The 288,358-nt window shown below is 29.3% G+C and overlaps 3 protein-coding genes, 1 long non-coding RNA gene and 1 pseudogene across 4 annotated transcripts; 2 read left to right on the top strand and 3 right to left on the bottom strand.

Moving 5' to 3' along the window:
• The first annotated feature begins 56,863 nt into the window (after nucleotides 1-56,863).
• On the top strand, nucleotides 56,864-180,675 carry LOC136988636 (QRFP-like peptide receptor). Its single transcript, XM_067286548.1, has 6 exons — nucleotides 56,864-57,266; nucleotides 131,676-131,863; nucleotides 131,933-132,190; nucleotides 169,103-169,213; nucleotides 178,848-179,010; nucleotides 180,342-180,675. The coding sequence occupies exons 1-6, from the start codon at nucleotides 56,918-56,920 to the stop codon at nucleotides 180,530-180,532; spliced, it is 1,260 nt and encodes a 419-aa protein (XP_067142649.1). The 5' UTR covers nucleotides 56,864-56,917; the 3' UTR covers nucleotides 180,533-180,675.
• On the bottom strand, nucleotides 178,110-190,898 carry LOC136988638 (uncharacterized). The gene is made up of 3 exons (XR_010882790.1): nucleotides 190,851-190,898; nucleotides 179,242-179,414; nucleotides 178,110-178,224 (listed from the first exon to the last, which is right to left on the bottom strand). It is a non-coding gene; the product is annotated as an uncharacterized lncRNA (long non-coding RNA).
• A 5,235-nt stretch (nucleotides 190,899-196,133) lies between these two features.
• On the top strand, nucleotides 196,134-199,594 carry LOC136988676 (uncharacterized). The gene is made up of 7 exons (XM_067286595.1): nucleotides 196,134-196,240; nucleotides 196,334-196,448; nucleotides 196,521-196,688; nucleotides 196,768-197,062; nucleotides 198,681-198,886; nucleotides 198,961-199,121; nucleotides 199,196-199,594. Exons 1-7 carry the CDS (start codon nucleotides 196,211-196,213, stop codon nucleotides 199,451-199,453), a joined length of 1,233 nt encoding a protein of 410 aa, XP_067142696.1. The 5' UTR covers nucleotides 196,134-196,210; the 3' UTR covers nucleotides 199,454-199,594.
• Nucleotides 199,595-202,526: 2,932 nt separating this feature from the next.
• On the bottom strand, nucleotides 202,527-204,045 carry LOC136988630 (kelch-like protein 10 pseudogene; annotated as a pseudogene).
• Nucleotides 204,046-204,207: 162 nt separating this feature from the next.
• LOC136988668 (long-chain-fatty-acid--CoA ligase 5-like) lies at nucleotides 204,208-286,798 on the bottom strand. Its single transcript, XM_067286588.1, has 21 exons — nucleotides 286,631-286,798; nucleotides 276,274-276,391; nucleotides 269,111-269,178; nucleotides 268,793-268,894; nucleotides 265,825-265,924; nucleotides 265,576-265,748; nucleotides 263,230-263,262; nucleotides 257,737-257,788; nucleotides 252,702-252,775; nucleotides 249,550-249,621; nucleotides 238,509-238,643; nucleotides 229,408-229,490; nucleotides 223,422-223,572; nucleotides 216,689-216,758; nucleotides 213,989-214,077; nucleotides 209,675-209,791; nucleotides 208,414-208,467; nucleotides 204,942-205,031; nucleotides 204,695-204,799; nucleotides 204,543-204,614; nucleotides 204,208-204,470 (listed from the first exon to the last, which is right to left on the bottom strand). The coding sequence occupies exons 1-21, from the start codon at nucleotides 286,784-286,786 to the stop codon at nucleotides 204,270-204,272; spliced, it is 2,115 nt and encodes a 704-aa protein (XP_067142689.1). The 5' UTR covers nucleotides 286,787-286,798; the 3' UTR covers nucleotides 204,208-204,269.
• Nucleotides 286,799-288,358: the final 1,560 nt, after the last annotated feature.

The following is a 288,358-nucleotide window of genomic DNA, read 5'->3' as shown; positions in this document are numbered from 1 at the left end:
TTGTCATAAATGAATTGCTATATCCTGAACCGACATAAAATTATTATGGTCTTAACAGAAAAATAACATTGGAATTTTATTGGAGAATTGTCTTAATAAATTAATTGTTTTAAGTATAATTTAGTAAATGAATTTAATGCAACATTTCCAACAAACCAAATGGAATTAATTCTATCGTCAAAATGGAAAAAAAATGTATTTCTTTTAATTTTTACGATAGAATAAATCCAGACATTGACATTGGGACGAAATAATATAGCTAAAATAGTTGATAGTACGATGCACGAGGCAATTAAAGAACTAGAAAATCAGGACATTCTTCTTTCATGTTTAACTTTATACATTTACATAATAATAATAATAATAAAAAATATAGAATATTTACTTGTAAAATATAATTTAAGATTAAATTTATTTAAATACTTTCAATTAAAACTTAATTCAAAGTTTATTGTTTTCGATTAGTAGGCAATATTATTTGCAGTACTTAATTTAGTTTTTTAGATATAAATTTCAAGTTTATTGATAAATTAAATTAAACAGGAGCTTGAAATGTTGAAAAAAAATTGACAATGATCTACACGAAAAGTGAATTATTTGATAAAAAATCGAATTTTTTGTATGTAGTTATTCGTTTAAAACGTTATATAATTCTTAATATAATTGATATAATAAACTAATTAACAGTATTTTGTATGTCTTGTGGGGAAAATATGTCTGAAAATATTTTTAATAATTAATTGATATATATTTTTACTTACTTCCATTATATGCAATATTAGTAAAAGCTAATCAATGTCAGGCAGTAGCGTGTTATATCTTCATGTCTCATGTGAATTTGAATTAGGGGGTCCCATGTACAGTATTGACTTCAGACATTTTTCTTCGAAGGAAAATATTTTCTTGTAAAAGGATTGATCTTAGGGATCTCTTGATTTTAGATCTCTTGATTTTAGGGGTCCCCAGCCAATTGATTTTTACCCACAGGATAATGAACCACTGATGCCAAGATTATATCGAGTTTATAAATACGATTCTTTTTATTGTATTATTAGCCAAGTACTGTGTCTATATGATATTGCTTAGAATTTAAGATAACATTTAAAAGAAATAACAATATTTAATTAATAGACATAACAAACATCAGTATACTTGCTTTAAACACTATAATTTATAGCAGACACATTATTAGCCTCTGAAGTCAAGCAAAAACGCTGTAATTTCAGTTTTATTCATGTTAAACTATTATTATTACATTAAACTGATTCAAGACAAACTTTGATAAGCCGTAAAGCAATCGTTAACGATATTTAAAGCCTTTTTATCTTTTTAAATATGAAGATAGACAATGAGCTTCATATTCAATAGGATCAAACGTTATCGAAAAAGTAAAAATATTTTATAATATATATGAAAAGGAATCGAATAATTCAAAAAGATTGTATAAAATTACTAAGTCTGGATATTTTTCAAGAGCACTCTTCGAATGTTTATGCTTTTGATATATTTTTAGTACGTTGGTAAAGAAACTATTCTGTATTTTTTATTTCTTCTAAACATATAGAAAGAAACGAAGACTCTGTAATTGGTAGCTTTAGTATCTTCGATTTATCATGTGGACATGTTTACAAACATTAAGATATTTGTTATTTACATTTGTTATTTAGAAAGAAAATGGTTTCTCCCTTGTCTTTGCGCTCTGTAGGCACTAAAAGAGCCTTTCTCAGGGTTGTGTGGGTTTGGTCAAGTTTACAATGGGTGGAACGAGGCCAAATATATCCGAGACGGATCATCTACTGAAAAATTCCTGATGTTTTTCGACTGTCCGGATTTGTTCCCGAATCCCCCAGAGCTAGAGTGATTCCATCTAAGTAATCTTACTTACTCTACCAGTAAATGTAAACTCGTGTGTTTCTATTAAAATAAAATAAATTAAATTAATAATTAAATTTTAAAATAGTTTTAGATATATTTTATTTTTAAAAATAGCAATTTGGTAATTTTTGTAAATTGCTATCTTTTAGTATTTAATTATAATGTAACGAAATTAAAATTTATCAATACATTTAGGTGAAATAGATATTAAGTTTTAAATTATGATTAAGAAATACTTCGAATATTAAATAGGATATATTAGTTAAATAATCTCGTAGGCTAGGATTTTAGAATTTCAGTAATCTCATCACAATGCCAGGATGCAATTTTTAATCATATTTTTAATTTATTTAATTTAAAATATATGCTCTCCACCTCAAATTAGTAGTGTCTTGTCCTGTATATCATACTTTTAATAATACAGTCATGCCAGCCATCTATTAACTGTTTTCAGGGAGAAAATGTTTGAATTGAAATAACATGATTCTTGATTTGCATCGGAAGTTCATATATAGTTAACCAGGGCCTCACCTGTTGTTTCTATATATGGTCTCGTCTTTCATCTATCTAACTCTGTTGCTAGATTAAAGGAAAGAAAGACAGGCGGTTAAGGCGTCAGCTTATCTCTCTGGGCGATCCGAAATCGATCCAAGCGAGAACCCTAAGAATTTTTTATAGGCGATTAGTCCCTTTTCTTCATTGCCTATTCGTCTCCATTGTTGTCCTGGCCGAATCCATGATGTATATGAAAAGATTGTTCTGTTAGTATCTATACGGCTGAAAAAGCCAAAACTAAAATAAAATCTTTTTAAATAACAAACATGAATGACAAACATGGAAGACAAATTAGTAATATCTCGAAAAGAATGTTTGTTAATGTCTATAAACATGTTGACAGGAATGAATAGAAGACACTAGAGCTACTTCCTACAGCATATTCTATTAGTTTATCTCGATATGTTTAGAATAAAAAATAAAATTCAGTATTAAAAGAATTCATTATATCACCGAATAAGATCAAAAATTTTCTAAAACGAATTTATTTGTAAAATCACAGGAATAGTAATTTTTATATCAATTAATTAATGAAATATAACTTATAAATCTAAGCTTTACAACATTCAATTTATGATTATTGAATATTCTGTAGTCTAAATTTAAGAATTCAGTCATTACGTAATAATAAAATATTATCCCTACTAATGAAAATTTTTTTGACCTTATAATTAACTTTATAGATTCATTTAAAATTTAATAACAGAGAAAATTCAATTTTAATTTAACTTCTTTATGGGAGAAGTTATATGCCCTACATTATGTATGATAGTTTCCAAAAAGGCTGGCTTGTTGGGGCATTAACTTGATTTTCTTAAAGATTAAAGAAACCGTAAGCTTTATTGTAAATTGATATAATTTAAGCAAACATAAATACTTTACTTAAACAAATATGTAAGAAAAAGAATGAGAAAAAATTTAAAAATTAATTACTTTATAAGTTAATCTTTTTATAAAAGGAATGAAAGTTCAAACTAAATTTTATAATAAACATGTAAAATACTCGATCATTAAAAATTTTGCTCTTATAAACAAGTTATATATAATATAAAGTATATATTAAGAAACTTACAAGCATATTCTTATATATATACTGCTATAATTATATACTGATACATACAGGCCTACTGATTGTGAAGATATTAATATAGTAATGAAGATTAAACAATTGTCCTTATGCCTGAAATACAAAGTAACATTATTTAATAAATGTGTCTTATCAGTTCTCACTTATGGGTCAGGAACGAGAACTCACTAAATTAGAAATCCACACTGCAGACTACCCAAAGAAACATGGAAAAGTATATGTTTGACATAACAAATAAAGACCGAAAGCGTATCGCTTGAATTAGAAGAATGATAGGCATTATGTATATCATTTCTATAATAAAAATGCTCAAGTGACGGTTGGCTGGAATGCTGCAAGAACTGACTATCACTAGATTTCTAAAATACTCGATTTGATACAAGAGATCGAAAAAGACCAAGAGGACCTCATTGCAATAGATGACGGATGAGATCAAGAAGCATCTTGGCACGAAATAGAAATAAAAGGGAGAAGATTGCTGAAGGAACCTTCATCTAGCAGTGAATTCAGCTGTGAATGGATATATCGTCCAACAGTGGATTATATGTCATTATTGTCAATCTGGTAAAACTCATGATGTTATGAAAAAAGGTTCTTCTATCCACAGGTTAGAAAAACTTAATTGAAAAGTTAATACAGTTTTATTAATTATAAACTTTTTGAGTCTATTATATTTATTTTATTCTTGTAAAAGTAGGACCTACAGCATACTGTCTGATGCCATTTAGCGTCTTATCTCTTTAACATTCGGCATGTATGCTTAGGTTTAACCAGTTTAGAAATGGTGACTGTACTGAATGTATGGACGAACGAAGAACTATAATCTGTAATTTTTTTAGTTTTCTTACCGGACAAATAATATTCAACATGTGTTATTTATTAATTATATTTATTGTGTTTTAATGTATTTATTCTTATGTCAATTATTATTTGCGTAAGAACTAATTTCCTTCAGGTTGCTCAATCCCGTTTAGGTTTACCTGATTTTTTTAAGGGTATCGACTATTTCGGCCATACTTTTACTTAGAAATACTTTAATGGTTTACTTTCTTCCCATTCCTCTAACCTCCATATACTATCCGTTAATACACGTCAGCTTTCGTGTATCTCTATAATGTTACAATAAAATGCTTTGTTTTGGTTCCGTTATCATAAAGCAGCTAAAGCAATAGATGTATTTTAGTGGGTTTAGTTATACTTTTGTTAAAGGGGGCGGTCAAAAAATTAAAAAACACTACATAAATAATGATATCTTCATACTTTATTTATGTAATGATTTTTAATTTTTCTGAATGTTTTATAAATTGTCGTTCTTGTCATTTTTAAAATAAAAATTAAAATAACAACTTTTATTTTTAATTAATGTGTATACAAAATAAAATTTTAAGTATAAAAGATAGCAAAAACAATATTAATTATTAATTAAGCGTAATAAAAGTAAATAAAAATTAATTTATAGCAAATAGAAACATTCGCTTGGTTAAATCGTTAATTAAACGTTAGCAAAATACTTACGTTTAATTAACGTTTGATAAGATTATTATGAGAACGAACTGACACGGAGGGAGCAAATGTAATAAACGTCTATTATCTATGGTTTTTAAAGCTCTTTATGATCTGTGCTAGGAGGGTCTTTCTTTCATGTATAGTACATCAAGGCACCCAATAGATGTGATAGTTCTGTCTGTCTATCGGTCAGGACGGCCATATGGTGACAAACAGGACTCGACATATCTGAGACTAACCGCTCATGAAACACGTCAAACTTTGTCTACATCTACAACATGCATATTTTATTATCAAGATTTCTATTCCTTGATTTTGATCTACGATTTATTTAACAAATAATGCAAGTATGTCAAAAAACATACTGAATATGTAACTATTCCACGTTTTTATTGTAACTTGTTTACATTCAAAATAAAAACCGACCCTTTCTTACATTTATGTATGACAAAAAGAAATGTTCTGTCAAATTTTATAATTCAATAAAAAATGACTCCGTCGTTATACAGACTGGCCAACCTGCTTTCACTCTTCCGCTGCCTGTTAACTGTCTCTCTCTTATCTATTAAAGTCAAACGGGTTACTATATATATCCTGGCAGGATTACCAATTCTAAATCGAAACTAGAAAATGGCGGGACAGCAGGAGAGAGCAAAACAACTTACGTTATGTATATATGTTTATATATAATATAAGGAACGAATGATTTTAAATTCAAGCTATTCTCAGAATTTTTAAAAATTATACAGTGAAATAAAAATTCTTAGTTTTTCAATTTTAAATATTACTATTTGAAATTATGAATTCAAGATTATCGTACATCGTATTTATACACGGAAAGTAAAATCATCCTATGTGCCCTGGCATTATCGTCTGTGAAAATGTAATCTTCATCCACAGTCCTTCGAAGTTTCACTTGAGCGTTTTAAACCCTTTAAAAAAGATTCATTGCGGATTAGGCCAGCTCAACACTGAAAATTAAGATCGATCTAGTAGACCTTGTGTTTTATAATCAGTGTTTTGTTGAAAACTCTAATGAATTAGCTTGAAAGAAGCCCACATTATTAGCAATGTATAAGTTATAGAATTCGCGAATAATGCCCATTTCTTAAAGTAGGCAAAAATTTGAATAATTCGTAATTTCACGAATTTGACATAATTTCTGCGAAATAAAAAGCAATTGAGCCAAATGATAGTAGTGTTGTGGAAGATTTATGCACTTATGTGTTTTGTAAACTTTCACTTCGTTTCAGCTTCGTTTGTAATTGTTTCTAATTTCAAAATGTTTGATGTAAGTACTTGATTTTTCTATTACATTTGCTTCATCCTTATCTAACATTTAATGCAATGTATACGTAATGTCTAACTAATGTAAAGTCAACATTTAACTAACAAATGACAAACAGCACCAACTCAAAATCATAATTCATAATTTTTTCTATCCAAGTGATATTGTATTAAATAATGAAAAAATTAACAATAGAAATAAAATATTTAATTAATACAAGAAAAGTATACCATCATAATTGTTTGTTAGCTTATATAATCAATTAACTTGTTAATTACACAATAATCTTATAATATAATCGAGATGGATTGATAATAATAATAATTATTATTATTATAAGCGCAAAGCCCAAACGGTTAAGAGTTGAAAGTTTAAAATTGGTAGACGGTTGGGTACGTCAAGAGCATGCACACTAAGAAGAGATTTTTGAAAATCCCCCCTCCCCCTCTGAGGAGTGGAAGAAAGTTAAAGATTACCCTGAAGAACTCGGCTTCTACTGTACTATTTTAAATGCGATTTTTGCATTTTTGCGAGAAATCGCACATATTTTTAAACCCATCTAAAAATTCTCTAATCAGTCTCGGAAGAGGGGGACTTAATTCTTGTACTCGGTGAAAATGGATAAGATCGGCTATAATCCAATAATCTCAATCTTTTTCAATTTCTGAATTTCTTTCCCAGACTGCCTCTGAAGGAGCATACGATGAGTATGATTTAAAGGACCTATTAATGCCCACAGAGCGAAGAGAGAGAGAGAGAGGAAAAGTACATAAATAGCGAATTGATTCGACATTCATAATATTTAATAATGTTTTTACATTTTTAAATAACATATACAAATGAATACACTATTGTTAAAAAAATAATAATAAACGTATTGTTTAACGGATAAATTTTTCCATCGCATTATTAGAAAAACTGGTGTCCCTGTAAGCTCATTTTCTTGAGAAATGGCTGAGCAAAAACAAGAAGACCATGAAGAACAACATTTAAATTCATACGTTCGTATGTATGAATTTAAACTAATATTTGAATTCGTTCCAATTTCGAAAATTCGAAATGTAAGGTCCCAACAAGTTTTTTTTTTAAGTTTTAGAATTTGATTTGATAATTCCACGATTGTAATTCTACCTTTCACCTCCTCTTGTTGACGAAAACGAATCTATATAGGACGTCATTACAATTTTTTTTTATTCGATTAAATTTTTTAAACCCTAAAATTTAAGTCTGTTTTATGTAAAAAACATCACTAAGTAATCTTCTAAAATATGGCTTAGAATCATTACACAAAGATTTAATTTAATGAGAGAAACAAATCTCGTTATCTTATTATAAAATATAAAGTATTGATTTTACAAAATGGCCATTTCAAATTAGCTATTTCGTGAATTCGTCAGAAAATTTGCGTATCGAATTATTTACAGAGCATAAGACTATTTATTTTAACTATTTCGATTAAGTTTCGCCTTTCTTATGGTTCAACATAAGTTATCAACTTAAGTTGAGAACGAGCACATCTCATTGAGAAGTACGTATTAAATTTAAGTAATAATTAACTGACTTTGATATAACTTTATATATAATATATTAATATATCATTATATTATCATATAAAATTTTACCAAGTAGTTATTATACTCTGAAACAATTTTATTAATTTAATAAATAAACTAATAAATAAACTTTATTATATTTATTAAAATCCAGTTGTAAATTTGATAAGTAAGAATTTATTATTTTTAAGTGAGAAAATACTAATATAAAATTAAAAATTAGAAAGATAATAATAATAATAATTTATTTGTATATATTGATAAATACTGAAAAATACAACAAATTCATTAAATATATTTTATTTTTTATGAATATTTAAAAGATATTTAAATTAATTTAAAATATATGCTCTCGACCTTAAATTAGTCGTGGCTTGCCCCTGTACATCATACTTTTCCTTTAACTACAGAGTCATGCGGTTCATCTATCTAACATCTTTCAGGGGAAAATATTTGAATCGAAATAACGTGTCTTTCGGTTTCTATCGGAAGTTTGTATATAGTTAGTTGGGGCCTTCTGCCCGTAAGGTTTCTCGTCATTCATCTATCTAACTTCATTCCGAGATTAAAGAAAGACAGGCAGACGGACGACAGTGGGAATTTATAAATCTACAATTTTTTAAAATTGCAGCCCAAAAAACAAATCTTTATTTCTGTACATAATATCTTCATTAGTATATTTAACACTATTCAGTTCTGTCATTTAATTTAGATCTTTGTATTTGCTTTCTACTCTACATTTCTCTCTACGCCCGGTTAATAATTTTAATATTTATTTTAACTTTTGCATCATAGATTTATTTACAGATGATTAAAATAATATTTAAACAAATGTTTAAAATGTTTTATAAACTTTTAGTATAAAAACTTTTTTAATAATATTTAAAAACTTGTGCATTATTATGAATATTCATTACAAGAATATAAGTGTTATTTAAAAAGATTTAATTTAATGTAATGTTAATAATGAAAAGAAAAATTCATAAATTATTCACTAAGATTTATTTTTTGAATATTTATCAAGCTCATTCTACATGAAAAACAACGTTTTTTCTCGAAGAAAAATATTTTTAATTCATAAAAAATTCATAAATTTATTTCCCGTCGATTAAAATTCTTTTTAAGTATTATTTTATATCATTTATTTTCAGATTTTCTATTTAATTGAGTAGATGCATGTACTCCTTTCGGTAGAAAAATGTAAAATGGCACTATTATCTGCATCTTTTTATGAGACCGGATGAAATTTATAACCATAATCATTTTTCATCGGATACAAAAAATACAATATTGAATAGAATTCACTGCGACAAAGTTATTATAGTTTAAGTAACTTTTCAGTAATGTATCAAGTGTTAGTTTTAATGCAACAATGTGAAATTTGGTGTAAATTTTTTAATTACACTTAACCTTAGAATATACCTACGTTTGAATTGAATTGCTGATAGATCTTAACACAGTATTATTGATAATATTCTTCTAGAAATGTATGAATTAACTCCATAAATTAGTCTGGGCGAAATCGATACTAGACGATTTCGATTTTATATTTAGTTCATGCGAACAGAGTAATGATTATAGTAGAATTCAACAAATTGTTTTGTAGAAATTTAAATTATATAAGTTCTAATTTTATATTTGTACTCTTTTTATTATAATTATGAAAAAAATGTACGAAAAATGTAGCGTGAAAATACATTATCTAAGTTTTTTGCCTTTACAGAATTAAGGAATAAGAGGTGTGACATGCTTTTGAAAATCAATTATAGGATTTTTTTTATTCAGTTATAAAGTCTATTTTCTTGATTTAAAAGGAAAAAAACATTATTTATATTTTCCTGCAATTGCAAAATTCGTGCCTAATCTAGCAAGAAATTATTTATAGGCTGTTATCACTCAGAAATTTTTAGCTTGAAGTTTATTATAAATCATATAGGCCTGCAGGAAGAATGTAATCTAAAATGCATTAAAACTAAAAAAAATTTATATACGTTTTTTTAATATTATGACACATCAATATGTGAAGTATAGAATTATTTTTGGAAAATTTATATAATTATTTTAAATGTTCTTTATATTATACATGAAAATACAGGAATAGTCAGCTTAGTTGACTGTTGCAAACTTCTTTATGATATTATTAATTAATGTGAAAAGTTTCTTTTAAAATTAAAATTGTCTGATATAAGAATCCTCTACTCGACATATTTCCATAAAAAACATCATATTTTTATATAGTAAAAAGTCTATTGTCTGATATATACTTACTCTGTACTTAAAGAATTTTCATGATATATAATTTGAGTTTCGTAAAAGCTTAATTTTAGATTATTTAAAATGATAAATTCAGTATGTTTGTTTATTATTTATTCATAAGGAAGCTTAATATTATCGATTATAAATCGTTTATCAAATATCTATTTAAAGATCCTTTTAATTTATCTTTTATTTGTCCTAAATTTTCTTCTTGGCAAATCTATGATTAATTTATCTTATCACTTTTTATTTACATTATGTAATATCGATCTGATAATCGATAAATTTGCATTATATCGATGATCAGATCGATCTCTCTTCCTTTTTTTTTGTTTTGTAATTACAATAAAATAATTACAAAACAAACTTTAAAGTGATTTTTTTTTTGTAATTACTTTTAAAGTTTCTTACAAAATGAAAATTAAATAATTTTAATAAGATTTCTCCTATCGATAATCTTTTATAAAATAAATATTAAAACATTCATATCTATGTAGCAAACAGTACATTTTACAATATTAAATCGGTTTATCTAAGAGAAATTTTGAGGATTTTCATGATATATAATTCCTCTCTCGTAAAGTGATTCTTAATCTAATGTAATTAATAACGGTTATAAAGATTTCAAAAAATTAATTACTGTTTAATGTTCTACGCATTGAGTTTTGAATAACAACTTATTCTTGTTAATTTACATACTAATCCTTTTAAATTAGAAAAGAATGAAAACATTTTATTAATTATCAATTTAAAGTTGATAAACTCGTAGATTAGTCAAAAGAGTTAATTCCAAACGCTTACACACACATGAATGGCTAATTCGTCTAGCTAAAAGAAATCACATTGACCGTTGTTTGAAGCCTTAGCGTATAATACGCATTTACGGACATACGTATTGTTTAAAACATACATCTTCATACATACAGACAGACATACCGGGTGCTTCTAGTTACTTAGCTGCTAAGCACGGGCATAACACGAACGGAAATGACGTCGTCATCGCTGCTAACAGAAGTTAGCAATTTTTACTCTTGCTGTTTCTTAGTATTCAATATGGCGACTCCCAGTTTATAAGTGAAAATGGTATTAAAAGGTATGAAAATACCGAGAAAAAGTGAATTTATTTGTATATCCGATCCGATAAAGCTGCATTATCTGCGAATTAAGCAATGAATTTTATAATGAATTAATTTATTAATTAAATAAAAGTAGGGTAGGTTAAACTAAGATTATATCAGTCTCAGTTGTATATTTAAATTACTAAATTTATTCTCATTTCTACTAAATTAGTCACAGAAAAACGTTTAATAACATTTGCTCGTACTTCTCGACAATAGATGGACGTTTTATGAAGAAATTCATCCAGTTGTTAAGCAAAATTTAGCCGGCTAATGCTAACTTTATCCAAGTTCTAATAGTTAAAATAATAATGAACTAATCATTTTAAACTTTTTATCCGCGTAAAACACACTTTATCCATGTTACAAGAGGATAAATTTGACTTTATCCAAAAACGGTAGGGTTAAACCAGAACAAAACTTAAAATTTGGGCTTTAACCACCGTATTTTGGATAAAGTGTGGAGAAAATTTAGGGTTTCAGTTTACCAGGATAATCTGCGATTTACAGAAAATCGATATGTATTAAAACGTATATTTTAAATACCAAAGTTGATCATGGTAACGAATAGAATCATGTAATGCTTTTAATATTTTTGCACGTAGTCTCAAATAAAGATTTGTGACTCAGTATTTTTACACATGACTGGATGTGTTCGAAATGATTATTAAGATGTCTTTTTTGTGTTTGTTTTCAATTGTATTTATTAATATCTGCAGTCCTGGAATATACAAGTGTTTCTTTTTAAAAAATTTCTAGATTGACACCTAGATTGACTCGGGTGTCTAGATTGACACCTAGATTGACGTCAGATTGACGCCAATTTCTAGATTGACGCCAGATTTCAAGACAATTGACGATATCGTCAATTGTCTTGAAATCGGGCGATAAACTTTCTAGACCTAGCAACCTTATTACCTGTCGTCCTATCCACATAGTCATTAAAAAAACAATTCTCAAACCCATTAAATATATTTAGCTTTAGCCAAAGAAAGGTAAATAGACTCCACGTTATCCAGATGTTTTATTTTTGCTTCATCCATCCATTTCGAATGACATCAAACTACATCTTCTTGTGAATTTTATAAAACACTCTTTATACAAGTAAACTTCAAAATTAACAGATTTTTGCTTGCTTTAACCAAAGTCTTGAACAAAGTTAGCATTAGCCTGTTATCTGATTCATGGGTTTTAGCCATTGTCTTCTTTTTTAGATCTTATAATGCACTGTACATTCGTAGGAACTATACTAAGAAAGTGGTGTACTGTTTATTCTGATAAACATGTAACTTATAAAATAAAAATCTAAAGATTTTTTATTCTTTGCTTTTTTTATTGTATTATATTTCCATCCTAAAACATTTTTATGTAACTTCTCAATGACGCCTTTCAAGACATTCGTTCTCGTTACAAAACTTTATTATTTTATGAATTTTATATTCAATTCTTTAAGACACAAGATAAAACAGATATTAAATTATTATTTAGCATGTTTTCTACAAGATCTCTGTATTTACTTATTTTTTGGTCATCTTTAGAACTGTTACATAAATAAAAACAGATAGATATAACTATTTATTTTAACAATATTTAATATTAAAAATTATAATAAATACTTTTAAAATGCACACGTATAAAATGATATATAGTCGAAAAATATGTAGAAAAGATTAAAATGTCAATGTTGCCGGGAAAGTTGAGCAACTCGTTGCTGGTTTATTTTATATTATTTATAATATTATTTAAATATTTTTCCACTCGCCATTTTTCTTTACGTGAATTTAAAGCAAAATATAAAGATTAATAGTTTAATTATAGATTTTATTAACATCAAAATATGCAAGACTTGTATACATTTAATTATAATAATATTAACTTCTTTATTGTTTATAGTAATATTATGAATATTTAACACCAATACCCTGTAGAAATTCATAGAAATTTGAAATATTTTAAATATGTTTTATAATATATATTTAATGTATATATATATTATATATATGTAAAAATCATATAAGTTATAGGTACAAATAAATATCTAAATTCATAAAATAAATAATTTAAAATATAGAATATATATAATAATTTGAAAAAAACTGTTGATTTATTAGAGGATCAAAACGAATAGAATGTGAAGAAAATGAATCAACTTTTTCTTTATTAACTCTATCTGTCTTTGTATACGAGATAATTTATATCTTCATAATTTTTATTTCGCTCATTTTCATTTCTGTTTCTATTTCTTCCTCTTTGCCTATTTCTTTGTAATTGTCTGTTCCTTTCACTTTGTCTATTTCTTTGTCTATTAGCAAACCTATTTCTTCCTCTTCCTCTTATTCTTGTATTTCCTGTGCCATTAAAGTCACTTGTAACTCTGTCCTGATCTTCATTGTCATCATCGTAATCGGTTTCTTCATCATCATCCTGTTCATTAGTACCTTCTCCATTTCTGTTTCTATTTCTTCTTCGATTGATTCTTCTGTTTCTCGTTCTGACGGGCCTTCTAAGTCTTTCTCTATTCCTCTGCCTGTTTCGAGGTCTTCTTACATCAACGTCGTCATCATCTTCTTCTTCTTGATCGTCATAATCGTCAAATTCTGTTTGCCGAGTTCTATTTCTTGGAAAAATAACACGTCTCCAATAAAATCTCACGAGACCTTTATGATGTTGATGGCAATCCGGTCCGTGACACGGTCTTAATGGAATAGTACTTATGCGACCGATTACATCACTAGGCGTTAAAGCTGCTCTAGGAGGAACAGGAGGAAATCTTCCATTACTTAATGCTCCTCTTATTCTAACGCCGAGATTCGAATCACTCCTATCGATACCATCTTTTGGATTTGTGATCAAACGCAGCCTTTTTGGTCGAAATTTGTTTAATAAAAACGGAACCATTTTATTTATTTCTTCAGAAAATGCAGAAGATGAAGAAGAAGAATCGTCTTCTGTGCTATCGTAGTCATAATCATAATCGATGGCTCTAGATTCTTTTCTTTCTCTTTTCTTGTTACTTCTTGATATATTTCGTTGGTGTTTTATCTTTTTTGTGGGAGACGAACTTTTATCAGTTACATTAAAGCGAAGGGAAACTTCATTACTAGGTATTCCTTGCCAAAGTTGTTCAACTTCTTTTAGTTGATTCCATTTTTTTGCGTTCTCTTTCATTTTCCTTATAAAAGCAGTTGAGTTATAGGAAGGAGGTCTCTCTGAAGTTCTCCAAGAATCCTCATCAAAATCATTAAATCTTGCAGATGAACCAACAAATAATATGAACAAAAACTGTAAATGTAAATATTCACAAATTAGACCTACTAATCTTTATATTAGACAATATTATAAAACAATATTAAGCAGTTTATAAAGTCATACATTATAACATTTTAAATTAATGAATATTTATAAATAAACTTAATTTTGTTATTGGATTATTATCATTAATTTTGCAATTTTCAAGAAATCACTGAAATATTTAATGACACTGTTTTACAAGGATTAATTTTGCTTATTATCATCGATAAACTATTTAGTTGTGAATTTTTTTTATCAATATAATTTTCAAAAATCAATATATAGTAATTTATTACACATTTTAAAACCCGAAACATGTCAAGAAAGGTGAAATTTTACAGTATAGTTCACCCGAACAAAATATATTTCACATTTTTATGGGCTGGTTGAGAATGGAAAAATAAATCATAGAAGGAATGTGAGTCAAGTTAGAAAGTAAATGTTTGTTTCTTTATTCTGAGTAAAAATGTAATTACTTTATTAAAGATTACTAAAATATATTTATAATTAAGGTTATCATAATTTAGATTAGCCTAATTGAGTGGGTTTCTATCCAGAAAGAAAAAAAAAGAATTTTTTCATTAAAAATTAGTTATTAATAGTTCTTTAATCTCTTTATTAATTCAAAAAATTCAAGAAGATTATCTATTTATATATGTAATTTTTTAATAATAACACAGAAAATTAATGATATTAAATATAGTTATGATATCTACATATATAATCGAGACAAGTTGATAATAATAATAATAATCAGTGCAGAGCCGAAACGGTTAGTACTTGAAAGTTGAAATTTGGTACACAGTTAGGGTACGGCACAAGAACGCACACTAAGAAGGGATTTTTCGAAATACCTCCTCATGGGGGAGAGGGACAGGATTAAGGCTTAACACTTCCATCAACAATGGAAGTGTCAAGTAACAATGAAAGTGTTAAGTAACAATGGCAATGTCAACAATGGAAGTGTGAACAATGGAAGTGTTACGTAACAATGGAATTGTTAAGCGAAAGCAACGTGCAAGACGCAGATGCAGTTTTTTTCGTTTTTGCGAGAAATCGAACATATTTTTAGACCCATCTAAAAATTCCGTAATTAGTCTGGAAATAGGGAGGACCCAATTCTTGCATTCTGCGTTTTCGCAGAATGCAAGAATTGTAACGTAATAATCTTCATTTTCGCTAAAACGGTTAGGAGTTGGAAGTTAAAATTTGGTACACAGTTTGGGTACCAAATTTAAGTACCAAAGTGTTAAGTAACAATGGAAGTGTTAAGTAACAATTGAGAACAAGAGAAAGCGACGTGCAATATTTACGGGCTCTGAAAAAAAAGAAAAAAGAAAAGGAGTAATATGTTAGAACATATTCGATTTTCAAATTTAAACAGATTAATTAGGTTTTTCTCGACCTTTCTTCTTTAGAACATTCGATGAAAATCGAACGATATAATGAGAACACGTCGTGAAAGTCGAACAATATTAGAACATTCGATTTTCAAATTCGACCTTTCTTTAGAAATACTTAGTTCGTTGATGAAATTACTCTTTTTCTTTTGTGACTATAACTTAATAATCTTAATTATCGCTATCGTTACTTTTGCCCGAGCAACGCCGGGCCTACCTGCTAGTTATATAATACTTATATTCGCTGATGTATAAAAACGAAATGAAATACGTTATTAATCTATATATTAATTTGGTAAGCTTCTCTAGCTTCGTTTCAAAGAACGGCTGAAGATACAAACATGGTTCAGATATCAAATTAAAGCTCTTTCTATGTAGATGATGCCATTAAAAAAAATTGAGAAATGTACAATGGTTCAGACATGGCGGGATGGCAAACGTACAGTACAATGCTAAGTCTACGGGAACAAACATGGGCGCTAGCGCTTGAACTAGCGATTAATTTTTTTAACCATTAGAACAACCCCTTTACACTATCTCGTACTTTTAATTCCTGCTTTTTTGCTTAATTAAAAGACTTTTTGCATTATTTTTTAAATTAATAAATTTAAACAGTTACGCTTAGCTATTTAAATAATAAAATAAAATTAGGAATCAATAGATGTTTCAAAAGAATTTTACTTAGTCATATACTTATCCAGCATATTTAAAGAATATAAAAAAAATCAGCTTTCAATGTATAAATATAAAAATTTAATACTTATTTTAGATACAATACATTTAAAATTTAAGGCTAAATTATACAAATGGACAAAATTATCTTTCCTCTTCATTATTTTCAAATTAATGGACGATTTATAAATTCATATTTGGTTTTAATAATAACTAATATCCGAATTTTGAAAAAAAATTGCCAAAATTTATCATAAATTATAAACAGAATTTAATTTAAAAAATATTCCAGTTATATCGAGTCCTGTCCCTTAATACCTCGTTCCATCGTACACATGGCAAACCCATAGGAGTATTTGAAAAGGCCTTCTTAGTGTCTACAGGACGAAAAGAGCTAAAACACTACATCATTAATTTATTATAACTAAAAACATTAATTTTAATGTTAATATAAATTTAGTTTTATTGCTTATTAATGTATTTTTGTATGGTGTATGATTACACAAATATCATTCTTAATTGGTTATTCCTCAGATCGATTTCTGAAAATTTATAATTTTTGAGTTTTTTTTTATAAATTCTTTTAAACATTTTAATAAGTTTTTAAATTTATATCCCTTCCGTATATTCTTGATCTCATAATCTTTACTCTGAAATTGAATAAGTAAAGAAGTAAACATGTTTATATTAAAATAATCTTCGTAAACACGAATAAGTATGAAGTAAATTGTAGTATTAAAGAGACTTTAGATAAGTTAAATTAATGTTATCATAGTTATAAAATAGGATAATTTTATTATACAGGGTGTGGAAATATTTGTTGAAACGAATCTCAACTATTAATGAAATCATAGTCGTTGCTGTATGCTGATACAGTTGAATAGAGTTTGATTGAATTGTAATGTGTTAGCAATTTAGGCAGGAGTTGAATTCCTAAAATGCATGCATAAATGAATATTTGCTCAAATTAAGATAAACTATCTTATAGAAATACGTTAAATTATAGGGCAAATGCGTAAATACAAGGGGTATTCAAAAAGTATCGCATTATTTCATTACGAGGTCGCAATGAAATAATGGGACAAATGCCATACAATAGAAAAGAAACAAAACAATTAAATATTACATGTATTACATTCAAAATACGTTCTTGCTGTATCAATAAAGCGAGAGGCATGATCCAGTAAGCACTTGAAGGATTTCTGCTAGTCTTCTTTTAATATGGCATGAAGGCCCGATCTGGGGAATATGATGGATGATTGAGCACACATTTGTTTACGGACCAAGAATTCCGGGACAGTTACAGTACTGTAAGCCAGAGCATTATCGTGAAGAAAATACAGTGCCAACTCGCTGATGACGAGTAGTCGGGGCGGACACAGGCAATCCTCATCTAGAATTGTTCCGGAATATTTATGTCATAATTGCCAACGACAGTTTGTCTCTCAACAACAAATTCACGATAAATAATTAATTTTCCGTCATAAAAACACATTAGCATTGTCTTCAGCTTTGACTTCCCAAGGCAAATTTTGATATTGGTGACTGTGGTGACTTCCGTTCAACAGTTTAACATTTAGTTAAAGGGTCACAGCAATTAATGTTATTGTCTCGGATGAACTTTCCTGAAGTTTAAAATAGAATTTGATATTTGCTCTCTGATCCATGGTGCTTTCGGGACAATTCTCTTACATTATCTTAGCAAAATAGTAGCAAATTTCTCTCCATGTTTAGGGTGGGACCATTTGTATTGCCAAATTGTAGATTACGAAACACATTATGGAATGGTTTCTTGCTACAGGGCATTTGGTATTAGTTCATATTTTATCTATCTTATTATTTAACTGTCGTGCCTTTTAGCTTAGAGTGACAAATACGGAATTACCTAACATTCTACCTCTTCAAATTGTCTTGAAACGGATAGCACTTTCTATTCCAAGGTTTAAGAAAACATTTTTGGAAGTAAAATTATAAATATTGTTGAATATTGAATGTAGGAAAATGCAATTAAGCGCAGTACATAAGTCGAGTGCTTATCAGCCGAAAGATAATTAAGAAAACTCTGGTTCAAACTCAGCATCTCTTTCCAAAGGAGATGGTCAGATATGACTAGAACGGTGGTAGTCAAAATCTTGATTCCTAATGATATCGAATGACAACGTTGTAACCGAATTGGAAAATGCTGAATAACTTGAATTTAAAAATATATCTAATAACGAGGTTTATACTTAAAAATTGTGAAATTTTGTACGGAGGGTTTCCAAAACCATGTTAGAGCGAAACCAGAAATCATGTTGTACGGGGATATCCTCAATTTTCAAACCGTGTTAGAGCGAAACCGTGTTGTACGAAGGATGACTGTATGTAAATATACTTAGACCACGCGCATTGTTACAATAGTTTGCTTTTACGTCAATTTGACGTCATCGTTTTGTTGTGAAAAAGTTTTCGAAATGACATCAAATTGACATAAAGTCTCAGCTATTGTGAAAAAAACGGATCTTAAGCGTAAAAATGGCATTTTTATGACGTACTTCTGATATTTAAATGTTTTATAATTCGAAATAAATTTTTTGAGAAAAATTACAAAAGTAACAGGATTGGAAAAGTAATTTAAAGAAACATCAGTTATACCTATCACTTTAGATACTTTAGAATTATATCAGGACATTGTAATATTTATAAATAAATTCTGTGGTTTATTTTATTTAGAAATACAACAACAATAAAAAAATTTACGGTGTTTATGATTAAATATTGCAACTAAATTTTAAATTTTAGAATTTAAAAAACCGTCATTAGATCGTCGACAAAAATGTTAAAAAGCGTGGAAGAAAATGAATCTTTTTGAAATATTTGTCCCTCAAGACACAGTGAATGAATCAAAAATTCTTAATATTAGCGCTTTTTAAGCATTTTTATTTCAACGAGAATTGATAATATTAAAACCAATCTACAAGAATTATCTTTGAGAAATATTATTGAATATATATTAAACAACCAAACTATCAAATTAAATCTTAACAAAATAATTGTTTACATATTCCCAATATCCGAAGGAAAAAGAATTATAAACGAAGTTAGCTTAATTTTATGTATTACTATAAAATTTAAAGAAGCGATAAAAAAAAAATTAATGTTTAAGTTAATTGGCTTAAAATCTTGTTGGAGATAACCTCTAATAACAGTAAATTAAGTAAGAAAATTTAGGAATTTTTAAAATATATTTTAACATAAAAAAAGCAATTCAATATTTAAAAAATGTCCGTAAAACTAGATTTGATACCGCAATCCCGAAATTGCTTCAATCTATCACTCAGTTTGATCTAAAGGAGTTCAGATTTTGTTACGAGCGGACTATTTAATTTATGAAAATAAAAAGAAATATACATATCTATTCTTAGATTATTACGCCTGAAGCAAAAATATTGATTACTTTAAACAAATAAACTGAAAAACTTAGAAAATGACCTAGATTCATGTGTACTTTGTTAATTCGGCTGTAATTTGAAAAAAATTGTAGACCTATAAATCCCCACTGTCGTCGTGTCTTTCCTTAATATCAGATCAGTGCCGTAACTAGGGCGGTGCCAACGGTGCCCAGGCACAGTGCACAGACCCGGGAAGGGGCGTAGAAATGACTTGGAAAAAGTTTTGGGGCATAGTTACAGAAGCTCGCACCGGGCACATAAAAGGCTAGTTACGGAGCTGTCTCAGATGAAAGACGAGACCATATATGGAAAACCCTTGGTGTAAGAGGCCCCGATTAACTATACATGAACCTCCGATGCAAACCAGAAGTCACTTTATTTCAATTCAAATATTTTCCCCTGAAAGATGTTAGATAGATAACCGGCACTACTCTACAGTTAAAGGAAAAGTATGATGTACAGGGGCAAGTCACTACTAATTTAAGGTGGAGAGCATATATTTTAAATTAAATAAATTGAAAATATGATTAAAAATTGCAACTCGGCATTGTGGCGATGTCACAATAAGTAATTGCTCGTTATGGTTGATTTTTAATTCGAGAATAGCTGAAAGATGGTATCATTTATAAATGTTATATTCAATAGTTGTTCATAAGTAGTTCATGAAAATGGTATATATATATATTTTTTGGAATTTGTAAAAGAAATAATTTTATAATATTAAATGATAGTTAGCCAGGTGGTGATCTTTCGGAATTCATTTTACAGTATGGATGAATCAATCTGCCATCAACTTTATTATATGGTTAAAGGTTTATTGTCTTAATTCACTTTACTTTTTTTAATGTACAAAATTTTAATTTGGATTATTTTCGTTGCTTACAATAAGTTACAAAAAAGAAAGAAAAATGAAAGTCTCTTACGCACTGAGACGTCAAGGCATCAATTCGGCTTAAACAAAAACATTGATTTAACCAATAGCTTTTCCTAGAAGTTTCCTAAATGATCTATCACTTTTCCTGTTGGCATTGTAATGAATTTGAATAAGGTTACCAAGGAATACCAAGAGAGTTGAGGATACATTGCTTTGACTTGGTATCGAAATTCCCTGCAATCATTGAGATGGGCAAATATCAATTTCATTAATGTTTTTAATGTAGCTTTAGCCAGAAAATCCCAGATAGCCTTTAGAATGTAGATATAATTAAAAATACAATATAAAAGATTTAGTGTAATCAATCTAAATAAAGGCAAAACCTATTGCAATATTAGAAGATAATAGATGGACTTCAAGAGTTAAAAACTGGTACCTAAGAAATATCAAACGGGAACCAGGAAACCAGAGGATCATACCATTAATATGGTATGATCCTCTGGTAAAGGTTTTCGGTAAAACTTGGAAAAGAAAGACTCAGGACAAAGAACACTGAGCATTTTCCTACTTGTATCATTTGAGAATTTCCTGAAGATACAGGTATATTTTGGAGTTTTGGAAATATTATTGAAACATTTCGAAAAACAGCTGAGACAGTTAATAACTCTATTCTACCAAAAATATGTTTTAAATTAACGATCAAGAATAGACTTTTATTGAAAATGAAAAGTGTCATCAATAATTCAAATATTAATTTTCAAAAATTTAAATTTGAGAGTTTCTGTGGTATTTTGTGATTGTTAATTATTATAATAGTTAAAGGAAAAAGTATGCTAATTCATATTATTACATTATATTATGTTAGTATCAATATTATGAGCTATTTTCTTTGAATATTAACATCAACATACCGGTATTAATATTGTTGTTAAGTTGTTTCATTTTATGCTTTGTATATATATATATTTGTAATTTTTTACTGATCTATTTTATATATCTTGCTAAAGTTGATGGTTCGGTATAGCAGTTATTAATAATTAAGTATCTATGGTGGTCCTATTTTCTCTACATTATCTAACCACATAGATGGCTACAAATCAACTTTGTCTAACTCTTAAATAAACATCTGTTTAAATTTTTGGGTTAAACCAACATTTAAACAAGCAAATAGTAATAATAAAAATTCTATTTCTAATATCCTAATCCCGACACTATGATCCTAATACTGATACTAATATCATAACTGACTAATTGTTATATAATTATTGTTCAAATAGTACTTAAGACTTCTTTATATATAATTTTAATTAAAATCTCTCCTCTAAAAATTGATAGTATTATCACTGATTAGCATAATGTTGAAGATATTAAACTGTCTCGATATCTTCACATGCATTTTTTTCTTAAAATATTCGAACAATTAAAAATTTCTATTAATATGCATGATGTTATTATAAAATTGAAAAGAAACAGGGTATTATTTTCTCACTCTTTCTTCAGTGTAGTCCATTATTCAGCATTAATTAAGTTTTTGCTTAAAAAATAAATTTTGGTCGATACAAGTATAGAAAATATACATGACTTAACTTTTTTAAACTTAGTCTTTAATTAATAATTAAAACTGCTTTAAAAGCATTAATTAAAAATTCTTTTACTTATTTAAACTTTACAGTGTATTATTGATTTTTATTTATTTTATGTCAATGAAATCTCGTATTGTTTATGAACATGTTACATCCAATAAGTAACATAATGCATTAATCTTATCAACCAAAGAAATAAATCAAGATTAAAACAAATCGTATTTGGGTTCGGGTGGTTCCTGTTTACATTCATTAATGCTTTTACTTGATGAAATGAAAAAACGAATGCGAACGAAAGAGGAGAATTTGTATTCTGTTCAGGATTGTCATTACATGGACTATATGATTGTCCTCGATTTTGGAATTGATCATCGTCCGATGAAGAACAATGTGATTAGAGATGATCTCTTACGAGATGACCTGATAATATTGAATGTGAGATTTTTATTATCACTTTAAAGATGGCTTGACGTGTATTGAATCACTCGAATTCCTCATGCTATTCCTTAGTGAAGAATCACTCAGTATGAATAAGAAATAGAAAACGATATGTCGATTCTGACTACCTTTAAAGATTATAAAATTCGAACCTGTTTCTCATGGCAAAAACCGAGTAATTAAATTGATGTTCCTCTTATTTTAGAAGGATATTTATAATTCCGACTAGATAACTGCTTAATATTTCATTATCATTACATTATATATAGATTATGATATAATTTGTCCTACTTCAAACTTAATTTTTATCTTTCTATTGATATTTAGGGAATTATAAATTATATTATTGTATGTAGGATTTAAACGTTATTCATTCATAACAATATTTAACAAGTTCATCAAGTTATTTTTTTAATTTTTTATCAAAATATGTTGTAATTAAAATTTTAAAATTTCGTTTTTTTTAATAAAGTATACTTTTAGTTTGTTAAAGGGCATTTTTCTTCATACATTACTAATTTAAATAATTTAATTAGTATCCTGAAAAGAGGATTTTTCGTAAGTAATTAAACAATACTTAGAAAAAAGAAGGAAAATTAAATGTTTACGGAATATTTTTAAAACACAAGGGACATTATAAATAATAGAGGTTTAAAAGCATTGTATTAAAAATATATATAAATATTTGGAGCTTTAAATTGACTTCTATAAATATGGATTTATTTGAAAGAGAAACGTATTAATTTGATTTGCATCTCAATTTTATGATTTGAAATTGTTACAGTGATTAATAAATATCTATAAAATAAACGAAACATTAAGTTTATCTTTAATTTAAGTCTTTGTATATTTGAATTTAATCAGTGGTGCATGAATTTGAAGAGCGAAAAACTATTATATTAATAAAATTTATAATAAATTACATCACAACAATTTAATGTTTTGCAGACAAAAAAAAATTCTATACATAAAAATGAATCGATTTTGAATACGATTTGACAAAGAACAACTTGAATAAGTTATGATACAACCAATATATAAACAGTATTAATAATTTATACGAAATTGTCTGTAGTCTATTTAGAATAAAAGCATCAATTGCTTATGCCCTTTACCTTATGAATGAAAACAAAGAAAAAATTTAGCAGTGAGTTGCTTAACCTTTCCGGCAACATTTAAAACTGCGTGTGGTGCCATCTGTTATGATATTTTATAAAAATTTTTATTTTATTAATTATTATAAAACAGCAAAAAGTTGAATTTTGAGGGTATATATAACAAAAATGTAAATGCTAATAACGATTAAATTCTTCATTAATTCCGACTCTATTCGAGATATGACACACGACCCTCTTTTATTTTTCCACCACTTGACCTTTAACTACTAAAATTTAATAGCGTAAATGCCCCTAATACAAAAACAACCTTGCAAAATTTCAGAAATTTTCAACAAAAAGCACAGGAATTATTAAGCTTCAAATTGGGTGAAAAAATCGTGCCCCCTGAACACACATACACACACACACACTAACAACCATACATACAGGAAAAAAACCCTGAATTCTTTTGCATTCAGGGTTTCGAGGTCCCGAGTCCAGAAATGTAAATATCTTGGGAAGGGGTCATATTTTGACCACAGATTGCCATACTTTCCCTCTGTTATAACAGATCCGGAAAACTAATACTATGTCATAAATCCATACTTAAAAACCTGACCAAAATTGTCTGTTTTGAGCATGTGCAATGTGCATATATATATATAATTTCTTATATATACGATCACTTTAAAAGTGATTTTTTTAAAGCGTGTGTAATTATATTCCTTTTACTAACTTTTGGAAGATTAATTTTTAAAATATTTGTTTATTAAAAATACTTATGTGATGATATAACGCTACTTATCATTATTATTAAATTAAACATTTAACGGCACTTTATTATTTTCACAAATTAATTCATTGTCTCCTTTATTATTGTCTCTTCCATTATCAAAAGCGTATGAACTTGCTTCAAGTTTCTTAATTTATTCAGGACTGCAAAATAAAGTTTCCACGTAACTTCGTTTTGTAGTTCTACCAAATATTGACGCAAGTTTTGTTTTGATACAATTTGCAGTTTTCTATTGTATAAACGGAACTTAGTCTCTTGGATAATAAGAGTGGAGACAGTAGACTATGTTATAAAACCAAGATCAAATATATACTCACAAAATTCTAAAGAATTTTATATATTCTAAGATATATGGAAGTTAAAATTATTATTAGATAGATTTTATATAATAACACAATTATTTATATTTTATTAAAACATGGGGATAATGTACTTTGAAGCCAAGATTTTATCTGTAGTACAGGATTTTAAAAATCTTCCTAGGAGGCATATCGTCCATGTGTTGCACTGCCTCATTCTATCATTACATTTATTCCAATATACTCGTGTTATTCTACAGCTCTAAATTTCATGCAGAAATTTTGTAATAAAGAAAATCAAGAATATATAAATTTATCTGTCATTAGTGTAATAAAGATTAACTTAAAATAATATTTTTTAAATATAAAATGTTATTTTTAAAATGCATTTTAAAAAACTACAATAGAGAGTAATAGATAAAAACACAGACTAATGTCATAATAAGGGATAATTAGTGTAATGTAATGAATGTTTTAACAATATATATTTTTTCTTAAAAGGTAGATAAAAGTTTATTTTATATACTGGTGGGGTCAAATGGAAGTCCCAGGAGGCATACAGCCTATGGTGGTCTCAACTCCACTGAAGGTAACACATAAGGAATCACACAAGGAAATGCCTAGGCCAAAAGAAATGGGTTCCTCAATCGAAAATCAGATTATCGTAGAAGCAGCATCTCTGCTTGATAGAATTATGAAGTTATGTCCTCCGCTCAAGTCGGGTCCGAACACCCTTCAAAGGGCTGAAATTAGGGAGAGGGTTACGCAGCTACACGGGTGTGTCCACCAGTTAGTTGGAGTCCTTAAAGAAATAAGGGGGAAGACCCAAGTCACTGACACTGGCATGCAGAAAAGCTTCGCCGATGTTGTAAAGGCTAACATAAACCACAGTGTTACCACAAAAAACAATAAGTAAGGCTATTACCGGGAAGATTAATAGGGAGGGCCCAGGAGGGGGAGTGGCACTACTCTTGTACCCCAAACCGGGCGAAGAAGGCGACGGACAAAATTCGCAAGAGATTTCTAAAACTCTGAGGACCAAGATAGAGCCTCAGAAACTGGGAGTGAACATTAAATCAATCAGAAATGTCAGGGGAAATGGAGTTTGTGTAAGGGTTGGCTCGGATAGAGATGGGGCCAAGCTTCTGAAAGCAGTCCAGGAAGTCCCGGAACTTTCAAATAAACTGAACACCAAACTCTCTCAGAGACGGCAACCTAAATTAATTATGCTAAATGTACCTGAATACATTGGAGACAATGAAGTCCTTCCTACTCTCTACAGCCAAAATAAAATATGGGGGAACTTGGCACAGGAAAACTTTCTAGAGCAGTGCAAAATAACATCCTTCCTAAAGAGAGGAAACGTTAAGGAGAAGTGCAGGCATATTATTGTAACGACCACACCAGAAATTAGGAAAATAATGATCAACGAAAAATATGTCGCGTTATCATGGAGCAACATAAGGGTAGATGATTTCGTGTATATATTGAGGTGCTTCAGATGCTGCGGCTACGGCCACTATGCCAGAGAGTGTGACCAGCTGGTGACTTGCAGTCACTGTGGGGAGGAACATAGGTTCCACGAATGCCCTCACAGGGAGGAGGCGCCCAGGTGTATAAACTGCAACGAAGCTAACGACATGGTTAATAAGGGGAAAAAGATTAACACAGCACACAATGCATTTGACCAGAAATGCCCAACACTGCAGAAAATGAAATCAAGGGCCATCATGCAAACCAACTATGGACAATAATATCATTACAACAGCAAGTACAGCTAGCAATCCTATAACTGCAAACACCTGTATCACCCCTCCCCAGCACAATCTTCACATCCTCCAGGCCAATTTACAGAAAAGTAAGGCCGCAACTTCCCAGCTTGCCTTGGATGTCACTACCCTAAATATTGATGTCGCCCTTCTCCAGGAACCCTACACTTTTAAAAACAGGGTTGCCCTCTTGGGTAAATGCAGGGTTTTCGAGGCCATTTCTCAAGGACCTACCTTGGCTGCGGTGGCTGTTTACAACCCCCACTTAATTGTTCAGTTCCATCCGCAATTAAGCGGTACTTACCATGCCACGATTAGTATTCAGCAAAGCAACCTCAACTGCTACATCATCTCAGCATACTTTCCTCCCTCTGTCCCCATCCTCGGACCCCTTCAGGAAGTCCGAGACACTATACGAGCCTTAGGGACTGACCAGATCCTTTTGGCAGGCGATCTCAACTCTAAATCCCCTCTGTGGTTCGCTAAAAAGGAAGACCCACGGGGGACAATCGTCAGGGAATTTCTGGAGGAGAACCACTTCCACTCTCTCAACACCTCCCCCCTTCCTACTTTCTCTTCGGCCCAGGGTGAGAGTTGGATAGATGTCTGCATAGGGAACAATAGGATACTGGGGTCTGTTCACTCCTGCAAGACTCTGGACTACATGGTCCCTAGTGACCACAACTACATCCTCACAATACTTGCCTGCACCATTCCTCCTGCCATCTGCACCATCAGTAAGCACACAAACTGGGACCTCTACGAAGACTTGGTCAAAACTCTCTGGAAGCCTGACCCTCTTATCAACATCCAAACCACTGGGGAGCTGGACCACGCTATTGAAGAATTAACCCATACCTTACACATGGCATATCGGCTAGCCACTAAGGAGAGACTTCATACCACAAAAACAGCCTGGTGGAACTCGCACCTCCAGGATCTGAGGAAGAAAACAAGAAAAGCAAAAAGAGGCTACAGGAAGGCTAACGGAAACAGTAAGGAGGACCTACGTCAGGAATACTTAAAAATCAAAAAAGTGTACAAACAGGCCATAAATGAGGCGAGAACACAATCTTGGAAACAGTTTTGCAACAGGGTGGGTGAGAAAGGGCCATGGACTATACCGTACTATATAGCCTTTAACAAAACAAAAGCTGCACACACTCCCTGCTCGGTCAAAAAGGAAGACGGGAATTATACCAAAAGCATCGAGGAAACTTACAGTTATGTTCTTAATGCTCTCTTTCCTGACGATAACCCCAGCGAAGACACTCAGTACCACGATCACATCAGGACGTGCAGCATGACAGAGGATAAACAAATCACTGACAAAAATTTTTCAATGACAGAAATTGCCACCCTTTTCAGGAAAATAAACAACAGGAAGGCGCCGGGTCCAGACGAAATTACCGGACAAATGGCGAAAGGGGCTCTTAGGGCAATCCCAGCCCACCTCCTGGTAATTTATAACAAATGCCTACAAATGAAACACTTCCCGGACAGGTGGAAGGTGGCAAAAATTAGGCTGATACCGAAATGCGACAAGCCAAACACCCCGAATGACTACCGACCCATTTCGCTTTTATCGATAATGGGGAAAATTTTGGATTCCCTTATGGCTAGGAGGCTCCAACATCATTCAGAACTCAACAACACCCTTCACCCTCTGCAGTATGGGTTTAGAAAAAAGAAAGGTACAAATTTGGCCCTCCAGGAACTAATCAACAGCATAAAGGAGGCTAAGAAGAAAGACCAACATACTCTGGCTGTAGCCATAGACTTTAAGGGGGCATTTAACCATGCCTGGTGGCCGGCCATCATTCTGGCCTTGAAAAACATAAATTGCCCTTCTAACATCCTTGGGCTTTATAGAAGCTTTCTCACGCACCGGCAAGCACAGTTGGGCCCAACTGGCAAGATGGTCATCAAGCAGATTACTAGGGGATGCCCCCAAGGGTCGAGTTCGGGCCCCCTACTTTGGATAATACTATACAATGGTCTTCTTCACATCCAGGATAAGGCTCACTCCAACTTGAAAGCCAAAATCATAGGGTTTGCAGATGATACCCTTATCCTGATGAACCACAGGAATCAAGAAGTTATTCAAAGCGGAATGAATTCCCTGCTGGACAACATCCAGGACTGGACTGTCAAAAACAAATTAATCATCAACACCAATAAGTGTGCTTGTATCGTATTCCCAAGGAAGAAACCGCTCAATAAAAAGCCATCAATAAAAATTCGGAATGAGAGAATCAGGTGTACAGACATAATCAAATATCTTGGAATACAAGTCGACAGCCAATTGACCTGGTCGCCCCACATGGACTATGTAAAGCAAAAAGCGGTGACCATGTCGCACGCTCTTAGGTCCATTAGCAGGAACCTTTGGGGCCTCAGCCACAAAAGTTCTTCTCTTATTTACCATTGTGCGATCGAGCCGGCTGTCTTGTATGGCGCCGAGGTTTGGGGATATGCTACCCGTAGGCAACAAATCAGTAAAAAACTCCAAACAATTCAACGCTGCTGTCTCATTACTGTGTGTCGGGCCTATCGGACGGCCCCGACCAGTGGGCTGCAAGTGATAGCCAACACCATCCCTCTCGACCTCAAGGCGGCTGGTAGATACTGGTTATTCCAACTCAAGCACTTCCCTTCTCACCTGGTCACCTGCAATACTACTCCGCCTCAGATTAAAACCATAGCTGAAAACATTCTCAAAAATGGTATCGATAAATATAATGATTACAGTCTAGTGCACCCCGCCACCGTGCCCCCAGTGGTGGACATTAACTCTGGGATTCGTGAGAAGACTTGCACCACTATCTACACGGATGGGTCGAAAGGCCCAATGGGTGTAGGGGCTGCCTTTGTGCACCTCAACAACAACAGTAGGGTGATCCATCAGGCGTATTTCAAATTAAGTCCATTCTGTACGATCAATCAAGCCGAGAGCCTGGCAATCTCCAACGCATTGAAATACGTCCAGAGGACAGTTAAACAAGGAGCCAAGGAAAAGATAGCCTTGGTTAGCGACAGTAAGGTGGCGCTCCATCAGATCCAGGCACTAAACACAAATCTAAAACTTATTAAGGACATCACGCTTATGACCAACTTGCTGGAAAAGAAAAACATTAACATCTCTTTCCATTGGACCAAGGGACATTCCGGAGTACTAGGAAACGACAAAGCGGACTTCTTAGCAAAGAAGGCCATCTGTAATATAGCGGAACCTACCTTCTCCTTCGTCCCACTCAGCTGGGTCAAAGCTCAGCTCCACGAATTCACTATCAGTAGGTGGCAAGAAAGGTGGGCCACTGGTTCTACGGGAAGGAGCACTTTTGACTTTTTCCCAACCATCGAAGAGAGGAACAAAGCGAACCACTACACTCCTGACTTCCATACAACGCAGTTCATCACTGGGCATGGCGGCTTTAAACACTACCTTAAACGTTTCTTGAACAAAGGCAACGGAATGTGTGATTGCAAGAAGGGGAAAGAAACACCAGAACATATACTGTTCCACTGCCCAGTGTACTCTACCCACCGTGTCCAGCTGAAAAGTGTCATGTACTCCCAAGGGTTCCATTGGCCCTGTCAGAATAAGGACTTTCTCTTCAACAAGAAAACAACAACTGCCTTCAAGACCTTCATCTACAACACAGGGATCACATCTCCGAACTTTCATCCTAGTACTAACCAGCGCTCCAGTAGGCGTCCCTCCTCTGATCCTGCCACATAGATCTACACGCGGCTTTTTGTAATCCTGTGCCGGTTGTAAGTCCGATATGGCACCCAGGACCTTCCCAAGATGGGAACTTGTCAGCAAAGGTTGTCGCGAATGCTTGCTTTTCGTGTATTGTCGTGGTATTGTTCTGTTATGTCGAGCCCTGGGGCTCTCACCGGGTGTTCGTCTTTGCACCCACGTTCGGCTTCTTAAAGGCTATCTCATTGTGTTCGGTTTATCGGGACCGAGTGTTCTGTCGGGCGCCTCTTCACTATCGGGCTCTGTTCTCCCACTTTGGGGATGTTATGTTCTCATCTGGGGAATGTTCATCACGCGACCTTTCTTGTACCCCTGAACCTGTAGTAAGTCCTACATAGTACTCAGGGTCCCCCAAGACAGTGGTTCGTCAGTTTATGTTCATCTGCCACCTGTGCTTTACTCGGAATTCCATGTAACGGCGTTTGCTTCGTGGTGTTTTTCGTCCATTCCGAGTTGGTGTTTGTGTGCTACCTCTCCTTCGAAGGAGCATTTTGTTCTTGTTTTAGTTAAGTGTACTGTAATTGTCGGGTTTCATCTGTCACCTCCAATTTGGAGCACCCACACTGTTCTCTGTGGGCCTAGGCCCACATTTTGTAAAAGCTTATCTTGGCATTCTTATCTCTGCCCGGTACTTACCGCTCACGGCCCTCTCTTCACACTTTTCTATCGTCCTTGCCCCATCTTCCCCCCCCCTCTTCCTCTTCTCAACTAATCTCTTTTTAAATATAAAATGTTATTTTTAAAATGCATTTTAAAAAACTACAATAGAGAGTAATAGATAAAAACACAGACTAATGTCATAATAAGGGATAATTAGTGTAATGTAATGAATGTTTTAACAATATATATTTTTTCTTAAAAGGTAGATAAAAGTTTATTTTATATACTGCATGTTAAGTTATAAATTCTTCTCTATTTTTAAATATAATATTATCTTTTATTTCAAATTTTTGTAATATTTACATGTTTTTATATCAGAATGTATTCAAAATTATTTATTACTTTATCTATTTTTTGTATGCTTTATTTGTCAGCAAACAGTTAGTGTTTTCCTTTTACACAAAAAAAAATATATTTATTTAGATCTTTTTTAATGAATTTATAACATTTTTAATATGATTTTTATTCAATTTTTATATAGGAAAGTAAAAAGAAATTCATATCAGACACTAAATAAATTATTTTAACTCATCAATCGAAGAATAAAATAATTAAATGAAAATTAGTGTTTTAAGTAAATAATTCTGTTATTAAAATATATGTGATTTTTATTCTATTTAAAGAATTATAAGAAATGTTTAATTTTAACTTTTTAAAATATTATAATCAATATTTTAAAAACTGGTATAACAGATCAGATGAAAAACTAAACGTTTTAAGATTTAAAAAATTGTATAATATAATAAAAAATATGCAAACCTCGGCATTGGTCTACATTTGTCTCAGCTATACCATTTATAAGTATGTAAAAGATTACAGTTGTGGTTCGATTGAACGACAGGTAATATTGCCAAATTGCCTTAAAATCTCTACTCCAGTATTCTATGAAAAAGGCTCACAGAGGCTCACTGTTCTCAGAAGTTTTGGTGTACTTGTTATTTGGACATTTTCGAACGCCAGACACGTCTATACCATTCAGTCAAGGACACAACGCACAGCTGACAAAGGCCGCATTACATCATTGAACGAAGGGAAGCAGGATGGTCGTTTTGCAGAATTTTCTGCCATCTGGGTACAATGTTTTTATCTGTGGCAGATGTTGGAGTGAGTGTATATGTGTCAGGGCACACATACTTGCAGATTCTTGACGGCCCAGACAGACCAGGGCAGATGATCGGGAGACAAGCACGAATAGCTGTATCGGGGTTTTTGTCCACCAGGATGGTGGAATCCTCGCTACAGAATCCTGTTCCTTCTTGCTTAAATAATCATGCACAGCAAACGATACGACGTGTACTACCATTACTACCCCGAAATCTTTCATTTTATCCGCAGTGATGCCGTAACAGAGAAACGTGGACTGCTATTGACTGCTTAGCGACAAGTCCGTGTTGTATTGGGAACGGACGATCAACGGAATGTATATAAAAAACCATTTAGGGGCGCTTAAATCTTGCCTTTACTGTTAAGCGGCACTATGTCCCCACTGCTGGCGTAATAATCTAGAGAGCCATATCATAAGACAGTCGTTCACTCCTAGTAAGGACATTGAAGGCGCAGCGGTATATTCAGGAAATCCTGTGCCTTTGAGTTGTCTTTAGCTATTATTTATCTATCAGAGTCTGAACCGGTATAATTTATGTAACTGTGTCTGAACCAAAGACATATTGAAATTGTCTTTCGCTATTTGCAGCTCCGTCATCATTTTCCAACAAGATAATTCTAGACTGCACACAACTAGGGTTGTCCGGGAATATCTCCGTCATGGTCATATTTTGTGACCTGTCCATCAGTAGGTATGACTCCCATCGAGCATTTGTGAGACCTGAAACAACGCCAACCACGGTCATCTACGAGTGTGAGGGATTTATAGCAGCATTTGTAACATCTGTGGGAAAATTATCGCAGGAAAGCATCCGGTGTCTGCATGCCGGATCATATCGCCGCATGTATCCAGACAAGAAGTGGTACAAGATTAAAGGCTGATTTAAATTGGTTAAAGCAGCCCTTGACAGGCTTCCCAATCGACTGTCGCTTTGTTATGATATTGTAATCTTATATTGTCGTCGTCCTTATGTTCGCATGTAACTTATTTTTGTCAAAAAAATGTATTGAAATAATTACAAATGTTTAGCATAAAAGTTAAATTTTAAAAAAATTTGAAAGAATTTTTTAAACTATTTTTAAATACTGTAGCTACCCGTTTCCGTGGGGATCCATTTCAAGACCCTCGGTACATGCATGAAACCGTGGATATACCGAATCGTATTTAATAGTTATTTTTTTTCTATAGGCACAGTAAAAGATTAACAGTAACCAATAATTAAAAAATAAACATTTCGAAAAACTTTATTGACAATTTACTCAACAACGAGCACAATATAGGTGATCACCATTAATATCAATTATATCGCGCTGTAAACTTTCAATTCCGTGAGTTTAGAATGACGAAGTTTTCTTTGAAAAAAGTCTTGGGCGTCGGATATTATTATTGAAATGTATATTGGGAGTATAATTCCATAGAGACCAAAATATATGGTAGTAAGTTGGCGCTAAGTCTGGACTGTAAGATGGATGAAATAGAACCTCTCAGCCCAGATTGTCTAGCTTCTCTAAGGTCATCTTTACTCTATGTTCTGGTGCGTTGTCGTGTTGACATCGGACATTGTCAATTTTGGAGTTGTTATGTTAATTTTCTGGTGGTAACTGTGGATTATCGTCTATTAGTTATAGAAGAACGTCATAATCAATGGTACTTTCGCTTCTTGGGCGCTTAGTCTCGAGTTTTGTGAATAGAAACACAAATGTGCTGGGAATGTCAACTGACACCAACTCGTTCAGTGAATGGTCTCACTCAACGAGTTCATACTACGTGATACAGGAAATCCTTGTTATTTCGAAATTCAAGGGACGAAATAATCACGACTTGAAATTATCCGAGATTTACATATTTCTGTACAGTATGCGAAATGCCATGTAATTGATATAATTTATTAAGTAAACGAAATACAGCTACTTACACAGAACCCTATTTTCGTTAGTGTTCGGCTTTTATAAAATGTAAATTCCTCGAAATGTAGCCCAAATTACTTTTAAAGTGGCCCAAAACATAGAAGTTGCCTATATATAGTAGCCTAGTCCTACAAATATCTCAATCTGCCACTTGTAGCCCAATCTTGCAATCTGGAAAAGCAGTCGTATTTTATGAGATAACAGGGGGAAAAAGATATTCTATAGGATAGTCAATAAAACACCCGAAAATGTGTCACTGTAAAAACAAAGCCATACTATGAGACAACAACAAGAATAGACAAGAACAATTCTAATTGTTCTTGTGAATTGTTCTTGTCTATTGTTTTCTTATAGTATGGCTTAACAAGTTAACATACGATCTAAACGAACGAGTTAACATACGCAAACAGTATTACAGTTCGGACAGAATTTTCACTTCGAATTTCGAAGTAGACCTATTTCGAACTAACCGAGATTAACATTCTTTAACATGTAAATCTCTATATCCCTGATCGGGACAAAAGTACAGTTACGAACTAACGGGGTTTCAAACTCTCCGAGTTCGAATTAACGTCAATTTCATGTATTCTGGAAACGTTCATCTTACTGCTTACGTAATTGGCGACAGGCACCCTGAATGAAATTCATCTTGAAAGGAGAAATCTCCATCTTTGGACTTATTGAACCAATAAGGCTTGTTGGACTAATTGAGCCAACAGTCAGGCCAATAATTGAACCAATTCTAACAGTTCTGTCTGTTGACTGTCCACGCCAAACACCCTGTAGATGAGATCGTGAGCCTTTTTTCATTATGTCCACTTATAAAATGATTAAACAAGAATACTCGAATGTATTCTTTCGAAAGTTTCATATTGTCAAATATTGCTAATAAGTACAATGAAATATGTCACGAAATGCCCGTTGGTTACTCTAGTTATGTTTGCTACTCACATCGAGGATTGTAGAATATTTTTTCCAATCGTTTCTGGAAAAAATTCGACATGTCTAAATGTTACCTTTACAACCTGATATTGTATCAATAATAAAAGTTACACGAATAGGTCCTCAGCAATCGAGTTTTTTCTTTCCTTATTAAATCGAGAACATTTTTATCTTTTCACTTAAAGGAAACACTTTATAGCTTTATCTTTGGTACAGCATTACTACTTTTGCTCTTTGGAGTAAAATAATGGTTATTTGAACACAATAACAGCGATACTATGACATTTGATCTGACAAACGTGACTACTACTGAGTAACTAAGGTCGGATAGCGTATACAGCATCGTATATACGATGGACAAAGTGATGATTTATGTGTTGAAGATGGTAAGAGGCGGCGCTCAATTTAAATATTATGAATTGTTTATTTCAAGAATATTCCTTTTAATATATTCGGAACATCAAAACATTGTTCATTTAAATGAAAAATTCGAAACAAAAAGTAGAGATTATAAAGAATATGAAGTTAGTGAAATTAAGTATTGAGAAAGATTAGATTACATACTTCGAAACAAGTTAATAATACAAAAATTAATTAATTTAATATGTCATTTTGATTAAAAAACTAATAAAACATTTTATCAAACATAAATAAATATATTATTAGAGAAATCGAATCGTAGTATTTTAATTAATTATGGTAATAAAAACGCTTCCTTATAATAAATATTACATTATTATTAATATAAATAAGAATGAAGTAAACTTTTAAAATCAAGTTATAATACTGACAAAGCATAAAATTCGATACAAAAGTAGAAATAAACAAGTTACTGAATTTCTGTCTCCATACATTAAGGATCCTGTTGATAAAGAAAATATCTATTAATAAATTTAAAAGATGTAATATAAATAGGATGGTTTATTTGTAAGAAAAGACTTTAATATACGTATATTATTTATATATGATAACGTTTTATTGTATCATTAATGGACGTACATTACAGGAAACTAATTTATTTTTCTGTAAGAAATATTGTAAACATAATTATACAACCAGATAAGAAGTTTATAATTAATTTATTTAGATAAAACACATACACACACACACACATTACTAGATAATGTTTTTATATTAGTTTTTATGAAAAACTAATAAATTTTTTAATTAAAGATTCTGTTTGTCTACAGTAAAACAATACAAATGTAAATAACAAAAATTTTCATTTTACGTAATCTCATATTCTATAGGGAAATCTATATAAAAATTTAAATTTGCAATTGAATGATACCGTACGTGTGTTAAACTATCCAAACTTGTAATGTTAAATATGTAGAATGGATAGTTTTCAACATTAAAATTCTACATTCAGTAATATTATATTGCTGAATAAAATTTATATTGGTAGAAACGTGTAAGTAATACCAGTAGGGCATTTTTAGTTGGTATTTTATAAAATTATAATTTAAAAATTTTACTTAATAAATTCTTGTCAAATTAAATAACTATTCTGTATTAGTAAAACGTGATTCAATTTTGTAACGTAAGCTTTATTGAATATGCAAGGAGAAAATCTCTGCTTGAAGTCAATTATTGAGTCTTACGTGTGATGAATGTGTTGCTTTTCTTTATAAAAAAAACGAGAAGAATTTTTATCAACAGGAAGAAAACTCTCCTGGGCTTTTAATCATATCATTATTCGTATTTAGTTTATTATTTATCCTAATTATTTCTTAATTTTCTTACTTTTATTGTTCATATTTTGTTTTTTTTTCTTTTAAAATGTTGTTTTAATTTTTTAAATTTTTACTTTATATGTAAGAAAATAATACAAAATTTTAAAAACACATTTACTTAGGAGAATAGTTGACATTTTTATTCCGCTCGTAGTAATTGGGGCCTTTTATTTCTATTGTTTCCATATCTGATCTTAGAGTTTATTTATCTAACTCCGTTCTCGAGATTAAGGAGAGGCAGACAGACGGACGGACGACAGTGGGAATTTATAGGTCTATTGCAGTCCAATAAATAAACAATAATATACTTAGTAATTACATCGTGGCTATTATGAAAATATTCTTAGAATATTATATTTTGATTTAAAATAATTGATTTTTATTGTAAAACATATTGTATTTTATATTAACAGTATAATCTCGGTAATCCGTTAATCGGAATTTTTCATCATTTCAATGGCCGCTTTCTTTATTTTTGAGTAAAATATTTGGAAAAATGAATCTCTTGACTAATACTGTTCCCGTTATCAATAATTTTTTTAATTTTGTGGGTTTTGTAAGATCAATTCTTACATAGCAATTTCTCAGTTTGAACTCCTCCACTTATTACTTGTAGAGGTGAAATCTTTCTGTGTTATTGAAGATACAGTCTCAAGGGAAGTATCAAACTGCTGCAATAATATTAATTGGATGTACAATAATCGTTCAATATAAACGATTATTGCATATAGTATGCAAGTATTTTGGACTGTAGAAACGATGGATATATCGTAATTAGTTTTTTGTGTAGTGGTTCATAGTATCGGAATACTGAATCTGTCAAACTAGCGAACGTCGGATTACTGAGATTGTTCTCTATAAACATATTAATCATGCAATGTTTTTGAATTCTTCAGTTATACAATACGTTTCAATTGTATGTGAATAATCTCAGCTTAATATATTGCATATATACATGATTTTAAAAGACACTTAAGTCTTAGATCGAATCCAATACTGTTAAATAGGATCAAATTTTTTTTTGGTAGGGTACGTTACAAGTTTTTTTTCATTACAAAGTGGAAAAAAGTGTAAGGTCGTCGTAAAAAGCGTGATAATTTATTAAAACATCAAAGCAAGTAGAAGAAAAAATTAGATATTAGAAGCAATGGTACCAGAAAATATATATGTAATAGGAGTTGTGAAAAGAAAAGAAAAAGAAAACAGTATAGCATGTGAGATGTGATCTTTTATCCAAGTCAACACACTGAATCGTGGACAAAATAAAATCGGAATAGAAATCTGCCGAAATTCATCGCAAGGTAACAAGGTAACATTGGTTACGGCATTAGAAATCAATCACTGCACCTTTCTTAAGTAGCACTTGCAGCAACTGTCCGTCATGGATGCTGTGAGAGTTTTCAACGACCTTTTATCCAAGTTCTCCCATAAACTTTGTATAGCATTCGTTAGTTCCTCTGTGTCGAATTGACTACGTCCATTATCATATGTGTTGCGTGACAAGCCCACAAATTCTTCATATAATTTAGGTCCGGGCTACGTATTGGCGAGTTAGAGTAGTAACGTTATTGGTTAAAAACGAGTCCTCGGTACCTGTGGACTGAAGGCGAGGAGCGTTATCCTGTGGAAAAAATGCCATTTGTCAGACGTAAACAGCAGTGCTTATGGTAGCAAACGTTCCACAGATATTTCTTGATATAACGAAGTCATTCGTGTAGAAATTGTCATAATTGGTGGAACGTCACCAGCAGCGTATGCAATCCAGATCGTCACCGATCTACCTTTAAACAGACGCTTTTAGAAATACTGCTTGTTGTCACGGATACGATAGCAGTAATATCGGAAGGCATCGATCCAGCACTATCTTCTGAGAAAAGCAGTTGTCATAACATGTAACGTAACGTAGATTTTCTGGCTGTTTTTTAATATTGGTGGTCTTTTTGACCACTTTCCGGATAGATTTGTAGGATGGCATTCACAACGGTCTTCAACGTTCTGTAGCAGTAACAATTTGCCCCTCCCCATTTTTTGCATTGCTTCATTCCCATAACTTGTCCTCTTTCGAACTCAGACAATTGCTTATCTTTTGGTATGTTTGTTGCCATCTGTTTGCCCTTATACTGAGTTATAATCGAAGTTATGTTAATCTGCTTTATAAAGCTAGATACTATGTAAGTTGTTTCCTGATTTTCCTATTGTTTTGACGAATCGAGAAGACATGTCTTACTACTCTCTGACTAATTCCCTAGCATCATTTTAGTAATTCTATTAGATTAATATTCGTAATAGAAAAACATTTAAGAAAGCAACTTATCTCAATCTCGTTAGTCCATTACAGTAATGTCGTAAGTATTAGGATAAAGATACCAAAAAAGTTGTGTAGCACTCCTTGCACTGAAATGGTTTAAATGGCACTGAATATGATTGCATACAGAAAGACGGGAACATCGAATCCAATGTTAGGTTTAATTAGCGTAGTTTTAAGTTTAGAAAACTAAAACTAAAATTACACGCGTATAACGACTAAAACTAAAACTCAGGAACGGGACTAAACTAACATTAGTGTTGATTCAATACAGCATAACACGGAAAGATGAAGAGCTTTCCGACTTCTATACCATGGAAGACAGTGATATATAACTTGCAATAAATTGTGAACAAATTTATGTCAACAGAACAAATTCTGTAGACATAATTGGTCTCGAGTTGTCTATTTTTCCATAGGCGAATATATAAAAATTAAGGTGAGCTTATTCGAGTAAATACGGTAATAATAAATAAGTAAACTGTGGTAAGCCAGTGTTAATTTACAGCTCGTTTTCATAGAAAATATCTACTTAGTGTGCAAATGTACAAACATTCTGAATTGTCTTATAAGGGAAAGTGGGACAAGAGCGCACTGTTTTGCTATAACGATGTATTACACAATAACAATAATTCTATTCGAACACATTATTATTAAAACAGATTTTAAAAATGATTCTATATTATAAATAAAACAAAATTGTATGGAATGAAATAATATAAAAGCCAGTTTTTGAAAGTAATGAAAATTTACAATATGGAGTAAGAGTGCAAAATTAACAAAGATGAAAAAGAGAACTGTCCTATTACTTCAAAACAGGTGCATTACACATGCCATTATTAAAAAACAATTTAACATTGAATGTAGTCTTTAGTGGTTGGGTTCACATAACGTTTAGTACATTAGAGTAGAAAATACTTTGGTTGAACGAGGATGAGTAGTTTTACCTCGTAACTTAGTTTCGCAGTTTTATCTGTAGCATAAATTATATTTTTAGGTATTAAGATTGATGTCTGCATAAAAATTTTGCTGAAACATTAAAACTGACATTAAACAGATTTAACTTTACTGAAAAACTCGTTATTTAATTTTAATTTAAGTAACGCATAAATAACGATTTTAAGAACCAATGAGGAAAAACTATTGCGGATTAAGAGAACATGGGCGTAGTCTTGCTCCAAAACATTTCTTCATAAACATAACTTAATTACTTTAAACCTAACGCTCGAACACACAAGCTTTTTGCGTGGTACAGCTAACACAGCTGTATCATGCAATACTAGTTTATTTTTAATTCACACATAAGCTTAATTTCTGTTTTAATATTGTTCTCAATAAGTGGAAACATGTACCGTTGTAAAATAACACCGATATTCATTTCCCAGAGATTTTTAATATCTAAATAAATTGGTTGCGCTTACTCCATGCGTAATCTTACTAATAATTTTTAATGAATTTAACTATTTTCAATTGATTCCCTACTGAGTTTTGGCCCCTGAGAGTTGCTATCGTGGAGTCTCTGAAGTGGTCGCACTTCAGAGACTTCTGTGCTAGACTAAATCACGCTATCCCAAATCTTATAAATTGGGATATGTTTAGTTTTCGATATGAAATAGCTTTTTTTTATAAAAGTTGACACCGTTATTGCTGAACTTTTCCGGTATTCTTTATTTATTTTTAATTCCTAATAATTGCTACGATTACCTTTAAGTCTTCACATTGGTTCAAGAGATATTAAGAGGATGGGGCCATATCTTCCGAACCAATGGTCAAATTTTCCTGAAAATTCATAGAAACATTTGCATCTAATACAAAAATCTCCCTGAAAAATTTTAGAAATTTTCGACAAATGGAAAAAGATTTATTAAGCTTGAAAGTGAGTGAAAATCGCGCTATCCATCCAAACATACATAAAAACTCCCAACTTATATACATAAAACTAAAATATTAGTACTGTATATGCAGTATGTCTTTGAAACTTATTGGTAAATAATGTTTCTGTATTAGATTTTTAAATGTTTCTGAATAAAGAAACCTACACAGAAATATTTTGTACTAAGTTCGGTTATTGGAAAGAAAAAAAATTAGGTTAATGCGGAAATATCTAAGTTTTTACTGTGTTGCACATAACAATCTGCTTCTACATAAACTTTAACTAGTAGGTTACAAATATTAACTAAGGTGCACGAACAAAAGGTATAAGTGTATAGGTGTTAAGAAAGTTGCTTGATGCGATAGTGCAGCTTCCAAAAAGCTATTTTAGTCTTTATTTGGATCATTTTTATTCCTTTCAAACGACTTTTATTCGAAAAGAATCATTTTTATAGCCAATGCAAACGTCAGTTAAAAATTTTTTAGTACAATCCATTAAAAATTTTCTCAATACACTGAATGCGTGGACAACCGTTAAATAATTCTATAGCATTTAAAATTGATTGCAGAAAACCCTTACATTAATATTTCTGACTAAAAATTTGTTAGATATATTTACTGTTAAAATATTTATATATTTTTTATTATTATTTAAAAATATTTTTAAACACTGTAGAGTTCGACACTCTTCAGGGCGGCACAAGCGGAATTTTCGTGTTACAGTTACAATCGTATTAATACGATAAACTAACTAATGAACCAAGTGCATTAAAATACACAAACACATACAAAATCCAGTAATCCGACAACTGCTGTAACTCGACACTCGATGGTCCGACACGTGTCGGATTACAGAGAGTCTATTTAAAAAACATATTTTTAGTGAACTGAGAATTAAAAGCTAATCCAAATTGTATAATCGACACTTTTAAAATGAATAAAACTTAATGGCCTGTCATTCATATAAAATTCACACAATAAGAAACGTTTCGGCTAACTTAAATCGACATTATCGGGTTTTATAATGATGATTAACTTAATTAACCATCATCAAGTTTCATTATGATGGTTAATTAAGCTAGTGTAAAGGGTTTATTCTTGCATGAATTTTCTGCTCGACAGTCAAGCTTTTAGGGTTTTAAGTTATACACACTTGTAAGGAAATATTAGATACTTTTCACTTCTTTACATTAATTTCCTAGTATATAGTAACATTCACCAATTGTCTTTAAGCATTAGACTGAATTAATTTCACTAACTGCAAACATATTTGTACAAATAGTGACATATAATAAGTTTTTTTTAATAAATCCACTTGAAACATTTTGTAAATCATATGTATGTATATTTTTATGTTTAAAATCTAACAAATTTCGAGATCAGTAGTAGTAATTCCAGAATAAAGCTGGAGCCAGAATAAGGCTGGAGCCATTAGTCTACATAAGTGAATGATTTTCATCGTTCTCCTCTTCATTATAAAGTAAAACAATATCTATATAGAACCAATAGGAAAATTTAAGATATGTTTAAACTGTTATAATCTATTCGAAATTTTCGACATTTTTGCTAGAAATTCGAGATTATAAAAATAAAAGTCAAGCCACGTCATAGGCACCTGTGACTCTATGTTAGAATTTTCGAAGTGATACACATTAAGATTTAGTACATCGGTTCCATTTTTATTTTTAGAAATACTACAGAAAATTATGAACGTTGTTTTCTTAAATTAAATAATATAGAATGATGATTATAATTAGATAAAATAGTAACTTTATATACTATTTGATCGAAGAATAAATACAATTAATTTATAATTTAAAATCTACATAACACACCGATAAATAGAATTTCCAGTTTAAACTTTTTATTTGAACTGGAACTTCAATAATAAAGTTTAAAGTATTCTGTTCAAGAGGAAGGATTAAAGAATTATTGCAATCGTATCCAGTAACTTAAATACTTTTCTACCTTATAATTTTTGCGTAAATTACTTACACTAAAGATAACTTTTTTATAATCATTTGTAAGAACTTCTCTTATCATTTTATCACTTTTTCTAAGTCAAATTTTACTATCGATTACCTGAAGAATTAATCGTAATGTAGGCATAAGAAACGAAGGAAAAATAATATTATCACATGAAAATCTATAATTAATTTTTCAATTATTTCTTTTATTACCGTGATAAGATAATTTTTGTAAGACGTATCTTATGAGATTAAAAAAAAACCTTATCGTTTTAACATAAGATGAACATTAATTCCTTTTATAGTTTGTTACTATTTTCAGTTAAGTAGATTGATAAATGTGATCATATTTTTTATAATTTTCTATAATTTGAAAATATATGTTTTAGAATAATAAAAATTTTAATGAAAATAATTTTTTTTTTAAATTTTCAGCAGTTATAAAAAGTTTCTTATTACTTTTTTAAGACAGACTGCAGAGTTTTGAAATTTACACTAAAGTTCTTACACTATACAATTCAAACTTTTAAAAGACAAACGATTTTCAATTTTAGAAATATTTAAAGTGAGACGAATTCTCGTTACAGAACAGATAAAAAAAAATTGAAGCAATATATTTTAAGCGCTTTCTACGTCTTCTTTAAGAAAGTTCTATACTTTCTCAAAGAAGACGTAGAAAGCTTTCTTTTCGCCTTAAATAATAAATAGTTATTAAGTGAGAAAATATGATCCTCCTCACTCATAAATTCTAACATTTCTAGTTAAGTAACAGCTATAAAATCAACTGCTAGCTTAAGTCAAATTTATGCCATTTCAGACTAAACTAGAAACTGTAAATACAAATAGTTTACTACAAAGAAGAGTCAAGAGTAAAAAAAAAGACTAAATCATAAAGTACCAAGTTCTGAATAAAAAAATAAATAAAAATAGAAAAGCAGATCTTATATTGATCTGATGTTTATTTGCCTTGACTCTATGAGAGTTTTTTCGAAGCTAAAGTCTATTGAGGCAGTTTTCTCCCCCCCTTCCTTCTATACACAAACGTTCCAGTAAAGCACTTTATTCCAGATATATCAGATCATCAAGGGATCTTCACTTTCTAAGTAACATTAGATTTTTCCCCCTTTTTTAATAAACAATTCCGTTCGAGTAAAGAGGAAGAGATTGTTAACAATACAAAGCGGTAATATATCTATATATACAAGTTAATAGAAATTTAAAAATTGAAATTAGTAAGCGAGTTTTATCATCATTGACACAAAACAATTGCAATTAAATCTAAAAATCTACCGATGTTAAATTTAAGAGTCTTCTTACCAGTAAGGTCATTCTTGTTTGTGAAGCAGGCACCAAGATTTATGAATGGTTCAGGTCATAATAATGTAAAAAACCTGGTCATGTGTCCTTGGTCATCAGTGAACCGACAACCGTCAACTTCATCCTCCGAATATTATTGTATGAGCTCTTTTGTTCGTGATTCGAGTGAATGAATCCAGTACATCTGGGTGTAAACTTGAGGAAGATGAAAATTTAATATTAAAAAAAATTTATATAATTTAATAAATATATTTAACGAAAATTTATATAGTTTATTTTATTAAATTGTTATTTATTTATTATATTTATATTTACGTTTGTATATTTGCTAACTTGGGAAAGAATACGTCCTTAGAGACTTTTCTGCTTATTTGTAAAAGTAATTAATTAATTAAACGTACGTTAAAATTAAATATTTATCTTCCCTAATTATTAAATATTTAATTTAAATTGATTTTAATATTTATTAAAGTATTTATTTTAAAAAAAACTAAATTAAATTAAAAATTATTTATAGAAAATAGATTATTCGCTTCGTATCCGAAAAAGTCAATCAATATCATTATTAAGTTTCCGTTAACCCATATTTTATTAAAATATTAAATAAATAAAGTTACTATAATTAAATTTTTCTATATTTTTCCCTCCTTCCTCTTCAATTTAATATTCCTTTATTAAATGTTTTCTATAGGATCATTCTTAATGCATTTTTTTATTCACGAAATTTCTCACTTCTAGAATTTATTTTTAATAATTGCCACAATCGTTTCTTTATCATAAAATTTAAAAAAAGAAGACAAATAAATAAAAAAATTGTATTAAATTTAAAAATATGTTATAAAATAAATTAAATTTTATAACAACTTTTTAAGAAATTAGTAATAAATTATTCTTTTTAATAACTTAAAATTATAATAAACAAATATTTCATGTAAATTCTTCTTAAATTGCTTTATAATGCAAATAATTAATTTCATTTATTAAAGACTAGAAACTGTAAACAATTATTATTAATTCCATTTTATAAAGCATACGAAACTTAATTATGAAGTAAACAATTTTTAATCGTTAAAAATAAATTATTTTTAAAATTTGTTATCAAATTTATGAATAAATCATTAAATTATTATAATAATAATTTTGTATTAATAACAATTATATTAATTCTTCGAAACGACACTATCGAATATTAATTGTTCGTTATAAAAATTTAAGAAACGTAAATAAATTTCGATTTTCTTAAGTCTTAAAATATATATAGGCTATATTATAATGTAAAATACATTTAAAACTTTAATTGACATAATTTACATTAAAAGTAAATTAATTCCTTATCACGTTGAATTCAGAAGGTAAATTGTAATGAAATATTTACTGTGGATATCATAAAGAAATTTGAATTATAGATTATAATTCAATTCTAGAAAAGCTTGTATAATTTTAATAAAATAAAATTTAATTATTTTAAATTTAAATATATTATCTTGTACTTATCGACTTATATATTATATAAAATTCATGTTTTCTTCAATTTTAAATGTGTGTGTGTGTGTCCTTTAACGATCAACATAATGTATATAAACTACAGAAGAAGTCACGCAAGCCATGTATGAATTATAACAAATGAAATGAGTTTGTATCGATAAAACTTGAATATAAGCTACATTAAACTGTAATTTATCAATTGTATAATTTTACTTTTTAACAGATTTGAATAAAAGTACTTGAAAAAAGTAGTAAATGTATTTGTTTTGCCTATATTTAATTGAGGATTACCTGATGAGGAAGGGTATTTAGGAGGCATATAAGGTAGTAAACGTTTCAAGTGTATGATAACCCTTGATTAAAAGCATGTACTACATATTTGTATAAGTATTATATATTAAAATTGATATAAAAGTTGATGAATTATTACTTATTTTTTTCTTTACATCTTCGCCCCCTTCCGCTCTGTGGGCACTAAGAAAACTTTTTAATAGTGTCCCACGTGGGTACATAATGGCGAAAGATAGGATCCAATATATCCTGGTCAACCTATCCGACGGCGTGTGTAGTACACTAGGTTGAAATATATTTGCACGTAGAAGATTAAATAAATCAACATTTGCAGTTCATGTGTCGAGTGGTTCTTGTTACTTATAAAACGTCTAATTTTTCAGTTTATATTTTATTAAATACGATATATGCTTTAATGAATTCTTCAATAAAATATTTTAAGAAAAATAGATAATAATTGACATTAAATATTCATATAAATTACAGAAAAAGTAATAATATAAAGCAAAAATGAATTATTATGTAAGAAGTTTCTCTTATGTAAAATATACTATTAAAATAATAACTTTAGTTTTCCTAATTAAAATTTTCGAAACTGCATACTTTACATTAAAGCTTTCATGGCGTGGATTTTAAAGTTTAATTTGCCTGAAGAGACAATTTACAGAAATGCCGATAAGAAAAATGCTTTGCAATTTGTAAGAAAACATTCTGATATTAAAACTAGTAATTGGAACAACTTACAATTTGTCAAATGAGTTCTTAAACATAATGAGTAGAATTTACCTTCGAATATAATTAAGAAGTTTTGTTAGAACAGTGTCACTTACTCAGCAGAATATATTTTTTAAAAATTAATACATTCCTCTAATAATTACAGTAATGTAAAAATACTGAAATTCGAATAAATTTTAAAAAGTTTTAATCATAAAGATAATTGTCTGACATTTTTATTGATAATTCTGATAAATGATGTCCATCATTTAAAAGCGGATTTCAATTAAGAATTGTAAAAAGAATAAGTCAATAATCTTTAAATAAAACTGTGATTAAAATTAATTTACTCTGTGAATTTTTTATTTAAAACAAATTGTATTCGTAATATTCATAAATTTATTGTATAAATAACATAAAGAGTAAGTGTTAAAAAGTATGAAATTTTTAAAAATATATAAATTTAAGAACGGTATGAGAATCTGGTTATTGTTACCTATGGTTCCAAGATGGCGGCTCGTCTCTGATTCCAGCAAATAGAAGAAAGGAAACACCTAACCTATTCTAATAAATTACCATAATTACTACCAACAAAATTATTAGAATAGGTTAGGTTAGGTTAGAACGTGCGTCTTCACTGTTTCCTTGCTGGAATCAGACGATCCGCCATCTTGGAACCATAGGTAACATTAACCGAGAAGTTTACGTAAATTGACAACAAAATATTATATATATATATATATATATATATATATATATATATATTCATGAACATTTATATTATGATTTAATATTGATATCAGTGTAAAATTCTAGAAGAAAATAAAAACTGAATAGTTTCTTACAAAAATTTTTTTTAATATTTATTTTTATTATTCTATCGAGAAGAAATTTTATATCTAAAAGTATTGCTTACCAATTTCTTTTTACATAATCCAAACTTCTCTACGTTTAAAAGTATTTATATTTTATTACGCTTAATCAAATAATACAACGATCCGTTCAACTTATACGTGGGTTACTACACACGATGTGCCGTTTAGATTGTTCAAAAATACATAAAAAATTTTATAAGCTTTTTTACTTTTTGTATTTACAATATTTGAATTTTGTATTTTCCGCTTCACACTTTCGTAAATTGGATGAAAGAGATTTGAAACTATAAAACAGAAAAATTTAACACTGATATATTTTCTGTATGTAACCTACACGAATGAAACTATATTCGTATATTCGGTTGAAAAATTCTATGAAGATATTTACTGCCCGTTATAAAATTTAAACATATATTTGTGTAAATATTGAACTAACTTTGTCTATATTTTAGCTGAATAATATATATTATTTACTATTATAACTTACATATATATTTTAAAAACAAAATAAACGATAATAATAAAGTATTCAGCTTGTTTACGTATTTATTATCTACACGTAAAAATAGAAACAATTTACTAATTTTACCTTCAAATTTTAAAAAAGATGCTTTTTAAACGTATTTTTTAATGTAATTATTCTTTAAATTTAATATTAATTTCAACTTACATTTAAAATTCTTTCATTTTTCTGTAAACTTTACTTAATTTGAGTCCTCTTCATTTTATTATTTTAAAGTATAAAATAATAATCTAATTTTATAACATCAAATTTATTTTTATAATTAATATTTATTTGAAATGTGACGTATTACTTTCTTTTTTATTCTTAAGTTGAGTAAATTATTTAGTTTTTAATTTATTTTATGGTTTAAATATAAATGATTAATGATATTTCAAGTTACAGAAAACAATTATTATATTAATTATGACACCCTCACAATGCATTATTTAATCATATTTTAATTTAAACATTTACGTGATTTCCGGTAAAGATCGGAGTCTCCTGCCCCTTATCTTTCTACATCAGACTCGATTTTCATTTATCTAACTCCGTTCTCAATATTAACGAAGGACGGACAATGGACGGATGACAGTGGGAATGTATAGGTTTTCAATTTAAAAATTGCAGCCAAGAAAACAAATTGAAGAATTATATAGAATATATTTAAAAACAGTATTTCATATTTACAAGATAAACCAGTGGTAGAGTGGATAAAACCACTGAACACTACTGGTTAGTCGTGGGTTCGAGCTTCGCCTAATGGAATTTTCAGAGTTTCCTTCAGGTTATTAACACTTAAATAAGGGCCATTTTCTCATAAAAGACTTCTCAGGAGGAATTCCTCCCTCGCAGATCGTCCATGCGTTGTCGTATATGAATAAAACCCAAGAATAAGAGATTACTTTGTCAATTTGCTATCAGACACTGGTCACAATAACCACTATTTCTTTGAATCATGCGTTATAAATCCGTAAAAGTTCTTCTTGAATTAAACAAGTTGAAATGAAATCTCCAAAGTTGAATTTTATTACATACAAATTTGTTTTATAACTAAATAAGTACTGTTATTAAACTTTTTTTTTTATATATAATGCTGATGTAAATGCTTTTGATCCTTGTGATAAACAATAAGTGATTTAAAGATGAGAAAAATTAAATCTTAATTTATTAATTAAAGAAAAGCCACAATAATGAATTAAATAATTATCATTTTATCATATAATCTAGAGGGATTTCTTTAATATGATAATCAACTCTATAATTGCTTAAAAACACATAACTTAATCACATATCCAATTTCAGTTATTCAAAAATTCGCCTTATTATATGTTATGTAGTATATAATACATGATGCAAAAGTATAAAAACACTCATATAAAACAAAACAGGTTAGAAAACAGTGATTCAATGTCCACTTTAGAGGGATAAACCCGTTAAGTCGTGTCACCAACACGTCCATTTTGGATTCGAATCCAAAATGGCCGTCTTGGTGACACGACTTAAACAGTTTTAAACATTATCTAAGAAGAAAGTAAGCTATATTCTTGTCTTCATTGATTTTAATAAAACTTAATACATTATTCTGAAAGCTTGATCAGACAAATATTTCTAAATAACTTGAAAATAACTTTTTATTATAATCACATTCTTACTATATTATTTTATTACTATATAATTTACGAATTTCTATTAGATAAGATATTATAGAGAAAATCCTTTAAGAATTTTATGTATAAAAGATGAATATTTATACAATAAAATCTAAATCAATTTTTAAAAAAGTACTCCTTTAGTTTTGTTTTAATTTATTGTTTGTAACGAAAAATTAAACAAAAATAAAGAAAATCTTAATTTTAATTAGGGATCAATAGCTTAACAGAAGATTAGAAACCAGTACCAAATAGAAAGTTCTAATCTTCTTACTACCAGAGAACACGTAAAGTGTAGTTTTTCGGTAAATATAAAATAGAATTTGTAAAAAATATTTTTAAATATGACAAAAATTATTAAATTCTATGATATAAATTAATTAATTGTCTCGAGTAAGTGCGAAGTTTTTAAAATTTAATGGATCGTTCAGTTAATTTACGTTAAATATATTTAAGTTAAATAACTTTGACACATCTGCGAGGTGACATTATTTATAAATTTACAATTCTTTACACATTCAATATATTTATACAGAATTCATGTTACCATTTTTATAAAGTTGTTCTTCATTTTATTATGGAAATTAATCGAAATTTGTTTATTTAATTCCATCGAAAATTAACCTACTCCGAACACTTTTGTTGTTGTTTGATGCTTTTAACTTCGACTGAGCGAACTCGTAAATTGATTGACACAGAATGTCACAAATTCGCAACCTAGATTGAAGTGGCACTTATTCAATTAAAGATGTTTATGTTGGATCTAAACCAAATATAATATTTTTGAATACGGCCATTTTGCCACTTGTATAAACTCCACAGATTATTAACCCTTCTATAGAGTTCAAGTAGTGTCTAAAGTTTTATCTTCCGAGTACATCGCTTCTTTATAACTTTAATAAATAATATTTTAAAAATGTTCTTTTATGTATACATATAAAATAATTTTTTAAAACAATCTTCGCAATGGTTACTATTGAAATTCAGGCATGCATAACTTATACGGTCTGAAGCTTCGTGCTTGAGTAGGAAATAAAAGATGTAGGTCATTATTACCATATATATTCAAAAAAATTTTTAAATTATAGTTTAAAATCTCAATAAATTATAAATTAAAATGTATTGAAATTATGTTTCTTTTTTTATTATTTTCAGCTTGTTAATAACTGTGAAAAAATAAGATAAATAAAAGATAAAAACTGTTTGTATTTAATACAACAAGTGCTATTTTATTTTATTTGATTAATTATAAACGTGCGATTTTCTTCCTATATTTGATTTTGGACTGGATCAATGCTACTTAAAAAAACAACAATGGTTTCACCGCTGAGCAAGTTAATCTCTAAGGAGATGTCTATAATTACCAAGTTTAATTGTTGTTCTATTGATTATTTTCCTACTGAGTAAATGAATAAATGTTACGAATGTCGCTGCGTGAATTATAAATAATCCTTACAGTTAATCTAATTAAAATATTTAGTATATTCGAGATGTACACGCGCTTTGCTGTATGACTTACTAATTCCTAAAACGTGATAAATATACTTAAATAACAAAAGAAAAAAATATATATATATTGTATAGCGCCATCTGCTGGGTATTCTTTCAAATAAAAACAAATAAATCTGATCTAAATATTAGTTATTTTAAGTATTAATATATTAATATTTTTATATAAGACGAAGTTCCTATTTCTATATTATATTTATCAGTTTTTATTGAAGTGTATACTTTACCAATCCTGTCAGGTTAGCGACAGATGTTAGAAAGGATTTATACTGAAAGAACAACAGCTGTCATGATGATCTTCTGTAGGATTCCGTGGCATGGAACAAAATCTTGTACTTAGAAGATATTAACTTACTTCACTGAACTTGTGAAAGTTTTAACGTTTAGTGATTATCGATCCAATTCTATTCTATTATCCCATTATCTTACAAGTATCACTTGAGCATTTAGGGCTATTGTTTATATATTTTTCCTTCATCTTATTTCTCAGTCGCTAATTTTGAATGTAATTTTCGATAAACTATAATTGCTTTCCAACTGTTGAGATAGCGACAAGCAAAGATAGGATCGTAACACACGTATTGGTTCTGGTACATGCGATAGTTTACTAGTATGACATGTGACAGGAGACAAATTTGTTGTCGGTAATTGGAAATACCTGTTTGTCGTTCAGATTATGAATCGTTTAACGTTCATAATTATGCTAAAGTGTAACCTTATCGCATAACATAAACGTACTTTTCTAAAGTATTAAACTTTTCTCGAGTTCTAATAATTTATGAAATTTAAATAAACCTTTATAAAATTATTTTTCTTCTAGACAAGATTATCAATATTATTATAGATATATTGAATTTATTCGTTGTAAAAGTAACGCAATAGGGCTACGTGCAATAAAAACAACGACGATTATATAATACCATTAATTAAATTAGTCGTCGTTATATAATATTATAATAGCAACCACTTGAGATTATTTACTTTCCAGATATTGATAGGTAATATATTAATATTGTTTATGATACCACTTAATATAAAGGATTTCTATAAAGGCTCCATTAGTTAATACTTAACAGTATTTTTAATGGAAATTTTTTTAAAAATAAGCTACATCAACTGCTTAAGTTTATATTAAAAATATTAATTTGTATATATTTTAAAAACTTATTTAGTCATTTTAAATATATATAAATATTTCATTTCGTTTCTTAAATTTATTAATAATATTATGTTAAATAATAAGAATATTTATTTAATAATTTAATAAAATCAGAACGACTTCTCAGCTTTTAACAATTCTTCTTTAAATATTTTAATAAAGCAATTAATAACCCTGTTTTGTTACATTTATTTAAATAAATTATATTAAAGATTATCTTAAATCAATAATATTTTATTATTATTATTATTATTATTATTATTACTAGAATCATAATCATAATTTAAACAGTCATTACTTAATTAGAAATGAGTTTAGTTTATAATAAGGAAAATAACATTAAAAAAATCTTTTCATAACACCTTGTAGATTAGTTTTACTTTAAGAATTATATCTTCTCATTCTACCTTGTTCTTTTATTTTATTTTATTTTTATCTAGCTTCAAATTACAAGAATTAGTGAAACTTTGACGGCTTTACTATTCTTACAACGTTAGCGATATTGTCTGCTTGCTACAAAAGTACAAGTAACAAGAAGATCGTTAATAGATAGCAGCATTAAATCTTCTTTACGCCATTCTTCTGATAATAATTAGCTCTTTTTTTTTATTTGTTAGTTAATTATACAAAATGTCAACGATTTTAAAGTATTTTGTTTTCATATTCGTTATATATATGATTACTCAATGACTTACAAATTCCAAAATTAAGAAAATGTATTGGCATGAATTTATTACATATATTTTCCTATCATACATTTGATTATCATTCTTTAGAATGCCATAAATGTGCTGAATATATTAAATTCTGTTGTATAATTTGTAAAAATTGCTGTACGTTAACATTATTATATCACTTTTTCTTATTGTCTTTTCTAATTAAATAGTCAGTTTTAATAAATATCTGACATTCTGCATCACAAATTTCTGAATTAAATTCCTTTAGAATTATGTTATTTAATTTACAAAGCTAATATTTTTTAAAAATTCTCTTTATAAAGATACTACTGTATAAATGACATTATAAATATAATATTATTGTAATAAATCAATTTAAAATTGTTTAAATTCAACAACGAAAAAGTAAATTGTCATATTATTTTAAAAAATTATTTTTAATTTCATTAATGATAATTAAATTTTACTTTAAATGAAATATTATAATAAATAAATTAAATAAAAATAGCAATTTTAATATGTACTTTACTGTATTTTTATGTAAAAAGTAATAAAAATATAATTAAAAACTTATAAATTTTTATTGATAAAGTACAAATTTAATCTTTAAATATTAATTAATTAAAAATAATCTAAATTTATTCAAGTTTAATCCTAATTTAAAAATTAATTGAATAAATATTTCTGTTTTAAAATGTATATTTAATAAGAATAAATCGTATAATTAAATTAAACAGTAACTACTAAATTTCATTATAGACTTTAGTAATTAAAGATAAGATTCATTTAAACTACTCCACAATTAAAGAATAAATTAAATCAATAAACAATTGATAAAAATAAAATTGACCATTAATTTTATTTGAAAGAGTGAATTAATTACCTTATAAAAATAAACAGTAATAATGTTCAATTTACATTTACATTTTCTTAATCTAATTTTATCATTATATAAGTAAATTTATTTATTAATATTGATAACATAATTATATTAATATAATATATTTATTTTTCTACTAAAACATTTTTAATAAATTTAATACATGGCTTTATTGAGTTATATAGGTGCCTTAATAAGTTAAAATTTCGTCAGTTTAAAACTATATATCAATTTATATCGAAGCTTCTGACATTAATGATCTTCTAATACAGAATTTAGGATTATTTTCGAAGAGTTTTTTGTCAGGATCCATTTTATACTTTCCAAATGACAATAGTAAACTACTATCAAAATATGTGACAAATGCCTAATGCCACAACTGTCATGCCACGTAACAACTTTTTACCTTGCTGTTATGATAAAGAATTGCTTATATTGAGTTATAAAGGAGCTTATAAATGTATATGTATAGTATTTAGGCGCATATGTTATGCTTATTTTACTCCATCTTTAAAAATAATTAACTGATATACAATATTTAGTTATTCTATTTATTAATAAATTTATTTGACTTGTCTCTTAAACAAATGATTAAAGGGAAACTTAACGAGCAATTATTTTATTGTGACAACGTCACAATACCGAGCTGCAATTTTTAATTAATTTAATTTGCAATATATGCTTTCCACCTCAAATTAGTAGTGGCTTGCCCCTGTACATCATACTTTTCCTGATAACAACAGAGTCATGCAGGTAATCTATGTAAATACATTTAAGAAGAAGTTTGAAATTTATATATTATAATCTTTTTCAAATTGCAACCCAATCATTAACTTAAAAGAAATTAATTTATTATTATTAAAATATATTAAAATTATTTTAAAATTTTATATTACAGTATAATATAGATTTAGTACTATAGGATTATTTATTTTGTATTTAATATTAAGAAATGAGATACATTCCTTTTGCGAAATATAATAAACATTTTATTAAAAGATACGTTTTAAAAATTATTTAATTTAATTCAAATGTATTTAAAAACTTGAAATAAAACGATGATTCTACAATTTTTTAATTCAAAATTTAAGTAATTTTTTTTAATATTAAAAAAAAATTAATTAATTTTTTATTCAAAAGTATTTCAAACAAATTCTTTTCATTTAGTAGTAATTTTATAACACAAAATTGGCATTTTTTATCATAAGATTACAGTATTTTTAACTATAGTTAATAATAATAATAAGTGACAACCATTAAGAAATTGAAAAATTGATATTTCTTTTAAGTTGAAAGAATAAAAGATGCATTGAATTCAATGAAAACGAAAAAGTTTTATGACAGTGAAGACAATATTTATGTAAAAGTGTGACATATCATAGTCATAAATTTAAATAAAATCATGTAAATTACCTTCGTATTCATTTTTCATTTAAAAATAGACCTTTAAATTTGTCATTTCTTAAAAATTAAATCATTAAATAACTTTATAATAGGTTTAAAATGAAATTATCCATATGAATTTTTTAAACTTTAATATTTCCTTATAAATTTATATAAATTTTACCATTAAAAATACTTTGTTTTAATGTTATTGCTGTAAAGCATTCTATAAAATATAACTTGTATAATGAATAATATATGAATGTTTAAAACGTAATCTTGATTTAACAATTTCAAAGTACTTTGTGAGAGTATTTAAACATTAAAATCAGAAAATTGTTACAGAGAAATAGCGTAAGTATGTAATCAATAAGAATAATATTTATTGTTATATATCACGCGCCAAAAATGATATCTTAACCTTTAAAACTGTTTCCTATAGAAAGAATAATAGAAAAACAAATTAAAAAACCGTGAAATTATTAGTCAATATTGACGTTAACCCTTTAAAATACATTAATTTTATTTAGAGGAGGGACAACACAATATTTAACTAAAAAGCACTAACAGATGAAAAATGGATGAAATCATAATACCATAAAATAATGACTTTTCTAGTCAGGCAAAGAAAAATGATAAGGATAAAAAATTATACATGTATTTTTTTTTAAATAATGAAAAATAATAACGTAGAAACTATGACAATACAAACAAAAGATTAAATGGATAAATTACGAAGAAAAGTTTACCAAAATACAATGTTTATTTTTAATTTAAATACCCGTAGCTAGAAACACAATTTTTATTTTGTATTTAACATCAATTTACTTTTAAATATTATTGTAAATTGTCAATTTTGTATGTATAAAAATATGATAAATATTTATTCATTTTATTTAATTACTATAATAGAATTTTTAATTTACAAAATCATTTATAATATTTGAATAAGAGAATAAGGAAAGATAACAGGAACTTAGACTTGAGGTGGAGCGTAGAGTGATGCAATACAGACACGTGGGGTGTTTAAAGATATTTTTAAATAAATTAATAAAATAATTATTTTACAGAAAGATATCAACACCGGATAATAAAGTAATAATCATCTCGAAGAAAATTATTCATATGTACGGAAGTGTATCGTCGTTAACTAACGCTGAAGATCACATCTGTCCATGTCACTAGAAGCGGGATAAAGCGCGTGCGCACGAGACGCCCACTTCTCCCTAAAAGGACGGTTTAGAAGAGAAGCAAAGTTAGCAATCCACAACGGTCCTTGCCTACAGGTGACCAACTTCTACACGATTTTACAGTTCATATGATATAACATGGAGGATCGTGAATGCGTCACATACGACATAATCGATTATAATTTTACGGCTTTTACTTATAATATATCAACAGATATTTTTTCTTCGTTTACATGGAAAGAATGTTTCAAGTTGATAATTTGTATATCTGCCACTATAGTCGGCGTGATCGGGAATATAGGAGTTATACTTACAGTTATATTGAATCATTCGATGAGAACCACTATAAACATATACTTGGTGAATTTAGCTATCGCTGATCTTATGATATGTTTATTTTGTATATGGGTGCATTTTGTGAATAATTTGGCAGAATCGCATTATATTCTTGGTTCGTTCATGTGCAAATTCAACAGTTTTTCACAGAGTAAGTTCTTTCAAATATCTATATATTATTTGTTATTTCTTTTTATGTAAACATTTATATTATCTTGCGTATGTGTATAATACAGGAATTTAAAAATAAAATAAAATTTTAAATCTTTGTAAATATTTAGAAAGGAAAAAAAAACAAAAGTTTTTTGTAGTTTCTATCGAAAAAACAACTTATGAATTGATTAAGAAACTTCTTAATCTATTTTTCATCCCATTGAAAACATTTTCTGTTTTCAACTTCGTGTTTGTTATGATAGCAATTATGAAAATGATTATTTAATTAATTTAAATGTGAGTTAATAGCAAGAATGCTTAACAAACTTAATAAACATAATTATTAATTAATAAATATTATATTAAATTCTTTAAATAAAATTCTTTACTCTGTGTTTAAGAATTAAATCAAGGACAAATTTACTAATGCTAACATCCTTTATAAAATGATATATATCGATTATTTAATGTTTTTTGTTTCGAATTCTCAAAATTTAAACAATTTTATAATTATTATTAAATTTAACTTTTTTGTATTTAAAAAATTAATATATTTTTATGTTAATTAGTTAATATTTATGTTAATTATATCGAAGAAATTTTTTAAAAATTTGTATATTAGAAAATCTGCAGTAATAAAAGTTTTTTTATGACATTTGCAAGGAAATAAATTCCTGGTAAGATATATTTGTTATGATATTCGAATGTATTCGAAAATGTTGGAAATATTTTTATTTTCCCATTGGATTTATACTTTAAAAAAATATATTTGGGAAAAGAAAAATCTAGTTAAAATATATTCCTAGAATTACTTAAGTCTATGAAAGTGTTTTAAGAATTACTGCACTAAATATTTTAATAGTTTTTAGAATTTTTCTCAGTAATTTTATAATTATAAATTAAATAAATAAATGTAATTTTAACGTAAAGATTTTGATATTTCGTTTATTCTAATTATTATAATAAAAAATAAGCTTATTTTTTAAGAATAAGATCGAAATTTTAAAATTTGCACTAGGTAATTACTTCAAGATATTGAATAACTTAATAATCTATAATGGCATATGTTTAAATCTGATGGAGTTATATCCTAACACAGTATATTTTTCATTGTGGATTTTATTATCTTCTAAATATAAACATATGTATCTAATTATTTATATTAAAAATGATTTAAAACAAGAGCATTATACACTTGGCCTCTTTAAATACCGAGAGATTCTACTTACATTTTTAGACCCCAGTATATTAAAGGGGTTTATAATTGTATTATATATTTTTTTTAAATAATAAAATTTAGTAAAAAGGAATTAAATATTTTTACTATTTAGTCAGGACCTCATTGCATTTATTATGTAAATAAATGCTATGAGGTCCTGACTAAATGGTTCTGCTGGCCTCTTTAATGAGAGTTGGCTGTTAGCTGAGTTATTCATACTTTCTAAACATTTTTAAATATAAAATTCAATACATAAATCATATTTTATTCAAAGAATAAAGAAAAATTTAAACACAGAAGTATTGACAAAAATGTATTTCGCTGAAATGGAAACTGAACTTGGAACAAAATGATTTTATTCTATGTCTGAGTTTTAGTTTATTTTTTAAAAATAGAATTAGATTTATAATGTACTAAATGCTGTATATTTAGTATATGATATAAATATCTTAAAGCCTTTTAATTAAATCATTCACATAATAAAATATGTAATTTTCTCGCCTGTAGAAAGATATGAAATAATTTTTTTATTTATTGTCAAACACAATTAGTTTGATACTTAAATTGAAATCTTAATAAAAATAAAATTTACAATTTATAATTTGATTTATTCTCTAAACGCAGATTATAATTTTTAATTAACTTGCAAATATCTGTTACATAAACTATAAAACTTTTAACACTTTTATCTTTTATTTCACTTATTATTATATAAATCAAATGTGAATTTTATTAAAGTTTTATAAAATAAATAAACGATAAATCATAATTATGTAGATTAAATATAATAATAATTAATTTTAATTTTAAACGGGATAGTTAAAATAGCAATTTTAAATAATTAGTGCATCAGAAATTTAATAAGGCATAAAAGAATCTATAATATTTTCGCCTCAATTCAAACTAGAAGTAACTACATAATTTGCATTTCGAATGCGTAATAAATATTTTGATAGCTAATATATTATCGTTTAATAAAAATAAATAAAAGTTTTAAAATAATTTATAGCTGAATTAATACTAAATATTTTAAATTTTCTATTGACCTTTGATCAATTCCTTCATTAGTTTATATAAAGGAATCACATAATTACATGCTATCGTTAATTTACCAACTTCATGAATTATGTTTATCACGACATTGATTATATTAACCAATATGCATTGAATTCTTTCCAAAATGGTATAATATATATGCTAAAAATGCGCAAAAAATTAGTATTTATTCTCTTGTAATTTTAATTACTCCATAACCTGTACACACAACATATTAACATCAATAAGTTTTTATAAACACCCATGAATTTCAAAGAGAACATCCATATTTCTAGTCATATCATTATTCGGCTTTTAATATATTGATGATGAATGAAACTAATACTGCGGTTAACTTCTGTTGGAATTTTATAGTTGACTTTTTCAAAGTTTATTTATAAAAGTCGTTTTTTATCAATTGAATCTGCCTGTGTGTCACCTTCAAGTCTTTATAATTTAATCAGATTATCCTTTGTAATAGTCAGCTATTGTATAAGATTTTAACTAATTATCTCGCTTTTTATTCCATTCTTGCTTTTTTGTATTTTGCATTTTCTTTTACAATTAACTGTATTTGCATAAAAGTAAGGGCGGTGAAACGTTCTTCATTGATTCTATTTAACAGTTTATATATATATACTTATTTTCTCATTATATCAAACTTATTAGTGTTAATTTCCAAATTAATTTCTGTAATTCCTCAGATGAAAGATCTTTTTGTACATCCATTAGTGATATGAAGATAGAAGAGAAAGAAAGTCGATCTGCCTATATAATCAGGCAATTTAGTATGATAAAACCATGTGTTACTATTTAACATATATCCTCAAGGTATCTTTAAGATCAAGTCTTCAAAGATATTATGCTAATTGAACGATTATCATTATATTTAGAAAAATCCACATAAAGATTAATGTCTCATTAAGTTTCTTTGTTTTAAATATTGTTTCTTCTTTATTATGTCTATAGATACGTTTTAACTAACTTAGCTTGAAGTTTGATTAAATTGAATAATAATTAACCTTTAAGAATATTTTAATTATATTTTATTTCATTTTATTTTTTTTATGAAAGAAAGTGAATATTTTTCATTAAAATGTAAAAAAAATTATTGATTAATTTTTACTAATTAGAAGTTTTAATTAATTTATCAAAGTTTAAACATATTAATTTAAATGATTTCACTATATTAAAATTTTAAAGTAATTATAACAAGTAACTAAGACACATAAAAAAAGCGCATCTTATATCAAATTATTATTTAATAATAAATATTCTTGAATAATTACAATTTACACATATTAATAATAATTTAATCATAAAATTTTAAATTTAATTAGTAATAATCATGATTAAATATTGATTACGTATTTTATATGCAATTAATTACAATAAAACTTAAAATAACTAATGCTTTTTAACATAAACTGAAATTGGAATTAAACTGGAACGAGCAATTATTTATTGTGACAATGTTATAATGCCCGGCTGTAATTTTTAATCATATTTTTAATTTATTTAATTTAAAAAATATGCTCTCCACCTTAAATTAGTAGTGGCTTGCCCCTGTACATCATACTTTTCCTTTAACTACAGAGTCGTGCCGGTCATGTGTCTAACATCTTTCAGGGGAAAATATTTGACATGAAATAATATGAGTTTATATACAGTTAATTAGGGCCTCATGTCCATAAGGTGTCCATATCAGATTTCATATTGTATGTATCTCACCCCTTTCTCGAGATTAAGGAAAGACAGACAAACAAACGGATGGACTACAGTGGGATATAATAAATAAACTAATTAAAAAATTAAACTGTGATGATGTTAGTTTAGTATATAAATCTTACCTTACTCATAAATTAAGCAACAGAATCAATAGGTTAAATAAAACTTAATTATATTTTTAATTTAAAATTTTCATTAATTAAGTAATAATGAATTAATTTTCTTATAATAAATTGCTTTACATCATGAAACAATAGTTAATTAAGTGTATAAACGGAATACGATTTACCTGTATAAAGTGGTTGATACATAAGGTGATATATAATTTGTTTAATTTTAGTATATTTAATTATTAAATTAAACGAATTTTGTCAGTGAAATGATTTTAATAGAGTTGTGTGTTTTTTTTTACATTTAATTAAAGTTATTATACGTATAATATGTAACCCTCGAGCACAAATGCAGTGTTTATTATTTTATTGTATTAAATAAACTTTCTAACTATCCATTAGGCTCACTTTTGTGGATAATAGTCTCTAATTAATTTTATAAAATATAAACTTAGAAATTTATCATTTGTAAAATATGTTTCTAAATTCTAAAATAATTTGTTCAAGTACGTCGAGAAAACTTCATTTTATTTACATAGATATATAATTCTGGATATATATACAACACAGTATAGCCTTGGGGCCCAGATCTACATCGGCGATCGTAAGAGAATCTATATAATAAAATTTTAATTATCGACTCTAGTAAATTAATTTGCGTAATTTCAAGTGAAGTAAAAGTAATATGATAAACTGAGAACGTCTCGTCAGTAAATACAGAGGCCCTAGGGCCTGTGATCGCTTTCTATGAACCTATATGCATCAAATATTATCGTCTCTTTATTATATGTACTTTGCAAATGCAAGAGTTGAATGTCACCTGGCATCAATCTTTGTTTTATATAAAAAAAGAGTAAATTTTCAATCATTTCAATTTGTATTTTTCTGCTATTTTTAAAAATCTAGAGAATATATTTATTTGAAAATAAATAATCTTAATTTTAAACCTCCTTTTTAAACGATTTTTTTTTTCGCTTATAATTGATACATTACTTCTTTTTGAAATTCCACTTATGTATCACTTTAAAGCGTACAATTTTCACACTGAAAATATACAATTTTCTATGAGAACTTGCAAAAATTTTTTTATTTCTACGACGACGGTGAAGCAAAAGAAGTGGAAGTTTTAGAAGGGAGTAATATAGCAATTGTAAGTGAAAACAGCCCCCCTCCATCCTCTAAAATATAAACAACAAATTTAATGTTAAAATAAATCGTTTCAATATTAAATTTGTTGTTTTTATTAAGTTGTTTCCTACGTAGTTACTTTTAAAAAATATTGTTTAAAATAATCAATAGGAATTAACAGCATTATAAAAATATTTTTAAAAAATTTACTAAACAAAATCTATCTTTAACTTAGATTTAGTGTTTTTTTTTATTGTTTCGTTACCTTGTTTTTAAGGATTTGTTTCAATGGAGTGTGTTACAGTTATACTTTACGTAAATATAAAACATAACCAAAAACTGGTCAATTCTTCCAGTAATCCGATTCCGAATATCTAAAAATGTGTCTCAGTTCAGTTTACTATATCGATTTTTTTTCCATGGCAAAATAAAATTCGTATTATAACTGTAGTAAAAATAGAAAATTACCAAAATGATTGGATTGGAGATTGTTTGATAAATCATATTGACGTGTATTGATTAAATTCGTAAAGTTTCTACATTATTTTCTGGCAGAAAACCATCCGAGTTCATATGTAATACTTAGACTATATTTTATGGTATAAATCATCAGTGATGCAGCTATTATAGATATAATATACCGTTAATGAATATAACCTTGGTAATATGACCAGAATATGTTCACTATAATAAGCTTTGTATTCAGCTCTTGTCTACTCGCAGATTTTATTTGCGGCAGTGATGTGGAATACACGTCTGATGACAGTTGAACACAGAGTAAAACAGTTAACCGTATTATAAGACATTGTAGAAAGAAATTCATGTTAAATCAAGAAGAGATTGTAAGGCATTTTCCATCTTTGACATTTTGTTATATTTAATGTATGCAGTTTTAAATTGAAGCTGCTGTTTTGTTAGAACAATTATATCTGTATCTACTAGAAACTATTTTACATTTAAAATTTCTATGTACAAGTCTAATATTGTTTATAAACTGGTAGCATTTTACAATCGTTTTGAATGTCAATTGGATTTTTCTGGTGCTAAGCGAGTTTTGGCAGTTTTTATTTGAGCTGCATAACATTGAACATTATGATTGTCTTTTTACTATTTTTTAATCTTTGTCTTACATTTTTCTTTGTCGGATCTTCCCGGTACCATGTGAAGGAACGATAGTAAAAGTTAGAAAAACATTAAACGTTCTTATTATGTTATAGTCTTTCGTATTTTTATTATATATTTTCAGACCTGTAATTGGGATTTTCCTGTAATTTGATTTAGTAAATAAATAAATAAGATTGTAGAGGAAGTAAAGTTAATTACAGAATACATTTAAGAAAATATTTACTCGAATGACAAAGAAGATTAAACAGATTTTATGAAAGAAATATTGAAAGATTTAGTTAATTGGTACAACTTGTCTTCTCTGACTTTTGCTTCAGTTAATCGTTACTATGGCAATTAAATTTATTCTTCTTTTCATTAAAATTTTCCAAGCTTTTAGTCATATTTAACACAACAAATGCGTGTAGCCTATATAAAAAATTGAGTAATTTATTATTTGATATTTATCTTTAAACATTTTTAGTATGCAGGAACACTGTAACAGGTACGTGATAACCTTTTTATGTAACGTTACTGATAGATTAATAGATAATTTCAAAATGAACATATTCACAGAAAAATCTTGGAAATGGAAAGCATTGAAAAATTAACCATTTCTACAGGTGATCCATACGCTAATAAAGTTTTGAAACTTTATACTGTATATTATTTTCATTTTTAATTGGTTTATTAATAAAGTATTATAAATTATTTACGATTTAACTTTATCTATACTCATGCCAGTAAACTACTGAATTGTTTATACATCAGTAGTGGCTAACTGCAACCATTTTCTTCAATATATTTATCAAAATTTCAATATAATTAATATGCTAGAAAGCCAATTTCAATGTTGTTTATCATAGATATTTGTCGTCATTGTTACTTATTTCATTATTAATTGAAATAGGACAGAAAACTTTATATTCGATTACTCAACCTTGAAAAATATTGCGTGTGAATTTTTATTGTGCGATTTGAAACATTTATTCTCTACTTTGAATTGGAATATTTTGAAATATTACTAACAAATAGAATAACTGAAGAGAGTATAACTTTTCGAAATAAAATCTAAGTATTAGCGAGAATCTGGAACCGTGAAATTAATTGTAGTAGATTTATTTAACATCTAATCTGTTCAATAACGTGAAGTTGCATCGCAGTGATTAAATTTAAAGGTGATGTATTAATACGTTATTCTGTTTGAGTAATTTAGTAATGTTATATACTTATTAAATTTCGAAACTGCTATGAATCAATTAAGATAGATACCTATTTTATTAAAATGTTTGCTTAACTTTAAGTTAGAAAGTATGTTTATTGTAAGTTAAGAAACACTGTATTGCTTCAGTAAATAAAACGAAATTATCAAAATAACTATTGTTTTCAACGAAAGTGTTAATCATATACTGTACATGTGCTAATCCGGCCCGCGAACATATTTAAAATCTATTTTAATATGTATGGAATACATAAAATATAGTAGTGCCACGTACTTCAATTCAGAGTTCCAGGAGGTCATCGGAACTTTGTCAAATTAATATATATATAAACATGATTAAAATGTTTATATTTGAATAGAGGAAACAAATATAAAATATTAATTCCCTGTGAAAATTTTTAATATTTATTTATGTAGAAATAAGAAGGAAAAAATTGTTAAATCAGTAATAATAGTTTTAAAATATTCAGGATGTAAACAGTAGTAATAAAAGTAAAATTTTTAGTAGACTTACTTTTAATATTTATTTATTTTTATTTTTAAATTTTATTTTACAGACATACTTATTCACTTAACTGTGATAGCTTATACGAAGATTTTTACGAAATGGAAAATAAACGTTATAAATTTAATATATTTATGTACCTTTTCTGAATTAAATGATTTGATTTATAAAATTTTATAAATAATATTATATCTAAATATATTATTTGTTCATACATAACTGAAATGTAACTATCAAGTGTCCATACGGTTAAATTTAATATTTTTTAAAATATTTATTTAATAGTGAATGAATTTTGTTTTGGTTTAAATATTCCTCATTCTAATTACGAATATTATAACATTAAAAAAATTAAGAAATAATTTTAAAAAGTGTTTTATTTTATTAAAATCGCATAACTTAAATTTTATTAACTAAAAATTTGAAGGAATTTTTAATTAAAATTCCTTGATATATAAATATATTTTTAAAAATTCCTAATTGCATTTTAAAATAGTGAGATTAATTAGTGATTATTATTATTAATGAAGTTCGCTTTTTCTTTAATAATAATAATAATAATGTTAAATTATTCATTCAGGTGAACAATAATTACTTCATTCAAACTCCTTCTTTCTATTTTACTACGCTTAAAATACCATGTCAAACAAGCTTATTATGTAATAAAAATATTAATTTTTATAAAATTTATGTTTTATATTAGATAATAATAATTAGATAAATTTACAACAATTTTGTAGGGAGAAAACACTGATAAACGTAAATAATAATTTCTTTTATTCATTTAAAAATAAGAAATCTGTTTGTTTTTCCACTTACATTCACATACTTCTTCGTATTTTTATCAAATTTTATTTAAGTTAATTATAAAAGAATTCGTTACAATTTATCAAATCAAATATTTATTGCAGCACATTTCAATTTATATAATGATAATTTCCTTGTAAACCAATCTCTTAAGGATGAAACTAGCATTTAATGTACAGAAATATGAGTTTATTAATGTTACTTTTGTAATATAAGCAATTTTATTTACGACTAAAAATAATAGGAAAAATGCAGTGGGGGGAATTTTTTTATTATATTATAAAATAGAACCAGTTCATAAAGTAGGCTTAAATAAAGGAATAAAGAACTTTTATTTTTTATAGAAACTTAAACTGATAAGTTTTCTTATATGTGATATAAAATATTTCTATATTAAGAAGTGTATAAATTCTACAGAACTTATGCCAATTTTATAGCTTCTCAATAAGTAGATCTGTGTTAATTCACTGTTTTAGTTGTTATAGGTTGATCCTCACTAATTCAGGATTCACTTGTCTAATGGAGTCAATAGTTCGGGATGTAATTTGAATCTGGTGGTCGTTAGTTTGCTGACCGTTTCTTGATCAACTGTGCAGTCTTTCCTATAGATAAAATTATAATTATCCCATTCTGAAAGTCGAAATATCCGAAATTATCAATAGCTACGTAATGTAAGTGATGTAAGAGAAAAGTTCAATCTGGCTTCAAAATAAAATAAATAAATAAATAAAATCAGCAACGAGTTGCTCAACTTTCCCGGGCATCATTTAAAATTTTCTTGGCGCCATCTGTTATCATATTTTATTTTAAAAAATTTATATTTTTAACTATTATAAAATGGCAAAAGCTTAATTTTGAAGATAGAGATGAGTTTTATAAAATATTGTAAATGCTAATACCGAGTAAAATCGTCATTAAGTTTGACCCAATTATCTCTCCACCCCCTCGATCTTTAATCACCAAAATTTAACAGCATCAATTCCCCTAATAAACAAACCTCCCTACAAAATTTCAGAAATTTTCGAGAAAAAACACAGGAGTTATTAAGTTTCAAAGAGGGTGAATAAAATCCGATACTACAGCACATGTCTTATTCCAAGCTTGTCGGATTAGTGAAGTTAAATCTGTAACATCACGTACTTGTTTAAACAATTTTTGTACAATTTGTTTATAAAAAGTTCATCAAAAGTTGATTTTTATATAAAAAAGAAAACATTCTTACAACTCAAAATAAATTGTCTTTAATTTCATTTTTCTACTCTTCTTATTGTTTTATTGTGATGTAGAGCGTAACACGAGAAGAGTGCATCAAATTAAAGAAAACATTCTACTTCGTTAATAAATTAAATGACAAATGAAAATCAAAACATTAATATAAACGACCAAAGTTACAATATTTGTTTTAAAAGATTCATTGCGGTTGTTATTATTATTATTATTATTATAAATGCAAACCGTTATGAAATTATCGTTTGACATACCATATATTAGATTTGTGTAACATTAGAAATAATTTAATATTATAAATATAATATACAAATATTCATAAATCAGAATAATTCATAATTCAAAAGTATTGTATATCATTATTAGTCAAGCGTTTTCCTACGTTAAATCGACAGACTTGTATGTTAATTACAGGCAATTTTGAAAATGCGTACAGTACCTAATTTTCTCATATTCCTGCGTATCCTATGGGCAGAAAGGTGGACCTTACCAATAGGGGGTCATAGATCAATTTTTTAAAATAAAATATTTAAAAGAAAAAATATAAAAAATCTGTATTATACATGAAGTTATGTAGTATTAAGTAATTTTGGCAAGTCATTTACTATTATAAACTATTAAAATATATATAAAATAATAAAGAATAATTGGCATTGTATTTCTGTTTCCTTTCGTAGACTGTTCAAACTTATTTTTATAAATTAAAAAAAAAAAATTAAAATAAAACATAAATACAGCATAATAAATATTTATTTGAATAAATTATAAATTGATTATATATAATTTAATTTAGTATTATTATTTAAATCAGAAAAAATCAAATAAACTAATTAGTAAGATCATGTTTTGTTTTTTTACCATTTAATTATTCATTTTATATTATACAATTTTTTATATATGACATTTATTTTATTTAAAAAAATCAAATTATATAAATTATATTACTTTTTAATTTATAGAAATTATAAAAATGTATTTTTAATTATTTATAATTTAAAAAATGATATAATTTTAATTACAGTATCTTGATTATACCTCAGAAATATTGTAAAATAAATATATAATTAATAGTTTATTTGATTTAAATGAAATTAAATTGGAAATTAACTTAATTTATTCATTTAAATGAATAAATTTAATTATTTTAAACAATTTTTCGTTATTAAATGAAATAATTTAATAATAATTTAAATAACTTTAGTAACAATAAAATGACAAATTACAGTCACAAATAACGTCACCTGAAACTCTTATAATTGAAAATTCTTTTAAAAAAATTATTAAATCACAAATGTATTTATTCTTAATTTAAAATTTTAAGGGAAAAAAAAACTAAAATTTTTAATTTATAAATTGAATATTTCATTAAAATACACAAGAAAAAAGTATTTTATAATGTTATAAACATTTAAATATATTATTTTATGAACCTTAAAAACTAAAGTTTTAAAAAATACAAGAATTTATGTACTTTTTAATATTGATTTTTAAAAATAAAATTGTAAATAAAAATTGTTAAAATTCGATTACTTAATTATAATTCTTACAAATTCATTTTAAGGATATTATACGATTAACAGATTAATAAGGATGAGTTAAAAAATATTCTTAAATTCATATATAAATTCAGTGCTTGTTCCAGACCATTAGATGGGCTATCGAAATGCTTTGATGATTTGTAGTTGTATGGGACAAAATATATCGATTTTATCTCATTTTATAAAATTTAAAAAGAAAATGTTTTTTTTTAAGTAAATAATAAAATATATGATTAAAAAAATAAAGTTTTGAATACATCGGGAATTCCTTCACATAATACACGATAATCCGGCACACCACCGGTAATCCGTCACTCTCTGAAAAGTAGTCGGAAATACGAAATTAATTTATATGTTTAGTATTTTGCTAATTGGAATTTGTGTGACACCTAGTGCTCTAAATTCCCTGGCGGAAATATCGTACATGTGTGGAAAAATAAACATTATTATATGCACACAAATCATTGTTAATGTTGATTTTGTGCAGTAACGTGTGCAGATTTTTCAATCAAATTTAATAATAATAATAATAATAATAATAAATATTTTTTTATTTGCATTAAGGCTAAGACTTGTTACAGGGGGTTATTTTTTTAGTAATTTATTAGTATACATTTGTTACATGACAATCGTTCATACATATACATTTTCTTAAAGATCACAAGTAACATTATAATAATCATTTAGTAGTATATTCTGTCATTAGTTTACTTTTAAATATTTTACTTTAGTCCTTCACACTGTCTTAGTAAATGGTTCAAAGAATAGTCACTTGAGTTGTACCAATAACACCTGTCTTTGGTAAAATGCAAATAAGTATTATTAATAAAAAATGAATATTTATCGAGTCTTAATTGGATTAATAATCTTTTTATATTCATACTGATATTCGAAGCAGACTGGATATTTACAATGTTGATGTACCATGGATGGTATACTGGATGATTTAATAAGTTTTAATCCATTATTATTGATTGAGAAAATGCTAATTCGATCATTAATGAGCAGCCATATTGCCAATTCGTTTCTAAATTATCAAATAATCTGTTTGATACACCAAAAGATTGTAATAATTTATTAAATTTATAAGTCCATAGATTTTTATTGTTATCTGAGTTATTATTTTGAATTTGCATTATTTGATGTAAGAATCTTATGTTATACTTCGTTAGTATTTTTTAATCTATAATAAAGTTTAATCAGTCTCTTTAAATAAAACGGATATAGTTGGAATCTATTTGTTTCGGCTCGAATTGCATATCCTGGAACAGTTCTTTCTATTTTATACAGTTTTAGTAAGTAAATAACGTGGGATTTTTCTAAATCGTATAATTAATCTAGTGCCCATGTGGGACTTGCATAGTATATTGAAGGGTTAAATAGAATGATTTTTCTTGTTTTGGAAGTTTAACATTATTTCTAAATATAATGATTTCGGATTTAGAAATATTGATCGTTAAAAACAGAGAATTAAAATAATTGTTTACTATATTTATTTTGTGTTGCAATACGATTTTTGTTGGTGCTAGTAGTACTAGATCATCTGCATATAATATATAGTGGTAAATTCTTCTAGAAATCTGAATTCCTTCAGTATCGAGTAGAAATAGTTTATCCATATCATACATACATAAAAATTAAACAAATATAGAGATAGAGGTTCTCCTTGTAGTAATCCACGGTTTATGTTTAATTCTGGGAATATTTGGTTACCATGAATAATGTTAATTCTGTATATTGAAAATAATTTCGCGATTGAATCTGAGAATTTTTTTCCACACCCACAGATTTTCAATTTATTTATAAATGCGAATTGAAATTTTGAGTTCAAGTTAAGTTCCGCATTCCATCGTTGAAATCGTTGTGCCAGTATAGAAGTTAAGCATTTTCGTAATGTTGGTAATAACACTATAGGTCGATTGTTTCCGGGATCTTTTATGTCTCCTTTTTTTATAGATCATTGGCTAATATCAACGGCCAATAATCTGGGGAAAACCAAGAAAGTCATCTTCAACTGGGTACCGGGACACCAGGGAATCCCCGGTAATGAACTCGCAGACAAACTGGCAAAAAGGGCTAGCATATTAGACGGTGAACCTACTTATAAAAGACTTCCTAACACTTGGCTTAAAAATCAACTGCACACGCTTGAAATCAGCCAGTGGCAACGTGATTGGGACTCTGCCGATACCGGCAGGACTACTCACAACTACATCCCATCTATCCATCTCCGCTTAAAGACCAAACATTACACTCCTGACGCTGAAACCTCGCAGATCCTTACTGGCCACGGCAACTTCGCCTCTTACCTTTGCCGATTCGGCAAACGAGAGGCTAACACATGTAATTGCGACGACTTAAGCGAAGGTGATGGCAACCATCTTCTCTATGACTGTCCAATCTACGAGCAAGAAAGGCTCCCGTTTATGGGGACCTGCCTTAAAAACGGTCTCAACTAGCCCCCAAGACCGAATGACATTTTTAAGAACAAAGATGTCTGGAACAGCCTCAAGAAATACATCAAAAACACAAAGGCGCTGTGCAACAACTATCGTACTGTGACCGCGACATAGGACTCGTCATCTACCAACCACACCAATGCCAGGCGGTGTAGAGCCGCATTGTTAAAGGTCATTCGAACGGCTGTTGGACGGTACTTTCGGTGGATTGGTAACTCTGTATTAGCTTCTGGTATCCACAGGGGCTGTGTAGGCAGCCGTATCATCTTGTATAGTCATGTATCTTACGTATTGGATTATTTAACTCGCGTATGTGTAAGGTAATGCTCCTTGTAAATGTCAAATTGCGTTTTCGTTATCCCATGTGTTGTAAACGCGGCATAATGGCCGTGATGCTGTTTTCTGTTCCTCTAACCTATTAATGTAGAAATTTTACTTCATATATGCTAGTATTAAGTCTCCTGTTGTAACACGCGCGGCGAGCGCAGCGCCGCCACGTTTTTGTGGAGCTAGCCAATTGTACCTGTTTTCCTACTTTAATCTTGTTACCCTGTAATTATATTTATGTTGACCATCCATGCTCTGTGTACACATCATCGATGTAAAGTCTATATTGTAGTCACGTTACAACCAACTGTAATTATTTGTAATTGTCTGTAATCAGTTTATTAATAAATGCGATGCGAGCGCCCATGGCGTCTCCCAGGCCTTACTTCACACTTTCCTATCTTACTTTCTCTTCACACTTCGACCACATGCTCTTCCTTCTTTCCTCTTCCAACAGGGCCAAGTCCGTAAGCAAGTAACGGATAGCTCTCTCTGCCTTTGATCTAATATCTAATATCTAATATAGATCATTGGCAGTTTTACCGTATTTCAAGATTCCGGAAAGTTTGCTGAGTTGTAGAATGAATTGAATAGTTCAAGCAATACCAGTTTTTCTGATGGTGGTAGTAATTTTAAGAATTTAACTATAATTACATCAATACCTGGTGAAGATTTTGTTTTCATTTTGTTGATTGATGCCTCCAATTCATCATAGGTAATTACCGGATTTAAAATTTCATTTTTCAGATTTAGCGACTCTATATTAGTTATAGCAGTTATTCTTTTATAATAGAGTGACCAGGTTAAAAAGTCAATTTGCGATTGATTCTCAGTATCCTGTTTACGTAATTTTCGTACTGTTGACCAAAACGGAGTATTATCTTTATTTAACTTTAACTGATGTTCTAGATTTTTAAAATATTTTATTTTCTTGGATTTTAACAAATTACGATACATTGTTTTAAGTTTCTTGTAGTTTATAAGATTTGTTTCGTTTGACATATTCCTAAACTGCTTTAAGGCTTTATTTTTCTTTAATTTAGAGATATAGCAAGTAAATTCATACCAAGGTTTCTTAAACTCATTGGTTTTTATATTATTAATCTATTTTATATTACTGAATTTTTTTATTAGATTTTCTAATAGGGAATATATCTCTAGTTTATTTCCCGGTATAATTTTAGACAAATTTTTAATTTTTCCACTAATTTGCGTTTGAAAATTCAGATAGTCATAATTTATTTTTTGATAAGGTTGAACTTCTCTATTATTTACTTGGATATTTGCCATTTCAAAGACAGTCTTGACTGGAAAATGATCAGATAGGTCGCAATTTAGTACTTGAATTTCTACACATAGGTCAGACAGCAATTCAGAACATATCGTTAGGTCTATTACCGAACTTCCAATATTAGAAATACAAGTGAATTCGGATGGATAATCATTTTTTTTCTTCCGTTTTTAAAACTATTAATTGCGATTGTTGAGTATTTTTTTATTAATTGAAGTCCCAATTTGTTGTGCTTTTTTATCTTTTTCTCGGTTAAAGTGAATTAGATTATTTGGCCCTTTGTATTCTGTATCTATTATCTGTGCAATCCTGGAGTTAAAATCACCAAATAACAATACATATGGAGAGATATTTTACCATCTTTCGAGATTTTTAAATATTTCGTCTGATCTGGCGGAACGTAAACTAACGTAACTATAATTGTATAAGTATTTCATATCAGTATTATCGATTTGAAACAAGATTAAAATATAATTATTTGCTTTTTTGGATAAATTTTACAATACCGCTGTTTTTTTTCTATCATTAGACAAAGGCCTCCATAATGTCGCCCTGGTCCTACTGGTTTCTGTGCATCAGAAGATATAATTGTATATTCCATCCTATTTTTAATAATTTCATTAACTGGTGTGACTAGCCAGGTTTCAGTTATACCCAAGAGATCAGTATTATATAGTAATTGTGAAAACTCCTAACTTTTTATTTTTGTGGATTAAGCTTTGTCAATTCCAGTTCGTGATATTTAATTTAAGATTGTTTGAAACTTTACTATATTGATTATTTTCACTTTCTTCTTCGGGATTAATTATGTTATTGGGTTTTTCTGTAGAGAATACAACAAGAAATCATTAACGTATACTAACTGATTCTGAATATAACTATATGCAATTTTTTGACGATTTATTATCAAATAGTCGTCACGCAATCCTTGTTTAATTGTAATTGTTTAATTGTAATCCTTTTTAATTGTAATCTATGTAATATGGTAAAAGTTTTGGTTAGTGTTACCTTAGGTAGCCAAGACGGCGGCTCGTCTCTAATTCCAGCAAGGAAACAGTGGGATGCACGTTCTAACCTAACCTAACCTATTCTAATAAATTACCATAATTATTAGCAACCAAATTATTAGAATAGGTTTAGGTTAGGTTAGAACGTGCGTCCCACTGTTTCCTTGCTGGAATCGGAGACGAGCCGCCATCTTGGCACCAAGGGTAACATTAACCCCAGTTTATATTGAGTTAATTCAGTTTCTATTTTATCATTTCTCATATTAATTTGTTGTAATTGATCTTTAAAATCTTTAATTTCATTTTGAATTATATTAATTTCTTGTCTTATAAGTGAAAATTGACTCACCAGCTTATCATTACTATTGGTTATCAATTCAACTATCTTTTTCCATAATTCTGCTGTTGAAATGTCTGTTTGTTCCGTAGGTAATTGTTCTTGCGAGGATGTTAAATTAATTAGCTCACCTGTTTGGAATAATAATTCGGTTCTTCTAGGTTCTGTATGTTCGGTAATGAGATTTGATTCCGATTCCAATGATTTGGTATTATTAGTCAGCAATTTTTGACGAGCTAGTGGTGGTCTTCCTCTCTTTATGGGAGTTTTCTGTAAGGGAACAGGATTCGATTCTATTCCAGCAATTAGTAACAATAATATAATAAGCTTAACATCATTCATATTATTCCAAAATAATTTAATATTCTTCATCTTTTGAGAAACTAGACAAACTTTCGAAGTGGAGAAAAATTCACGCCAACAGCTGCGACGATCAGATGTTCCTCCTTTTTAAATCAATTTTGACACAGTACAGTTTATCATTCCGATTTAAATCAGAAAAATACAGCAATATGTGCTATTATCTATATAAAATGCCTCTAATTTCTGTAATGTTTCGATCTCATATAACCTGTTGAATTTTTCGAAAATATAAAGACATTCGGTAAATGGAATTTTCGATAATCTGGCACTACTCTGGTATTGTAGATGCCGGATTAACGAACTTCCGCCGTAATATTTGCAGTATAAATATTAAATTAATTATGTAAATAAATTGTACTAAAAATATCTGATTTAATATTTTAATAACATTTCAAAAAAGTCTTTTTAATTAAATTAATGATAGTAAAAAATCGATAGATCTCTAATAAATTATCGTCGTAATCTGATATATCTCTGTAATTTATTATGTAAAGTATTACAGTAAAAAAATAATAAATTATCTCTCGTAAAGTTTAAAAATATAAACATAATATTAAAGTTGGGAATATCAAACTTTTTACCTTGAATACTAAAATATTTCTATAAAATACGTACACTACCGATGAATATGTTATCATTGAAGTGCGATGTATTTCTGTAGCGTGAAATCTCTATCAGCTACTTCAGTATAAATGGAAATTTTTTAAAAAGTTTCGTGTTTGTAAATAAGATTTTTCTATCATTTTTTAAAAATAAAAATATTTATTTTTAACGCAATTCTTTCTATAACTTTAAAATTGTGATTTCTTGTGAGTTATTTTACTAATAATAAAACTGCTAAATAATGGCCATTTACAAAATCTTGAAATTTTTATAATATAAAAAGATATTTTTAGTATGTAAGAGTGTAAACATATATTTTTGTTAGAGTGACATAGAATATACATCTTATATCATAAAATATAGGATTAAGAATCCAGTATAGTTTATATGACAAATTATATACTGTATGTGATAACATATATTCTTTATAGCTTGTTTTGTGTATCTTTTTCACGCGATACAGTTATAAAGAAGAAACCCATATCAATAGATACGTTAGATAAACTTATATAAAATAGTTATAAGAAACTTCAATTTCTTATCTAATGTCTTGTATAGTATGTATGTTGCTGTACCTGTTTCCTACGAAAGAATACATTCTTTATATAGTATAAATGTTATATATCCATTTGTGCTTGTTATAAAAGAAAGTTATACTATTTCATATCCAGGTAGATGAGACATAGGCCTATGTATTAGGTTGATTCTTATTGATTCTTATTACATATTTATGAAATAGATAATGCTCGAGATTGATTAATTTTCTTCGTTATTACTTTAATTATTTGGACTAAGTGACTTATTTAAAATATTTTGAAGTTCAAAACTTAAATTCGAAGAACATTCTGATTTTAGGTATTATACACCAAGAAATTTATGTGTATTTTAAGTATTTTATTAATTATTTATAACCTATTATTTTATTTATAAATATTTATAATTATTTATAAAATTTTAATTAATAGATGCGAAATAGTATTTTTTTTCCTTTAAATTATAAATACAGGATCTATTCTATATGATCAGTTTATGTCGTCGTTGACACACGAAAATCTCGTAAGCGCCACTACGGGTCAAATAAGTTTTATGCCAAAATTTTGTAGGCTCGTGGAATATGCATAATCAATAGTAAATGTAGGTAACTGTTCGATTACAACTTATAAAGAACCTTCATCCAGGAAAATCTTACGCTGTTATATGCAATGTTAATTACTTTTTTTGCTTCACTAAAATAACTTTTTTGGCATTTGCCGGCGACGATAATATAATTTACAAATAAATTGAAAATAAATAATTTTTAGAAGAAAATATGAATTTTAGTTTTGTAATATGAGATAAATGTAGGAAAAAGAATCGGAAATGTCATAAAAATACATCTGTTTTGCTATCTTACATCATACGAGTAAATATAATTTATTTACTCTTACGAAAAGTATCTAAATTCTCAACGGAATAAAAAATTTATACGAATGCAGTTTAAATCAAAGTGAATCATCAAATATCATTTATCTGGGTTATTCTTCAAAACGGAGAAAACATTACATAATAAAGTGTCGGTATTTACAATATAAACCGTTCATCATTATCAAATCATTCGCATCTGTTAAATTCCTGCAAACTTGATGAAATTATATATATTTTTGAAATGCTGGATATGGAAGATCGCCTTTCAGTATTATGTTTACATCAATTTAAAATACGTAAACATTTGTTTAATATTTAAAAATTTTTAACTTTGAAAAGTGTTACAATAGTCACAGTATTATGTATGGCATGCTGTAGTAAATAAAACGTTTATTAACAGATTTGATGGATAAAATTCTTAAATGTAATGTTAGATGATTATTAATAATTCTTAACGATACTATACTATTGTCGGTAAAAATTGAAAAACTTTTAATGTAACTCAATAAATTATGTAACACAGTGAATAAATTATGCAATTTATACTAGTAAATGTTTATATAGGCCGATTGTCTATTATTATATAATTGTAATAATAAATATTATTGGGCTGCAATTTGAAAAAAAAACCCTTTAGAACTATCCGTCTTCCTCAATCTCGAGATACACAAAAGTCGAGACCAGATATGCAAATCGTAGGGGTAAGAGGCCTCCATTAACTATATAGGAATTTCTGGTGTTAAACCGGAATTCATATTACTTGAATTTAAATATTTTTCCCTGAAAGATGTTAGATGATCGGCACAACTTTATTCTTAAAGGAAAAGTATGATGTACAGGGGCAAGCCATTACTTAATTTGAGGTGGAGAGCATATATTGTAAATGAAATAAATTAAAAATATCATTAAAAACTGGCATTGTGACGATGTCACAATATATAATTTCTTGTTAAAATATTCATTATATCACCAAAATCATAACGAATATGAATAAAATTTTTGCAAAACTCTTCTATACTTACTTAATAATTAGAATTTTTTAATTATAATTAACGTCTGAATTATTTTACGACAATTATTTTTGAGTGAATGTGTTTTAATAAAAACTAATTTTATCTGACGTTTTATTACGCTACATTTATAAATAACTTAAAAATAATATATATCATTTTATTTTATTTTCCATTGAAAACAAAGTTGACAAATGTACGTTACATATTTTTATGAAATTACAAATAACAAGTGTTAATTAAGTAATTTCAAAATTAAAGAAAACTAATGATAATTTAATAACTTCGTTTCGTTCATATTACCTAAGACATTTTTTATATTATATAAATAGAAACGTGAATGTATAATTTTATATTTTTTAATAAACTAAAATATACTTTTAGTAATTTTGTTTTCTAATATCATGTGTGAAATGTGAATTAATTAATCGAGCTAAATCATTGTTTCTTCAGGTTTTATTGCTGTAAATATATTGTTAAAGGGAAAGACACTATTTGCTTTTTGATATTGTCTTGCAGTCATTGATAAGTAGCTAGTTTTAGGATTTTCTAATACTTATTTAAAGAAGAATTTTTTAATCTTCGTATCCATTTCTTAGTATACAACAATTTTTTATTCACTATAATGTTTGATTCATATTAGTGAATTGAAGTGTCAAGATTACAAATGATTTTTGTCTCATTATAAAAGTGTTCCAGTAGAATTTTTATTAACTAAACTTCGTTCATACAGTTAGAGATAATTTATTTCTTTATTAATTCACATAAAATCCCAATATCGGAAAAGGGTTAAGTTTGCATATTTCTTTTAAGTCGTTATTGAATAATGCAAGTAATATTGATTCAGAAGATCATTTATAGGAGTATTCTGTCACTTCTAATCCAAACTAATACATATATTATTCCGATTACAATTAAGAAAGATTTTAAAATTATCTTTGACCATAGAAAGAAATCATACTGCTTTAAAAAATTTTAATTTAAATAAGACTGGAGCATTTCGTAACGTCTTAAAAATGGTAAATTAGAACTCGCATATCAGATAATTATAATTGATAATTGAAGCTACTATTCTACAGATATAAATATCAGGATAATAAGATAATATATCCCCTGAAAGGAGTTAGATAGATAACCGGCACGACTCCATTGCTAACGGAAAAGTATGATGTACAGGGGCAAGACCTATTAATTTGAGGTTGAGAGCATATGTTTTAAATTAAATAAATTAAAAATATGATTAAAAATTGCAGCCCGATGTCACAATAAATAAATTCGGAATTTAATAAGTGTACTTGAAAATGGAAACGGATAATTTTATAGAGAAATTCAAAATGTCTATAAAATACGAAGAGAATTTAAAGGTAGGAAACTTAATAAACTCATTTGGGACTGAATGTTGGTGTTAAATATTCAATCGATTTTAGAATATTAACAATTTCTGACTAAAAAATAGCTTATCCATCATTTTAGAGTACACCTTCGTATTCACACATGTAGTTATTTAAATTGAAAATTGCAGAAAGTTCAAAAGTTTGCATTAGTTTAATTTTGCTTGAATCAGCATAACATGTTTATAAATTTTTAACTTTTTCAGGTCAGACAATTTCGTTAGTTAACTCGATAATTTTAATTTAAGTTAATATTTTATCGAGTTTATACTAATATAATTTATATATATTTGAATTTATTAGAATATATTTAGTTTTAAATCTTCGTCAACTACAGTTTCTGCATTTCTTATAATAACTCAGAATAAAATAGTTATTTTTAAGTATACGTATACAGATCTATATACATTTTGAATTTAAAATGAAGAAAAATTTCAACAATAAATTATTTTATTTGAATTATTGTCTTAAAGTAAAGTTTCTTGGCGTCAGATCTATTTTTATTATCAATTTTTATTGTTTTTGTACATAAAATTATATATTAATATAATACTGGAAATATGGATATTTTTTAAGTGATTGTATTTAAGATCAAAATTTCTTTTTTAGAATGAATTTAATGATAGAATTTTTAAATTTATTTGTAGCTTTCCACAATGCTTAACTTTTTAAAATTCTCCTAATGAAAATAAACAACCAATTAAGTTGCTTGTTAGAAAATTGGTGTAATTTAACATGTTGCAATGTATAAATATTTAAAAATTTTAGTTATTCTATTGGATTTACATACTTCTATAAAAACAGAATGGATTAAATTATTTTACTTTCCTGGCTTAAATTCTTAATGCAAGAAAAATGTGAATAAAATAAAAAAAATTTTTATTAATTTTTGTGTAATTTTTATTCTGTTTGTTCGAATTTCTTTCTAATTCGGGAATCGTAATGTATTTTATTACAAATAAAATAATATTTTCAGAAATGATTAATTCAGCTTCAGTTCACTTGTAAACATTTATGAATTCGCTAGAAAAAATTGCCAAAATGTAACCTATATATAAAAGTTTTTATTTTTAAAAATATATATATTTTTTAAACTTAAACTGTTAAAAGCCAAATATTCATGATTAAAATTTCTGACACTTTCTGAAACAGAACACGAAGTTAATGTTTAAGTTATATTTATAATAGAAACATAACTAAGTTTGCCATCAAAGATATGGACTTTTTTAATTGAGTTACGATTTTCAGTGTGTCACGTAATAGTAAATTAATTAGATAAGTACTAAGGGATTAATTAAATTTATAATAAAATTTGTTTAAGTAAATTTTAGCAATTTTCTATAAAAAAAACCCTGATGCTTCGACTTAATGTATTTAGTATAATAACTAAAATTATCATTACATTTTTCTAATACTTAATCATAAATTTATTTTATATAAATACCTTTAATTTCAATCATTTTGATAGTTTTAAGAATGGCAAATGTTAAATTTTAATTTACAAAAATAATTAACCATATTCTTATTTAAATAATTTTCTTGAAAATCAACAAATGTTTGTCATTTATGTGTATAAAAAGTAATGTGATTTATTTCATTTCAAAAAGAAACACAAAGTAAATGAAATACCAGCTAGAATTTTTAATTATTTAATTTAAATTATATGCTCTCCATCTCAAATTAGTAACGGCTTGCCCCTGTACTTCATACTTTTCCTTCAGCAATCGAGTCGTGCTGGTCATCTATCTAACACCTTTCAGAGACAGTTTTGAATCGAAATCACGTGAGTTTCGGTAGTTTTCATATAGTTCATCGGAGCCTTTTATCCTACGGTTTGCACGTATAGTATCTTCTTTAATCTATCTAACTATGTTCTCGAGATTAAGGACGGACAGCCAGCCGGACAGACGAGAGTGTAAATTTATAGGTCTACAATTTTTTCAAATTACAGCCCAATAGTAACAAAGAAAAGAGGTGTCGGTTTGTGTTTCTGTTCTGTTCTGTATACACTTCTAAACACTTTGACCAACTTTCCATAATTACTCTCTGGGATTCTGTGGAATATATAGACTACCAAGAAATTTGACATCCCACTCCTTTGCTTACATTTCGTGATAAACGTAAAAATGATAAGCTAAAATAACCAAATTGTTAATATAGTTTTCATTGTAATAATTGTTCTTATTACTTTTCTCGGGATAGCACCCAGTCATATCTGTTACAATAGTAATATATAAAATCTAAGAAGTATTTTAACTTTTTTAATTAATTTAAATACCTTTAAAAGGACAAACTAAATAATATTTTAAAGTTTTTTCTAATCTAATTAGAATATATTATTTGGCATCATTAGAAGTATTTAAATTCTTTAATTCAAACCTGAAAATACTTATAAATTTTAAATATTTAAAAGATTTTTTATATAAAAATTATTTATTATTTTAATTGATATTAATTCTTCTAATAGAAGTTTAAAATATTCATTTTTATTTACTCCTGAAAATATTAATAAATTTGTATTTTAATTTAAATGAAACAAATCACAAGCATTAAAACGATTTTAAAGAAAAGGAACAGTTTATTTTTCTGCGGTATTTTAAGTGGAAGTATGTCAAATAAAGTAAATAAGGCCAAAGAAAGAAAAAAATACTGTTATTAATAGAATGAAATTAACTGACAGCAGTTATTTTATCCAGAGCTGAAAGTTCAATTTTAAACTAGTTAACCTTATTCGTTTATTTTATGTATGTATTTTAATCGGATTCAACTGTTAACTGGAGGAATTGTATCTTAAGTCTTATATGGCATTTCATATGGTAACGGTGAAAGGTTAATTAATTAATTAATTTATCAGTTAAATAAACTTTTTGTAAATAAACAACTTCTATGAATCTTATATCAAAATAGCTGCTTGTTTTTAGGAGTGTTACTTCAATCTTAATTTATTTATTCACGAAATTTTACATGTTAAATTTAACGAATTTAATTACTTAAAATTTATTGTTACATTGTTAAAAATAAAAAAAAAGTGATATGAAATATTATATTGAAATTGTTTTTAAATAAAACATAGAAATAATATTTTATTAATTATTTGGTTACATTATTATATTAATTATTAATAAAAGTTTATTATAACAATAAATTTTTCGATTGCATTTTATTGATATAATAATATACAGTATAATATAATAGATTATTAGTTAATCCATATTTATTGAAAATGATAGAGGAACTAAAAAAGCAGTATAGAGTAACCATACTGATAATTTTAATGCTATTTTTCATTTTTAATAGATAATTATTGTGTTATTATGCTCTTGTATTAACATTCTAACATATACTAACCATGATCGATTGACCATTCAATCAATCATCTACCGGGAGTTGAATATATGGTCTAAGTTATCCACAAATTTTAAAAATTCTATTATATTGAACTGTTATGAACCATAAAATTGGGTATAAATTTTCAATGATAAAAGTTAGGAGTAAGTCTCCGTTAGAACGTTTTAAATATGTTAAAAATAATTGATTTTTTTTATCGTAGTCTTCTAAAATATTTTTTTAATTTAATGTTTTCATCTTTAAACTTATATAAACGCAGCTTTTTGATTAAATTTAACATAATAATTACTGTTTTTAGTAATTATTATGTTAAATTTAATGTAATTGTCCAGGGATGTTTTAAAGATTTTATTATAACTTAATATTTTGTTCCTACTGCAGACTACGTTTTACGACTGACATAAAATTTCTATTATGACTATATGAAACATCATATGTAACTGCTGTATAGTAATATAGTAGTTATCATCTCTTTGAGATTTTGTGTAGTTAAAAACCATATTTCTAGTAACATAATTTCAATTTATGACGGGAAATACGATGGTTTTCTTAATGACGATCTTCCTTGTATCAATTGAGTAAAATGTGAGGTAAAATCTAAAATACAGTACTGTATTTTAATGAAATTTTAAAGTGAATTAGATGTTATTTATTAGAGCAGTGATTCTCAAACTCTTTTTGCAATGGAACCCTTTTACATTATTTGTAATATAATAGAACCCTTATTAAATTAATACTTATTTATAATAAAAGAAATATTTTATTTGAAACACACTTACCGTATATTGGAATATCAAATTTTAGTGAGACGAATGCATTTTTTTGACATAAGTATCCTCTGGGAATTTGGTATTATACTTGATAACTGGATTCTCATATCTGGGGCGGCATCCAGTCTGTTTCGATACTTAGTTTTCGTGCTACATATCTTGAAAATCCTGATTCACACCAATATGTTGTAAAGGGGAAAAGTATTTTTACGGTCTGTTTGGATATTTCAGGATATTCTTCAAGTAGATTCCCCCAGAATACATCTCACGGTACTTCTTCAAATTTAGCCTGAATATCGGGTGAAATTTTTATTAATTTCTCATAATCCACTGACAGAAATCCTGTTGGTGTTTTTGTTACTGTGAATAGATTTTGTACCCAATAATATTCTTTGTACTCCAAGTTAGGAAAATACTCGGTAAGAAATGTGGATAAGCTGTTGAGATGATCTTTAATTTCGTCGAGTGTCTCTGCGTCCAATTCCATCTCAGACTCTTGTAGAAATTTAGTAGGAAGTGGAAAACAGTCAAAATTACCATGTTCTACTTCTGAAATAAAATATGAAAATAAAAAATTTTGTACAGACAAAACCATTTATATAGAAATGTAATAACTTTTTATATAAAATTTGTCAACGTTGACATTAAATTTATAATAAAATATTTCAACCGAATTATTACTACTTGCATAATAAAAGAATGAATAAGTCAGATCAATCTTGTTGTTTTCAATAAAATGTCGACATTACCAAAAGAAGTAATTACTAACATCAAATATTTTTTATATTTATGTAAAAAATAACTAATAAAGCAAATTAAAAGTTGTGTAGAAATTTTTTAAATTACATTTACAAACTTATAAAAGATGTATTAATCAACATGGAAACAAGAAAAATGTAAAACGAGTTTAATCTCCCAGTGTCCACTTTTCAAATTTATACACCGTGAAAGTATACTTTCATACAAGGTATTTTAGTATTATAAATAGACTTTTTAAAGAAATAAAGTTTTCGAATTTTCTTTATTGATTTTTCTCTTTTATTCTTCTATATTTTTGCATATAATATTTATTATTTGTTAAAATATTAATATTTCCTGTGTAACATTTTACTGAAATAGGTTTATTCTTATTTTTTATTTCAGAAACACAAACATCAATTATATACTCATATTAATTAATTACATTAATAAATACTCACGTAGTAATTTTTTACAGTTAATGAATCATATTTTCCAATAAAAATAAGAAAAATAAATGTTTCCTTTTGAGTTCAACAACAGATATTTAGTTAAGTAGGTTGAAGGTTATGGATAGAGCTTAACTTTGCCTTGCCAGTTTGAGGGTCTAAAAAAAAGTATGAACTGCGATTTTCCGGATTTTTTGCCAGTTCTTGGCGGTCTCCAGCACTTAAACAGAGTATGAGACATGTGTCTCTATGAGATTTTGTGTTGTGTGGTGGACACTAGACTCAACTGAAGAAGATGCCCCCGTGGATATTCGGGTGAGTGGGGTACCTGATAGATCGTCTCTGCCTCTCATCGGCACAATAGGCCTTTCAGGTCTCAGTGAGTGGTTGCAGTGATGGTTCCACAATCTACATTAGAAATTCCTATTCTTCAGTAAATTTAAATGATACTAATAGTCTGCAATATAAAGATTTAAATTATTTTTGGGATTATTATTTATTATTTTGATATTATTTATAAAAGATTTAAATTATTAAATTAATTATTTTTGAAATTTTAATTAATGATATTTGATATAATATCGTACTTTAATTCGACAATTTATATACATAAATTTTTAATTATGATAAAATTGAATGAATTAATAAATAATTCATAATCTATATATTATTTATTGTTGTAAATATAAGCAATTATAATAATTAATAATTATTAAATATCTACATGTTTGTCATTATATGAAAATTCAGTAATTATTTGTCTCACCACTCAAAAAATTTCAAAGCTAATCACATAAGTGTTGATGTTGAAACATCAAATGAACTTTATAGAATTTTTGAATCTGCAAAAAGTTATTTTTCAGAATTGAAATATGACTATTTACAAAAATATAAAATTTTCGAGTCTATCTTACATCCTTTTTTTACTCCACCACAGAAGTAACAGTGTATTGGCTTGAATAAACTTCATTAGAACAACTAATAAATTATAAAAATTCTTCACACAAAGTTAAGTCAAATGTTATCATATGTGCTTTTAAGTTATTTTTCATTTGGCTTCTCTTATTATCATCATTTATTAATTGCTAGTTTATATTGATATTGATTTATAGCTTTAAAACGAATGTGTAGATGTAGTTATTTTCCATTTATATGAAAACAAATAGCTACAAAAACTATAAAGCAAGTATGATCCTGAATAGTTCACTTGATTAAATCCTTTCATACAATTTTTTCCTGGTCTTTTGTTATCTTTTATCTCTAAAAATCAAAGGTGAATCTATATTTCTCCATCATAGTTTATTTTTTAATTTGTTTTGTTCGAAATAAGAATCGAATTTGAGTCATTCAGTGATTGACTTACTTTTTCTCTTTAATTACAGCCATTTCAAATCATTAGAAACTTTGGAAACTTTATGGAGACTAACTGAAATAATGATGTTTTCTTAACCAAAAAGCTTTCGTTTTTAATGAGGTAGAAAATAAATTAGTTTATAATAATTAAATATGTTATATTTTAGATAATAGTGTTTTGAATTTGCTGAAATTTTTAAAAGTCATCAACATATTGCTTCAAATTCAATGCACTGAAAACTTTCGTTATATTAATGATCCCTTGTAATATCAAGAAATCGTGTGTTTGTCTGATCGATGAAATTTATTTTTAAATTTTTGATTACATTGAGTAATTTAATGTAAATATAAATATATAGCATTTAAATTATTTATTAAATATTTCATATTAAAAATTTACTTGATTAACTATGTAATGTTAAAAGTAGAAGTTTAGTGTGTAATTTGATTAAATGCAATTGAATTTTTTATTATTAATTCGACCCTTCATTTCTTCATTTCTTTAGAGATTTTCATTCATTGAATTTTTTTTACGAATTTGGTTGAATGGCATCTCTTGCGGCAAGAGCCTAGAACTTATACAAGGACACCATAAAAGATTTGTTTCTTCTATGGTTCCTTCTTCTACTGAAATCCAATAGTACGAATAAAAAGTAAATATATATATCTATCCAATTAACCGTGAAAAGTCACGAGGATAAGGATCGGATGTGAATCCGGATTCATAATTTAAATTAGACGTTGCCTTTTTAACATTCTCACATCTTTTTGAAATTTGATATATTGATAAATACTAAACAAATGTGATTTTAAATTCTCGTAAACTTAATTTAAATCAGTTCATATTTATTTGGGGGATAATTTTTAATAATTATTTCTAAACTTCAATATGTAAGAATAAAGATGACGATCGTTTATGATGGCTTTTTGATTGATTTTGAATTGAATTTCGTTTTCTAAACTCCTACCTTTTTCATTATCACAAATTTTTCAATTTTGCGAACAAAGAATGAATAATTAAATTTTTCCTTTCACTCGCTTCCATTTTCTCTTGTATATTTACTAAAACTTTTTACTTTTTCTAGTTATTTTAATAACTTGATGTGTTATTTAAGTTCTGTGGAATGCTGTGTCTTGATTAAATGTTGTATTAAATGTGAAATTATACAGAAAACAAACAAAAGACAGACATGATGATAACGTTCGAAAAAAATTATTATTATGTAATTTCGAATGTGATGTTAAACGGAAACTTTTAAAGATTGGACTGAAGAAGGGCAAAAAAATGCCCCAAATGCTATATGAAAGAATACGTATTGTCGAGTGTGGCTTCCAAAAAAAAATCTATCGCACAAATTTTAGTAAACATATGAATAATTAAAGAATTCTTAAGGAAATATAAACAATAGAACAACATCAAATTCCTTTATATTCAGGATTACTAAGTCCAAGCCCATTAAGACATTTCAAATACCTATCAATTTAAATCCAAATAAACTAATATAACCGAAATTTTCTAAATTTCTTTTTTATTTCACAAAGAAAAATACGTTTAGTCGTATTTGAAATCAAATGTCTCAGTTTTCGTATTATTTAAATTAAAGCATAATTATTGTTTTTTTCCAATAAAATCTGAATCAAAAAAATATTGATGTTACATGTGACTCAACATATTGTTGTTATTAAAAGATACGAATAGAAATAATTTATGTAATCGATGTCTTTACCAAGATTTCGATGAGTTAGTCGTATCTTAAATGAGTAATTTCCATATTACGAATTTCTCTAATAAGCCTAACCTGTTCGCATGAGATTTAATTCAGAAATAAATATATTTATAACTCTTGGCGTTATCTACAAAGTTAATTTTCATACAGCATTAAATAAAGATTTCAACACGCATTGACAGTGAATCTAACTAGAATATACTTGTATACTTGTAACTTAGATACACAGGGAAGAGAATTCATAGAAGACATATTTTAGAAGTACTGTATTTTTCCATTAATTAAGAACATTTTTAAAATGTTTTTAATTAATTATATCTCAAAACTTTACTTTACTTATACTTATTTTATTATTATAATATAATTTTCTTAATATATTTTTTTGATTAATTTTCTAAAAAAAAGAACAAAGAATAACTCTTGTGATATTTAAATTGAGTTACTAAAATATGTCTTTTTATATTAATTTTTTTTACATTAAATTAATTAACGAGTAGATTTTAAATTTTCTGGAATTCATTTCGGTTTAAGAATAATATACGATTCAATCTGTTTGCAAATTTTACGAATAGTTTTCGCTACTTAAATGAAGTGTTCGTCTTGGAATCTTGAAATGAGATTACAGGATTAAGCAACGAGCATCGATTACACTTTCAACCTATTTTCAACTATTCAAATTGATGGTCTGTCGTGATCACTTTAACTTACAACGTGTCTTTCTACGCCTCTCAATTGATGATAGATAGGACTTTTAGATATTAATCGCCTTTCCTACACCATAAAAAATTATTTCCTATATTCAATAATGATTGAAATAATTTTATTTAAGTAAGAATTAGTATAAAATGATTAGAAAAAGTGTAGGTAAGATTGTATTAATATCCATTTCAAATTTATTATAAGAAATTACATTATCACAAATAAAAATAAACGTGTAGATATATATATATATATATACTAAATTTATTAAATTTATAATTCAGTCTGATTTATAGTGGGCGAAAACCAGAACATTTTAAAAATGCATTCTAGTTTTATATCTTAATATGGTGTAGTCATTATGAATTAAGAATATTTATGTAAATTTTGTGTCGAGAAATTATAACATGCATTAGAAAGTTTCTTCTTTTCTATGTACTTAAGCAAGTTCTTATAAATTTTCTTGGTGACTATTCATTAATATGATAAAAAAGACAGAGAGAGAGAGATAGGGAAAGAATTATATTTGAATATTTATCATAGTTTTTATTTCTTGCATTTATGCATTATGTAAACTTTTTTCATTTACAACAACGTGAAAAAATGTATTTTATTCTCTAATAATTCTAGTTTTTTAAAAATTAAGTTTTAGTAGCAACTTTTATTGATAAAACTTTCAAGATACGTAGTACAGTACGTCTCTAATGGTATTTTTTCCGCTTTACTTTTGCCAGAAGCTATTGTGCTGTTCCTCGTATAAAGTTTGGAAGATAGGGATATCAATATTGGATTTTAATATGTTTTATAATATTATACCAAAATATTCTACGCGGAGTCAAACCCCGATATAGTGTCGTCCTCGTAACTTGCGAACGGATCATTTCCACAAATATTAAATTGAATATGTTTTATCCTCTGTGAATTATTAAATGTAGGATTTTTAATTGTTAACAGCATTTTTATCACCAAATTACGAGGCTCGTAGACTTTAAAACTAAAATTTGTATGTAATTCTCATTAGTAGCACATTTCATAACACTGAACAATATGAAATGGTACTCATATATTATTTCTGTTGAATCGATTTTATTTTTGTAGAAATTGATTGACGATCTTTCAAATATTTTATTCAAATATTTTTATTTCCATTTCTTTCTACACTGTTTCCATTCTAATCAATTTGACTTTGTTGTTATTATAGTTTGGCTATTGTAGTAATTCTTTTGTTATGAAATATTTCTTCTTCACAAGATATTTTAAATTAAATCCAATATAAGTATTTTTTTATTTTACAGTTATGTATTGTCTTCTCATTTGAGTGTATACTACAAAATGGGAATCCGCATCTTTTCTTAGAAATCATATTTATCATTTTCTTAATGTATCGCATTCCACTTATTCTCTTATAATTCTCTTTATCTATATCATAATCATAATAATTCACGTAGTGTTTGTCAAATGATTTATATCCTTTTCGATCCTGTATTTCATATCCATATTTTAGCATTTATGGATCTAGTTGATGTCTGTTGTAAATCCAGCTTAAGGAGTTGTTGCCTATTTTTGATTTAGTAATTTTCATAGAAGTTTTCTTTTCAAAATAAACTTTCGATGTAATAAAGAAACTAAATTTATATACTGCGGGATTTCTATTTTCGGGGAAATTGTCTGGATAGTAACAAAAAAATTTTAGAATAATACATTCATTTTTTATGATAGAGAATAGGTTATTAAGTATAATGTAAATATGCAAAATATACAATTCACTTTATAAAAATATTGATAAAGTATGTTTAAATCTTGATATTATTTATAAAGATTATCAATAAAATATGTCTAGTTAATATTTTGTACTTATTTAATCTGAATCTTCCTATTAACATGGCTAAGATGTTAAATAACTTAAGTAATTGTCTAATGATTTTGTTTTCACATTCATATCAAAAGAAAATATGAAATACTTACTGATATATCGATTAATAAAAATGCAGTAGACTCTCGCTAATCCGGCCATTTCTTGCACAGAGGGGCGCCAGATTAGCGAGAATCCGAGATACTGATAGTGTATAGGTGACAATGAATGGCGTGAACTATCGCTCTTCGGTACTGATTCTTATTACAGGCAGGTGGGCGTATACGGCGCGCTGAATTGAAATACCGTATACAGAAATGAAATTCTAGTATATAAGAAAACGGATGTTTGACGTGAGTAACAGTTTCTTGGAAACGGAAGTGCATAGACGATCACACTGAGGAGTATGCTGGATGATTGAAAGGCCGGATGGAGATAATCTACTGTAATATGTTAATTAAACTGTAATATTTACACTTTTTAAAGTGTTTTCTATTTATCGAGTAATTATTTCACTAGTGAATGTAATAAACTTCAAGAAACCCAAATAGAAATGTTTTTAAACAATTCAAAATTTGCTAATTTGCTTCAGAATGGAAACGGAATTTACATTCATACTTTTCAGGGGCTACATTTCAAGGGAGGTTGCAGGAATCCCGCCTATTCCGAGAAATTCCCCTTGCGAAAATTATAAGGTGGGACGTCTCCTTGCCGGTTTGCACCATTATATAAGTAATTACAGTAACTCGCGAATCGATTATTCCTGACGGTCTGTAAACTAAACCAAGAAGGTTAGAATTTAAAACATATATCATTAAAGACACAGTCTCTGGTATAATATAGTGTAATATTATAACAAAATTTCAACAAACTCATCTCTTTATTTAAGAGGAGAGTTTATTAAATTTTTTCTACAAATCTCTGCCACAAGAGAAAATCTTTAGAAGTTTGAATGGGAAATATTTTCTATTTCTGCTTCTATATACATTTTCGACCGAATGAAATATATAGAATCATAATATCGAACATTGCTGTCCGAAGAATACTTAAAGATTTAATATTGAGTGGCAGAAAATTTATTCCCAGTTTGATGACATTCTTTCGATGAAACGGTTAAAAGTTTCACGTTACTTTATGTCTGTCATTATTCGGAGGAAACACAATACCAATGACCGAGTGGATAAAATTATTGAACACTGGTAGTTGTTGACCTAGGGTTTGCACCTTACTAGCTGCTGGCCCGTGAAGTTTTCGGGTTTTATTCGTGTATTTAACACCTAATTAGGGTTTATCATACAGAGTTATTCCGGGCGGCATCTTCCTTGGCAGATCCCTACGTGTTGCATTGCCTTATCAATCCTTCAATCATACAAAGTACTTTTCGAACGAGTCTTGGGCATACCTGTCTGAAACATAGCTGAATGCCGAGTTTTGCTGTATTGGACAATTCCGCTAGGTGCGTAATATTTTATCACTTAACGAATACTGAATATTTATTAAATTGGAGCTTTAGGACGGCCGGATGACCGAGCGGTCAAGGCGGCAGCCTACTGCTCTGGGGAATCCGGGATTAAATCCCCGCGTGTCGAAAAAACCTCAGGAATTTTTCGTGGTGATCTGTCCGGATATGTCGGGTCCTATCCCTCGCTACTTGTCCTCCCCATTGTGGACCTGACCAAATCCATAATGGGCTTGCTAAAAGAGGTCCTCTTAGTTCCCAGAGTGTGCAAAGACTTTTAAAAAAATGGAGCTTTGATTTGATTATTTAAAAATTTAACCCTAACCAGCAATCCTGTACATTAAACGTTTGAAAAGTTAAACTTCAATGTTTGGACGTTAAGGTTGAACTTTTTAATATCGAAATAAATATATTTTCGGATATTATAATTCCGATTATATTTTTTACGTTTGACATTCAACATGAATTCTACATTTTAATAAAAAAAATGGATTGTTTAGATTTCTGATAAAATGATTTTAAAATGTATTATATAACTAGCTTGTTACTGCTGATTTTTCAAACGTGGCAAGCAAAAATAGAATAAATAAGTAGTGATTAGAGAAAAATGTAAATATAAAACGAGAAATTATTTATTGTGACATCGTCACAATACCGGGCTGCAATTTTTAATCATATTTTTAAATAATTTTTTAAATTTAAAAATATGCTTTCCATTTCAAATTAGTAGTGTTTTGCCCCTGTAGATTATACTTTCCTTGTTAACTATAAAGTCGTGCCGGTCATCTCTCTAACTTCTTTCATGAGAAAATATCGGAATTAAAATAACGTAATAGTTAATTGGGGCCTCCCGCCCCCAAAATTTCTATGTCTGGTTTTCTCTTTCATCTATCTAACTTTATTCTCGAGATTAAGGAATGACAGACAAACAAACGGACGGACTACAGTGGGAATTTATAAGTCTACAATTTTTTCAAATTTCAGCCCAATAATTACAATCAAATCGTCTATGTCTAGAGCGAAAAAGCTTATTTATAAGCTAAAATTTCGATTCATTAAAAACTTTGGCTCGACAGTTAATAAATGAAATTATTCTCGATAAAATTAGAAGTTACTCATAAAAGAATTAGTAGTGTTAAGATAAGAATATCAATTTTTATTTCAGAAAGCATGCGAATTAAATTTTAATTTGTGCCATTATTTAAAGTAATCTGTTATTATTATCCACTTAAAATGGTAAATACAGTAAACGAAGTTATTTTATCAAAATGTTAAGTTTCATTCGTTTAATTCTTATTCAAATTAAAATGAAATAATTTATGATATTTCAAATTCTGTAATTTATTATCGTTGCAACCTATATTTTTCTTTTTCATTTTTGGATCTTACCTCTCTGTGAGCACTTTTTAATCATATCCTACGTGGATTAGAACTGGACCACACTCAGTACAGTCTTGGCCCCCGACATTTCAGGGCCAGACTACCACTCGAAAAATTCCTTGGGTTGCTCGTTGGGATTCGATTCTGGATCTCCTAAAGAGGCATTCGCCACCTCTGCGCTTAAATCACACTATTTAACCATGGAATTGTCATTTTATTATACAGTATTTAAGATTTTATTTATTGTTTTCGTGTTTTAATTTATTATTTTGGCATTTAATTGTGTTATTTTTACCTTAAATTATATGTACAGTATTTGCTGTTTTAAGTTTATGGAAATCGGTATTGTTTAGAGGCTGGGAATGAATTAATTCACTTTCCATTATTTCTAATGGAAAAAATTGATTCGGGCTTTGAACGACTTATAGCTCAAACGGTCTTCTGTTATGAATTAAATTCGAAGTACGTATATTAATGTCGTTAATGCAATTACGTAGGAAGTGCCATGGCTATAATTTGGCTATGGGAGGGCGGCGGATACATCGCGGATACATATCTGCTGAGAGGGTGTCTTGGTAGCTTTAAGGTGTGCTTACCTTCCATGTAGAGCTTGTGAGATCTTTATAGTTAACAATAACGTTGTTATGTTGTTTAAAGGCTTAGATTAATTGTGAATACAGATATCCTAGCATGCGAGATTAACGCAACAGGAAGCCATGCAAGGCGAATCGGATGAAACTTTTTTTTGTTGACCTCGAAAACTATTTTCGATGTCAAGTTTCATTCAATTATCCACGCAGGACTTCTTATGTAACTACATTAACAAAAAATAATAATACGCTTAATTTTGGAGCTATTGATGTAACTCTATAAAAACATGACTGATGTATTTCTTTTCTGTACTAAACTCATAATAAAGAAAAACTTTCTAAGAGAATAATAAAGAGGGTGTATATATAAAGAACTTGCTTAAAATAGATACAATTATTAATTTAGATTATTCTACAGGTTATAGATTCAGTGATGTTTTGCGTAAAAATTTATAAAAATAATGAAATTTTCATTATTTGAGATAATTAACTTTATTTTTTCACTGAAATGATGTAAGGAAATAATACAGGTCAATACGTCTCGCTTGAAATACAAGAATTCCTAACTAAAACAAATTTAGTTTCATTAATGTGTCATTTAATCAAATGGAAATTTATATAATTGAGTATTAAAACTAAGAGTTAATCTTTTTACATTATTTTTTTTAATTTCATTTTGTAAAATAGTAGAAAACATTTCATGCTTCAAATTGTTTAACATGATAAAATTACCTAATCATGTCTGATAATTTGTCAAAGAATTGCAACATTAAAATGAAATACACTAGAGAAAAGATTCCAATCCATACAATGGAAACATCCAGGAAGTCCCCGATCTAAGAAATTTTGTGCTGTTCCATTTGCAGGCAAGCAGATGAGCACCGTCTTTTGGGACACTTCAGGCATATTGTTAATGGACTGGCTTCAGCAAGGAACGACTATTCACTGTTGTGCCGCGCCCTCCATATTTATTAGACCTCACTTCGTCTGATTATGCTTTATTCGACAGTATAAAGGACTCACTGTAAGGTAAAAAATTCGCAAATAACGAGGAACTGAAGGAGTCCATGAGTGGTGTCGTAATACCCTCAATGATTTTGCACCACCATTATGAATTTACCGGAGAGATGGTAACGGTGCAATGACGTTGATGGGGAGTAAATTGAGAAATCCCATGTGTGTTGAACTACGTTACATAATAAATAACGTACAAAAAACTACTATTGTAAATAATTTCCGAACGCTCCTCGTAAATAACAGAAATTTGCCAAATTAAAACATTATTGTAATGATAATATTATTATATTATATTACAAATTATTGTAATTATAATATAAAAACTTAAACAAGTATAAAATTTTGATTCACAAAAGAACAATTTAATTAGTCAAACTAAAACTAAACGGAAAAATTTTAAATATTCTTCTGTATTAAATTAAATAAAAAAGTTACATTAATTACTTGTAATTTAAAAAAAAATTAACACATTATTTGCAGTTACTGTAAAAGAAGTAGTTATTGGGCTGAAATTTGAAAAAATTGTAGACCTATAAATTCCCGCTGTCATCTGTCTGCCTGTTTTTTCTTAATCTCGAGAAAGAAGTTAGATAAATGAATGGCAAGAACAAATATAGAAAGGTTAGAGAACGAGGTCCTGATTAACTATTTACAAACTTTTGTTCCAAACCGAAAGTTACGTTATTTCAATTCAAATAAAGGAGTTAGATGGATGCCCGGCACGACTCTATTGTTAAAGGAGAAGTATGATGTACAGGGGCAAGCCACTACTTAATTTGAGGTGGAGAGCATATATTTTAAATTAAATAAATTAAAAATATGATTAAAAATTGCAATCCGGCATTGTGACGATGTCACAACAAGTAATTACTCGTTGAAATATAAAAAATTAAATCAATTATTAATATTTTTCCGTAAATTTAAAGTAACTATCGTAATATTCCCATTATTCTAAATACCAAAATTGCAGAATTTCATAATAATAAACTGATTTAAATGGTATCAAAATTTCTGTAATATTGTAAAAAAGAGAATATCAATCTAAAAAGAACCAATTGAAGGTTTTAGCAAAGATTTAGTGGAATGAAATTAATGGGAGTTGATTCAGTGACTAATCTCTCTAAAGATACGAAACAAATAGTGATTGAGAGGAAAATCACGGGGATATCGATGTTTTGTATGAGTTATTCTAGTAATTTTTCGTGTAAATTGTCTTTTGTTACTCTAAAAATTTTCTCTCTACTAATAAAATTGAACTGAATTTGTTTATTTAAAAACAGACATACTCATTTAAATTAAATAATGTAATGGAAATGTCTGAACGATTTTAATTTAAATAACAAAAATAATTAAAAAGTAAATGTTGTAACTTCTAGTATTTTTTTATAATGGGCGATATGTAAAAGATAAGAAGGGGATAAAAAAAAGCTTTATAACTATTGGCAAAAAAAACAAGGAGTGGGAGGTTTTCATCTTCGTTTTTTTCCACGAAAAAATTATTTTCTGTTCTTAATTCTAAACCAACGTCAATTCACACATCATTATCTGCTTAGATAGGTCTAATTTTTACTTCCTTCTAAGGTTTTATCTGTCTATTTCTATCTATTAAAGAGATTGACTGCTTGTGTGATAAGGTAATTATAGTAATATGAAAGCATTATTTCTTTAGTTCTTTCTATGTTCTTAGTTTCGACACATGCACTGATATAATTCGATTTGGAACATTCGATCGACGTATTATTTTTTCCTATATAATTTTCTTTAAAGATTTTTCAGTTTTTGACGATAGAAGTTATTTAGTAAACGAAATGTTTTTTGATTATTTATTTCATTCTTCTTATACCTGTAATAAATGTATTATGTAGTGTATTCTACTACAGAAGACTTTGATAAATGCAGATTCATATCTTTTCATGAGATAATGTGCAAAATTCATCGACTGACGAAGGAAGTTTTTCTTGTAAGCTGTTGAAACATGCAGTTTTTATCCTCTCTGTAGTTAACCTTCCACCGAAAATGTTTTTTAAAGTTTATTAAATTCTTAGAATACAATCCTATAATTCATTACAACAAAGAATTATCCGGGCGATCCACCTCAGGGATTTTTATGGGCGGCCATCCCAGACCTGTAGGGTCATCCCCACATTACCTGGTTACCCTTGCTGACTTGTCGGACCATCATTAAAATCTATTTTAAAAATTTTAACTTTTGTTAATGTTTTTTTACATCCAGATTTTTGTATACAAAATTAGTAACGTTACGAGAGAAAGTTAAAAGAGAATTTAGATGAGACATGTGCATACTTCATTTAAATTTAAAAATTCTATTTCAAAAAATTACTTTGAACGAAATTTATGTAGGAAATTAAAAGTCTTCAAATGGAAACATTACAAAAGAATAGAATTATAGTACTTTCAAGTGACATTTATGATTGGATAAGTCGATTTTAAAGGAATGACAATGAAGTTGAGAGTTTAGAATAAATTCTAGAATATTTGTTATCGAAAAATTTATAATGACAATGATATATTTTTAAACGAGGAAAGAAGATATAAATATTTTTGATAGCTGACTCTCTTTACTTAATTTTTATCAATGAAATTCTGACATAACTTTCAAGTTTGTGACATACAAAAAAGTTATCACCACATTTTTAAAAAGTATTGATTTGTAAAGTAGTTTGTCGAAAATGAAAATAAAAGTAAAATCGTTTTCGTTGAATTTCCATGACACAAGCATTGAAAAAGAAAATATATTTTTATCCAAGAATCGTATTTCATATACCGAGTGATTGTATAGAAAACCTCTGTTCAACGCTGCCTAGAGAATTATTTAACAGACCAAATGCAACCAGACTTGATATCGTGACGTTTAACAAACATGCGAAACATGTTCATAAAAAATAGTACCAAAACTTGTCACTTTTGGCTCCAAGCAATAAACATTCTTGTACAAGACACACTCATGCTTCACAGAGACTGACGGCGATGAAGCGTATTAAACGGCTTATTGTAATTGATCCTTTGTGTTGCTCTTCATATACAGCGTGATAATGTCTTTCAAGAATCAAATTTCTAATATGTCATCGATAAATTACACTTCTTACGTGTCTACTCACAACCGAAAATGGATTAAAAGCGCAAATGTGCCGTAATTACGAGTCTTGGTACTAAATTTTTCACAGAAGTCTTACTATATAAAATTCGGAACTGATTTTATACATGTACAGTATATAATCACACATATATTAAATTTATAAAAGAATTTAACATTATATATTTAATAAAATCGGAATATATAATGAGAAAATCTATATTATTAGATGATATATGTAATATAAATTTATGATATACGAGTTTTTATAAATTTTCTAACTGATTTAAAAGCGTTGTGGTGTTCTATTTTAGATTTTATAAATAATTTATAAAAGAATTTTTTAAGAATATTGTTTCAATTTTGTGATGGTTAACAACATTAAACCAAATTTACAGTTAAAAAGAAGAAAAATGGAAATTTGTTTTAAAATCCTACATATGGACGAGATAAATTATGTGTATAATTTAATTTAGACTCTTAGGATAATATAGTAATTTGAGAATTAATGAATGGGCGTTAAGGGGTAAACTAAACAAATTTGATTGTTATAAGCTTTAATAATTTATGATTGAAAAATGTTGTTCAATTGAATCAATTGTTATGTAAATCAATACATTTTACCATTATAATAATAAATAAATAGAAAATCTATTTTAGAAAATATTAATAAAGAATTGAAAACAAAATTGTCAATTAAAATCTCAACGATGCTTGATTAATTTTAATTTATTTTCCAAGAATTGAAATATTCCTTTCTTCCTTCTGTGGAATTCTTTCTCTAAGAATGATATCTTTTCACTATCTCTGCTATATAATCTTTGAGAATAAAGACAATGTATCAGCAGTACCATAAGAGAATCTAGAAAATAATTTCACTTTATTAGAATCAAATCAACAAAGTTTAATTTAATGATGTGATGCGATTTAAAAAATATATATTGATGATGTAACTTTCTCCATATGCCAGCTGCTGAATGCAACACGATTTGACTTATTGTAGATGTGTTCTGATCAAATTTAATGCATTTTATCAGTATAATAAATTATTTCTATTATAACAAAATAATTTAAATTTTGATAAATTATTGATATTGTATTATTTACAATTCAAGACATATGACTGTTTAATGGCCAAGGCCGTACTGTACAGTACACCCTACCGCTTTGGGTGACTCGAAATCGAATCCAGGCAAACAAATCTCCAGGAATTTTTCATGAAATCAATGGCCCCAATATGCCAGGCCCGTTCTTCACACCGGCCGTTTCTTATTTTTGGGGTTTTCTTCACGTTAGTAACATCTAAATAGGGGCCAGTTTTCTATAAAAGACCTCCCGTATGTACAGTACAGTATATTACAGAAGAAATTCTGTAATTTAAGTGAGCGATACATTCAACGTTAAATAATAATTTCAAACGTTTTATACGGCAAAAATTATAAGGAAATATTAATATTAGTGTATTATATAAAATGTAGTATATCGATGTCGTCTGTGAAGATTTTAAATTGGTAGTTTAATGAAATCAGACAACGTAACAAGGGCGAGTACCAAGGTTAGTACATGCAGGAAGGCTTTATTCTGAAACTGTCCCCCATTTAGATGTTCGACACACGAAGAAAATCCTGAAAAAGCCACGCAACCAGCTCATTGTTGAGGCACGAACCGGGACCAACTACGAATATATTCAGTGGTTTTATCATCCGGGGCGTAGATTTCAAATATTTCATATAAATTTTCTAACAGATTTTTGTTTCTGGCACTTTGTAATACTTTAAAACAGACGTAATTAATTTCATTAATTATCTAAACAATGAAAGGACAAAGTAATAAGCCTGTTTATCAGAAATATGAATCGTGTTAGAATCTGTCTTCAGCTTTTACGATATGGTCAATTGTTTTCGACGGTCACATCCACTAATTGTTCTAATATTCTAACTAACCAATTATAAAAGTATGGCTCATTTTAATGTAATGTAATTATTTACAGGGAGGATATAACTAAGTTTTTCATGTAAAATATATATCATTTTTTATATTTATACATTCTTATATATCACGAAAACAGCAATTATATTCGTTTTGATTGGTGTATCTTGTATCTGCCATCAATTATTTTAACTAAAATCGAATAAAATCGTATCAAATGAAAACTTTAATACCAAAAATTCGTCATCCTCTATAACTGAAAGTCATTGATTTCCAAAATAACAATCGTGGAAGTGGAGTTGGCATCTTTCTAGAAATGTCGCATCCTCCGCATCATGTTATGTTTATCTACTCTAAAATAAATCTTGTCAAAAAAATATATATATTTTTTAAAATCATTCTCAAATATTTGATATAAATTATACATTTCTAATAAGTGGCTTTGTAATTATTCAGTTGATTACGTTAAATAGATTAAAATTATAACCGAAAATCTCAAGGAATTCATAGGAGATATTAATAAACTAACCTATGTATTTTCTCATACATTCTCTCTACGAAACTATAAATAATTTTCTACAGTATTAAAGATTATAATTATGATATCAACATCGCACTGACAGACTTTCTGTATTAAAAACAAGAATAATATTAATGAGATAACAGCATTTTGATAAGAATGAAATAAATGTTTTTACAACGTTGCTTGATTTTCTCGATTGTGTGATCTAAATGTTAAAGTGTAATTAATTAATTTATGAATTGAATTAATTTTTTTATAGTAATTCAAGTATTTGAACAATGGTAAAAAATAAATAAAAGAAATTGAATGATATGAGAACCATTAAAACAGTCATTAAGTTGAGCTTCAGACTTCATAGGAGGATTCCAAATAAAGTTGTTATGGTTTCTTATCTAAACAATTAGAGTTAAAAGATAATTGCTTTTCTTAATGATACAAAAGTAAGTGATTTTTTTTTTCATCGTAAAAAGTCCAATTTTTATGGCTATCTTTAAAACAAAAGATACGTATTTTGGTACTGCTTATAAAGATATCGTCTATCAAAGGATAGATTTGCTAAAATCCTTTTATTCTTGTTAAAAAAAATTAATTGTTCTTCCAATGATGCCAAGAAAAAGATAAGCAGGAGATTCAATGTAACTTTTTAGGATTTTAGAAAAATTTATGATTTTTTAGAATTGTTTTAATGTTTTTTTTTTCTTAAATCATTTATAGATTGAAAGGAATTTAATATCAACGAAAAAAAATTAATTTTTAAGAAATTTTCTTAATGACAATTTAAAGCAATTTATCAATTTCATAAAGTAATCGTTATTTCAAAAAGAAATATGAAATGAATGACACATGAGAATTATTTTCTAGAATTTTAGAAAAAAGATAACGTTAATTTCATGGATTATACTGCAAGTTAGCAGTTAAAATTTCGTCAGATAACATGAAATATAGATAATTCACTCGACACTGAACACTTTGAATATTTTGTTTAATGTTAAATTGCACAGTCATATTTGAATAACATGTAATACAAAACATATCTTAGTCGACTGTTTGGTCATGAAATCATTCCAATTTCACGCTCATTTTATGCGAAGGTATTCCACATAATAAGTGTCAAGTGAATTCCCTTGTGTTATGCTTCGAGATTTTTCATCATGCATTGGGTATTTCTCTTTCCTGTAGGAGATTTAACCACTATATTTACCTTAATATTCCCTGTTCTTTCTATCTTCCTCTCGCCTCCCTCGTTCTTTTTAACCTTTTCCTTGTAATTTCTAGTCAATCTTCATCTGAGGTATACGTTCTTCTTGCATTCTCCTGGTATGAAGTAGCATAATAATTATCAACGTATTTAATTTTTATGTTCGGAGTGTTAGAAATATTTATTTAAAAATAAATTAACTCATACAAATTTTGCACGATAAATATTCAAATATTAAATATAAATTGACTATTCTATTTAATATTTATTTATACTATATTAATGAACAGTTTACAAAATAAATTCGTGGATTAAAATATTAAATATCTAATTCGTTTTAATATATAAATAAAGTTTTATCACTAAAAAATTATTTATAATTTCTCAAATATTTAGTTTTAGATATTATATTTAGCATTTTCTATAATTAATTTTTAAAATATTTGGACGTTTTCTATGCTTTTATTGCTTTCAAAATAACTTTAAAAATTATCATATAGTTTTTGTTTTTCGTATCACAAGATGGGTTTTGACTTTTAGTGAGACCAGGAAGAGATACAATAAGGAGATAAACACAATAAAATATAGCAGAATTTTACACAATAGAATATATAAAATTTTAAAAGGGTATTAACAATTTCTTAACTCGAAAGCTCAAGATGTAGCAATTTTATCTTGAAAATCGATATTTTTTCAGAAACTGAATTGGGTCCATTCAGCTAGGTTTTTCTGTTCATCTTATTTCTTATGAGATTTTCTTTATCTCTAACTGTAAACTTCTACCACACAAATAAGTGTTGTAATTATTAGTTTAAATGATAATAGCTTTGGTTTCAAAGAAATCTTATATATGTATTTTCTGTTAAAGATATTGTTCTTTTAATTATAGTATTTAGACGAAAGTTATTGTGAAATTGATTCTTCAGTTTTGTAGAGAGTAAGCTCGGTTTCTGTGTGATAGAATTCTTCAGGAATTTCAGATTGAAAGGATCCAGATTCATATCGACTGAGATTTGGTTCTATGCGAGTTTTTATCAAGAGATTGTGTCTACCTTCTTATTCTATTTCTCTTCCGACATTTTCAGATCTCGTTGTAAGTCAAAAACTCACTTTGTAATCAGAAAAATAAATTATAAAAGGAATTTTAAATCAAACAAGCTATGTTTATATAATAGTTGATTGATTATTCTTTCTTCTTCTTATACATTATATTATATACAGGCGAAATATATCCAATTTGTTAAGATACTTGCGTATGAATTAAACGTACGTTTTATACGCTTATTTAGTATAAATTACCTCTATTACATTTAGTTTACTGTTTAATTCCATTGAAAATAATTAGAAACGAAAATACGTGTCCAATTTCGCTCTTGCCTTTGTGATGCTTGCCATTGTCATTCTTGCTATTGAACTTATAAAAACGCTTCTGAAAATAACTTCTCGAGGTGACATTCTTTCATTGATTTCCGATTAATTTTTAATTTTGTTACTAACGGATAGATTATTGTAAATTAAATTTTGGACAAGAGGCCATTTTTCTAATAAGTCGCCTAAGCGGAGAAGAACTCTTACAGGCAGACGAAAAATAAACTAAAACTATATTTGATTAAATACTCTCGATTTAGTTTGCATGAAGAAAAGAATGCGTAACTGCGAAGATATTTACAAAAAATATTTTATACCGAAATATTTTATATGTATTACACTATGAATTTTATATCAATAAACTTGCTTGCTTCTTTATTTTTCCCGTTTTGTAATATATCAACAGTCTTTTACAGAAAATATTTTTCTCGGTACAACTAGTGTAATATAATTTCTTAGCTTTGATGATTAAATAATAATAAAAACGGGTATAATATACATCAAGTATCAACATTCCTTAAAGTTTAATCGGAAAAGTTCATTTCTGTCTGTATACGAAAGAGTAATAGAGAGAAAATCGATAAAAACTAAAAAATCTCATAGAAAATATGAAATCGAACCTTTAATCAAACAATTATTAAACTTCTATGAAATTCTGCATGGCATTTGTTTCTTAATTCACGTCACAATTGTAGATAACTATCAGAACTTTCTAATTGCCATTTTTAAATAAAAAAAAATTCTGATGGCATCAAGACGTTTCTGAGCAAATTACACGTTGATTTTTATCAATTTCCCTTTGAAGTATTCTGATACTTACAATAAATAATGTTTTCATCGCAACACAAAGTATAAAATTTGCATTGATAACCTTTATAATCTCTATCCATTGATAAACAAATTCCAGAAATACTTTGTCTGCATTATAAGCAAGCATTTCTCCATTTTGATATCAAATTAAATATTCGTGTCATTTCTGGTTGAATACACGTCTAAACATTTAGAAAACAATCATTAAACTTTTATCAAAAATTTCATGAATTCCAAATAGCAAATTGAAGTAAATTGCAACGATTTTAAGGGCATGCTTACATATTTTATTAATTTCCAAATCTTTATTTCTTTTGTTGTAAATTTTCCTTCGTTTTGTCATTGTATAAATAATTGGACGTCACTTAAATATTTGGATATTTTCTTTTAAATATTTCGCATATTAATAAATTTATTACTTATTATTTTAAATAATTTAAACTTAGAATTCTTAGAATTAAAATTATATAAACAACAAAGAATTTTTAAAGTGTAAAAATTGATTAAGCTTTATATTAAATGTAATTAATTATACCAAGATAAATAAATCTTTTGTTAAGGTTGAAAAATTTCGGAATTTATCATTGATTTTTCCTTTATTTTTTTTAATTTTTGTAAAGTTTTCAATCAAAATTTCTCATTATTAAACAGCTTCTGAGAAATTAATTCTCACAGATTTTTTAAAAATAATCTGTATTATTTTAAAGTTATCAGCTTAGAAACTAGATAAAACAACGTTCTATATTTAAAAGAGATAGCTTTAAGAATTAGTTATTGATTCCAAATAACTATAGATATATTTACAGATTTACTTTTAATGATAATTATTATAAAACAAAGTAATTAATCATTATTAAAGTATTAGTAAGAATTTTCATTAATTTATTAATTAAATTTTTTTAAAAAAATGTACAGTAGACCCCCTATAACACGGAACTTATCTACCGTGTTATAGGGGGGTCTACTGTATTCTTACAGAGTTCAATTTTGAAGGTTTTTAAAGAGTTTTTATTTATTAATAATTTAATAAAATTACTTTTAATTATTTAAATATTACTTTGTTTTCTTATTTCTTTTTAATTAACACTGCTATTGATTTATTTATTTTAAAAAATGAATTAAAAATCGATATATATTAATTAATTATTTTAAAATGTGAGAAAATTATAATTTATAAAATTCAAAAATATTATAAAAATTAAATATTAACGAGTAATTATTTATCGTCACGTCGTCACAATGCCGGGCTGCAATTTTTCGTCACAATGCACTTAAGTTTTATAGTGTCTTGCGCCTGTACATTATACTTTCCCTGTTAACAATGAAGTCATGCTGGTCGTGTATCTAACTCCGTTCAGGAGAAACTTTTGAATTAAAATAACGCGACTTTCGACTCGAAGTAGAAGTTTTTATTCAGTTAATTGGGGCCTGCTGCTCCTACCTTCCCCACATGTTTTCATCTATCTAACAACGTTCCTGAGATTAAAGACGGTCAGACACCAGACGAAAGTGGGAATTTATAGCTCTATAATTTTTTTGAAATTGCAGCCCAATTATTAATTGATTTTTTAAATCACTTATAATTAAATTTTATAATATAAATTCTGTATATGATGGTTTTAAAATTGATGTATTTATGTGACACACTAAAAGAAGTAAATATAATAATGCTTTTACACTTTGTAGAAAATATTTCTTCATAAATCACTTCTAGAGTGTATTTTATGCTGTATTTGTTTCCTCCATAATTTATTATAAGCATCAACATCCAGATTTAGAAAGAAGTTCTCCTATTGAGGTACCCAGTACAGTTGAACGAGCTTCGACATATTTAATAACTTGAATCTACTCACAATAGCTAAAATATAAATAACTTTACATATTTTATATACTATCTACATCAAAATTAAATATTTAGAACTACCAATAAAGTCAGAAAGAAAATATTTACGATTCCAAAGGTTTTAAAAAATTCACATAAATAATAATAATAATTTTAAAAATAATGTTATTGGCGCTTTGATTACATTTATAAATTTAAAAAAATAAATTATTATAATTAAATTTATTCCTGTATTTACAAGGTATAAAAGAAATAGAAGAGCGAACAAATAACTTACAACGAAAGATAGAGAGATAACGTTTCGCATTTCTACAGAGGACAATTAAAAATAAAATATGGCGGTGTATAAATGTAAAACTATACAATATTAAAATTTATTTTAACTGTAATCAATATGAAATTTCTAGAAAGTAAAGTTTTATTTTTAAATTTCTTGGAGAAGTTAATAAAATAAGACACTTTCCGATGCTTTTTGGCTAAGATAGGAGTTATATCTATGCTAGGCAAAGCATATTGATTAACTTTGCAGAATTAAAATTGGTGTTCTTAATATACACACCATAAAAGGATAAAATTAAATTTGGGTAAACTAAGTACGTGCCTTTAATACTTTTTCTCAAATTGGATTTATACAACACGTAATCAAAGCTCATTTGTTTTGATATTTCTACATATTTTAATGAAAATACTTAAATAAGAATGATCAGGTAGCCAAGAATAATACAAAAGAAATTAATTCAAATACATCATAAATAGTAGAAAATTTGCGAAAAAAATTGTGTGTTTTTGGAACAATTTTCGAAATCTAACAGAAATTTTCAGTTATTTTTGTCAGAATAATGTAAATAATAATAAAAAAATTATAATTGGTGAGCTTTAATGGATCGGAAGTAAACGAACAAAGTTTCATTCTTTTTACCTCTGTCTCTTATAAATTTCTGTTTGCATCCTTATGTACTTAAACCTTGTTTATTAATAGGATATATTATACTGGTGTAATAAGTCCTATTAATAAAAGAGGATACAAAACATTTGCATATTGAAAATTGAAGAATTAATAGAAATTTAAAAGAGAAAAGTATCGAATTACAACACGAGAGTTACATAGATGATGACCACCTTAAAAAGAATACTTTATCGATCTTTATTGTAGCTACTACATAACGTAAGCTTTAACGTTATAAAAAAGCTTTTAAAGTTTCAAAATGTATGTATTTTATAAATTGTATGTGAATATGCATTTCAGACGGAGCAGCCAACCACTTCACACTTCTAGTAGCCTGCAGATAACCGTTGGCAGAGTATTTTCCATTCGTATAAAAGTAATCTTTATCTATGTAATTATTTCGTCACAGGTCATATTATTACTTTAACTGTACAAAACTGTATTTTTTAATTAAACAGACAACCGGCAAAAATATTAGAGGCACTCGTATTAACATGATTAAAATGATCTTGGATAATACTTTAAAATCACGTTCATAAGTTTAAAATCGAAAATCGAATGAAAGACCTTTAAAAATTTCGGTCTTTAACTCAATTATTTTGTTTTTCTTTTTGTGTTTCTGTTAATTTTATCAGCCCAATAACACGAATGACTCTACATAAGCGTTCAAGTAAGATAGTCCAGCTTTAAATTTGACATCACGTGTCAAACAGGTGCTTTCGACATATTTCACGGATGACAGGAGACTCAGTCGAGCCACGTCGTATTGCGTGGTTAGCGCGATCGATTGATTAAAATCTTTCTAAAGTTAAGCTTTTCAATGTTGTCTACCACTTGTTATCGATATATTTATAATAAAATGCTATTCTGCATTCTCAACAAGTCACAAATGACGAGAAAATATCATCGAATATTTTCCAAAGAATGTGCTTGCATTAATATTAAATTATAGATTATAATTATCAATTCGTATTATTAGAGAAATAATTGAAATTGATAATTATGAACTTCAACAGAATCAGTAAATATTAACTTATAAATTCATATAATTGTTTAACTTTTTTCCTGTTCTTTACTTGATTCGTTATTTTGAATTATCAAGTTTAAAATCATTCCGAAATTTTTCCGGATAAACTCTAGAATAGACGAAGTTTAAGGTACTTCACACATAACAAACAGATAAAAATAAACGTCTGTACTAAAATTATTTATATTTTTTCCACAAAATCGATGATTCTGGTTCGATTCCATAGAAGAAAAATCGGATGATATCTTCCTGTCAATATGAAACTTTTATTGGTAAGTAGACTATTTTCTGGCAAAAGATGGGACTTTTAACATATCAGATTGTTTTATATGCCCATTTGTTTTAGAATGCATCCCGACAAAATCTCGTTTTGCTTCTGGCAGAAATATCTATAAATATTGAAAATGGAATTCTCGTATTGGTGGTGGTCTATAAATATTGGTCTTGTTTGGATCAATTCGAATAACCCTTTATATAAACTATAATATAAATATACAAAAAGTCAACTTTCTTTTATTTAGAGTAGTGCGAAAAAATACATATCTTATTGTTTTTTTATGCATGTAAACAGTTGCCATCAGTAATCAAATCTGCTATTTAACGTAATGTTTTGTTTTAGTTTCATTAATTTTCATTAAATTTACTTCAAATGTTTTCCAATGTTTTCAAATAATATTTTCGTTTAATGATTATGTATATTTCTTGTGTACGTAAGAATTATTTCTTTGTTTTATTGTTATTATTATTCCTCCAAAAATATTAAGGGTCTTAAATATAAAACCTTGCACAAGGCAGCTAATTACGAGAATGAGTGTAACTCATCACAATTATCGGAGATTCTGAGTGAGAAAATTTTAGAGAACATCACTCTACCTTACTCTTTCAAAAAAATAAAATTGTATATATATATATATTGTGCTAGAAGGAATAAATCACATTATGTCAACGTCGATGCAGTCGACAAACTTAATCTGATTGACAACACCCAAGCATTGTGAGGGTACCATCAACATCACAATGTTGCATTACCACGTCATTGGCCGTTACTGATGTTGACTCTTCAAAGTAGCTATCGATGTGTGTCTGTTATACACTACTCCTGTTATAAAATCTTGTTTAAATTACAAAAACAATACAATAGATTTTCGATTATCCGGAATACAATATATATATATAGAATTATACTCAATGTTATCTATATTTAAAAACAGTATTAAGTAGGGTCAGTAAAAACTCTCCAATAATTAAAAGTTTTTATAAAGTTTTATTTTATTCCTAACATGTAATTAAAATACGTGAAAATCGAGATAAAGACCGGATATGACTTTTTTTTTTTACATTAAAATCTAATTAAAATTGTATCCCTGCAAATTGTAATTACTCCGAATTAAAGTTTAAAGCGGGGAAAAGAACATAATTTTATAACCTTTTAAATAAGTTTAAAACTGATTTTATTTAGTGAAAAAATATAAATATAACCTTTCTCTTATTTAGAGAATTGTTGTTTTGGTTCCTACAAAACATTTGTTAAAGTTGTATTTTTATAAAAGAAAAAAAAATGTTTTCAATAACTTTCCTTTCCATTTTCCTCTGCTTTTCTTTTATTTCTCATTATTTTGGATGCTTATATATTTGTAAATGATATTTTTAAAGATAATAAAAACATTAAAGTAATTTTTACAATATTTACAACATAAAAATAATATAATTAATGTATAAGAAAAATGATAAATGTAGTAAAATATATGAAGGAATTAAGAGTTTAATTTATGCCTAGTAACTTATATATAATCTAAAAAAAATCATTATGAATTTTATAGTCATTAAATATTGTGGAAAACATAAACAAAATTCATAAATTTCTGTTTTAAAATATATTTAACAAAAATATAAATGTAAAATATATTATTTTTAGCTTAGTTTGAATATGAAATCTCATTACAATAGCTTTTATTTCTTCACATAAATTTACATTATTTCTTAAATCAATTTTAGAGAAAAATTTTATGATATATTCTGTAATTAAGATTTAATCCTGGTCCATATTCGTTTTTATTGCTGAAATAAATCGAGTGTTGCCATTTTTTTTCATAAATTATCGGTATTTTATGCCGTTGATCGTATTGAATATACGCTGAAAAGTATTAAAATGTGAATTTGATACGTAAAATATTTAAAAATATTACACATTATGAAATAAAAAAAAATCGCTTTAAATATATATGTATAATTTTAATATAAAATTAATGTATATTAATTATGTGCTCAGAATTATTAACTAACAAAATTTAATACCATCAAACCCCCTAATACACAAATCTCCCTGCAAAATTTCATAAATTTCGACAAAAAACACAACAGTTATTAAGCTCGAAACAGGATGAAGAAAATCGTGCCACACTAAACTATACACTACACACTAAAATCAATACATACAGAAATTATCCCAGAATATTTTTTTCATTTCTCGACGTTTCAAGGTGTCCTAAGTCCAAAAATGTAAGAATCTGGGTGTCAATTTTTCCGGATTGCCATACCTTCCCTCTGTTATAACAGCCGAGAAAGTAAAGAAAAAAAAATTAGGTGTGAGACGATAATTCTTAAAGTACCATGAAAAGTGTCAATGTTAATTAAATTTAAACCTTGCTGTTCTTTACAGTTTATTTTTACTGAACTTAACATTCACATTGTTAACATGAACATCCTCCTAACGAGTGATGGATTCCAACAGCATCTATGATTGTTCTAGCTCGTGTTTCTCCTGTTTTGTGTTTCATTTTTTATATTTTACAAAAACTGTTCCGACTTTTTAAAATTTATATACAGACTTTTATATACAGATGCCACGTTCGGGTTACCTTCGTGAATAATTCATTCGCTTCTTCTACATACATTAAACATTGTTGATTGTGTCAAGATTTGGAGATTTTATTCTTCATTAATACAATAGAGTTATATAATATATATCAGAGAAAATACACTACGGATTTTCAAAATTAATCAGGTTTACATTGAAAATAAATGAAGTGTTTAACCGATAAGTCGAAAAAAATATCTCGCTGTTAAGAATTCAATTTTGAAGTAAACTGTAAATTACGACTTAAAAAGACTAGGAAACTACTCTGAAAAGTTATGTATATATATATATTTTTTTATTTTAAAATGCTTTTAAAACCATATTGCATTTTTGTATTACTTACATAATAAAATGTAAATTGTTAAATTTAATTTTACTTATTTCCGTTACAATACATCTCACATTTTCACAACTTTTTAAAAAAGATAAAACGTTAATTAAGTTTCTTTAGAAAAATATATTTTAACAATTTCTAGAAGAATTGATTCTTTTTTATAAACGTTGTTTAAGAAGTAACTAAGTTTGATATAGAATATTATAATCTGGATAAAATGGACCTTCGTTTCCGTTGGTGGTCCATTTTATCGAGCTTTCACTGTATAGAATTTTAAAATGTGAATAACAGATATTGTCATTCTATTAGTCATTTTGCAATATACGTCAATAAAAGTTCGTATTAAACGTAACCTACTGCTATTATTATATAACTTTTCTTTTATCTTTCTATTGTTAATATTGATTTCTTGAAGAATTCAAATACCTTTTTATTTTTGCTTATATATATGAAACTTTTCAGTAACTCTAAACATAAGTTTTTGTATCAAACTTTTTTTCATTCTTCATTTAAAATAAATCTTTAAAACATTTTAGAAATTTTTATTATTAGGAATATTTCTTTTCTATTGATTTATTTCTATTTGATCAATAGATAAAGTATTTACACTAAATTTTAAGAATATTTGAAAAATACTTAATCATATTAGATATTTAATTCGTGAATATTTTTTATATGAGGGAAGCTCGATGCCCCTTTCTAAATTTTCTTATTACACATCAAAAGTGTGATCATTAGAGGTTGAATGCATTCTACAATGAGATCAGACAGCTGTTTTTGTTTTACTTAATGATTCAAATGTATCTAATTATGTATTGTACTGTACTGTACTGTACATGTACATATATACTGATAATTTTCTTTGTTGTTTTTTACGTTCACGACTAAATTAATTCTTATCGTAATCTCTGAAGGATCTTGGTTTGCATTATCCAACCTAAGATAACATTAACCTAGGATAGTAAAAGTAATAAAATTTTTATTGTTAGTAAGGTAGTTAGTTAGTTATTATTTTTTCGCACAAGTGCCTTATTAGGTTAAATTGCACGGTTTTTATTGTCCCATGATAATAGTTTTGTCTCGAATTCGTTATTGCCCAAGAATTTCTTAGTGAAATTCTTGGGCAATTCTGTTTATTAAACTAAGTTTTACAACTCAAGTGTGTAGCATTGTACTGGCATGATTAAAGATGAGAAAGACAAGAAACAACATACCAATGTGGGTAATTTGGAGATTATAGTCGTGATATTTTACTGTTGGCGTTTTGTATTATAAAATACATAAAAACTAACACTTTTGCTTGAATCAAAAATATTGCTAATTTTAATGAATGATTAGAAATAGAAACTGTATTTTTTACAAGAAAGCTATTGGGGAATTTTAAATTGCAATCGAAAGAATTGCTGTTAGATCTTCAGAAAAACAAAGAATGGCGATGATACCGATGTTATGTCAGCTGTTAAGAAGAAATAATTCGTAAGAATTTCAGAAATCTTTGAAATTGAAATAAATAGTTAATTTTAAAAGAATGTAGACAAGTGAAGATGTAATTATAAATACGTGTATTAAGATTAGAATTTTGGAATCAACTAATTCATGGATCGTCAGTGCAAGAAACTGATACTGCTGCTGTATAATGAGTGTCAATTGTACAGCAGATGTGCAGATAATAGAAGTAATTACAGTTTTAAATGCGAAGTTGAAATAATAAAGATTACGTTTATAATTGGATGAATAAAATATACCTCTATTTGTGTAATAGAATTGTACAGTACGTTTATGATTGAAACTGCTAGAAAATTTTCAAATAATAAAAATAATATCATATTAGAGGAGAATCTTCCGTGTGGTCTGATGTTGGGATACAGATTAACACTAATGTGAAAAATACAGTTAAACTTTGTGCCATTAACTATATTTTGGTTATAAATACAGCTTGTTTTTTACGAACTTATTCCACTTATGCTCGTCATCAATCATGCACGTTAGAAGTAAGTGTAGTATAATATTAAGGCCGGAAATGGAAATAGACTTGATTAATGCTGAGAAGGAATATCTTGCTCATTTGATAGAATATGATATCTATTTGCTAAAATAAAAAAAAATCTGAATGCCAAGAAAAATCTGTTTATTATTGCTGACAATTGTATCGATTCCAAATCATGTCTTTCAATTTAGTTAGTGCAACAATTATGCTTTAGAGAAATGTGGCTATGATTTTAGTTTGTTAATTGTGTAGTATTTTGAATGAACTAGTAACTATTGGCAGTCACATTTAAACACTATTAGGATAAATTGCGTGCTCGGAAATATTGCAACAACATAAACTGAATTGAAACCACTCCACTTCAATGTAAATTTAATTCATAATAGCAGTATGGAATACATTATTTATACATCAACACTATAAATTACTAGAACACTGGAACTATAAATGGACTACTGTTAAAATCTAAGACTTGAAACTTTAGAATATTTGATCTAATCGAGAATGTAAGAAAGAGATTTAAACACATTAAATAACCAATTTTCCTCATTATATTAATAACTTACTTCCAACTAGGATTTCTTATTTTCCGGTCCTTTGCTTGTCGCGGAATTTCGAGAAAAACTGAACTTTTCCCCGAGATCCCATAATTAATTATTTTTAAGATATAAAATAAATCTTGGAATCGAATGATGTAAATAATTTTATACGTTCTGCAACCTCCAAAATAATAATATTAATGATCCTGTGTAAAATATGTATTAAAAATTACAATTGAATTACGTAGAAATTTTTACAAATAGAAAAAATTCATTAAAGTTTGTTGGAAACTGCTTACAAAAAGTCCTGCTACCGAGAATGCTCTTTCTAATTCAATTGATGTGGGTGTAATGGTCTTTAATGCGTTTAAGAGAAGACAGTTGTTTGAGTTTTCTCACCGGTAGCCTCGAAGGTTTCTAGTTCGTTTTCGAGATGTGTTGTAATACTTCTTTTGCTCTCTAGTATTCTTGATTTGTCTACCTCGTCTGCTTTAATAGCTGCATCAAGCTTATAGCCCAATAATTAGGTAATCAGGTTTATGAAGAAACCTTCAGCATACTTCATACTCGTTTGCATCCTTGCCCAATTTGCAGAATCTGGCATAATGCAGTTATTAAAGCTACTAGACTTGGTTAAAAATGAAGACAATATCAGCGCAATTATTCATGATATTACAGGTTTTGAAAAGTAAAGAATTTTCAGAGTCCTGCCAAAAAATATAGGCTACATATTGATTACTAACAATCTGTGACATGCCATAACGAGCAAAAATTTAAAAAAAACTCTATTTGAAACATCCTATGATTTTATTATATACAGATGCGAGTGAGAAGTTACGAGTGTAATTAGCAAAATACCAACAACGAGTTGCTCAACTTTCCCGGCAACATTTGGTGGCGCCATCTGTTATGCTTTTTTTCTTAAAACACTTTTATGTTTTTAACCATTATAAAATGGCAAAAAGCTTAATTTTGAGGGTAGGGATGGGATTTATAAAACATTGTAAATGCTAAAACGAGTAAAATAGTCCGATCCTACTGGAGATACACACGATCGTCTTTATCTTTCCACCACCTCGTCCTTTAACCACTAATCTTTAATAGCATAAATCCCCTAACAAACAAACCTCCCTGCAAGATTTCAGAAATAAATTTGCGACAAAAAGCATAAGAGTTATTAATATCAAAATTCATTTCTGTGATTGAGAATAAAAGCTTTTGCCTTAAATATATCAATTTAAAAATATTAAAGTTTATTTTTATACGATCTAATAGAACAATACTTCCAAATATAATGATTTATTTTCCTCTCAATTGTGACTATTATAAATATTTTCTTCTCAAGTTTAGCAAAACAAAACAGAAATGTTTTAAAATAATAATCTAATTGTACATTTCGTATCTATCAGTGAAACATCGCTCTTGTATTTAATTATTTATGAAAATTTTTTGATAATTTCGAGAAAAGTGAAAGTAAACAATACTCCCCCCTTCTTTTTTTAATTTTACATCAAATTGAATGGAGATACGAAAAAATTTTCCATAATCCGATTTGGAAATTTTATGTTGTTTTTAAATTTAGATAGAAGTAAATATGTAGGATCTAAATATTTAACTAAAATATTTAGGTCCTATCTCGTAATATTCTTTTTAATAGAATTCGTCTGTAAGATAATACCTACAGTTAAGTCAAAGGATCGCATTACTGCATCAGACAAATAATGTATCGGTAAATATACGGGTAATTTGACTTTTTTGACAATTATTCGGTAAAAAAATAGATATACTCGTAATAACTTTTTAAAACCCAAACATTTATATGTATGTATATTTATTAAACACAGAAAAATCAAACGTTTTTATTTAAATTGTAAAAGTAGTTTAATTTATCTTTTAAATGATTACTTTATAATTTTTAAAGTGTTATATTTCAGCACCACGCTGGACAGTTTAGCAGTTTTATTAATAATAATATTAAATATTTAGATATTTAATATATAAACTATAGTTTTATATAATTTTTATCTTATGGTATACATCTGTATATTGTTTTTAATTTAAGCTTAGAGCAAATATGCACGAAACTATGTACATTGAAATTATTTTAAAAATCATGAAAATCATATGAATCATGAAATCATATAATATTTATAATTCTCCCTCAATAATATTTAAAATATATCTTTTATTTAATGTAGAAATTTATATTTTTTAATGGTGTTATAAAGTCATGATAGAATATTTTATTAAATAAATAAAAAATATTTTAAATAATATATTTATAAACTGAATTAGTCTTTTAAATGATATTGAAAAAAACAAGTAAATATATTTTATATTATAATTTCATTCATATAAAAAGAAGTATCGAGAGAGATTTTTATTTTTCGTTAGGAAAAAAAATCTTAAATTTTGTATATTAAATATGTACAGTACATTTACTATGCAAAATAAACATCTGTTGAATTTCTTTCCTCCCTTAAAAAAATGTAATTATGGTAATTTTTTATTTTGATTTCATTATCATTTTTCTAATTTAATACAGTTGTTATTTAAAATATATTTTTTCGTAAACAAATCCTCTTTTTTTTAGCCTTTTAATACAAGTTTTACTACTAAAAATAAATATTATTTCTTTAATAAAAACTTGTTGCTGTTTTATCTCTACTGAAAAATTAATAAACACGATTTAACTTGGTTCCGTGACAAAAGTTTTAAATTTATAACGGTGTCATTTCATTTATAAAAGCTTAGTTTAAAGGCTTTTTACCTACTATAAAAAGTATATTTTAATACAACGAATTATTGTGCAGTATAAATAATGATAATAGAAAATTGTTTTCTCGTCTGAGTTTTGTTAAAGTAATAAAAATATAAATGAACATAAAATTAAATTTGTCTTTTTTTTTATTTTTTAATCGTAATTTCACATTTAATTTTACAGTTTTTTACATTAAAAATTAACACGAATTTTACTTTTTTTTTTACTTGTATAATATCACTACATGTTAAAGTAAATTATTAAATAATGTTTTAAGGTGTAGTCCTTAATTTTCTATGATAATATTTGAATAATTATTGGATATCCATGAGTAAATTTGTTTATTTAAGCTTCGTTAACAAGAAATTTGAATAATGAATTGATTTAAATTAGTATGCAGGAACTGTACATATTTTATACACGAATTATAACGTGACAAGACATAATCGATACGTCTAAAAGAAATTTATGGTCGTATTCACCAGCCTGAATGGAAATCAGTCCAGGTTGAGATTCGGTATAGGATTAGCAACTGTCTGTATTCACAAAATAAGGATCAAGTGATTCGAGTTTGTTTGTAATCTTTCCTTAAGCATCACCTTATCACATTTGTTCTACAATAATTTCTCAATTGTAACAGGAATTTAATCGGAATGCCCTATTTTCTGTCCAAACATTTAAATTCAATAGGTGGATAATATTGATAAAACGTAAAAGATTGATTAATATTCTGGATATTGTAGATATTTTTACAGGCCTTAGACAATGTGCAGTACAATATATCAATATATAAATATTTATACAGGTCTTTTTTTCCTATTTTGGTTATTATTTATAATAATTTCGAAGTTAATATATTATAAAACTTCTCGAATTTCACATATTTGTATAATTGATAATATTTCAAAGTCGAATTATTCAATTATTAAGAATTTAATTTACATTTTACGTATTATTAATTCGTACATTTTTTTGATAAATTGATTGCTATCGTGTTAAGAAAAGAAAAAGAAGCAGAAGCTAAAAACTTAATTAAGTATTATTATGGACTGACATTAGACTTTCTGACAATTAATTCCCGTATTATAATTTTTTTTTTCACTTCATTGTTTATTCGAGTTATTAAAATGTGTCTAAAGAATTCTTTACTTTAATCTATTGTATCTTTTTTTTAAATTTATAGGTTTAATAATGCTGTATTTCGATAGTTTATTATATTTTCTATAAATATATTAATTCTAATTATTTTTCGTACAGTTATTGTACTCAAACAGCTTTCATCGAATAAAAGAATAAATAAGAAATTTTAACTATAGGTTATAAAAGCTATTTTAAGGTTATTAAGGAAAGGCTATTGAAGTTATTAATATAAGAATATAGATCCTTAATAACTTTATACATGTGTTATAAATAAAACACCGTACAATTTCTAATATGACATTGACGTATTGTGTCCAGGTTATCGTTGTTATGACCTCAAGCATACACATATGATAAAAAATTCGAGTAAAAAATAACATTTTTTATCATTAAAATGATGTTTGAAAATGCAGGAATAAACTTCATTTTATTGTTTATTATTCTGTATTTTTTTTTGTTACTTTTTGTTTAATACGTAATTAGAAATGACCTAGAGTAACAATATACTTTAATAGAAATTCCTCTGTTTAAAATTACTTTCGAAATGTTTTGATGAGATTTTTTACTGTATAAAAATTATACAATTTTATACAAAAAAATGTTATAAAATGCACAAAATATTTAATTTTATACCAAAAAAAGTTATAAAATGCACAAAATATTTAATTTTATACCAAAAAAAGTTATAAAATGCACAAAATATTTAATTTTATACAAAAAAAAAGTTATAAAATGCACAAAATATTTAATTTATTTATTTTACTATTATTATTTTTAAAATACTTATAAAATTGATAAGAATATTTTATTTTATTTCGTACTCTTTTAAATTAATTTTTACGACTTATTCTGATTATTAATAAACCTTATAGACTGCTCTATATATAAAAATAAGATAAAATAATATATAAGTATTAATAATAACAAAATATCAGGTATAATAATATAGTTTATGCAGTACGTCGTCAATCATTAAATTTAATTCTTCGATCATTTAGCTTGGTTTGCCAGGAACGTAGCAGAAAAATGACGATAAATGACATATATACAATACCTAAAGTTGGCAGAAGTTGATATATCACAACTCGACTCTATATATCATGTTTATTTCTCTAATGATCTTTCTACAAACATATCAAATACTTCTCAACAAACAAAACTTGATTTATTTTACAATTTTCTATTAAAAGAAATTTGTACATTTTTCTTTCTTTACATAATTAACAACACAAATCAAATATCTGTAAAGGCGTATATTATATTTATATAAAGGTTATGTATTTATATAATACAAAATTTATAATTTATGTAATGTTAGAGATAGTTTATTTACCTCTTGTAATCTCATGCGTGTATAATTTTACTTTTCTGGCTGTTATATGTCAATTTAACAGAGGAAAAGTATGGCAATCGATGAAAAGATAGTGCCCAAGATTTTTACATTTTTGGACTCGAGATCTTGAAATATAGAGAAAAGCAAAAAATTGGGGGTTTTTACTGTAAATATGAATGTTAGTGTATGTGGGGGGCACCATTTTGTTTACCCTGTTTGTCGCTTAATAACTCCTGTGTTTTTGGTCGAAATTTTCTGAAATTTTGCAGAAGAGTTTGTATCTTAAGGGGATTGATGCTATTAAATTTTGGTGGTTAAAGGTCGATGGGGCTGGGAGATAGAGAGGGTTGTGTATCATATGTCGAGTAGGGTCGTTACAATTTTTTAAAAAATAAAATACATTTGTACCCTCAAAATTAAGTCTTTTTTGTCATTTTATAATAATTAATAATATAAAAAGTTTTTAAAATAAAATATTGTAACAGATAGTATCACTACAATTTTACGTAAGCTGTTTTTTCAAGCTCCGATGGTCCATAAAAAAAAGACAAGTGTAAATAACAAAATGAATTTATTACCAAAAGTTAGGTACAAACATGGTTACTTTTCGACATAATCACCGTGAAGATTGAGGCATTTGTCATATATGTGGACGAGGTTTGCAATTCCCTCTTCATAGAATGTTGCCGCCAATAACTCGAGATGGGCCCTAACTAGCCATTCCTGTGCCCTGCGCAAGAATTTGCATTTAGGCCCCTTAACTAATCAGGTTTGCGAAATTAATAAAACAAATACATGCATTTTGGGCCCCCTTTCAAGTGGGCCCTGTGCGGGTGAACCTGTCTAGTTACGGCACTGGCCGTAACGTTGTTTTAAAGATCGTCAAACAAACGAATATGTTTTGAATCGCTTACAGGAACCTCGCTTATTTATTTACTAACTTAAATTAACCAATCTGTACCAAAAAATAAATATACATTGTACTTGTTTGCAAAGAAAGTCGCATTAATTTGTTTAAGTGCTGTTTCTCTGTGTTAAGTGATGAGTTTCATTATCAGGAGACACAAGATATTCGCTTTTTTTCGGCTGTTCTTTACTTCGTAGAACTAAAACAAGACCTGTTTTCTATATTTTTGACTCTTTTTACACTTATAATAACTCTATAAATTTGATTTCAATGATTTATGTTCCTATTTACGATTTTTCCAATGTGATTCTTCAAGTGAATAGATACAACTTGATACAACTCGGCGCTTTGACTTAAACTTGAAGAAATAAAATAAAAAAATAAAAAATAAAAGAGAAAGAAGAAGGACATAAAATTGTAATATAATTTACGATCTTATTAACTAGAAAAACTGCATAAAGAGCGCACGCTATCCAAGTAACTGTTACTGTAATGAGATGCTTCGAATCTAATGCAAAGCATATTGAATTTTGTGATTCTAATAATTACCAAATATATAGAGATAAATCATTATATTCAGATAATGTGCTGATTATATTCATTACCACTATATCTTCTCAGATAATCATATCGTATAAGACAAAATACCCTATTAACAATCGTTTAACAGCGTGTAGTTTGTATTAAAATTACACATTGATCAAGTTTGTATATAAAGTATCTAGTTTTAACATGTAAAACTGTTTCAAGATTTAAAAAAATTCTTCTTTTTTACCTAATGAATAGAGAATTCACTGTCATTTTCACGCGTGAATATGTTCGTAGATATAATATCTGAATTATTACGAAAGAACTTGTCGGTTTTACAAACTGATACTCACTGGAAACCTTCACCTCATGTAAATAATGTGCGATTTTATTTGTATACATAATGCAAATTGTTTTACTATTAGTTATATAAGTACAGAAATGACTTTTATAGTTAAATAACTTGTATCAATAATGGCTTCCTGTGAAATGAACTCTGAAATGTAAGAATTTCAAGTTTCATTACTTGAAATTCTTGCATTTCAGAACTTATTACACCCTTTCTTTAGAATATAATACGATAATTAAGACTTATTATCGATTACTATTATGATTTATTTACGTAATGCTGTAAGCAGGAAATAAAAGATTAAGAGTGTAAAGTGAAAACAAAACGAAGTTAATTTACAAATGGCTTTTTTTTTATATGAGTGTAAAAAACGAAGTTCAGTTAATTCATTATCTTTTCGAAAATGAAACAAAACGATTACAGCTTATTGTGTGTAATTAAGTATGCAGTGTGTGTGGTAAATTTATGTATTTATAGGATAAATTAACGTGTAGATCTATAACGCTAAGGTTATAAATTTTATTTATAAAACTATACTAATAAATATCCAAATTTTCTTATTTTATTTTGTTTTGGTAGATATTTAAGTGCTATTTAAGTGCATAATTTAAATTAATTATGCACTTTAAATCACACTAGTTTATCAAGTTATACAATGAATCATCGCAAGTTCGAACTCCTACCTGACAGTGCAATTAAATGTGTAAAAAATTGTCTATTTTCCTAGGATTTCGATTCCAATTTTTAACTTTATCTGCCAAGAAATCATGATTTAGATTGTTAATATTACTCCTTCATATCTCGATGCAGCAGACTGCAATCAAAAGTTTCTGTTTAATTAAAATATAATTAATTTACTTTAATAAATTATTTCTTAATAAAGTAATTTCAGAGTGTTAGTAATTTATTATTTATTCATTTTTGAAGCGTAAAATTATTTTTTTTTTATTATGAAAAGAATGATTATTTTATCTGGAAAAACTTTATTCCTCTTTTCGAGAATTGCAATTTTTATTATTTACAATCACTAGACTTTACTCTATTGCTATAATTTTAGTTTATAATCGTCTTTAAAGAATAAATCCGTTTGTTTTTCAAAGAAAAATAACGTAAAATAATACAAATAATAGGCAGAAGTTATTTCATTTATATTAATGTTATAAACAATAGTAAAAGTATAATATCGTAGTAAATAAGTAATAACAAAAATATATAATTAAATAAATATGTGATTTTATAACCTAACTAAAACACTTATTATATGACTTTTTAAAAATATTCAAGGAGAAAATATTCCTGTAGCCATGATTGATCCTGAAATTATCATTGAAGTAATATATTTTTCAAGAAAATCACCGAAGACCATGCTCTAAGCATTATTGTGCTGTACATTCAGTATTCTACTAAGTTATTTTATGTTCCTTATATTATATTGGAAACCACAAAATTTGCACGCTTTATTTATTTAAATTAAAACATGTCACATAAGATGCAAATACTGAAGCATGCAGAGTAAGTTAAGAGTCCATTGCATCCTTTTTCATTTCAAAAGTATAGAAGATATATTAATTTTGTTAATGCAGTTACGTAGGAAGTCAGCGAATAGAACGTTATCTGTTTTAATCTTGAAAATGATCTTAAACGTAACTTTTTAACAGAGCAGAGGTAACGTAATAGCTCCAATAAAAAAGTTAAAAAGCGCCATTTAATTAGTCTAAAACCATTTTCTGGATTCTTAATCAATATTGTGTGAACAGATGTTCGAGGTATTAATCCTTTTAAAAACGAACTTTAAATTCGTGAGGAGTAAAAGTGATTGTTTTAAGGTTTTATCCATTCTCCATTTAGGATTTCCAATGTAATTACATTAACAAAATTAATATATCTTCTATACTTTTGGAATGAAAATGATGTAAGGGACTTCTGACTTACCCTGTGTAGACTTTATTTTCTTTTACTTCGTGAATATATTAAGAACCGCGTGAGAAGTTCATAAACTAATTTAAATTTTTAAAACAAATCAAAAAATGATTAAAGAATCACCGAGAGATGATGGATGATATTTTAACAATATGTTTGTTTTTCTTTGTATATTAATATCACTGTTCAAATATTCGTACGCGATAGATAATCTTTAAGTCTTTATAATCTTCTCTTTTAGATGGCATTAGAAATAAGAAATTAAAATACGATAATATAATTAAACTACAATTTGATTAATTACTTCGGTGAATTTTTTAAAATAATTTATATACTAAACTTGCTATAATTTAAATTTCGTTTACATATAAATTAGGCAAAAATGAAGGAAGCCTACAGGTGTTTCAATTAAGAATATCAAAGAATTTGTCTTATAACCAAGTCTGTTTAAACCAGAGGATAAAGTTCAGTGGGCTAAAGTAAAGTTTTATTCGCTATACATTTCGGGATTAAAATATCCTTTTTTTTTCTGTAGGAACACTCCAGTATTTACATATACACCTCTCACTAACACACTTTACCTTCCTAATACGCTCCTAAAAGAAGAACGGTTTGAGGAGCCTATTAGTGATATTAGTGAGAGGTGATGACAATTCATTATAAGAATTAACCTATTTTATGGGAATATTGTAAATATAGAATGTGGGCAACCGAAGATTACGAATGAGTGAAAAACACATGACAACACAGTTTTTCGTAAATTAATTTTTAGGTTAGCTTTTCTTAAAAGAGAAAATAAACGGAGTGGATCAGACTAAAGGATATGAGGGTCGTGGTTAATCAATTTAATATCGTCAGAATAGGATAATATAGGCAAAATAATGTGACCAAGCAATATATTGTTTGAATAAGCAGAAAAAAATAGGCTGCTTAAGGTGGATTCTTTCTGTACTCCGCATAAGAGAAGGAAATCAAAAAATTCAAAATTGTCAAATGTAATTTTACAGGTGCAGAGGAAGTAGTAATTATTAAGCCAGGATTGAAAAGTAGGATCAATTTCAAATTAATCTCTGAGTATTGAGAGAAGAGAAGTTTGGTAAATACAGAATCGAAGGCTTGGCTAATATCTATATAGATTATAAAAACAGATCGCTTACTTTCAAAATTATAAGGACTAATTAATATTTCCAAAAGATTGGTGGTGATGGAATGATGCTGTAGGCCACAGTATTAATTTAGACAAAATTGTTGAATAAATTCTACGGGTTAAACAAATTTCGGAAACATTCAACATGGCAGATGAAATGGAAATGGGACGAAAAGAATTTTTTGTCTTCTTTTAGGTATAGCTATAATGTTTGAAGAGAGCCATTATTTAGGGACAAAACTATTTTGAACAAATATGGTAAAAAATCTGGAAAGAACAACAGCAGATATTGGTTTTAAGAACTTATAAAAAAGATTGACGAAATTAGATCAGGGCTGTTATAAGAATTGTTTAAGGTATCTATGGCATTAAGAACTTCGTTAAAGAAAAAGGCAAGCTTATATGAATAGAAGTAAGGGGATAATGGAGAAAATATGGCATTAGGAAGTATTGCGGTAAATTTTTTAAAAAAATTATTGTATACATTATAAACAACATGGTCCTGAACAAGAAGTAATTTACTTGATAATCGTTTGGAAAAATTGGGTATAAAAGAGCAAAAAGTGCGAGGATCGGACGAAAAGGACTAACCTTATTAAAATAGTTTTGGAAAGAAGTATGGCCTTCACGGTAATACTTTTTCGGATGATATGGTGTAGATAAAGATCGCGAGGTTACCAGATTTTCTCCATTTGTTCCAGTGTTTTCGAAGTACATTACGTAGTTTTTATAGATAATAAGTAAACCACTTTTGTGCTGAAATATCGATTTTACGGAATTGCAAATAATTATGTATAGTAGAAAAAAAAATTATAAGTAATGTCAGACTTTGCATTAATACTGATATGGTTAAAATCAAAGTAAGACCAATTCATGGAACAGAGTTGGGTGGCAACTTTCTCCAGTTAATTTGGAACCATAAAGGAATATTAAGAAAACACTTCGTTTTACCAGAATTTAAATAGGGAGAAACTTCAAGGCAAATAGATATGTGGTCGGACAGAAATCCATTAGTCGGGTAGGCGGTAACACGGGAATTACTAATGAAAACCAAGAGATAGTTTCTTTTCCATCAAGAGGGAATTCCTATCTGGGTTAAATTAAAAAAATAAATTTCAGCAGAATCCAAAATGCTATAAAATGGACACGAGGAACTCCAGTAAACATTAGTTAAATTAAAATCGCCGCATTTTACGAATTTAAAACCAGAAGGAATAATAAAAGTAAATAAAAAAACGGTGAAAAATTTGATATGTAGAGATTATCTTAGGGTGAGGTGCATAGACAGTGGATAAAATAAATGGAATCAATATATTCAAAAACTTTATAGGCTTGTATTGACGGGGGGAAGATAACAAGTATTCCACCACCTCTTTGATTAATGTGTTCTAAACATATATGTGAATAACCCAATAAAGAAATAAAATTAACGATATAAGTCAAAGAGGTAAACCAACTTTCGGTAAAGACATAAAAATCAAAAGAATTGTATAATATATACGGGAGATAAGAGCATTTATTTTTTTATGGAACGAACGTCTTGCAAAGATATTTTAAGTGGAGTGGTTAAAGACAAAATTAAATTTTCATATGAATATTGTAAATAGACTATTATTTATAAACATTAAACAGCATCAAGTGTAGGATGATAAATCCGTATTCTGAAACCGATTCTAAAATTAGTGAGTAATTACTCAATCCACAATTATTTGGAATTTTACGAGTAAAAATAATCTATCATTTTTATATAATCTAGCTCGATTTATCTCACTTGGTTCAGGTATAATAAGTTTATTATTGGATATTTTACATAATGAGTTTGATATTAATGCATCTTTTCATGCGTGGCTTAACGACTACTTTCTCCTTTTATACTTTTAAGATTAAAATGAAAAATCGGTACAAATGAAATTATTTATTCGCATAGTTTTATACTTAGAAAATTATTTAGTTTTTCCTGCCCGTATAAATTTTCCCTCTTCAGACAGTGGCAGGTTATAGCTCTTTGTATCCGGACAAATTTGAATTGGGCCCCTTGTATAGTGCTGTCATTAGACATTTATCTTCGGGAATTTTTGGGGGAATCCCCCGGTTTCCTCGTTCGTTATTTTTAGCGTAACCTCTGGAGGGTTCAATATACTTTATATATCTTAGATTCCACCTGTAATATGGAAAAATTCGGGGACACACTTCATTTTCAGTTTTACAAATATATCAACTTTATAAATAATGTCTATATTTTAATTTGTAATTATTGTGTTTTTATTGTTTTTATTTTATTTTATTTTATTTTAAATTTAGGGAAATTCATGCTTGTGAAAGCATTACCAGTAATTTTGTAAAAATAAAATTTTTACAAAATTACTGGTAATGCTTTTTTTTGTACCGACAATCATTAAAACTTTTAAAATAAATTTAATAACATTTATTAAATCGAATAACAGTTGATTTCTGTGCTTTCATCCTTAGACAATTTTTAATTGCTGCTAAAAACTTTTCTACAAATTATTCTTTTATATAAATTACATTATACATTTTTTAAAAATTCAGTATATAAATATTCAAAGCTTTTTTTGGAAGTTAGAGAAGTTCATGTAAAATTAAATAATCCTTTTATTAATAATTTTACTTCTTTAACTTTTAGAAGCTTCTTTAATAATAACAATTTGATTTTTGTTTTGACAGTAATAAAAAACAATTGTAGTTTAAATGAAATAAAAATCTTTTAATCATTCTGAATAATATTTATATATTTTATCAAATTCTACTGTTATTATAACATTTGCCTTTAACAATAATGATATTTTTCTTTTGATAAAGGTTCACTTAACATTATTAAATTAGGCCAAAATTCACTTTTTGTTCTACCTTTTATCGTTACAAAAATATTTTTAAAAAATTATTCAAGTTGCTTAATTTATTTAAAGAGATATTTCATATCTGTTAACGTTCTTCTACTTATAATTCTAAAGTCAAAATAAGCATGTTTAGAATTTTTATTTCTTCATCTATAAAAGTTATGAAAAGATAGAAGATGTTAAAGGGTTTCCCCCCATCTTTAAATAGCATCCTGTGCTGTCGACAAAGTCTTAGATGTTATTTATTGTTACAAAGAACTTACAGAATACAAATTACTTCAAGGTAGTTTTGTTATTTTTAAATACTAAAGTTTTAATTTATTTTATATTAAATTAAAGTATAAAGTTCTGCAGAAAGTTGAGATTTTATAAAACGTCAATTGCAATTTATATAATGTTAAAAAGTTAAATAATTGAAGCCCATATTTAAAATTTCAATTTTTTGTTTAATAACTTAATAAGTTATAAATCTTTTCGTCGTCCTTATATAGTTTCAATGTTATTCGTCAATTAAATTTTTAACTTATTATTTTGAAGTATAATGACGAAATCGTGGCTTTAAACATAAAAGAAAATTGGGTAACATGATTTGTTCAAAAAAACTCCAAATTTTTCACTTGTTTTATGGACTGGAAAGCTCATTTAATGATAATATAATGCTATGGTGTGTTCATTTTTATTTTATTTTTTCAATAAAACAAAAACTAGAACGTGTGAAGTATGTAATATAAGTGTAATAAAACTTAAATTGAATAATTTTTATGACTGTAATGATTATCTTTTAAGTTGATACGCGAAATAAGAGGGGAAAAAAAATTAAAACTTATAATTTAATTATATATCGAGAATGTTATGAAGTTTTTAATGCATTCTTGTGTGGCTTATAAAATTGTAAGATAAATTAAAATAGTTGGTATACATAATAATCCATTCCAAAATATACAAAGAAGAATTAATTAAAATAACAAGAGATTGGAGATTTCGTATAGAGAAAATTTTCGCCATTTTAACTTAAATTCTAATCATTTTGTATCTTTATATATTTGGTCTAGAGGACAATTGAAATTGTCTTTTTAATAATCTATATATTACCATTAAAATATCCAATATAAACTAAAGAGAAAGTCACAAAGAACTTTACTGAAATGTTTTCTATTAAGTCATAAAAAGTAAATTAAAATATTAATGTACTTGACTAAATTTGACATGTTTATGTACGTGTTCGAAATATTAAAAATGATAATTATTTATTATAACAGAGAACTTCAAAATAACGATAGTTATAAATCATTTATTCAATAATCATTATATTTAGTTCACTAACGTTTATCTCGATCTTGTCGTTAATCCCGATTATGTTTTTCTCATGCGAAGTTAACATGGAGTAAGAGGAATCGATCGATAATCCAACAAGGGAAGTAACCTAATGCCAAATCAATAATGGAGTTAATCCCATATCGATTTCCTCAACGATATCGTGAAGCGGACATAAATCGGTTAATAATTTTTATTTTTATAATATATGAATGAATTAATCAGTAAATTCTTTATTTATAATTCGATTTAACGGAGATAATTTTCGTTGTATCAACTTTCAAGGAAGAATTAAGCCCCACTTGTAAGGCTTTATATTATTTCTTGGGAATAAATTAATTAATGAATGATAGTTTATCTTTCTCTTCTATCATAAAAAGTTATTATTAAAGACTACAGAATTTTTTAAAATATATTTAATATGTAATAATAACTTGTATGTTTTTAAAAATAAAGAAATAAAATAAACAGTTTATAGAAATATTTATTTAAATCCATCAGAAAAGGGTTGTATATGAATATGTAAAATTTTAATAAAAACTTTTATAAATATATAAAATAAATAAAAACTAATCGAGCGAGCAACTTATTAGGATTTTTTATGGGTGGATTCCATTCCTTATCATCTAGGCACCTCCATTTATGAGCCTAGCCGAACCCATGATGGGCATGGAGAAACGAACTTCTTACTTAGTGTCCACTGGGCGAAGAGTTTTAAAAAACAAACAATTATTTATTGTGACATCGTCACAATGCCGGGCTGCAATTTTTAATCACATTTTTAATTTATTTCATTTAAAATATATGCTCTCCACCTCAAATTAGCAGTGGCTTGCCCCTGTACATCATACTTTTCCTTTAACAATAGAGTCGTGCAGGTCACCTATTAACTGTTTTCAGGGAAAGTTTTGAATTGAAATAACGTGACTTTCCGTTGGCATCGGAAGTTTGAATACAGTTAATTGGGGCCCCTGAGGTTTCCTTATCTGGTCTCGGATTTTAACTATATAACTCCGTTCGAGATTAAGCAAAGACAGACAGACAGACGACTGTGGAATTTATAGACCTATATTTTTTTCAAATTTCAGCCCAAAAAAGAACTACACAAGCAACTATATGTTTAAAAATTATCCGAATAACAGAATAAATCTCAAGAGAAAAGATGAAATTATATTTGATTATTTAATAAAAATTCTGAAATATTTCCAAAAAACAAAAAATAATGTTTTCGAATATTAGAAAATTGTTTGTTTTATACGTTAAAAATAAAATAGAAACTTTGACATAAAGCCAAATGACTAAGTAATTCGAAAGCAAAAGAAAAAATAAAGTTATATAAAATAATCATTATCTATAACAAATAATAAAGGAAAAGAAGAATACAAATAGTAATTATACAGTAAATATTTCATTTTCTTTTATTTTTTCAATAAGACTAATCATTTCTAAAACAATTCATCTCTAATTAGTTTCAATTAATTTTTATTGCTAAATAACCCAAATATACAGTCAGAAGACGGTCTAAATTGAAGACAAGAGAGAATTATATATATATATTTTTCCAGTATACTTACATAAAAAATTTTTTACACGAAACGAAATTCTATCGAAAATTAGTTAGACTTGTCTCCTGAAATATAAATAGCATATTAATAATTTCATCTAACGAGTTTGTGTTTATTATTACATTTTCATTTATTTTACGGTTGCAGTTATTTATTTATAGCTTCAATCATTAATTTTAATATTTTCTATTATTCAGTTTTCTTTCGAATTTTTTCTTGATGTATAAGAATTTCTTGTCATTTTTCTTCATTCACTACAATAACTGTTGGATTTCTGTGACTAATGAATTGAAGCAATGAGAAAAATTTTGTATCTGTGTCAGAAAAGTTTTTAAACTTTCTAACCACATTAAACTTTAACAAACAAAAGAATCGTCAAGAGGTCCAAAGAAAATTATGAAAAATTAAGTTAAATGTTGTGTAAACATTGGCTCAGTAACGTTCTATAATGGATACATCCTTATATACAATGGTTTCTATTTCTTTTGGCTCTGTGTTACTTTACTATATATATGCTAATTTCTTATTGTATATAAAATTTCTCACTAGAGACGACAGAATATGAGTTGTATGTCGTAAAGACAATGCTTCTTCAAAGGGATATCCTTATGCAGTTTTAATTATATGAAAATCTTTTTGTTTGCCAATTGTTATAACGTCTTTGCGAACGTCCAATATTTTTTTGATCTTCGATTTCTCAAAAACTTTTTTCTTTCTCTTTATGTTGATTGGAGACGAAAAATGCCCACTTGTATTATAAATTGTTTAGAAGAAATACTATTAGATACAGCTATGGTTCAAGAAAAGTTAAAATGAACATTAAACAAATTTATTTATTAAATGAATGTGATGTTGATTATATTAAACTCAATAAAACACTGCTTAATTTTAAAGATTTCTGATTCACAAAACAAATGACTTGTATATATACTAATAATAAATTAAATTTAGTAGCCGAGTTAATTGCATCCCTCAAAAAATGAAATATATCGTCATAATAAACTGAATAATAGGCTTATCTTATTTTGTCAAAGATACAAATGTCTTAATGAACTATTGTTTTCTTCATTGAGAAGTTCTCGTGTCAAGAATTATAGAGGAAGCTGTAAAATAAACTCTCATTAATATATCTGCTAGTACGATCGATTTTATAAAGCAGAACTTTCTTAACTTTCGCAAATCTCTGAGAAAATATGCAAATATGCAAAAAAAACGGACATCGCGTTCCTTTAACAACAGAAATTAGACAGCTCTCATGATGAAAAATTTAATCAAAATATTTGAGCTCAGAATATACTTTTTCAATAAAGATAGTCGTGTAAAAACTTTTTTCCTCTTTAGAAGATAGTAAATGGTTGCCGAAATTAGTCGATTCAATTGATATTTATATAAATATATTGATATCAGCACGCAAGGCATAGTATTATAATGTAAAAATTATATATTAATGGTGGTTTTGTGTTTCTAAACAGCTATTAAATTCAAGCTTTATATATCGTGGCAGGAATAAAACATCAAAAACCAATTCTAATTTCCTTAATTTAATAAAAATTTCCTCTGAAAGGAATTAGATAGATGACCGGCATGATTCTATTGCTAACGGAAAAGTATGATTTACAGGGGCAAGATTACTGATTTGAGGTGGAGAGCATATATTTTAAATTTAAAAGTTATTTAAAATATTGTTAAAAATTGTAGCCCGACATTGTGACCTAAATTTTAATTTTTTCTTAAGTATACTTTGATATGTTAAATAAAATTTGATAGAGTGAGCTTAGAGGAAAAAGTAAAATAAACTTTCCTCATTCTGAAATTAGAAAACGACTTAATAATATTGATTTTATAAATAATTCTCTCGAGAAATTAGAAAGTCTATAAGAAAGTACTTTTTTTTCTACTATATTTTCACTTTTTCGTTTAATAGCAATGCGATAAATAATTTAATCTGCACAACTCCTAAAAAGTTTTTTAATCTATTTAAAATTAGACAAATTTTTCTATATTTTTAAACTTTTAAATTAGATAAGATGTGTCATTTTATCGAAGATAACCACCCCCTTTTTAAATTATCCAATTGTTTCCATTTGAAGTAATTAAATGTACTAATTACACGACTGATTCTTTTATAAAATTAAATGTTTTGTTTAACTTAATAATTTATTTTTGTTATTGCAAATTTATATTCAAAATAAGAAATTATTACATTAAATTAAACGTAAAGAATTAAACATAAACACAATCTTTACGTTTCATGCCAATTAAGGTGGTGAAAAATATAAAAATTTCTAAATGTTTCACCATTATGTAAAGTATTAAAGATAAAATATGAAAATATTATAGACCTTCGTAATTGTTGTTTTTCTTGTAATGTATTCTTTTATACATCTCGTAATTCTTTATATAAAATAGCATACAAAAATAAGTTATATTCGATAAAAACAACAAATGTTTTGTTTGCAGTAAAGACCTCAAACAGGATTCAATTTTATATCCAATAGAGCACTTGGCAGTGATCATCAAACAGGAAAATCCATTGTTATCTAACATCCTTTATTCAAGTCTATCTTCTTTAATACCATAACAATGGTTAAATGATTGCAGGAAAATTATGTAAACGTTTGTTTATTTCAATATAACATCATTTTTCATATCTTATATTACTATTAACTGTTTATCAAAATTGGACCGAATTGATGGAATAAAGCCAGACAACAAGAGCGGTTTGCCAAGAGGTTTCATCCCTAGAGGATTTTCTTTCAGAAACTGGTTCCTATTGAGGTGTTAGACAGGTGAAAAAACACGGAAAACCCCGCGTGGCCATCCCATTGAAAACCAACTACTGGTTTAATGGGTTTCATCTACTGGTGGGCTATCAAAATTTGAGAAAATAAAGTTATTCTTATAAATTGAAAGATATCTACTTATATTTTCAGTGACCAGCCTAGCATCGAGTGTATTGACATTATCAGCCATTGCTTGTGATAGATTTGTAGCTATTATTTTTCCTCTTCACACACGTATTACCAAACAACGCACCAGTTTTGTAATCACCACAATATGGATAGTGTCTATGGCTTCAGCAGTACCATTTTTAATATATAGAGAACAGAAAGAATTGCAGGTATAATAATAGTAATAATAATAATAATTTAAGTTATTCTTCAAATGAAATAACATATTTTATTTTTAGTGGGAAAATATTGTTCAGAAAATATGTTCTGAAAAATGGCCTCCCGTTACAACTTACGACGAGGATTTAAACAAATGTGTCACCCATTATCCATCGAAAAAATTTTATTATTTATTTATAACAGTCTGCTTATTTTTCATGCCAATAATGATTATGTTAACTGCTTATACCTTAATAGTATGGAAGCTTTGGATTAGCGAATTACCCGGCAATAAAACTACAGCGAATGTTACCATGCAGCATCGTGCTAAGAAAAAAGTAAGTATATATATAAATTTCTCTCTTTTTTTAAGTAAAATATGCCATTTTTATGCTAATTAAACTTTATTTTTTAACTGAAAGATGTAAGAAAATTCTGTTATTTGTAGTTGTATCACGTTCTAAAATATATATTGCACGAGTGAAGTATAATAACTTTCTTCATTTTAAAATGGAATGGTGAAGAGCAATTTCATTTAATTTTATATATATATGTATATAGTCATTTTTTTTCCTTTCTCTTTCTCTTATTTTTATTATTTGTGAATTTCAATTTTAAATATTGATTTTGGAATTAATTTCGTTGATTATCCAGAAATTAATTACTGAATAGAACTGAATTAATTAAAAATTTGCGTATAATTACGGAAATTTTAAAATAGTTAAAGATTCTACATTAGTATCTTCCGCAATTTTATAAACAATTAATAAAATAAAAAGTTATACCGAGTGATCGTATTCAAGTATCCATATTCAATGCCGTCTAAAGAGATATATAGCAGTTCAAATGCTACCAAATCTGGTATAGTAACATTTCGAAATATACAGAAGACATTTCCATTCGAAAAAAATAATATAATAAAAGTGTAAAGTAAAAATAATAAGCTCAACACTACTGTTTGGGCGCTAGAACAGGAAGAACTTCTTAACAATAAAAACCAAGGAGAAAAATTAATTTCAAATATACATAATTTGAAAACGAATACAAAAAGATAACTTGGAACTTTTATTACGTCTTTTCATGTTACAGGAAAAGAAAAACAAGCGAAGTCGACCGTTCCTTCTTGCCTAAGATTGTGCATATTTTGAATTATGTTTTCGTTATTATTATTAAGTTTTTTACAAGCCACAATGCTAGAGGGACTTTTAAAAATAATTTTATATAGTTTCAGGCAGGAAAAAATAAATAAAGATCGACTCTTCTAGTGCTTAATTGCCTTGTTCTTGTAGCCTGACTATTTTTTTTTATTTGTTTTCAAACAATGTATATTTTGTAAATATAATTTACATTCCACTCTATATTTAGTGATCGTTTTTCATATAATGCATTTATAAAGACTATTTATAAAAATTTCATGTTAACACGAAAGTTAATTGAAGAATTTTTGTTACATATCGAATATATTTACGAATTCGTTGCTTACAGAATTAAAATAAAACACAGAAGACTTTTTCCTATTTTTATATCGTTATCATCATGACAGATTTACATAAATATAAATATATTCTGTCAGAGTGTGACAAGTTCAAGTATTTTTCTCAATCTTTTGAGATAGAAAAATCTTCAGAATCGTAATCCTAGCAATTTCTCCATCCCATTTTGTAAGTTATCTTACGTTTCCTCTTTTTCCTAATGATTTTCTTCTTGTAAACAACATATTAAATTTCTGTTGATTTTGTTTTAAACGTCGTAGCGTCCAAATAAAATAAATTAATGATGTAAATTTAAAATACAAGTAAAATATTTTTAGAAATATGATTTTAATTAAAGACAAGTAAAAATTTTTCATTTTTAATATAAATTTTGGATACTGCCGGCATTGAATTTTAATAATTAAAATCTTTTGCAAATTTAATTACTAAATGCGATCATAAAATGCTCTTGTTTTCTATGAATTATTCATATTATTACAGAGAAACTTTTCAGATTTATTATTAAAGTTTAAGTCACTATTAAAACTCTACTAGTCGGGATCATTTATTAAAATTTAACTAGTAGTAAATTATTTTTCTTTAATTAAAATCTTTTTAGATTTTTAACTGTTATAAAATAGCAAAAAGCGTAATTTTTAGAGTATGTGTGGGTTTTATAAAAAAAAATTATAAATGTTAATATCGAGTAATATCGAGTAAAATCGTCATTAAGTCCGACTCTACTGGAAATACACACGAGCCTCTTTATTTCCCCACCCCTTGACTTTAACCACCAAAATTTAATAGCATCAATCCTCCTAATATATAAACCTCCCTGCAAAATTTCAGAAATTCTCGACTAAAAGCACGGAAGTTATTAAGATTCAAACAAGGTAAACAAAATCGTACACATACGCATATACACACACTAACATCCATACATACGAGTACGGAAATCTTCCTCCCCCGAATGTTTTTTGCATTTCTCGACGTTTAAAGGTTTCCTGAGTCCAAAAATGAAAAAATCTGGGAGTCATTTTTTTACTGATCGCCATACTTTCCCCTTGTTATATATAACAGTGCATAAAAAGTAAAAATAATCTTTAAAACTTTCTAAGGGAACCCCCATAAATTACGCCCGTCGCACATACCTACCCTAAAAATTATGTAATGCATATTTTTGATCAACCTCTTTAATTGTTTAAGGAATAACACACAGTATGGATTATCGAACATTACATTATTTAATTAACTATACGCATAATGTTCAAAGTAATAACATAAATAGGACAGTTATCTACACAACACTTCAAAACAAACGTGAATCATTCTGTTACCCAATGATCGAGACTCTAGCATTACGTAACGTTTCTGTAAACACCCCACTCCGTTGTAATGCGTAACAACGATTACCTGCACACCCATTAAACCGTACATGCGTTACGCAATTTATGGACAGCCCCTAATCATCAAATTCCGATAAATAAATGCAATAAGTTGAGCACATTTTACGTTTCTTTTTCTTTCTTTTGTTATTTCTAAATATCAAATTAAACTTTAAATATTAGGAAAAAAGTATAAAGAGAATGTCAAAATTTTGTTTTGCTTTTTTAATATTATGTGTACCTTTTGACAATATCAATAATGTATTTATATAGACGTATATATTGTACAGCACTTATGGTAATATTTCTTTATTTAAAGGTAACATTCCGAATAGATTAAATAATTAGTTACCAGATGGTTTAAACTAGATATTAGACAATTTTATAGTAGTTCTAAGACCGTCATCTCTCTTCTCCACTAATAGTTTTTACATTGAGCGTGGTCCTAGGTAAGTGTGAACTTTTAAGGTTACTTTTAAAAAAAATTTATATCATGTAAAAACAGTATCACACAATACTTGCTTTGTACAAGTTCTAGTATTCTATCGATCATGGTAAAGAGTCATAAACAAATAGCATAAATATCGATCATGGTAAACGATCATAAACAAATATCGACGACTGTACTAATATATTTGTGCTTGTCTAGGCAGAAATCTAAATTGTATATGCCTAAAGCAGCAATGTTCTTCGAATATTGTGATTGATTTTTAGATACCGATTTCTAGAGAAAAGCCATATAAGCATATTTGTACCTGAAGCAGAATCAAAATATTTAGCAAATAACTTTACAGTTATTCCTTACTTAACGATTACAAAGAAAGATACGAATACATTTATAATTATTTACACTTGAATTTTCTTCACGAACTGTATAATTGTAGGAAGTTGCAATAAAAATAATATTAACTGAATTCTTTTCTTGAAATCTGATAGATATAATTTGCATTTATCCAATTCCAATAACACGAACGTACAACCACATTAAGAACACGTAAGACATCATTTAATGTGAAAGTAAACAGGTTTCCTCCCTCAAAAAATTGGCATTTTATATTCTAATCTTTTTTTGCCAATGTTCTAAATCAGTCCTGCCAAAACTCCGACTGTCGGGCGAAATTCGGCCCGCGAACATATTTGACTTATTACTTATATACCGAAACTAGGCCTATTTCTATCATTTATAACTATAAAATGTATAAAATATTTATGACCCGCATACTTAACTTGTGAGAAATTTGGTCGGCCAATCGAAAAATTTGGGCAGTATTAATCTAAATAATCTACATTTTTAAAGAAAATTTGTCTTATTAAAAAGTTTTGAAATTAATAATTATCCTGGTTATGCCACTGATTATAGATTTTTATATAATATATAATGTAGCCTATATAAATCTTTGATAAACCGTTTCATTAAAGCTTTGAATAATAAAAAAATTAAATAGGTAAAGGTAATTTAAAAAGAAATAAAATTTGTAGGTTATATTTAAAGTATATTTGTGTAATACAACAGTTAAGAAAAAAAGTTAAAATTAGTGTTTTTAAAGAATAAAAATTTTATCATAAAAATGATTTTTAAAAAATTCACGTTTTGTTTATTACAGAAAAGATAAGATATTGTCACTTCCATAGCATTAAAATTGGAAGAAATAGCGGTTATTGCCTCCGGACTTGAATAACCAATTTCTATATATATATAGAAAGACAAATTTTTCGTTATATATTCATAGAAAAACATATCGAAAAGTCGAAAAGAAAGTAAATGTCATCTGTAAATAAATTATATATTTTTAAATAAAGCAGATATTCAGATAAAACTATTTTATTGGTTTATTTTAATAATTTTGTCTGTCAACTAACAAATAATTAATTGTTTATTTAATATCTAGTTCCATGTTTTTGATAAATACTGCTACAACAATAAATTAATATATGATTGATTAACAAAGAACTTAAATATTATCATTAAAATTTATAAATCGCATTTTGATTAGTGGTTTGACTACGTGTTTGATGTTCGTATGTAAGATATTTTAATGTAGTAAGATTTAAAACAGTAATTAAAACTGATAAAGATGTACAGAAATGATTTATTATTTTAGCAAATTCAACGAAGTAATCGATTTAGTATTGTCTAACAGATAGCCTGTGTTTATTTTCAAAAGCATTTGGAAAATTGAATGAAAATATTGATAGTAAGTTAAATTCTTCTATAGATAATTCGCATATATTCAAGTAAAATAAATAGTCATGTGAATAATCGATTAAATATATATATATATATAAGAAAATACTGAATAAATATAGATATGGCAAACTATTACTTAACTGATATTAATAAATGAATCAATGTTCTAGTTCTTAGTGAGACGGAATGGTCAACTGCTTATTAGGGAATTCTTCACGAGAAAGATAAATGATCTTTTCTGGTCAACACTGACATGATTTACAGTTATCCTATTCTGTACTTCCGTTCAAAGCTGTAAATATGAGATACATTTTTAAGTCATTTTTAATGTGTTGAATTAACTAATGCTTTAAAATTTATTGTGATGTTAGGGAGTAATTTTTCATTTTTTACAGCAACAGGGAATTAAATAATAATTTTCGAATTATTAACCAGCAGTAAAAATTCTTTTTCTACTTTCTTATAATATATTTTTATTATTTCTATTATATCATGGAGAAAATCAATCAGAAACAAAAATAAAAAATTCGGCATCGGATGTTGAAATGAAATAAAATGATAAATCTGTTAGTTCTCATCTCGTTATAGAATTCTTCATTTATACGAGTTGGGTTTTATTTAAATTATATAAATTTCTATCTTTTATACAAATTACCGAGTAATTAACAAGTGATCGAGTTTATTTTCATTTTATATTTATTTCTCAGAAGCAAAATTTAAAAAGCAATTGCATTCTTTTTAAATTTGCTTCTATGAATAAAGTCCATCTATCATTCACTTTCTCCAGGCTTTTCATGGCTTATTTGACTTAAAAAGTGTTTTCTGCCATCATAAAAATTTAACATAAGAAAAGAATATGCCTCCGTAAGTGTACGTTGTTGCTTTTAAAAGCTAACTCATAACTATTATGATATGTCATACTAAGAATTTATCTTTAAAAAATGGTTTGCATTATGTTTCCTTTCTTTTAATGAAATGAACATAACTTTCACGTCTTTCTAATGCCTAACATACCTAAAGTAACAAAAGAAACTATTGTTAAATATTAAATACATTTTGCATCAAAAAATTGATAAGTAAACTTTTTTCTTACATTTATTTTTATAGTTCAAGCAAGTTAATGTAAAATTCTCTTTGTATTAGATATTTAGAAATAATTTATTTTTAAGATAATGATAATTATGTACATTCTTATTCAAGTTTTCATAACAATTATTAAACGATTACAAACTAGAATAAGCATTCAGTTGATTAATATCTATGGGGAGAATTACAAATAGTGTATTTTAAATTCCTGTAATTCGTACAGTATAATTTTACGTTTAATAATTACAGCAAGTAATTGATAAAAACAATAACTGTCACCTGTGTACAGTACAGCAATTACAATTAATCAAGTTTAGAAGAGTAACAATTTCTTTGTTTTTTAAGCCATGTATTTTCGTTTCGTAAAATTCATAAAAATTTGCTATTTTTATTGATTTCTTTTTTACTTGGGAATTTGTTAAGTTGGAGACAATAAAAACCTTCAGTTTAAATAACCTTTACTTTAATAAAAAAATAAAATAAAGAATTCAATTTCCTTTGTTGTATAAAATTAATTTTTCTACTAAATTTTAATTAAAATCTTTCTTAATAATAAATATTTGTTCTTTATAATCGTTTTTATTGTCTTTCTATATAAAATACAAGTATTGGTAAAATTGCTAAAATGAAAAACTGACACAATGTTTTTCAGTCCATGTCTTTGTTCAAATATCACAGTAATTAATATTTATAATTAGTTTCTATATTATTTGTAAACTTTTATAATTGATGATTATATTTTAATCTTATTTACTGGATTAGTATCTTTCAAAAATTTTCTGTAATTACATGAATAAATCAGTAAAGTATTTAAATTTTAAGTATTTAAGTAAGTGAATAAATTTACTGTATTTGTGAAATTTATAGAAATTATTTTATTTTAGTTTATTGATAATTTTATTTGTAGAGTTAGATAGAGAATGGAGTTATATGGATGAAAGCCGAGACATCTTATGGGCAGGAGGCCCCGATTAATTACATATGAACTTCCGATTCAAACCGGAAATCACGTTATTTCAATTCAAAATTTTTCCCCTAAAAGGTGTTGGATAGATGACCGGCACGACTCCATCGTTAAAGGAAAAGTATGACGTACAGGGGCAAGCCACTACTAATGTGAAATGGAGAACATATATTTTAAATGAAATTAATTAAAAATTATGATTAAAAATTGCAACCTGGCATATTGCTCGTTTTAACTGTAGTAAAGCTTAAAAGACATATAAAATATTAATTTCTCTGCCAACAATGATAAATTATACACTTAAAATAATTAACAATTTTAAAACGTACTTTATTGAATTTAAATAAAATAGTTACTAACTTTTTTTAAATTAAATTTATTTTGGAATGAGAAATACCATAAGGAATATGAAATTCTTGAATGTTGAATACCAATTCTGCGATATTTTAATTTCTAACAACCAAAAATATTGAAAAAATTTAGAAAAAGTGTTTTAATTGTAAATTATTCTGCAATTTATGTGGATTTAGTGACTTTTGTTGTTTTTGATATTTGTAATTTTCTACAGAAAATGCTGTTTTATATTCTGTTAAAACTGATCATAAACTCATTGGTTATGCACGCAATCTCTAGCAGATGGCATTAAAAATGCAATGCTTTTTTTATGGGAAGATCATTTTTCAAAAATTCTCAAAAACGGAAGTAGATGGAACCAAACGGATTTTTGCTTTAGAATCCTGTGTAATTCTTCTATTAAGATGCGGTTCAGAATTTTGAAAATCAAATTCATTAATTTTTTACACGTTTTCGACTTTAAAAATTCGTATAAAATTAACGAATTCGATTTTCAAAATTCTGAACCGCACGTTAATAAAAGAATTAAATAGGATTCTAAAGCAAAAATTTGTTTGGTTCCATCTACTTCCGTTTTCGAAGGAATTTTTGCAAAGATTTTTTCCATGGAAAATTTTCTAAATGAAAAATAATAATAGTGATATGATATCGAAAAATTAATTAATTAAATTATTACAAGTGATAGCCAAAAGGACAAATAAAAAAAGGAAATATTATTTTACTTATAAATATAATATTTATAGTATTAAATAATTATTTAATAATATATAAATAAATTTATTATATTATTTATTTATTAACATTAATAAATCCTAATTCATTAATTTGTGTTTGTAATACTAATTTTTTTTCTTTAATATATAGGTTATTCTGCATACTATCTTTTAGAATTACAAAAGTTAATATTATTGATTACAATATTGATATTATTGAGTTTATTTTGAAATAATTATATATATATACTATCAGGTATGTCCAGAGTTGCTCCGACAAAAAATAACAACAGCACAGATTAAGATTATTAGATTATTTCGTACTTCTAACTCTTCTATTATATTATAGTATTTGACTTATTTTTGTAAGCAGAGTTTAAAATCTGCTACTCATTTGCACCTTTCCCCATTAACTCTACATCTGCGATTGTCGAGAATTCGGAAAACTGAGGGGTCACGAAGGGGAATGAAGAGCTTGGTCAGGGGTTAGAGGAGAGAAAGGTCACTACTTTTCAGACTGGACATATGCGGAACGGACGTTGAATTCACCTGTGCTTGTGATCGCCTTTCTTTCTAGTTCAATTGTTGTATTATTAAAATTTGTAATATTATCGCTGTGATAAACCCTTAAGAGGGTTTATCACAGCGATTAAAATTTCTTTAAATTGTGTACAGTACAGGAATAAAGAATTTTAAAATGCGTTAGATTGATTACTCTGTATGATAAACTCTTACGTAAGATAACCTTTCTAGTTATATAAATCAAATACTATAATATAACAAACATTAAGACGAAAACCATGTAAAGAGTTTGTTTATTTCAGCCTACCATTGTCATGTTTATCGCGATACTCAAATGGTACGAAATGGCACAATTTCAGTAGTAGTCGTTGACCTCCTCCCGGAAGAGAGTACGGTCAACGACCACTAAATTAATACCGGTCTACTATTAATATTTGAAAAATTATCCGTATTAGACAGGTTGTGATCGAAGTTGCTAATCTTAACCGTAACTTCATATAAGACTTGTTTAAATAAAAATTGCTGTATAAATGCGAGAATAATTACGTTCATGTGATCCCATTATTAAAAAAAAAACTGGTGAAATCAAGTTGAAAAAAGTAGCGCTCAGCAGAAGGGTCTAAGTAAAAGAAACTTTTGAGAGTTGTGGTAGAAGAATGGTGGAACCGGATTTGACAATAAGAATCAACATGTAAATAAAGTGAACATTACACAGACTACAACTATAGAAAGTTTTGGATGAAGCAATGTTGCCATGATAATAAATACAAAAAATAAACATCGGCACAGAAAAAGACTTTGAGTTATACTTTGTCCCTTGAAATTGTTGCATGTACTGTACCTGTACATTAATTTGGCTGAACGGTAGAATGTCTTTAAGCAGTATCAGTGAAGGAAATTTAGAGCAATGGATTTATGAGTTAATAAGGAGAGATGAAATCTGGGGAGGAGCGATTTCGTGGTTAAGCATGTCCTGGTAAATTTCGCGTTTATAGAAAAACTATTAGAATTAGTTTGGTTTATTTGATTATGTGAGCGATCTGCCGAAGAGATGCAATCTGGGAAGACTTTTATAGAAAGCTGGTCCCTATTTAGGTGCTACTAATGTAAGAAAAACTTAGAAAACTCCATGTAGCCAGCCCGCTGGCCATAAACGAACCCACGACCGACTACCAGTGTTCGGTAGTTTTATCCACTCGGTTACTGGAGGATACTTATTCTGCTGTATCTTGAAAAAATTGTAGACCTATAATTTCCTACTGTCTTCCGTCTGCTGTCTGTCCTGCCCTCGTTAATCTCGAGTACAGAATTAGGTAGATAAAATTTATGACAAAATATGTACAGCCTAAGAGCAGCAGACCCAGATTAACTATATACGAACTACTGATTTGTATCGCAAGTCACGTTATTTCAATTTAAAAATTTTCTCCCGAACGAAGTTAAATACATTAGATAGAGTTAGATGACCTAATAAATAGGATTTAACAATTTGGAAGATTTATCACACCAAGACCGACAGAGAGAAGAACCATATCTTTTACAAAAAGTTAGTCTTTTATAATCACATTTCAAACTTAGGTAAGGATGCATTTCGGGTACAAGGACCCCTCATCAGCTTACAAACACATGGCACCAACATAATAATTATAACTAATAGTTAACCAATACAAAGAAATATCTAATATATACAGTGTACTGTATTTACAATTTTTAATGTAACCCATATACTAAAGAACTAAAACTATCGAGCATAAAATTTTTCAATATACGTTAAAACTCGAAACAAAAATGAATATTCAGGAACTTTACAACGTTAAAATTCTATCACACTCTTCTAAGGAATTCAAGAAACTTAACCTATGTTCTCCACATTTTCTAACCTTTCTATATAAGTATAAAATATATTAATTACGAGTAGCTTAAGACAAGAATATAAAAATAAAATAAATTTATTTTAACATTATTTAAAAACTTATAAAAGCAATAAAAAGTAAGGAATCTAAATTAAAACGAGCAATTATTTATTGTGACATCGTCACAATGCCAAGCTGCAATTTTTAATCATATTTTTAATCTATTTAATTTGAAATATATGCTCTCCATCTCAAATTAGCAGTGGCTTGCCCCTGTACATCATACTTTTCCTTTAACTACAGAGTAGTGCCGCTCATCTATCAACTCCTTTCAGGGGAAAAGTTTTCAATTGAAATAACATGACTTCCGGATTGTATCGGACGTTTGTATATAGTTAATAGGGCTTCCTGCCCCAAGTTTTCCATATCTGCTCTTGAGTTTCATTTATATAACAATGTTTTCGAGATTAAAAAAGACGGATGGACAGTGGGCGTTTATAGGACTACAATTAAAAAAATTGTAGACCTATAATTGCTTCAAAATGAAATTGAATTACTTTAATTTATCAGTTTTATGTTATTATATTTTCTATTACTTAATATTTCGTATTTTCATAAATTATCTTCGAATTTTCACTATGTTAAAAATCGATAAAAAAGTGTAAAAATTAAAATTGAATACTAGAAACGTATTCAGGTAATAGAGTTTTGGATATCGACGTTCTTCGACGTCGATTTATGCAAGTTTGATAGCGCATGAAAATAGAATTTTAATGTAATACTGTGATATAAAAGCGTTGATATACAAGATTCTTATACTTGAACACGTCAGAATTTAAACTCTCGACATCTGTATATCGCGATAATATAAAAAATTTGACAAATATTTTATCATTTCTCAATAAATTTCTATTACACACATATATATTATATATATAAATATAATGCACTCCTTTTCATTATATATTTTTTGCCAGCTTTATGTATTTAATTAAAACATGATAAATTATTTTAAAAGGAATTTATGTAGATTAATTAATAAAAATATTTACTTGAGTATTAATTTCAAAATTTTATATTAAATCTTATAAACATAATTTGCCAACAAAAGGTTTTTATATTAAAGATTTATACAGATTTCCTATTACGTATATCAAAGTAATTAATATAAGAAATCCATAAAAGATCATCTATAAAAAAATTAATATATTGGTTTACAAAAGTTAAAATATTACTTCCAAAATATTAAACTATATTAGAATTTTATATAATACGATGAGTAAATAATAAACGTATCGTTTTATTCTATTATTTAGAATTTTTAATATAGGTCTTTAATAAATAAAGTCTTTATTGTTAGTATTCCAATTATAGATTTTTTAGTATTTTCCTTTTGATATATATTTTCCCAAATTCATAAAATGATTACTAACAAGAATTGATTTCAATTTCTATATCGCTAAAGCCAATTCAGAATTTATTTTTGAAAATAACCTTTATTTTATTCCTTCAATTTTTCTAATAACTTTCAAACTGTTTTGATTCGCTCATCTTATTATTTTAAAAATAATTGGAGTTTAGGGTGCTGTACATGCAAGCCTTGATAATCGTTTTTCATATTCGTTTTTTTTCAATTTGAAGAGGTTCCCACTAGATATGAGGACTACAATACATATGTACACTACAATATCTACATATCTACACTAGATACATATCTACACTACAATACATATCTACACTACATATCTACACTACAATACAGGGGAAACCAGTAATTAGGTTAACAAAAATGACAATGAAATTTCTGATTATTTAACAATTCAACTTTATCAGGAAAACCGTTTTATAAATGGTATTCTTTTAATAATTTTAATAAAATCGATATAAGCTTGTGTTATTAGGAGAGTATTAACTGTTTAAAAAATATTATAAGTTTAAATTCAGTCTATTAATATTGAATAGAAATAATTACATCAATTATTTCGTAATTTTTTTACATGAACATTAACTTAACCGAAATATTTTTAATTTAAAATTGAACAGATCGATTCAAAATGGAGAAAATTTTAAAGATAAAAATGATGAAAATTTTTATTGTTATTTGACATGTAAATCTCTACCAATTACAGCAGATACAATAGTTTATATAGAATTCTATTCCAAATTTAAATTTTGTACACACAGAATCTTACATGACTGCATTTTTTAGATATTCTAAGTCTTCTCTGCCCTAAGGTAGGTCAAATCTCTTAAGAATCGAAGATATTTGTTTTACAAAAATCTATATGTTATAAATTTGAATACGGAGGCTGTCGTAGATGCATGTTGGGACAATATATAGTCTATTATAAAAGAACTCCTGTCACCTAATGGTTGTATCCACTGATAAAGCCATAGCGAGCAGAAATGCATGTGGATTCTAATGGGAGAAAAAACGTTAAATAAATGTTTAATTTTTGATTGTTATTTGGTTTTTTTTGTCGTAAATCTCTCGAATTCGAAATAGAACGAGTATAACATTTACTTGATAAATATTTCTGAAAATGGTTTATTTTTAGAATTATATATATATATATATATATATGTTACAGTCGAAACCGGTTTTAGTTAGAACGCGTTTTAACTAGTTGAAACTAGTTTATACTGGATGTCTTTGTTAAAACCCGTTGTGTCTAGTTAAAACTAGTTTTAACTCAAATTCATTTTTGATAGCAGTAAATTCTAGTTATAACAAAGACATCCAGTATAAACTAGTTTCGACTAGTTAAAACGCGTTCTAACTAAAAACTGGTTTTGACTGCAACATATAGAGTGATTCGGGGTAAGATGGTAAGCGGGGAAGACGCCTACTTTTTGATATTTTCAAACGGTGACGTTAGATATTGTCATGTGTTTGTATGATGAATCGTTGGGCCAATATTGAGTGCGGAAAGCTGTAGTTGGCTACCGTTACCCCATTTTCTACATCCGAGAAGAATAAAAGCAAGATAAGAACGAAATTTTTGTTGTGAAATGTTTCTAGAATCATTTTAAAACTAAAAGTTAAAATATAATTTATTAAAAACTGCGAAAAACAATTAATGTGTGATGTAGTTAAGGTTCTAAAGTTTCCATTGTGAGCTACCGCCGATCCCGATCGGACACGCTAGAACACGTGACTCCGCCAGGCATCTTACCCCGACAAATGAGAAAGGTGCCACATTTTTCTTGGGGTAACATGCTTATGTTTGGTTAATTGAATTCCAATATGCCTATTTTTAATAAATTTTTATTTTCTCGTTTTATTGCAGGATATGTATAGAAATTATATAAGAACTTCTCAAAAAGGTTTTAGGACTGACAAGAGCTTTCAGCTAGCTATAGAGCATGTTAGAACGGGCGGAAACGTAACAATACTTATACTGCGCTGTTATACTTACTATGAAGTACTTTGTACTACATATGCGATAAATTAAATTTGGTTAAGATATTCGAAAACTAATTTTATGCAATTATATTTGTTATCTTACCCTAATGGCATTTGGCATCTCACCCGGATACTCAGGGTGAGATGCCTAAAATGCCAGACAGTAAAAATGTCGTCATTGCAAACACAATATACAATTATTTTTCATATACTCCAAAGTTTTATTTGAAAAACATGTTCAAGAATATGAAATTTTCGTTAGAGGCCTCCAAAACCCAAATTATCGCTATAATTTCCTTCATAAGCAAAATGTTAGGCATCTTCCCCCGAATCACTATACATAACTTTATTTCCCCCAAACATATTTATGTAGCTAAAATTAGTTTTAACTAATGTTAAAAGTTAAAACTAGTTTTATCTAAAATCAAAACATGTATACCAGTAAATTAACTAGACAAAACCCGTTTTATCTAGTTAAAACTAGAATTTACGCTAGTCAAAAATGAATTTGAGTTAAAACTAGTTTTAACTAGACAAAACGGGTTTTAACAAAGACATCCAGTATAAACTAGTTTCAACTAGTTAAAACGCGTTCTAACTAAAAACGGGTTTTGATTGTAACATATACAACCGATCCCATTGTTTTAAATTTATCTTTTATATATATTTTATAAAACAAAATCCTTTTTGTCTTGTTGTTTGCCAACATATTTTGAAGTTCTTCAAATGGATTCTATCTAAAATTTTTGGGGTATAAATTCGATAAACTTAAGTGCAATCTTAAACCAATGTTTGCTTAAACTCTCTCATTGGGCAATTCAATATTGCCAGTAAATAGAGTGTAAAAGAAGATAATACAGTAAACTTTAGCTAATATATCGGAGGTTATCCGAGTTTATGAAAGTCCGAGTTAGCTGGGTGTTTTCTCTAAAAATGCGAAAAACCAGAAGGTGAAAATATAGTACAGTAATTTACTATAATCAGATGTTTTACTGGGCTTAGTATCAATAGATTATATTGCTAAATTTATTATTACAGGAAAATTTTAATTTTGTATTAAATTAGATATGTTTCAATATTTTTAACTGTCTAATTTTAAAATAAAATATTATTTTCTACTTATTAAATAAAATTAAATAATTTCTAAATATAATTTTATATTGGTATGAAAAACTTAAAAAATTATAGAAACTATCTTAATGTAAATATAAATTAAATTAATTTAAATTTTTTAAAGATATATTTATAAATTATTTAATTTTTATTTAATAAGAATTAAAAAATTATTTTATTTCAAAATAAAATATAAAATAAGTTGTAAAACTTCTTATTTATAAACGAATTCTAACTTAAGTTTATTTATTTAAAATTTAAACAAATTATGTATGTAATATATAATTTTAATTGCCAGATTATTTATTATAATAGAGTAATTAAATGTTTAAATATTCAAGGTATTAAAATTTTGTGTTAATCTGCCGTGTAATTTATTTGTTATTCTACGGTCGAAATTGTAGATATGGTTGTCCTTTTATTGTACTGGGTCGGGATGTCACGGTCTCTACTGTGACCTTTGACACAACTGTGACCTTCCGATTATGTTCGAATGAAAGGTTAAAGTTGATGATTGTCTTTTGTGTCTCGTAAATCGCTCTACTCATTGTATCCAATTTATTTCTTTGTTTTTATATTCGTATCTATCTATCTAACTAACATAATTAAGTGCAATAAACCTACTTTAACGTACGGAAAACGTACGTTAAAGTTCTTATTCTGTTTCTGTTCTATATCTAATACACCAGAAACTAAGCAGAGAATTTCTCTTAGCCGATAATAGAAATAATCACAAATGCAAACGAAGAGCGAAATGTCATATCTAGTCAATACGAAATTTGTCGTTATCAAGGCAAAGTTAGAAATCAGTCGCAAACTCATCATTTTTATCCATTTTTTTGCAATTTAATTCGAATTAATCTGTCGAATCCAGCAATTAGCAAAATAACGTCACCAAAATTTCATTTTCTACTTGATGTAGTATAAAAGCGGAATTTATAACTAAGGAAATGTAGAAATATTTTCAGCTCTTTTTTTCGGTCTGTTTCATTACATTCCATACGAAATTTCCTTACAAAACATTACGCTTTTTCCCCCTAATTTCTATTTCTGAAATATTTACTAGTTATGTAAAAATCAAGCTTAGAGTTTCGAATATTGCTAACAATGAATATCTATACTATCCCATTGAATCAATGTTGAATTCCAGCTCTAATTACATGATTTACATGTAATTAGAGCTGGATGTATGAATAAATTAGGAAACTTCTCACTCAGTGACCTTTCACCTATCTTAGAGCTCTACATTCTTTTTAATGCCTACTTAGATTATATTATTCTAAACTTTTAATTCATGCTGTATTGCTTATGCGGATGACATCAAAACCATTAATTCTGATCCTTGTATTCGAACAGATGACCGTTCCATAATATATCCACTGATGGATTCGTACGACTTGAAAATGAACATGGATAAATCGGTTGCCAAGTGCTTCTCGTTAATCCGAAGCACGAATCCTCCTATCGATTATGTTCACTCTGTTAATGATCTTGACGTTATTTTTAACAAAAAATTTACCCTCTGGATGTCAGATTGGATTTCTTACGAAAAAACTGGCTCTTCGAAGAGGTGTGATTCGACGTCATCGTCATCTCATTTCCTTTCGAGCCTTCTTTTCCGAATTTTTAATTTATTGTCAATTATTGTTTACCACTTCGGGTTACAGCACGCCTTCCCTTTTACATAGCCGTAGGGTTTCTGTAGAGCTTAACAAAACTTTTTTCATTCAAGAAATTGTGTCACTTACCTTACATTTATAGCGACGTAATTGCCGGTTCTAGACTTGAACTCCCTAATCTATCTCTCAACATTTCTTACTTTGATCGTATTTTATAAATAAGTATTTTAACGAATGTTTTCCTTTCTCTATAATTTACCTTCACCTGTTTCAAGCCCAATCACTAGAAATAGCTCCTGTATAGTATACATAACCCAAATTTTTGACTAGTAATTCGTCATGAGCGCCTTCTTCCCCATAGATAAGCATCTTTATCTTGACTTTAGTAATTTTTGTCTTTTTACATATTTATCATACTTGTTTTTTACATTATGTATATTTTAATTGATCCACTTTATAATTTTGTTGTTTTCCTTAAGTTTTTATTTTGTATTTTTAGTGGGGTTCTTATTGTAAGTATTAAAGTCATCTCTGGCCTAGGGCATTACTCGAGCTCGTAAAAATAAATAAATATTATTAATTGAATAAATATTCGAATTTGTAATTAATTAAGCGTAGTTTAATTACTTCTGTTTTGTTTCATTGTATATATCTTTTACATATTTGTATTATTGATATTTTTTAAGCTACTGTAAGAAAATGATTTTACTAAAATGTTAATTCCCTAATGGCAAAAATGCTTAGTTACATTCGAAGATGAAGTCAAAAGGTATATTGATGTCTTTTAAAAATTTAATTTAATTCATTACTGTTGAGTCTTTTATCCAATTATTTTATATAAGTTAAGAAAATATATAAGAATACATTATTAGAAGCTATAAGTACTAGCTTGATTTATAAAATACAAGCGATCCTCATTTAATTTTATCTTAATTTATCTTCATAAAAAGTGAAAAAATGTGCTTTGTTACGAAATAAATAAGCTTGTTAAGAATTATAAATTAATTAATTTAAAATTTTCGAGAGACTCTTGACCTTGAGGTTTGCATAGCTTTTGCAAACTTTCCGCATTCAGATTAGAATTTATGATAATTTTTTTATATAAATAACATTAGTTATTGTAATATACATACACATTGATTAAATAACTTATAAATAATTTGTATAAATTTTAAGGAACGAGCAATTATTTATAGTTACGCCGGGCTGAAATTTTTCCTCACAATGCACTTTAGTAGTCTTGCTCCTGTGCTGTACATCATACTTTTCCTGTTAATAATGAAGCATGCTGGTCATGTATCTAGCTTCGTTCAGGAGAAAAAACGTTATTTACAGTCTGAATCAATGTTCTATAATAAATCGGGGCCTACTGCCTCTACGATTTCTGTATCTGGTATCAAGTTTTATCTAATTCTATTCTCGAGATTAAGGAAGGACAGACAGCTGACTGACGACAATGGGGAGTTTATAGGCCTTACAATCGATTATTGTGCAGCAATTTTTTTCAAATTGCTGCACAATAATCGATTGTAAGGCAAAAGAAAATGCTGCAATTTAAAATAATACGAATAAATTAATAATTCTTATTGTTCTTAGAAATTTAAATGAAATAAAATGTTCAGAATGACGAAAAAGTTCCATAACCGAAATACACACCTCACAACTAGCCTTTTCTTCCAGCTATTGCAAGAGTCGATGTTCTTTTCCTCCCTGTAGTGGACTTTCTTGAAGAATGTACTTCGTCAACTATGGAAGTTTTCATCATGAACATATTTTATTGTTCTTTGAATTTTTTCGAATTAAAATGCGACGAAGCCTTTTTACAATATCTTTCTAATAACACTTATGTTACCAAGATTCAGCGTATAATACTTTCTTACACATCATTTTAAATTCCACCCACTAATGACTGAGTGGATAAAGCCAACGAGAACTATTTTAAATTCCGCTAAAAGTCGCTAAAGTTAAATGCTGTTTTTCCTCTAAAATTTAAATTTTTGACAATTCTTACATTAAATAACCTTTCACTGTAAGTTATTTTGTAAAGTCGAGAAACTATTGAGAGAGAAAAAATACTTAATATTTTAAATAAAACACACTTAATTTATTCTAGTTAATAGTAACTGTATTATCTTCGTCGGATGATAAAAAAGAATCAGGTTTGGCTCTTAAAATATCGCTTAACGTTTCAGTTGATAATTGCTTTTAAAAAAAATTAGTCAACGGCAAGAACTTTCTAAACTTAAATTTAATTTCCTCCTTGATGCAAACCTTTTCATCGGTATCACGATTGCTCCGATAATATATGTATATATTTATGAAATTCTTCTAAAATATTTGTCTTAAAGCTATGGGAAAAATGAATAAATATACCGGTAGTTTGATTGATCAGTAAAAATTGATAAACGGTTATGTTTTGCCTCTTAATTCTTTTACAGAATTGTTTATTATGCTTCTGAATGATAGTGTTTTATTAAATCAGATATCAAACCTCAATGTTTTACTCGTACTTCGTCCGTTGATACAGGTTGCAACCAATTACGGAAAATATCTCCATTCAATTAGTTCTCTGAAAAAATTATTCATATATCCCTTCTGTTTTCCATCAATGGCTCATTATTGAATGAGTGGATAAAACCACTGAACACTGGTCTCAAGTTTGTGCTTCACAAATGAACTGACCACGTGTGGTTTTCTAGATTTTCTTCAAATGTCTAAATCTAAACATAGAAAGTCCTTCCGGGAGGCACCTTCCCTTAGCGAATTTTGATTTCTGATCCCGGTTATTATATTGTTTAAGATATATTAACCGGGATCAGAGATCAAAATTTAATACCTCGCAGAAGCTAAAAGATTTTACTTTTTAGAGATTTTGGACTTTTATGGTAACTTATTCGACATTCCCTTTGCAATGACCACTTTATTTTTCTGTAAGTCTGTTTCTGCTCAAACATTTCTTGTCAGTCATTGGGACCAGTTTAGTCGATAGCCTCATCATTAAGGTCGAATATATCCCAGCTCTCGTCAGACTATTGTTGGATTTGAAGGTGTGAAGGAGGACGAAAATATAAAGAATCCCATTTTTTTTTAATTTAGTGTTTCTTCTACATGTGTGATAATTAACTATTGTCCTAATTATTTATTTTATATTTGTAGCTTATATTATAGTACTAGTTTCATAATATTAGATGTAAATCAATAGTGAAGTTTAGTTTCAAACAATTGATATTTTTGTTTTTCCGTGTAAACTTCATCGAAACAAAAGTTTTAGATATTAATGTTTTTAAAGCAGTCTAGGTTTTTTACACAGAAGAAGAATAAAGTTATGTGTATACAACACATCATCTGTTGCAGATCTTTCATTTTTCTACTAATCATTTACATATCTATCAGTCACATCATCTCAAACTCTGTATTTTTGACAGCAAATATGCTATATTTATATTTAATCATTTCTTTTGTCAATTGTTTCATGTTTCCAAACTTATAAAGAACTGTCAAAGTTAACTATTTACAGTATTGCATTCCCCTCCATCACATAAACTTTAGGATTTCAATGTTAAGACATTATTTTTCTTTCATTATTCTATTAATTATTATTAAAATAAATACTAAAATACCAATTACATTTAACTCATACTTTCATTGTTTTAAATGTTTTATTAAATTACTGTTACAAAACCTGTGATAAATTAAACAGGCTTTTAATAATGTAAATAATCGTTAAATAAATCAATAACATTTTTACTTAAAAGAATAAAAGGAATTAGATTAATCGAAAGAAAAGGTTGGGTTTTACTATAAAAAGTAAAATTTATGGTTTCGTTTTATAATATTGATTATTTCTCTTAGCAGTATCAGCTTTTAAATCAATTGAAATAACGGAATTCATTTTTCACGCTTGTTTTTTTTAAATATTATTAAATTAAGATCAAAAAAGAAGTCAGTGATAAATGAATTCAGTTAAATAAATAAATAAATAAAGATTTAGTTGGCATTATGTTTAAAGGAAACGAGTTTTTATAAAATTCAACATCACGTTTCTTACTATTTCCTTTATACATATATAAAGGAATGATATATCAATACCTAAATTATAATTATTTATATGCAATACTAATTTTTAAAAAGAATATTTTCGAATTAATTCAAAGTACTGATCGAAAAAACTAATTCAGGCTTTATCATAGGAGGCCAGTTAGGCCATTTGGATCACTCTTCACATTACGAAAACCTCAAAATATTAATGAAAAATTATTTATTGTATAATAAATAATTACATAATAAATTAATAAATTAATTTTAATTCGATCTTTCACGCTGATTTTATACGGTTTTATACAAAACTTCGAAAAGGTAAGTGGATCCTGAGCACTATTGTTATTGTTTCTCTTTCAATTACATTTATCATTTATATAATTTTAATGCATGTTAATAAAAATTAATTAATGAAAATAGTATTTGCCAGTATGCTCATTCTCGATAGTATTAATATCAGAATTTACTTGAAATCTGAATGTTATCAATATCAAGAAACACCAGAATATTAGATGTGAGTGCAATCTATCAATGGCATCTAAATGGCGAATTTTCATCAGATTGAGCATCAGATATAATCAATCTAATGGCCTTGTCAACTAGATTCCATCGAATCTCCGTAACATGAAAGATTAATATATTATATTGCCATTGTAAGATATAGATGTTATACTCATGTAGGATTTAGATCAATCAGCAGAATCAGTGGGAATTCAAAATAGTGTAGAAAGCTGTAAGAATTTATTAGAGTTTTTACAGCTTTGTACACTAAAGTATTAAAAAAAATCTAATTTACTACAGCAAGTCAATTTTTTAAGAATTAATTAAAACTTTATTATTAATTATTCAAGAAAAATAAATGTTGTATTTTGAAACTTTCATTTAATTAATTTTAGTTATTTTTCAATAGTAAAATAATTAGCCCTTAACCATTTGTTATTAAATTAATGTGTAATATAATGTGTATTAATGTGTATTATAAATGCTTATAGAATATTTGCATTTACCACTGCAATCAATAAAAATAATTTATAGTAAATTAATATAAGATTTAAATGCAGATTTTTAAATGTGAATTGTATTATTCTGTCAATTGTTATTTTGAAAAGGGAGGCAACGTTGATTTAATTTGTTCGAAATTAAAAATAATGATTTTCAAAAATTACTTCAAATATAATTCGTTTGCACCGATAACCTTTAAAGCTTAGAGTACACTCGTGATTTTTTTTATACGATCTAAGCACCATTCTCCATAATCATTTATGGAATAGACTGTTCCATGATGCCAGGCTCGCTGGTAAATTGACATAATTGAGACCAGCCATAATATATTGTATAAATACGGCATATAATGCGATTGCAAATATTATAACAGTAAGTCAAATACTCGTTATTTTTCCTCAATATGAATGTTTGGTTAATGATATCCCTTCAAACTTAATTATCACAAAAGAATTTCATTAATCATAGTGTAGATAATTAATTTAATCACCTTGTTTTATCAATTAATCGATTTTTGCATTTACGTAGTTAAAGTTAATATTTAAGATTTAGTTCATCATAATATATTGCGTAGTGTAAACGAACTAACCAAGAATTACAGCAAAAATCTTGTCTTTTTGCTAGTTTTATGGAAGTTCAGTAAAATACAGAAGTACAGGGTGGGAAATAAAGTCAATTAATACCCCTGCTACAGAATATAGAATAGAATATACCCAAAATTAATTCGCTCGTGTTAGCAACACATTAGACCAAGATGGAAACAGATTGATTTGATGTTACACGCACGGCCGCCATCTTGATGGAGGCCATATTGAATGCAACTCCGAAACTGTAAATGGGAAGGGGATCGTGTGACACTCATTTAGAGTCAGAATTTCACAAGGAATTGATTGTTGAACGATTTTATTGACCTATTTCAAACGGTTAAAGTTATGCACGTTACACGATGTGCTCAATGTTCATTTTTTGCGTGCATTCTATATTCTGTAGCAGCAGTGTTAAGTGACTTTCTTTCCCACCCTGTCATGATAATGAACAAGACACGACTGATTAAAGTTCTCTGAATTTGTATTTTTATTTTATTACAAGCAACTATCTAATTTTATAAAATTTCAAAAATATTTATCTTCGAAATCATTAATAATCTATAGCTCTTCAAGACAGAATTCCATCATTACTTTCACTAGAGTACTAAAAATAGTGGTAAACGTACACCGGAAGCAATAAATGAATTTTAAAAGAAATGTTCATTTAAGCCGATGTTACTGAATAGAAAAGAATGATATAATGAGATAAAATAAGGACATTAAAATTATAATAAGAATGCTTAGTAAATGTTTTCGCTCGATCAATCAAGGTTTTTCAGGCAGAAGAACAATGATTCGAAATACCAAAATAGCACATTTTAAATTGCAAAGGAATGGAATGTATTTAGAATATCTAACGTTTTGAAAGAATGTAAAAGATTGAATTACAATAAAAATATATTTCAAATTATGAAATCTATGCGAAGGAGGAAAAAGTGATTTAGTTTTCCTATGTTGATTTACAAGGATTTTGCATTCGAATTTGTAAGGATTCTCTACAAAGAATTAGTATTTTGTGATAGTATCCTAGTCTGGGAATAGTTTTCCATTATTACTAGGTTAGGTAATTCTGATGTAATCCTGTTATTTAATGTTCCTCTTTATGTTCTTTAATTCTTTCTTATACTGTACAAGCTGTAACACCGATGTAAAAGTAGTATTTGTACCTGAACTTAAAAGAATTTTGTATATCTCAGTAATATTTTTGTGGTAGTAGTTATGTTTACTGCATTGCAAAAGACACATTTTTTGGCATGTCTTGGAATTTTACTCGAACATCAAGAAATATAAATAAAGCATTAAATAATAGAAATCAGAGACTATCAAATATATTTTAAAATTTTTAAGTAATTGAAGTAATTATATAAAAGAATAATAAAATATAAATATCAGAATAATATATTATTTTACACTATGAGATAAGTGACCAAGCATGTTAATAGTTGTTGATATACTGCTTTAAATTAGCTCAGATAGAATAAATTATTCATAATTTATTATATGTGAGAAAAGTCATTAATTATTTAAATATTAAAATAAAATGATTCTTCTAACTAAAATGAATTAGACAAACAAACACGGAATTAAAATATGAAAAATGAAGTTAAATATATCTTCGTGATGCTGAAATCGTTGATAAACAATTTTACATTTCCCCTGGTAAAATCCCAAAAGACAAAACAGTTAAACCAGAATATCGTGTCAAATATATGTTGACAAATATTCTTGAATTAAATACTTGGCTCGTTCTTCGACCACACAACAACATTCAAAACATCTAATTTATCTTATATATTTGGCATAAAATCTGGTTTAACCGTTTTTCTTAACATGATTTTAGTATAAATTATGTATGTGTACTTATTTATTATTCATGAACAATTTCAGAGTCAGGACAAATATACGTGGCTTAATTAGTTTAAATAAAATGTTCTTGTCTTTTTAAGCTATATTGAGTTACAGGCAATCATGTATTTTAGAATTACAATAAAATAATATCGACTTGTTTTCAAAGAAAATTATTCTGCATGAAATAACACATTTTATACAATTGCTGCTCGTTCTCTTCACTAAGCATCCGAGCAAACAAACCAAGGGCATAATTTATTTCATAGTAAACAGAGTATGTCATTGGTTTGCTTGCTTGCCATGCCTAAATATTTATAAGAATTGAATAAACGTTGAGTTTTCTAAGTACAGAAGACCCAATGCTTGATGTTCAATTCTGGAAAACAATTTATCAATTAATATTTTTGATATATATTTAACATCTTTTGAATTATACACAAAATTAATATCGTTGTTTTCGAGTAGAGACATTATGTTACGATATCCAATTGAAAAGTAATGAAATTAAATTTGTATTGTGCATTATGTCAACGGGAACATTCGTTTACAATCATTCAGTAAGTCAATTGTGTATAATCCTTCCTGAATATTCGAGTGCAAGTTTTAACCTCGTAGGCATTCTTGAAGTTTTAGTGCAAGTATGTTTCGAGGAGTGGTTACAGAGGAATGGATAAAAATAGTGAATTTCATTTGAAACTGAAGAAGACTGCAACATAGATGCATCATAAGTTCTATGATGTATGGTGGTGAAGTTCTATCATGTAGTGTTGGCATAAAATGCTTTCAGAAGGGCTGTAATTGCGGGAGAATGAATAAAACTCAAGGACGTCCTTCAACTTTGACTTTCGGTGAGGATAATTTTTAACGTGTACGGACTTCAATTGTCATTCTTGAAGATCGACGAATGACAATTGAAGTCAAAGGTAATCGGAAACATCCAGAAAACTGTAACCGATGTTGTGCAACAGCTTGGTGAAAATGAATTCTAGCAATGCTATGAGGAATGGAAAAAGTTGTTATATGTTAGAAGGAGATTTCTTTGAAGAGAATTGGCATTAAAATGTAACAATTTTGAATAACTGATTTGCAATACAATTAGTACCATTACTTTTCAATTAAATCCTTGTATTCGATAATATCGATTTATCGTTTTTACAATTATCTTGACAATGTTTTGAAATAATTACAATTGTATTTTTATCTACTTTACATTAAATTACTTGAAATCACAAATTGCATAACAAACTACGTTAATTTTTCATAACACTAATATTGTATACTGTACCAGAAAATAATTGCCTGTTATTTTTAATTAAAGCTAACTGCATTTCTCCATCGCCTATACTCACTCAGCCTGGTTATGATAATTCTAGTCAATTGTGATAATCTATCATGGGCATAGAGTTGGATAAACTTAACGGTATTCTTTATAACGAATTCAAATATGTTCTTATAGTATGCCACTTCAAAGACTTACGTAATATAAAAAACTATATATGCAAAAAAAATGTAACTGTCAAATGGTTCTATATTTTGCAGATCCAGTATAAAGTATAAATTAAAAGCTTTCTTATGTCTCACAGTGCTTAAAAGTCTTATGCACTGCATTGACTATATTTTCCCTGGAAAACTGGACATGGAAAGAATGTATCCTAGCAGGAAGACGGGGGGAGCCAGTCAGGGTCAGCACTCCATCCTGTCTTAGCTGAAGTGCTGACTCTGTTATTTAAATGAGTAGCTGTCCCAGTAGCGAGCCGAATCACTCTACAGGGAGCGAATCTTTCTTGAAAGGATGCTGAGAATCTATGAAAGATAGAAAATTGCCTAACTCCTTCCTTATTTCTCTTTATTCTTTATGGCGAAAAACATGAATACTGACGACTTATTGACCGATTTCGACGTTAGCTTTAGATGGTGACGACTTAAATTCCATCAAGAATTTGAATGAATGTGGCTAAAATATGTTCGAACGATAGGCAACAGCGAACTATTCCATTTAATATCTCGAGTTTCATCTTCTATTCTAACTTAATTTCAATTATATAATTATTTGCGAATAGTTAAGTTAAAATATTAAATATATTTTTCATTATTCTATAAATTTGATGAAAACAATATCTAATTAGGAAAGACAGGAAAAATAGAAGTGACTAATAAATATCTATAATAAAAGAATGGAGAGAATGGGACACACAAAACTAAACTCAGTTTAAAAACCGAATTTAAATAAAAATTATAATTCAGGTGTTCCCATGTACAGCGAATTTTGTATTCGAAGTCTATGGTACACAACACACCACACAGTGTAAGCTCTTGTGATCCTTGCAGAGAACAGACGAGAAATGCAAAAACTTCGGTTTTTTACCTGTATGTATGAATGCTAGTGTGTGGAGGGGACACAATTTAGTTCACTTTCTTTAAAGCTTAATACCTCCTATGCATTTTGTCACAAATTTCTGAAATTTTAGAGGGCGGTTTATATATTAGGGGGATGATGCTATTAAATTTTGATGATTAAAGTTCGGGGGTGGTGAGATAATGGGAGTCGTTTCTCATATCTCGAGTAGGGTCGGACTTAATGACGATTTACACGCGTTATTAGCATTTACAGTTTTTTATATAACTCATCCTTGCCCTTAAAATTAAGCTTTTTGTCATTTTATAATAATTAAAAATATAAAAAGTTTTTAATAATAAAATAGCAAAGCAGATGGAACCACACACGCAGTTTTAAATATTCCCGAGAAAGTTAAGCAACTCTTTGCTGGACTTTTTATTAAGATAATGATTAAGAAGAGATTAAAAATCTCATTTTGAGTACATTCAGTAAGTTTGGGAATACTATGCAATATTAGAGGATAATCTTACGCTGCTATTCAAAACAAACTTAGAGGTTTACTATGAAAAACTATTCTGCTTGAGCTATAATAATGATCGACTTCGGCTGCTGAAATAGTTGAAATATCCAAAACATTTATTTTCATCTCTTCCACTCTCTTCGTAGTCCAAATCTGGCTATTCTTGACTGCCGTGTATTTAGTATTCAAGGAAAAAACAAAGGAAAGCAGCAAGTAATCATTGATTTTGTAACGTCTGGAAGATGGTGTATATAAGTAGTTGATCGAACACAGTCTCGTAAACATTTTTTTTTCTTAGTTGAATCAATGTAAAAAGTGTTTGGAGAAAGGAAACGATACAAAAAAGAATATATTTTTTGTACATTTTCCTTTTCTGATTTAAAAAATGATTTTTCTTTAATTTAACTGAAGCAAATATACACACGTATATAGAATATTTCGGTTTTATTCTGCGATTTAATATACAATAAAAATTTGATGTTACGTGATTATATAATAAAACAAACTACATTATTTGCTTATGATTATATAATTACCGACGTAAAATAAAAATTAAAATCTTTAATTTAAGTTTATCCTATTTCCAGAGGCAAATATTTGATTAGAACAACAATTCTTATGAATATTTAAAATTCAATAAGAAAGAAAGAATAATTCTTTAGCAAATATTGCAGTGAACTGGGAAAAGGGATGCATCAATGTTAGCCAATTTTATTTGTTTATTATAATAAATAATGTATAATAGAATAGTCTATATATGGTAGCATGTGGATGTATAATACATCAATCTTCTATTTAATGTATCAATGTATGTTTCAATGTTGTGCTTTCTTTATAAATGAGTTATAAATTACTTAAAAGTTGTGAATTTTAGAATGATTCGAGGCTTGTTCATCCAGTCGAAAATCACTGAACTTACAAAATTAATTACTCGCTGACTCCAAATAGAAGAAAAAGAGTAAAATGAGTTATAATGCATGATGTGACCGACACCTTTGTCTTTCAAGAAGGACGGAATACAGATTTATGACGGAATACAGATTTATGAAATGAAATATTACCACACATTTTTCCTTTTCTTGAATCTCTTGATAGAAGTCTGTTATCAAACGAAACGAAATAAAATAAATTAAAAATTAGATGCTTGTTAATTACAATATTATATTCGTTTAGTATAAATGAATACATAATAACGTATTAGTTTTATACCACCCAACATACATGAAAGTGCAATTATTGGGATATGGATACACAAGTAAAAGCAGTAAGAAATAAGTTGTTTATCTCTCTTTATTAATACATAATTATTATTTTAACAAAATTTCATAAAATTAAAATTCAAATACATTAAAATATGTATTAAAGTCTTTAACTTTTTATATAAAATAAATATTTTATTTTTATAAATTCTACATCTTAATTTTAAGGAAAACTCAAATGCATTATTCCTTTAAATTAGATATTTTTATTATTTATTTCTCATTTTGTATTTTTGCTATTTCTAACCTGAGCCATTTTTTAGATTCTAAAGTAATGTACTGTACTGTACATTGTTCCCAGTAAAACTTTATATTGTCCTGTTATATTTCTTTCTTGTCTGTAATATATAACAGAGGGAAAGTGTGGCGATCGTAAAAAATAACCACTCAAGAATTTTACAATTTTGGGCTCGGGGGAACTTGAAACGTCGAGAAATTAAAGAAAGAACTTTGATTTTTTCCCTGTATGTATGGCTGTTTGTGTAGGGAACACGATTTTGTTCACCCAATTTAAAGCTTAACAACTCTTGTGTCTTTTGTCGAAAATTTCTAAAATTTCGCAGGGAGGTTTGTATTTGAGGGGTATTGAAGCTATTAAAGTTTGGTGATTAAAGGGCGAGGGATGGAAAGATAAAGGGAAGTTGTTTTTCATATCTCGAATAGGGTCGGATTTAATGAAGATTTCACTTCTTATTAGCTTTTAGAATTTTTTATAAACGCCTCTCTACCCTCAAATGTAATTCAATTTGCTCATAAATTAAATTAGTTTCAATAATGAATGTGGAAACTATCTCAGCAATGCTATAATGAAATCATTTTTATGCTAGCATTTCATATTTAGGAAAATTACATAAATTGTAATTATACCTCATGTGATTATTTTAAGATAAATTATCATCTTGTATACGCAAAGAACATAAAATATATAGAAAATACACTATTCTTTCTTAATTTTTATTAGGTGAAGCTTATCTTTGAAACATTGTTTTTTCTAATAGGTTTCATAGTGAGATCACGGGTTCGTAACTCATCCCGAAATAGATACTTCAGGGAGATTAATTTATTAATTTTAATAAGTTGTTATTGTTTAGATAACGATCCGTAATTATTGAGTTAATAATAATAAAAATAATCAACTATAGTCTACAAGAGTGGTTCAATTTCTCTCTATAATTTTAGTAGAGGCGATAAAACTATGTGTGTTACATAGATTCCAATTAATGTTTCTTTCACTAGTTACTTCTCCTCCACATGATGACACATCTCTCTTTTTGGTAACGATGCTCTTCACTACAGAATAAAAATCTTTTGACTGATGTTGGAGCAACTGCATGATGAACTCGCTAACTTCGGCATCATCTGTCTCCCAAAGCTTCCTTGAAAGAACCAAACAGGTGATTAAAGCAAGCTGACAGATCCGGACTGTAGGCCGGATAATGTAAAACTTTCTAATCAAGTCGGTTGATCTGATCCCCTCCATTGTGCGCAGTACCGTGATCGACTCCATCATTTTAATTGAAACAGTGCACAAATAACTAATGGGAAAAATAAATATTCTCAAACTCTTCTCATGGAATACTTTAAAAATTTATATAAAACAATAACGAAATATAACAAAACTAAATCATGGGGCTGCAATTTGAAAAAATTTAGACCTATAAATTCCCACTGTCGTCCTCTCGTGATCTCGAGAACAAAGTTAAGATGAAAGTTAAGATCATATATAAAAAGATTAGAAGCAGTAGGTCCGAATTAACTATACCAGAACTTCCGATGCAAATCGAAAATTATGTTATTTAAAAATTCAAAACTTTGTCCCTGAAAGGAGTTAGATGGATGACCGGCACGATTCCGTTGTTAAAGGAAAAGTATGATGTACAGGGGCAAGCCACTACTAGTTTGAGATGGAGAGCATATATTTTAATTTAACATAATTAAAAATATGATTAAAAATTGCAACTCGGCATTGTAACGATGTCACAATAAATAATTGCTCGTTTCAGTATTATACGTTTTAATTGTGATATTCTTTTATACTAATAAGCTTTAATAAGTTATAATAAACATGTCCGTATCTGTAGCATTAATGTGAAAATTTTCATGGTTTTAATTAAATAAGAAAAACGTAATTTCAGAACGATTATTACAACTTCTTTTAAAACAATACATTTATAAAATATTGAAAGTCAATTGCAATATATTGAAAAATGCCGACAATAAATCCACCAGTTAAAACATTACGAACAAGTACTTAATAAGATAGAATGGTTCTTCTTGCTGTCAAAGCAGTCTGCACCTAGCAAGACATAGATTCTTCGAGATTTTGATAGGTGTTTAGTGGGAACTGAAATCATTATACCACCAGAAAGCTTTCACTTCCTGCAAATTGTAATTTAAATCTTTTTGTCACCAACCCATTTCTCTAACTCAAACCCAAGTACTCAATTAGATTTACATCAAGGGATTTATGAATCGTGATTCGTTGAACCAGGCAATCTTCCATTCATCAACGATCCAATTTTAAGGGTAACGTGCACGCTGCAAACATTGTCACTGATGAACATTAGACCTAGTCTTGGCTTCTGTTAACAATGTCCATTATTATTCGATGAACAATGTATTTTGAAAAACTCGAACTATCACATTGAAACTAAGATCTTTGTCCTCCTGTTTTTACTCACAAAACAAGACAGTCTACATAGAATTCTTTTATCTCTTTGATCAATGAAATGTGATTGTCTCACATGGCAAACCACGATTCGTGGTATGCCATGTTTAGACTACCATTTTATGGACACTTACTACCGATTAGCTTCGCCGTTTCGGAAATGTAACTCCGAGGCGTCTAATTATCATTATTTGGACTTTGCTGCCTTACCATTAGCCTACTGTAATTGTTGATTGTGCAACCTTCTGTCAGCTGTTAAAGGCTCATCTGATGACCTATACACGTCTCTGTGTGTCTATAGAGACGGTTTTTGCATTAACAAGATATGATTATAATGTTTGGCTGATCAATGTAGGTTATGAACGGACTGATTGATTTTGATAGGGTAAGGCAACACAATACAAGTGCGATCTGTCAAGGGAGAACTTTCTATGTAAAGCTGGTCCCTGTTTAGTGTTAGACACGTAAAACTCAGAAAACTTCACTCTGCTACTGGTGGACAGGTTGTGAACAATTATTTTCTATTCCCTTAGTTTATTGATTCACTTTTAATATTTATAGCTGCAAATACGACCTTGAACGCTTTTATTAATTTAAGAGTTAGACGAGCTTCGATTCCATTTTAATCAAATAAAAATAAACGTAAAAGTTTCCTTCTCCCCAAGAAATATAATGACATTTAAGAATTGCCAAAAAGTATAATTGACTTTCCATATTTAGAAGGTGATGTATTTGAAAAATCTCCGAGATATTTTCATACGTTTATTTATTACTTTTAATTAAAATCAAAATTATTTATAATGAAATTATTCGATTTCGGTATCTAACTTCCTCAATAACATCTCTAGATTTGTTAATAAACTGTAAGAGGCATGCGATAAGCAAGATCGTCATTCATTTATATGAGTTTTCCTTTCTTTTGTCTGTACTAGAAAAAGCAAGTAGTAATGAAAAACATTAGACAACAATCTATTGTCTTTTATTAGCACTTGTCCATTCCACAAATGCTATAATAAGAAAACGTTATTGATCAATTCCTTAACTCATTTCCAGAAAGTCTTAATTATTTATTATAAATGAATACAAAAGTAGATCTAATATAACTTGATTTGATAGTTTAATATTATTTTAGTCGTGTTAGGTATAATATTAAATTTCAAATTGTTGTGACCAAAAAAAACCTTCAAAATTTCGGTTTGAATTGAATTATATTTAAATCAATTCGTAAAAGACAATTCAAACTGAGAATTGATCAAGTGATGTATATTATTCAGATGATGATATGTAATTTAATCAATGAATATTTAGCATTTGTATTTCAGTAAAAAAATACGAGTAAAATATTCTACAGACACATAAAATAAGCGTAGGAAGTATTAAAAAAATACTGTTTTTAAATTAGAATTTGTTAATAAACGTTTCGTCTTTGATCATCCAAGGATTAATTAAACGATTTTCTCTGCTCCTACTTCTAAGGTCATTCCACCTCTTCCCAGGATCTTCCCACGCTCCTTTATTTTTGTTTATAATTTGAGCATCACTTTTAACAGGAATCGTCAGTAATAAAATCTAGAGGGTTGTGCAAAGAAAATCCTTCATTTCTTCCACGTAAAAAACATTTAACTCGAGCACTTCAGAAGAATAATATGCCGGATAGTCAATCAGGAAAACAAAGATCTATTCGAACTAAAATTATTAATGTTATAAATACTCTACTTATTCTAAAGCAGGCATGTCAAACACGCGGCCCGCCAACACATGGGTTGCGGCCCGCCGAGACTTTCTAAAAATTTTTAAATATCAAGCTTTGACCCTTGAAGTGGAAAGTTTGAACTTTTTTGAACTGTACGATTCCCGCCCTTTTTGTATTTGTTCGTTTCGTATTTCGTCCACTACTGACGTGACGAGTGACGGGAGGAGTGTTCCGAGTAGGCTAACTGTATCCGAAGTATACGTCGCAAGGTGTCTTTTCGACAAATCTAGGAATGGTGACTTTTGGAACTTTGACTGTTTGTGTGAATCTACTTTGTAAACGTCGTAATTTTTGTGATTTGTAAATCTCGTAAACCTTGTAAGTTCATGTAACGTCAAATAGTTGTCATAAACGTTTTGTTTAATTTGAAAAAAGGTATTTCAAATTTGACTAACTTCAAGAACAATGAGTAAGAAAAGGCCAATCGAAGAGGAACATCGTAATTTTCAAGAAAAATGGGAATTGCAATATTTTTGTGTCCAAAACAAAAATAAAATATTATGCTTGATATGTAAAAACTCTATTTCAGTTCCTAAGGAATATAATCTTAAAAGACACTATGACAGAAATCATAAAAGAAACTACGACCAATACGTTGCAAAACTTCGTGAAGACAAATTGTCGGAATTGAAATCACTTCGTCAAAAACAACAAAGTGTATTCACTAAATCTGTTGAAGACAATACAGCTGCTGTAAAAGTTAGTTATATATTATCACATTTAATCGCAAGCAGATCGAAACTATTTACCGAAGGGGAATGCTTAATTAAAGCGGCGGAAGTATTATGTCCAGCACAAAAAAAAAAAAAAAAATTCAAGTGTAAGTTTAAGTCGAAATACTGTAGCTAGCAGAGTTGATGAAATAACCGATAATTTGAAAAATCAGCATAATTCAACAATATCAACATTTCAAGCCTACTCTATTGCAATTGATGAAAGTACAGATATTTCGAAATATCGCTCAGCTGGCCGTTTTTATTCGCGGATACGATGTTAATTTAAAAATAAGTGAAGAACTTTTGGAAATCATTCCTATGCATAATACAACCACTGGAGCTGATATTTTTGATGCACTTATGGAAGTTTTGAAGAAGTATAAGTTACCATTGGAAAAGTTGATTGGTCTCGCAACTGATGGTGCACCTACCACGACCGGTATTACTAAAGGCGTTGTTGCATAATTAAAAGAAACATGCAAACAGCATGGTAATAATAATTTTAAACATTTTCACTGTATTATTCACCAGCAAGTACTGCGCTCCAAAGTTTTAAATATTGAGCATGTTTTAAAAATAGTCACCAAAATTGTAAATTATATTCGAGCACGTGGATTTAATAATCGTCAATTTGCTTCATTTCTGGAAGATATAGAATGGGAATACACCGATCTACTATATTATACGGAAGTTCGTTGGCTTTCGAGTCATAAAGTGCTAAAACGATTCTTTACATTGCTGGACGAAATCATAATTTTCTTGGAAACAAAAAATTACGAATGCGCTGAATTAAAAGATGGACAATGGATAAAGGACCTGGCTTTCTCAGTTGATATTACAAGTCATCTTAATCAACTTAATCTTAAGCTTCGAGGCAAAAATCATGTTGTTACAACGCTATTTGATAATATTAACGCTTTCAAACAAAAATTATCACTTTGGCGAAAACAAATAGAAAAAGAAAACCTGTCTCACTTTGAAAGCTGTCAATATCTATTGCTTAAATCACCTAAATTAAAATTTACAGAATATGCTGATCAAATTAAATTGTTAGAAACGGAATTCGATCGAAGATTTTCTGATTTTAAAAGCTGTGAATTACAATTTCGTCTTTTTACTTCGCCTCTATCTATCGATATTGAAACTGTTGATGAAAACTTACAAATGGAATTAATTGAAATCCAATGTGATAATTTGCTGAAGCAAAAATATACGGATGTTGGAATTCCAGATTTTTATACATATTTATCTGTAGATCGGTTTCCTAAAATGTTATCGTTTGTTACCCGTATACTGGCTTTGTTCGGAAGCACTTATTTATGCGAGCAACTATTTTCTTTAATGAAAAATAACAAAAATTCAGAAAGGTCAAGGTTAACAGATCAACATTTATCATCAACTTTAAAAATTGCATCGGCTCAATATATTCATCCAAATTTTGATGACTCGCTTTGTGAAAAACGTTGTCAAATATCTTCTAAAAAGTAATATTTAAACTGTGATTTTGTTTATTTTTTATTATAACTTTTATTTTTGTTTTTTATAAAAAAATATAAAATATTTATAGTTTAAGTTTAAAAAATAATATGAAATATAAAATGTCTATGTACGTATAATATACAATACATTGAGTCTAATAAATACATAATATAATCATTCTAAAAACCGTATTTTATTAATTTTTTGAACATTGAAAACATGCGGCCCCCGACTTATACAAAATAGATCATGTGGCCCGCAATATCATATGAGTTTGACATGCCTGTTCTAAAGTATGTAATAAATTATACCATAAATGTACGCGTAACATTCGCTAATATATACATTTATACAACCTTTCTGATAATATTTAAAGTGTGTACAGTACATTATTTACTAGGAACAACTTGTTCAAAAATGTAATAAGTACTTCTGAAAATGTATAATATTCTTGTAACCATCATACCCAGTAAAGAAAACTGATGTAATCTATATTTTAGGAAAAAAATGTGTTTTATAATTAGTTAAAATAATTATTTTATTCCCAGATGACGTCGAGTAATTTAAAAGCAGTTATAACTTTTTTCAAAGTTTAAAAGAAGAGAAGTTAATCTCTTCTCTCGTTGCTTTATTTTAACTTTCCTTTTTTTTAATTTTGATTTACTTGAAGTAAGTTTAAATAATAATATAGTGTTAACATCAAAAAATAAAACATCACCTTATATAATTATTATTTATTCACTTAATTATATATAATTATATAAAATTTCAATCATTATTCAATATGTCAACCGTCAGATACGATAGAGGAAACGAAATTAAATAAGGAAAAAAGGTATTTAAAGTTTTACACACCATTTTAAAATGTTTCTAACAAAATGAATTCTGTTTCTACATTAAAAAAATATTAATTTAAACATTCCAAAACATTCCAATAATTTATTAATAAATCTAGCAAAGAATCTTTTCAAAGTAAATAAGAATAAATGAGAAAATTGGCGATAAAATTTAGAAAAAAAAAAGTAATTGTAGTCAAAGTTCTCGAATAATAAACGATAATTAATTCAAATAAAAGAAAAATAAATGATACGATACGAAAGAGAAAAACTATAATTATTAATTTAGTGATCCAAATTAATATTAACTTATTATCAGTATCATTCAATTATCTAAAAGAAATTTAATTTTTTACTCGAATGATCACACGACAAATAATTCATTGTATTTTATAAAAATGGAAAGAAAGAGAAAAAAAGAACATTTATTAGATTCTTCAGTAAATTGCCGAACAAAAAGATACGTTTAAATTATTAATTAAAGAAGTGATTTAATTATTCCAATAAAATATTGTCTTATATTCTTGAAATATAAAACAATATTTTATTGGAATAATTCGAACCTGAAACGTCGAGAAATGAAAAAAATATTGGAAGGTTTCTTCTGTATGTATGAGTGTTAGTGTATGGGGAGCAAGATTTTATTTACCCTGTTTGAAGCTTAATAACTCTTGTACTTTTTGTCGAAATTTTCTGAAATTTTGCAGGGAAATTTGTGTATTAGGGGTATTGATGCTGTTAAATTTTAGTGGTTAAAGGTCGAGAGGGTGAGAAGATAGACAGGATTGTATGTCATATCTCGAGTGGGATTGAACTTAAGGAAGATTTTACCATACGCAGTTTTAAATGTTGTTGCCGGGAAAGTTATGCAACTCGTTGCTGGATTTTTTAAAACAAATTTCAAGCTTAATTGAATAAAAACCAGTTTGAAAATTACGTAAAGATCTTATTAAATAGCATATTTCATAAATTCCTATTAGTATCCTGATTCCCGTTATTAATCTTAGACGTAATTTATGTATTTTTACATTTAACACTCATCTTAGAAATTTATCATACAAATCCTGTACTAAAAAGTAATATCGTTTATGTTGCTTTATGATTTTAAAGATTAACTTTAAAAAAATCGAAATACTTTTAGTAAACCTGTTACAGATTATAATTATTTATTGTTAAATCTCTAACTAATTTAATTATGAAAAGTCTGGCACAGTTTTTGATATTAAAGAACAATTAGTTAACTTTCTAAAGATAAAATTAAATAAATTAACATTTAATTAAAAATTTCTCGTTAAAAATCAATTATTGTAAAAGAGTAAAGTTAACGTATAGAATATTTTAAATATTTTATTTTATCAAAGTAATAAAAGTAAACCGTAAATATTAGATTTAAAATATCATATATTTATCTAGAAATTTTATATTTTATATATTGAAAATTTCAATATTTATTTTGCTTTATTCTTCTATTCCCTTGCTAAAAACACCCTTCAATGTTTGATGACTTAAAACAATTTTTCTATTTTAACAGGTAATTGTATTGGTTTGCATTGTATTAACTGTGTTTATCGTATGCTGGGCACCCTTTCAAATAACACTTATTTATTCTGAATTCGGACATTCGAGCAGCGAATATGGGGAGGTAAGTCATTCATCCATAAAATAAAGTTATCCTTCGAGATTACTAAGGTAATCGTGTAAATATTGTTTACATTTTAATTTAGATTAATTGATAAATATAAGTTTAAATCGACTTTCTATTAAACAGAAGTGAATAATTTATTGTTTGTTTTCTAGAAAAGGAACTGTAGTGATTAAATTTCGATATAGACTATCCATTAGAATAAATTTTTACTTTATTTAATGTTTTTTAATTATAATTTTATACTTGTTTTTAATCGTTCAATATATACGAAAAAGTTACAAACAGGAAAAGAATAGAATTTATGTCACTACCATGTTTTATATAACTTCTGTTTTTACAAAAAAAAAATCTCCTGTAAAATATGTGCTATAAAATACAGGACACTTCAATCTATCGAAGAATACTTTATGGCACGTATTTATGTAGATAATTTATTGAAATATACAGCACATAAGATGTACAGATTTATTGCTTCAATAAATCTGTACATATTTTAAAAACACATTTAATAAATATAAATTTATTGGTGTCACAATTTACATTCACTTTTACAATTTATTTTTCAAACTATTTTTGATATAAGTACAAAACTCTTATCTGTTCAGCACTTTTATAAAAACGTTTAATCTATCAGTTTAATTAATGTGATTAATATTAGTTATCAAAAACGAACTTTAATTGCTGGAATATTTTTTTTCGAATCTACTTTAACGGTTCTTGTTATCTCCACTTTAATGCGACGATAATATTCTAGCGAGTTAAAAAATGATTAATTTGCAATTTGTTAGACCATAGATAAAATTCTACGAATTTTATTTGAATAAAATAAATTGTAAAAAGCTAAAAAAAAAATGTTTTTCTAAATTGTACATTGCCAGAATGAATTTTTGTATATAAGAGCTTTAAAAAGATTATTACTTTCCGAATGATCAAGTTATTAAAGAGAAAGTTTCTCTTCTCATTCTATTCAAATTAAGTCATTGGATATAAAAAGAAAAGTAAAAACACACGCATATGTCATATGAAACTAACTACAAGAAATTTAACGAGTTGCATTTTAATAAATTACAATAAAATTGCGAATAAAACACACTTCAAATATCAGATAACCAGAAATTGTCGCTTCGTTATCTTTGTCTTCTCTCATTATGAATTTGATTTCGTTAAAACTAAATTATTATTATATTTATTAATTTTTTTCCCTTCTGTTCTTGAAATTTTTCTTCAAATAAATCATTACAAAATTTTTTTAAAAATCCAAAAGTTTTAATAAAATCTTTAAATAGAAATTATACATTCCACGATTAAAGATTTCGACAAATGACTTTTATTATCGAATTAATTACGTAAATGTTTACAATGTACACCTGCCTTTCGATGGTAAACATTAATGCAGTTTTAATAAAAGGAAATTTTTAAACATAACCCAATTATATAAGTTTGATATAACTGAGAGAGAGCCTAAAGAGAATTATTCTATTAATTTAAAACCGGCAATAGTAACGATAGCTATGAAATTTTTAGAAAATTAACAAAGCTGTGCGGTAGTTAATACTCCAGTAATTTTATTGGGCAATAATTTATTCATTAAATTAAAAAATGCTGAATGAAGGCGCGCTAAATTACACCCAACTCATTAAGTGTGTATAAAAGTAAAGAAAAGAAACTTCTGTGATATTTCGTCTCCGTAGTTACACAGACATTTTGCATAAAATTGATAAAAGAATGTCAATTATATCAGCTGAAAGAAGAAAAGCAATTTCGAGTTATTTACGGAAAATTAATTAAATAAAGGTTCAAGTATCATTTGTTTTTATTGAAATTAAATGATACTCTATATAATTTACATTATAATTTGTTAATATAATGTTATATATTTAATACAATTAGTGTAATTATTAATTATATTTATTAATGATAATAAACATTTTATTATTTATTAAATGATTTAAAATTATATTGTAATAATAATTTATAAAATAAATATATTTATGAATAATTATAAATTTTATTTGTCTTTAATCTACATAAACGAATATTACGTAAATAAATATATCTGTTATATATTACAAATGTTTACTTAGAAGAATTAGAGATTATATTATTATACGCAATACTATTATTATACATTAATATTAGTATATAATATGGTCATTTTACTATTTAAAGGATGAGTGAAAAGTCCTTTCCACCCTTTTTCATTGTGAAAGTACCAGTTATTACAATTACATCAAGTTTAAAGTTTTATTTATTTATTTGTGTTTGTCATCAATACTACAATACTGGGCATAAACGACCTTGAAAGTAATTTTCAAGGTCAAGAAAACGGTTCCATCTGATTCTTAATGCTCTAATATATCTTCAGTACTTTTTGAATGAAAAGGATGCAAGGAACTTTTCACTCATCATGTCCGAATATACAGGGTGTTTTTTATCTTGAGACAATGAAATAACTTAATTAGATCTCATTATTTCGAAAAAATATAAAACAAAAGTTGTAGGTTTCCGAAGGGACAATTATTTGGTGACCTTGGGCGCGACCTTGACCTTCAAGGTCATTTGAAGGTCAAGTCTGTTTTTTCAATGGGAATACATATTTTTGACTCCAGCAATGAAAAGAATAGGAAATTTTACAATCAGCCATGACCTTGAGTACCCTAAATTCGACCTCTGAAGGTCACTTCAAGTGTGATCATTTGAAGCGCGGCTCAACAAATGCATTAAAGTGGAAGGGCATCATTTTGAACATTTGTTATAAAATTTTTCTTCAAAACCAATATCTCAAGAAATGGTGAGAAGTAAAGTGACTCTGAAAACAAGCAACCCGATAATGAGAGGCAAATGGACTCATAGAAAACAGCACCTCAAAGAGAGCAGAAAATTATTACATCCACATTGTTACTCCTGGGTAGTGCTAAAAGTAGTGAATGCTTTAAAAGTTCAAAGTAATAAGGTCGTGAAAAAATGTAAATTTTAACACTTGTCTATAAAAAGTATGGCGTCCATTAGAAAAAGCTTTTCATTTTAACCTTAAAACAATCTTGACCTTTGATCTAGACCTTAAGATCCGATTGTGAAACTTCCCTCTCTTTCCATTGCCAGGGTCAAAAATATATATTTACATTGAAAAAAATAGACTTGACCTTCCACGGTCACATTCAAGGTTACCAATTGATTGCTGATTTGAAATCCTACAACTTTTGTCAAAACTTTTTTCCAAAATAATGACATCCATTTAAGTTATTTCATTGTCTCAAAAAAAAACTCACCCTGTACAATGAACTCTCAACAGAGTCGTCAGTTTTCTATGCCCCAGAAGAAATCTAATACTTTAATGTATATTTAGTAGGTCACCTTTGGGTTAACGTCCAACCTAACGAGTGGCCCAACAGCATTTTAATTAAATTAATTTTTATTCTATTTGTAGTTAAAATGATTGCATAATAAGCCTTAGTATTTGAATAATGATAATTTAATAATCAAACAAACGATAGAATTAGCACTTCATATTAACTAATGATTAGACTTGTGTGAATATCCGTATTGTATAATTAATATATTGTTATATTATAACAATTGATACTTCTGTCATTAATAGTAAACTTATTCATATACGATATTCAGTCATGCATTTATATATTAACAGTTGTTTCCAAGTTTTAAATGTATCCTGAATGTAAATAAAACTTTAATATCCTTATTCTGTCCTGAAATTTTTTCAAGACTTGCTTGGAGTCTAAATATACTTCTACCGAGGAATTCTTTTTTGAAGCTTCGATACCCAAATAATTGCCTCATAAAGTGAATCCAATTTTGCCTGAAAAATATAAGTGTATGACTGATGTTTAATTTGTATAGTGTGGAGCGGAATTGAGTTACCAAGTGTAAAATACAAAGAACCTTTAGAATTGCCCTTTTCTGAATCATATGTGAAAAGAGAAAGGCCACCCAAACCACTTATAGATGCAGCTGAGAAATTGTGAAGACCCTTTCTTTCGAAGGGTGCATTTTCCTATAAATCTATAATCTTTTCTTAAGTATTTGTGTATTATTTCAATAACCGGCAATAGTGGTCTCTCAGCTTTGATAAAATAATCTCTAGTTTAAAGCTTTCGGTTTGGTTGGTTGTCCTCTTATTAGCGATCAGCTCAAGCAACGACAGCACACTTTCCAGCACCTTCGTGAAAAACAAACTCGAGACTTCATTTGCATACAATATTTTGTCTTATGAAGTGGCAATTCTCACCTGCCTACCAAACGAAACATTAGGACTTAGCATTTATCCGGTAAAGAAAAGAAAACGGCTTAATCTAAGGGTACCGAGGTCACAACATAAGCGCTACGAGAATATTATGTAAAAATTCACAAAAAATCTCCAAAAGTTTGTTGATAAAAAACTAAAATAACACAATAAATTGACTAACGATAAATGCAAGCTGTGCTATACCTGGTGGTCCTTCCTGTAAATATACCTCCTTTTCTCATCATTCTTCTATTTATAAAAGCATAATGTGACTTAGTGTTGAGTTTATAGTTGACAGATATGTTGATAAAAAGTCAAATAATCTACTTGTGCATTTTGTGTATGTTTTGAATTGATAAATATTTAAAGATTTATCAGTTTCTCTGTTTATTTGTTAAGTCTCTGTTTTCTAATTTAAAGAAAGTAAGGTAATTACAATTTCTTCTGATATTGATTGGAGTCGTCGAATAACAGGATTGGAATAAATAAATAATTAACGCAGTTTTTTCTTAATAAACAAACCTGTATCACTATAAAATTCTGGTCTCTTGTTCTTTCACATTCAAAGACAAATCATTTTTATTTTTATTTATTGGTTTTTATAGATCAAATTGTTGTTCTTGTTCTCTTTATCGCGGTCTTTTACCTTTTTTTTCTAAATTGTAAAAGTGATTACGTTAAATAACTTTTTATATAGCTAAAACTTACTAATAAATGGATAAAAAGAAAATAATAAAGATTAATCTCAACCAATAAGATTAATAAAAAACGAAAAACAATCAGTTTTTATATTTACTTTACAGAATGTCTAATATAACAATCGTAATATTACACCATGATCTTCCATTCAAAATTAAACAAACTTCAGTATGAATCAACAATGATTCAACATTCCACTACAGTAAAGAAATACAGATACAGTGCATATAAGTTTAAATAAAATATTATTTTATTCTAAATATGAAACAGCTGAATGTATGTTAATTAGTTAATTAATAATTCAGAAAAGAAAGCTCCTGAGAGCAAAAAGTAGAAATAAATCATTAAGTTCTCTAAAAGCAAACCTGTAAAACATTTTTAAAAAGTGATAAAAACCTAATAAAAGTATGTGAAGAAGAACGCGCTTGCATAAAACAGACTTATTTAAAGAATACAGAGAAAAATTCAAAATGTTATAAATTCAAACTCTGCAACATTTACAATTACCGGTAAAAGTATACTATCTTTACAGCGAATTAGAAGAAATAACTAATCGTAAGACGAAAATAAAAGTAAATCATTTCATAAATCAAACATTACGTCTCTTGTATAAAATTTAACAAAAAAATATAAAATAATAACGAGCAAAAATTATTAGGACATCATCACAATTCAATTTACAATCATATTTTTAATATAAAATATATGCTCTCGATCTCAAGTTAGTAGTGTCTTGCCCCTGTACATCATACTTTTCCTGTTAACAACGAAGTCATGCCGGTCATCTATGAACATTTTTAAATTGAAACCACGTGACGACCAGTCTAGACTGGAAGTTCGTACATAGTTAATTGGAGCCTTTTGCCCTTAAGCGTTCCATATCTGGTCTTGAATTTCACCGTTCTCGAGATTGACAGACAATAGTAAAAATTTATATTCAATATGTCTACAATTTTTTCAAATTTCAGCCTAAAAAAGTAGATTATAAATAAATAGACATAGTAGAGAAAGGTAACTGAAAATTCATTTTGTGGTCGAATGTATGACACTTCTGTGAAAAAACTTTTGAAAAAACTTTACTTTATAAGTCTTTTTCCGATATAATATACTTCCAGAATTGTATATCTTTGAATATAAATAAGAATTTGGAATATTTCTCCTTTACAAATTTAATAAAAATCGGGTAAACCGAAAAATATGAACCGGTAAAGATATCGATGTTTTGAATTAGTTTGAAATTTATAAGAAAGAAAAAAAAAATGCGAAAATGGAAATAATGCTCGTTTAATTCAATTTCCATATGATCAAGATTTATTTTGATATTATTTACGTCTTAAATCTGCATATTTAATACAATTAAATATGCAAATTTGAAACGTTTGTTGGATGTTTTATTGCATTTTTTAAAAAATCGATTTTATTCTTTGTAAATTAAAAAGTGCGAGAATTTTGAACTAAAAAGAAAGTCCATATACTGGCAAAAAATATTTCCCGAAATACAAAATTAAATCAACTCACAACAGATTTATTTGTAGGCTACTGCTAGAGCCCGGAATTTTAACCTCCCCTGTAGCTATTCTCAATCGAAACCACCATCATAACATTTACAAAGTGGTAATATTACAGAATAACTCCAGTCGGATTCCAGGGGTAATCTATAACGAGCTTTCGAGACCTATAGGAAGAGAAGATTGAGGCCTCTGTACGTAATTTTACGTCATAATCTAATAACTATAGAGTAATTTACAAATTGTGATACACAGTTGCAATGGTAAAATTACTTTTCCTTTTTCAATTTTGGGTCACCCGGGGTTTCAGGTATATGTTTCACGTCTCTAGAAGCAATCAAACACTGGTTTCGAGTTAATATAATTCCTTCATTTTAGGAATCTTTTTTCATCAGTGTAAACTTAGTTTTTAGTTATAAACTTTTATAATTACATATGCGGTAATCAGCATTTGCCTACTGAAAAAAACTACTGAACACTGGTAACTACTCAGTTGCGAAATCGTGCCTCATGTAACGGGCTAGTCATGTGGTAATTTCCTGATTTTCTTTACGCGTGTAACACCTAAATAGGTCCCAGTTTCCAAAGAAAGAAAGTTCTCTTGAAAACTCATCCACTCTTGACAGATCGCCATGTGTTGCGTTGTATTATTCCATCGATCAAAAAGATATATATGTATATATATATATATATATATATATTACTACAATTATTAGATTCTGAAAATTATTAGTAGTCGACTTAATAACAAAAAGAAATTATTTTGAAGAACTTCATGTAAATAGTCTCTCACAACACTTGACAACCACAAATTGTGAAGTTATCCACTCCAATTAGTTGACTACTAATTAGAGTGTCCTCGTGCGACTACAGTAGGAACTCATAGTTGAAAACAAATGAACTAACGCTATATTTTTGGCATAGTTCAAAAATATACTTTTAACATTTTGAAAAAATAAACCGTCTTATTGACGTGTATAGAAAAATAATAATTATTCGTCCTACACTTAAACCACGAGTACATTTTCAATTCCGCGATATTTTCAAGTACTTCGCTATTCATTATTTATTTTCGTACCAATCCAAAAGAGTACTTTAGAAACATTTCGTAAGTTTGAAAATTTCATATATAGAGTAAATCCGAACTTATAATGATCGAAGGAACGGTTTGTGTACGGAACTGGAGTTCCAATTTCCGTACAATACGAAACTTTACAAGTATATAAAACCATTCTGTCTAATTTTGTAAAAAATAAATTGACTTATTGTCGATTTTGTAATTTTCACGTATTGATTTTAGATTAATAAGAATCGATACTCTTTTATTTAGTCCTTCAATTCCTCGGAAAATGGGAATTTTCAATTATGATGAGAACCATCACAGAACCACCCAGAATGCAAACTATTCATATAAAAATGTAAACTAAATGAGTTCGAAATTGATTATAATTAAGAAACCTTACGTATTTTAACAAATATTGTATTGTTTATTATATTTCTTTATTAATTTACTTATTATTTTAAACAATCTTGAGTTATTTTTTGTGCCGAGGAAGTGAAGATTCTTCTTCAGGATTTTTATGATCTTGGTGAAGAATTTATATATATATAATGTGTTTTTATATACGTACGAAATGTCATAAAGAAAGGCTGTAAAACGTGTTTGAAGAAATATTTTTTGGGGAGTCGAATAAATATAAAAATACTAAAGAAATCATACACATTGTTTTTATTTTAAATTAAATCTTGACTGTGGAGAAAAGTCTTTTTGAAGTTAGCTATGTTTTTGATGAAAGTCATTTAAAGTTTTAATTGCTTTAAGTTTGAGAATAATTATCGAAAATGCCTAAGAATTTTGTTAATCTGGATTATTCAAATTGCGAAATTCCAGAAAAAGAAGTTATTAATGAAATAAACTAGAAAAGCGAAGAATTTTTTAGTTGGCTGAAGGAAAATTAAAGTAGTTTAAGAAGAGAATTAATAATTAAATTTCAAAAATATTTTAAAATAATTTCTAAAACATAAAAATTAAAAAGAAAATTAGAGTTTAGACGATATTTTCTGTTTTTCATTTACGTCTATGAAGTTATTTTTAACCGGTGATATGTAACAATTTATAAAGTTTTCATTGTTAAATGCCAATTTAATTAATGCACATAATTAATACTGAATTAATTAGCTAAATAACAATACATTAATTTAATTACGTAATTAAACGTATTCACTAATAAGTACAGTTTCATGACAATTAAGAGGATTATCGCTATTATATCGCTTTAAATACATAAGTTTCAGCAAGATTTAAAATTCATTTAATCAGAAAACCGTAAAATTTAATGTTTAATTAATATTCTGTCCATTAAATTTTACGTAACAAATGTTTTAAAGACTTTCTACCTGAGTTAATAAAAATAAATTTATTTTTCTTCAAAAAAAAGAAAAAAAAAGGTTTTTTTGTTCGTACAGGGATCGAAAATACTATAAAATGACAATCTTTCGTATTATACAGTAATTTATAGGCCAAGTGAATTCTCTTGGGACTTTTTACAGCCGTCACTCTATAGAAAGAAAGCAATGATCATGAATATCGTAGCTTCGAGATTGTTTTCTTGTTACAAATCAATACAATCCATCATTTGTAGCAAATGCAATCTTGTATTGACCAAACTCACGTTGGAAATAGATAGTAAGAACTGTAGATTTTATAAAGAAATGATACTTTACTATCTTTTATACAATTTATTTTTTACGATACGTACTTGGGATTATTTCTTTTGCGTGTCTACTCGTTATTTATAACATAATATATGATTTATTGTGTCTAGAATTCCATTTACGGTTAACATAGAATTATTAAATGCTGCACGCATTTTGTGTTCTCAGCATTATTTGGAGACTGATTTTTATGTGTTTTACATTCTCTTTAGTTAATTCTGCGTGTAACCGAAAGATAAAACTCGAAATTAATTGATATATATATATATATAACTGTCATAGAAGAAATTACTATTACGATTTGTTACTTTTTGATGACTTCTAAAAAAATTTTAATGGCAATATTGAAAATAGATAGCTTATCATCAGTAATTTTAATTCTTGTATTTTAAGAAAAAAAGATTATTATTTATCTTTATATCTGTACCTTTTTATAGCATTAATATAAATAAATATTCTTTTACAGCTTCCAGAATGGTTTAATAGTTTTTCATACTTCGCCTTTTATCTCGCTTATTCGAACAGTGTTCTCAATCCTATCATTTACGGAGGATTTAACAACAATTTTCGACAAGGGCTATGCGCAGTACTACAATGTAAATGCCAGAGAGCAAATTTTAAAAGACCAAGTAAGTTATTTGGTATATATTTTCTTATATTTTCTTTTACCAGAAATCGATGTTTCAATTCTTTACAACGGTAATTCTTCAGTAGTTATATCTATTGGAAGTTTTAATACAGAATATAGAATTCTTTTCTGTTTTTCATGTTTCACTATTATATACTTTTCAAACTTTATATATATATAGTCAAAAGTCACTTAATTTCGTCTACTGTGATAAAGAAAATGGATTACATACCTTAAGGAAAAACTCTCCTTGATGGATGAATTTTTCTCTTTATTTCACTCTTTCTAACATGTCCAATTGGCTATTTTTAAAAAGGAAGAATTGAAAAATCCGAAATATATGACTTTTTATTTCCTTCGTACAGAGACGATGACGTTCCGTTATGAAAGAGGGAAGAGGGAAACCTGATTGAAGAAATGTATTATAGATTTAACAAAAGAAATATATTGTATTTTAAGAGAAATTTTACAATTAAATAAAATATAATCAATGGATATATAAAAATAATTATTTACAGTTTACTGAAATAAAAAAAAAAACTATATTGTTATTTTTTCCTCTTGAAATTCTATACGAATTGCAGAAAATCGTAATTTCGTGCCAACTTCTATTTTGGCATCAGTTCTAATTTGCCATTTCATTACTTCTTCACCTTATAAATCACGTAAGAAATATGAATAAACGGAAAGAAAAAAAGAAAATGACTAACAAATGTGAAGAAAGGAGAAAATATATCTGGAACTTTTTAATTTAGTTCTTCTTATTATTATTATAACATGTATTGAATATGATAATGATTAGTAAACTTTCAGAATTTTCGAAATACTTTTTGACTAACTCAACTGAATTCTATAATGAACAACTGCACCGTATAAAACAGATAGCGTAAAAATCTTTTGAATATTCTAAAAATACTCTGTTATCTAAATAATAATTAAAAAAAAATACATTCTGTTTTTATTTTATAATATTAAAAATTAATTTATTTAAATCGTCAATAATTAAAATTAAAAAATAAATATCTGTCTATTAAATCGAGAGATTTCAACATTTAAGTTTAATTTTCAGGTAAATAAATTATAAAATTTCAAGGGGAAGATTCAGAAGCAATTCTAATTAAGTTTACATTTAAAATTATAAATTGTCTTCCTAATTATTACATTAATTAAATCTTATTGATTAATTATGATTGCTCTTCTTCACGCGAGTAACTTGTACGTTTAGGCAATGTTTGAAAGGGAATTGTGAATAGATACGTTGGATTGTATAAATTTATATTTGAAAAATTCAATTGCTAATAATGATTTTTAGATGTTTTATATTTCTTTTAGTTAGTTCAAAGAAATCTTTGACAACAATAACAACAGCAATGTCTATGACTCATTCGAATGGACGACGTAAACTGTCGGGAAGAAAGAGTAAAATTGAGATGAAATTTGTGAAAAAAGCCGACAATAATGAAGAAAACTGTACAAATAATTACCAGCAAACAAGTAACAGCAGTTATTACAGAAGAAATTAATTGAAATTTGTTTTATTTTCATTATTTTATAGTTGTTGACATAGCATTATGTTGGTGCTGTATTGTAGTTTACAAAACCACAATAAATAAAATATGGGTTTAATATATTCATTTTATTGATTGAACTGCAGCAATTTTGTTAACAACTGATTTAAGCTTTTATAAAAAAAAAATATATCTATTTATATGTATTTTCGGAATAAACAGGGTTTTATAAAGAGTACATATATATATATATATATAAGTATATTTTTATTATTTATGTTTTTAAACATTTTTTAAAAATTGATTATCAACTGTTTTATAAATACATTGATTTTTGTTATAAATATCATCTGCATTTATTATTTTTATAAATCTTATTCGTTAAAATTTATGTTTATAAACTCGAATCCAGATCCAAGCTGGAAAAATCGGCTTCATATACAAGGTGAATCTTTGGCTAATAATGTGAATTGGAAAATGTGTAGCCTCCAGCATAGAGATTGAAATGGCAGCCCAAATATATCTGCATTTATCCTTAAAATTCTGTTCCAAATGAGGAATGAAGGCATAATATTTTTTTAGGATTCAACAGTAGTTTATGCGGATATAGAATAAAGATTTATATATAAATTTTCTTTTTGTAGATAGCTTTTGAAAGATTTATATAACAGAGAATGTATATATATATTTTTTAAATATGTATTATAGAAACAACTTAAAAGTTAAAAATAAATAAAATATACTTAAGTGGAAGGTACAGTACATATCACCTTATTAAATATGCTTCTAGAGAATTAGAATATTTTTGACCTTTCAGAAAATGTAGAGCGATATATTAAAATAATTTTTAATTTAATAAATGAATATCGATCAATATACTTACATTCTTTGAGATGATCAAATGTAAGAAAGATGATGATAATTGAATTTCTTACAGACTTTTATCTATAAGAAATAATCATCATCATCCATTTTTACATTTATTTTTATAATAAAAACTGTTATTTCTATGATAAATTTTACTTTTTATCTAAGTTACAACAAGTATTTTGATTCTTAAATGCTCCATTATTTACATTTATACTGAAGGGAATACTCAGCATTAGATAACATTCGCTCCAACTGAAAATGTAGAATAATATTATTTAAAGATCTTAACTTAAAGAAAATAAATTCATATTATTATTATTATTAATTATCATATGAAGTTAATTTCATATTCGTTTATTCATTTTAAAGAATAATTCATAAATAATCGATTTTCTTAATCCAAAGGATAAGAGATGATCTTCTTGATTTCGTGAGGTTTTATATTTAATATCATTATTTGAATAAAATGATGAGAATGAATTATCGCTAATAGGGTGTCCTATTTTAATTATTCACCAGATAGATACTTTTTTTTAACTCTTTCGGTTCTGTAGGCACTAACAGAGCCTCTTTTAGCAAGCCCATTATGGGTTCAGACCAGGATCACAATGGGGTGGTGAGGGATGAAACATTCGATTCGTCCGGATTCGATTCTGGGTCCCCAGAGCGGCAGGCTGCCACTTTGATTCGGCCTTCAGAAGTTATGTACTGTACGTTGGTATGTTTTTAGTTCAGTAGTTACGTGCTCCCACGCGTATCTGACTTACCATGGCATCTGATATTTCCAATTAATCAATACAATACAACGACACTAAAACATTACACTAATAGTTCTTGAAATGCAAAGTGACAGAAAACACTTCGTACCCAATTTTATTTCATAATGTAAATAACACAATATCGGTGTTTATTTACATTCTGCCAAAAACAGTAGAGAATTTCCTCAGAATATAAAAATTAATCAAGCAAATAACATTAAATTAAATTAAAATTTCAAAAGTTTCAACATTTATAACTTTTGCTAATATTTATCGTAAGATGTATATTTTTCTGGATATTTTGAGTGACTTATTAAAATGAGACACTATATATATATATATATTATATTTTATGTTATAGTTTGAAGTTATATCGATTTAAACGTTAAATTTAAGCATTTTTCTGAAATTCGTACATAATGTAATTGCATATTATGACAAAGTATAATGGCTATTTTAAATGAATAAACAGTAATTACGTCTTCTTTCTATATAAATAATTAAAGCTTGCTGTATCAAAATCTTAAAAGAGCTAAAAATATAACAATTCTTTTAAACTCTCATCATATATAAATCCAATTTTACATATTCCTTATCTCAGGCCTTCAGTTTTTTTAAATTTTTTGATTCAATTTTAAACTTTTTTAAAAATAAATCTATCGTGTATAATAAAGAACACGAGTCTTTTTTATCCTAAATGATATTTTAACTTTCAATCAATAATTTTGGAGAAAATATAAATTCATCCTCTGCATCCTCTGCATCCTCTGATTAAGTAATTTAATAAACATCTACCTTAAGAGAATGTGAAAGAATAAATTATAAACATCTGCCATAACAATTCCTGGTTTGATAACGTAGTAATCTATGTATTTAAACTCTTACTTGATTCATATTACGCATTCAATTATCTTTTGAGTAATTTAGAAACCTTCTCTTCAGCATTACTGCTTCAAATGATTGAATTTACAGTCTGTAATCTTAGCATTATGACATCAATTTTAAAAATTTCCTTATTTATTAATAGAAAAAAGTAATTTTCATATGTTTAAATTGTTTTTAAACGTCATCAAGAAGCATCGTAATAAATTTTATTATTATTATTACCACAAGCAAAATTATCATTTTAAATTTCTTATAAATACATTTACCATGAATTATACAGAGAAATAAATATAATATGTAAATATATTTAGGCTTAATTTAAGTCTCTATGCCTGAATATTTAATGTATTTTTTCACCTCTCACTTATCTGAATGTACAACGTAAAGATTCACCTTGCATATTTATAACTCAAAATGTATATATCGATATAAAGAATATACACACATACAAAAAAAAAATATATTAAATATATATTTTTGTGATGTCATAACGTATATATTAAATGATAATTATAACATTAAATACGTATTGTTATCATGCTTAAAACTGTTATGCTTTTTTTGTTGTAAGTTAATGTTTTTAATAAAAGTTTCATTGCATTTTAAATTTATAAGTTATTTAACAATATACACTTTAAAAGTTTCAGTGTTTCTTCAACAAATTGCATCTTCTATGGATGCAACAATTGTTCAACTGTCTTTTAATGAGTGACATCGTCTTATAATTAGTTTTATGGATTCTCATTTAAAGTTTTAAAGGAAAAAAAAAAGAGTTAAAATAATTTTTAACCTTTCTACCTTCATTTATTTCCCCCTATAAGTTCTGTAAGTAAATTACAGCGTTTACTGCTTTATTAAGATGATGTATTCTTATAAGAGAAAGTAAATGTAATTTTTGTGTAGAAAATTTCATAATTTCACATTAAGCGAGAATATAATTATAATTTACATTTAACTCTACTTAAAATAATTAAGAATTTATCGTTTCCTTTATGAAAATGAAGCATCTGTTACAATTGTAAATTACAACAAAGCCATCGAAGTTGCTTGTTAATATCTGTCTATGGTTATTTTTATCCAATATTCAGAAGTTTGGAAGTTTTATTTTCTCGTTAACAAGAATTTATAATAAATTACGTTAAAAAATTTAAATTTTTAACGAAGTGTTTATAATAAAACTTATTTTAAATCCATTATTTCTTCTTTAATTCCTGAAATTCTATATACGTAATGTTGTAACTTCATTAATTTATAAGTTAATATCAAAATATGCTAAAAAGATGGTTAAAAAAATCTCAGTTTATAAGCAGGTAAAATGGTTAGAATTTCATTATAATGGAGACAAACCATTGTTCTCTTGTTTGTATGACACTAGAAAATCTAAAAGAATTCCACTGTTTAATTACTTAATTATAGTAACTTATAATTAATAAATATAATAATAAAATAGTCCATTAATTTCAAATTTAACTTCGAAAAGACCAGTTTAAACGAGAAAACTAATTAAAAACAATTCCATTTGTCATTCCATACAATCTTTGCGAAGTTTAAATGTTAGAACAGATATTAAATATACGTATATATTCAATATTATGTAATTTATGCATAATTAATTCTTTTTTTTAAACACAATCGGAACAAAACAAAGGATGGGATAAAAATAGATTCAGAGAAGTTATTGCTAAGTACTGTATTAATTAAATGCGCATCGTTAATCCGGAAAATCGGCGTTAACTCTTTTCTTTCTTCTTTATTTACATTCTACAAGACAGATTTTACTACGTTGTTGCCACGAGCTGCAGTCATGTTTAAATAAGACCTATGTAAACTAAACTTTAAAGAAAGTTTATGATATTATAGATCGATATTCTAGCATTTTATAAGCAATTTTCTAGCGAATTTATTTAAGAAAACTTTTCTTACAGATAAAATTTTATTAATGAGAATAATTAATTAATTTTTAAGATGAAATTTCTTCATATAACAAGCTTATTATTATCGTCCAAGACAGTTAAAATGACTTTTATTACTAATTATTTATATTTTCGTACTTTTGTACAACTACTATATATATTTTAGTAAATATATATCCTTCGTATAATTTATATAATTATTTTTTTGGCAGATATAAATCTTATTGACACAAGAAATAAAAATAAAATCTGGACAATCGATATTTAACTTGTTAAAGTGATTAATCATATTAATTTAAAAATTAAAATTTTCATTTATTTTAGTAATATTTTTTTTTGTAAGTATTGTTGAAATTTACGGACAATAACTATCGGAAATACGTCATTTAAATCTTGACCACGCTTTTTAATTTGACAATAAAGAAATTAATGGAGTCATTCCGACACTGTTGATATTTCCCAAGGGAAGAATGACAAATTTATGATGTACAAACTGTAGAAGTTTTAAAAAGTTCTCGGTTTAAAAACTTTTAAATTTCATTATTATTATTATTTTAAATTAAATAATTTATTATTGACTCACTGCTTATTAAAAATATCAAATATTTATGTACTTTTTCGTAGATATAAACATAATATCCTTAAGTGATATTGCTGATTATAAACTATTGTAGATATAAGTATGACTTAATTACTTTTCTGTAATAAAATACATAAATTTTACAGTAGTTTAAAGTAAAAAAATATTCAGGGCGAATAAAATGTCCATAAAAACTGCAAGAATTCATTAAAAAATGGAACAATTGGATGAGTAAGGTCCTGTTTTTTCCATATTGTATAGCATCTGACGTGTAAACATAAATGGGAGGAATGTATTATGTTTCTTTCAATTAAATGGTACTCGCATATATCATAATTTGTGATTTATAAATGACTGCGTAATAATATAAACTCTTTGCTAAGTATACAGACATTTATATAATCATTTAATGTTAAAAATATATAATTTACCAACCGAATTAAACTTTCAATTAAACTGCCAACATTATTCTTAATTTGTTAAAATATATGTCAGGTATATTAGTCTTATCTTGCTATTAAATATACGGTGACTGCAATAGAATCTGCTATTTATGTCATGAAAAATAAAATTAACGTTTGAAATAAATTATATTTTAAAAAGTAAGATAAGTAAGGACTTACAAAAATATAATTTAAATTATTGCAATTTCAATTATTCTATTTTTTCATATATACTGTATAATACAAGTTTAACAACTATACAAGTATATATAAATTATTAATTGGGCTGCAATCTGAAAAAATTGTAGACCTATAAATTCGCACTCTCGTTCGTCCGTCCGTCTGTCCTTCCTTAATCTCGAGAACTGAGTTATATAAATGAAATTCAAAGGCATATATGGAAATCTTAGAGGTGTGAGGTTCGAATTAACTATACATGAAGCAAACGGGAAGTCACGTTATTTCAATTGAAAATTTCCCCTGAAAGGAGCTAGATAGATGACCAACACGACTTCAATGTTAACAGAGAAGTATGATGTACAGGAGCAACACATTACAGTAATAATTTGAGGTGGAGAGCATATATTTTAAATTAAAAATATGATTAAAAATTGCAAAATCGAGGAGATTTTACGAGAACATTATTATGAAAACATTTTTAAAATGCAAAAGAATATAAAATTTATTATAAAATTGTTAAATATGATTGATAAGTCTCAATATTGGTAAAGAATACCCTAACGTAAAGTAAATAATAATAATCACTGCGGGTAGTGATACACATCCATCACAGTAATGCACTTTGACTCCTGCCTCAACATCTCTTTAAAATCATTGTCATTCACTTACGTGAATGTTCTGTAAAAATGAAATTTTTTGTGATTTGCTTTATAGAATGTAATTTTTGCACCTGCAAACTGTCAAAACTTCTGTTCTTATTCTCTTGGATGTTCGTTGTTATTTACTTAGATATAAATATCTTACTGAGCAATACTGCATCATCATATTAATATAGAATGTTTATACTTTAATTTTTCAGTTATCCTTCAAGATTGCCGCTGTCAAAAGAAATGGTTTTGTACACACGATTTCGTTCGTGTGTACAAAAAATGGCCAACACGTAGAGAATATTTTATAAATAACGGCACATTATGCTCAAATTGTTCATTTTTTTCGTACGTATGGAGACTTTTGAGACACCTTGTATTGAGTTTTTAGTATTTCTTTCTTTCTTTTTTCTTTTTTTTTTCGTTAGCTGAACAATGGCTGATTGGACGAAATAACTGAACACTAGACTGGACACTGGACCTGATAGTCGTAGATTCGCGCCTCACTAATAGCCTGGTCTGACTTAGACTTTTCTGTGTTTTCTTCACGTGTCTAACACTTAAACAGGAAACAGTTTTCCTATGAAAGTCTTCTCGGAAGACACTTGGCAGATCGTCCGATTGTTGTATTGTCTTATTGCGAAAGACACACCGAATAATTTAAGAGCACCAAGGGTGTACAGTATCCCAATATGGGATCACAGATTCCAAAAAGATCTTGTCTACATTGGATCCACCAAAAGGTCTGTTCAAAAAAGGATTGCTGAACATAAATATGACATTGATAAAAAAGACACACAACCTCCCTGTCAACGTACACCACGGACCCCAATGTAAGAGCCGACTTGAATAACACCAGTCTCATAAAAAAAAATAATTCAAAACGGATCACATCAAGGCCTTGAAAACCCTTGAGATTTACAAAACAACCAAATCGGAGAATTGTATTAATTTCAATGATACTAATGTAATATCTTGTGCGTGACGCTATAATTGTGATGAGCATCCGCATTGGTAGTTATATATTATTCCTTAGAAGATAGACCACATCATTATTTCAAAATTAAGTAAATTATTTCAAAAATCTTTGATCGTTACTACATACAGGAGAAAAGTAATTTTTGTATTCAAGAAACGTTTTATATTCTTAACATTCCATTGTTGCAAACGACAAGAGAATTTTAAATTCCTTTCAAAATGAGTTTTAACGTCGATAGATTTTGTCATATACAATTTAATCTAATGACAAGTATCACTTTTATAAACATAACGTTCCCATTTTCGAAATTAATAGTTGGCTTCCATCTTTATGAATCATCCTGTATATATTCCATCCTTGAGCATTAATCGCTTGAAATCTCGGAATCCACCCTCCGGGCAGCTCAAGAACATGGCTATAACTGATGATGACTATATGACATTGTGGAAAAACCGCTGGGAAACAGGAATGGGGTCCCACTTGCATGGTCTGTTCTGTCATAGGGGAAAAGTCCAGGGTTTCGACTTACCTCGCAAAACATGGTCCGCGTTAAATCGTGTCAGGACGGGCCATGGCAGGTGTAGGGACTCTCTGTTCAAATGGAAGAAGGTTCCAAACCCGGGGTGTGAATGTGGTGCTCCACGTCAGACTGTTGAGCACATTGCACGTGAATGTAGCTTCCGGGCTTACCCGGGAGATTGGAGTGACATATTAATGCCCACTTCAGAGGCCTTGAAGTGGATAAGCGAGTTAGATCTACAACTCTGAACGCTCCTTATATTTTTGTGTACATGTGCAGTCACACTTTTGTACAGTTTTACAATAGTTTAATTGTTTATAGACTTACTGCTTCTTGTTCTTTTGTTTCACTTATGGTTTTGTACTACTCCATTTTGTTAAGCTTTGTTCGTATCATGTATAAGCCATACGCTAAATAAATAAATCCTGTACATATGTCGTACTACTATTTATTACCCACTTATTCACCAGTGAAATTGGTACAAATTGAAAATGGCGCTAAACTGAAATACCTCAAACAATAAGAATTATATGAAGTAATGAGATATACGTGGCGTATCCAGGTTTGTGAGAACATGAGTGATTCTCAAGGCAAAATTCAGGATGTACCAAAGACGTGTGTCGTTTTTCTGAAATATATTAGTTAATTACCTTAGTTACCTAACTATTTACAAAGCAAAAATATCCCTGCAGCTAGTTACTTAACTTTCCCGGCAACATTTGGTGGTGCCATCTGTTATCATACTTTATTTTTAGAATATTTTATATTTTTAACTATTATAAAATGACAAAATGCTTAATTTGGAGGGTAGAGATGGGTTTTATAATAACTGTAAATGCTAATAACGAGTAAAATCGTTATTAAGTCCGATCGTACTGGAGATACACACAACCTCCTATTATCTTTTCAATTTTACTCGTTATTGGTATTTAGAATTTTCCTAAAAAGTCACCCTTATATCCAAAATTACAGCTTTTTCTGTTTATTTTTAAATTTTAAAAATTATGATTGAAAATTATCGGACATTCTGCTTTTTTTCATCATCTTAATAAGAAATAATTTAGAAAAATAAACAATTAGAATAGCCCAGCATTTAAAAGTTGTGTTTCAAGTTATAAAAATCGACATTTCTCAAACAACCACATAGGGCAAAGTCATCCCTTTTGGCTACTTTTAACAAATATTAATTAACTCTAAATGATCCTTCCAGGTGTGTTGTATCAATACATTACTATAGATCAAACTATGTTTCCATTGTATATTATGAGACGATCATATAAACACAATCATTTTCAGATAAAGACAAAATAAACATTTTCATAAATTACGATAATGTATAGCCATACTCGTGCATATGATAGTTTTGGCTACAATAAACAATGTATGAGAAAACAAACACAAATATTTATCTTTTGAAACGCAAATGAAATACATATTTTTATTCTTTATTAAAATATTAAATTCAACGAAAACACGCAGCTCTTCGCTTGCCCTTCGCATTTCCAGACGAATGACAACCCAGAACCCACCACGTGGAGGTGGCTGCTTCAGAGTTCCACCAAGAGTTAGAAAAAAATGAAACTTCACACGTGACTAACATCATTTGCGAAGTTTCATTCGTCCCAACTCATACTATAAAAATATTTATGGTTAATGTTACTTATGGTTCCAAAATGGCAGCTCGTCTCTGATTGTAGCAAATAGGAGAAAGGAAACAGTGGGGACGCACGTTCTAACCTAACCTAACCTATTCTAATAATTTTGTTGGTAATAATTATGGTAATTTAATAGAATAGGTAAGGTTAGAACGTGTGTCCCCACTGTTTTCTTTCTTCTATTTGCTGGAATCAGAGACAAGCCGCCATTTTGGAACCATAGGTAACATTAACAATATTGATAATTATCTCTGAACGCTTCAAATTAAACTTTTTGAAACTTACAGTATTATTACTATCTAAACTAATGAATGCGATATTACAACTAGTAATAATGAACTTGGTATCTTCTGTCTTCGCCCTGAGAGGGCTTTGATGAAGCTAGATACAGAGAGTCTTCTGTATTCGCTCTGAGCGTCGATTTTGGGAGTGCCAAAATGATCACGTAGAATCTTTTTATAATTAATTTTGAATCATGGTCGCCAGGTACGATATTTGCTTCGAGCTCTAAAACGGTTCGGCACGGTTCTGAGGAAGATGGGTTCGAGTTATAAGAACCCAAGATTTTGTCTTAACGAGATGGTATTAAATGGAATACCCTACATACCGGATGCAGACATGCAGACAGCTTCGAGTTAGTGAGGTTTTGCTGTACAAAAACGATATTTAAAAGCAGCAGGTAATCTCTTAAACTTGCACAGGACGTACAGTACCTATTTATTATGAGTTTTTACATTTAAATTAATATATCAGTGTAGATACCAAATTTTATTTATTATCTGATCAATTAATTTAATTCAAGTGTAATTTTAAAAAATCTCACACATATTTCAATTTCACATTCTGTCGCGAGTTTTGTCGCTGTTTTGATTTCTTATAAATTAAACGTAATAATTTACTTACATTACTGAAGTTTACTTAATCACAATTCTTTTGGGAAACCTCAAAGAAAGGAGAGGAAAATTTCTGCTTGAAAATGTCGACCTACAATAGAAAAAGCAACAATATATTTTAACAATTCGTTACGTATTGTTAGAATATATTTCTAACAACGCGTTACGTATTAAGATTCCAATAAATACGACCCGCATTACGTAGAAACATTAACCGATTTGAAATATTTCATTTAGAAAAGTTAAAATAATCCTGTTTTTCTAATAAATAAAATTATAAAAACGAAATTTAGAGGTGTTGAGTACTTTCATATATTCTAATGTCATCTAAATTTACATTTTGGAAAGTCAAAATAGGAATTTGTAGCAATTGTGGATCTTTGCATGCCAGGTAATGCTACCAGAATGTCATAAAATCGCTACTCCGATTCTATAAAAAGGCTCTCAGTGGCATAAAATTTTCAGTGTACCTGTTGTTTTGAATGTCTTTGAAGGTTACTCATTGTCTTTACCAGACAAACACAATAAAATCACATACGTTATAGACGTATACATTCGAAATACTCACAATGTACAAAACACGCTGAAAAAATCAGCAAGTACACAGAACTCGCCCAGGAAATAAGGCATCTGTGGAGGATGGATAGGGTGCTTATTGTACCTTTTGTTCTCTCTTCTGCAGGTGTCATACAACACACACGCACACTACACAAAAGCCTAGGAACATTACTGTTGAATAGAAACACATACATCACACTTCAGAAGGCCACTATATTGAATACATGTCATATTGTTAGAAAATTCCTGAATACAGACACACACACTTACGCACTTACTTAATTTTGGTTATATTTATCAGGTTTGGAAACGAAAAAATGGTGGGGTGGGGCACTCTCTTAAAACATCGTTAATTTAAATGCATTGTCATAGAACTTAGGCGTATCCTAAGACAATGTCTAAGTCTTAAGTGGATGAAATTTGAGTTTCAAGATTTTAAGAAAATCACGGTAGATAAAAGCGTTTAAAAATAGTTTCATTTTTTAAAAAAACGTTATTGATTAAAAGCTTTTATTAATTAATTTTTAATTAAGGATGTGTAAGCCTTAGATAATATATAAGTAACAAATAAATGCAAAAAAAATGATAATGTATATATAGAGTAAGCTGTAATGTTCTGTTAGATTTGGATTTTTTCACAATAAAAATAAACCAGAAAATTCGGGCATTATTACACTGTTGAAAATTTCTTTCCAAACATCAATAGTTTGAGTAATCTGATCCGAAAAGTAAGAGAGAAAATGACAAAAAATTTATATTACATTAAATAGAAGTAACGGGGTATAAGGCGAATAAAATTAGCTATGTTTATAAAATAAACACAATAACTTATATAAAATTTAATAACAACTGTTAATACATTGAAGAAAAGTTTTAGAAGAATTTTTACCCTATATAGGCTATATATAAAACAAAAATTTGAAGTAAATCAATTATAATTAAATAATATTTTCAGCATATTTATTAACATTTTTAAAAAAGTTGAATAAATTACACGACTATTGTAGCTTTTCTGATCAGGTTATTTTCGAATATTACGATCGGAAAATGACCTCCCAATAACGCTATTTTGTTACTTATAATAAAAGTTCATTACCAAGTAACGTTTCTTCCTACACATAATTATCTTCTTGCCAAGAGTTTTTGTTCGAAACCTGAATGTTTTCAACAGAGTATAATTTAAATAAATATTCTTTTTATATTTTTCTTGATTAAAACAAACGTTTTAACCTGATAATTATCTACATTTCTTTGCTGGTGGGTGTAATTAATTCCCGCCTTAAATTCTAGTTAATGGCACTAACTTGACAATTGTAAAGGGCAGTGTTATATAAAAAAGTAATAATAATAATAATAAAACTTTCAAATGAAGAATAACTGCCTATGCTATAACACATTGTTTTTCTTCTATATAGTATAATTGAAAATGTAACCCTAGTTACATTTTCAATTATACTATATAGTATAATTGAAATTCGTTAGTTTGCAGTAAGACGTCAATTGAAGAGCTTATACTCAATGAACGTCATTAAACACTATTGGATGCCGAAAATCCAATAATTCGGAAATAAATTAACGTTTTATGATCAGTTTTCTGTTACCGATCTTTATCTACATCAGATTCCTTGTATATTTCAACGTGACATTTCAGTAACACAGCATAACTGAAAATTTATTATTATACTTAGTCTCTTAGCTTATAGTAAGACATCAAACGGAGACTAAATATAACTGAATAAATACGACATTAAACATTATTGGATGTGGAAAATGTAATAATACTTTGAAATATACTAAGCCCTGAATAAAATAAGATTTTATAGCAAACAAACAAAAATATTTCATTTTTTATATTGAATTTATTTATTTTTAATACACCTTAAAGTTTTTATTTTGAAAATATTAATTACAAACAAACTACAGTGATAACTGCTTAGGCGACCACCTGCATTCGACGGGCACCTGTCAAAACGGGCAAAAATTTCTGGCACGGAATAGTTTATACATAGAGTCTTCGTATAAGTTACCCGTATTAAACGACCGCCTGTGTAACGCGACCGCGGGCAGCGATTTTTGGTCCGAAACAACATACAACAACTGTAATAAACGACCACTTCCGAGAATATATCTATTCTAAACTATTGTACGAACCCATGTCGGGCACCTCTCCCACTCTTGAAATTAGTTGCAGGTGTTAATGAATTAGTCCAGCTACAAAGAAAACTCATTTCTGTTTGTTCGAAAATGTCGGAAAAACGAGAGATAGAAGTGCTGTCGTTTGAAGGTCGTATTGAACAAATTGATACGGGAGTGGTTTCAAAAGGCAAGTGCTAAACGGATTCCTTTGAATGGACCAATCATTCGGGCAAAAGGACGCGAATTTGCAAAAAAATTAGGGATTTCGTCGTTTTGCGCCAGCAATAAATGGCTGGAAAGTTTTTCCGGAAGCGTCATAACATTGTTTATCGTACCCTGTGTGGTGAAAGTGGTGACGTCAATCAAGTTAATGTAGAAGATTGGAAACAGCGTGTTCTTTCGATGATAGATGGATATGATTTTCGCCATGTCCATAACAGACGAAACAAGACTTTTTTCGTGCCATTCTGGATAAAACTTTAATCGAAAAGGAGAAAGAAGTGTTCAGGAGGCAAGTTGGCGAAAGAACGCCGGACTGTAATGTTTTGCTATAATGCATTAGGAGAGAAAGAACCAGCATTGGTCATTTCTAAGTCACTTCGACCTAGATGCTTTAAAGATATTGACATGGCAACTTTGGGCGTGACCTAGAAAGCCAACTCTGGAGTTGGCTTTCCGAGCTTGGATGACAGCAGACATTTTTCAAGAATGGATAGAAAAATTAAATGAAAAAATAAGGAATCGAAACAGGAAAATTTTACTTTTTTTGGACAACGCCGCCTGCCATCCCCCAAGATTTCACTTTCGAATGTTGAATTGAAATTTCTTCCACCCAACGCTACCTTGCCACCTTCAGCCATTAGATCGGGGCATAATCCGGGAGTTTAAGATACTATACAGAAAAGAACTGTTCGGATGAAAAGTGCTGAAACTGCTGAAAGCTTTGAAGATTTAGATGACGACTGGGAGGATCAACGTACGGTTGGAGAAAAGACTAATCAACGACCGTCACAAACAACAGAAGACAATGACGACGACGATGATAATAAAGAACAAAGTGATGTTCGTATCGAACCTTTTCCGCTAAATGTTCGTCAATCTTGAAAGAACCCCCCTTTTGGAAAGCATAGATTTAATTGAAAACGAGCCTGAAGAAGTTATCCTAAAGCAAAAGTTAAAACAGGTTAGACAGACTAAGGTAATGGAAGTTTTTAATATGCACATGTAAATATGTATTATTTAGCCTGTACATGTAAATTTAATTTATTAAATTTTCTGTTCTAACGGTGTTGTATTTTACACAAATTTAAATACAGGTACAGTACATGCACCTTCATACAAGAGTACATACTGTATCCTTACTGTCAATTTATCGTACTGTAGACCTACAGTATTTTTCTTGACGTATAAAATATTGTACAAGATACAATTAATCAGCTGATCTCATCGTTTGATAAAATTTATTTTATTTATTTATTTATTTTTGAAGCTCATATACAGTACATATACTTAAGAAAATATTAAATATTAAAAAAATACAGTAGTTTTGAAGTTAAAATAAGATTAAACTAACCAAAATGACGGAGAGATAAAAATAGGGCGCAAAATACGTACGGAAATACGGTATTACAGCACTACCTGTATTGGACGACCACCTGTCTAAAAGACCACTTTTTGAAGGAACCGTGGGTGGTCGCCATAGACAGGTTTTACTGTATATAAAATTTATTTGCCTCATAATTTCTGTAATTAAAATTGTAAATATTTATGGTTTATAATATCAATTATTTTTTAAAATATATATATATATATATATATTTAAACTTGATCGTGATTACAGTTTAATTATGATAAGTATTTTAGATAATAACAATAACTGAATAATAGATAGAAGCGGTTATTTATGCATTTAAATCACTTAATTAAGAATATTCTTTATTTCTCGTAAAAGTTTTAATTATATATAATTTGAATATAAAGTAGTCTACTTACACGTGCAAAAGTATTTTTTGAAGAAAAAAATTATAAATAAACGATGGCCTAATAATATTTGGAAATAAGAAGCCCCAAAATAAAAATAAATCTAATTTGCTTAAATGATGCACTTGTAAGGTCGTATTAGAAGCTTGTTATTTCGTCTTTCTATACGATACTTTACCAGTGGATTATTTAAATATGGATTGTGCAAATTTTATGAAGTGGTTTTTCATCATAGTTATGGGCACCCTCTACGCCATTTGGGCCATGCAATTTCTCAGTAGAGATTTTTACGAAAGATACAAGATTTTTTTCTAATTACTGTGAGTCTCGCTGTACTTCGATCATTTTTTAAATTATATAGTATAAAAATTAAAATCTATATGGAGATTTTGCAAGTATTAACTTTAATTATTATTATTATCTTTATTATCGTATATACGGTATTCTTTTTTGAATTATTCAATTATTATTTCTATCAACCTATGAGAAGTGGAATATTAAAAGAAAATCATATTAATAAAAAGATTTAAATTATAAAAATAAAAAGTATCACGTGAGAATATTTTTACATCAGACGTCGTCTAGCATTGAACTTTGATACAAAAATGCGATTGTATAAACGATATGACATTTATCTTAAAACTTTGGCTTATCAGCAATCCCTAAAGTATTCAATAGTGCAACTGAAACTATAAAATGGATCTACGTTCGTATCTTGTAAAAGAGGTAAAAACCTTTATTACGTTCGAATATATTTATTATTATTTGTAGATACAATCTTTATCATTTCTAACTACTTCACATTCTTCCTTTTTTTAGAATCTAGTATGGCTTGTAGCATTCAGAAATCCCAAGGAAACATGGCAAACCCACTGGTCTTATCTTATAATAGAAATTTTATTTTATATCTGCGGTTTTCTAACTTTAAAACACGGTAATTCTTTAAACATACGATTAAGATTAACTTTGATAAAGTGTTATTTAAGTTATTTAATATATTTTACAGCTTTCAAAAGAGGAGGAAAAAATTCTTATCTATGGATAGCCGCTCTGTTACATGGTATTGTAGTAGAAAGTCTTTCGTATTTTCTAACTGATATTGATAATTTTTGGCACGCACAATCTTCGATAATGTTTCTAGGTTATCGATTGCCTCTTTATATGATCCTATATTGTAAGTATTTACAGTCGAAACTTATATAAATTAACACTAATTGATAAGAAAAGAAATTTTTTTCTTCTTCTTATTACAGATCCAACATTCATTTACACAGCTTATGTAGCTGTCAATAGGTTAAAATTGCCTTATTGGGCAGAACCTTTCGCACTTGGCTTGCTCGTTCTCATATTAGACGTCCCATTCGAGATATTAGGAGTTAAATGTTTGTGGTGGACTTGGCACGATACAGATCCAAATATTTATGATAGACATTACTGGGTGCCATGGACTAATTATTACTTTCAAGCATCGTTTGTTTCCAGTTTTAGCTTAGTTTTCAGATTTACTAGATGTTTAATCAGCGAAAATGAAAAACATCGAATAATCAGGTATTATATTTAATGTATTTACTTTAATATAAACATATCATATAATTATGCAATAGTGTTGAGCCAGCAATATATTAATATTTAAGGTTTAAATTATAAAGTTATTCACATACTTATTATAGTTATAAATTTTATTAATCTACTATAAATTCATATACAGAATTAGTAATCTTGGAGATATTTCAAATCAAAGTTAGTTCATTTTAAATTAAAGCTTCAAAGGAACCAATTTAAGTCACATTATATGTTGTAATTAACGCAATTTACTACGAAATTATTTGTAAATATTGTATTTAGTATTCTTGTATTGCAATGTTTTATTCAATATAAGCTTAGAGATAGCCCAATAATAAGAAAAACATTATAAGCAACAGTAATAAATGCATAAAGAAACAAAAACAATTAAATAAAATTAGGTAAATTTAATGGTTGCTACCAAAGTTTAAAATATGTATTAATTTTTTTTCTTTATTTAAGTATAATACAAGATAATACAGCACTAAAAATTTACAGTTGGTAATTTCCATACTACAATGTCACAAAACATGCATAACAATACTCATACAGTGGAATATTAATTGTTATTAGCAAGCGGAAAGCAACAGTGGTACTTTGACCACTCACCTTCATACGATCCAGTACAGATGCCAAGCCTGGTGTCTTAAAATTGCTTCTTTCCTCTTTTAGGAGAAGGCTCTCCAAGAAATGCGAGTTTCAGTTTAGTTCTGATTTCTACCACGGATCCATCTCCCCAAAATCACTGAAACTCGAGGTTTAGTTTCAGTTTCTATTTATCTTCTCAGGGTGGCTTTTGATATTTCTTCGCTCGCAACCTTGTTCTAGCTTCTTGCTTTTCTATAACTTTGTCATCTTCTGCCATCTTTCCTCTCAGCTATCTTTTTTTTTCTGAGCCAGGAAATACTTTCAATTTTCTTTTATTTTGATCGTATATAGCACTTTTGTTTGTGTAATATCAAAAAAATTCATCGAGGCTGTTGCTGAAAGCAGTTTCTTTTTCAGTCTTTTTCTTCTGGTTATTGCTGTTTTTCTTCATCTGCATGGAAAATTTCTTCAAGAACTGCAATTACGTACTTCCGAAAACGAGTAAGATCCACGCTTTATTCCAAAACCTAATGACAGTATCCGCAGTCAAAGTTGGACTATCTGGAATAGTTTTCTTTTCAGTTTGATGCAAATGAAAAACTAAGCCATTCCCGCTTTTTCCGAAGTTAGCTTATTTCCAGTATATTTCACGTAATAGTTGTCCGATTACGTTGTACGTGTACCAGGCCGAACAGTAACCATTTCTCCATAAAACCTGAAACCGGTTGCATTTCAATTTGTTTATACTAATGCACTAACATTCAGAATACTCCTCGAGTCCTTACACATCTTACTCGGACACTATCTTATATACTGTAAACTGCATTCTTTAGTTGCATTGATCTCATTGCTCCAAATAGCCTGAAATTATGGTCTAGATCTCACGTTGTTCCATAAGGTTGTAGAAAGTTGTTCTACAATCTTTTGGAAGATTTTGAAATATTTAATTGATTAATATTTTTAAAGAGAAAGTTACATAAAAGACACAAAGTTTAAACAGAAAAATTTATTTCAGAATCCTGAAAGAAATATTGTGTGTAATATTAACAGCATTATTTGCATCTCCCTTGGGTGTTATACAATTTATGTTGCTTTATCATAGTTTGCATGATTTGTTTAAGATACATTCCGAAATTTGTGTGCTGTTACTCGTATCTCTTTATTTAATAATTGTGTGGACTGCAGACAGAAATCCAAGTGCAAATGCTAGATCGGAAAAAGGTAAATGATTTAATGGTATAATTAAAAAATATACAGAAAGAGAATTTAATTTAAAAAATAATTTAATTTTATAGGTAATCAGTCAGATGAAGTATCCGCTGTTATTTCTTTGCTATACATTACTTTAGCTACAATAGTTACAGTTGTTAAACCAGAAATGCAAAGTTCTACTGGACTACATGAACCTATTGGTCCGTGTAATGAACAAATTGACGTTCGTACTCCTTTTGGTATTGTAAGTACTGCATCTATCTTCAATTTTTACATAACAAATTATAATATATCGAGTATTCAATTATACCTTTTTAGATATTGAAGAAAAGGAAGTATCTCTGCTTAGAAAATTATAATGAGCCTTACTACGATTTTCATTGTGTAAAAGAACAAAGACCATTGGAAGATGACAAATGGTATACAATTTGTGGAACACCATTCCTAAATCATGTGGAATACTTAATTGTAATTTGGACATTTTGTCTACTTGGTCTATACATTTATTATCAATTGCTTTTTAAATCAGGCTTTGATGGATATAAACCTAAAACAAAAAAGATTAAAATACAATAATTCAATTTTTACCTTCATTTCTTCATTTCTAAATAGTATTGATCTGTATTATATTCAATAAATTAATCAAATAATTCTTGTTAAAAATAAAACAAAACTTATTTAATATAAGAAAAATCATATGTAGAACCATTTATTATTTTATAAATTATGCTAAATTTACATAAATTTTTGATATTCGATTTATTTCTTGAGAAATAATTATAGTTTTTAGTTAAAATCATTAATTTTCAATAACTTTAATATAAATTTTACAATATCGACTTTAAATTAAGTATTTGTAACAAGTATTTACTGTATTATAAAAGAAATTAATTTCTTTAAAATCTGAATCGCTGTATAAAATTATTAATTAAATGTATTTATATTAATAATTTCGTGACAAAAAATTACTTTTATTAAATTTAATCAGCATTTTTATAAAAATTATTAAAAGATCTTATTAATATACACTAATAAAATCTCAAAATACACATATAAATAGTATTTTTAATGTAGAAATTATACTTTTGTTATTCTTGTTTGTAGCATATTAATAAACTTGTATGTGATTTTTTTTAAATGTGTGCGCCATTATTTATTTTGAATTAAGAAAAATGATTCGGAGATAAATGTAAATTAATAAAACTTCTTATTGAGAACTTCCGTTTAATGTACAGTACCTATCTGCAGACTTTTTGAGGGTCAGTAAGGAGTCAACCTTATAGTGAGGGCGACAGGTGCTGAGGGATAGGAAGATTCTAAAACCTCTCTGTTCTACCATGGGGTGCCTAAAAATGGCTTAAAAATACTTACGTAGTGTCTTTCATTGTTTACGTAAGTAGTGTCTACAATAGTTGTGTCTTTCATGTTAACTATTGTAAGCAACAATGAAAAGACACTACGTAAGTAGTGTCTTTTCATTGTTGCTTACAATAGTTAACATTATCATCTATGGGAGTAATTCCTCTTAATATGATTTTGTGGCTTTGATAAAATCACGTTTCCTCTTGCAGTAAGCAGACAAAAGAAAACGGAAATAGAAAATGAAGAAAAATTCTTTTTACGTGTCGATTATTTTTCCGAAATCTTCGTGTGTGCCATTTGCGGAAGATTGAAATGTCTACAATTGGCGCAGATGATGGCACATAGTCATTTTAAGATGGATGACAGGAGAGTTTTTGCTGGTTATCTCATATATAACTCTCAATTCCTCTCTCTTTGTGAGCTTTATCGAAAGACTAAATAAAATAATACTAAGAAAAGAAAATTTGGGATTAGATCGTTGTTTTGGTCTCGGAACATCTTAAGATACAATCAGTTACGTTTTGTAAAAGTTCTACTTTAAGTAAAATGTCGAAATAATCATTTATTAAAGATGGTTGCAATAAAATTTCAATAACAAATGAGAATAAATACCAGAATTATTCGATAAAATGGGATGAAAAGGCTTTATTCCATCGTTTTTACTTGGCTATGGACTTTTTTCCCGCATTTAGGATGAAGAAAGTGCAACATTTCTTAACTCTTATCGAAATGCTTCTTATTACGGAACGGAAAACTTTCCACAAACAGAAACAAGTAGAATTCTCAAACACAAGGTGTCATTGTGATGTTCATGATAACAGTGTGATAAATCTCCATATGTCTCCACGAATTTAATGTTTGAGGAATCTTAAAGCGAATACAATTTGAGACAAGAAGCGTTAGTTAAATGTTTAAAAGAATAGATAGTAACTGAGTAATTGCAAAGTTTCCCCGTACTTTCGTATTGTTACGCCATCTAATGGTTAAAACTTTTACTAAAATCGATCGTATAAGTTGAGATTTTAAAATTTCAATTTGATGGCATTAAAATGTGATGCTTTTTCTATGGGGAAAATCATGTTTACTTTTGTATAATTATCTAATTGCATATAACTCATGCTAAATACATTGAAATGGATGTAATTTTTAATATTTGACGATAAATTCCGACTTTTATATTATCCCCGAACAAGTTTAAACAAACAGATGACCAATTCATTATACTCTAAGATAATGAGAACAATGCAACGTGATTTAAAAAACCAGCAATGAGTTGCGTAACTTTTCCGGTTGTTAAGAGTTTATTTTAAAAATCTTTTATATTACTAATTATTATAAAATTTTGTCATTGCCATTTTAGTCAAAAAGCTTAATTTTGAGGGTAGAGACGAGTTTTATAAAACAAAAAATTGTAAATAACGAGTAAAATATTCATTAAGTTCGACCTCTTTAGAGATATGTTAGATGACAACCCTCTATCTCCCCACCCCTTGACCTTTAATCATCAAAATTTAATAGCATTAATGTTCCTTATACACAAACTACCATGCCAAATTTAATTTCTTTATCATTACCTCATCCTGAGATATTAAACAAAATATACACCCAAACATACATACGGTATATAGTTTGGGTATCAATTTTTGACTTCCGAGTTAAAAACATTACGAATTATAATGCAACACATGGACGATCTGCCAAGGAAGGGTGTCTTCCATGAGGACTTTCTGTACGAAATTGGTCCTTTTCAGTACAAGAAAAAAGAGAAACCCCGGAAACCGGTTGATCAGGTGGAACCCGCACCGAGTGCCAGGTTCAATGGTTTCATCCACTGGCCATTTGTGATCTACTAATTGTAAAAGTGTGCATTTCTATGTAAGAATAATAGCAACCAATAAGCAAATAATTATCTTCTCACAACCGCCAATTCTTTCAATTAGCCTTGTTCTTAAAATTTAGAAATGTCCTTAAAATTCGGATTTTTTAATCGAAAGTATCATTTAATATTCAAATTTTAAATTTGGGAGATACTTTTTTCTTTGAATTAAAGTATTGATATCTAAATAAAAATTCATCAAAGATGCTGTTTATACTTTTATTTAATCTGATAAAGTAGATTAAAAATTGAAGATAGAAACGAACATTTTAAATGTTTCCTTCTTTAACAGAAAGACTTAATCTAAATTCTCGCATAAATAACATTTGTCTTATTAATTTCCAAAACAGAACCATATTGGCTGGACATTTTGTCAATTTTTAACTGTTCCTCTGTTTTTTATTTGCCCATTTATACTTCCATTTCTCTCAATTCTAGAAGTCTTTGTCTTTTCTCTTCAAGCAATTTTTCTCGATGTTTATGAATATAATCAGTGATATTAGACATGTTCTTTAATGTTCAAGCAGCTAATGCCGAACGAAAAATGTTCATGTCTGTTGCTTCGTACCACTGATTAGTTATTTCGCTGTAACACTCGACTCGACATATGATACTCTCTCCGTTATATCCACCGATGGCAAATATCATATCGTCGGTAACTTCTACAGCAAAGTTACTTCGTGTTGTTATCATATCGGGTACTTCTGACCATATATTATTGCGAGGATTGTACTTCTCTACAGTTTTTAATCTTTTCAAGCCATTGAATCCACCCAGAGTATACACGCAACCTTTGAAAACGATGCAAGATACACCACTTCTTCAGCTTCTCATATTTGAAATTAGAGTCCATTGATTAGCCTGAGAGTTGTAGCGTTCGGCCGAATCAAGGTAATGTTGTCCCGTAAAAAACCCACCGATGATATAAATAAAACCGCTTAGAGTTGTGGCATCGGCATCACTTCGTTGCATATGCATTAGAGATCGTCCACTGATTTGTTCTACGATCGTATCTTTCGGCGGTATTGCGCCGATGTGCCCCATTATATCCACCCATAGTGTATATCAAATTGTCTAGTACAGCTACACTCACATAGCATCGTTTACAATGCATCGGAGCAATCTCTTTCCATTCTTAATTGATGGTATCTAAACAGCGACATCCGCTGTAATGATTCGTTCCGTCAAATCCACCAATTACATAGATATTATGATCGAGTACCGCACATCTGTGATAAGCTCTTGGACCAGCAGGATCAACTTCACGCATTTTTACCCATCTATCTGCTCTGCTATCGTAGGTCTCGGTTGCAGAACCAAAACTCCATCCCCCTATAGCAAAAATTATTTCGTGAGGGATGCGAGGAAGAGCCAAATCTGGGGTTAGAATTTCTTCGAATCTCTGGCTTATGGTATCTAAATCGTTTAGAAATTTTAATGTTTCCATTATGAGAGGACAACAATCTTCGTTTTCTGTGACGTATGGGTGTGTTTTCACAGTTCTCGTGAAAAAATCAGAATCGAGAAGCCCTAGACGAATGCATTTCAATAAATCAGCCATATGTTTCTTCCTCTCTTGTGGATTTATGTCTATCCATCGTAATGCTGTGTCCCAAACTAATTCTTCACAATTCAAAATGTTTACCAGTTGTTCGATCGTTATTTGCATCAATTTTTCGTTCTGATTGGAGACATCTGTAAAATTTGTCATTAAATACTGATGAGCCGATTTTTCTAAGATGAAATTTCTATATGATTTGCCTATGTTTTTAATACAAATGCAATTTTTCGCATCTAAATGTTCTATCATGTAGGAGCAACATTCATCCATTAATTCGGAAAACAAATATTCATCAGCGGCAATGAAAACTTGTCGAACATTTTCTGCCTTTAGGTCAATTTTTCCACAATAAATGTAATCTATGATGTATTGAAGAACTTCAACTTTTTCTTCAACATTGAAAAATGAATTAAAATACTGTTTACTTTGAAATTTAGACTGAACATAAAGATAGATCAAATTAACAAAAACATTTACTAAAAATATTTATTTCATATAACAAATTATATATAAAATATATATAATATTTTATAAAAATAATTATATATCTTTTTTATAAAAATGTCTTGATTTATTAAATTTTATGGAATTTATCACTTCATAATTATAGCCTGAGTATTTTTTTCATTCAGCTTAACTTCTTCCACTTTTGTCAATAAAGGACCTTCTTGATACAGCATTTTAAAAGTTGGAATAAAATGTTTTTTGACAGCAACTCGCTTCAGTTTTAAAGTTGGAGTCAACAATCCCTCTTCTACTGTCAAAGGATCAGGTAATAAATATATGTTTTTTACCTGCATTTAATAAAAATATCATCATTAAAATGAATTAACAATCAATATATTTTAATATTATTAATAACTAACCTGTTCTAATGAATTTAGCCCATTGGCCTTTCCAATTTTGTGTAATTTTTTCAATAAAGTAGCACGCACGTTCTGTTATAACACAAACTTTGGTGTAAATATTTTTACATTGCTAAAATTCAATAATTTAAAAAAAAAAAAAAAATACAAACTTTGTTGCTGCATAATTTATCATAATCTGATGTATCGAAATTCTTTCTTTTGGCCCACTCGATAAATGTTGCCTTTTCTGGGACAATAACAGACACCAGATAATCCTGTAATTAATAAAAATTCTTTCATTTGAAGTAATTGAACAAGTGGTTTAAAATCTTCTACAGGATTTTTTATTAATTACTTCCAATTAAATATTTCAATATTTAAAAAAATTAAGTTTAACAAATATGAAAAAATACTAACTTGATCAGAAAAGCCATCGACAAAAATTTGTAAAATGACATCGTATTGGCTGTAGATATTTTCCACTTTCTCGGGTACGACGTATTCTCCCTAATAAAAATTTATATTTAAAATTGTATTTTTTGATAAACTTAGTTACTGAAAGATTTCTGAAAATTATTTTTTCACTATAATCAATGTTAAAATTGTTTTTTGTTTTAAAGCCATATGAGTATGGTCAGATGATGAAACAGTTTCAAATTATAATTCTTTTGGCAATCAAGTACAAAACATATTTTTAACTATGCTACAGTAAACTGCTTTAAGATGACTACTCCTAAAACTTAGGAAAACTGATCATTTCAAAGAATAATCTCATAAATGGGGTGAAAAAAATATAATGGCCGCAGAATACTGTAATTTACTACTATATTCAATAGTAATACATAGTATTATACAGTCTAATATAGTATGTAATATTCTACTGAAAAAATACACAAATGATTGTAGACAATATAGCATTTTTTAAAATGGTTTTCGCTGTATTTTGATTAATTATACTACAATAAAATTTATTCATTAATACATCACATGTAATTCCGTGTACTGAATATGTCTGTATATGAAAATATAATGCACACAGTTGTTAGTGCTATTCTGATCCAGGTCTGACCAAGAAAATCACACCTTGTAACAGTGGCGTGTGGTGGCATTTGATGATGGGGAAGCTGTGCCGGCCCTGGATAGAATCATTGGAAGCATTAAATAGTATTTTGGTGTGCAGAATTCTCGAGCTAAATTGCAAGAGGTTGGTGCTCTATAAAGCGCATGCGCAAATGCCTGTAATCGGGCACAATTCAAATATTTTTGCCGTGGAAGCTGTCCCGGATTCTACAATACAGAGCTTCCATTAGGAATATCCATATACAAATTTATATTCAAATATACAATAGCAATCTTATCATTTTTTTCACATGTAGTATAGAAATTTGTAATAAGATACAATGCATTATAATAAAATATTAATTTTAATTAATCCAAAGTACATTAAAATATGAAAATAATTGCACAATATGTATTTGTATTTTAGAAAATACAAGGAAAGTGGCACTTTCACAGTTTCCATGGATGGCATGCCACTGCCCTGTAATCCTATAGATTTGTTAGTCCTATATAATTCATCATGAATATAAAACACAAACAAGAATTTCTCTTCAGTTCTGTATCTTCTCTTTTATAAGATACAAACATCTCATTTTTCAACCAATCTGAAGTGAGACTGGGTGTAGTTGAGGAATTCTATTTTGCATCCACTTTCCTCAAACCCCCAGTTGTCAGTATTACTACATGCCCACCTCTCCATAAAAATTGTGTTTGCTAGATTGTAAGACATAATTACCATTGTTTCTGATGAGCTAGACCTTGTTTAAGCTTAGCTTTCTTTGACGGTTTTAAATGTTTCATTTAAAGTGATCTGAAATGGACACTTGCTTCCTCTGTTTTAAATTTTGATAAGATAATTCCTTCAATGTTTATTTTCTATTTATTTAAACAGATTCTCTTTCAGTTCAAATAAATTCCAAAAACTTCCCACTCCTAGCCATAATTGTAGTCAGCAATTACCATTTTATATATCTTATTAATTAAATAAAGAGCAGAAAAATAAAGCACAGGATAACTTGTTGATGATATTAACAGCAAATTATGTACAATTGTACAGTATATTCTCCACAATAGAACCAGATAGGACAAAATAAAGTAGGAAAAAAGACTGAGATGAATTTTTACACCTAATACAACAGTGCAACATGCCCAACATCACATTGTACATCCCACCATACAACAGACAGACATAATCAGAAGATGACAACACAGAATCATCCCACCATAGTCATAGTCCCATAGAATTACTTTTATTTGTTAGTGATTTGTGCAAGTGTCATCCCAACCGCCTCCATGGATATTTTAGCTCTGAAAATGACGGCCACTATGGCAAAGAGCTATGATAATTTTCCAATTGATGTAAACTCTCTCTCTCAATTGACATAGAAACAAAGCTAGCATCCATATAAAGCCTAGGACGTTGACCCCATTGATATCGGCTTGTATACATATGCTTGTGAATGCATACAACTATAATCGTAGCCTGTATATTGTATCCTACGCTTTATTTTGTATATTAAATTTATTAGTTTAGTTAACTTGGCATGGACTCCAATTAACTCTAACTAGTGTCAGGTCCTGATGTCAAAGGGATCTTGCAATTCCAATGACATTATATAGATTAAGCATCCAGTGACAATGCAAATGGGTTTTACCAACCCAACAACGATCAAAGAGGCTTAGAGCTCTACTCTCTACCACCCCCAGCTTCTCACATTCTCAAAACATTTCAAACCATATCTTCAAATCAAACACATCTTCCGTTCTCTATTCAAAGTCTCCCATTTAAACTTCTGACAATTTAGAAATTATTATTTTCTTTTTACACAGAATTGAGTTACCAACATCTAATCCTAACAGGCAATGTTTCAGTTAATAAGTAAAATAATAATCATAAGATTTTTGAAAGCGATCCAAACAATGCCGAATTATCAGGCTAGCAAATAGCTATAGAAATATTAATAATTAAGATAATTTGGTACTAGAGTTAGGCGTTAGGCGCCATCTCTTGCTAAATTTAATAATTAGAATTTTAATTAAATAATTTAAATAAATTAGGCCTAACTGGAAGAAAAGAAACAGCCCGAAGCGGGACTCGAACCCGCAACTTCTGCTATCCATGCAGACATGTTACCAGTTACGCTACCCAGACCTCCGATCCGCTCTCCTCTTCCAAAATATTTGAATGTTTAACACTTTAAACATTTTTCAATACAGTACAAAAAAATCCCTTATATATATAAAATCTTAAGATAACTAAGATTTTTTTCTATAAATATAAAAAATATAAATTGAGATAATTATCTAAATTAAATAATTTTATAATTTAGTTGAATTTTATTGCAAAAATATGTAATTTCAAAGATATAATTACAGGTATACCTCGCCTTACGTTGGTAATTGGTTCCAGGAGAGGCGACGTAAGTCAAATTTACTTGTGTAGTTATGACGTAAGTCGAAACTACGGTGGAAAATGCCAATAACGAGCACTTAAAGACCGCTAAATAAGACAACGACACAGAAACACAAATGTTTTCATGTTTCATTCTCTAGAATTTATGATGATTATATTAACATTTACTGTAAATGTACATATTTTAATATGATTTTATGTGCTTTTAACGCTTTTCTAGTGATATTACAACTTCAATATTTGTGGCAGACAGATGTAAAGTTGAATAAAATGACTTAAACTTGATTTTTATTTTAACATATACTTTTTTGACAAACGACATATAATCGAGAACGACGTAACTCGAAACAACGTAACTCAAGGTATACCTGTATTTTACTGTAAAAGTTCATTTATTATATGAGATGTATTACTTACTTGAGATAATTTCAACAAATGCTTCTTTCTGTCTATAATTGCTAATGATCCATTCTGAAATATTATATTTAGTAATTTATTAAGCAAAAACAAAAATTTAAAGTTTATTTCTAACTATTATTTTTAATATTAATTTCAATTTAAAATATACACATAAAATATTTATGAAAAAATGATTATGTAAGTATTTCAAAATGCTTATATGCTAGATTAACAATTATAATAAAATTTTCTTTTATGATTAGTTATAAAACTTTGATTTTATAAAACAATTATTTTTACATTTTAAATAAAATTGACTTATATACTGTATAATTAAATGATATTAATAATATCCAATTATACTAACTTATTTTATTGTTTAATGTTAAATATTAACATTAATTAACATTTTATTAATATTTCCTTATATGTTTTTATTAAAAATCTAACAGATTTAAATTAATTCTATATAAGAAAGCATAAAAACTCTTTATATAAAATTTAACAATTCAAAAACATTTACTTTTCAAACTAATAACTGAATTTGTACAAAATAAAGAATATAATATCAAAACTTAATAATAAGAAACAGGAAAGGTACAGTGGGGAGTTTTCTCTGGGGCTGAAGAAAACTTTGGGATCGGTTATTAAAAATAATGTTAATATAATGATAATGTACCAATAATAAATCCCTATGTAATAGGCTTGAGCCTAATACGAATAAAGGTTTGTTTGATTGATTAAAAATAATGCTAATTTATACTGGTAGTGATTCCTACTCCTATAAATTAACATTATGTTTACTAACAACACGAAAACCTTTAAGATTGTTTCTATGTTAGTAAAAACATTCTACATATTTCACTTGTTCAAAGAAAAAGGAGGGCAAACAGGGACTATTGAAGGGCAAAAGGGGCCTGCTCTAACCCAGTCTAATACAAGCTCTTGATAGTCCTGACAACAAAATACTTAGCTGCAATAATTGTTTTTTATTCTTATCATTTTTATATATTATTATTATTATTCATATAAATTTTTTAAAAAAATGGAAATATTTTATTAGTTTTTCATTTACATAACTGATATTAAATTTATTCAAACTGTTCCATTTTTTTTTAATAAAGATTTGGTTTTAATATAAATATCAGTCTTAGAAGTGTTTATGTTTGTTCTATAAATAAATATAACAGATTTTTTGAACAACTTTGGTTAAAGTGATAAAATATTCTGTATTGTTAAAATGTAAACTACTTAAAATAAATTAAGCAAAATTACTCACAGGTAACCAACGACCAATATCTCCTGTATGCAACCAACCATTTTCATCCAGTGCTTCTTTTGTTGCGGTAGGATTTTTAAAATAACCTTTGAAAACACCAGGTCCTCGAATACAAATCTAAGAAAAATGTTTAATAATTTAACTAATTTAATCAAAAAAATATATTAAATCTTTTATTGATTTAGATTATATTACTTTTCTTCAAAAATAACACCAAATAAAAACAAACATTTGCAAAATGAATTTCAGTAGTATTTTTTTAACTTTGTCTTTAATTTTTTCGTATATTTTCCTAGTCTTATTGAAAACTAAATAATTTTTAATTAAATCAATATTAAAATATACATGTTAAATTTTTAAAATAAAAGTAAGCATTTACAAGTTTTTTTGTTTTACAAAATTTCAGTTTAAAATTTTGAAATCATTAGAATAATATGAACTTGTAGTGATTTGTCACTATACTTTTTTTCTTGTTGTTTTATATTGTGTTTGTATCTTTATAATTTTTTGTAATCGTGTTTCGTTGGTCCGTGTCGAATTTTGTAAGTTGTAAGGGAGAAAGGGATAATTTCCATATGTTGTAAAACCACCTTTTTGGGTGGTGATGTATGTTGTATGTGGATTAGTTGTTTAGGTGACCACGTGGGGAGCAGAGGAGGTGCAAATGGCGAGAAGTATAAAAACGTGTATCCCAGGTATGGATGGACTTATCTTTTGCTAACCTGACCTGGACAGGACCTCAGAGTGAATATCGGAAGGAGAAGTGAGGTAAGGTCACGACAGACCACGATCGAGTGTGAAAGGAGAGTCGTCAATTGCCTGGAAGGACAATCCAAGTACATCGGCTTGAGATGAACATCCCGAGGTTTAACTATTAATGTTAAACAGAGACTTGTAAGAGAGCCACCTCATAAGACTATTATTTTTATTTTTCACTCTTTTAATGAACCACGTGGCTGATACTGCTCACCTTGAAATCGTGTACCTATGCATTGTGTAATTTATCGTACACTGAGATGATTCAGCAAACAATTGTTGTCTTGTAAATATTTGTAAAGTTTTCTTGTTTGGATCGAATGATTAACCTGAAGTTAATCTGGTGATTGTCATGTGGGCTGGTAACCATGCCCAGCAAGCAACAGTGTTAACCTAGATTAAGTATTTGATTCATTATTTCTCATTAAAAAACCCTGTTAATTCCAACCTCAAAGTGTTCATTTTTGTGACGTCCTCATATGCACATTTTTACCCAACAACCGTCTGGATTGTTTCTATACATCTCAGACACTACAAACTATTACATCTTTAAAGGTTTTGATACACTTGAATCTACTTAAGAGAATACCCTTTATCTGAAGTAACAAGATCACCCAAGGGTTTTTAATGATATTTGATTCTCTCTACTTTTTCATGTCTTTAGAGCTCTATATAATTTATAACATACTTGGAAATGTTAAAATACATTATCAAAATTTTATTCTACTTACATATGAGTTTCACATACAATAATAAAATTAATGATATAAGAATTGAATCAAATAGTCAATAAATGCAGTATATTTTACAATCACATTATTTTTTCCCAGAAATATACAAGGAGGTCTAGCTGAAAAGATGAGAATATTCTTGCTCCAAAATTTCTGGATACTTTCTAATGGAATATACAGTACAAAAACAAGTAAGTACACTATTGCCATAAAGTAAGGTCATGTGACCTCCAAAAGCCAGTCACTAATCACCTCTGCCTTGTCCCCCAAGAAGACGTACTACATGATACATTTGTTTATATGTATTTTATACCTTTTTTAATATGTAACTGCTTCTTATATATGTTTCCAATAAAGCCTGTTCATTCATACAAATAAAATTTTTAATTTGTGAAATAGTTTTATTAATTATTTAATATTCGTGTCATTAAAGTTAGATTTTTCAACATTTTTCTATACTGAATCTTGATCTGTTCTAGTACTTTTTGTAACATTTCACATATTTTGCAATGACAATTTATTTGTTTATTGGCTTGATATCATTCACAGAAAATGCCTTTAAAAACAGAGCCTTTGTATAAATAACAAAACTATTAATGTGTGGTGTTATCATACAAATATTTTAAAATAAATTATTTAAAACGATAAGAGTCAGATTAATTTTCCAATCTTACGTAATTGTATTTTAGAAAAATACACGAAAATTCAAATTTTCTTTCCTTTCTGACTTACGGAGGATAAGTAACTTCCAAATTCTAAAATATTACATTAATAATGAAATAAAATTGAAGTTAAAAAGTTAAAAGAACAAACCAACGTTGCAGAGAGAAACACTTTAATTACTTTGATGTATCCCCTAAATGTATTTCACCAGTAAATTCGACCTCTTCAATAGGATTATTTCATACACAGCTCAAATTCCGACAATTATCCATCATGGGTTTCCATTTTAAGTTACTATGAGGGGTGTTCATATGAAAAGGTATGAAACGTCATTACAACCAAACAGGTTGAAATGGGAATATGCTGCTTTGGGATACTGTAGTGAGACATCTAGGGACACGACTGTAGTGTCCAGCATGGTTGTGTGTCATGTGCATGTGCCCGCATATGATGCAGGAGAGAAGCAGCCAGTTGTGTGTTCCATCCAATTGACGTGGCAGTGCGTGTGAGGACATCATGACATTCACATTTCAAAAGTCGTATTATGGACTATTATGGACGGAAAAACCATTAACAGTGACGTGTACTGTGAGACCATAACCTATGCAAGTCCATCAAAAGCAAACGGCTTGGGCTGCTCATGGAGGGAGTGATTCTGCTCCACAATAATGCACTTCCACCTGTCTCCAGGGTCACACAAAGTATAATGGCCAAGATCAAGTGGGAGCAACTTGAGCATCCGCCCTACAGCCCAGACATGTCACCCTGCAACTTCCATCTGTTTCGTCTGCTCAAAATACATCTTAAAGGAAAGTGCTTCAACTTGGATGATGAACTGAAGGACACAGTGGAGAACTGGCTCTTGTCACAGCCACAGGAATTCTGGGAACAGAGAATCCTTCAGCTCGTTAAACAGTGGGATAGTTGTGCTCAGGCCTCTGGTGATTACTTTAAATAAAGACTTCAATTATACACACAGTGTCGCTTCATACCTTTTCATTTGAACACCCCTCGTACTTATATACCCAACAAAAGTTTCCCAGCATGCTGCTGTTACCATGCCCATATTTAAATTAACAGTATTATTTTGTAAGTTATAGTGCCTTATGTCTTTTCCTAACCCCCCTTCAGCACGTGGTGGGTCCAACTTGGTGGAGAGGAGTTGTGTAAATCTGGGTGTGTAACTTAGGGTGGGAGATTTATTGGAGGGTGTGTCTCGAGGAGAAGTTAGAACAGAAGTGGAGAGAAAAGAAAGAATCAGTAGGGAAGAGTGTGGTGTGTGAAAAAAATAGTCGGGAAGCCAAAAAGTAAAGACTGTGCAACCAGGTCAGTGGAAAGATTTTGTTTTAGAACTGTTTCCTGTCCTATAAGAAGTAAAAGAAGAGGTACACTTTAAACTCATTGTCGGTACATTTTATGTCTGCGTGTTACGGAAATTCTGTAGCATATTATTGTCGGGAGAATTGTGTGTTAAAGCTATTCGGTAGATTGGATTGTCGGGCTCCATACGTTCCTGTGTGTTTCCTTGGATGTATTATATGTTCCAAGGAAAATTAAAGTCGTTATCTTGTTAATTTGGATAGTTGTCTTTGTCTAGTCCCTAGTAAGATAAATGGATTCCCCTTCTAAGCATCTGCTCTATCAAGCACGCTTGTTATCAATTTGTCCCATCGAAGAAATCACTAAAATTCTCTGTGTTGACTCATTCATATTTTCTATACACTCACAAACTGTTGGTGAGGGAAAAAAAACTATAAAACAAAAATTGGTGTAGTAACACCACACAGGTAAGGCCAGATATTTTAACTATTACCAATATAAAAAACTGCAATAAGATTATGAACACAACATCATACCACAATCCCCAGAAGACAAAAAGAATGATGTTGACAGTCTCAAACTCAAGGAAGACTTCCTATACTTCTCTCCCTTATGTAACAAACAACCAAACTACAAAAAAAATGTGACTGGTCACAAACATCCAGTTTAAGGAAGATATATGTTGCTTTCTACATACAAGCATTTCTGTTTACAATTGCAGACCCACCACAGGTGGCATTATTTCGGGTGTCACTCCACATTACAAAACAATTAATTTAAAAATAATAGACACAAAATATAGAATATAATAAATTTATAAAATTATTAAAAATATGAAAATTACCTCTCCTGCATCATTTTGTGCTAAATAACCCATTTCTGGAACATCAATTAATTTTATATGACAATTAGGTAAAGGGGGACCAACAGATCCTAAAAAGATACAAAAAATTTTTAAATATATTTACCATAAATTTTAATTTATTATAGATACTATACTAAAATGATTAATTATGAAAGATATAAATGTCTAAAATATTTTCAATAATTAAATATGATTGAATATTAAATTTGTCAAATATAAATTACAAAAAAAGTAAATAGAATTAAAATAATTAATTTTTATTTTGATTACATTGTATTATTCTTAAAGAGAATTCTCAGAAGATTACCATATTTTACAGTACATAAGCCAGCTGAGTTAAATAAGTTTTATAAGTCTAAATTTTGGATAAAATTAAGTTAGAATTTTCAAACTTTGGAATCTCATATAGCATGCAGTTTTTATGGTTTTTTTGTTAACTCTTTCTGCATGTGGAAACTAAGGCAACCATTTTTCTATGCCCATCATAGTTTGCCAATTTCTACAATGAGGCAGCTGGGTGAAAAAAATGAGGACAGACATATCCGAGACAATGGCAATCCCAGAAATTTTGAAAATAAATGTCTGTTCTCATTATGTACACCAAAAATTTTTTTAAAATTTCAATGAGTTATTATGGTATAGTTTTAACCTACTTAACAGCTTTTATTATTTAATCAAATCCAGAGTGTTAGTTTGTTGTTTTATTGAATGCTTAATAATGTGCTGTGTTGTGAGACCTTCATAGCAGCAACTATTAGTCCTTAATACATTAAAATGAAAAAAAACCAGCTTTAATAGTGCCCAAATATTGTTTAATATTTTTGGTTAATAGAAAGAAAAATACTGTAAAAATTTTTTCATTTTGATTATACAAATTTGAAAAGCAGTAGTTTTTAAATGTCAAACACTTATTTATTGAAATATTATCTTACGCAAATCTAATAATAATAAAGGGAGAATTGATGCAAAGAAAATGAATATTAGAGACCTAAAGGCAAGCTATGCGTATATGTATCTTTGGTAGCTTCAGGAAAAATCGTGATGTCAGAAGTATGTCTGTAGTGAATTAAGATTTTCCTTTGGCTAAAGTCACTAGGAGGATCTTTAGAAAATATGAAAAATTTATTTGTTGTAATCTAACATTAGCTTATAATCCCAATAGATAACCTACAACTACTGTCAGATTTCCATTTAAATGTAGATAACCCAAGGGTTATCCACATGAAATTAAAACTTTAGTACTGAAAAGTGAAATAGAACTAGCTTTGCCTAATCATTTAAAAAATAGGTCAACGTCAGCTGTATAATAGTTATTTAAATTTACACTATTAATTTATTATATAGAAATGCTTTCAGTTCCAAATTTGAATTTATTTAGAAATTATTGAAACTTAAAAGATTTGAAATAGACTAAACAAAACACTAACACCTAAATGCTAATTCCAGGATATAATCTTTAATGTTCAAACATTTTCGGACGTCTTTCAGAGGCCCTCGTCAGGAAAGAAAGAACTGTCTTTTCTGTTTTTGTGCAATTGTTTGAAAAGCTTTAGCTTTCGAACAAAGCTGTGTTCCAATTTTTTAAACGTTCAAACGATGTTCAAAACAAAGATCATTACGTATTACAACATATAAATAAATTATTTTTTAAATAAAGCTATAAATAAATTATTAATAATACAATATATGGCATTGTAAAAGTTTGCCCAATGTTTTGTTCAAAAGCTAAAGCTTTTCAAATGATTGCATAAAAACTGAAAAACAATTCTTTCTTTCCTGACGAGGACCTCTGAAAGACGTCCAAAAAACGTTTGAACATGAAAGATTATATGCTGGAATTAGCATTTAGGTGTTAGTGTTTTGTTTAGTTATACAGTTCCAGTTTTTGTGTAAGTTTTTTATGTTTGAAATAGACTATAAAGAGAAAGCAAGATGTGTTCTAAATTAAAATTAAGAACACAAATAATAATATATAAGTTTAATAGGTATTCTAAAATTTTTAATATGTAAAATCTAATAAAAAGAAGGAAAAAATTATTAGCAAAAATTCTGCATTGCTAATGCTAATAATTTAAAACAAGTAAGTACTTTAAATACACGTTAATGTTATTTTTTTTAATAAAACTTATTTTTTCTTTATAAATTATATAACAAATTATATATATAACATTACAATTTAATTAATATAAATATATATACTAAAAAAGTATTTAAAAATTCAATTATATATACATTTACATGAAAAAATAGAACAGAACAAGCATACAGAGTAATAGAAAAGATATATAAATGCTGCTGTATATGAAACATTTCTTAATGTATGTAGAAAAATTAATAATAAATAAACTAAAAATAAAATTAGAAAAATATTAAATATAAATCTATATTTATTCTTATCAGAGAATCTTTTCCAATACTACGAGTATAAATATTGATATTTTTTTTCTATATGCATTCAAAGTTAGACATCATAAATTTATTGTTTATAATATTTTTTATAAAAAAACTGTTAAAGGGAATTTGTGTTCATATATCCTTTCTCATAATGGATGCAATGTATGAATATATGCAACTCTGTAATGAAATAATTCAGTATTTCTGAAGGATTTCAGTACAGTTTACCTATATTTCCACAATTTACCTGTAATTGCTATGAAACATTTTTATGTTGTAACTGACCTCCTCCAGTTTCAAATGCTATAGTCTTTGTTACAGCACCTGCTTCTGTTTGACCATAAGCTTCATAAACCTATATAATAAATTATATTATTCTTTTTTATTTAAAGCTGATTATTAAGATCATTTCATACAATAAATTTCAGATTACATCCATTATTAGTAAATTAAGTTTTTAATTGAAAAAATAGCATAATTTAAACAATTGCATATTCTTCTCTAAACTTTAAAATTAGATTTTATGGAACTTTATGAAAAAATAAACAATTGTTTAAATAATTTATAAATAAATATTTTATCAAACCATATTACAGTAGACCCCACTTATAACACAGGTTCATATAACATGGATTCGTATAACACGGCAAAAAAATTGCGATTGTGTTCGTATAACACGATAAAAGAGACTCGTATAACACGGTAAAACGTCATTGCCGACTCATGTCGCGACAGGACGGGTCGATTCTGGACCAATAGTGGACGAGCAGCCGAACTACTTGCCGCCGTCCAGCGCCCAAGGTCTATATATGGAGAGTTTAGGCGGGAAAGTATTGATAAATTTTTATACACTTCTTGTGAAAAAAAGCATTTACAGTATTATTCAAGGGCCATAAAAATTATATTTCTATTAATAATGTCTTCAAAGTTCAGCAAATTCTTCGCAGAAAGAATAACTTATCAGGAAACACACGCCCGCCGTTCGATGGCCGCTCTGCGACAAAAACAAGCTTAGGCAATGGCATCATCGAACAGTGCACATGCGGTACGTAATCCTACAATTTTTTGTTTATAGCATAGTTTATATGGATTATTCCCAAAAAATTATATGTGTTTTGGAAATGTTTGAGTCAAATTAGTCTAGAATCGATTAATTTTATGGAAGAAAACCTTTCAAACAACCATAGCCCCTAAACTGCACATGTGCCGGGCTGTGATTGGCTCATGTATTTAAGTGACTCGTACAACACAGATTCATATAACACGGAATTTATCGCCCATGTTATAGGAGGGTCTACTGTATATAACAATCGTTTAAAATTGAAAATAGCCTAGAAATATAATTGCATATAAATATTTCAATATAATTGATATATTTTAAATCTGTGTGTCTTTTCATCTTATTCATTAAATGCAAAAATTAATAAACAGAGCAAATGTAAAGGAGTAAGAAATCCCCAAATGTATATTGCTAAAATAGATATTAAAAATATGATGAAAATAAAAAAATTATTGCTTTAAGCCTGATATTTGTAACTGGTTACACTTCAATGAATAAAATAAAAGTTGAAGTTATCAAATAATTAAAAATATTTTGTTATCTTTTTAAAATTTAACTCATTGAAACTTTAAGACATTCAAATTTATTGTTTTTATGCTATCATTTATAGTCAAATGTATAATAATCACAGAATTCATATTTAAAATAATGTAAAAGAGTAAAAGATAAGATAATTTTTTTGTAAATGTTATTTTATCTATTACATTATTTCATTAACAGCAAATTTTATTAAATGTAAACACACGATTACTAGAATATAAGGTTGAAGAACTCCCATAAGTGTGTGGAAAAAGCATCTAGAAACAAAGTTTGCCACCAGCGCAGCACTACCAGAAAGTCAGGCCATGTTGATTACTGCTACAGCAGGGTTTGTTAATATAGAAATCGCTTGGTTTTGATCTTATAATGACCCCAAGTGCTGTGTTCCCAGTGTAAAAGTGCCTTTGCCTCTCGTCGAGAAAAACATGCCATGTTTTTGTTTCTGAGAGATCTGTTAAAACAAAGTGCACAAAGAAGGAATATACCAAGAGACTTCAAAATTGCCAACTCCTTTGTTTGTGAGTTGTATTTTGATAATTGTTACATTATATAAAGACAAACAAAGTAATTATTAAGGAAAAAACATACGGAGAAGTGTTTACAACTAACACTAAGACAGAATGTTATTCCTACTATTTTTCCCAGAAACAGAAGGAATCAAGAGAGAAAAGTTCAGGGCTGACCATACTAACTAAACTAAAGCCATGAAAAACTCCTACTTCCAAACAGCTGTTGCATTTACTACTGTTTTGTGAAAAACATATTTCTCAGTACAGTGGGTGATCGATTAATGAACATCATCCGTTCCAAGACTTTGTTCATTATCCAAATTGTTTGTTAACCGATTATCGATTTACCATACGTTTTTATGGGAATTTGATTAATTCATTCTGGAAACTCCAAAAAATAAAAAATATATACTTTCTTACTACATTTATTTATATGTAATAACAATAATACATACATACATATGTATGTATGTATTATTGTTATTACATACATACATATGTAGTCTTGCATTTTTATTTGTCATGTTTTTTCCGTTTGTGGGGGTTAAAGAATCTGTTTAATGTCAATTGCTTTTCTCTCTTTTTCAGGATGTTTTAGAAGTAATTAATAGCATTGTAATTGTAGAGATCCCCAAGCCTATTAACCTCAACCTGGTTTGGATGCCATTCTAAGACCGTTGTTCTGACATCCTCCCACTTCTTCAAAAGATCTTTAATAGCAGATATCAGTATTAATCCTCTTTTTCATAAGAAAACATGTCTTGCTGAGTTTCTTGGTTTTCTTCATTCAAGAGTTCTTGGTGTTCTTCTGTCATCAGATCCATTTCAGGTTCCATTATGTTCTTCAATGTTCTTTATTCCTCAGATGTGAATTTTGTTACTCTTTTAGCTGCTCGAATCTTCTTGATTATACTGTATCTTTCTTAGATAAGATTGAACTGCAGCTTACTGTAGACCTGTTCAAGCCATATTGCCCAGCAACATAAGAAATCTTCTGCCCACTCTCTACCTATGCTATTATACTCTCACCTTTTGAAAATAAAAACTGACACAAAACTTAACAAGTGCCCACCCGACAGTCTTGTGAATACTATGAAAAACTTGTTTCTGTCAGAAAAATAAAAGGCTGGATTTACAAGGAAAAGTTTTAAAGTTCTAAGGAATACTATCCGATTAGTATATACAGGGTTGAGCATTGATGTCGACATCTCCCTCACTCCAAAAAGTTTCGAATTGTTGCCCAAGGACAAAGGAAGATCAATTGGTATTCATTACTTCACATTGCTTCTTCTTGTGCTTGTTTTGTGAGGTGTTCATTGTCCAAACATAAAAAGCTTTCACGAAAGTATTCATTATCCAATTTGTTCATAGTTCGAACTGTTCGTTAACCGATCACCCACTGTATATAAGAAGGTAAGAAATTTGTTGTTGTTAGAATATTTGATGATATTGTAACAGATAGCAACTTAGCCTTAATCACTTTAGGATGTAAAGATCATTATGTACAACTAGTTTCACACACAATTCATTTTTATATAATCACAAGAATTCATTTTTTCACAAGAGAAGTTAATAAGTCTATAAGTGACACAGTGGCCAATAAAAATGCTAGGAAACTATCTAAATTATATGTAACTAATAGAATAAACTATTATCTACTGAGGAACATTTAATTTTTATTAATGTTTTCAACTTATTTCACAAATCATCATCAGATGGAACATTTGAATATCAAATAAAATTAAAAATATGAAAGTTTACAATATAGAATAACTTACAACATAATTATGTTACCATATGTGAGGTTCCAGAATGGGCAAAAACAAAAATTTAATTTCAAATTAATTGGAAACAAAAATGCTATTGTTGAGTTGGATCAAAGATTATGTTAGTTATGTAAGAGGGAGGAGAGGAAAAAAAACTGTAGTTGTTAAAACAAATGCAAAGACAACTGACATAACAAATCAGGTGAAATGTCAGCCAGAGAAGATGGAACTCTGACATGAGCACTCAAACAGTCAATCTAGGTTAAAAAGTCAAAAAAGGAGAAAGATTAAATGGCTAGAAAAACATCACATGCAATCATTAAAATCCAAAAATTGACAGAAAATAGAAATAATGGGCTGAATTATGAGCGCATGGCTTATGGATCTATCAACAAAATCCAGTCAGAGTAGATAAAAATGTATCAGACAGACACCACAAAACCGACCTTTCTCTTGACCTGATCAAGTTTCGGGTTTTACCTAGAAACAAAAGGGAGACCAATCAAGAAGCGAGGAAGGGAATACAGGATCAATCAAAAAGGTGAGATTTGAGGAGAAATCCTATAAAAATCCCGAATCTCAAGGTTGGAAGGAGTTCTCCAGCCAAGTGTGTTCAATAGTGACCCATGCCAGGACCCATTCAAGTTTATCCTCCTACAAATAAATAAACAAAACACCTTAATTTGTTGCTGAGAAAATATATTTGAAAAACAAACGTTTTCAGCCTGATTAACAGGCCATCCTCAGGTCAAAAACGAAAACAAAACAAATATGTTTCATGTATAGAACACAAACAAATCAAAAAAATCAAATCAAAAAATATAGAACAAAAAATTTAAACGAATATACAAGAGAAACATGCAAAATTAAAACAAAAAAAATTATTTTATTATATTTTTTTTTGTTTTAATTTTACATGTTTCTCTTGTATATTCGTTTAAATTTTTTGTTCTATATTTTTTGATTTGATTTTTTTGATTTGTTTGTGTTCTATACATGAAACATATTTGTTCTGTTTTCGTTTTTGACCTGAGGATGGCCTGTTAATCAGGCTGAAAACATTTGTTTTTCAAATATATTTTCTCAGCAACAAATTAAGGTGTTTTGTTTATTTATTTGTTTTTATTTGCTGAGCACTTTGGAGATTATCCTCCTACATCAATCACCGAAATCTCTCCACCTATTGCACGAACTTGCAACTGCTAGTGCCCTGGGGCTACTTTGAACAACACATCACTGCTCTACGTTCATCATCCAGAGCCTCCCCAACACCTGTCGTTCTAGAATAAACTGTATTTTAATACTATGTAAGTTGTTTTATGTTAAAATAAATGGTTTTTGTTAGACACTTGTCATCCTCATCCTTGCCTCAAGCATCACCACCCACATACGATCAGTCCCTAGGCTTTTCTTAACTGTTTGCCCCTGGAAGTCAGCTTTCTTACACATATATGTAAAATAAAAAAGTAAAAACAAAAATTAATATAGAAAGTGATTAAATAAAAATACAAAAGAATGTGATATTTTATGTTAATAAAAATAATATAATTGTATTTAGTTTAACATAAATAACAATGCATAAATCACAGTTTTATTATCCAATGAAAATACATTTAATTCGTATACATCAGTATAAGCTATATATGCATGATACAGTATATGCTGTGTGTACAGTTTAGATATATTAGGCATTGTGCCACATACTCTGGATGAAAATAGGCCTGAGTTGCTGTGTTGCCCTGTTGGCAGAATTTGTCTCTATACAGTTTTTGGAAGAGTTCTCCAACCTTATATTCTAGTAATTGTGGTATACATAAAAGTAAGAGCTTGAAAAGCAGTATTCAAAGAAAAGTGAGAAATTTGAGTCAAACAGACAGATAAGGAAGAAAGTCGTGTCAAGCTTCCTGAAAAAAGTCTCTCTTTCAAATGTCCAGATAGAAGAGTTGTCTCCATTCCTGCTAGTTCCGCATAATCCAACTCACAGAATTAAGATCAAATAACTAAACTAAAATGGGTTCAGACTTCACTAATTAAATCAAGTCTTTTATAACAATATTTAACACCCCAACACAGGAATTTATAACCTTAGAACTGTCATGAACACACACACACACACAAATTCTCTCAGTATGTAGTTGATGCTTGTAACATCTCACAAACAGATTTTATGCACTGAGTAGGCTACATGATGTAAGAAAAATACAGGTAATTCTTCAGTGTAAATAAACTTGTATCAGAAGAGAAATTCAAAGGATAGTCTCCTGTCTTTTCCTTTCTCTAATGGTCATAACTCACTTAAAGAAAAAGGATTAAAACTCTCAAACAAATGATTCACATTTATCAGCTAGTCCAAGAAAAAACAGACTAGTATCAAACACTTTATAATATAATGATTATTTACCCAACTAAAATTTACTGAGAGACCCCACAATATCATTTCATTATATCTCTAAGAAAGTATAACAATTATCAGAGGCACACTCAGGATTTAATATTGGGGTGCCGAGTTAAATGGATAAAAACATTTTTAATACGAATTCAATAAAATTTCCTACCTTAAATGACTGCTAATTCATAAGCAGTATAGAAATAGAAGAGATGACACAATATAAATAAAAAACAAATCCTAATTAGGAAAAGATTTTTGGAAAATTTTCTAGTTCTTTTTCTTTCTTTAGAGGGTGACGGCCCCTTGGCCCCCAATATGGGTGCACCACTGACAATTATCAATAACTTCCTTTAAAATAAACAATCTATTTCTTATAACAGAGATGAAATGTCAAAAATATTTGAAAACAAGGCATTGAAACAAGGAATAAATTAAGAAACAAACTTTTGAAAAAATATCAAATTATAAGGAAGTCCATTTTAAACTAGAAAAATTTAAAAATATCTGCAGACATGTTCTTTGAAATTTATTTATGCAACAAATGATAATACTATATGAAATCAAAAGTAGAGGTTAAGAAAGTTAAAAGTCAAAAGAACTAAATGTTTTGGGTCATAGAATTTATTAAGTTATCCTGTGTCATTGTCATTTACAAATGATATTACATGATTTGAAATGATACAATTATATTTAAAGTAGAGAGAACCAAACTTTTAGTATTTGTAAACATTATCTCTGGAAATTCAAAGCTTACTTGACAACCAGATGCTAGTCGAAAAAATCTGATAACTTCCGGAGAAACCGGTGCAGAAGTAGAAGAAATGACTGCAGGATTTCCACCAAGATCTGCTTTTAACTCGTCAAAAAACAATTTGTCCCATATTGTATCATTTCGTAAAATTCCACTAAAATAAATTATATAAATATTTTAAAATTTCTAATTTGATATTTTTTACATTCATTTATTTAAATACATAGCATGATTGCCATATCTACAGTTTAATGGCCTATCATTAATAAAAGATAAATCAAAACTTATAATTAAATATAGTGTATATAATATATAAATAATACAGTAAACAAAATAATATGATGTTAATCTTTCAGTTTTTAGGTAAAAACAGATTTCAGTTACTTTTAATTTCAAAATTGGAAAATCTTTATGATATATAAAATAGTTTTTTTACTAATACGAATAACTATTAAAAGATAATATAATATCACTTATATTTCTAAATGAATGCTTTGTCAAGAGTGAAACAGTATTTTCTTAATAACCATAATATTGATAAAAGATTATTTTTCTCAATAACAACTATTAACTTATTACAAAATTTCTTTGGTTTGATGATGATATTTCTTTCATCAGAATAATACCAAATTCAGAAATATATAAACACCCAAGCTCAAACTTTCTATTAATCAAATCTCTAAATGCTGGATTTTTTCAGGCTATAAAATATAGTGAATGGTTGATTATATCTTTCAAATTTTAAATTGGTTGAAAGTGAAGAGAGGTTACGATTGTGTAACTGGTAACATCTCTACACAATATGCAAGTTTGCACGTTAAGGTTGATAAATTGAATATTTGAGTCCTCCAACAATTTTTAATTTTTATTCCAGAATATTCAAAAATCATTTAATTTAATTTTGAAATGAATGTAATTAACAATATTTGTACAAGATAAATACTAATTGCTTTTCTTTAGACCAAATTGTTTTGTATCTATAATTAACAGTTACCCAAGATACAGCCTAAAATAATCCAGCATTTGATTATCGTCTTACTAAATTCTTTATTGTTTGGTTAAAATATCTATATTAACTGAATAAGCAAACTACAAATAGTGGAACTACAATGGCATAAATTAGTTTGGTTAAATCAGGCACAGAGTCAAGAAGACTTTAAACTTATGACCTATTGTTGGGAAGTTCTCTATAGCTTAGAGAGTTTCCCATGCAGGTATAAAAGAAAATATGTCCAATAAAGTAAACACACACTACAATTCTAATGAAAGAACAAAATGTTTATTTACCAGTCCTTAAGAACAGTTCGAGACTCACAACTAACATAATATATACCTTAATTCTCCATCTCTCTCCTGCACCCATTGTTAATGAAATGCACAGCCCAATGTCAAAAAAGAAAAGTAGCATCTCACCACTCTTCAGGATCTACTTCTCACTTGCTTAGCCTAAGTGCCAGTAATGTTCAAAATAACCACTCAGTCGGTTTGACGAAACACAACATTTATATTTACGGTAAAATGTAGAAAATAATACAGATTAGGAGTCACAATTAAATATGCACAAACACTAGTCCAAACAACAACCGACTATTCCCGTACACGTTCGTCGAAAGAACTCCTTACGATCAAACAGACTTATAATTAACAGCACCTCCGAGTCAGGAACAAGTTCGTACTAAAACACTGGGGTTTACTTTCCCCAGATTTCCGTTGCGTCCAACGAGAGAGACAGTTAGAACTTCGGTAACAACGATCCTAATCTGATCTTCCCGATACGAACTCAGCCGATCCCAATACGAGCTCTGTTCCCGCCGAAACTACTGCTTAAATAGTGTCCGGCGTTTGAATCGTCTGCCAATCAAATTTGAATGTTTCCACAACGTCTGGCCAACGGTCATTTCCCGCCAGCCAATCGTCCGTCGGTTGTCAATTTGAAACTTAATGGTTCTTCCCACGGAAGTTTCTAACGGCCGCTTCTAACGGTTTTTCCATTATGAAAGTTCGTTATAATAAAACAGGGTGGAAATCGCTTGCCTAGGCGATTCCATACCCTACAGTGCCCTTTCTGTCCTTTCTGCACAAGAGTTCTTCTAGATCCAGGTTCCTCTGACATCATTGAGTGCTGGGGAGCTTGGATTCTACAGCTTAACCTCCCAACCATGACAAGCCCATATGGATAGCCAAAAGGTCCATGATGTTTAGTTCATAGTGGTTCACACTATGATCAAAATAATTGAATTTATCATAAATTTGTCATGGTTTTGTTTTTTTTTAGTAATTTTAAAACTTCTATAAAAGAAACACTACCAAAATGGCTGAAACATTTTACACAAAAACTTTTTCTGAAAAGAATGTCTTTACTTTCTGTTCTTTTTCAGATTTCAAAAACCAACAGCATTACACAATTTACATGTAGAATTTTGATTGCTAAGGATAAGGATATTAATCTGGCATAAAATGGAATCCTACAATTTATTTCTTATTAAGGAATTCAAAAGATCCACTAAATTACCAATCACTTCTGGGGATCTATTCCATTCCCTTATGGACAAACCATTTAACAAAAATCTAGTTTACATTGTAACAAGTACAAGATTGTTGGACAAACAGATTAACAAGCATATATATTCTATAAAAAAAGACCTATCCTCTACCACACTGAGTTCTTACACAAGCAAAAATGACATTGAGATGTGTACTTGATTGTAGACTATTTTACATCCCAGCTCTAATTGGTTAAATACATAGTAAATATTGGAGATCTTCCAGGCATCCTTTAAAGACAGAGACTAATTATAGGGATGCAGAAACATACTCCCATGTCTGGAGATCTTTATTTCATATTTCATTTTGATGTTTCATATCATCCTGCAAACCTAAATGACATCACCAATCATGTGTTGGACGCAACCAATAATATTCTGCTTTATTTTTTCAAATTCTTTGTTCTATCTTCTGAATTACATTTTAATCTGAAGATTACAACTTAAATTTGTTGGAAATGTTCATTTTTATCAAGTATTTCTTAAAATTAATGTTTTACTGCTAGACTTTCTGGTTTAGTGAGTGTTTTTATTATTATATTACATCCAGTTCTCAGTTGTTATTACATTTACAAGTGGAAGTGGAGAAGAGACTCAATAAAAAGGTCTACTCCACTTGTTGGTTCTTAAGATGTGAGAAAGAACAAACAAAGTAAAAGATGCTCATTTTTAAAAATTTCATCTAACATGTTTTGGTCTTTTTGTAGCTGCACACCATAATTTTAAGTTATAATAAAATATTCTAGTTTATAGCTTCTGCCCTTGATTCTTGTCTTTTCCTGTTTCTAGAATCTTCTCTTGTCCTCATTTCTATTTCACTCAGTTGATGATTGATGTTCTAAACTGTCCTATGAGAGAGAAAATGCCTAAGGGCCTAAAAGGGAGAGGTAATGGTTTTTGGATCAGAAAGAAGAGTTCAGACTAGGGGAGACAGTGGAGAGGAGAGGTCGATCCTGACTATAGCAAGGGACTTAAGAATTTCTTGAAGGCGTTGTGCAACAAGAATCCTGAGGCTTCAATTAATCATTGATGAAGACAGTCTCCTCTGATCCTTGATAAAAGGATATGTTAACCTCCCAAAAAGGACAAACAAGGAAATTCACTGAGAATCATCGAATGTAATCATCTCTGTAAAAAAGGAAACAACAAAGTACAGGTACCCCTTTCTTTTCTCTTTCCTTTGTCTATTTTAATTTTCCATTTCATCTCTATAGTTATAAGTTAATTTTAAGTTAGTTGTAAGGAAATTTTTTGTAATACATAGTCACGCCCATTTAACAAAATTGTAGATGCAGGAATCTTTTTGTTTTGTTGCACAAGTTGACGTGTCTGGTCTTTTTTTATTTTCTTGGGCAGAGCTGGGAAAATGCTCTAGATTAGACATCTGAGCTCTTTTATTTGTGCATTGAGTATCATTTATCATTAAATTAATTGTTATTTTAATTTTGTACTGTCTTAATTGTATTGTATTATCACCCTCGTGGCTATTTGACACAAGTGCACTTTTCAGTTTCTTTTATAGATCTTTTAACTAAGTTATATTTGTACTTGAATTTTTCATTTTAATGATAAATTTTAATTATATAATTCTTGTAATTTTTATTGATATATATTATATTTCTTTTTAACAGCTACTGCAATTTTTTGGGAAAGATGATTCTTATACATGCAGCAGATTGCTTTGCTCCCAATTATGGGAAACCTATATGACATTTAGTGTTATCCTGTGATATGTGGCTCTCACGGAAAATCAAGAGATTGTAGACATATTGCCTGGTATATCAGCTTTAATACATATGACAACCTATTTCATTTCGGAGATTCATGTCCTGTTCTTTGCAGTGGGAATAGGTTGGGAGAGAGAAGAGTCTACACATCAGAATTTCACATTACAGCCCAAAGGGCTGTAATTTGAAATTTTTCATTACAAACTATAGTATATATCAGTTCTCAATTTTAAATTTAACGCTACAGTACTGTTTTGTTTTCATATATTTTTTCATATATCTATATAACAGGTGATCATAATTAAAATATATCTAACAATACTGTTTAGAGATATTTAGCAGGCCAAATGCTAAATACACATTTAAAATAAATACTTGTGGCACCTGTCGGCAATGTGCCAATTTGGACTGATAGAGGGGGCAGGAAAGAAGAGAAAAGCAAACTTTGAACTGGACACTCACTTTTGGACCAATGACTACTAAGAATGGACATTTGAACGAGCGACCAACACAAACAAAAACGAACCAGACCTTCGATCGATGTTGAACTGTAAAAACATCGTACGTACATTGTACATTGCTATATATACGTGTAAATAAAAAAATATGAAAAATTCGACTCGACATTCTCTCATCAGCATCGAATCATTCTCATTAGGTGACTGAACACCAAATACTGTATACATTTAAAATAAAAGACTTAGCTTGACTACAGAATGTCTTACTTTGTTACAACCATCACGACATAACTGGTAGACAAGAGAAACAGAATGTGTTTTTTGTTTGTTTTACTTTGTTTAACAGCATAACTTTTCATCATTTACTAACAAAATTAAAACTGAAGATGATATTATCACTTTGTTTTATTAAGTACAAAAAATTTCTCTTTTGCATTGGTAAAAGTGAAATTCCAAGCAAAAATTCATTTGGACAATATTAGATTTTTTGGTGTACCCATTCATGATAATATTAAATACTTTTTCTAATGAGATAGACATTGTGGGATTGCAAAGATCCTTGGGGTTGAAGATCGCAGGTGTGGGTGTTTGATTACTACAAAAATGAGGAGGCGAGCAAAAAGGATCACAATTAAAACTAACTTTATGTACAAAAATTATATATACAATATCAATATCTACACAGAGTTGGCACATCATGTGGCGGCTCACATAAAGATCTTTGATGAGAACACCAAGCATTGAACAAATTCCAAAAAAACATAAACTATTCACTTCGTGATGTTGTAAACGTTCAACTGATTCACTTATCAGAATATTATAACTTATTTCACAATTCCTCACTCAGATGGGAACGAATTCTAAAATTAGGATTTTTTTCACACACAAAAATAAGGAAGGCCAGTTCACTCCAATATACAAAGTACTCATGACACCTTCTTCCCTCAGACACCTGGAACCAGAATGGGACATTGCCAGCCCCTCACACTTTATATATCGTGCCCACTGCCAACATAGTGTTGCCATAACAATAACGCCCAAAAATAGCAAATATATACATATATACAATAAAAAAAATAATAATAATATTTTTCAATTTTAAGTACATCGTGCGCACAGAAATAAATAAAATAAAACAAAAATGACAACAATCAGAACTTAGACAAGAGAATAAACAATAAAATAAGGTAACCCGACAATATACAAGAACAACACAACATATAGCAAATAAACTAAATAACTAAATAATAATTCCAATTACCGTTTTAGCAAACTTTCTTTTCTCTTCAATGCAATATTCCAAAAATGCCTCTTTATAGGATTCTTCTTCATGTTATTCATAATCTAAATTAAAATTAATCTATAGTTAACAAATTGAAATAACTCAAAAATGAAATCTTACAAGTATATTTTATAATTAACATATTACAAATAAATAATGAAAAATGAAATAATTTACTTTTTTTTTATTTCAGTCATAAAACTTTACACAATAATGACATATTAACATTATAAAAACAAAGTATTCAAGCATTTTTTTAAATTATTGTAAGAATAAATAAGTGCAATAAATGTAATATATATTTTATTTTACAACTTAGTAACTGCAAATCACAAAAACAAGGTAACTATAATACATTTTTAAATATATTAATAATAAGATTACATTTGACAATTTATGTTGTTTAGAAAATGCTGTTTAAGTTAAAATGCAAAATGTACAAATCAATCATTGATAAAACGAATAATTTTATTACAGATAAACTAACAAGTAAATGGTTATGAATGTTCCAATGCATGCATTCTATTCAGGTCTTCAAAACTTTTTAATAATAAGTTATGATAACTGGTGTGGCTTTATTAAACCTTATTTATTTTCTTTTCTTTACTTTCCTTATACTATCTTCCTGTAGTAACAATTTTACTTCCGTTTTCTATTTACTTAACCACGCGGTAGTTAGTCGACACATGTGGCCTGGACGGTAATAAAAACAAAAAGGGTGTGACACCGAGGGGTCGAGGGGTTACGTCAGAGGAGATAGGAGGACAGGAGCGAGAGGAAGGAAGATTTTTCGGAGGGAGAGAAAAACGGGACGAACAGAAACAAAGAAAGTTATTAAGGAACGGATCCGAGGTTTTTTTTTTCTTATTTATTACCGCCAGTCACCCCTTCGAACCAATTTTCAGTCTTATCATCTCTGTTTAATTCTCTTCCACCTTATCTTTCTCTAGGGCCCAGTACTTAGTTAAGCTAGATATAAGTTAGAATAAGTTCTTTGTCTTGTCGGCACGCGGGGACTAATTGATGACATTGTTACGCGCAGTCCCAAATGTATTTGTATTAGTAATTAGTAAGTGTGTGTAATCGTTTCTTTGTAAATTATTTATGTTCGCTGAAATTAATAAACCTTTTTTTTTATTCTATCAAAGCCGAGCGACTCTCAGGGTCTTGTTATTTCATATACTCGGCTAACAATGGCGTCCGCGACAGGATTCTGTTAGTAACGGGATACGGTTTTTATTGTATAGAACGTAGCATTGTATTATCGTGCCTGTAGATTTAAGGCCCTACAATTTGTAATCAATTGTATTATTTTTATATCATTAATTATGGATGATTGTAACCAGAACAATCTTGCTACATCCTCAGGAGGCGAGGGTGAGGGGATCCCTCCTGTAGTCACAGGGTTTCTAGGAATGGTTCCCATTTTTTCTAATAGTGGCAGTGATTTGGTTAATGTCCGCCAATTCTTCAAGACCATAGATAATATATCTCGCCTGGCTGGGTGGAACAGTGAAGTGAAATTGGCTGTCTTACAAGCTCGGTTAAAAGGGGGGCCATTATCGACGTTCTTCAGCTTGGCTGACCAAGATCCTTGTACTTTTGAGGGAATTAGGCAAAAATTAATTCAATGTTACGAAAAGCGAGAACTTAAGGAAAAGAATGCACTCGACCAACTCTTAAGTATTAAGCAGAACCATGATGAGACGGTATGTGACTATGTCATCCGCATGAATACACTGTTGTCGAAGGCCGCTTCCAATAACGAAAAAATTGGTGCCTTGAGGGATGACATTATTAGAGAGAGATTTATAAAGGGCCTAAGGCCCCAGCTAAAGGGATACGTATTAAGGAGAGAACCCCAGACCTTAGATCAGGCAATTAAGGAAGCGGAGAGGGAAGAACGGGTCGAACTCGAGTGTAACGTTAGTAGAGAAAATAAATTTGTACACACCATTGAAATAAAGAACCCAACCGCTAATGAGGATCCGAATGGTGTGATGAATATTGTGAAAACAAAGGAAGACGATAGACTTGAAAGGTTGGAAAAAATGGTGGGGTCGTTATGTAGTACTGTTAATGGTTTGGTCGAAAGACTGGGTGGAAATCTAGATAAAAATAAGGATAGCCCGAACCGATCTGTCCTAAAAAGGTGTTACATTTGTGGGAATCCTCGCCACCTGGCCCGCCAGTGCCCTCAACGGAATATAAATGATTTAAACTAATTACGGGGCGTGATGATAGCCAGTATCACGTCCCATGCATCGAGCTAACCCTGGCCCCTAATGTGTTCTTCTCTAAAAAGGGCCTTCCCCTCATTCTTGGTGATGCTTATGGTACCAGTATCAAGTTTCTGGTCGATACGGGTGCGGAAAGGTCCGTGCTAAGCCTGAAGATCGCTCAGAGCGAGATATGGAGTAGGGGACCGAACGGTGCACTTCACAGGAGTTGGAAACGACTACGAGGAATCGGTGGGGAGGTTATCGAATGCGAATGGGAGTCTAATATCAAGATCGAAAGAGGAGGGAGAACTCAAAATGTTCAAATGACTTGCATGCACTTGCCATCCGAAGTCGAATACGAAGGAGTATTGGGTATGGATGTGTTAAACAGGTTCCCGGAAGTATTAATTGAAACAGGTGAGAATGTAACATCTTGGAATAGAACCGAAATTGATGACTTTTATCAGTGTTGTGGATTCAGAAGGGAGGAATCCGATAATACGATGGAGGTTAATTTATCCCATTTGAAAGACTACGAAAAAAAGGAAGTGGAGCGTATCTTTAATGAACACCCCGGATGTTTCGCACGGAAAATAGAAGATTTGACCGGTACTAAGGAATTTCTTCATACACCTATCATTAAGAGTAACCAAATAATTAATACAAAACAATATAGAATACCGCAATGTTATTTGAGTGAACTAAAGAAAATGATAGTTTCATATCTGAAGGCGGGGATTTGCGAGGAGAGTACTTCTGAATGGAATTCCCCCCTTCACATTGTCCCGAAGGAGTCCGGCGAGTTAAGGGTTACTCTCGATCTACGAAGAATTAACGAAGTAACCCAGTCCCAGGAGTTCCCTCTAGCCCGTGTGGATGAGATCTTAACGAAGTTTCAGGGAAGCAAATTCTTCTCGGTAATCGACCTAAAGTCTGGATATTTCCAGATACCCATACATGAATCAACACGTCATTTCTTTGCTTTCTCTACTCCTTGGGGAAAATTCCAGATGTGCCGCCTCCCGCAAGGTGGAAAGAATAGCGGGAGGTATTTTCAATACGCCATGTCTAGGCTGTTGGGGAGATTCATAGATATCAATTGTTTCGTCTTTCAAGACGATATTGTGTTGTTCTCCCAATCCTTTGAAGATCACGTGAAACTCCTAAGGGAGGTAATCTCTATATTAGACAAAGCCAACTTGAAATTGCACCCAAAAAAATCGAAATTCATGGTGAAAGAAGTGCGGTATCTGGGACACATCATCGATAGTAAGGGGATACGACCTGATCCCTGCAACGTGGATGCGATTAAAGAAGTCCAACCCCCGCGTAATGTGAAAGACGTCAGGAGTTTCCTCGGAATGGTGGGATTCTTCCGCAACTTTATCCCAAACTTTGCCGAGATTGCTCTTCCTCTTACATATCTGACTAAAAAATATGTAAAGTTCTTATGGGACGACCAGTGCCAATCAAGCTTCGAAAAATTTAAAGAACTATTATCTAAACCCCCTGTGCTATCTCATCCCGACTTTAAAATACCTTTTTTCATGCACTCGGACGCTTCAGATACCTGGGCTGGTGCGGTCTTAGAACAGGAAAGCGAAGGGAAACTCATTCCCATTGGCTACTTTAGTAGGAAGTTCCGTGGGCCCGAACTAAAATATTCCACTATCGAGAAGGAATGCTACTCAATAATCTTAGCCCTCCGCCACTTTAAACATCTTATTCTTGGTCAGAAGGTCACTGTGCTTTCCGACCACAAACCTTTAACCTTTGTGAAAAATATGAAAAATCACAATAACCGCCTCATGAGATGGGCCGTAGAATTATCTAATTTTGATTTGGTCATTACGCATGTTCAAGGGAAGAGTAACCCAGTGGCTGATTTATTGTCTCGACCACATGGTAGTAGAGAAGAAGCCCCCTCAAACAGCGATGTCATTAATTGCATCAGTGAAGAGTTGTGGAAAAAGGTAAAGAAGTCCCAGATTGGGGACAGAATTTTTGGTCCAATGAGAAATCATTTAATTAAATTCCCACCCTCTTACAATGATTACCCGAGTAGTGGCATACTTCCTGAGTATCAAGTAGATGGTGATGTATTAGTCCACGTACGACCGGGACGGTTTGGAATACGTCAATGGAGGCGTGTTTGTGTAGGGGAAACAGCAATTAATGACGTAATTAAAGCATTCCATGAATCACCATTAGCCGGACACTACGGCAAAGAAAAAACGTGTGACCTGATCAACCGTTACTACTACTTCAAGAAGATGAAAAAACTCGTCGATAGATTCGTGAAGTTCTGCAAAGTTTGCCAACAACATAACTTACATCAAGGAAGAGCCCCCTTTCAAGAAACGGAAGTCGCTAATTATCCGTTTCAAAAGGTGTCAATCGACATAATTGGCCCTTTAAATCAAACACATAAGGGTAATCGTTATATTCTCACCATAATTGACATGTTTACTCGATACACAGAAGCCGTCCCTTTAAGGGACCAATCTGCGGCCTCTGTAGCCAATGTGTTTTTCGAAAGGATAGTCTGCAGATATGGCAGTCCCGAGATCATCATCTCTGACCGGGGCACGAATTTTACGTCCTCCATCTTTAATGAAATGTGCAACATCCTTACCGTCAAGCACAATGTTACGACATCATATCGCCCTTGTTCGAACTCAGTTTGTGAACGTGTGAACAAATCCATCAGTAACCTTTTGGCCAGAATATCAGGCGGCAGCAACAACAATTGGGATACCTTCTTACAGACTGCTGTGTTCGCTTATAATAATGCTACACACTCCTCTACTAGTGAGTCACCTTCATTTCTTCTTTACGGATTTGATCCTAAATTCCCTCATGCGTTCCCTGTTGAACAGACAAATGACTACCCGGGTATTCGGGAGTATCGTGATTTCCTTATGGATAAGCTACGATGCATCCGTGAATCGGCATACGAATTAAGTCGCAACCGTAACAAACTTAACCGTAACCGCATCAACACAGGGAGGAAGGTGAGGAGCTTTGAGGTAGGGCAGAAAGTTTGGATGTTAAGGAAAGGGAAGAAGCAAGGCAAGTTTTCTCCAAAATATTTAGGTCCTTTCCGTGTCTCTCGCCTCCTGGGGCCTGTTAACACGGAAATCGAAAATTGTAATAAAAAGGAAAAACTTGTTGTACACATAGACAGACTAAAACCGTGCTTCTCAAACTTCCGTGAGCCTAGACGGAAGCGTAACATCCCAATTGGACACGAAGGATCACAATCCGGAGAGATCGAGGAGATTGAAGAGGAAGAAGACATCCCTCACCTACCCACTGCGCAACGGGCGAGCTACAATAGGTATAATCAACATAACCAGCAGCATCAAGGAGACCGCAAGGATTCGGGTAATGAGACCATGCTGGAACAGAGGGGTAATATCTCCCACCCGTATAACTTACGGGGGCAGAAAGTGGACTATCGCCGGCTTCACTTTGGAAGATGAACTGTAGTTCATCATCCATTAATGGTTGTGTATATCCATATTAATGTTTCTGTTAATTGTTAATATGTCTTTTGGTGGGGACGTATGTGGCTTTATTAAACCTTATTTATTTTCTTTTCTTTACTTTCCTTATACTATCTTCCTGTAGTAACAATTTTACTTCCGTTTTCTATTTACTTAACCACGCGGTAGTTAGTCGACACATGTGGCCTGGACGGTAATAAAAACAAAAAGGGTGTGACACCGAGGGGTCGAGGGGTTACGTCAGAGGAGATAGGAGGACAGGAGCGAGAGGAAGGAAGATTTTTCGGAGAGAGAGAAAAACGGGACGAACAGAAACAAAGAAAGTTATTAAGGAACGGATCCGAGGTTTTTTTTTTCTTATTTATTACCGCCAGTCACCCCTTCGAACCAATTTTCAGTCTTATCATCTCTGTTTAATTCTCTTCCACCTTATCTTTCTCTAGGGCCCTGTACTTAGTTAAGCTAGATATAAGTTAGAATAAGTTCTTTGTCTTGTCGGCACGCGGGGACTAATTGATGACATTGTTACGCGCAGTCCCAAATGTATTTGTATTAGTAATTAGTAAGTGTGTGTAATCGTTTCTTTGTAAATTATTTATGTTCGCTGAAATTAATAAACCTTTTTTTTTATTCTATCAAAGCCGAGCGACTCTCAGGGTCTTGTTATTTCATATACTCGGCTAACACTGGAAAGAATTCAAATGTTTGTTGTTTTCAGTTTTAATATTATTTTGTAATTTTTCATCTTTCAAAGCATTATATTTTATTTCATTGCAAGTAAACTCAAAGAAGTCGTAATACATATTTAATTTTTAAAATATATGTAGGAATCCCTTAATTCAAAATAAAATTTTATGAATGAAATTCAAATATTGTAGTGTTCATAATGAGAGGTACACGATCCCACGAACGAAACGTCTTAGATCATCCTTTTCCCTTTCTGGAGCACTGACTTTTTCACCTCCTATCTCTTCGGGATTCCAACCCAGAATGGCACTCTTTCTGTCCGTTTTGCTTCAGGGCCTCACTCCCTCTTTTTTTCTTACTATAGAGGGAAAGATAATCCTCCCCAAGGGCAAAAGAGTTAGACAAAGAAAGTTCCAGAAAGAGTTAGACAAAGAAACAAAGAAAATTTAAGACTAATTCAAAATAAAATGTACAGAATATACAATATCATAGCCGACAGCCACAATATAACATTGAATATATTAGGTTGTAATGTTATTTAAACCTTAGGGTGTTCTATTCACTAATCTCTTCAATTTCTCTTTTCACTATCCATTTCCATGCTTCTTTGTCAGAGTCATGGAAATGGGTAGAAAACAATAGAATTAGCACATTTTCAAGGGAAAGAAAATGATTCATTTAAGAAAAAACTCACAAGAGAGAGCTACATGGATCAATGCTGTTTATATACTTTAATATTTTAGAATTTGATGGATTTTGAATGGTTTTGAATCAATGTACTTCCAAAATTTTAAGGACAGTTTCGCAATTTTGCCTAATGAGGAGCTTCAGAATGAATTTTCAAAAGTACTTCAGACTGCATTTAAAAACTGTTTTAGTTAATTTCCTCCATTAAAGTAGATTTAGCCTAATGTTTGAATTATTTTGAAATTTTTTTAATACAAAGAAATAATATTCCTGTACTTTATTTAAGAATTTAGACTACTTAAAAACTGTTTGTCCTTTTTAACTTTGTTCTAGAATTTAAATAATCATAATCAGAATTTAAATAACCTCCTTCTATGCAGGTTAACACAGTCAGGTTAGGCCCTTCGTTTGCTCCTTCTCCTCCAGAAAATTTAAATAAGGTTATACCGGATGTTGAAAGAACAGTCAAAGGTCTTAAATAATCAAATGCATTCTGAAGACAGAGTTAAGCTAATACTTAATATTTTCTTGAAAGTAAAATTTTAAGATTGTTTTATTGCATTGTAACTAAAAAAATATACATACTAAAAAAATTCTGGTATTGTGTGGCTGTAAGCCATAATTTTAAGTTACAGAATATTCTAGATTGTAGTTTCTGCTCTCAATTCTTATCATTTCTTGTTTCAAGAACTTTCTCCTGCCCTTTATTTCTACTTCACTTGGTTGTTGATCAACATTCTGAACTGTTCCATGGGGAGAGTAAATGCCTGAGGAGCCAAATGGGGAATAATGGTCTTTTGAAGAAAGGAGAGGAGAGCAGACACAAGAGGAAGACAATGGAGAGAGAAGGTCAATCTGGACCATAGTGAAAAACCTAAATAAATAGTTTTCTGAAGGCTTCATGCCACCAGAGTCCTAAGGCTTAAGACAACCATCAATGAAGACAATCTCCGTTATCACCAGAAAAAAAAAGCATATGATTACCTCCCAAAAGGAAGGATAAAATCTCACTGAAAATCAACTAAAATAGTCATTTCAGAAACAAAAGAATCAACCAAGTACAGGTACCCCCCCACTCACAATATGCTCACTTCTTTATATTCAATATGTTGTTGTCCTATTTGCCTGGGGTGGTTCAAATGAGGAGCTGCTGCATTTTATACAGTTGTTATCTGTTTATCCACCTACAGCTTTTGCCAAGGAAGACAAAGAAGATTGCATAATTGCTTTCCTAGACTTCTGCATTAATAGAATTTTTATGGAGATATCCAACTCCATTTATCATAAATTCAAGTTAATTCCTAGTATCATTCATGGTACACCTTTTCAACCATCTCATTGCATAAACTCTGTTATATCTGCCTGTAGTTGCAGAGCTTACTTGTCTTTCCAGCCTTTAATGCAAAAGGAACTACAACTTGTTGCTATGGCAGTGAGCAGGGCAGGATACTCTCATGCTAAATTTAACTACATCAATTTGTTGGTCCAAACATTGCTTTTTCCTCCAAAGTTGTCACAAGGTATCTACACACAGGGCAGGGGGGTCCCCACGGGCAGCCCACTTTTTCCTACATCCACCTTGTACACTGAAGCAAATGTTTTTAACAAATGTTATGTCATACACCTTTTAATCATTTGTGTTTCTCTGTATTTAATTAAAAAATTTAAAAATCATGAAAAGTTTGTTTTCTGTGCACATGAGAAAATATTTTAAATGTATGTTCTCTGATTTAAAAGAAATTCTGTTTAATATTTCTGTTATAAAAAATAATTTCTTGCCTGATGAAAACAATAATACATCACCAAAAGTGCTATTTTGTATACTTTTTGTTTTAAAAATAGGTATTAATGCTGAAAGATAGTCTGTTCAGTATGTTAATTTTGGTGAGAGATATAAGTAAAAGTTTTATTAAATTATTTTATTTTAATAACATTTAATAAAATAAATGAATGTAGTTTAATAATATATACTTACAATAGTATATAAGCGATTCATTATTCTTGGTACTAAAGGCAGCATTGTTGGTTGCAATCTTAATATGTCATCAAGTACATTTTTAATATCACCACTATAAAAACCAATTTTTCCACCTTTGTGTACTATTGTTAACTAGAACAATATATTTATGAATTAAATTTCAAATGTAAATTATTCAGACTGTATAAATTATTAAATAATTTATTCAGAGTATATGAACTATTAATAAAATATTTAATATTTAATATATTTATTAATTATTTTATAATTAATAATATAAAATAATGCAATTTTTTAATTAATTTCTAATATCTGTCAAAAATGTAGAATACATAAATACAACTGTTTTGCAGGCTGATTTCATTAGGATGGAATATTAAGCTTTTATGAAACAAAAATGGGGAGTAGATCATCAGTCCTTTGAATTGTGAAAGTTGATCATTCCCACTTATTTTGGCCAGCATGTGGTAGTAGATGTATTGATAGTTGGATTACAGAGTTTAAGATTTATATACTGTTCTTTAGAGCTGCTTTAGAGCATGACCATATTATTTTTATAATTGAAAACTTACAACAAGTTTAAATATATTGTGGTGTTCGTAACAAGAGGTACACGATCCCGCGAGCGAAATGGTACAAAATAAAACTTAATACAAAGTAGTTTTATTCTCTCTGAACAGGTTCTTTACATAGGATCCCAACTTTACAACTTCCAGAATTTATATATATATAGGCATTAAATGTTTGTCCTCAAAAACAGTTATCTTGCACACACGCGACAATCTGACGAGGACCGTATTCACTTACACTAACTTATACTAACTTAAAACTAAAAGAAATTGGAAGAATAGAAGAAATAAGGAAAGATAAGAAAAGTAGTAGAAATACCCGGGTTTCTTTGCGATGTGTCTTTTGGTGGGGAACAACTTCGGATCTCTCTCTTTTGTTACGTTTGTAGCCCTTTTCCTTATAGATCTTTCGTCTATAATCTTTTTCTTTCAGACTGAGTCGTCTTTCCTCGATGATCTCTCTCTGCACTTTATCCTCTTAGATCACCCTTCTCCCTTTCTGGAGCACTCCTTTTCAGCTCCTACCTCTTCGGGATTCCAACCCAGACTTCCTTCAAAGTTCTCTTATAGGAATTCCTTCCTATCGATTCCTTGGCTCCTCGTAGCCTCCAATCGTCGGACACTCGATCTGGAGCGCTACCTTCTCTCGTCAAGAGCTCGACCCAGACTGTCTCTCCCCTTTGTTCACCGGCCCCAGGGCCTTACTTCACGTTTTGTTCTTACTATTGAGGGAAAGATAATCCTCCCCCAAGGGCAAAGAGTTAGACAAAGAGAGTTCTAGGAAGAGTTAGACAAAGAAAGTTCTAGAAAGAGTTAGACAAAGAAAGTTCTAGAAAGAGTTAGACAAAGGAACAAAGTGTTGATTATCCGATGGATCTAAGTCCACGGATGTAATAAGGATGTATGTTAAGGACTCAAGTAATGACCAATTACACGTGCACGAATTTGGCGAAACAACAGTAATTTATTCTAACAGTACAATAACCGCGAGATGCTTCCTAACCCTCAAGTTTACACGATACACGACTTAAAACTAACGAAATTTACAATACTCTATATACATATATACATACACATTTTCCTTCTATACAATAATTGCATATATTAGCCTTCGACGAATCACGGTATTATGTTAAGTAAATGCAACACGATCTCGAGTTCCAAGCGTTCCTTTTCTTTACGTTAATTCACAAAACTAATAGTTCTTTCCGATACCTGAACGTAATTTACGTCACCAGAAGTACGTCCCTCGTTGATACTTCTCAATTACACTACGATGGAAACGGATTGTGCTTCCCGACTGAAAGTGGTCGCCCTTTCTAGACTCCTGTTCTCCCGGTCTAACTCCGACGTCCTTGCTGACCCTTCCTCGGCAACCTTCCTCGACGAATCCAAAAGCAGCCAAAAAGTGTCCTCAATCGTGAGAGTCCCTCAATTTATATTTCCCGCTCTCCGGAAGTCCGCTTCACTTATTGTCCCACTCTGGACCAATCAGAAAGCTTCTCACGTATCCTAAGGTGACATCATAAGAAAATTCCACGCGACACGGTACAAACCAAGAAAACCCGATACATACAAAAAGGAAACCGAGAAAATAATTAATAATAATAATAATAACAATAATACATAGTTGCGTAGCACTACATATCTCCCCCCCCAAGCGACTCACTTCCCGTAGTGCAAACTACGGAAATCAATTTTGCGTTCACGTAGGTTATAAGGTTTCTTACGCACCTCAAGGTCAGTGCACTTCTGCACACCACTTGTGTCAACACCTTGCGTGTTAGTGACCACCCCACGTCTCCTCACCAACCGATCATCCAGGACTTCATCATCATCCTCCAGTACAATTCCTCTATCCTCCCTCTTTTTTTTCTTATTACAAATCGGATAGCCATAGCAAGGTTTTAGGCGATCGACATGGACAGTCTCCTGATCCTTCATATTGCAACCCTCCACACGATACGTAGTTGGGTTTATCACCTTGGTGATCCGAAAGGGTCCTTTATAATTATAAGAAAACTTATTCCCTTTAACACCTTTCTTTCTCACCCAAACCCTCTGCCCTTCCGAAAAACTTACTAATGTTCTCCCTTTGCTTCGATAATCCCTTCCTTTCTTGTTGTAATTTCGCGCATGGATACTCGCATTTTCCCGTAATGCACGGAGTTTCGTGACCAGGAATGCCCTACGCTCATCGGTAGACATATCATCAGGCAGGTATTCGATATTAGGGGTACGGGGATCAACACCATACAAGAGGAAGGCAGGTGACTCATTTATGGCAGTGTGGTGCGAATTGTTATAGGCAAAACATGCAGAAGGTATCATTTCATCCCATTCGACTCTCCCATCGTCAGAGGATTTAGTTATCATTTCGACTAACGATCTGTTCACCCGTTCGCACGTGCCATTCGCACAAGGTCGATAAGCGGTAGTAATGTTCCTCCTAATTCCTAACCACTTGCAACAGTCCGAGAATAAAGATGATAGAAAGTTGGTACCTCTATCGGAAATAATTACTTCTGGGGCACCGTACCTACAAACGATTTCATTAAATATTGTATTACTCACAGACCATGCAGTTTGGTCCTTCAAAGGGTGTGCTTCGACGAAACGAGTGAAAATATCTACTATTACAAGGATGAATCGGTTACCGCTGCTCGATGTGCGGATAGGTCCTACTATATCCACAGCAATCTTTTGGAAAGGTGCCTCAGCCGTCTCGTTTTCTTGGAAAGGAGCCTTTCCTTTGTGTACATTATGCCTCTGGCACCTTTCACACGTCTTAATGACACCTTCGACCTTCTCCCTCAAATTCCGAATATAATAGTGTTTCTCAATGTTAATTATAGTTTTTCGCACGCCCCAATGCCCCGACAGATTGTTTTCGTGAACAGCCTTAATCACTTCCCTAGCAAGATCCTCCCCTACGCATAATTGGCTAACATACTTGTCACGGGACTTCAAGAGGCTTCTTCTATACAGGCATTCGCTTATTACTACATACTGGTGCATATAGCTCCCAATATTTCTATTCCCGGGGCTTCTCAGTAAATCCCTTTTTATGGGGCCAAAAGTTTCATCGCGATCCTGTGATAAACCAATCTCGTATCTATTAGGGATTACAGCCCTTGTAGATTCAACATCGAAGTGATGAACCCCGTTAACGTTCCTCGAAAGGAAGTCCGCTACTTTATTGTCAACGCCTTTCACATGTTGGACTTCTATATGGTAGTCCATAATCTCCATTATCCAACGAGTCAGACGCTTGCTCCCATTTTGAATGTTGCTAAGGAACACAAGGGGTTTATGGTCAGAGAGTATTATCGTTTTTTGGCCTAGAATTAAAAATTTGAAGTGTCTTAAGGCTAAAACAATTGCTAGACATTCTTTCTCAATTGTGGAATAATTGATTTCTGCCCCTTGAAATCTCCTACTAAAATAGCCTATCGGAGCCAGTCCCTTTTCGTGCCGTTGTTCGAGCACCGCAGCTGCCGCGTTGTCAGATGCGTCAGTGTGCAAATAGAATGGTCTATCAAAATCCGGGTGAGCTAGAATTGGTGGGCTTGCTATTGCCTCTTTTAACTTTTCAAAACCTCTCTGACATTCTGGGCTCCATAAAAATCTCTTCCCTTTCTTGGTGAGTTCTGTTAATGGAGCAGCGATATCGGAAAACGACGGGATAAAATTCCGAAAAAATCCAACCACACCGAGAAAACTGCGGACCTCTTTTACACTACGAGGTGTTTCCACTTTCTTGATCGACTCAACATTGTTGGGATCAGGTCGCACACCCTCGCTATTAATAATATGTCCTAAATATCTCACCTCCTTTGCTAATATTTGGCATTTACTCGGATTTAATTTTAGGCCCTCATCCCTTAATGTACTAATTACTCGATCGACAAGCTCAAGATGATCCTCCAAACTTTGTGAAAATAATACAATATCATCTTGAAACACAAAGCAGCTATTTCCGACAAATTTTGCTAAGATCTTCGTCATAATGTATTGGAAAAACCTCCCACTATTCTTCCCACCCTGAGGCATCCTACAAAGTTGGTATTTTCCCCATGGTGTGGAGAACGCAAATATGTGTCTTACCTTGGGATCTAGAGGAATCTGGAAATACCCTGCTTTTAAGTCCAATACCGAGAAATATCTGTTCCCATTAAGTTGGGATAAGATGTCGTCTATTCGAGCCATCGGGAATATTTGGGGTTCTGTTATATCATTAATTTTTCGCAGGTCCAAAGTGATACGAATCTCACCAGAGCTTTTAGGAACAACATGTATAGGAGAGTTCCACTCCGATGAGCTCTCCTCACATATACCTGCTTTTATCAGCTCACTAACTTGCTTCTTAAGGCCAGGTAAGTAACTGTACGGAATTCGGTACTGTCTAACGTTGACCGGACGTTCCGACGTCAGGCTAACAGAGTGCATATGTCTGCTAGTGCCAGATAACTCGGCAATTTCGCTAGCAATAGCGTCCGGATACTTTCTCAAAATATTTATTATTTTCCTCTTAACCGGTTCATCTAGGTGATCCAATCTCCACACCTCTCTTTCTACCTCTGCCACCCCTACCTCACTATTTATATTAATACAAAATCTCCCTTCACGACCTTGCTTATCTGCCTTAACCACTGATTCGATCCCCACCAACAGCCCAGGGTGCTGGCAAATAATGTCCATCCCGATGATCATCTCGTAACCTGCCCTTTCAGGAAACCCAACACTTGGTGTTGTCGTGCATACCTTTTTCCCATCGTGGAAACAGCACTCGATTGCTACGGCCTCATCACTGTTTATGAGTGCTCCCGACATCCCACTAATACATGAATTGTTTGGGACCACCCAATTCCTATTTTCACGCCTGATATATTCAGTCAATTCATTCTTAATTACGGTCCTTTCTGCACCTGTATCTACTAGACCAGCAATTTCACGTCCTAGGATTACACCTCTTACAATCGGTAACCCCCGGTCTGACAAGTGGATCTTTCTGGTCAGTTCTAATTTAACTAACCGGTCATTCGCCTGACCTTTCAAATGACCTCTGACTAGTTTAAACCTCTTCTCTTGTTGCATTTTCTCGAAATATGGCCTATTTCACCACACGTGTAACAACGGCGCTCTTTTCCCCACCTCTCGCGGTTATTGTTCCCCTTCATGTGCTCGAGTAAAGATGCCATGGACTCGGTCAAACTCCTTATTTGAGTCTCCAACTCCTCTACACGCTTACCCAATTGTACTTCCCTTCTCTCCAACCCCCTTTCATGCTCAACATTTGCGCATACCTCACTTATCCCACCTCGTTTGTTGCAGGCCGATTCGATTTCCTCTTCTTCTTCGGCCTTTACTATCGCCTCATCCAAGGTGTCCGGCCGCCTCTGCATCACCTGCCTCCTAATCTCCGCTAGTAGTCCTTTTATAAAGCATTCCTTAACAGCATTGTCGCGAAGCGTCGCTAAATTAGAATTGCGCGTCACCGCTCGTGAAAACAACGACTTAATCCTAATCCCGTATTCGCAAACCCTCTCCCCTCTTCTCTGGGAGATCTTTAATACCTGATCAAACGGGTCCTGTTCTTTTTCTTTACGACCAAAGCACTTTATAAGAGCCCTCCTTATTTCATCATAGCTCATGACGCCCTGGTCCCTTAAATCGAAAAATAAAGACAAGGGCTCACCTTTTAGGCGGGCTTGAACTACGGTGACCTTCACAGTCTCATCCCAGCTTGCCAACGACGCGACGTTCTCGACGGTTTGGAAAAACCTACTCACATCTAAAATATCTCCGGGCAGGTTCGAAAAACATGGGATCATGCCCATAAATCCCGTTACAATAGGCACATTGCCCAATTCCCCTGCCCCTGAAGATCCGCTGGTAATTTGTTCATCCATAGTTTACCGAAACCTTTTGGTTTTACAATAATATAATTTACAATTCCAATGGCTATAATTACAGATATAAGCGGCAGTAGGATGAGGGGTTAATACAAGATGCACGTTTGGTCGGTCCTTTTACAACAAACAACCCGATCAATATCCTGTCGCGGACGCCAATGTTGATTATCCGATGGATCTAAGTCCACGGATGTAATAAGGATCAGTATCCTGTTGCGGACGCCAATGTTGATTATCCGATGGATCTAAGTCCACGGATGTAATAAGGATGTATGTTAAGGACTCAAGTAATTTATTCTAACAGTACAATAACCGCGAGATGCTTCCTAACCCTCAAGTTTACACGATACACGACTTAAAACTAACGAAATTTACAATACTCTATATACATATATACATACACATTTTCCTTCTATACAATAATTGCATATATTAGCCTTCGACGAATCACGGTATTATGTTAAGTAAATGCAACACGATCTCGAGTTCCAAGCGTTCCTTTTCTTTACGTTAATTCACAAAACTAATAGTTCTTTCCGATACCTGAACGTAATTTACGTCACCAGAAGTACGTCCCTCGTTGATACTTCTCAATTACACTACGATGGAAACGGATTGTGCTTCCCGACTGAAAGTGGTCGCCCTTTCTAGACTCCTGTTCTCCCGGTCTAACTCCGACGTCCTTGCTGACCCTTCCTCGGCAACCTTCCTCGACGAATCCAAAAGCAGCCAAAAAGTGTCCTCAATCGTGAGAGTCCCTCAATTTATATTTCCCGCTCTCCGGAAGTCCGCTTCACTTATTGTCCCACTCTGGACCAATCAGAAAGCTTCTCACGTATCCTAAGGTGACATCATAAGAAAATTCCACGCGACACGGTACAAACCAAGAAAACCCGATACATACAAAAAGGAAACCGAGAAAATAATTAATAATAATAATAATAACAATAATACATAGTTGCGTAGCACTACAAAAGAAAATCTAAGACTAATTCAATATAAAATATACAAAATATACAATATCATGGCCGACGGCCGTCGGCCACAATATAGTGTTTAGTCAGTTTAAATATACAAGTCTTTAGCTATAAATTTTTAGTTGTAGTTTTTAGTTTCCAAATTATACAGAGTTTTTTTTTTTTTGGTGTCAGCCGTTACATATCAAGGCATTTATTGGGTTGATGCAGAAGTTTTTGGAATTTTCTAGAGTTTTATAGTACCACATCCATTTCTAAAACAAAAATAGTTTATTGAAGAAAATAATTGCTGTTACATTCAAGTACCTCTTTCCGGTAAAAATCTACATACATCAAGGAACACCGGGGATGTAACAACACTTTCTGGAACCTTTTACCGGTGTTAGACGCAAAACGAAAAAATTAACGGGAAGGATCCCCCGACCCCAACAGGCTTCCAGGCGTTTATTCCATTCCTCTTAAGGATCACAGGTTTGACAGAAACCTTGTTTACATCGGCTCAACCAAGAGATCTTTGGGGATCAGATTACATGAGCACAATGCTGATATTCTGCATGGGAGAAATTCTACAGCACTCTCAACTTACGCCACCGATCCGGACATCGAAGCGGCCCTCAACCAAGCCAGGCTTATCATCGCATCGCCTCACCCTGAACATCTGAGGTGGTTGGAGGCTATCTCCATTTACAAACACAGCCGCACCGCCACCTGCATTAATTATAAAGAGGAACTCAATTTGTCCACCACCTGGCAGACCCTCATCGACACGGACTTTTAATCGCCATCTGCTTGCACCGTATGCGCATGTCTGACCAGCTGCATCGTAAAGCATTCGATTTCAGTTTAAAAATAACTCGTTCTTTTATTCGATCTGCGTTCCTCGTTTTTTACCGTCTGAAGAAGAACTACAAAGTTCGAAAAACGTTAACGGAAATTTTTTCGTTTTGCGTCTAACACCGGTAAAAGGTTCCAGAAAGTGTTTGTACCTCTTTCCATTGATTGGGCAGGTCATGAATTCCTTGCTGAATAAAACTCAGGCTGACTTGACTTTAAGAAACTCTGCAAGTGCAATTTTCATTTGATCATTTAGCAAACAGCCTTCTATCGAAGTGTTGCATGGAGCACAAGAGATGATAGCTAGATGGTGCAAAATCTGAGTTATACAGGGAGTGAGGAAGAACCTTTCAACCAAGATTAAACAGCTTCTACTAGATCGACCTTAACACATGGACTCGCATCATCATGAAAAAAAGCACAATGTTCTTCTGTGACTGCTTAATATGGATAGCATCAGTCAAACATTGCACTGATGTTTTAACACTAATTCCAGTTTCGGCACAGTCTATGCTGTTTGACTAACATTCATCCACAACATTTTGCACTTTAAGTTGACATACAGGTACCATTTTTATCTCCTGTAATGATGGTTTTATACCAAATTGATAATCGTTAAATGCACACATGAAAATTTGGTCACAAGAAAGCATTGACACACTTGACATATTCTGTATGGCAATATTAACTTTATAAATATCTTTTCACTTATGATTGTGCACTCAACACCCTTCATTTACATACCCCATAAGAAACTTCTAGCTGCCATCTCTTAGAGAAGAATTTTGAATATTCTAGAGGTCTAGAAAATTCCAGAAACTTTTGCATCAACCCAATAATAATAATGAACTTTCTAGTGTCTGTTGTATATTGTAAGATATAAATAAAATTATGATATATGATAAATAAAATTATTTTATAAAATAGCTGACAAGTTATAAAAATGGCTATTTTTATAACTTGTCAGTTATTTTCTCTTGTCTAGACAGATGATACAATAGACTAATACAAGTATCAGGTCAGTCCATAAGTTTCATGCGTATTTTTATCTACAAAAAAAGCAGCAAAAAATTTTAATTAAATTTTATTTCAATCTATAATGTATTCACCATTATTTTGTACAATTTCTTGCCATCTTGATGGTAGCTTTTTAATCCCGTCTTCGTAAAATGATTTCAGTTTTGAATCAAAATATTCAGAAATAGCCTTTTTTACATTGTTCCCATCCTCAAAAGTTTTCCCTTTTAAAAAATTCTGCAAACTGCGAAAAAGATGATAATCACTGGGAGCAATATCTGGCGAATATGGTGGATGAGGTAAAATTTCCCAGTTGTAGCTTTCAAAGTTTCTGTACAGTTATTTTTGCAGCGTGTGATCTGGCATTGTCATGCTGCAAGAGAACCTGCTTTCTGTTCACTAATGACAGTCAATTTTTTTTCAATTTTTCATTTAAATGCTCTAATTGCTCACAATACATTTGAGCTGTAATTGTTTGATTAGTTTCTAACAGCTCAAAGTGAATTATACCTGACATATCCCACCAAACAGACAAAAGAATTTTTTCTGGATGCAATCCCACCTTTTGCAGTCGGTTTTGGCTGCTTGTCGTGATCCATCCATTGTCTTTTTCTCGTCACATTATTATAGAGGATCCATTTTTCGTCTCCAGTAACCAGCCTATCAAGAAAAGGTTCTAAAACAATACGGGATAAAAGAGACGTGCAAATGTTTACACGTTGTTGTCGGTTAGCTATTGACAGATCGTGTGGTATCCATTTTCCTAGCTTTGAAACTTTTCCGATTTGTTGTAGGTGTCTATGAACAGTTCCATGGGATGAATTTAAACGTTCCGCAATTTCATCAACTGTTAAAGATGGTTCTGCTTCAACTAGTGCAGAGAGAGCATCATCATCAAAGTCAACGGGTCTTCCAGTACGAGCCTTATCCTCCACGCTAAAATCATTGTTTCTAAATCTTTCAAACCACTTCTGCGCAGTCCTTGCACTAATTACAATTTGATTATGTACAGTATTTATTTTTTTGGCTGCATTTGTAGCATTCTCACCACTTAAAAATAAAAAGTATAAAACATATCTTTTATATTCATCGGTTACTTCCATTTTAACGAAAATAAACAACTGAAATGTTCACAATTCTGAACAGTATTATATGAATGAGATCCAATTTAACACTTCAATGTAAAAATTATCACATTAGACTGACATTTTTAACAGCAAAACAAGATTTTTCTCAAGGTCATAAAAATGCGCATGGACTGACCTGATAGTTTGAGAGGTACAATGATGCCTAAAAACTTTATCTCCCATAATTGTTAGATGCTGAAAATAAATTCCACTAACTGAACTAAAATGAAATTTGTTTATGATTGCATCATACAAGCTTCTTGCAATGATATAACACAAGTACAGCAATTGTGTCATCCACATTTCACTATAAACAACACATTCATGCCAAACAAGACACATTTGAGAAACAGTAAGCTTTGTGTCATCAAGACTAATTTGGTACAGCTGATACCATGAAAGAAAAGTGTTGCTATTGCATTGTAGAGGGATATTCCAGTCACGAAAGCACAAAGAATATCCTGTAGCCAGTCATTTGTTGTCTGTTTGTTACAGAAAACTGCAGGAAATGGTGTTTCTGGCACCACTGTATGTGTAATGCATTTAAAATATTTTTCTGAATAAATTTAGTAACTATTAACAGATTAATAAATACTTACTTGATTAATAATTTCATAAATGTGAGCTGCAGGAAGATAAGATAAAAATTTTTTCCCATCACTATAAGCTTCCTGAAAAATAAAAATTCAATTACATCAGTCAAGGCTTGATTTCAATATTTAAAAATTGTTTAAATATTTTAAATCCTAACTAATTTAATATGATATAATTATATAATTTCTTGGTATTAAAAATATTTCAAATATAGAATTCATTTGCAATTAATATAATACTTTGTTCTAAACAATGTTTCTTTCAAAACAATTAGCTTGGGTTTTAAACAATATTATATCTATAAATTTTTTCATTGTGAACAGGTCTATCAAGAAGGGAAGCTAGAAATTTTTCCCAGGGCCTGGAGAAAACTTAGAAGCCCGTAGTGGTCTATATCCCTATAAATTAATGTTATTGCTACTAACAAAAATAGAATCTTTAAGAACGCTTTTTATTAATAAAGAAACATTCTGGGTACCAGTATTTCATTTGTTTAAAAATAAATAGCAAAAGAAACCTGTTCTATTTCTGGCCCCAACTATCTCTTGTAGCCGAGATCAAATAATTAATTAAATCCAAGGAATTGCTCAGTGTTGATAAAAATTAAAATCTTTAATATTTACAATTAATAACAATTCTGAATGTACAATACTTACAACCTATGAATATACAAATCTATGGGACCATAAGTGTAGCTACCGTGGAGCAGTTGGAGCAAATTGTTCCAGGTGCACAAATCATGAGGGCACCAAGTTAGAAATAGTGAAATAAAAACTTGTAAAAATACTTGTAAAAAAATTGTTTATTTAATAATTAATCGATTAACTATTAGATTTGAATCCATTTGACAATTATGTACACTTTTCACTTGCATATCTTGTCGCATCATGTGATAAAAATACATATTCTGGAAGGATCGGAATTGTTACAATCAGAATATCCCTCTGACATTTCACCTAGTTTTGGACCGCAACTGCTTTGATTTAAAATGTGTTTTTATACTCAGGTAAAAGAAATTACTTCTAAATGTGAAGTTGCTGAACTACTTTTAATTCACACTGTAGACTTAAGTAACTTTTCTCATATTATTGCAGCATGCCTCATATTTTTAACTTTACCGACAATGACAGCTACAGCAGAACAAACTTTTTCAAAATTAAAATTAATCAAAACTTATTTAAAAAGCAGCATGTTACAATACCATCTTAGTTCTGGCTACTATATCAATTGAAAAAACAATAGCTTGTCAACTTGATCTGGAGAAAGTGAATTGACCAATTTGCAAACGATAAAGCAAGAAAACAACAATTTTGAAGTTTTTTTTCTTTAATGTATTATTATGTATTTGTCATGAAACTATAACTTGCATACATTTTTGTCAATACAGTTAATATAATATGTAGTAAATATTATTAGGTACTCCATACTTAAAAAATTATATTTTGTTTTATTATTATATTTGTATTTATTAAATTAAACATCTTATTGTTGAAATGCCTCGAATCTCAAATAAATTGTTATTAAGTAAGGTTTAAATCGAAATAATTAGATATATGTTTTTAAACTAAATGTTAAAAATAAATTTTGTGATACCTCTTACGAGAAACAAGGGGACAAACCGATTCTACTTGCTCCAGGGTGCTGAATATGTAGCTACACCACTGTATGGGACCAACACTAACAATAATACCAAACGAGTCCAACGTGCTGACCAACAAAGAAACTTAATCTAGATTATTTCTAACTTAACTAAAATACAATATGAGGGCCCTGGATCAAGATGGGGTTGTTATAAGAAATCAGATCTGATTTAGATAGAAGAAAAAATAGGAAAATAAAAGGGAAATGACTGTCAAAAATAAATCTCGAGTCTGTTCTTCAAGAGGGTTTCCTTTGTTACGTATCTACGTAAGGGATGTATCCCTACTTATCTGTACGAGAGGATGTGTGCATCCTCTCCTCCCCAGCTCCTCTCTCCAAAAGATGATTGTCTCCTAGTGCATTCCCCTACCTCTCCTTTCATGCCAGACCCTTTTGATCAATCCGGTGCTACTGTTTTGTTTTAGAGATACATTGGACCATTGGAACAACTAGTCAGGGTGAGGCCAGATGAACAAAAGCTGGAAGTGAAGTTTTTAATGAATAGTGTTGCCACCAGGTCTGTTTTCACCCAGACAAGCCAGTTTTTAAATTCATGGTCTGGATTAATTACTAATTTGTCCAGTTTTCATAGAAATTGTAAAATTACGATGAAACAAAATAAAATTATGAAAATATTTGAGAGTATTTTAATGGTTAAAGACCCTGACCCAAACTTATTTCCATTTCATCTCTAAGCTACGATTGACAGAAAATATACTTTTAAAATTCTAACTTGCAAATATCTCTGGCAAATATTAGGTTTGTTCCAACACATGTCCCTAACTGGTTTTGAAACTGGCATGCGCATTGTTCAGTTCTTGGCTATAAAATGATGTCGCGCATGCCTCATATGGTTTCAAATTCAAACCTGTTAGGGACTTGTGTTGGAACAAACCTATTGTAAAGCAAATATGACAGTTACAAGTTTATAATTTCTATTTTAATTATTTAATATGACAACTAAAGAAATTGAAAACCCAAAAAAGAAGAAGAAAATTTAATAAAGGTTGGCTGACACAAAACGAATTTATCAAAAATGTTTACGACCTGTTTGAGAGAGTGTTGCCATCTTTTCAAAATTGCTGGCCCAGACAGGGTCAGCAATTTTTGAAAAAATGGCAACACTATGAACAAAAGTGGTAAAAAGAAAGAATAATAAGGCTTAACCAAGCCACAGCTCTCAATGGCCCTGATTGTGAAAATCTAAGTGGTATGATAAGTTGATAAAATTATAGATATTTTCAAAATTCCAAAATAACAAGATACTACTTTCACTGTTGTAAATTTACTGCTAGTCATACAAGGAACACTGTTAATCATTATTTTAAAAGAATTTTATTGTTGGTGCTGTAGTTGCTAACTTACAATAGTGAAAGAAGCATTTTGTTATTTTGTAATATTAATTGGAACACAAAACTCATTAAATAAATTTAAAATTCATTTATGTTTGGAAAATTTTGCATACAAAGATTTGTTTAAAAATCCAATTTTAGCAATATTTCACATAAATACATACCCCTGAAGCAACTTTTAAAGCAGCTAAACAAGAAACGACATTAGAGTGAGTGATCATTACTCCTTTAGGTGAACCTGAAATATAGTAATTAAAATTAAATCTTTCAGGTTACTATTTTTAAATAACTTGCAAAATATTTGAAAAACTTGAAAATATAATTAAATCTCAAATCAACTGACACAGTATTGGTAACATTTAGTTTATATCAGAAATCAATTTTAATAAGTTGTTAATAATAAATAATATGATTTAGTTAATTATGTTAAAAGTTTCAATTATGCAAAACATTTCAAAATCGAGCCACAGACTGACTCTAGCTGGCAAGATTTCCAGTTTCAATACCCAATACTGGCTGGTATCGATACTTTTAAGATTGGTACCAATCTTGATATCAGTATTGATACTTTAAAACTACTCATGATACTGGATTGCTACTTTTGTGGTATCATTACATCTTTAGGCTTATTAATTATAATTAAAGGTGTAAAGATGTGTAACAGTAGCCTAAGTTTACATAACGAAAGCAAAAGCATATATTATATATACTACAAATGCACACTGCAAATTAAGTTGGGTTTAGCTACCTCATAGCTACAACTCTGATATTGTAACAAATTTTTCCATAAATTTAACTCAAAAACTTTCCATTATATAAATGCATAAGAATTTTTTTATCCAACACCTGTGGGACTAGAGTACTGCCACATTAATGAATGATTTTGTATTCTTGCAAAAATTCAATAGGTTATATATCAGGGATGGGCAAGCAAGAGTTCAGTGGGAGCCAAAATGTAGGTTTGCAAAATGCATGGGAGCCGCAGTTTTGTACTGTCGTGGCGGATAGTATGGTATGGCGTGCGATTTTATTATATAATATAAATATAATATAAAACAAATATTGAATTTTTTTTAATAAACATATTTTCACAAAATTATAAAAATAAAATTGTAAAAATAATAATAAAAACAGAAATTAACACTTTCAGCAAGAACCGCATGTAACTCATAAAGAGCTGCATGTGGCTCTCGGAGCCGCATTTGCCCATATCTGTTATATATGATCTGAATGTTGTGTGCATTGCTATACATTTTATACCAGTACACATTTTTCTATGCTTTCAATTTATTTACATACACTTTTTAAATCATTTTAAAGATGATAGTGATATACTGTGTTAAGAATGATTGAAAAGCCTTAATTATAAATATTATTTATCTTAAGTAATAAATAACATTTAAAATTCATTGCACATTTATGTACAGTACCTACTAAAGCAATTGTCCAACTAAAGCCGAATATTAATTGGGCTAGAAATGGCTACAATATTAATAATTTATAAGACAATTTGGCACTAGAGTTAGGTCTTAGGCACAATCTCTTAATAAATTCAATAATTATAATTTTAATAATTTAATTTAAATAATTTAGAAGTACTGGGAGAAAAGAATCGGCCTGGAGTGGGACACAAACCTGCAACTCCTGCTTACCGTGCAGATGCATTGCCAATTATGCTACCCAGACCTCCAGTCTGATCTCCTCTTCCAGTTAAGCTTACGTTATATATAAGCTTACGTTATAACCATTGATGGTTATTACAATGCCAGCTGGGAACACATCCAGCACCCACATCCTATAAACATCATCTCCCAAGGCAATCAACCAGCCATCGCAAACCCCAGCAAGGCATATATATAAATAAACATCATCATCAAACTAGATATATTTTAAGCAATCATCCAACTAAAGCCATTTACAGGACGTGGGCGCTGGATGCATCCCCAGCCGGCATTGTAATAACCACTAACTCAAACTCAGCCTTCTTACTAAATATACTAGATACATCCAATACACCTTATTGCTGAAAACATATATTTATTATGTATAACTAACGTTTTCGGCCCACTTTATGGGCCATCCTCAGGTTACAGTTGTTCGACTCTAATACAAAATCGAACACGTTCAAAATTAAACTAAATTAGAACATACATTTTAAAATTAAACAAATAGAACAAGTATAACACCAAATAATAAATAAGAAAATCCAAATAAAACACAAATGTAAATGCAAATAAAATACGGTGACTGGCCGTAAACATTAAGGAAAAATTCCTTATCCTTTAACCCAGATATCTACTGAGCCTCTGTAGAAGCATTATTATGTGTGTTACTTTTTACCATGTACTTCCATGATGACGGTAACCCCGTCGCATCTTTATAATTTAAACATCTGCCAGACAAACCCGCTCTGTAAATTTCGCATTTCTCCATTATGGATGACAACGTTGGCGAGTGTACTTTTGCAAGAATTTTGGCATCCTCCCATTGCACAACAGAACCATCGGCTTGCGCAATCCTGGATAACGCTGTTGAACACTTGTTTTTTGCGATATGTCGCAAAAAACAAGTGTTCAACAGCGTTATCCAGGATTGCGCAAGCCGATGGTTCTGTTGTGCAATGGGAGGATGCCAAAATTCTTGCAAAAGTACACTCGCCAACGTTGTCATCCATAATGGAGAAATGCGAAATTTACAGAGCGGGTTTGTCTGGCAGATGTTTAAATTATAAAGATGCGACGGGGTTACCGTCATCATGGAAGTACATGGTAAAAAGTAACACACATAATAATGCTTCTACAGAGGCTCAGTAGATATCTGGGTTAAAGGATAAGGAATTTTTCCTTAATGTTTACGGCCAGTCACCGTATTTTATTTGCATTTACATTTGTGTTTTATTTGGATTTTCTTATTTATTATTTGGTGTTATACTTGTTCTATTTGTTTAATTTTAAAATGTATGTTCTAATTTAGTTTAATTTTGAACGTGTTCGATTTTGTATTAGAGTCGAACAACTGTAACCTGAGGATGGCCCATAAAGTGGGCCAAAAACGTTAGTTATACGTAATAAATATATGTTCTCAGCAATAAGGTGTATTGGATGTATCTAGTATATTGTAATAACCGTCGATGGTTATAATGTAAGCTTAACCATCGGAGAGAAGATCGGACCGGAGGTCTGGGTAGCGTAATTGGCAATGCTTGAGGCCCTCCAAGTGCCTGTCCCACCATTATAATCAGACAATTCTGGATTATTGACTATTTTTTAAAGGGTGTGTGGAATTCACAATAAACCTTAATGTGGTACAGTGGAACCTCGCTTAACAAGCACCTCGCACAACGAGTATTTCGCATAACGAGCAAAACAAATTGTAAAAATTTGCCTCGCTTAACGAGCAATGTTTCATATAAAAAGTGACGAGGAGAGGGGAAGTCCCGAATTGTGCGCATGCAGCATGCTCCATCAGTCTGTGTTTAGCACTCGTTCCGCTAGCATCTTAGTGTCGCTTGTGATCACATATTTTTCCGAACTTTAGTTCACACATATTACTTATAAACATCAACAACCATAGCCCATTATATAATAAACACACCAAATGATATGCCAAATTCTTGGGTCATTAAATTTAATGACAGATTCCAAATTAAATTTTAGAAATGTCTGAACTAAAAATTAACTATTTATAATTATTAAATTTAATACGAGATGGAAACATAACTGCCTACCTCTAGTCAAATTAATTAATTTCTAATATTTAATTATAGCCTTTACATAATTTGGCATATCGTTTGAAGTGTTTATCCAAACATATTAACTGTAATTTTTTTTTTTTGTGTTTCTGAAAATCAAAGTCTCATTCCAGGATGGTTCGTTCCGTATAGAAGAAAAGATGATGATGATTCATGCTCCTTAACAGTGTATATTGTATAATTTTTTTGAATAAACGTTATACATAAAACATTTGAGAATTTTTTTCAGTGTGGAACGCATTATCATATTTTACATTAATTTCTATGGGAAAAATTGTTTCGCTTAACGAGTGTTTCGCATTACGAGTAAGACTCTGGAACAAATTATGCTCGTTAAGCGAGGTTCCACTGTATTGTGTGAAGAGGTAGTGTGGTATGGAAGACAAACAAAATAAGGTACTTAATTTTAAATTTATATACAACCAGTATCTACATATATATGCAAAGAAAAAGTTTATGATGTATGGTCCTGCTCACACCTGGAATTCTCCATATTACAAATATGAGTTCAGATGCTGAATACACTGCACAAAAGTTCGTCATGAGTCAACACTAGAATCTATCCAGAAAATTCAAATTGTTGGAATCAGCAATTGAAATTATTGTTAAATGCTATATGACAATTTACGTACAACGCATTGTGTCATGATGATGTTTTGTAAACATTTTTCCATTACATAATAAAAGGTTGGTGGCGTTGTTAACCCTTCGGGAGCCATTGGTGATAGTGACCTCATTTCATCTCCCCTTTTCAGCACTGACCTTCCATGAGTCAAGACAGTGTAATCTTTGTGTATTCTTTATTTCTTTGTTATATAACCAGTTACGCAAGTCTAACCAGTTTTTATTAATCTCCACAATCAAAATCAAGTCTAACACAAATATTCTCCTCTGGGGACGTCGCTCGCTAGTAGGTTAATTGTTTTATCACATTCACTCAAAATTTTCACGATTGATGCCTTCAATGGATATGGATTCTCTTCTTGTCCTCTAACTAATCACGACACACAGTCATAAAACTCTCCATAAACAAAATCTTACAGCTTAAACGTCAACTCCACATGATGGGAATAAAAGCCTCACTCACAACCTAACGCTCCCTTAAATACCTCCCTCTAATCACATCAGTGTTGCCAGTTCAAACACAAAAACAGGGGGGAAAATTGAGTAGCCCAAAACATAGCTGACATTCATGCAGTTGCACAGGTGCTGAATTACCAAACATTCTGAATTATCAGATGCCAGTAATAAACTTCTACTGAAATATATTTTAAATTCCAAAAGAAATATAAAATTTAGAAATTTCTTGCATTGTTTGTAAAAATAAAATTATAAATAATTTTATTAAAAATTAATTATATTACTTTACATCAAATTTTCTATAAAATATAACTACTTATATAGAAATAAAATTTTTGTTTATTTTGGAATATCTGATAAATTCATACCTGTAGTTCCACTTGTATATGAAATTACATATAAATCTTCTGGTTTTGGAGGCTGATTAAGTAACAAATAAATTTTTTTGCTTTAAGAAATTTAAACAAACATTCAAAAAATATATTGTTTAAAATAAATAGTAAATCCAGCAAACAAAAAATACCATACAATAAGTATGTTAAAATTTATTTTAACAAAATATTTTGCTATTTTCGTTGATTTCTGCCAGATATAATAGCAGAGAACATGTTTTTTTTTGTCTATATCACTTAGATTAACTTAAATTTAAAACAAAGACTGCATACAAAAATACACTTACGTAAGAACCAGATAACCGGAGTGGTTGAAATTAGGGTCGCAAACTCTCCGGTTTCAACCACTCCGGTTATCTGGTTCTTACGTAAGTGTATTTTTGTATGAATTTCCGGTGTGTAAGGAAGATTGACAAAGACTGCATCTTTAAACTTTGCAATAATTTTTACTGCAAGGTTCTTTTATTTCAGCTTTGTATTTATATATAACAAATGTTATGACTCATCAAAACCATTTATCATCAATACTTCTAGCTTATACAAGTATATAAACATAACAATAGTTCTAATAAATGTAGTGTAAAACTATATACATGTAGAATTCATACTATACTAACATGGAGAAGGTCAGATATTCAGGTCTGCAATTCAGACAAAACTTGATAAGCATGTAGCACTAAACACAAACTGTTCCTTGTCCAAATAATAGGACTCACTTCTTAAGTGTTTTCCAAAAACAGGCTTCTGAAAATTGAGTGTTTAGCTTATAAGTCTTTGTCTCCTCAGAACAGCAATAACTAAGTGGATAAGACACTAGGCACTGTAGTTAGAGATGTTGGTTCGAGCCTTTGCAATTTTAGTTTTTTCTTATGTGTAACATAATTATTTTCTTATTTTACAGTATCATTAGCATTATTATTACTGTTATTGTTCCTCATGTTTAATGCTTATAAAACAAGAGACTTTTATTAAATAAAAAATGAAAAACAAAGAAGTTTCTGTAGATTTAACTCTTTTATGTCGTTAAATAAAATTTTTATTTCTTTACATTTATTTTCAGATATTTTGCTCATGGTTATGTACTATGTCAACACAAATGAATAAGCTTCAGACATTACTGTGCATGGATGAAAAAAAGACAAGTCTGATATGAAAATAGGATAACATAGTAGCAGCTTTTTTTTTAATTGTTAATGTTATAAACAATTTCCTCATGTGCTTATGTTTCTTGTACTTTGATTATAACGATACCACCATATCTACAAGAAAATGTGAAGAAATAAAAATTTATTTAGTGACATAAAAGAGTTAAATGTAGAAAGACTTCATTTTTGCTAAATAAGAATTGATGTCATGAGTTTTTAATCTCGTCTTATAAGCTTTAAACACAAGATATAATAATAGTAATAATAATGCTAATGATATGGTAAAATAAAATTATTTTTTTAAATATGTAACATAATTAATTAAAACTGTGAAGGTTCAAACCTACCTGTCATCAAAAAGTATCAGGAATGGTTCTATAAAATGAAAGATTTGAATTAATTTATCAAAATTTTTTACATCTTCTTCAAAGTAATCCCCTATGACTACAATACATTTATGCAAATAGTTTTTCCAATCCTCAAAACATATTTTAAAGTTGTTTTTATGAAACCCCTTCAGGACTCGCAGCAAATCTTGCTTTATGGCAAAAATCAATTTAAAACAGTGACCACAAAGTAGAAATTTTAGTCAAAGAAACAGGAAAATGTCACCCCAGTGGCATACTGTCCATGGAAACCGTGAAAGTGCCACTTTCCTTGTATTTTCTAAAATACAAATACATATTGTGCAATTATTTTCATATTTTAATGTACTTTGAATTAATTAAAATTGATATTTTATTATAATTGCATTGTGTATCTTATTACAAATTTCTATACTCAATGTGAAAAACAATGATAAAATTGCCATTGTATATTCGAATATAAATTTGTATATGCATATTCCTAATGGAAGTGCTGTATTGTCGAATATTGGACAGCTTCCATAGTAAAAATATTTGAATTGTGTTAAGCAGCCAGATTACAGGCATTTGCACGTGCACTTTACAGGGCACTAACCTCTTGCGATTTAACTCATGGATGCTACACACCAAAATACTATTTAATGCTTCCAATGATTCTATCTAGGGCTGGTACAGCTTCCCTATCATCAAATGTCACCGCACACCACTGCATCATACTGTGCCATGTCAAGTGAATACAGAGCTTGCAGAACTGTATTTGTTGAAATTTTGGCTGAAAATTCATAAACAAGAAGAGCATTGTGAGCAGGTGCATTATCATGGTGCAAAATCCATGAGTTTTCTTCCCACAAATCAGATCATTTTCTATGAATTGCTTCTCACAAACAATGAAAACACTCAAATAATAGTCTTTGTTCACAGTTTGGCCAGTCAACAGGAATTTGTGATGGACAACACTATGACAATCAAAGAGAACAGTCAACATGACCTTGATTTTTTTTCAACTTTGTCATGATATTTTCAATCTTGCTTCATCTTTCGAGCACCATTCACTTGATTGTCGAGTTGTTTTTGTGTCAAAAGCATACATCCATGTCTCATCATCCATAATGATGTGTTTTAAGAACAATTTGTCTTGAGAATGCATTTCCTCAGCCACTAAAAAACATTGCTATTTTTGGAAAAAATTCAACACTTTCAGGACAACTCAAGAAGCAACATGCTGTAAGTCCATCACTTAACAAGATCAAATGATACCAGAACATGTTCATTTAATAATGTCTCTAATTGTTAAACAATCATTGAGTACCAAATCTCTGATTTGAGTGATGTTTTGTTCATCATTCTTTTCAACATGGATGATCTACCAGAGCATGATTCATCTTTGACACATTCTGTGCCTTCCTTGAACATCTTGTACCACTCAAAAAGTCTTGTTTTTGATAGAATAGCATCACCAAAGGCTTTTTGCAATATTTCCAGCATTTTTGTGTCAGTAATTCCATTGCATAAACAAAATTTAATGCACATTTTTTGCTCAATTACACTTGACATTTTGAAAAATCATGAATGCAAAAATTCTTTACATACAAAGTAAACATTTATTCTCAAGCAAAAACACATGATGACATACAGATTGCTGCTAGATGTCAATGAAAATTATACCAAACAACGAAAAAAACAATAGCACTCTCTTGCATGTGCACAGTTTGAATGAATCATTACTGATAATTTTTGATCACAGCAGTATATTGTGTAGCACCAGTGTGTATCCACTTGGTTATTGCCATCCTGAGGAGACATGAAACTTCCAATCTTATAAGCTAAACACTAAATTTTCAGAGATGCTAGAGAAGTAGGTTCTATTATTTGGATAAGGAGTTGTTTGTGTTTAAAACTATATGCTCATCAAGTTTCATTCTAATTGGAGAACCAAACATCTAACCCCTCCTTGTAAGCATAATTATACAACATCAAACAAATTTTGACAGATTTTTGGCCTAAAATTACATATTCTTGACTGAATTACTGACATACTTTAAATGTAAAAAAAAAAGACAATGAATACTACTGTAATTTCTATTATGCAATGAAGACACTCATGATTGCAAATTCATTAATTAGCAAGAAACCAGCATTCAGATGAAAAACTAGAATTTGATAATGATCTTGTTATTATTATTTTAAGAAAAATTTTGAGATTATAATATTTAAACAATAATAATAGGAATCATAATATTCAAAAATAATTTATCAGAATAATGTTGTGATCAAAATAATAAAACACTTGACAATTTTCTTATATTAATTTAGAACAATACATTTGACAAACAAGCAATTATTTATTGTGACATTGTCACAATACCATTCTACCTCAAATTAGTAGTGACTTGCCTCTGTACATCATACTTTTCCCTTTAACAATAGAGTCGTACCAATCATCTATCAACTTCTTTCAGGGGAAAAGTTTTCAATTGAAATAACATGACTTCCAGTTTGCATTGAAAGTTGTATTAGTTAATTGGGGTCTGCTGCCCTTAAGGTTTCCATATCTGGTCTCTTCTTTCAACTATCTAACTCGGGCAAATTCTCTGGGCTTGCTTAGCATGCGCCACAAGCTTTAAGAGAAGTTTTGACTGTCAATATATTTTTTATATGAGAACAAATATGCCAATTATAATATATTCTAATGTGTAAACTCTTTTATCATTTGTGTTTGCTTTTACATTGGCAGCTAACAGCTATTGCACTGACTTAAAATGGCAGCTTTTACATTGCCATTTTAAGTCAGCGCGATGCTTCTGGAAACTCAATCACTTGCTCATGTGGAGGTTTTCTGCAGAAAACAAGTGCGCACGCATGATGTCATTCGAAGCATTTAATACAGCCAGATTGTATCGAAAGCTTACGATATCCAGTCAGTATACATGTATGGATCTACATAGAGATTAATAGGGCTTAAACCCCTAGTGTCAAGGACCCACAAAATTTGAATTATCACAAATTTTTAATACTTTTTCATTATAATACATTTCATACATTTCATGTGTAGATATAATGGGCTTTAAAATAGTCCATCCTTTATTATTCACACTAAATAACATTTCTGACTATTGTTCGGTGCTAGAGATAGGCCTATTATTCTTATTATAACTTTCAGCATGCCCAAAAATTTTGGTCAGAAATCGCCCCTGATCTAACTCCACTTTCAAGATTAAGGAAAGACAGATGGACAGATGACAGTGAGAATTTATAGATCTACAATGTTTTCAAATTTCAGCCCAATTATAAATTTAAATCAATTATCCCAAATAAAAAATAACATTACACTTTTCATATATAGGAGCATGAATAATAAATAATAAATAAAAAGAAAATTAAATTTTGTTTTGTGACTTGTATCTATTAATATCTTAGTTTTCCTTCCCTCTTTAATTTTCATCTTTTTTTATAGTTGTGAGCCAGAGAAAAAGGGAAAGTTATACAAAGTATTCTTTTGGTTGTTCATTTCCATTACTAGTTTCTTTTGATTTACTAAGCCAAAATTTAGGGTTAGTAAATCAAAAGTATTCTTTGTTTTCATTCCTTTCCAAGATTGGAGTAGAAGCGAAAACTTTCGTCATTAAGCCTTCTGGTGAAAAAGACCGGAATACAATGTTCATGAAAAAAAGGCATAGCAATGCTTTACTATTATTAATTTCTTCTATACATTTAAAATAATTAAGTCTAAAGAACAGCAATGTTTACTTTTAGATCCAAATTATATCAATAATTCACTCAAAATAAGTTATAATGCAAGAAATTCATCAAAAACTGGTTTTTACATTATTAACAACAGTTAACTCTTATTTTTATGTTTTTCAAAACATTTGAATAATTTGTGATTATTAAAAATGCAATTAGAAATTTTAAATAAAAATAAAATTTTAAGTAAAAAATATTACATATATAATACTTACCACAGGTGTAAGAATTTTATTTCTTCCTAGTTCCTACATTCAAAATTAAAATTTAAATATAAATTTAATGAAATTATTATTGAAAAAACAATGTTTTATCAAAATGACCATGTAAAATAATCATACTAAAATTTATTAAAAACAAATTAAAGTAAGATTTTCAGTATAGGCCCTACAGTATTTATAAGGTATAATTATATATTAAAAATAAGAAGTAAAATCTGTTATTTTAATATTTACAAGTAAAACAAAAATATATTTATACAGGCAAACCTTGATATGTACAGTTTCAATCAGTGTAAGTTTTCATTAATGTAAATCTATTATGAGGAAAGTTCAATGTCCATTAATATTTTTAAATGAATATAATAAAGTTATAAAAATTCCAAATTTTTATTCTCTGTAACAGTTACATGTGTAGTTCCCCAGACTAAAAATTTAGTTTAATCTTTAAGATGAATGAAATATCATTCAATAGACTAACAATTGTACATAATCCTCCTTTCTACATATATATATATATAACTGATTGTGCAGTTAGCATAATACTTCGATTTAAATTTGACAAATGGTGCTAAATTTTTGATAAGTATTATTGTATTTGTTGGCTAGGTGGCAACATTGTATAAGCATATGTAATGGCTCCGTTGCTTAGAACTCTTAGGCTGCATTTCTTCATGTAGCAAGAGTTTAATGAAAATGACAGCAGGAGTAGCTATTGCTACACGTCGCTGCATTATAGTTAAAAACACTTTCCACTCCAGCTAAACATGGATGCTGTAATCTATTCTTTAATTCCTGTTATAGCTGAAAGTAATGTTTTAGTCAAAGAACTACAATGTAACAAAAAAAGAGATATAAAGAAATGAGCATTTCTCTTCCCAAAAATGTGAACAAAGTAAAGAGACAGAAGATGGATAATTATGTTTAAGATATAGTATTTTCCTTCCTATTCTTTAGATGACTTTCAGAGTGATTTTAGAAAATTTAATCCTTCTTAATCTTTCCTTAATATTTTTATCAATATTATATAACATACACATCTTATTGCTGAGAATCATTTTACTACTTTAAACTAACGTTTTTCAACCTGATCAACAGGCCATCATCAGGTTATCAATTTACTGGAGCGTTTACAATCGTTCTTTAATCAAACCAATATGCAATAACAAATTCGAATTTAAAACAGTTCGAACGTTTGGTTAAAAATTTGTTATTGCATATTGGTTTGATTATAGAACAATTATAAACTTTCCAGTAAATTGATAACCTGATGATAGCCTGTTGATCAGATTGAAAACGTTAGTTTAAAGTAGTAAAATAATTCTCAGCAATAAGGTGTATATATTATCTATGTTATCTAAAATTCAATGAATCTGAGTGTATGTTGAAGTTTTTATCAATAGTCACTTTGACTATTTTATTTTCACAGCATAATATCACACCATACCTATAAATGTCCTTTTTGCTTTGCATGGGTAGCGAACGTAAAAGCTGCTTTATCTTTGAACATTTAGAAACGGTTTGCTAGGTGATAGCAGTTCATTTATAAAAGCTTTGCTGTGTAGCTATTGAGCAGCACTGCATAAAGAAATGCAACCATGCATACAAACATTTGTTATAATGATTCTTTAATTTGATAGTACTTGTTGTCTAAGTGGTAAAATGGTTTTCATATATTTAAAGTTGCATTCTGTGCCTCAAAGGAAAGTGTAAATTGAGACCTTATATTATATATGCCTACATTTCCTAGATTGAAAAATATGGATAAATTCTTTTTATTTTGCCTTGCTGTCTGAGTACTTTTAATGCTAATCTGTCCATATTTTTCTTTCAACTATTATACTAATCCTAATCCGGGGAGACCATAAAATCAAATATTTCTGTATGGTGAAAAACCAGCATACCAGTTTATCCTGAGGGAATGCTGGCATGCCAGTTTAAGTAAGGTTATACACCCTTCTCTAGAAGGTGCATTTTAAAAAAATGAACGAGTTATGTCACATAAAAATAAAGGAGTTTTTATTCTAAATCTGTGAAACTGTCAGCATTACATCAAAAACTGACATTATATGTTTAATTTCTTCATTTTGTCTTCTCTCTTAATGACGTAAAATACTCCTGTAATGCCAAAAGTGTTTTTTTATGTTTATTTTATCCTAATTCAATTGAAAAACACAAAAATAAACATATTAAATTTAAGAAACTCACTGTAAATAATCTCAACTTACACCAATTATTGGATTTGTGTGAAATTTAAGAGAAAAGTGTTATTTTTAAGGTGGGGCTCAATTATAGATACCTTGTATTTATAAACTCAAAATACACAGATATTAAAGTACAAACCTCAAATTCAGAATATAAAAATAAAGAAATTCCTTTAGCATGAGCTTTCAGTTTCACTTCATCATCTACTTCATCCATTACCACTATTGATTTTAATGTAGGAATTTTATCCTTTTCTTCTAACAGTGTTGATGCTCTTTCAACTGAATCACATATTACAATTGGTAGTTCAACTGTAAAAATTAAAATGTTTTAAATGGTATAATAATATACAAAAGTGAGTTACATTATGCATTACATGACACATACCTTGGTTAATAATAAAATGAAGTGAATCTTTTCCTAAAGTATCATAGAGAGGTACAGGCACCATAGAATATGTGATGCATCCCAAATTGGACATAACAAACTGAAAATTTGAAATCATCAATTCTTCATATAAAATTTTTATTTACATTAATTCACTTTTAATATTACTCGTAATATTTCTAACCTTCAAACTATTTATATCTTACTTTCAAATTTTATTTATTTATGTTTGGGTCTTCCAAACCTATCATTGTAAAAATCTAATGAAAATAAAAATAAAACTTCATATATTCTATTGTTCAATAAATTATAACTTTATCTGGAGAAATTTTATCATAACTTTCTTACTATTTAAAAATTATATCATTACATATAACTGATATAAAATAAATAAATTTTAAGTTATCCAGTTAAGGTTACTTTCTCACTTTAACTTACAGAAATAATTATTCAAAATGAAATATCACACAAGTTCATTTTTAATAAAAAAAAATACTTAAGCTTTTGACATGAAAAGCTCGTTATTTAATGTTTGAAACAAAAATGGAATCAAACAATTTAGAAGACAATTCAAAATTTAAAAAAACTGGCATGGGCTTTTAACAGGAACTAGTATATTAGGAAACACAATTACCCTACAATATAAAATTTAAGAACAACAGAAGCTTAAAAGGAGTAATTTTGTTCAATTATAATAAAAAAATCTCTATTTTAAAAACATTAACATTAGCTCAAAGTTAAAATTGAGTGTAACACCATCTGTTACGAGATGTTATTTACATTTTAATTGTCATGAGATACCACTTAAAGTTTGTGTCTCAACAACTGGATTAGACAATATACTCTGCAGATGGACAGTAGTAAGTACGGTAGAGCATTGATTATCCGACCCCCGATTAACCGACCGCGTTCTAGTCGGCAAATTCAAATGTCCGCCAGTGATGTGGCGCTACAATATTTGGTTATGTCTTGGCTACTTTAATATTATTTTTGTTAAATTTTTGCATGTTTTAGCTGGCAGCACTGGCTTGACCATGAAAGAGAGGCTAGTATTTAAACCAGGTCTAATACACTATACTAATAATGTATTTTTTCATACTTTTCGGTTATCCGACCAACCCCAGTCCCCAATTAAGTCGGATAATCGATGCTCTACTGTACATAAAGACCAACAACTGCCGAATTATCGGGCTAGCAAATGGCTATAGAAATATTAATAATTTAAGTTAATTTGATACTAGAGTTAGGCGTTAGGTGCCATCTCTTGCTAAATTTAATAATAGAATTTTAATTAAATAATTTAAATAAATTTAGGCCTAACTGGAAGAAAAGAATCGGCCCGAAGCAAGATTCGAACCAGCAACTTCTGCTATCCATGCAGACACGTTACCAGTTACGCTACCCGGACCTTCGGTCCGATCTTCCCTTCCAGTTGATGACCGTCGATGGTAGTACGGTATTCTTATATCAACTGGAAGGGAAGATCGGACCGAAGGTCCGGGTAGCGTAACTGGTAACGTGTCTGCACGGATAGCAGAAGTTGCGGGTTCGAATCCCGCTTCAGGCCGATTCTTTTCTTCCAGTTAGGCCTAAATTTATTTAAATTATTTAATTAAAATTCTATTATTAAATTTAGCAAGAGATGGCGCCTAACACCTAACTCTAGTATCAAATTAACTTAAATTATTAATATTTCTATAGCCATTTGCTAGCCCGATAATTCGGCAGTTGTTGGTCTTTATGTGTAACGGGTTAGTTGTTGTTTATTTATAGCTCTACTGTACTTCATAAAGTGTTTCCTTAAATGTAGTTTAATTAAAGAATAATGCAAAAAAAACTTGTGCCTATTGCAAAGTGAGGCACACGTAGCCGAGTAATAAATAATCTGGAGAATTGCTCAGCGTTGATAAAATTTTAATGGTTTGAAAAATTATTTCAAATCTCGAATATACAAATATTCACGCTTACAAACTATGATATACAAATTAACTGGGACCAGTCTTTACAATACAACTGACGGGTTCCCAAATACCAACAAACAAAGAGCTTACTATAGCTTAGGTTTAACTTAACTAAATTATACTAATATCGGGCCCAAAATTTAGAATAAGATATAAGAGTCATAGAATTATACGGGGGAACTGTACAGAATGAAAAGTTCAAAGGGGTGACTGGCTATAATAATAAAAAAAAACCTCGGATCCGTTTCTTAATAATTGTCTTCTTTACATACTCGTCCTCATGTATCCTCCGTCCTGCTTTCCTCTCTTCCCAAAAGTCTCTCTCCTTTGTTCCGTTCGAATCTCCCTCCCTCCTCTGCCAGTAACCCTTCCACCGATCGGGTGTCACTCCCTTTTGTTTTATTACAGTTCAGACCACATGGGTCAACTAACTACAGTGTGGTTAGGTAAACAGAAGCCAGAAGTACAGTTTTACTGCAGGAAGACGGTATAAGGAAAATAAAGAAAAGAAAAATAAATAACAAGGCTTAATAAAGCCATACACAGTATATAAAGCCATATAAAGCCACACACGCCTTGTAGTGCAAAGGGTGCCACAGTGTGACCTCTCAGTTATAATAACAAGATTTAAATTTATACATGTCCAATTGAAACTAGTTCTCTGAAAGCACTCTCAGAACCTTGTCCACTACTCATTTTACTGCTAAGAGTATCTCTCAAGATTTTTCTCTCAGATGAACACATGAGTTAAGAATTTGAGAAAACTCGCAACTTGGAAAAAATAACATTAAATAGCAATCTAATTTCATATAAATTTTAGATAAATATATTTTAATTTAACAATAAAATTAATTTTCTTTTTGTTTAATTCAGATAATTGCAGTAAACTCTGCAATTTCAAAGAAATGTTAAATCTTCAAAATGTAACTACCGATATTCGTTTTTATTTGAAATTAAGAAATTTGTAAGCAAATTTTCAGTAATTTGAAATATTAAAATATTTTTACCTCACTTCTATTTTTGGAATAGATACCAACAAATGAGTCATTTTTTGGTTTTAAACCCAATGACATTAGAGCAGATCCCAAATATTCACCTCTTTTTATAACCTGTAGTAATATATAAAATAAATAACATAATTAGATTTGAATTTTATAATAATAAAAATACTTTATGGAATAACAAACTATTATTATAAGCATAAATTTCTTTCTTCTGTCATTAAATTTAAAAACTTTATTATAACTCTGATATGTGATATGCTTATTTGTTGCCATATTTAAAACTAGATACATGTACATTTAAGAAATAATCAAAATTAATACCTCACTATACTTAATCCATTCATATTGCTTTTTCTGTTTAGAATATGTTCCAAGGCAATCTCCATCACCTATAAATTATGAATACAAAATATATTTTGTGGTTGACTACACCTATAACACAAAACTTATGGAAATCAAAATCATGTATAAACATAGTGTTTATGGCATGGATATGCAAACCACTGTGCTTATACACGATTTTGATTTCCATAAGTATAATCTTATAGGTGTAGTCTAACTGCAAGAAACCACACGACAATTCATTTATAATAAGCAATTACGGCATTCACGGAAAAGGGCCCACTTGCTCTGCTTGTGTGCCAAACTTCCATTGATGCCATAATCGCCCATATTATAAACTAATTGCATAATATACTATTGTGCCCTCCTACATATTCTTTCAAGTACAAGTAAATATACAATACAATTCTTTAAATATCAATAAATGGCATAAATTGAAAAATTTCAATGTTTATCAAGAAATTAAAATACACTTCATTTTAAGCAATTTGATACAATTAATTACAGTTAATTTATCATTGTTTATATATATATATATATATTTATAAATAAACTATGAGCTAACATATCTTATACACAAAATTTTATACAGAGAAACATTGATTATTTTTATTACAAGGAGCAGATAAATAAACTGATGCATAATCAAAAGCTTTACATATATATTAATGTTTGTATCATGTAAAAATTTTGATTAATGTAATCATATTACATGCTACAGTCTGTATATGAGAAATATATATGTGCAATGATACATCATTTATTATACTGTATATACAATTTTATAAATATTATGTATGTACTTACATATGAAACAATTTATTTTAAAAAATTTCTAAAGCTTTGTTTGAATAATTTTTGTGTTTCAATGCATATAAATGAATTTTGGGAAATTAACAATACTTGAAGAGATGTTATTCTTTTTCATTTTTCATAATAATCAATATACCATGAACTTTAATATTTCATTGCTTCTTGTTCTTTCTACATTCATTGGGAAAAAATGCACAAAATTGCTCTGTCAAACTTATCCTACAGGAACACCCATGGCAAAGAGAATAGACTGTCACAAACAAAACTTTTTTTACTGGTATTGAACTAAACAAAACTTCCGAACATTTTCGGCCTTCACCAAGGTTGCTTCAGGTGCTGAACTAAACCGGCTTCCTACTTGGACCATTAGAACGATGCTGTTCGATTTTAAACATTGTATATATCACATTTCACCCTTCCGCCTGGCTCCGTTCAAATTCCACGCATGCACGATAGTCTCACCGTCTTTAAAGTTAATACAGTTGCCTCTTAAGTAGGCTTTATAAATCTCCAACGCCTCCAGGTGACGAATATGATCGATTTGAAAGGCCTGTCTAATTAATCTGGTGTTCCGGAAGTCCGCCCGAACTTCCGGGTCAGTGGCGTACGCAGACAAGGTGGTGGTGTGCCTGTTGCTCATAAGGTTGGATTGATGTTCACATCAGGGCCGGATTAACCCACTTTGGGGCCCTAGACATTTTCTTCTTACCAGGCCACCTCCTTCTCCCACAAGAAGAAACATAACACATTTTCTATAGATGTTAGAATTCACAATAACCACATAAAAAGCAATATATTTTTGTTTATTTGTTTATTATATACAGTTGTCCAACAAAAAAGTAAACTATCTTATTTACAAATCTTTTCAAAATAGACAGTTTGACCGAGCCCTTCAAAAAACTGGGCCCTAGACATTTGTCTCATTTGTCTATGCGATGATCCAGCCCTGGTTCACATAGCCTTTTTCGAGTTGAACATATGGTTGAGCCAATATAAATTAAGTCCCTTTGGAACCTATCATCCCTGAGGAAAATGGAGTAAACCCCTGGGGCTCTGCTAGGATCTATTTTATCGGTACTTATGGATTAAGAGAACGCTAGTCGGAAACTGCGATCAAAATCGCGTTTTTGAATGGAATTATCTAAATAACAATAGCCTAGTAAATTTAACTCTAAAAGGAAGAAAAATTACTGTAAGTTGTAAAAATGAAAAAATAACAAGAAGGATGATTATTGATATCACCTGTGTGCCATCTTTGCGTATACTCTACAAAACAATTAGCATTTTCATGTGGTTTTTTAACAAAACGTGTGAAATTTTGTTATATCGTTATAAATCGTGTGTGTGGCTATTTTTATTATTTTATTGCGTGTTTAATTTATTTTTGCTACGTTTTTATGTCGTTACTTTACGCTTTAGATGTAATCGTTGATGCAAATTAGTTGATTCGACGTCATGACTCGCCCGTGCGATTATGCAAAGTAGATATGCAAGTTGCTCGTTTGTGTATTTCATTATTACGTTTATTACAAAGTTCTGAAAATGGAAGATACCTTTTGGGACTTACCGAACGACAAACCTGGAGCTATAAGTGTGTTTCAGAAAAATGGAATTTTACATTCCGAACGTTTTTGCAATAATAATCATCTAATGAGTTTGTATTTTTGTGAAACAAGGTCCGAAATGGAGATACCACGTCGGGACGTGTCGATAGAAAAGGGGAATTCGGACAGATAACTGGTTTTTGGTTCCCGCATATCCTTCCTCGATGCTTTGCGTTTTATATACATTTGGTCGCCGGAACTTTCTTCGTTGGAATTTTGTAAAATGCAAGTAGGACTTGATTTTTCTACCACCATTGATTGGAACAGTTACACGAGGGAGGTCTGCGCCCATTCTGTTATGAGTCGTCGTGACGGGAAGATAGGCGGTGTCGACAAGATTGTTGAAATCGACAAAACGATGTACACACGAAAGATGTACTGTACAATGTCGGTCGTCTTTTACCCCAACAATGGGTGTTTGGTGGACTATGTCGAGAGACAAAGGAATGTTTCCTTGTTCCAGTGTCAAATCGTTCGGCAGAAATGTTATTGAAGGAAGTGGAAAATCACCTACATGAAGGAACGACCATTTTTTCGGCTTGTTGGAATGGGTACGGTACCAAAGATTCACAAGAAGCAGGATATTTTCATATATTCGAGTGAATCACAAATTTAACTTCGTCGATGCGGATACCGGATGTCCCACACACAACATAGAGAGGTTATGGGGAAATTATAAATGGTGGAACAAGGTACGACGAGGTATGTACTTCTCGTCATCTCAACTTTCTTTCGTTTCCGGGTTTATATGGAGGTTATGGCCGTTGTCGGCATTTCCTCCGATGAGCGCCGCCTGGTGTGTAGGCGAGACGTCTGGTGTTAAGTTAACGAAAAACAGGTTCCCAGCCTCAACTCGTGCTGGCAGGGAAGAGATAAAATGGAAAACGATTGCTGGCGTTTCCTGGTTCCACTAATACCAAAACTCAAAACAAACTCCAACTCTTGCTCTCAACTGCCTTCGATCATCGGAACCGTCAACGATTTTTTGGATGTAAGTCCCTCTCGGACCTAGTCGCGGTTGTCCACAATTACGCCCTTCGCTTTGCTTAACTTTGCTGCAAACGTCTGTTTCCCCAGGTCTCGCAAGTTCCGTATCAATTCTCTTTGTAACTCTTTCTTAACACTCTCATTGGTTTCACGTAGGATGTCACTCCAAATCGCAAAATCCGTGGCCGTCCATCCCTCTTCCTGCAGCTCGGATAAATATTTCCTGTAAGCTTGGCCCCCAAGCTTCAGATCAAACACCTTCGGCCACGACTCCTGTCCCGATTTCCTCCACTTCTTCCTCAACTCAGCAGACACTTTAAACTGCCCTCTGGTTTTGCCTGCTCTTGTCTTGTCATTGGCACTACTCTCGTGTCCTGCCTTCGCTTCTCTCCTTTCCTGTCCCTCGCTTTCAGAATTTTCCCGAGCTCTCTTTTTCTTCTATCCTCCTCAAACTCCTGCCCATTTTCGATACTGCTTCCACTGAGGTCGGAAGAACTGATATGTTCCTTCCGGTTACTCTGTACCCTCCTTCCACTCACTGTTATGGGGACAGTCTCGGTAATGACGCTGTCGGTTTCCATCGCATTCTGCCTGCTATCCCCTTGTGGTGTACATACAAGTGTTAACGTACTGTCCGCGAACGTAAGTACAGAAGGACCCAACAACAATTATACAAATAACAAATGTCCCTTTATTACACTTTGTACAAAGAGGTTCAATCAGGTATCCCAACTATTTACATAAAGGTTTTAGACCCAGCGTAGTTTTCACAAAGGCTTCCTTTTTGCCGAACAAAGTACGGGGTGGCCGTTACCCAATCGCGTGACAATGAAATTTCGTATATCGCGGAACTAACTCTAACTTAATTCTAACTTAAAGCTAACTTAATACTAAAGGAAATAATAAGGGAGATAGGAAAGTGAGAAGAAATAAGAATCGAAATGTTGCTTCACCCGGGACTTTCTATTTCAAGCCGATACGCACTTGGGAGGGCCTCGGTTCTTTTATCCTGACTTCCGTTTTTCCAAAGTTCGCTTCGCTATATCGTTATTCGAAATTCTTTCCTTACGATAAGTTCTCTGACTTGATTCCTGCTTGGACAGCCTCGGACTTCTCTCTCGATCAGCTCCTTCTCGAGCTCTTCCGTGTCACGTCCAAAAGTGCCTCTTCTTGGGCGCTATCCACCCGGGCGCACATTCTACTCTTCTTTGTTCTGATTCTTAGAACCACTAATCCCACCCCAAGGCAATAACGGTCTTTGAAAGATTAGGAAAGGAAAAGACAAAGTCTTAGTATTTCCTTTGTTCTAACTAAAATTACTAAAATACAAGTATAATATTATGGCCGACGGCCACACCCTGGTTCCGTTTCCGCATGTTTCTCTCGTAGTCTACCTTCCGTTGTCTCCTTATCACAATCTCTACGTCGATGTCCGACTTCTCCACAAGAGAAACATTTGATACTTGGGCACTCTTTCAATTTGTGCCCTCTACCCAGGCAATTGCCACATAACCAACGTGTACTCCTTTGTAATCTACTCTGATTCTGCACCCCCTAATATCGATGAAATTAGGGACCTCGTTTCGCATGAGCAATGTCACGACTCTGGTACCGTTCAGTATTTTCAGATTCGGCATATAAAGCTCCGTGTCTACTTTCTTAAGTTGTCCGTACTTGGTAAGTGTCTGCTCGATCTCTTGTGACGTGATTTCATACGGCACTCTGCAGAGATAGATCCATTTCACATTCCTGGTGACATAACTTATGTCCAAGGGTTCTTCACCAAACCGACACTCAGAGTCGAAAATCTCCCACTGAGCGTTCGCATTTGCAAACGACATGAGACATTCTCTTGCCGATATCTCTTCCACTTGAGTAATTGCCCCGTCGTCGGACAAGTGCCGCAACAGTGACTCGACAACTACTGTCCATACCACCGCCGTCTTCGCATTAAAACGTAAAGATAACGCACCAATTTCTCTCTCTCCCATCTTATAACAGACTAGCCTCGCCAAGTATCACCAAGACAATTCGTTTTCCAATAACCTCTTTCACTAGTCAGCTCACGACTGCACTTCTCCCGTCATCTCAACTCCTATCTGATCGAGTTTATGTGGAGAAGAAATATGTAAAAATGAAGCATTTTCAGCGATTTTACGAGACATTGCGAATTTCATGCCTCCTAAATGATAAACTACAAACGTAAGAAGTAAAGTTTTTGAAATTTGTTAAATATTAAAACTAACCCTTTTGTAAATCGTTAATTTATTGTTTGATTTAACAATTGTTTTAAATTTGCAAAAATAAAAACTTGCATTATTCGAAAAAATCGCAATTTCCGACTGGCGTCCTCTTAACCCATAAGTACCTAAAATCGCAGCCTTCCGGACCCTAACCAGACGGGCCTTTACTCATCACACTAACAGGCACGACACCCTGCTAGAGCTGCAACGTGTAGAAAATGTAGCTGTTGAACACTGCTACAAAAGAGGCATGGTTCGCAGTTTGGCCTGTGCCTACGCCAACCAACTTCCCCCACACAGCGTTTCTAATGCCCGGTGTACGTCTAACAGTAGCCAGCAGCCCATTACAGACTATAGGCGCACAGTTGTCCAGTTCAATTAACATTTGAACTCCTTATACAGGGAGATTGCAAACCAGAATGGCATAGACATCCTACACAATTTACAATCTATGCAACGCAAAAGATAAAATAGATGCGATTTTATACGAAAAGGGGTCAGGCGAGTTTGCAGTGATAAATAGTGGAACATGGCCCGGTTTGTAATAAACGCTCATTTCTATTTTGCCCCAATGATGAATAAAATATTGTGATAGAACAGACTAAGAATTCGACAAATTTTTTCCTCGATTGCGAAACAGGAAAATAGTATGTATAATAAAACCAATTATCACGCGGGTGCAGCCAGGGATATGTACGGCCGGGGGTAAAAACACTTGACTGTGAATTACGGGCAGATTCGTGACAAAATTCAATAAACAATTACGGCAGGTGTCCGATCTCCGAATTCTGCCTCAACTGGCCCTGGCAACAACTAGGGACCAATCGGAGAGGTAGAAGATGGAGATCTCGACCAACCAGAGCTCTAATCAGGGATGCAAAGCCTTTAAAAAGCTCGAATTCAAGGACAAAGGTTTTTTTTCCTTTGGTGGTTTCATTCACAAGGATACCAAATTTTTCTCCACCTCACCAGACCAGAGATCTTTCCCCAGACAGAAGAAGGGGATTCCAAAGTACAGGAACTCTCTGGCTGGGACCAAGAAACCTTTATCCGGAATACAAGAACCAGCGAACTGTGTTCTTCGCACTCTCCATCTGGGACAGTCCGTAATACCAAAACGCCAAGGAAGAGCAACCAAGTGGAAAAATTCCATCGCAAACATCACAGCTTGTCTGGACACTACGCGTCGGATTAGTTTAAGTCACACACATCTCTTGTGTTGTGTAAGAATTTTCTTTTTGTATATTAATAAATGGGTGTTAATTTGTAAACTGAGTTCATACCTCTATGTCTAACACCACCCACATATGTTGTTCACACCTCGCCATCCTGAACGACACTTCCTTCTAAATTAAAGGGAATGTCGATCTCAACTCTAGAATATCGGGTCCGTGATAAACCCATCAGGTGGTCCTCCACATGTTTATTTAAGTATACCCAGTTTGTGTAGTTGAATTTATATGTTTAATATTTTATAACAATGGCTGCAGCTTACCTGAAATTTTAAGTCCATAATGCCAAGTTTCATAAACTGTACAAAAATTATCATCACAATGACTTAGTAATTCATGTGGATCTTTTAAAAAAGTTGAAGCTCTAATCCTTTCTGGGCCCTGTAATAAATTTTTACAATGTTATTAGTTACAAAAAAATTTTTAAATGATAGTTTTTATAATATATAATATTGTATAATGAATGCACTTTTCTGTAATAAACAACAAAATCATTTTTAAAAATTAATGTGAATTTTAAAACTGTCTTTTGGCATTATTATTTTTTAAAAGAAAAATAACAAAATTTGTTTTAAAAAATCATATTCTTCGATGGAGTAGTGTTCCATTTTAAAAACTCCAGGATCAGATGCAGTACAGTCAGTGGAATCATGCTCGACATTCCAAACACTATTGTCAAACTTCTAGGCTTACAGGAAAGCGGCGATGAACGTCCGAAGTACACGTTTTCGCGTTCAAATCTTCGGCCTCAACCTCTCTAATTTTTTAACATTGTACAAGAATTGTACGCGTTTTTTTTTTCTGAATTCCCTTATAGAGGGGACATACTAGATAGTAATATCACTAGTTTAACATTGAAACTGTAAATAATACAAGATGGGAGATGAGAATAAAGCAGAATGGGTCAAATATTTTAATGGATTGTTTTTTAAACTATTGTCAACTATACAGAACTATCATAAAAACATACCAGTAAATTCCGATCGGTTGGGTTAATCTGGCTGCTTTACACCAGATATTTTTCCAGTGGAAGTTGTCCCGTATTCAACAATACAGCGCTTCATTCCGCCGCTGATATTCGAATATACAATAGCAATCTTATCGTTTTTTTTTTTTCACATGTAGTATAGAAATTTGTAATAAGATACATAATGCGTTATAATAAAATATTAATTTTAATTAATTCAAAGTACGTTAAAATATGAAAATAATCTCACAATATGTATTTATACTATAGAAAATACAAGGGAAGAGGCGCTTCCACCGCTTCTAAGGACGGCACGCCTCTGGAACTGGTAGAAGTCTATGACAAAGGAATCCAAAAACTAGTGTGGTGCTACAATAAGTGCTTTAATCGAAATGGTGACTATGTAGAAAAGTGATTGATTTTGCACTAAGTACTTAATAAAAAATTTTTTCCTGTACTATTTTTTCCTTTTTTATAGCCAATTGCTCTAAATTTTCTGTGCATCGCTCATATAACAGTACATTATAAATACAGCTATATATTTATAATATTGTATAATATATATAAATATTTAATAGATGATAATAATGCTGATGTAATTTGTTAAGTTTGATACTCAATTCAACGAAATTGTAACACGTGTGTTTGTTATCTAGTGTTGATGTACAGTCCACAGCTCTGTCACACGTGTCAGGTGTGTTATGTAACTGTAGACTTAAGAATGCGGGGTGAGATCTTCCCGCCTAGAGAAAGAAAAAAAGAAATTGTGCATTCCTTTTGGTGTGTCGGGTCAGTGTTGACCAGTGTGTGTAGCTGTGTGGCTGGTAAAGAACCAGTGTTGTGATCATTAAATTAATTGTCGGGTGCCTGAGTGTTGCTCGCTTGTGCAGAAGTTAAAGTTCAAATTTGTTGTTGTTGTGTTATAAAGAATCTGTGTACTGTTTTATACCGTGTAAACGGGAACATTTTAAAATCATTTTACATAATTAACTAAATTAACCGCAGGCACTCGATCCATTTACAAGACAAAATGAAGATGGATATTCATAAACAATTTCACCCGTTAACCGACTCGGGCGTGTAATTTAGGTTGATTTGGGTCTCTCAGATTTGGTTCAGATTTTTTTTTCTTTTTTTTTTGTGATATTTTAGAAATTTTCACGTGTAGTTTGATCCAGATATTTCGACTTTCGTCTTCATAATCAGCTGCCTATTGTGGATCTAGCAGAACCCATTACGACTATAATCAAAAGATATTTGTTAATTTAGGCAATGCAATACTTGGACGATCTGCCTAGGAGAGATGCCTTCCGGGAGGTCTTTTTTAGAGCAAACCCTAATGGTCCCTATTTAGGCGTTACGGACATGGAGAAAACCCGGAAAACTCCACGTCCTGCGAGGTGCGAACACACGACCGAATTCCCAGTGTTCAGGAACGGAACCGCTTGGCTACTGGTGGGCCCTAATAAAAAGATAATCTCGTGGCATCAGGCCAGTCTTTTGACACGTGCGAGGCCCTGGGACAAGAAAAGCTTGGAGGGCCCCTTAAAAAATTCGTAATGGAGGGTCAATGTTTATAAATTTTTTCAATTAGCCTTCTCCGCTAAACATATTGTTATATTTGTTTAATAAAATTTATCAAACATATCGTTTGATTGTTTACTGTTTATAATAATTTTACTACTTGTTGCTCTATTCAATTTTGCATATTTTCGAGGTCTCGAATGTTAGGAGACCCCGAATGTCTGGAGACTCCTGGACCCAGGCCCGGTAGGCCCACACCTAAAGACGGGCCTGCGTGGCATACTGAGTAGAAAGAGTTCAGAAAAAGTTATGTAATGTTTGTTTGGTATTGCATACCTTAGGCCTATATGTTGGAGTATATTAGAGATTAGATTAGATAAAACTCAATTGAATACTAAGTTTATCTATAGAAATACTTATAGATTAAAGGGTAAAAGTTAATGTTCTTTCTCAATTCGTTTTTTCATAAATCAACTGATTTTTTTATCTTGTAAAATAAGCTATTTAATATTTTGTTTTTGCCTGATTAGCACCGGCTTACACAGGGTAATTTTAAAGTACTGCTAGTAACGAAACGGACGATAAGTTAATTTATTGCATCCTTAAAAAGTTTAATATATGAATCTGTTTAAATTTCTCGCTATATTAAAATACAGTAGTCCCTCGTTATATCGCCCTTGTCGGGAAACAAATTAAAAGCGCGATATAACTTAGTAGTAAAAAATCTGGGCTTTTACTAAACAGATTATACATGCTATGAAAAAGCTCTATCCTCTCATCAGCAAGTGTTTCTGATATAAAATAAGCTTAGTTTTGCAATACTGAATTTTATTCGTTGTTATATCGTATTAATTGATGTTTACGTGAACAACGATACCACGAACGCCCATTTAGCATTATTGTTTATTTAACAATGACATTTTCGACAAATACTGTCGATATAAAAACAAAACATCAGTTGCGATTTTATTATACAGTACTGTATTTTCATACTAAATCGCTTATTAAATATTCGTGTAATTTATATTTTTCAGTAAAAATTATAAAAATTATAAATATCTTTATTTCGCGTACAGTAAAACAATTCTTCGGAATACCAGCTCCTCTCAGTCCCAATATACAATAATATAACCTGAGCCGTACAAATCTTGATATAACAGGTCGTTATTGACTCTATCATCACGACACTACAAATTACCGGATACGATATATTTTACAACAAATATACAACAAACTACAACTATGTGCTTACAACTAACTAAATCTGGGTAAAAAAGGAAGTAAGTAGACGGAAACAGGAAATAGAATATGGACAGAGGAAGGGGGTACGCAATTTTCAAATGGTGATCTTGGGGTGGTGAATTTTCAGAGCTTTTCTTCCTTGGGTCGATGGATGCATCGACCCAAGGAAGAAAAGCTCCTGGCTGGGTCCTGGTTCTCGCTAATTCGCTTCGATGTTGGTTGGGAGTCTCTATGATTTCTCTTTACCGGATTTTCTTTGATTCTTGCTTATGCCTCGTTCCGTCTCTATTCGTTGCCAAAAAAAAAAGAAAAAGAAAAAACGAACTAGAGAGCACTTTTCTTACGTCCAATCTTGTCGACGCCCCAGCAAAGAATGTTCGTTGTTCACCAACTTAGCCCTCAGGGCTTCCTTCATCTCTTTTGTTCAAAGGATTAGTCATCACCACCCAAGAAGAAAGAGTTAAAGAAAAAACATTCTGGAAAAGATAGAGAGTTAGACAATGAAACAAAGAAAGAAAACTATACAAACTTATTATAAAATATATATATAAAACATGGCGGAATGCCACACACAATAAGGGCAGCCACGCGGTAAAGGACAGGGCCTGACATATCTTGGACTGATAGCCCATGAAAAATTCACGTGGAGTTGTTCGCCTGGCTTCGATCCTGAGTCCACCAAAGCAGTAGGATATTATCTTAATTGTCTCGGCCATCCAGCCGATCCTTTTAAATTGTTAAGATATTAAAATTTCTCTTTGTGATAATTAAATTTCGATTATCATCTTATACACATATATATATACAGTCAAACCTGTTTTTATGCGCTCTTTTTATGTGCGATTTTTATTTGTGCGATTTTTTTTAATGCGAATTTTTAATTTGTGCGGTATAGTTGGCGACTAGTCTCGTGCGATTCGTCATGTCTTACGTTGACTTATTATAGCTAAATAAACTTATTATAGCATAAATGCACTTATTATAGTAATATTATTGCATGAATATGCGAAAAATGAAATAATTTACTTTTTAAGTCAACAAAACACCACCTGGACAAAAATATGTAAAACAGACGATAGACCAGACGATGCACTCAAGTGCTGACATCTATTGTCAATAAATTCTATTTCGTACGGTTTTGAGTTATTTTCTATGTGAGACTTTTTTTATGCGGTCCCTGTTGACCGCATAAAAAAAATATTTTTTAATTGTGTCGCGAAAACTATTATTTACAGCCATTCGTGAAGTTTCGTGAGATTTTTTTTAATGCGTTTTTTTTTAATGCGGTCCCTATCCCCCGCATAAAAACAGGTTTGACTGTATTTTTAAATGTCGAGTATATAAAAATTAATTATTAGAGATTAATTTCATATGTAGTTTTATTTATATGATCGTAAAATTTGATAGCAGATGTAAATTCACCCTATCATGTTTGCAAGTATTTGTTTCATCAATCGACAATGGATGTAATTTAAATATGCGATATTACTTTTAAGATGCTTTTAAATCTCGAAGCTTTGATTCTATTCCATCTTTAGTTACCTAAAAGCTAATATTTTTGCATTCAGAAATGAAAAAAACGATAGCAAAATGAGAGATGAAATACCCGATACTCTCATCCTGTTATGGTTTTTTCACTAGTAATACCAGTAAATACCTCTATAAATATTCAAATACGTCGCTTCTTTAATTTATTAGTAATTCCGTACAGAAATGTACACACTACACAGTAATTTAAAACCGCAGCTTTTAAATCAGGATTATCAGTTCGAATGGTCGAAGTCAAAATTAATATCTAGATTAAATATTGTGTAATACTTACGTTTTTTCAATAATTTTTTTTATCAATCTTTCTTAATCTTACCAGTATATTTAATTTATACCGAAAGATATAAATTAAATATACTGGTATTTCAACAAAGAAAAGAAAAAAAAAAAACATGTAAAATTTGCTTGGATTCGAACATAAATCTTCGCAGCAGAACTTGAAATGAATTCGCCTAGCTAACCTTAATATTAATTTAAAACATTAAAGGCCTGTCCAGTGTGGTCGAACCCACGACAGGTATGGAAAAAAGACCCAAGTAGATTTAAATTTAAATAAAAAATAAGTTTTATATTATTAATAATATATTATAAACAATTTAAGTTACTTATAATTATTGGTAATTTGTAAGAGTGATAATTTAATTCCAAGATTAACGTGATTAGAATAAATTAGACTGTGATTTCTATATTTAAAAGTAAGGTTTGGATGCACGAAAAAATAGGCAATAAACATACCTTACAGATACATCGTTAAGCAAACTTATTTAATGATAATTGATCTGACGAGTTTTGTTCTTTGCTTATTTATGTGTAATCAGCAATTATATTTAATTTTTATGAAAATAAAATTGCTGAAGCTAGCAAAAATTCAATAAAATGATTCGTTGTTAAATATCAAAACTCTATCAATATTCGATATTTTGGCTTATGTAAGCTTATCTCTTTTATTTAGTAACGACACCAAACATACGTAAAAACTAGAGCCACGTGCTGTTTTCTTGACCTTATTAGATTTATATTTTATCTATCTTAAGCTTTGATTTCTAAATATTGTCTACTTAGGCCTATTTATAAAGAGTAAATATAGTTTTTGGTATTTCGTGATCAAACGATACGTTAGTGATATCGAATTATCAAGTATTGCATTATGATAGGGAATACTTTTGAATCGAACGTTTTAATACCGCAATTTCTTGTGTACAAAAATGATTAATTTTTTTTCTATTCATTGTTTTGTGAGTACATTTAGTTTTTAAAAGTTTCCCCATACGGACTATTTTTAGACTTTCTGCCCTATGGGTCTTAGAAGGACGTTTACCACGTCCATCGTGGGTTAGACAAGCCACCAAAGGGGAATGTGAGAGATGGGATCAAACATAACCGGGATAGCCCACCCATAAAAATTTCCTGGGATTGCTCACAGGGATGAGATTCCCAGAACTGTACGCTGAGGCCTTAACTGCTTCGGATATCTTGAGTTATTTGGTTACAAAAACGCGACACGTGGGCAACCTGCCGAGGGTAGATACCGCCCGGGAGGACTTGAGGAAAATCCGGAAAATTCCACGTGGCAAGCCCGTTGGCGAGGTTTCAACCCACATATAATCACCAGTGTTCATCAGTTTTATTCACGCAGCCATTGGTGGGTGCTTCGGTTATCTTCCAGAAGACATTAAGATCCTTTTCTAGACCAACATAAGCTCGGTGAGGATCATATTGGAAACGGTTTGCTCATAAAAGACGAGGCGCGACATATTCTGATCAAATTACTCAAAAATTTCCTGAAAATTCAAATCAAACTCAAATGGCTGGCAAACTGCCGCCATTCTGGGGACTCCAGTTTTCCAGCCATTGCCAATTGTTGACTGGATGGTCGAAATGGCAAAGTCGTCAGCCCGCCATCAAGATTCGAATTCTGATCGGTAACTTCAAAAAAATTTATGGTGGATATATTAGATTTCACCTCTCACCACCCGGTCGCTCCCATTGTGGACCTAGTCAAATCCATGATGGGCATGGTAAAAAAGGCTTTACCTCTTAGTGCCCGCAGGGTGGAAAGAATCAAAAAAATTAAATTATCGATTAATGACCCTAAATCACTTACCTATTATTAAATGCCAATATAGGTAATAACGTGATCACGATATTTTTACTGATTATTAAGATAAAATTACTTATAAATAGGATGTTCGGAGAATTATTATTCGAGAAGACATTACAGAATAAATTATGCAGTAATAAATATATAAAAAATTACTAAAGTTTAGTAAAATAATACGAATATTTATAATAGATACTGGTGTCCTCTAATAAATTTCTATCCTACTATACTATTTTTAATATTTATAAAATAATTTGTGCTTTTTTTAAATAGTTAAAAAGATTTAAAGAATTTTATTCATTTAATAGAAATATTGTAAAATTTTATAAGAAATTTCGTTAATTTAATTTTCTATAAAAAATACTTCAATACTCGTTTGCTTCCATAATCTGAATGGCCTTCGTTTAATAAAGGTAGACAACTATAGAGGAAATTAATAAATTAAGTAATTTGCTAATAAAGCAATTATTTAATCAATTGTTAAAAACAAACGATAATTTTTCCTTTTTAATATATTCTTTTTTTTTAACTTTAAATTATATTCATCTACTGTACTGTGTATTATGAAGTGATATGAATAATTTAATAATATAACATAAAAATCCTGTTTATTATTGCATGTTAAGGATAAGGAAATGCTAAATTAAAAATGTTTTAAAATTATATTTAAGAAATGGATTTCGAAATGAATAATAAAGTCATAAAGGACACACGCAATGGCAAATAGATAAGATTAAAATTAATCAAACACCAGGAAGACAATTATTAAAATTTATAAGTTTAGAAAAAAACACTAGAGCAAAAATGTAGTTACACAATTCCCACCCGCTTTCACACCTAGAAATTGGATAATGTAGTCTAAAGAAGGCCTATGGCAGAGTCCCAGAGTTTTAATTATTATAATTTTTATAATTGTACCCTCAGCAGTGATTTTTTAAAAACTTTGTTCAACATACTGAGGTGGACGAGTGGAGGAGAGCCTCAAAATAAAGGTCAACTCCACCGTAACCCATCTCGGCTTACGTTATTCAATTCAGCGTTGTAAGAGGGAACTAATTGTGAAGACACTTACTCTAGTGTTTGTTGTAAACTTGCGAATTTTAAAATTAAAATTTCAACTTAAGATATAAAACAATTAAACAGAATTAATAAATTCTGTATTAAATTGTAAAAAAAATCTATATTCTTAAATATTCTTTGAATTTGAATGAAAAACATGACCATGAAAATGATACGTGAAGTCATCGCAAGTCGATTTAAATAAACATTTCATTCTACGTTACTCTAGAAACTTATGATAAAAACTATCCTTCAGAATGTCTTATAGATAATAATCAAAGTCGAACGATTTTATATAATAAATATTTAGAAAAAATACTATTTGCATTAAGTGATTTATTCTATAAAGCAAAATTCGATTATAGATTGCTTATAGATTTTTTATAAAAATAAAATAACTCCTAGAAAAATTATTTACATAAGAAATCGTGAACATATTCTTGTCCTTATTCACAAATGTCGTGAAATAAACATAAAGGATGAGAATAATCGAGACACAGTGAAATCACCAAGCATCCATTGCATTCAATAATTTAAGATTTCAAGATTAAAAACAATATTTTTTATCAAATAATCAGATAAAGATTTCCTATTATTGTGACAATAATAGAAAATAATGTGGCAATAATAGGAACGTGTTGCATTTTTATTTTATCATTTATATAAGTTTACTTTTCGGAAATAAAATAATCGGTAGTTTTATATTGTAATTAATATGATTTATTAAGTGTGGCCTTTTCCATTTTTCTTCTTTTTCTTTAAATTATATTTATTTATTGCTTTATATAAAAAATTAAATATTTAATTAGATATTTACCACGTAGCATTAACAATAGGTTATGGCATATCCCTTAAAATAAGATGCAAAGACAAATAATACACTTATATTTATAAAATTCTTTAAGTTTTTGCAAACGATTTGGGCGATCTGCCTAGGGAAAAGACCTTCCGGGAGGTCTTTTTAAGGGTAACTGACCCTATTCAGGAGTTATAGACGTGGAAAAAATAATTACAAAATTTTCTGAAAATGATTCCTGTATATCTGCGTATGATTTTAACTTCTGGCCTGGTAACATAATTAGGTCAACGGACACATTGACTGGTAACAATAAAGGAAAGGAATGAAAAAAAGGGGAAAGAAAATGTTTGTTAATAAGATTCTTTAAAAATTTAGTGTAGATGTAATATAAAACTATAAATAAAATAAAATATGCAATATATTAAGAATAATTTTTTATTTTATTTTATTTATAATTTTATGTTTTTCGCTTATAAACAATTTATTTTATTATATCTATATTAAATTTATAAGAATCTAAGGGATAGTTTAAATATCATAATAGCAAAGATTTGCATTTTTTTAATCTCCTTCCTTCATCATCAGAAATTAAGGTGACCCTTCCCCCTAACACCGGTAATATTTATCTTAAATTATAGCTTAACTTTACTTTTTAAGTTATAATATAAGTTAAAAGATAAATTTTCAGCTATGAACTGTATACCACTACATATCCTGTTTTAGAATTAATTCATACGAATATGATATAATATTATATAAATTGCTTACTAAGTACGAGAGTACTTGTATATATTACATAATACGTTAAGGTTATAAAGATAAGTATTATATCCTGGACAAGGTGGAACATCTTTTTTACATTATTTAATGTAAAAAGCTATTTTGCTTGTCGTCCCTTTTTCAAAATTAGAGTTAATTTGCCATGCACTGTTAATAAACAAGTATAAATTTCAAACAGGATAAAATAAAATTCAAATCTCGGTTGTCAAACTAACTTTTTTTAAAAAAAAAAAAACAAACTAAACGTCAGACTGTGCGCTTTACTAAAATACAATATATTAATTGTTATAATTTTTTCACCAACTTTTAGCAATACCGATCGACCCCTCCGGAGCTAATAGCGACTAAGTTAAAAAACTGCTTTAAAAAAATGACCTTGAAATAGTGCGCGAGATTAACAACCTTTCAATTGTTCTTTATTAAAGTATCTTCCCATACAGGTCAAGGTACTTTAATAAAGAAAATCGATGACGTTAGAAGCAATTACGGAAATAAATCGATCGATCTGTTTGGAAAAGGATATAAACAAATCGATCGATTTATTTCCATTTCCTTTACATTTATAAGGTAGTATAAATCATAAAAATGTACACTACTTACCGGTAAAATTACGGATTGAATATCGTTGGGGGATGGCAAAATAGTATTTTGAATAGATGAAGTAGTCGAAACATATTTAATATCCCATAATGGTATTCTGTTATGGAAATATTTAGGTATACGAATAAGTCTTCGAACAATGATAGAAGCTGACATGTCTCTTGTCAGGCAGAAATGCAATAATTCACCGACAGGACAGCTTCGAAAAATTTATTCACGGCTATCGGGCATGCGCCGAAGTTGTTTACAATAACACTTTATAACGATAATTTTTTAAAAATAGTTTGACAGAGAAAGAATAACCTTAAAACAATTAACAAAAACTTTAATAGTGAATTAAATATAAGTAGATTCTTTACGTTATATAAGGATAATAATTAGCTATATAAATGTGGAAAAAAGTCTATCTAGTCCTTCTTTAATTACTGTTAAGCTAATGTAAAATATTAATAATTTTACTAATTAATAAAAACATACAGGCCAATACTAAAATTACAAGTAGCATTACTTATATGAGGTAATTATAAAAATTGATGATTTATATATATATATTTTTTATAACATTTTAAAATATTAAGCAGAATAAGTAAATCACTTTAAAATGTAAATTTAAATTACAATTCATTCTGACTCACCCTCTTGATTTATAGGTTTTTGTAAATTTCTACAGTCATTCTTAAGTATCTTATTTCATTATTCGTGTATAATATAACTTTATAAATCATTACAATTCGCACTTAATTAGATGATATTTTAATTAGTTTATATGCTGTAAGATATAGTATTTTTTAATTACTTGTTTATTTATACAGCAGACTACAGTTTAATTATATATTAGGCCTGTATATATAATAAATAAAATGCAAGATTAGTTTAGAAAATACTAAAGTAATCATTTGTGATAGTTCGTAGTAAACGTAATTGAAAAAATAATAACAGACACGCGCATTGTTTAATTTATGTCTATTTACATGCTGCTTATCTAAACTGTAGTAAGTGTTTACATAATAAATATACTTATAAATATAGGCCTATATATTATTAATTTATCGAAAATTTTTATAAATTTTTCTTAATAATAATAAACGTTTTCTGGTTTAGAGGTGAGGTTTGGCTGTATTTTATATATAAGTTTATATTAACAGTATGTAGAAGATACGTAATTTTTAAAAAATTTCTATAAATGTGTCGATAATAATATGCCCTTATACAATAAATGAGGAAATGTAGCTTATACGACTACTTTTATTGTTAAAAGTCTATTAATTTTTTTTCCTCTAAGGAAAGGCTGTGTTCAAAATAAATCATATAATTTGAAATAATAAATAAATTTGTCCCTAAAAAGTTTTATAATTTGAAATTAATGAACTTTACACCTTTTTACAAATATTTATTTGTTTTATGATAATTTTATCGATTATAATTTATCATTAAAACGTATACTACACACAAAAGAAGAGTTCAAATTACAAAGGTGACAATAAAAAAGTATTTTATAATCTTATAATTTTGAAGGTATGAATTTAATAGCATGGATATTAAAACGTCTTTATATATATACTCGGTAAAACAATATTATGTAAAAAGTTAATTAAATATGGCGTGTATCTTATTTAATTTTAAATAAATGATAATTATTATATATAATTTTTTAGGTTATCTAATATATAAATTAATGAAAACATTTTATAAAAATATGTCTTTTATTGTTTTCTGTTTGCGTATTAA

Source organism: Centruroides vittatus, unplaced genomic scaffold (assembly GCF_030686945.1).
Source record: "Centruroides vittatus isolate TY-2023 unplaced genomic scaffold, ASM3068694v2 scaffold_373, whole genome shotgun sequence".
NCBI classification, from domain to species: Eukaryota; Metazoa; Arthropoda; class Arachnida; order Scorpiones; family Buthidae; genus Centruroides; species Centruroides vittatus.
This window is presented reverse-complemented; position numbering and strand designations above follow the sequence as displayed.

Coding starts and splice junctions, on each gene's coding strand:
- LOC136988636 (XM_067286548.1), top strand. CDS start 56,918: ATGGAGGATCGTGAATGCGTCACATACGACATAATCGATTATAATTTT. Junction 169,214..178,847: donor CGAGCAGCGAATATGGGGAG/GTAAGTCATTCA, acceptor ATTCTTTTACAG/CTTCCAGAATGGTTTAATAG. Junction 179,011..180,341: donor AGCAAATTTTAAAAGACCAA/GTAAGTTATTTG, acceptor TATTTCTTTTAG/TTAGTTCAAAGAAATCTTTG.
- LOC136988676 (XM_067286595.1), top strand. CDS start 196,211: ATGGATCTACGTTCGTATCTTGTAAAAGAG. Junction 196,241..196,333: donor GTTCGTATCTTGTAAAAGAG/GTAAAAACCTTT, acceptor TCCTTTTTTTAG/AATCTAGTATGGCTTGTAGC. Junction 199,122..199,195: donor TTCGTACTCCTTTTGGTATT/GTAAGTACTGCA, acceptor ATACCTTTTTAG/ATATTGAAGAAAAGGAAGTA.
- LOC136988668 (XM_067286588.1), bottom strand. CDS start 286,786: ATGTCAGCTTCTATCATTGTTCGAAGACTTATTCGTATACCTAAATAT. Junction 229,491..238,508: donor TGAATCGCTTATATACTATT/GTAAGTATATAT, acceptor ATTTTAATTTAG/ATTATGAATAACATGAAGAA. Junction 204,471..204,542: donor GGCTAAATTCATTAGAACAG/GTTAGTTATTAA, acceptor TATTAAATGCAG/GTAAAAAACATATATTTATT.